The sequence below is a fragment of the Cuculus canorus genome, chromosome Z, assembly GCF_017976375.1.
Source record: "Cuculus canorus isolate bCucCan1 chromosome Z, bCucCan1.pri, whole genome shotgun sequence".
In the NCBI taxonomy this organism is placed as follows: domain Eukaryota; kingdom Metazoa; phylum Chordata; class Aves; order Cuculiformes; family Cuculidae; genus Cuculus; species Cuculus canorus.
In genome coordinates this window covers 25,175,312-25,419,994 of record NC_071441.1, presented here as the reverse complement: position 1 = coordinate 25,419,994, position 244,683 = coordinate 25,175,312, and the positions used below count along the sequence as shown (strand labels likewise).

The following is a 244,683-nucleotide window of genomic DNA, read 5'->3' as shown; positions in this document are numbered from 1 at the left end:
TCACCGGCATGTTCCTGTGTGTTACCTCGTGGGAGATGGGAGTTGTTGAGGTGGTAATTCTTGTTTTAAAAGCGTATCAGAAGTAGCAGTCTGCGCTACAAGTATCTGTCGAACATCCGTGGTGCCCTCTTCTGCCCATGGTCACCTGCCCCACTGGAGGGGCCAGGGCATTTCATAGAATCATCAGGTTGGAAAAGACCTCTTGGATCATCTAGTCCAACCATTCCTGTCTGCCACTTAACTATGTTCCTGAGCATTTCCTTCGTGTTTGCGAGAGGATTTATGGTGGAGTGGAGCTTTTCAGAAACAGGGCATGAGGCGCAGGCTGGGAAGGATGCTCGAGGAGAACAAGTCTTACGAGGAGTGTCTGAGGGAACTGGGGTTGTTTAGCCTTGCAAAGAGGAGGCTGAGAAGAAATCTTATTGCTGTCTACAACTACCTGAAAGGAGGTTGTAGAGAAGAGGGAGCTGGCCTCTTCTCCCAAGTGACAGGGAACAGGAAAAGGGGGAATGGCCTCAAGTTGCACTAGGGGAGGTTCAGACTGGGCATCAGGAAGAAATTTTCCACAGAAAGGGTCATCAGGCACAGGCACAGGCTGCCCATGGAGGTGGTGGAGTCACCACCCTGGGAGGTGTTTGAAAGACGGGTAGATGAGGTTGCTCAGGGACATGATTTAGTGGTTGATAGGAATGGTTGAACTCGATGACCCGAGAGGTCTTTTCCAACCTAGTGATTTTACGATTCCTTCTCCTTAATGTCTGCCGCGGAACCCGTGCGGGCAGAGGTGCGACGGGCGGTCCCGGAGCGCTAGGAGCCGGGAGGGGATGGAGAGAACAGCAGCCCCCTCCGCCGGCTCACGCTCTCTGAGAACACCGCATTCCCCGTTTCTCTTTTGTTCGCGGCTCTTCTAGCCCAGGTTCCCTTCGCCGTGCGCTCCCCCCGCAATTATCACCCCCCCCAACCTGTTACGGGCGGGCGGGGCGGGGCGGGGCGGGGCCGGGCGGAGGGGCTCGCACCGCCCCGCACCATTGGCTGCGCCCCCGCCCGCTGCTCTGTCCGCGCCTCGGTGCCAGCCGGGCGGGCGGGGTGCGCAGGCGCGGCGGGCGCGCATCCAGCGCCGCCGGGGCCGGGGGGAGCGCTGGGGCCGCCCGCGGGCTCGGCGCGGGGCGAGGGAGGACGAGGAGGAGGCGGCAGTCAGCGGGAGCGGTGAAGAGGAGAAGGAGGAGGAAGAGGAGGAGGAGGAGGGATGCCCACTCCTCTGCTTGCTCTCCGCCGCCTCCGCGTCTTCATGAATTAACGCTGCGCGGTGGGGGCGGGGGACAGGACCGAGTGTCCCGGCGGCACCGGCGACCCAGGCATGGCCAGCTCGGTGAGTACCGCCGCCCGCCGGGAAGGGCTTGGCGCGATGTGGGGATTTCTCCTCGTCTGCGGGTTTCCCCTGCTTCCCGGAGCGCGCACGCATCCCCCGGGGGTGTTCCTGCCGCCGCACCGGGGGCACCGAGCGCCGGGATGGGACGCGGTGCGACCCTGACAGCGGCTCCTGGCTGCGGGAACGCACCTCCCGGCGGCTCCGGGGCTGCTTTACGCCCTCGCCTGCGCGGCCGGTGTTTTTTTTTTTTATTTTTTATTTTTTTATTTATTTTTTTTTTATTTTTTTTTTTTATGTTTGTGGTGCCTTTCTGTTTTGTCCCTCTTGCCGGGTTCCTCGGTGCCGTTCTGCTGGGGCGTTCACCGGGCGCTTTCCGCCTCTCCCTTCGCAGTGCGCCGTCCAGGTGAAGCTGGAGCTGGGACACCGAGCCCAGGTCAGGAGGAAACCCACCGTGGAGGGCTTCACCCACGACTGGATGGTGTTCGTCAGGGGGCCGGAGCACAGCAACATTCAGCACTTTGTGGAGAAAGTCGTCTTTCACCTGCACGAGAGCTTCCCCAGGCCGAAAAGAGGTGGGTAGGGCAGTGGGAGTCGAACGCCGGCGGGTCGGTGCCGGGCTCCGTGGAGAACAAAAGCGGCCGTCGGTGCGGTGGTGTTTGCCGGGGGCCTTTCTCCCGCCTGCCGTGTGCTGCCCGGAGCCGGGGGTCTCCGTTCTGCCCCCCGCAGCTGCGCTGTTAGCAGCCCGCGCCCGGAGACCCCTTGGCGGCCGTGGGTCGTGGTCCAGGCTCCTGCCGGGCTCTCCTCGCCGGTCGCACAGGGCTGGCTTCTCTCTCGGGGTAGGTCTGCGCCGGAGGTCTCTGCCCACGTGTTGCTTTCTTCTGTCTGGTGTTGCTTTCTCCCGATGTACTGTATGACTGGCCGGAACGGGGATGTCTGGATACGTGTTCACGCTCTGATTTTGGTACTTTCGTTTGGACTCGCATCTGCGCTTTGCTTTCTGATTAGTTCTCTGGTTCATCATCATCAGGGCTTTACCCTTACCTAAGTACACGAAAACATCTCGAAAGGTGTGTATGCGTGGTCCGTAGCCGCATAAGTTGGGCTGGGAGAGGTGTGAGAAGACTTTTGTTTTCAGATCTAAATCCTAAGACCTTACTGTCCCGATTATTGTAGTCAGATTAATAGAGGTAACAGTCCAAATGAAAGAAATGAGCAGGTTTATTTATTTATGCGGGCACAATGGATAGTAGTTATCTTTCATTTCATCAGTAATCTTTATTGGCATCTGGAACCCCTGCAGTTCCTTAGGACAATGTCATCATAAATCCTGTGTGCTTAGAGGTAGTTGTGGAAAAATTGAATGTTCAGGGAACAAAAGCCAGGAAATTTTTCAGTGTTGAGATAAAAAAAGATTGTTTTTTTTTGTGGTAATGTAAAAATGTGTGTTTTGGTTTAGTGTTTATTAGTTTGAAGATTCCAAGATGTGGCTTTTTTTGCTTAAATTATTGTATTTCTGCTACAATATTTTCCTTCCTTTAAGGAACAGCATGTAAGAGTTACACTATTTCAGCTGGAGATTATCTTCTAAACTTTAAGCTAGTAACTCCCTTTTATTACCACATGCCAGTAAATTTTTAAATCTTTTGTACACCAGTGCAGTACTGCACAGTTATTTGTGGATTGTATGTAGCAGTGCAGTACTTCTGATGAATTAGATTGCCCAGATTGCACTGTGGAGTCTTCCTCCTGTTTTCGTTTATTTTTTGTATGAAAAAATATGACTTTAAGTCAGTCTAAAAAAGTTTGTCAGAGAAACTACTTAGAACAGGTCTGAGCGGTCTAAGGTCAGATAGCATTATCAGTATTCATTAAATCAGATGATATGTCGAAATCGGTGGTAGAAAGTACATTTAATTCCTTGAAGCTCTGCCTGCATAGGGAGTGTTTATGGTGCTCTATGCTTTTATTATCCTTTATTTATTTATTTGCTTGGTGTCTGCCTCAGGGAACATGATGCTGCAGCCCAGACTTGGAGTTTGGTTGCTAGGTGTGATGTGGAGCTTGCTAATAAGAATATATTTTAGGGCTTTCACAAGCATTAAGATACGTGGTTTGCTGATGGGAATGCTTTGTGTCTCCAGCTGCTGGGTTTAGTTGTGCAGTCATTTTAGCCATTGTTTTAAAGTGTTTATTTTGGGATTTCATTTGTATGCATCGTTTTCATGATGTGGCAACTGCTGGGAAAGATGCCAGCTTGTGTAGCCCAGGAGGGGACTGTGATCGCACATGACTTGGATCGTAGGTGAACACTGCAACCGTTCCCATCCAGCAGAGCTCAGGCTCAGATGGCAAGTGCTCCTTTGACTTCTGGGTTTTGCTTAGCCTCCTAAAACTACAGAAAAGCATGAAAAATACATGTTGAAGAAATTTCAGGCCCCTGAAATCCCATTGGGAAAGATGAGCACTGTGCTACCAAGTGGGATTTGTGTATGAATTACCTAGCAGGCTTTCTGCTGTTCAGAAGTGTTTAAAAGAGTGGTGGTGATGAGTGCCTTGTAAATGGGAACATTTTGTGTATCTTTCTGATTTAGAAATACCTTTGATATTTTTGACGAAAATATTCTAGGTTTTCTTGACTCTGTAAATCAGCACTGTTACTTTGATGTGACTTCAGATAGCCTTCAGAGTAGTTTCTTAAGTGCTATATATTTAATAGAAATTATATGCTTTCTTGTAGTGTTAGTCAAACTGTCTTCCATCGCTACCTCTGAAGTTATGTACTTTGTTTTTTTATTTTAAGATAAGTTACTGCCTGGAGATACTTTGAAAGTTCTGAAACTAATCTTGAGCCATGGGTTTAGCAAGCTGAGGAAGTTGTACAGTATTAATCATAAACAAATACTAGTATACTTACCAGCCATAATTACATTTAGCTCTCTGGTAAGTGATTTTTTTTTTTTTTAATTGCTAGATTCTGCTGTGAATGGCTACTGTAATGTGTATGCTTGCTAGGAAAAAGTTTTAATTCATTAAGTCTATCTGCAGAGCTCACAGATCAATTTGAAAATAGTAAATGAACAGACAGACTATCATAGATGGTGTTAGCTCATAATTTGTTTCTGATGGTAGAAGAGGCATAGTCATTCCAAGCATCTAGAGGTCAAGGGAGATGAATTATTTTCAGTGCATTTGCTTTGCATGTTTTTGAGAATAGCTGGATAAATCACCACTTTGCTTGTTACCACTCTGGCTTTGTTTCTCTTCTGGCTAAACTAAAGATCTTGGAAATACTAGAGGTCTGTGGTGAGTGTGCAAAGATGTATCCAAGTGTTTGTTTCACTCATTCTTGTGGCAGAGAGAGTCCTGTACCCAAAAGTTGCATTGGTTTTAAGGTGGAAACAGAGCTAGGAGCACTGTTTGGTCATTGGAGTGCAGAGCTGGTTGGTTTGTGTATGTAGTAAGATGGGAAGGTAATGATGGCTAACAGGGAACAGAGTGTAGATAAGCTTGAGTGACTTGCTTCATCTTTCACTGTCTCACCTTAAAAACTTGAGCTTGGCAGCAGTTTTATTGTTTTGTATTTGCCTTGTGGTGACTGAGTGCTTCAGTTTATCCTTGAATGGTAGAGGCATTTGCAGTGGCTGATTCCCATACTTACTTCCATTTAATGACCTGCTCCTGCCATCTGAATTCCTTGAGTGGTTTTGGGGACACACACACAACTGTAGGACTATTTGTCAGTTAAAGAAAGTAGGCTCATGGCCAAATTTAGTTTTGGGTAGTTTTCAGAACAAAAGCACTCTAAAATAATCATGCAATCACAAGTACCACTGTTGTCAAATCTTGTGTATTTTGTGATGCTGATGTAAATTGCTTAAGAGAAGACATGGAGAATTTCTAAGGTTATAGCTTTATTTCAAAGCATGTGTTGCCTACTTTTCATTATTCATGTGTAGAAAATAGTGCTGCATGTAGAAGTGCAATATTTTGAAGCATGTCTGTGAAACAAGATTTGCCGTCAGATTATGGTTAGTTTCGGTCTGCTGTGAGACTGCCTCTGAAAGCAGAGCTGTTGCTCCTGTCTGATAATGCATCATGTTATTTCTTTGGATGCTAAGCAGTGCAGAAATATATTTTTCCTTTTATTTAGCAAATATTGGTACCCAGCAGGAGTAGTCCAACTTGCTATTTATCTTGCCCTTCCTTGGCCAACTGAAATACTGTATGTATCTCTTGTGTTTCAGAGACTCGTTATTATGCATTGTGTGCAGACACCCTCAGCTTGAATACTGTGTTCAGTCTTGGGCCCCTCACTATAAGAGAGACGTTGAGGTCCTGGAGTGCGTCCACAGAAGAGCAACGAAGCTGGTGAAGGGGCTGGAGAACAAGTCTTATGAGGAACGGCTGAGAGAGCTGGGGTTGTTTAGCCTGGAGGAGGCTGAGGGGAGACCTTATTGCTCTCTTCAACTACCTAAAAGGAGGTTGCAGAGAGGAGAGTACTGGCCTCTTCTCCCAAGTGATAGGTGATAGGACAGGAGGGAGTGGCCTTAAGCGTGTCAGGGGAAGTTTAGATTGGACATTAGGAGAAATTCCTTCACCAAAAGGGTTATCAGGCACTGACAGAGGCTGCCCAGGGAGGTAGTTGAGTCATCATTCCTGGAGGTATTTAAAAAGTGGGTAGATGAAGTGCTTTGGGATTTAGTAGTGGACAGTTACGGTTGGAGTTGATGATCTAAAAAGTCTTTTCCAGCCTAATGATTCTATGTCTGTGTCAGGCCACGTTGGTTCCAATGTAGTTTTTGAGTGGTCAAATTTCCATTAATTGGTGGTGCGTTTTGACAAACCAGATTTTTCTCATAAAGAATGACTGGGCTAATATTTCTGTGCTAATGACTTAATCAATATGAAAATGGCAGTTTGGGCTCTGGAATGTTGTAATTATAAAAATTCTAGTTCTCCTAGAACTCTACCTAGAGTTCTCCTCTAAGGAGAACAATGGTTGCTGCATCTTGTAGTTCAGTTAGTTTTACAGTCATCAGGCAAAGCGATGGAATTGGAGCTGCTTGTTATTCACTCTAGGGTGGGCCACACTGTAACATTCTGCTAGATAAGTCTGCATTTCCAATGCTGGTTGTTTTTGTTAAGGTTTTCCTAGTGCAGAATGAGACTTTAGTGAACCGTAATATTTTGAAATAGGTTTAGCTACTGTAAAAGGTGTTGATAACTACTTCCTAGTAAACACATTCTTTCTCTTCTCCTGGGAAAGCTTTTCCAGTTTTGTTCCCGCAATTCACTTAGGTGTTTTTTTCTGAATAGTTTCCCTTAGAAAAGTAACAAAATCTCCTCTTCAGAATACATTGTGTTGTAGGAGTCTGGTAAGAGGGAAGGAGTGCAAAAAGGTGCAGTCCTGTTATCACTGGCATTTTTTAATTGTTTATTTGTTTTTCTAAGATAACTTTGTCCCAGAGGCCATGGTATTTTGGGCAACAGCAAGGCAAGTAGTGTGAGGTGTCTTTTTTGGTGGAAGAGGCTGCTCTGCACGCCCACACATACCTATGGGCTGACTTCAGTTCTGGTGCTTCATGGTGCATTGTGACACACACTATGTGAGTGGCACCCAGTTTTGGTTCTTTCACCCTCAGTGCAGAGAAAATTGTTCAGTTTGCTTGTAAGCTCTTCTCAGGAGAACATATTTGCAAGTAAGCCCTAATACAGTATGTGATTTTATTTAGAAAGGGGAAACTTCTTAATTAAAAATGTCATGGCTTTTTTTTGTCCTATACACTAGCTTGAAAGGAAAAAATAGCAATCAAATTTTGCTTTTGTGCATTTAGATTCATTGTACAAAAACTGAACTAGGCTGAATGCATCAGTTGCTCAACTTGTGATTGTCAAATTGATGCAGTTACAAGATGTATTTATGCTCCTCCATGGAAATATTTAGATCTGCTATTTTGAAGGAATCTTTACATTTAGACAAAATTTTCATGGTGACAGTTTAGTCCTCTTCTGAAAGCACTTTGTGTAGTATATTTAGAAACAATATCTAGTGATCTATATTTTGGCTGTAGAAATGCTTAATGAAGCTTCCTAAAAGTATTTATTGGTAATATGCTGGCCAAGAAAATCAATGAAGTGTCTTAGAATGAACTTTGATTAAGAAAAATGATGCAATTGTCCCCTGTGGTCTATTTTTTTTTAATGTAATTTGCTTTTCAACTATTTTGCTATGTTAGGAGGCACATTAGTGGAACGGAGAGTAGATACTCAATCTTTCCATCTGTTCCTAGTCTTATTAATGTGTTGATGACAATGCAAATGATGCTGCTTTTAGGAGCCTGCATGTTGTCTTGTGAAATTTTGGAGATGATAGCTAAATAGTATTCTCTTAACTCTTCTTGCTTCCCCCCCCCGTCTTTTATGAGATGTCTCGCTACCTCCTTACTCTGTTTAAAGTCAACGACAGACTTAACTCTATTAATTTTAGGAAACTGGGTAGTGTTCAGTGTGAGGATGGGGACTCTCAAGCAGAATATTACCATATGATGCAGTTTTTCCCTTTGTACCAGCTAGTGCGGGCAGATGGTCAAAATCAATAAACAGGCAGTTTCCTGCTGGATATTTTAGTAGGGTATTTAGCCACATTTGTAGCAACTTACGTTAATTGTAGGTCTGTTTTGTGTTCTGGCATTTTTTTCCCTCTTAAATTTTGCCTAAGACTAACCCTGTGAAGTACAATAAACATGGGGGGAATTTCTTTTTCCACCAGTCTTACAGATACAAGTTTGATACTGAATCTTTTAGGGCAGGTGTTGCTATTTTAGTTCCGAAACTGTTGTGTTCTTGGGCATGGATTTCCTCATCAGTGGATTTCAGCGGTAGGCAAATTTAAGTTCTAATGCCTAGTGAAGATTTCATTTGTTTAACAGGAAACTCTTGAGACTTAATGTTCTTGGTAATAGGAGGCTGAATAGCTTTGAGAGTACATAGGTGTTTTCAAGTGCACTTTCTAATTCAGCCCAAGGCAAATCACAAGGGCATTTCACAGCTTTCTTTTTGAGAGAGAGTGAGAAGTGTTTGAAAATAAGAAGGCTATCGAGTTTCCTTTTTACATGAGTGCTATCACTAAACAATTGGTGGCTTTGGTAAGATACTCTATGGGAAAACCGGTTTCTAATAAATAACTTTCTCTCCATGATTTCTCTCTAAAAATGATCACGTTCCTTGTGAATGCTTACACTTATTTAGAAATACACAGCGTAACAAAAACTTGATTCTGAGATTGGGAAGTATACATGTTTTGGGAGTATACAAATCTGATGATCAGTTTCCATCAGAAGTGATTCACTCTCTGTGAAGACTTGCATTGTATTTAGCTGAAATGAATTTAAATGCAGACGTAAGTGTGACAGTAGGTGCTCAAGGTGTGTAGATACTGTACAGAAATGACAATGCATGAATATCAAGGCTGCTGCATCCTCCAGTGTCACAAGCTTACAGTTTGATTTAAAGTTTATTGCACATTTTTTTTGTGTGTGTCAACACAAACTGTGGGGTTTGCCTTGAGTGCATGATTTTCAGTTCTTCTGCATGGGATGTCTAGTATTGGTTAGATTTCCTCCCCTGTCAATGTGTATCTGCAAAGGCAAATGGCTGATTTCTGTCAGAACTGCCAGGTGGTTCTGGTTCTCATTTTGTAACTCTATTTAAAGATGAACCTAGGTTATTTATTTCACAGGAAGTTAATTTTGAATGCCATTTAATTGCCAATGGAGTATTTTTCATTTTAAGAATATACGGTTACCTCTTTCTCAAGTTACAATATTAATTCTCTGTGATTGTAAATCATGCAGATTTTAGATGGTAGGAAATTAGAGTTACAGGGATATCATACCCAAGATATTTGGATAGCTATAGAATAATACTCCCTTTAAGGACAGAAAATCAGACTGCATGTAAAATCAGCTGTATCAGTTCTTTAGTAAGACGAGGGGGGAAGATACCTCAAAATGTTTAAATCGATAGACATTTAAATTTGTTAGCATTTATTTGATAATATGAAACCAGCTGGGTTTGATTGCTGTTTATAGTTGTTACTCTGTTCTGTGCAGCCTTTATGCTTAGAAAAAAAGATATTTAAGAAATATGTAAACAACATTCACTGTTACAGGTTAGACAATCTGAACTGTAGGTATAATTAAGATTTTTCAATGCTGTGTTAGTAAGCCATATAATCTTAGGAATTTGTTTTGGTGTTTTGGTGTGGTGGTTTTTTTTTTTTTTTTTGGTCTGTGTGTCCAGGGTATGAAGGCTGTTTTTGTAACTGTGCTGTGCAGTGTAGTTAGGTGTGTTTGGTCTAGGTTGTTTGGTTGTTTTCTAATTCAGGTTTGGGTGCGTAAAGTGTTGGAGAGGGTAATTCTGCCCTTTATTCTGTTAAAATCTGTGGAAAAGACTGACAACCTTATAGGTGCAGCCTGAAAAGCCTGTTGATAATGCTTGCAATAGGTGTGGAAAGCACAGATTAATTTATAAAGATTTGATCCAGAATTAAGCATGTAGGCTGCTGCAGTTTGACTACATTAATTTTTCTGAGGTTGTTATGATAGACAGGAGTACTTCTAAACCAGCAGAATTTAGTTAACGTGCAACTATTCTGTTTCTTCCCTTCCCAGCAGTGATTGATAGGCATATATGAAAACTAAGGAATGGCCACATTCTAGCACTTCAATATATTTGCCTGAAAATCATGGTTTCTCATCTTGTTACAAAACATTTCAAATTCTAATTGGAAATGTTTGCTTTCTGTGTGATTGCTGACTTTTTGCTACTCTTTCTAGTATATAAAAGAGAGGAAGAACAGACTGGTTTTGGAAATATTTGTATGCTTACTTTAATCTCTGTATGGGAATTAATTTTAAGCTTAAATGTATTATCTTGACTACTGTTAAAGGATAGTGAAAATTTTAGCTGTGTAGAAAATAACTTCAACTGTACACTGTTGGGCAAAACGTATTGTTCAGTACATGTTAAAAAAATAAAGTAGTTAACTTTTCTAGACTGCCATTTATTTAAACAATGTTAGTGGACAGGACTGTTACTACTAGGCAGTCAGTCATGAGAGAGTTTCAGTATCCTTGTGATGGGCATCTTGGGAGGACTACAGAGAGGAAGCGAGATCATGTAGAGAGAAAAACAAAAGGACTAAAGCCCAACTAGAACTTAAATTGGCCCATTCTGTGAAAGATAATAAAAAATACTTCTATAAATATATCAACAACAAAAGAAGGACCATCCTTTACTGGAAGCAGGAGGAACAGTAGTGACAAAGGATGAAGATAAGGCTGAGGTACTTATTGCCTTCTTTGCCTCAGTCATTAATAGTAGGTAAGGTATTCCCTGGGTACTCTACCGCAGTAGCAAGTACACAGCGAGGAAGAGCAGAATAAAGCTCCCATGATCCAAGAGGAAGTGGTTAGAGACCTGCTAGGTCAATTAGACATTCATAAGTCTATGGGGCCAGATGGCATCCACCCAAGGGTATTAAGGGAGCTGGTGGAGGTGCTTGCCAAAACCTCTTTCCATAGTCTACCAGCAGTCCTGGCTGACTGGGGAAGTTCTACTTGACTGGAGGCTGGCAAATGTTACGCTGATTTAAAGGAAGGGCTGGAGGGAGAATCCAGGAAACTACAGGCCTGTCATTCCGGCCTTGGTGCCAGGGAAGATCATGGAGCAGGTCATCTTGAGTGCTATCTCACAGCACGTGCAAGACAACTGGATGATCAGCCCCAGTCAGCAAGGGTTTATGAAACGTAGATCCAGCCAAACTAACCTGATCATCTTCTGTGACAAGGTAACCTGTTTGATGGATAACAGAAAGGCTATGGATGTAGTGTACCTGGACTTCATTAAAGTCTTCACTGAAAGAGTTATCAGGCGCTGGCAGAGGCTGCCCAGGGAGGTAGTTGAGTCACCATCCCCAGTAGTTGAAGTGCTTAGAGATATGGTTTAGTAGTGGACAGGTACGGTTGGAGTTGATGATCTGAAAGGTCTTTTCCAACCTAATGATTCTGTGATTCTATGAATTTACTGTTTGTGCTTGTTGTATGGAAAACCTCCTGACTCGGAGATGCTGATTGTTTTCCTCGTTCTAGGTATAAGTAACGTGAATGTAACATGTGTCTTGAAACGGGGGTTGACAGACAAGGTGTTCTGGATTTCTAGTCTTGTAAGGGAAGTCAAGGACTTTCTTTGTATATTTAAAAGGGAAACACTATTTTACCTTTCATGTGCTATCTTTAAAGGGCAAATGGTCCAGGAAAGAATAACATTGAGATTCAATTGAGACAAAACTACCTAATATTGTGGGTAAACAGCATTGGACTTGGAGTATTTTATTGAAGCATTTGATAGAACCATTTAGAGAATGGATGTTGAAGCCATTGCAGCACTAAAATCATGCTTTACTGAAAAGCAGGAGAGGTGAATTGAACTTGAAATATTGTACTCTCTGAACATAGAGATGTGTACGTGTGGAATCATATTTAATTAGTTTTCTTTAAATAGGATACTGTCTCATGATTTTTTGTTTCCTTGTTTGGTTTGGGATTTTTTTCTTTGCTTTTCCTTGTCCAACCTTGGTGCTTACTGTATTTCTGGATTTGCTTGGTGACTCAAAATGACTTAATATTACCATTAGGAAAGACAAAACTGTATGAAAGAATAAAGTATATTGAAATGTGCACAGTCATATTAGTGGGATGGAAATCAGTCTCAAATCTGTTTCTATGAAAAGGTTAATGAAAATAAATTTTTAGAACTATTCCAAAGTATGTATCACTAGTTGTGGAAAGCTGAAGAACTTTCATTTTTTCTAAAAACCAGCATGCCCTTGCAATATGTTTTGAGCCAGTGTTGTACTGTTTTGCACTGTGAGAAGGTAAATGTCTACTTAGGGAAATAAGTAGGCAGTAATAAGCACAAGTTTGTTCTTTTTAGCTAGATCCAGTGTCAAGTATTTTCCAGCCAATACCCAATTGCTGTCTTTCACTAGAGGCCCACTGAGAAACTGGAGGTACTCAGGGTCCAAGATTTGTGCCTGGCCTGCACTTGCTTGCCACAGTCTGTGCTGTGCCAGAGCTTGGAGATTTTACGTCATTGACCACTATCTAAGCATGCACACTGCATTCTAGAATCCAGCTCCCATCTGTGACAGGCAGTGCATGAGGGAGCATCCAGCAATCTGCTCTCTCATGGATGAGCTTGCAAGGAGACAGGTAGATATGTACTGCCGGTGGATAATCACACATGAGATCTATATTGGCGTTTTTTAGCAAACACGGAGGAAAGGGTTTTGCTGTGTTTTAAGAGTGAATGTCAGAAGTATGTATGCAAGTTGTTCCCTAAACTTAGTAGCTGTCCAGAAGATGAAAGTACTAGTGTACTTAATTGGCCTTGCACAAGACAAAAAAATCCCCAGCAGGTAAACTTCAGTCATCTCAAAAATAATGAGAGCTATATTGAGGAATAGAGACAGGTCTGCTCTCATCTGTGATGTAGTTCTGGTACTCTTAAGACTTTTATGATGCTGAAGTTTTTTTCCTGTCTGTCAATAATTTGTCTCAGGTGTCTTTTTAAGTAAGTGTGTGATTTCTGTGAGTCTGTGAATATTGTTAATATACTTATTTGTATTTAGCATATATTCTGGTACAGAAAGTTCAGCTTCTTAAATTTGGTGAGGCTTTTCTTGCCCTTTCAGTTGATCCAGGCTTTAGCCCAGTTCTGCAGAATATTGCTGTGATGTCTTCTCAGCAGGAAGTGTTTTACCCATAACATATAATTTATTCAGTAATTCATAACACTTTGGCTAATAGAAGCAGCAATGTAGTAGTACAATTGCCTGTCCTTTTTGTCTGAAGAATAAGGATACTTTAGGAAGTTTGACATTTCAGACTATAAATAATTTTTTTTGAGATTGGTCTTAGTGTGAGAACCAGCGTACTCCCTTGCTTAATAAAAAATCAACTAGAACACGTAAGTGTGTTCTCTGTCTTGTTGTCTTAGCCTCTTCTTTCTGCTCTGTGTAAGTATAGGGAAATACTAGCCTTTCAGCCAGTTTCTGTATTTACCCAGCATCCTTTCTTTTAAGAATATTAGCTTTTACTATTCCTTAGTGCTCTCTTCTTTATAATACTTCCCTAGATACGTTGTTTTTTTTCAATAAAGGAGTCTGCTTAGAGCTGACTTACAAATGCTGTAAGGTATTTGTGTGTAAATGACTGTGAAGCAACTGCCTTTGGCAGTCTTGTGCAAATACACCAAGACCAACCCTTGAACTGAAATCAAACAAGGTAGCCCAGCAACACTAAAACACTTCAGTGTGCTTCTGCAGACATTGCGGTGCTGTCCTAGCACTGCTCTTCCAGTGGGTGGCTGGATGCACTATGAGTTGCCCTCTCCATCTTTAACGCAGTAGAGGCGGTAATGAAAAAGGCTCCTGTACAGCAGTGCCCTTATGTTGAGCATGCTTCACTGCTGAGGTGAATTGGAGAACTCCAGTGAAGTGGCAGCAGCCTATGATCTTCAAACTGGACCCGAGTAGGCAGGTTGTTCTGTATGAATCCAGTTACAGCACTTCTGTAGCTAAAACCTAGTAGAAGCAATGATTTCAATGGGTGGCTAAGCTTCAGAAACTCTCCTCAAGCAGAACCACGTTTGTGCTTGTACACACTTTTTACAAGTATTGACTGCTTTAGACATGAGACAGCTTTTTTGTGTGGGTTTTGTAGCTGTCTTAAGGTTTTAAGTTGAGATGATACATTACACCTACTATTTTTATATGCCTGTGCTTTAAGAAACTGAAGGTATCTGTTGGATGTTGCACTTAATTGAAGGCTGTTCTTATACTCGTGAATACTGTGTTTGGTTTTGGGCCTCTCGCTATAAGAAAGACATGGAGATGCTGGAGGGCGTCCAGAGAAGGACAACAAAGCTGGTGGAGGGGCTGGAGAACAAGTCTTATGAGAAGCAGCTGTGGGAATTGGGGTTGTTTAGTCTGGAGGAAAGACAGCTGATGGGAGACCTTATTACTCCTTACAGTTACCTCAAAGGAGGTTGTACTGAGTTGAATGTAGGTTTTTTCTCCCAAGTGACTAGAGATAGGATGGGAAGAAATGGCCTCAAATTGCGCCAGGAAAGGTTTAGATGAGGTGTTTAGGAAAATTTCTTGACTGAACAAGTGGTGAAGCATTGGGACAGGCTGCTCAGGGAGGTGATTCAGTCACCATCCCTGGAGGTGTTAAAAAACTCTGTACATCTGGTACTTAGGGACATGGTTTAGTGGGCATGTTGTTGTTGGGCTGATGGTTGGACTTGTTGGTTTTGGAAGTATTTTTCAACCTTAATGGTTCTATGATTCTATTACTTCACAGAAAGGGTTGTCAAGCACTGGAAGAGGCTGCCCAGGACTGAGTGAACATCCCTGGAGGTATTTAAAAGAGGTGTATATATAGCAATTAAGGACATCATTTAGTGGTGGGCTTGGCAGTGCTAGGTTTATGGTTGGATTCAATGACCTTAAAAGTCTTTTCCCACCTAAACTATTCTGTGATTCTGTGAAATGTTGAATCATCCCATACTGGAAAGTTTATTTTTCACCTACAAAATTATTTCCAAATGAACTAAATCTCTTTATTTTACATGAGAAAAAAGGTTAATATTTGACAAATGTAAATTGTCAAATAAGCTGTGAATGATTTTTGTTTTCATTATCCTTTTTATTGCCTGGAACTGTATCAAGGTGTTGGTTATATTAGTCTACTCATCTTAGTCTGCAGAGATGTTTCCTCACAGCTGTCTTGATGCCCGAGTTGCAGTTTTGCAGGAGTTTAAATACTGATAAAGTACTTATATATTGACATTTTAAGTATACAGTCAGAAATTTCTATCAGTGTTTCTGTGGGAATATTTAGTTTTGGTTTTTTTGTGTCTATGAATAGTTTAAATCTGGGAAGTTGTCAATCTGTTTGTCTAGACAATGGGAAATTTTACATTTTGGGTTTAGTTTCTTCCTTCATGGTCTGTCCTGAAGTCTAGATAATAGAAATTTCTTAAATAAAATCTAAACCTCTCTGTTCTCTTGATGTGATTTAGTGATGCATTGATTTGTAACTATTAAGGGAAGCTGTATAGCTAGCATGTAGTCTGTATGCGTGTTTATATGCATTGTAGTTTTAGAGGCCTAACAACCTTTCTTTTTTTTTACTTTAACAGTAAGTCATTTTGGAATCTAATGCAGTGATTAGATCAGTGTGTTTGCCTTGAGGCGTCAGTCACTTACTGTAAATTCAGAAAATTTATGGAACATTCTTTATTTGGAAGTAAAACTATTCAATAAAAGAAAACTGGCATCTGTATCTTTGAAAAACACTGAAGTGAATTAAGGGTAGTTAAGACTGCTGTGCAATCAGGCACTGAAGATAAGGCTTTTTCCTTCTCTTATTTCTGCCCTCCCTAGAGGGTTGTTTTCTTTCATATATTTCATGCAGCCTGTTGTACTGTACATTAATCTCATATAACTGGTCTGTAAACCATTTCTAGAATAGTTTTCACAAAGGCAGCATGGGGGCCCAACATTTTAACTGCAAATTAGGGATATAGTAAGTATAAAATGTCTTGAGGCCATAGCCAGGTATGGAATTAAAAGGGGTTTTGAAACTTTTCCTTGCCAAAGTTATGAATAGTGAATTCATTAAAAAAAAAGTGAATTCTTTAAAAAAAAGTGAATTCATAAAAAAAAGTGAATTCGTTAAAAAAAATACCTAAAAGAATGGGAGGAGGTGGTTATTGGGGAAAGGCATGGATTAAAGATTACTCGTCACTTTTGACTTTGAGTCTTTTACTTGACAGAGATCATCAGGTTGATGCCTATTTCTAAAATGAAGGATTTAAAACTAAATTATGGATTTTGTTTTTTTAAGGATGACGCTACTTTTAATGCAGCACTTACAGAGTGCATTAATTCTTTCTGTGAGGGGGAAAATGTGGTATGGGGGATAACACTCATTTATGCAAACTGGAACTCTAGAATAGAGACTCCATAATTTTAATTTAATATTGGCTCTGTGTATGTATATTTGTTTTTGTCTGCTCACAGTAGGAATTGCCAGCAAAAATTTTTTTAGCCTTTACACCAAAAAACAGCATTCACTTAAAATAAGAAAAGAGTTTAAAAATGTTTTGGATTTTTTTGTGTGTCTTTCAATCAATGCAAATTATATTACTCTGCTAATGTTTTCCTTGGCCAACATAAACGTTTCTCTCATGCAAAGAAATAGTCTTCAGTCTTCAACTTGTTCAGTTTTGTCTCTCTTAAACTCTAGGTCTTAAAAGGCAAGAACATTCCTGGTGTTATTTGAAAGGGTCAGATTGTGTCCCCTTGTGTTTCTTGGAGATGTTTAATGGGTATTGGAAAGTGTGTTGGTACAGCAAGAACTATCTCCACCTGCTTACAAGAGAGGTGGACCTTTTCATAATATAAATAGTAGCACAAAGATAAAGTAAGTATAGCTATATAAATCCTCAGATACCTGTGCTAGTTGACTTTCAATGTATTTGTCATGTGCTACTGGCAATATCAGTGCCTTAAAGGGGAAGATAATACCTTTGCGTCCTCTGCATTCAAGAAGTTAGGTAGTTTCACTGTTTTCCTTTACTGTTTGATTATTTCCCACTGTTTTCTTTGCCATCACACAAGAAGGGAATAACAGCTGACTGCTTAAGCAGGAAAATGTGCTTCCCAGCTTGTAGTAAGTAGTGGGGAATCAGAGACAGGTGTTATATGCTCTCAGTCCTGCTTTCTGAAGTTGTCTGCCTGCTTTCTGTAAGGCTGTATTGATTTAAACTTGCTGTATCCTATTTGTTTTAAGTCACTTTCCTTTCAAATATAATTATCGTAGTGCTAAGATTTTGGTGTTTTCATGTTTGAACATGTGGGAATTGAAATGCTTTATTTTCCTTCTGTGTCTGCTGGAAACTTGATTTTTAACATTGCCCTAAGATGGCTTTGAAGCCCTACAGGCAAGCTGGAATATCAAAGGGCTCCAGGAATTCAGCCATAATGGTTTTATGGCTTGCCAGAAATCAGACCTATTCGTATAGGTAGCATAGAAAATAGCTGTGATTTGACAGTTTGGTGCCATTTATATGCACCATAAAAATAATAAAAAAGTTAAAGGGGTATTTTGGAAGCAGGAACTAAGCTGTAAATGCAAATTGCTTCTCCATTTTCTCAAAGGAAGAGAAAGGAAATGGGGCTTAGGAAGCTTTTTATTGAAGCAAATTTAACAAGGATCCTGTCTGCTTTAAGGGTGCTTAATACTGTACCTGCACTGTGGAATTGCATGTTTTTGTTCCTCTAGTACAAGATCACATCGTACAAAATGTGCAGATTAAATTAGACTTAATTTTTAGTAAGTCGTAACGAAAAATCATGCAAACTTATGCAGCAGCATGAGTAAGTAACCTAAATGACCTCACTTCTGGAAAATTGGAAGTAGTTCATTTTTCTATTTTGAATGTAAGCATGATGCCCTTGCTGTCTTCTGGAGGTCTTATTCTGAATTACTTTTCTGGGTGCCATTTATAACTGAATAGTTAAGTGTGCAGATCTGAAATTCTAGTAGAGTACTTTCTCAGTTGCTTGGAGAAGCCCTTGTAGAAAGGTGTTGGCAATCTTATTTGAAAACCAGCAGTGAGGAAACACTGGTACGAACCCCACAAGGGAGGGGTTTGGTTCTTCTGCTGCTTTCCAGTGCGTTGATAAGCATCTGATGACAGTAACATAGAATCATAGAATCATGGAATCACCAGGTTGGAAAGGACCCACTGGATCATCGAGTCCAACCACTCCTAACACTACCTTAAATCATGCCCCTAAGCACTTCATCAACCCGTTCCTTAAACACCTCCAGGGAAGGTGACTCGACCACCTCCCTGGGCAGCCTGTTCCAATGCCCAGTGACTCTTTCTGTGAAGGATTTTTTTCTGATATCCAGCCTGAACCTGCCCTGGCGGAGCTTCAAGCCATTCCCCCTTGTCCTATCCTCTGTCACTTGGGAGAAGAGGCCAGCTCCCTCCTCTCCACAACCTCCTTTCAGGTAGTTGTAGAGAGTAATAAGGTCCCCCCTCAGCCTCCTCTTCTCCAGGCTAAACACCACCAGCTCTCTCAGCCACTCCTCTTAAGACTTGTTCTCCAGCCCCCTCACCAGCTTCGTTGCTCTTCTCTGGACACGCTCCAGAGCCTCAACGTCCTTCTTGTGGTGAGGGGCCCAGAACTGAACACAGTACTCAAGGAGCGGTCTCACCCGTGCCGAGTACAGAGTGTATGTACAGGCATGTATTTGGCTTTTCTCTTGACTGTACAAAGTAGTCTGAACATGTGAATATGTTTGTGGGGTTATCCTAGTGCCTTGTGCAGGGAGCAGTATAGGGAAGAAGTTTTCTCTGAGATACCATTTAGTGGCTGGTAGTAATAGAAAGTCTTGGAAGACCATCTTGTGTTAGATAAAAGCAGGTTTTAAAGATCTATGACTTGGCATCTGCACAAATAGGTAGGAGAACCTGTCACTGTCTTTACGCGTCTGAAGTGCTATGGAATTGCAGGTCACTTGGGAAACTAAGAAAACCAATTACTAACTAATGAAAATTCAAGTACTTTACGGCTACAAGTGCATCAAGGCATTAGAGTTGCTCAGAGTGAAGACTGTAGAAGTGGTTAGCATTTATCTGGCAGTACTCTATAAATAAAGCAAAGCAAGTTCAAGGCGGTGAAAAGAAGCACCCCATCTTAAAAAGGGAAATTTGAGGCCCAGGAGAATGAGCTACCCCGGTACACCATGTTGAGCATAGCAGGGACCAGCAATTCCACTCCAGCACTCTTCATTTTGTTGTATCTGTTTGACCCTGGTGACATAGAAGCTATTTTTGTAGATTAGGCACACCTGATTTCTTTGTCCCTGGTCTCTTCTGGTTCTTAAACTGCTCTGGGTGCTTTAATTTGATGTTTGCTAGCATGTGTTATTCTGCACTTGCATGCGCAGTGTAGTTCTTGGGGAGGAATGTGAAGTGCATCTGTTCTTATTGTGAGCTCTTAGTGTGTCTGAGAAGTTTTGAATGGTAATGGATCCTTGCAAGAAGTCTTGTTTATATGACTCCTTTTAACATGCTGGTGCTATGTCATTGTTTCTTGTGTAAAGTTTATAGCAAAAAGGGAACACGATCCCTTTTAAAAATATATAGAACAAGATCTTCAGCTGCAGAGACTGGATTTGCAGCTTGTGCATTTATCTACCAAGCTAAACTTCTGTATGGCTAGTCTTACTCAGCCTTAGTTAAGGCTGAAGGTACTTTTCTGGAGTCGCTTTGCACCACACTTTAATAGTTGTTCTCTTCTTCCTCCTTATCAGGGACAGCTGTCCCAGTTATTAACTGTTTTTATTCTTGGAGCTCTGGTGAATACAATAAGATTAATGCAGATGACAAACCACTTAATAGAGTGCAGTGAAGTGGTATGCCTTAATAGATCTGAGTACAACAAATTGCAAAAATGTGTGGCCCACCTATCCTCCCATCTGTATGCTGATGAAGTTTTCCGTGTGATATTGGTGTGAGCTGGGCCAGCACCCTGATTCAACAGAAATCAACTTCCAGCGCTCTCCTGTTGCTTCTGACTCTGAATTCTGAGAAGTTCGTTCTTTGTTGGATCCCTGGGCCAAAATGATTCTCTCTACAGCTACAGTGTCACCCAGTACAATAAGGAGAGGTGGAAATACATAGCTAACAGTGGTAGGAAAAGTAAGACTTTCTCTTTCAGTGGTGGCTTGCAGTCACAACAGATGAGATACCGTCACTGTTTGTTCAGTGGATAAGGAAGGCCAGTAAAGGGAACTGTCTGTCTTGTATTTCTAGGATTGTACAGTTCTGAAGAGCTGTGAATTCCTTCTCTTTTTTTGAATGCTTGCAAGGTTACCAGTATGCAATGCATGTAGTAGTAGTCCAGGGAAGTTCAATGCCCAGATACGTGAGGGATTTGAAGAGAAACTGCCTACTGTGGTCATGCCAAAGCTAGGCTTACTCCTTCATTTATCTGTGATATCCATCCAACTCTGTTTCTGCTTTTTGTGTTCCAAGTACATCCTTGAATTTTCGCTTTTGTTTTTGTTGGTTTGTTTCTGTATGGAAGCATTTAAACTGGCTAATAGATTTCTTGACCAGTAATCCTGAATCCCCAAATAAATTTATGAGACTGCTTCTTGGGTTTGGTATTTGCAGGGGAACAGTGGAAATGACCAGAAAATGCCTCCTACAGTATTTGACCAAAATGAGGCAGTGTTTTCATATTCTGTCTGCAGAGAAAAAACTCTCTGATGTCGGAGATGAAGATTACTACAGCAATACTTGAAGATATGCTGCTTACTTTGAAGTGTGTTTTTAAGAGCCTTCACTTGGCACAGTGATGACAGTGTTCATCAACTGAATGGCTTACTACTTACGGAGTAGTAGTCTGTCAGTGATGTGGGAGCTGAGCTCTGCCTGCCCAGCTCTGAGAATTCTCTCTACTACAGGCTCGTAACTCAGCAGGCTTTTACCGCATTTTGAAGGTGGACAGGTAACGGTGCGACAATGCTGTTGTTTTGGAATGTCTGTGATAGTCTGAATTGGATGCTAACTGTTATTTTTTTCTTTAAATGTTGATATCTAAGGTAAACAGAAGAGGCCAGCACTGACTCGGGCTGCTTCTCACGGTTTTGACAGTTGTATACCAGTACTACTTCTTTAACATTTCATACAGATGAACTGATTTATGCTGAAGCTTAACTAACCTTTCATTTTCCTATGGAAATTCATAACTTGGAAACAGTGCATGCTTTTTTCCTAATAGTCAGTATTTTTATTTATAACTTACTGCTTCTTAACTCACACAATTGGCCTGCGTTTGGTGGAAATCTAAAGTTGAGAGGTTCTTAGTTGCTGTAAAGCCTTCACAAAGAAAAAAACAGGTTGCTTGCTTGCTTCTACTACAGAAGGGTGTCTTCCAGATCCAAAAAAGTAAAACGCATTTTTCATCCTGAATCTGCAGGCCATGAAGACATAGTGCTTCCAGTGCTTCTCTTGGCACCTGTTACACCATGTCAGACATACCTAATGAACCTTCTACAGCGTTCGAGCCAAAGAGCACCATTGTTAGGAATCATGGGATATTTTTGAGGTTCTTGTTGGAATGGTAGGGCTTCAGTGGGCTAGCATACTGCAAACACCACTGGTTCACATAAACCTGAAGACTCGTGCCAGTTTATTGACAAAAACTAAGTACTCTTGCCAAATAGCATAGCAGCAACTGCTGTCTACATTTGTTTCTGTTTCTACTGTGTCTTGCTTCTCCCATGTTTCTTCCTGCCTCAGATTACATGAATTAATGCTCATACAAAATAGAATTTTTTTGAGAAAAGATATGGCTTTCTCTTAGTTTCTGTGATCTTTTCGATTATGAGTATTATTGCCTGTAGCAAGAAAAGAGAAATCTTGACTTCTGTTGCTGAGGGTAAGCATGAGTACTGAAACTGTTTTCTTTTTAGTAAGGGCAGCTGTTACCTTCAAGAAGTGAAGGTAACTGCTGCTGTAACTGCTGCTGTCTTCACCTTTTGCTTGCTCCTAGGCTACCAGTGTTCAAAAGACAGTGTGACATCAGGACAGTTGAGCAGTTGAGATTTCAGTTGACATCAGGATAGGGTTAATGGTGCCAATACGGAATGCAGAGATGTTTCATTTAAGCAAAGCAAAGGAGGAGAATATTTGTTTAAATTGCATGTCTAAAAGTTTCTTTCAAAGTAGTCAATTTGCTTATCTTGCATTCATAGTGATATCAGTGGTGCCAGATGAAAAAATTCCTGTTTAAAATGGTTTTATTTGGCGAACAGTTTAACTTAATGTTTTTGTGTGAATGCAATTCCTCTCAGGTTACAGGAGATTAATTTGGAGTTTTAAACTTCCATCATACAAACCCTTAGAAGCTATCTGTATGTAAGGCATTTTACCAAAAAGCTTAAAACCACGTCTGACTGTCACAGGTGGAATTGTTGTTATTCCTTTTCAACATAGCTTTAATTAGAAACAAATGAATGAGACTGTTCAGAAATTAAATTTAAGTGGATTATCAGAACAACTGAACTCCCTTACCAAGCTGTTGAATGGGTTGACTTCAGAAAGCATGGCCTTGGAATAGACAAGAGTGCAAACAAGCAAAGGTAGAGAGGGTCTTGGTTGTCCAAAATATGGATAGTCTGCAGTGGCTAGCTTGTGTTGATCTTCCAGTTTTGAAATTTTAAATGCTTTCTGCAGAATTTGCCATCTTTTAGAATTAGCCCGAGTAGGGTAAGAGAAGTCATGGGTGTTTTTATGAAAGCATGTATGGTAAATGCTTGGGCCTTTATTGTCTGGAGTGAAGGTATACTGTGGGCATTTGTTAAGAACCAAATATCAGGGGAAGTGTGTCTGGGAAGAAGTGATGAGCAGACTCGTATGTAGAGCAAGGAGACTGGAAGCTTTAGGGCTAGCACTTTTCCTTGTTCAGTGTTAAGCAAAACAGTCTTATTCAATTAATTAAGGACTTGTAGGTATACTTTGATATACAGGTCTGAAACTGCAGCTCTGTATTAAGTGTCCTATGAGAAGCAGAGACTACCATAGCTGTCTACAGGTGTTGCCATGGTTGTGAACTCAGTTCTCCTGTAATATTCTAGTTTGGGGAGAGAAACTTCTGCACAACTTCACAAATTAGAAACCTTGAAGGGGAAGAGATTGGAAAAGGTAAGTAATAAAAAATTAAAATGCAGATTTCTTTGATGAGATTCAAGTGGTTGTTACCCCATACCTTTATCTGCTGTAAAAATACTTGGCGTAACAATGAAATAACCTTTCCCAAGGACTAGGGAAGGAAACCCATACCACAGCAAAATTAAGTGGTATGCATTCAATCTTGTTAAGCAGATTTGAGATAACCATCATGAGAAAATGCTTTTGCAAAAATTTCTTTGAATGTTTGTCATTTTGTGTGTTGTAATTCAAGCAGATTGCTCTTCACCTCCTTTGCTCTAGATAGGTCTTGTAATTTTAGGTTTTAGTTTTTTTTTTGTCTAATGCTTCATAATTACGTTATTTTGATTTTTATTTGCTTAGGAAAAGGTCAAAATGGTCAACATCTGTGCTATCACTGACAACATTCATATATAAAACTGGCAGGAAAGTTCTTCAGTGACTAATCCTGCTTTCTGATAATTAAGCTCCTGTAAGACAGGAGTCTTGAGTTGCCTTTGCTGAGGTTACGAGCTGTTGGGGACAGCAGTTTGATTTCAATGCGAATTGTACTTTAGCACCTGGATGTCATTTTGAGAAATTAGCAACCCCTCTTCCCCTGTGCCCTTCCCCCGGCACCAAGCAATCTTAAAAGCCTAATACTGTAGGCTTGTGTATTTTCCTGTTTTCAGAAATTTGTGAAAAATGTATTATATTTTAAAAGATTATAAGCTTATTGAAAACTTGTGTGTCTTCATTTGCAGTTAGTTTGCTTTGAAACATGAGGTTTCTTTTAATTTAAAATCAACAAAAATCCCAGAACCTTAGGTCCTGAAATTACAAATTCTTGAACATAGCAGTAAAACCCTCCAAGGCACATGCATTAAGCTGCATACTTGCTTAAGTGTTTGCAGGCCTGCCTTCTCTCTTTTCCGCATGCATTGCCCTAGCAAAGAGAGTCTGTCAGTAATGGCACTTAACTTTTTTCTCACAATACATTATTTGGGAATTTATTATTTCATTTCTGTAAAACATTTAAAAAACCATCGATTCTTGTGATTTAAAACAGTTGGTTTCTAATATAATATTTAGAAATAGATCCGCTTTTTCTTTCTTTTTTTTGGGGTAGCCCTTTTCCACTACCAAAAATCCCCTTTAAACCTCTTTCTGAGTTCAGGTTTTTTTTGGTGGTGGTGGGAGGGAGTGGTGATGGGAGTATTCTTTCTTCCCTCTCCAACCCCCCACCCCCCAGGAGACTGATGTTAACAAGAGGAAAGTAATGTATTATTGCCAAATCTTTATAGAGAGAAAACACTGCATCACATTTAATTTTATACTTAAAAGGCAAGTTTGGACAGTCTGAATTCCTGGAAGTTGTTTAGGGATGATTATGATATAAATGTGTTTTTAATTGCTGAAATATTTAGAGATTACATTGCTGTTTTAGTTCATGGCATGGTTCATTTATTCATGAAGGTTTTTCCCAAAACAGATAGCCATTTAGTTACTGTGAAATGCGTATGATGTTGTGTTAAGCTTTGCCATTGTAATGCTGTACTGCAGATAAAAAGTCCATGTGTATTATGTCATGGGTATGCTTTTATTAATCTAGCAAATAATTGGACATCATGGGAGGTAACTATGCCAGGAAAGTTGAAGCTTTAGTTTGTAGTCTTGATGGCTAAAGGTGTTGACATTAGCTAAGAATATTTAAAACATAGTTGATGACCTACCAATGTATGTATTGTAACATAACATCAGCACTCAATGTATTTTAAATTCAATTACAGAAAATTTGATAACGGTAAGAAAATGTAGCACGTGGTTAACACAGAGAAATACTTGGGAATACCTTCTTATTTTAAAAGTAAGATCAGCATTGAGTTTTGAGTTTCTGATTTTTGATATCTTGGCTAACAAATGGGTTCAAGGAAGATGGAACCAAGCTTTCCTCAGTAGTGCCCATTGACGGGATAAGAGGCAAAGGACACATGTTGAAATACAGCAAATTCTGTGTTAACAGACAAAACCTTTTTTCTTTCTGTACTGTGCAGATGGTTAAACACTGGACTAGGTTGCTCAGCGAAGTTGTGAATTCTCCACCCTTTAAGATACTCAAAGCTGAATTGCCCAAGTCCTTGAAAAACTTGCTCTGTTTGGGCTTGGGGATAGTGGAGTGAAGGGGTACCAGAGCTAATGAGAATTCAGGATGAAGGAGGGAACACAGAGGTGCCCTCCAACCTCGACTGCTGTGTGATTCTGTGAAGTAGAAGATGATGTAGGTGGAGGCATTCACGTAAAAATGATGCATGCAGTCCAAAGCTGTTGTCCTGATTTGCACCCTATTGGAAACGGTACGGCAAAACTGATGGCTGCAGTTTGCTGAGAATGCCACAAGCTTGCTCAATTTCAGGCAGTGGTGAAAGGAGATGTTATCAGAAAAGGTGACCAATGGGTTATAGCATGGCAGTTATTGTTTGTAGTAAATGATTAAATGCTCAACTTTAGCCTGTTGAAATATAATTTTAATTTTCGGTTATGCTTGATGTCAAATTCATACTAAGTATGTGTGAAGCCTCACTGTATGCTTCCTTGTTCTTAACAGTTTTTGCCTGACATCCATTTTTGACTACTGGAAGAGAAGGAATAAAGTTCTATGACTGTTTGGTTTCATCAACTGTTGGATGTTTGTATGACATGTTCCACTGTCTAAACAGATCGCAAAGGGAATCTCTTTTTTCCTTCTTTGTGATTTTGCAGATTTGCAAGAGCTGTTTTGACTTATGAGCCACACAGTGCTTGTAATTACAAGCCACAGCACTTACGGGTTGCAGCTCTGGATCTTAAGTATTGGCATTTCCCATTTCAACTTACAAGAGAGACTCTACCACTTGTCACAGGAAAATAAGGAGTCTGTAAAAGGAACAGAAGATAAATCTGTTGCTGGAGAAGCAAAGGCTTTTTGGAAGGTATTATAAAGAAGAAAGATAGGAAGAAATTTAAATGAAAACATAGGGAAAGTGGCAAGTGATGAGATTTCACAACTGAGCTAAAAATTAAGAGGTACTGCTGTCCCAGGAAATGCTTGGAAATAGATGAAAATGTGACAGCATCTTAATGATATTAAAGACAAATTTCCATTTTTCTCTTTTTTTTTTTTTCCCCATCCTTGTAAGTCAGTTGATTCCAGCCTTGGATTATTTCTATCTCGTACTTCATGTACATTACTTTTCTAGAGAGTCAGAGTATTTCCTGTCCGAAAAGGAGTTTTCCAACCATTTTAAAAAATCCAAATCCTTCTCGTTTTCTTTTCTTAATTCGGATTGTTTTTTTTCTATCTGTCTGCCATATTTAAATGATTAGCTGTATATGAAAAGCTGTACTTGAGACTTGCAGCTATATAAAAGACAGATCCCTGAAGAAGGCAAATTATGCAGAATATTCAGTCCCTTTACATTAAAGAAAATCAAAGAATTGGAGGGAATAACATGGACTTATGTAGTAATACAGATTTGTTCTTCTAAGGTACAATTAATTCCAAATATTTGGCAGTGAAGATACATCTGCCCCCAGTGTTCTGTGTTCCTGTGTTAAGCAACACCAAAATACCTGCAGTAAATTGAGTGGTCTGCTTGAGAGTCTTTTGTCTCTTGTTGATTCTTGCTTTGCTCAGTCAGTTTCTCGTTTGAATGAGCTTTTGGTTGAATTTAGAATCATAGAATCATGGAATACTATGGGTTGGAAGGGACCTTAAAGATCATCTGGTTCCAACCCCTCTGCAGTGGTCAGAGACACGTCCCACTAGATCAGGCTGCTGCAAGCCCTATCCAGCCTGGCCTTGAATGCTTCCAAAGAGAGGGCATCCATGACGTCCCTGGGCAACCTGTTCCAGTGCCTCACCAGCCTCATCGTGAAGAATTTCTTCTTAATGTCTAATCTGAATTTCCGCATTCCTATTAGAAAGCATTCCCCCTTGTCCTGTCACTAAATGTCCTTGTAAAAAGTCCCTCCCCAGCTTTTCTGTAGGCCCCCTTCAGGTACTGAAAGGTTGCTATAAGGTCTCCCTGGAGCCTTCTCTTCTCCAGGCTGAACAACCCCAACTCTCTCAGCCTGTCCTTGTATGGGAGGATTGTGGGGGCTCATGTTGAGCTTCTCATGGACCAGAATGCCCAAGTCTTTCTCTGCAGGGCTGCTCTCAATCACATCATCCCCCAGCCTGTATTGTCTTGACCAAGGTGTAGGAGCTTGCACTTGGCCTTGTTGAACCTCAGGAAGTTCACACAGGCTCACTTCTCCAGCTTGTCCAGGTCCCTCTGGATAACATCCCATCCTTCTAGTGTGGCAACTGCACCACTCAGCTTGGTGTCATCTGCAGCTTGCTGAGGGTGCACTCGCTCTTGCTGTCTGTATCATTGATGAAGATAATAAACAGCACTGGTCCCAGTACAGACCCCTGAGGGTCACTACTTGTCACGGATCTCCATCTAGACATCAAGATGTTGACCACTACTCTCTGCATACAACAATCCAACTAATTTATTATCCACTGAACAGTCCAGCCATCAAATCCATCTCTCCAATTTAGGAGAAGGGCGTTGTGGAGGGCTGTGTCAAAGGCTTTACCGAAGTCCAGATAGATCACATCTGCTCATTTTCCCATGTCTGCTGCTGTGGTTTTCCCATCATAGAAAGCCACTAGGTTGGTCATACAGGACTTGCCCCTGGTGCAACCACGCTGGCTGCCATTAATCACCTCCCTGTCCTCCATGTGCTTTAGCATAGCTTTTAGGAAGATGTGTTTTATGATCTTTCCAGGCACAGAGGTGAGACTTACAGGTCAGTAGTTTCCAGGGTTGTCTTTTCTACGAATGTTGCCCTTCTTCCAGTCACCAGGGACTTGTCCTGGTTGACATGACTTTTCAAACATCATGGAGAGTGGCTTGGCAACCACATCTGCCAATTCCTTCAGGACTCTGGGATACATCTCATCAGGTTCCATAGAGTTATATATGTTCAGGTTCCTCAGGTGGTCACAAGCCTGATCTTTCCTGGGAGTGCTTTACCCCCCTTGGTCCTCATCTTGTTGTCCAGTGACCCAGGAGGAGTGAGGAGAGTGGTTGTCTGTGAAGACTGAGGTAAAATAGTTGAGTACCTCAGCCTCTCCTTGTCTGTTGATACAAGGTCACCATTTTCATCCATCAGTTGGGGTACACTTTCTTTAACTTTCCTTTTTTCCTTGACGTACCTGTAGAAGCCCTTCTTGTTATTTTCACTTCCCTTACCAAGTTCAGCTCCAGCTACACCTTGGCCTTCCTGACCCCATCTCTACACAACCAGGCAGTGGCCCTAGACTCTTCCCGGGTTCCCTGTCCCTGCTTGCACTGCCTGTGCAGTTCCCTCTTGCTCTTCAGTTTGACAGGTCTCGACCCAGCCACCCTGGCCTCTTCCCTTCCCTGCCTGATTTCCTATATCTGATGACTGAGCTCTCTTGCGCTTCATGGAAAGCATCCTTAAATATTTGCCAGGTCTGTTCTGCCCCCTTGTCCCTGAAGACTGTATCCCAGGGGGTCCTACTGACCAACTCCTTGAAGAGCTGGAAGTTTGCTTTCCTGAAATATAGGTTCCTGATTATATTCCTCACCTGTCCCATATCCCTCAGGACCTTGAACTCCACCAATGCATGATCACTGCAGCCCAGGCTGTCTCTGACCTTAATGTCACTGATGAACTTACTTGCATTGGTGACCATCAGGTCCAGTATTGCATCCCCTCGGGTAGGGGTGTCTGTTAACTGGGGTAAGAAATTATCTTCAGTGCTCTTTAGGAGTCTCCTGGACTGCCTACAGCCTGCTGTGCTACTTTTCCATCAGATGTCAGGGTGGTTGAAGTCCCCCAGTAGGATGGGAGCTTGTGAGCATGAAGAGTCCTGTAGCTGGAGGAAGAAAACATCATCTGTAGGCTCCACTTAATCAGATGGCCTGTAGTGTACACCAACCACAGGGTTCCTGTTGGTTCCTCAGTCTTTTATTCTGACCCACAAGCTATTGACCTGTTCATGGCTATTCTTCAGAGACAGCCCTTCACACTCTATCCATTTCTTGACATAGAGGGCAATGTCTCCACTCCTCCTTTCTGGTCTGTCCTTTCTTAACAGCTTGTAACCATCGACAGCCACACTTGAGTCCTGGGATTTGACCCACCAAATTTCAGTAATGGCAATCAGGTCATAGCTTTCTAGCAGCACGCTGGCATTGAGCTCCACCTGTTTGTTGCACAAGCTGTGTGGGTTTGTGTAGAGGCACTTCAGCTGGGCTGTTGGATCTATAACCTACTTAGTAAAAACAAATAGTGTAGAACTCGTATGAACATAGTATTGGAAAATTTGATTTAACATACAGGGAAAATATTGAATCATTCTACACACACAAGGATGTTGCGCATTTATTCTCATTTTTCCAGTAAAAAGCCATGTGTGTGGCAACCTCTATAGAGGAGCATATTCTGTGAAAACTTTGGGCCTGCTTTGCATTACTTATTGTTTTTCCTAGACAATTGGGAGCTACAGCACTTTGGTTCCAAGTCTTCCAGTGTTTTTTTAATTGTAATGTTGTGTAGTGAAATACAGTACTGATATTGCCTTTTTTAAGTTCAATAGAATTTTTAGGTTTAGTGTTAGATTGTTGAAACTTGATTTTTTAAAATGAAATGTATACAAAGATTTTTCACCTGTCCATTGATTAGCCTGACTTGTTTGGGTGTTCATTGAAGTTCCCCTTTTTTCTTCCTTTTCATGATAATTCAGAGCCATGTCCATGTAATAATAAAAAGAGAGATCTGGTTCCCTCCAGCTTTTTGGTAACTGGCAAGACATTCACCCTTAAAATGTACAGGCACGTGATGAAACTTGGCTTGTTTCAGGCAGACATGCTTAGTAAGGGGCTGATATTTTTGCTATGTTTTCTTTTTAGTTGCTTCTAAAATATGAGGTGTCCCCATTCCTTGGCTTCCCATGTTAACATTATTGCAGGCTACTTCAGTTTAAAATGCACTCAAGAGTAAGAGAAGGTGCAAAGAAACTGTCTTTCCTACTGTTTTTCTTCATCCTACAGTAATCCAGCTAGGGAGATTAAATTATGAAACTGAACAGGGGCAGCTGAATCCTGCTCCCACTGAGGTCAAAAGTCACTTCTGCAGTCACTCGTGGAGACAGTTTGCCTTGTAAGATACATAATCTTCATAGTGGAGAGAACTTCTCAGCAGAACCACAGTATGACTACAGTAGTTGTAAAACTTCAGAATAATTTGTGCAAAAATGCTTAGTGGTAGAGCTGGTGTTGAAAAGGCATGAAGATACCTCTTACAATTACATCCTTTGAATTAGTAGCGTGAATATGTAAGAAATCCTAGAGGCTAAAGATATCAGCCACTACTCAGGGAATTACTGCAAGAAAAGTGGGAGTGTGTACAGTGTATACATTTATGTGTTCAGACTTGTTAAGAAAAACAATGGTTCTTTTCAAATCTCTGTGTTATAGTGCAGCCTATGTTTTAGGGAAAATATTGAAACTTTTCCTGCAAGTCAGGGAGCTGTCATGGATGTAGCTTGTCTTCAGGCAGTGCTGCTAGCCAAGACAGGCAAATAGAAGAAAGTGTGAGCAAATTGAATCTGAAAGTTGTAACTCAATTTGGTACTTAAAGTATGAGGAGCAAGTAAACTTTGGGTTTTCTGCTTACTAAGCAGTGTTGTCTTTCCTCTTTACGACTGTTTTTGCGCACTGCCGATGTAGGCCAATTATGCGTAGTAGTGTCTATCTCATTTCTTCAGATGTCTCTTAGTGCTCATGGTGAGAAAAGGTATATGAAAACAGTGGAGCTTCTTAATCTGGGCAGAAGTTATATCCAAGACTGATTAAACTCGTGTGTATATATTTATATATGCTTCAGCATTGTATATGTTAAAAGAAGAAAACAGCAACAGTCCATTTCATGCTTAGTAACAAGTAGTACATTTACTAGCATAAGCATAGCTCAAGAGTTGAAAAAGATCTGATAGTCTTTTCTTGTTTAGTCTATATCCTGGGGTTTTTTGTTGTTGTTGTAAAGCAAATCTAGTCTTTTTATATTTGGTAGGGAGAATGTGTATTTGTCAGGGCATTCAAAGGAATTATGGGTTTTATGAATCATCAGCGTACTAGCAGCAATATTTTCGTGTTTCTCTCCTAGACTGGTAAAGCAGTATGGAATTTTACTGAAACAGAAGCAGAGATTCAGCATAAGTTGCTGTGTAATCAGCAGGTTATTTATGTCAACACTTGAAAAGACCAGGTTCTTTTCAGCAGCTTCTATTTTCACTGTAATGTGTGGAGGACACTTGAATGAATATGAAATCCTTAAAACTGTAATAGAGGCAAGACATGTAAGTACTTGGAGGTAGTTGAAATAAATTTACTGCACAGACTTAGGAAGGGATCACATGTAAAGAAATAGAGGAAAGAAATCCCAAGGAAACACAATCATTAGTAAATGGGATTTGAAGAGTGTGTTAATCACAGTGGATTTGTATTCTGAAATCCCAGCTGTACTTAGACTTTCTGCTGTATGCAGTAACATAGTAAGCTGGTAGAAGCTGGACAGCTGTTTAGAAATGAGACCAAGATGTCCCCACTCATCCATGAAAAATGTCAACTTGCTGTCAGCAGTTTTCAGTACTGACTTGCTGGTTGCTATTCTACCTTATTTGCAGGACTGCCAGTCTTGCAATGTGGCTGTTGTGATGTAAATGCTGAAAAACAAGCTGCATTCCAGAGAGTCTTAACAGTGAGAGCTGAGTCTCCTGAGCAGGACAAAGTACCTGGGTGCTAGGTATGCATTTAGTGGATGAAAAGCTGGATGTGAGCTGACAATCACAGAATCATAGAATCGTAGAATACTTAGGGTTGGAAGATCACGTAGTTTCAACCCGCCCTGCCATGAGCAGGGACATCCTACTAGATCAGGCTGCCCAAGGCCCCATCCAACCTGGTCTTGAACACCTCTAGGGATGAGGCATCCACAACTTCCCTTGGCAACCTGTTCATGTATTTCACCACTCTTATGGTAAAGAAATTCTTCCTGATGTCTAGTCTAAATCTGTCTCTTTCCAGTTTATACCTGTTCCCCCTCATCCTATCACCACAAGCCTTTATGAATAGTCCCTTTCCAGCTTTCTTGTAGGCCCCCTTCAGGTACTGGATGTGTATTGACAGCCCAGGAGACCAACTGTATGCAGGGCTGCATCAAAAGAGGTGTGGCCAGCAGGTCGGGGGAGGTAATGATGCCCCTCTACTCAGCTCTGATAAGACCTTATCTGGATCACTGCATCCTCCTTTGGAGTCCAGCTTTACTCCTTTGGAGTAAAAAAAAAAAAAAAAAAAGATATGGACGTATTACAGCAGGTCCAGAGGAAGACCACAAGAAATGATCAGAAGGATGGATCACCTCTCCTGTGAAGAAAGGCTGAGAGATGGGATTGCTCAGCCTGGAGAAGACAAGGCTATGTGGAGAACTTTTTTGCAGCCTTTCAGTACATGAAGGGAACCTAAAAGAATGATAGGGACAAACTTTTTAGCAATCTGTTTCAATAGGACAAAGGGTAATGGTTTAAAACTAAAAAAGGATAAATTCAGACTAGATGTAAGGAAGGAATATTTTATGCTGAGAGTGGGACAGGTTGGGTAGAGAGGTGCTAAATATCCCATCCTTGTAAATGTTGCAGGTCAGATTGGATGGGGCTTGGAGCAACCTGATCTGGTTGAAGATGTCCCTGCTCACTACAGAGAGATTGAATGAGATGACCTTTAGAGGTCTTTAAAGGTCTCTTCCAACTCAAACTATTCTGTGATTCTGTGATCTAACTGCTTAGCTAAGAACTTAAGTTCGTAAAATTTTTCTTTGGTGATCTGAAACACTTCATCTGGAGTTTTGGATGAAAAAGAATTGAAGCATAGTCTTAGAAGAGAAAAGGACAGGATTTTGTGTCGTTCTCTCCCTATAGAATGGGCAAGTCAGGTAGGCTACTCTTAAAGATAACCTTTACATAAGTAGTCTAAAAATCAATCCCTCTACTTGTGTCCTGCTGCCTGCCCGCCCCCCCCCCCAAAAAAAAAAACCCCACCAAACCCAACCAAAAAGCCAACCCAAACAAAGACAGCTTCCCCCCTCAAAGAAACCCCGAGAACAACTTAGAGGAAGGGCTTGAGTTGGAACCTTCTGCTGGTCTGTGTTACTGCCTTCAACAAAGGGTAACCTCTTTCATTCAGTGTGAAAGGGTAAGGAAGGGCTGTCACTTGCCTATCTCTGTAATTGTATCTATTGAAGCATTGCCCACCAACACTAGAGAGTTTATCACTTTCAGTTCTGAATGGACTTTAGCTAATTGTTTTCTGAGTGGACTATATGGCTGTTCATGCAAATTGCAAAAAAATGTCTGCAGCTTTCTCACTGATTTTGTCCAGCAGCTTTGCTTGTCATATAGTAATCACACCTTGTAGCACTGAAAATTTATTTTAGGCTTGACCTGCCTGCAAAGGCACACTTGCACATATCTGTAGCCTGTAGCACTAAAGCTAATATGCAGATAAGATAAGCTCTGCCATGCATAACCATCATATGTCCTCATAAATATACAAGTTTGTCAGCTGTCAGACAAAAAAATACGGGACACTTTAAAAAAGCACTCATTTCCACGAAATCATTCTCGAGACTATTTGTATTTTCTTCTTCACAGTAACTAACAGCAGTCTTAATTTCTGTTTGTTGTATTCCCGTTTCACCATTCATGTGTTTGGAGTCAATTGCATGTGGGCTGCTTGTGTTTGAGTTTCCTCTGCCTTACCTTTCTTATTCTTGTAGCAAGGGAGACACATATTTTGTACTATGTGGTTAATAAAACACCATAATGCTGCTCCTTTGATTTATGTGGGAGTGCCCGAGCGGTGTCCCTTTCTCTAAACTGACACATGGAGGAACGCCCGAAACACATTGGCGGATTGTGCTGAGAGTCTAGTGGCAGAACCAGGAAGAGATTAAAACTCCACTGGGCACTGAGTATGGGGTTCCCCCCAGCAGATCAGAGAGATGGAAGCTTTCTAGCCCATTCCTGTCATCACTCCTTATCATATCCTGATAGAAATATCGCTCCTACTGTTAGCGTCTCCTTTCTGTCTTTTGGTCATTCTTTTTCTGAAAGAAGGTTATTTAGCTTCTTTTTCTTAACAGTCTAATAGACATTTATGGTGCACCGTACCTTTCTGTGCACACTAGCGGGCTCTGTGGGCTGCTGTCAGCTGAGGCCAGCACTGTGATGTGCCTGTACAGCTAGATTGGCATGTTCTACCTCACGTACCAAGGGCTAAAAGCATGCACATGGTCCTTATTTGTGCCTCACCTGATTTATATGGTACCTCAGTAATGTTTCTAGCCCCTCAGATGACATTGATTTCTCCTCTCTGTCCTCTTCGTTCCTCCCACCCTTAACAGTGCTTTTCATGCTTGAATCTCAACACAATTTACTGTTTTCTCAGCACATTGAAGACTACAGTGTCTCACTGTTAGGTCAGGTCTGGTGATTGTGACCAGTTAAAAAAATTGATGATCTTTTGTTTAGTACGCCTGAGCAATATGTGAATTTACAGTGCAGTCTCAGTTTGGTCTGTAATACCTTTTTTTTTACTTCCAAAGAGACAGCATATACTGAGGTCACTTGTCCAACTGATATTATTAAAGGGATGCTGATAGACTGCTTCATACATCCAAACAAATCTGTAAATAGCTTCAGGGATTGGTTGCATTTTATGATCACCTTGTTGGTGATCAGTGATCATGTTGGTGGTGACAAGTTTGGATTGCTTTTCACACAGTGCAAGGAGTATTAGACAGGGATATTTTTCAAGTTGTTCTTTGAACAGTGAGTCATTATTAGCCTTGACTGTACGAGATCTGGTGCTTTTGTTTGCATAGGTTGGATAATTCTATGCTGCTGCACGAAGTCACTCCTCTAATATTGCTTTCTTTCTCGTTTTTATAGAAGCATGGCAAGTTGCTAATGACTAACGGCTACTGTATCTCTTCAGAATGCTTTCTTTTATGATAACCTAGCTGATGTTGTTCTATAATACGTATTAATTGTGCAGAATGTGTTTGTGACCTGACTATCAGAGCAGCCTGATCTGGTTGAAGATGTCCCTACTCCCTGCACAGGGGTTTGGGCTAGATGACTTTCATGAACCCTTCCAACCTAGACCATTCTATGATTCTGTTAAGCGCTTAAAGGTTATTTGTAGACTTCCTAATCAAAGGAATCTCTTTATTTCTGTGGGTACTGAGGATGTATTAAAGATACAAGACTGAAGTAAGAGTTGCTGAACAGCAGGCAATTTGGTTTACATTTTGGACCCTGAAATGCAAGTTCTTAAGACACATTCTCCCCTGCTATATATTCCCTGTAAAGTAGTGATGATTTGGCTGGTGTTGGATTGGGAGGAGGGATGGGGTTGGGAGACTTGTAATAGCTAACTCAAAGGTTGAACAACTTGCCGTATGAAAACTGGTCCATGGAAAGAGGGAGTAAAGATGTAAGTTTCTGTAGTGATTCGGCTGCTGTATGTTGTGGCTGTCCTCCTTTGAGTCCATGTAGCAACAGAAACACAAGTTGTCAGAGCATAACTAGCTGTCCATCTCTTGCACAGGTCTGATTAGAGGCATGTTCTCATGCTTTATGCCATTCAAAATACAATCCTAGCACCTTTTCCTGTTTAGTTTTTCTAAGTAGCTGTGAACAACCTTTTTCAAGTAGCAGTTTTGGAAAGTAGCAGTTACACTGCAATCACAAAGGCCTAAAAGGCTGTAATAAAGGCCAGGAAGGGATTTAAAATAAGAATTTGATGTGGTGAAAAGCCTTATTGTTGCTTTAAAAAGACTGCAAATCCTCCAAAAATGTAATGAGACTGATTTACAGAGAGGAGAAGAGAGAAGTATGTGTTTGTAGTGACCTTGGGACTGAGCACTTGCTTTAGGGATTTGACAGGAATGGTTTGCAGACCAGAGAAATAAAAAGCATGTGTAGTAAGTATGCAGTTACATTTGATGGCAGGAATGAAAACAGAACTTCAGTTCTTATTTTAAGTTTCACTGTACTGTGTTTGCTACAAAAGTTGTGATTGTAATTTGTTTGCCAGAGTTTTTGTCTTCAGTGTTAAATGTGCTTTTGAGGATCTGAAAATACCTATGGATGTCAGAGTACCAGTCAAATATATACCATGTTCTGTCCCTCCATTGGTATCCTTACAGAGGCTTTTTTTGTTTGTTTTAAGACAAAATGATTTATATGATTGTGCTAGTAATCTTTTTGTAAGAAACTGTATACCCTATAAAGCAAATACGAGAGACAGGAGAATAAGACTAGTTACATAGTAAGTAGTAAGAAGGGATATTTTTTCATTGGATTTGTTCACCAGTTTATGTAGGCTAGAATAATATTAAACCCTGGAAGGAACTGGCACTACAGAAATATGTGCTTAAGGGTTTCAGCCGCCAATGCATAGCAAGTGTGCTCATGTTCTTTCTCTGTTGCTTGGTCATGACTGAATGAGTGGTTTCATTTTGATATTCTTTCTGCCTTCTATACATGTGTATATCTCAATTGTGCTGTGATATAGTTTTAGGAAAGGTGCTAACAGACCAAAGTCTCCTGTTTCACTCCTTTCCTCTTTTCCATTTGGAGTTTTTGGCAGTCACAGTCGGAGATGGAGCTTTTCTACAGGCTTAGGTCTCGGTCTTGGTTCTGAAGCTGTTTTCATTTTCAGTTCACTGGTGTTTGAATGTTTGGATTATGTCTCCAGTTTCTCAGTCAGAGAGAGATGATGTTTAAGGGTGCATATGTTCACCTCATTGCTAGAAGCAGCCATGGATGGTAGTAGAAAGTGCTTAGTCATGAAAACAGTGAGCAACTGCCTGTGTTTTTTTATGAGCAGTGAGGAGAAAAGAAACAGGCTACTAAAGATGGAACTTAAGTCTAGCCTCAATAACTGCCCGGTATGTTCCAATATTCAAGTTTTGCAGTGTTTTGTGACATAATCGCATTGGTGACTTGGAGAAAACTGTTGGAAAACTTACTTTTGTTCAGATCCTAAGATCAGGTGGAAATGCTTAATCACTTTGTGCTCATGCTATAGATTAAGCAAAGTTTTTATTAGAATATGAAAACGATTTCTGTTAGCCTTCTATCAAAGCTGGATTATAGAACTCCTGGTGTTCCTGGTTTTACCTTTTGTTCTTAAACTGGGGGTTGCTGATAACTTACGCCAGAAAATCTCTATTATTAGAACATATTTTTTTTAGGGTCTGATAGTAAGGTAGATAGTTACAATTGTGAATACATAAAAACAGCCATTTCTAAAAAAGAGTTCTGCCTCATTCTTTAGTTAACTTTTGATTCCCACTTAATAAAGTAATACAGAATATCTCACGGAATGCTGTGAACTAGAATATATTGTAAAGTCACTAAAAAAATAAATATTGAAATCTTGTCAATAAGGAGAATTTGGAAATGAAGCATTGTACCAGAAAGATGTAGAAACAATAGAGAGAGCTTGCAATTAATTCAGGTTGTGGAAGAAAGAAAGAGACTAATTAAATACCTCTCACCAATTACTGTAATGCTCTGAATGCACATGCTCATAATAGTATCCTGCTATGACTATCTGGCAGATATCTAACTTTGTCTGTGAGGGTGTCTGGTTCTCCTAGAGCCTGACCCACTGATTGCAGTGGGTGTGCAGGCATTAGAGGAGGGAGAGAGAGAAAGCACGTATGTATGCTCTTGTACACAGCATAAATGTTTACCAGCAGATATGTGTTAAACTTTCATAGTGTTGTCATTTAATCCTGTTTTACAGTAGCTGTGAGAAATGACTAATGCAGTGCTGAGATTGCACAATTATGTTTACCAGCTTCTTGTGGTTGTAACCGAGAGTGGAGAGAAGCATTAACTCAACTGTGTACATCTTTTCTGATATGAAATAAATTATATAACAAACAGTAAAATATTAACTGGAAAAGAAAATTACAAAATGTCACACAGGTATAAGGCCAACAGATAATCATCTTTTCCTTTTGCTTCTGCACACACTGTGAGTTGTGTAAATGAGCGAATTGAAAGTGCTATTAACACAGAGGTTTCTGTTTCAGATCTTTTTTTGTGTTAGAGAATCACTGAAACTTGTTTGAACTGAGCTGTTTTTAGAGCTTGCTGAGGATAACCTCCTGTGTTGTTGTACAATCTAATTGTTTGTAGATCACTGAAAGATGAGGTTTTCTTATTTATTTGGATACCTTGTGGATTAGAAGCTGTAATTCTAGTCAAGATAGTTTGTACTAAATGTATGGTAAAAGAAAGGTGATCACTGGTGTTTTGTAGAAATGTACGATGTGAGCTAAATTCTGCATGACAGTGAATAAGCAAAAAATTCTGGGCTAATGAATGCTATGAGACTGGTGGTTTTAAAATTTGACCAGTAGTTACTGGTCACAGTAGTTCTAATAAGACATAAATGGGCTTGGAGTAAAATTATAGCTGAATTGGCTTAAATTTTAAGTTATCAGAGACTAGGCATCAAAATTTCATGGAAGCTTTTGGTTTTATTATGAGGTCATGGGATTGGGACCTGTATCTTCCAGTGTTTTTGCAGATTGCCGTGGACTGCACAGAGACATTATGGGGTCTCCAGAGACTGTCACTGCATAAACAATATGACTTCCTATCAGTCTGACATAACTTCTTACCCTCCTAACTTCTCACCCTCATTGTGTCCTTTGCAAACTGACTTTCGATTTAGTAGCTGATTACCGTCAGCATCAGCGTGAGTGCCTGGTTGTTTGGTACTGTTTTGGTGGCACCATTCTGCCTTTGAAAGCACTTATCTCAAAACTGTGTTACAGGAACCAGTGGGCAAGGTCTGTGGGTAATGGTTCACTGAATCAACTGATATTCTTAAGGAAAAATGGCCAAGATCTTTGGCAGATGTAATAAGTGGCCATACCTGATGCTGACAATTAATATCCCAGTGTGTGTATCCAATCATATGCAGAGAATACCAGCTGTGCTTTTAATATATCTGCAGTGGTTAAGTTGATAGGTGGTGAGGGAAGGGGGTATAAATATGGTTGTGAGTGTTTTTATGTAGGAGACAAGAATTAACATTGTATGGCAAGTATGACCTTTAGACGATGGAAGAAAAATTGGAAAACCATAGCTGAATGCTTTTGGGTACGCAAAGCCAAATCTTTATTGTTGAGCTATAGTGAATTTTTCTCTTCTTGATTTTTATATCTAAAAATAGCACAATCATGAAATAATACCAAATTTGTATCCACTTGCTACTCTGGCACAAGTATGGTATTAATGTGCCAGGCAGATAGAATCTACGTTCCACAGCTGGGAAGATACAGACACCTTCCTTCTCTGTGCAGATGGTAACACATGCCGGTATGATTGTAAAAAATGAGAACATATTACAAAAAAAATTTGAACGTCTATTTTACTTTGAAGCTTGAGAGAGAGACTGAAAGTTTTGTGATAGCAATGAAAGTGAGGGAAGGAAGGGTCAGGAATGCTTCAACAGAATCATGTTTTTACAAGTGACCCAGGAGTGTATTCACAGCAATAATATTTATGGTACATAAAGACTAGCCAATTTCCAGCAATAAACTAAAGAATCAGAATTACGCAGGCAATGCTGTAGGATGGAAAGCGAGGAGGAAACTACTTCCTTTTTTTTTTTTTTATCAACCTTTTACTGCAGGCTGGGACTGAGTGGAAGAAAACATCATATGCTTTACCTTACTGTGTTTTGCTGCAGCTTATTCAGTCCCTCCAGCAATGCTGATTGAAAAGTGTATAATTTCTGAAGGTGTGTTATGATCACCTAAACTATGAATGCAGCAGTAATCCTAGCTGTTAGAGAAGACAAAGTGTCCTTTCCAAAAGGAGATGCTTTGCAGTTTATGTGACTTTGCTTTTAGGATCACTGCTCAGTTGTGCTATTTTCAGCACTTGGTAATACAGGCTATAAAAAGCAGTTACAGTGACCCAGTTGCTGTCTTTCATGTTGGGTGCAATATGTGGGTATTGATGGCAAAATGTAAAGCTCCTTAGCTGTCTGATATGCCCTTGTGACAGATGATTGCATTGTTAATATGTGTTAACCCGCTCAAAGTATAAAACACTGAAAACGATACTTCTGCAAATTGCAAAGTACAACTCTTTTGAATAGAAAGAAAAGACTTCCTTTCTCTTTAGAAAATAAGCCAGACTAATGGAAAATTATTGGCTTATACTTCAGTTTTCACTTAATCATATTAACTTTCTGCTTGCAGATCCTTGTTACAGACAGATTCCCAATACAGTTTTCCTTCCACATGTCTTTACCCTGTGTTAGTAAGTACCAATGTGAAGTTGAGTCAGCATGACTTTATCCTGTGCAGGTATAATTCACCCCAGCAGAAAGAACTATACAAAAACCTGTGTCTCCCTTGAAAATCTTGAGCTCTTATCAGTGGCAGCCAAGCTGTAATGTACCTTCTTGTATTTTATTGGAGTTGAAATAATTGCAGCAAACTTCTGTTTCTGAAGTTCAGTTATTTAGTGAAGTGTTCCCCAGGAAACTGTACTGACAAGCCTGTTGTCATTGCCTAGGGTTCTAGCTTCTCGTTTAAGACTCACACCAAAAGCTTGGAAGTTGCCTTACTTGTAAGAAAACATCCTTTACTGTGTAAGAATATTCAAGCAAATAGCTTGTTAAGAAAATCGTTTACTAGTGTATTACTTGCAAATACATTTTGCTTAGAAACCAAAGGTTATTATTTGAATCATTGCTCAAATCAACCAGGTAGGGAAACTGTTAGTAATCTCCAGTGCTGTCACATTTTGGAGAAAGCCACTTAATCCTGTGTAATATGGTATAAAAAAATATAATATATCTGAGTATGACCTCATTCCATTGCTGCTAATTGCAGGTCTTATGCTGTGATTTAAGCGCATGTTGGATTTGCAGTGCCTGAACTCTTAAACTTAATGGCTCATTGTCTATAATTTGTTGTTTTAGTAATGAGACAAATTGCTGTTCAGAAAACTCATACTCTAAAGCTTTTGTGGCTTTTTTAAGTGCTCTGCTGTAACTTTTTTGATTTTAAAAACCAACTCTTATCTTACTAGGAGAGTAAGTTTGGTATCTTTCAGTTGAGAAATTGTCTCTTACAAATCTGTCCAAAATTATTATGGTTTGTCATTGATGTTTAGTAACGCTAAGACTGACAAAATGCACACATGTGGTTGTATGGTACATCTCCAGGTGTTAGAATTTTAAGCTCCTTTTGGAAGGAATGGTAGCAAATGTCAGGTAATTTCTGCTCTGGAAGGCATAGAATCATAAAATCATAGAATCACCAGGTTGGAAAGGACCCACTGGATCATCGAGTCCAACCATTCCTAACACTCCCTTAAACCATGCCCCTAAGCACTTCATCAACCCGTTCCTTAAACACCTTCAGGGAAGGTGACTCGACCACCTCCCTGAGCAGCCTGTTCCAGTGCCCAGTGACTCTTTCTGTGAAGGATTTTTTTTCTGATATCCAGCCTGAACCTCCCCTGGCGGAGCTTCAGGCCATTCCCCCTTGTCCTGTCCTCTGTCACTTGGGAGAAGAGGCCAGCTCCCTCCTCTCCACAACCTCCTTTCAGGTAGTTGTAGAGAGCAATAAGGTCTCCCCTCAGCCTCCTCTTCTCCAGGCTAAACAACCCCAGCTCTCTCAGCTGCTCCTCATAAGACTTGTTCTCCAGCCCCCTCACCAGCTTCGTTGCTCTTCTCTGGACATGCTCCAGAGCATGTCACGTACAAAGCAGCTGAGGGCCAGATGTGTGTGAAAGGCTGTTTTTGTTGATTTGCTTTGTGTCTTTTAGGAATGTCCAATATGAGGCCACATTCAGGTTTGACTTTGTAAATTCTAGCAAAATGGAAGCTTTTTGTGCATAGAGCTACGTCTTAATGGTAGTCAGCAGCCCTTGCTTCTGTTATCGACTTTGCCCCTGCTTTGGTGAATGACTTAGAGCAAGGTGTTTCACTCCCCTCAAATCCTTTTTATCGTGGTGCCAATAGTACTAGCTTCCTTGAGGTAAACTAAGTTATCACTACATTTGTCTTCAGAAATGGTTTTAAATTGGCTCTTATTTCCTGTTCAACTAAATACAAATTTGATGAGATTCCACACTGTCATCCTTGTGGTGAAACACTGCTCCTATGTGCCTTTTTTAAAATGTGTGTTGCTGTATAATTTTTAAATTGGAGAACCTTTTATTTGCAAGTCACTTTGTGGTTTTATAGTATTATCAAGTAGGTGGAAGGACTGTGGGTACTAACATGTGCCCAGCATGCAATAAACAAAGCAGGATTTTACAAACTAGGCAATGGACTACTTATAATTAAATTAAAACTTGATAATTCAAGTAAAAGAAAAGACAGTACAAGATGCTAATGACTTCACTTGAGTTGGAAAGAAGCTTGCTTTCTATTGTTAGTGATGTTATCGATTAGAGGATGAACAAATAAATTTTAAAAAAGTCCAGAATGACTGTGATCTGGGACAATACACTGGATAAGGTACATAACTTCTTTAATGTAATATGTCTTAATATCACTTGTTCTTGCACTTATTCTTATAAAGTAGTAGTGCAAGACATTACCCAGTGACTGCAATTTTCACCTGGAGTATATTTGAGTAACAAAAATAATCAGTGTCTACATGCCTTTGTACACAGCCATTTTTCTCACTGTGGCCTAACTTCAAGGTCTAAGGGGTTAAATGTATTCTTAATACTTAATTTACTGTAACAGCTGACTTAACCAAGGAAGAATGTGTAGGTGCCAAGGAAACTCTCACAACTTGAAAAAGCTACTAGCCTCTGGGAATTTCATCCTGGTACACATGGTACATATTAGGGGCTCTTGTGGGAAAATTGTATTTTATAGAATGCGAAGGGAAAAAAAGCGTAATTCACAAGATGATCAGAATACAAATGCTTTGTTAAAGGAATTTCTACTGTAAGCAAAGAGGAGACAAGCAGGGGATCAAATTCAGTGGGAACAGATGAATCAAAATTTAGATTATACTATAAACAATGCATAAGTGCATCTTAACCAGCATGGCTGACTAGAAGAAACATGTAAGCCTTACTGCTTCCCTTAAGAACTGAGGCTTTTTTTCTCATTTTTACATATTCCCATGAAAGCCATCCAGTTTCAGCTGCAACTTGACAAAAGTGAGGGGCCCCTCGGGTTATTAAGTTTTTCTATATTTTATGAAAACGAGTACTTTGTGGAAGGGAGGACAGACCCAAATTAGTGCTACTGGTGAAGGACAGGCAACGCTGAGGTCAATACTGGCTTTTTACAGTAGCTCTTTTCCTGACCTGTAAGCCTGGATAGAACATCAGCACTTGCCAACTCCTACTCAGAAATGTGGGAGTCTGAATAGTTATCTTTCCAGATGAGAAGCTGGAAGACATCCCTGGAGAGGAGGCTTGGGAACAGGTTAAGATACCCAAAGCACATAGGCAACAAACCCTTACAAAATCTGGAGAATGTAACTGTTACTTTGAGAACTGCATGTTGTGATTAGTCAAAGAAGAGAATTTCCTTTTCCTTCATGCAAGCTTTAGTGGTCATGATTCTTTTTTTCTGTTGCCGTCCTGTTGTGTAGCCACAGTCTGACAATGTGATGGAAGAGACAGTATTACACATATGTTATCTTGTGCAAAACTTTTGAGGCCAAGATACTTAAACTTTCTGTGACTTCCAAAAAAAACCATGCTGTTTTCTTGTAGTGTTAGTTTTTTTCATCATGGGCCTCAGCTGATCTAGGAAAGGATGAATAGATGATGCTCTCTTTGTAGTGCTATTCCAAATTCCCTCAGAGGCAGAAGAGTATATTTTGAATCATGTTCTTCTGAATTCCTGCTCTTAGGGTGGTGTGAAGGAATAGGGAACAAAAGTGTGAGCACAGTTTATCTGCCTGTCTTTGCTTCCTGATGAAGCCAGTGAAGTGTTGCTGGGAGTAAGAGGATAAATGATTCCCTTTTATATAGAATGTCAGCTTGAACACGTGTCACATACTCAAAATATGTCAATATTAGTAACATCCAGCAGGAAGTGAACAAAGTAAGAGCTTCTCTAATGTAAAGAATGATCACAGTCAAAGAAGGAGGGGTGAGCATTGGAAGGTAGAAACAAGTGTGGTAATGCCATGTCTACATGTTGCTTACATATGAAAAACTGTCTAGACATATTACAGCCAATGTGTTTGTTCCTTCCCCTCCCCCCCGCGTATTAATATATTTTAGTAACAGATTCCCAGTTATAACTCTTAATATGAATTGTTTCCCAATGGTTGATGGGTACCAAACTATTACTGGCTTCACTATTTTTCTTTTATAGTCTTCTTATTTAAAAGTGTGGTGAAAAACATCATGCTTTGTGCCTCCTGGGAGCAGACAACATAAAATGAATGACCTGTCCTGGTTCAAAGCATTAAAGTAAAAAATAAAGGGTTTGTTTAGAAATCTGTGATAAGCAATTCCTATCTCCTTCTATAATTGAATGAGATTGTTTCCAGGGGAGGAAGCGGAACATTAGTGAAGCTTTTGCATTGTATTCCCCAAAACCAGTGTGTTTAGTCACTACCTCTGTTCTAGGAGACAAAACCAGAATAGAGTTTATTCTGTGCCCTCTGAGCTACCAGCCAAAAAGCGAGGGACGAGACCCATTCAAAACAGTATATGCATAAAACAATTATTTCAACGATTTGGGGGACCATGAAAGAAGATAGGAGAGACAAAACAGAGGTTGTTTAGTCTGAGACTGAGTATCTTAATTTAGGTTAGTGTCCTGAGTGAATTGGATGGGTTGATTTGGAGTCCAGACATCACATTTCCTACACAGTTGTGTATGCTTTCAAAGGGTAAAGTGTATTGATGGCTGTCACGTGCTCACTGTGGCTTGGTGAAAGTTAAATGAACGCCTAGATGGGTCATAGGTGTACTTTTTTGGGGTGTTCCTGCAATAAACAGCAGTGGTGGAGGTGGATGAAGTATGGATTCTTGTATGTACTTCTGTACTTCTCTGGGAGGAGAGTTGGTTGGAGAATGAGAAGAATAGAAAACATTCAGTATAGGTCAATATACAAGTGTATGGTTGTTTTTCCTGTAGCTCCATGGGAACTATCCATTTAATTAACTATGTCGAAGCCATACCCCAAAGTCGCTGCTGAATGCTTAGGTCACTGGCAGATGAAGCTTGGGGGCTTCCTGGAAACTTTGTACCAGAAAAGCGGTTGTTAAGGATAAAGTGGTGAAAATTGACTATCTCAACAATTATGCTATTTATATTAGCATGACAAAGGAGATCTGTCACTTTAACTTGGCAAGTGTGTGTTTCCTGCAAGTAAGGAATAGGCTTAAACATAAACTCACTGGCTGTTTTTTGTAGCTGTGCAGGCAAAATGAAGATGTTAAATACAGAAATACATTTGGCTTAGAGTGTTCAGTGGAAATATCAAAGGCTTTTGTATTGAATAGCATCTTGTTTAAAACACTCTCCTTAACAGTGTTGCAGATGTAAGCAGGTTGCTTATGATTTAGCTAATGTTGCTGTATAGAGAGGCATTACTAACAGAAGAAATACATTAAAGGGATGTGAAGTTTAAGGGGAGAAAAAATATTCATATTAAAAAAATAAGGTTTACCTTGGATTAATATGAGGTAATACCTATACTCATGGTGGCAAGTTTTAATGGTAGGGAGATGCCTAGAAAATAGATTGAGGAAGGAGCAAGGCATGCCGAGAAGAAGTTTGTAGTGAGCAGCAATTAAATTGGTTTATGTTGGATATATGTAGAAACAGAAGCGGCTTCTGCAGTTTGAGACAAAGCACTGCAGTATACTGTGCGAAGTCACTCCAGACTTATTTCAAGGGCACATGGACAGTTCTTCCTCCTTCAGGGCTTTGCTGCATGAGACTATGGGAGGAATCCCATATTAAGATGAAGGAACTGCCTCGTGGAGAGGGACCACAGCTCACTACACAGTTTGGGCTGAGACCATTCTTAAAATGAAACAGTTTGTTTTGTGGATTCTGGTGCTTTTAGGAATTATCTGGTGAGACCTGGTTTCATTACTTTTAGAGATTTCCAGACCATACTCAGAGTTCTCTGTTCTTGCTTTGATTTGTAGTCAAAGATTGTTGCTCAAGACGGTTAAGGTTATTAGGCTCTTCCAAAACAAAATGTACAGCTTTTAATGCTGGAAACCAACATATACCATAAATTGAGGCGAAGTAGCACGAATCTGTTTATGATGGCCCCATACAAGTGACTATGAAGAAATTTAACTCTTATGTCAGCCAAAAGCAGTGCAGAAGTGCTGTATGTCTGTTGCACAGAGGCTGTAAGATTGTCTTGTGAAAGAAAAAGCTGCTGATGCTGTTTTATGTTCAGATCTGTAAGCCCATTCCGGGATGTTTCAGGTCTAAATTGCAGCGTGTTTGGTGCCACAGACAAATAGTTTTGTGAGCCTGCTGCTGTGAAGCGTGTTACAAAAATGGGACTAAAATTAGGAGGATATTGGGGCTGGTAACATGCTGTGTTCTGAAACTGGCAAAATCCAGTGGCATTAAATTATCTTTGTATTCTTGAACTTTTAGGTATGTTTCCTCTAGCTACTCTATGTATTTGTGGGGGTTTACTGTGGCTCTGAAAATAATTACAGGTTTGAAATACTCAGTTGGTCCGTATTAATGCACAGGCATGGTAGATAGAGCTTAAATATATTAGGTGCTTTAAAGGATTGATGATTGCATGGCAGCATTTACTAGCACGCAGGGCTCAGTGTTGTTGTCTTAAGGTAACTGTTGCATTCTGAAGTCGCAACAATTGGTACTTTGTTATTGGGAAGTGTTGTGAGAATCTTCCGGTGAGAGACATTTCAGAGTGAAAATGGAGAGAAGTTATTTTTATTTGTTGCTGTAGGGCTTCAGCCAGGGTATTGTGAAAGAGCATGTCGGAGGTTGTCTTAAATGGCTAGTGTTTGCATTTATGTTGAAGCTGTGTCTGTGGCATTTATGAGAACATGATCAGGTACTATGTTTATGTTATTTGAATAAAACTTTTCACAGATTTATTTTAACTCCTCTCAGTGGTGTTGAAATTCTTGTTTTTTAACACTCCTTTGAAGTTTCTTAGCTTTTCCTCATTTTCCATTCTATTTTTTAAGGTAGGAGAAAATATAAAGTCATGAATATTACAGCAATTCAGTTACCCTGAGTAATTATATTACACTGCAGAAGAGCAGATGTATGACTGAAATAGCCAGTCGTCTAGTTTACCAGATTCGTATTGAGATTGCCTTGACTAAGTAGATTATAGTACTAAATGACAGATACTTAAAATGGAATTACAGTTTAAATGGTGACATTTCAAAATTCTTATTACATGTTTTTCTCTACATTGATTTTGCCTTGTTAAGTGTAGGAATTTGTGTTAAGTCACCTGATTGTCTTCTTTATGCTCAGTTGGAGTTTAATCTACTGATCTTTTATCAAGATGTTTTACTCTCAAAAGGCTACCTGTCTTGCATTCAGTCATTAATAAATGTTGTTATAGCAGTTCTGTATTGAAAAAAACTCATTAAAAATCATAAAAGCAAAAAAGAAGCATGTTTATTAAATAACTAAAATTAAGGTTGCTGTTTACAGTATTCATTTAGTTTCATGGAAGGTTTTCTCCTGCAGTACATTGTCTTATCTATGTGCTGCTTCTCCAACCCACCCTGATATTTTTCTTGTTTCTGAAGTCTTCAAATCAGAGTTGGTTGTGCCATCATGACTCTATGTTTAAGTATGTTTGAGTTTTAGACTTGTTTTTAGACTGTATTTGCCATGTATCTTCTGTATTACTAGGCAATTATCTTCCTCTGTGTACCTCAATTTTCTCCTTGTAAAGTGGACCCCCTTACTATCCTTCACTCTCGTCCTTTGTGTCTTAAAAATTTAAGATTACTTTATTTGTGGGAAAGCTTAAGAGTGTCTGGTGCTTGTGATTATTCTTGAAACAAAAATGAACTGGGTAGAGGACTCTGTTGAGAGTGTTATTTTCACTCTGTCATTACTTTTGCCCTTAACTATATCAAAATCTTTCCTACAAGTGAATGCTGTTAATTTCTACCTTCCCAAAAGTCTTCCCATGGTCAAAAGGGTGTTTGATCTTTTGTCCTGTCCTGTGACCAGTGTTGGGGAGAATAAAAATGTTCTGTTTCTACTCTTATGTGAACCATAAGACAGCTAATTGGTATTTGTTGTGCTGTCTTTTGCGTACATAAGTAAATATTAATAAAGTAACTTAAGGACACTTTGGAAGGTATTAGCATGTTCTAAAAACAGAGTTTTTACTATGTATGTTTTCAATATCTGTCCTTTCATTGGTTCTCTTAGTTCTCATTTTAATAACATTAACTAGGTTTTGCTTGGAGAACTCTTTAAAGCGAAGAATTATTAAATAGTAGAGCTCTGACTGTATGTATCTTATCTCAAAACTTGTAGAAAGCGCACTTATCCATTCTTATAGGTGACAACCATTTGACTGATTTGTTGTGTTTCCTTCCGCATTTCCTGTAATCTCAATCTGTCTAAATGACATTGCATATCGATGTGGTATCCTGGCAAACAGTCACAGAAGCTTTTTCTGTTTCTGAAGCACGTGGCTTAAGCTCTGGTGCAGACAGAAGTTGGTTTCTGAAGACAGAGTTGGAGGCTGAATGCTGAAATGAAAGCCTTCTCTTCGCCCTGCTCTGCCTCATGCTTCTTTAAACATTTCAGCTGCAGAGCTTGTACTGGCACGTGTTACTGGCCTTGCTTCAGCGTTTTGTACTTCTGAACACTGAGACTCTTCACAGCTTCAATTTTATTGTTGTTAATGTTTTCTTTGTAGTATATTGGATTATGTGTGTGGGGAGGGTTCTTCAATGCTCACTCAGCATGAGGCCATGGATGGGTATGTTTCTGACACTGTGACCTTGTTACTGAAGAAAGAGGGATGGTTTGTTGTGTTAATTTCTCTCAGACAGAGGAATTAGAAGTAGTATGGAATTAGAAGTAATATGGCTGGAGACAGGAAAGTGATGGGGAGCGCATGAGTGCCTGTAAGTGGCATGGAGCAAGGAGAGGGTCTTGAGTGTGGGCCCAGGCCACGTGGAAACTGTGTACTTTACTGCTGCAGGAGAGGATGAGGGGTGTCAGGTCTTCAGCCCTTGGTATGAGCTCTGCCTTAGATGAGAAGTACTAGGGTGCACGTGGGTTTACAGTAGAGTACTCCTTGAAGGGGATGGGTGGAGCAGAGTAGATTCTGCACAGAGGAACTCCCAGAACTTGCACCCCCAAATGCACAGCTTGCAGCTTATGATGCTGCTTGATCGACTTTTGGACCAGGTGAAAATTGTCATTGTTCATCGTCCTCTTTTTTTCCCCTGAATAAGGACATGTGCTCTTTAGCCACAACTTGTAGCTTCCTTACCGGTAAATTCATGCAAAGAGGCAGAGGTCTTAACTTCACTACACTTACGAGTTGCCATCTTTGGCATCTAGGTGCTCACTGATGACTGCCATCTCTTATAAGTTTCCAGAAATGCTCAAAGGCATTAACCTATGGTTAATAGGTGTTAACCTACCTGTAGTGGACCTGTAGTGAATGACAGCTGAACACCGTGTTAGAAGATAAACCAAAAAAAGGGGAGAAAGGAGGTGTTTTAGGAGGCAGTTTTCCTGATACGTTGTCTAGTTTGGGTGTTCTAGCTTGAGTTGAAAGGCTATTTTAAAGAAATACAAAGACAAGCAGATGCTGTAAAAATGAGTCAGTCAGACTTGTGTCTCCTATTTGGCCCTGTTTCATGCTTATGTGTTTGAAATTAAATTAATAGGAACGTCTTAAATTAAAAAATTAACATCACCTATTTGATATAGCATGAAATTTTTAAAACAATTGATAGAAAGACTTGTTCTTTAGAAAGCATACAGAAAAATGAGTGGGGAAGCTTGCTTACGGTTTTGCTCTTACTTGACTGCGTTTCTTTAGGTGCTTCCCTTTCTCTTTTTGTTTCACAATTTAACAGTGGATTGCATGCACACTGTGCTTAGGAGTGTTCTGTCTCCAAACTGATGAAGATCAGGCTGGGAACACAATCTCAGATGCATCTGTTCAGAAAATTTCCTAGGGCAATTGCTAGTTTAATACAAACAAATCAACAAAACACCCCCAACGAACCAAACCAACCGATAAATAAAAAATAAGAAAGCTACGGAATGCCTAGTATTAAACATGCCAGGTTTTAAAGCTCTTTGTGTGCAGCTATTGTCTATGAAATCTGCTATGGGAATTAATGTTCTGAAAAATTATATCTAAACAAGGAAGTCTGCTTTGATAGAGAGCAGTTGTATGACTCCTTTGAAAGTACCTGATTACTAGTCTGAAATGCTGAATTCTGTAGCTCTCTGATTTTTATTTTAAAGACTAATTTGCAAATGCAATTTTGTCCACCATTTCCCCTGACATTTTATTAATAGCAGATGTAGAAGATTGTGAAGAGAATGGCTTTCATGCCTAAGAAAACAGTTTGCCTACTTAGACAAAACCCTAGCCACAAGCTGACAAATGTGTGTTTGGACAGTGTGGTCACTTTATTTTTGTTATTGTTTTACAGATATCCAGCAGATTAGTAATGCAAAAGCAGTCTCATGGTGGAGCATTTTTTAAAATGAGGACTTTAAAAAACTATAATTTTCACTTCGTGCTGGAATTGGCCTAGAACAAAACCGATTATTCAGGCTACTTTGAAGATTTTCTTCTTTTAAGGCTGCAACTATATTTCTTCCGCCTCCTTTTCCTAGTCTATGTACAAAGGAGAGTTTGTCAGATGCGTAGTATGTAGGGCTGCAGAGTCTGAGGAGGCGTTTATCTGTGACTGTCTTTCAGGGTCTCCTATCTTATATGTCTTCTAGACAGAAAAATAAAGATGTAGGTGTGCTATAGTGGTCAGAAACAGCATTAGAATTTTAATTATTTCTCTTTGAAGAAAATCTTAGTTTTCTACGCCCCTTCTTTATAATTCACTCATCATTAGCCTTACATGGCTAACTGTTCTCATCCCTCCAAAGATCAAACTGTTGAGTAGTACAAGTGTTCTGATTGTTCCCTGGATGCAAACACAGCTCATAAGCTGTGTTTGTGCCTGGAGTATACGTTTATGTCATAGTCATTATAAATGTGCTTGCACACAGACTTCAAATCTCTTCAGGGCATTTTTCGTTGTAGAGCTTTGTGTTGTTCTGTTACCCAAATAATGTAAGTGAAGGCCAGAAAAAGTAGAGACTTTCATGTAAACATACTGTGTAAATAATTGTTCCAACCTTAGCAGTTCCCTTCTATAGTTTTTTAGCTCATATCATATTAATGTGTAGATGTTTTGCTTCAATTAGGATAAGACGCTTCATTGTGTTTTCCTGTTCGTTAATGAATGGTATTAATAAAATGTGTTTGAAGAAGTATTTTTCTTTTCCTTCTCTTAGTCTCACTCTCTGAAATGTGCACTAGCATTCATGATCTTATATGTGGCTCCTCTGAACAACATCGGGAAGACCATAGAAGCAAAATCAATTATGTTTTCCACTATATTTAATATGAAGAAATAAACACTGCAATTAATATTGAAATAGTTTTGTAAGAAGCAGTTTCCTGCTGACCTGAACTAAAATACACTAGTCTGTCTGCAAGCTTCAAAGGGCAATAAAGATCAGTAATGGGTATTGCTATTGCAACAGATAATGAGGATGTGCTAAATCCCTTGAATTACTGACCTGTTCTTAAATATTAGTTAATATTATTTCAAATGCAAAGTCTGTAATAATTGTGTACAGTAACTGAATTACGCTACTTCGTGGAGATGTGTCCTGATTTCCTGTCTCAGTTTCTTAGTTTTAAATACTTCATTTCATTTTTAATGAAGAAAAGTTCTCTGTTACTTGTTTTTTGCTGGAGACTGCTTGTTGCAGTCCAGGAACTGTTCTAGACTTCCAGAAATCCACTCGCTTTTGTTAATGTAATTCGTCGTGGTGGGGTTTTTTAATTGTAATGTAAAAAGTGAGCTAGATTTATGATGACTAGTCACAAGGATGAGTGGTGAGCACAGTAGCAGGCTTTGTTCTTTGATACTGAATTTTCACAGTTCTACCAGATGGCAATACAGATATGGATTCTCACCTCTTGCCTCATAACACAGCGGAAAGATTCATATTGGCTTTGGAGAGCATTAGGTGGCAGCCAGTTTTTTTTTGGTTGTAAGCGCTCCCAGATGGAGAGACCTACCTTCTCAGGGCTGATCCAAACACAGATTTCATGTGACACTGTTCCTTAAGAGAAATGTTCTGATATTTTTCTGAGTTAGTGTACATGCTCCATAGAATGAAAAGCCTTATAAATAAAGGAAATTTTATTTACTTGATTGTTAATGAAGTTAAGCAGCCAGAAAGAACTGAGAGGTCTGATGAAAAAATTCTTAGCCTTGGCTGGCATTTAAACAGAAAGTTTAACACAAGCATGGCATTGCTGGAATACAGAGTAATTTTGATAGCTCTGAAAATATTTGTTCGCAGTTCAATCTTCGGATAGCACAATGAAGTTAAAATAGAGAACCAGATAGATACTTATTTGACTTTCTCAAGTGTCTGTCTGGGAGTTAAGAAAAAATAGTCTCTATGTGAAGTATTTTTATTGACTAAGGAGAAGTATATAGTTGATAACCAAGACAGAAATTACGTCAAATCTTGCAATTGTGAGACCTGTTTTCCTCAGTAAAAGACAAAATCTCAAGGGCTGCATTTTCTGTACAAACACTTAAACGCATTGATTCACAATTACTGTGATTTTTTATTACTTCTGAAATAGTAGTGGCATCTACAGGACAAATTGAAGTTTATAGCCAGAATTTTTAATGCTGTATCTATTGTCTTTTCCAGCAAAAATGATTATCTGTTATTATCCAGGCAGCCTTAGTAGCAGTTTACTTTTAAGGATCTTCCCTGTTAAAGGGTTTTTCTTTTGCTTTAGGGGCATGCTTTTAAAAGGAAGCCCTCTAGACAAGTTACTTCATGTAAATCATTTACACTAGTACTTTGATACCTAAGAAATATATATATATTTATAAGTATTTTTTGAGAACTAGTACCTGTTCGAGAAAAAGAAAAAATTTGAATTCAAAGATGAAATGTAGGGTAGGAATAATTTTAGTTTAAAAATACTTCCCCTCCCCCCCCCCAATCCTGTTTGGAGGAAAGTTGAGGGAGCAGACAAAAAGAGTGGAGGCATGAGCTATGAATAGTCTAGATATCTCCAGTAACTTATGTGTATCTCATAGATGATTGTTATTTGTGTTTGCAGTGCAGAATATAATTAAATATCTTTCTGTATCCTTTGAGAGGAGGGGCTTCTGTACCATCTGTGACATATACTCAAGTTAGAAATCTTGCACATGCTTGGTGATCTTTTCATGGCTGTGTTGTCAAGACATAGTTGTGTAGTCAAGAGAAGTTGTCAAGACATGGTTGTGTAGTCAAGAGAAGTTCTTCTAATGGAAGTCCTGGAAGAGGCGGTAAAACATGGTTTAATATGGCATTTCAAAGGTCTGGATGATTTTATGCTAGCCAATGTAGCTCTAAATTCTGGCACATGAAGCGGGCTTTTTAAATAGTTTTCCCTCTCTTCTCCCATTTCAGCAAAGCTGGAACATACTAGAAAAATAAGTTATGTGAATTTCAATAGTATAACCTTACAAAAGAGGGAACTTCCAAGTTAATGTAGCCCTTTCTTGTCCTTTGTAGTACAGATTGCTTTCTCCTTTACTGCTATGAGTGACGATGCATTCATTCCCATCTGCAGCCTGCATACAAAAATGGGCTTGCAGAGTGTTTATGAAACAGTGAGAATAGCTTAGGTCCCCCTTCTAATCTGAAATAGTAAACTAGTGTTCTCTTTTACTGCTTTCTGTGTTTTCGCTTCGGGGATGCATCTGTTTCATGAAATACTTGTGAGCCTATGTTGTTAAGCAAATGGGACGTCCTTATTCCTAGTGTAGAATGTTCTGTTTAACTCACAATTTAATATTTTTTGCTAGCTTTGTTTGAACCTGCCTAGCAATTTGTTGGTATCAGTGCACCAGAAGGTAAGACATAACAGATCTGTTCTCTTCCAGCTTCTTGTATAGAGTGCAGGTACTGGAGTTCATCAGCTGGGAAGATGAGCTACCAAGTAGCAGAGCTTGAGAGCTTTTACAGACATCGCAATTAGATATTTAAAGCTGATTTTTTATTTCAGGAGATATTTGTGCCACAATCTACTTTCCTCTGAATGTAAATGCCACCCCTTTGTTGTGAGACTACTTTTAATGAAGATAACGATTATAAAGTGCATAATCATTGCTTGATTTGAGTCTGTTCTGTAGGTGTCAGTTAATGTCTGATGCAACAGATGAGAATGCATGTGTGAACACAGCTAAAGAAAAAGCAGTGCTTCAGTTGTGGAATAAAGAAGCAAAACATTTGAGCTAAATGATATAAGCCGTTTATGTGAGCTGCAGAGAAGGTGAACTGCCCTGACAAGTAGCGGACGGATCATCTACAACTCACAAATTCTTGTCCTGGGTTGCTGTGATCTTGGGTAACTCATTATGCTAGCATTATCAAAAGAATTTAGTTGTGCATTGAATGAGAATTGAGCACTTGCATCTCTTTCTTGTATGTAGAATAATTATAATAGCAATTTTACCAAAAGGGCTACTAAGATCTTATGGAGAAGAAATCCTTGTTGACAAAATGGTGTATTAGTAATGATAATATTCTTACTAAGCTTTCATTTAAAGATGCATATTGGTATCTTGCAGTTGGTCTCTGGAAGGCTGTTTTATTTTAGGAACGCTTCAATAGTTTTTGTCAGCTGCACGTTAATGCATTTGTATGTCTGGGAAGGCTGGTCAAAAAGAATGGATCAGCATAGCCAACATGCTCCTAACTATTGCTGTTTCTTGTGAATTGCTTGTAATACAGCTAGGATTGCAGCTAACTGACTAAATAATTCTGTATGAAGGGAGGTTAAATGATGGTATGCTGTAGGTGGGCACCTGAGGTTCATACAGCACTGGAAGTCAGTACCTGTGCAGTTTCATATATGTATATATGTGTATGCTTCCCCAACACTGCAAAAAAAATGGCATTCCACTTATAAGAACTACTTCTTTTCCTAGGACCTAAGCCTTCTTGCTCTAGCTTCTACACCTTCCCTATTCCTTCCATCATTTAAGAGGTTGTCTGTTCTTTTATGTTCACAAAAGTTCAAGCTCCTATGCAGTATTTGAATAGATTTTTCTATAGTTAAAGCCCTGTTTCATCTGAGTTCCCTCCTGTGGTCTCAAACATACCAGTTTTACTACTTACTACAGCAATGTTCGTCACAAAATACAAAGAAACATGATGAACAGAAGGGATGGACTTTGGCTGTGTAGTTGTGTTGCGTAAACTGTTTTTACTTCAAAATTTCACCTAAAATTGCTTTAGGGGGCAATTTGTTTTTAGCAAATGCATTTGCAAATGCAAATACCTAAGACTAAAGCTTTATGGAAGATTTATGAAGAAGAGAAATGATCTTGCATTCTGACAAAGACACAGCTTAATTTGCGGCCAGTGGGCCTTAAGAATTTCTCTCCTCCTGGGCCTACAGTTCTTATGAGAAAAGACAATGGTGTATCTGGTTTGTAACTCTGCAGACTGCTGGCCCCTTCTCCTTGCATCTCAGTAAAGATGTCCTCTAGAACTGCCTTCTCAGTGCAAGCACTGATCTTCAGATAAATCTATAGGAATCTGTAATGTCTTAATTGTTGTAGAGACTGTCTTGAAGTTGGACCACCTAGTAAAAAGATACAGGAAGAGGGAGGAAATGCATTGTGGTCATACAAAATTAGTCGGTCTTATTGGTAGTGTTTTACAACAAGCTGTTATCTGATGCTTGAAATCCATTTGTATGTGACACTTCAAAGGAGAGGAGCAGTCATTAGGGAAGTGCCTCTGGGTGAGGCATAAATCGTTTGTCTGTAGAAAGGTAGTGTTTTCTGCTTATCTACCTGGTTTTAGTGTACCTCCTTTTTTAAAATGAGTTCTGAGAAGCCTGTTAGGGTTTCCAGGTGCTTCATTCTTCAAAATCACTTCTTCCTAGTTTCTCTTGTTGATTTTGTTCTGTTGGTTTATATTTGCAATTTGCTTTTGTTTCTTTCCCTTCTTCACGATAGTGTCTTTCTTTGTTTGTTTTTAACTCTCCTCTTATTTTTTTCTGTCTTATCTGTGGTTTGTCTAACTCTTGCCACTTTTCTCCGCTCAACAAACCTTGTTAGGATGGTTGCCTTTTGGCTTGGCTAAACTGCAAGTCATTGTAATCCTGTTTACTGCTTGTGATAGTTCAACAAAACAAAAAGAGCTTATGCCTGTGAGTGCTGGTTCAAGGTGCACAGAGGTGCTGTTTCCGTCAGTGTATATATAGCAGTACCTTCAACAATAAGGTGAGGAAAATGTAATAGCTTTCATTTGGGTTGCAGTCTACATACATGCAATAGCAGTCACTTGGATTTTTTTTGGGAAAGTTTCATTCCCTTGATTGTAGAATTTTCCTTCTTTTAAAACCCTGTCTTTCAATTATGAAGGTACCCAAAGTAGTTTCCTTGTGATTAAGCATCACTCAAGTTTCAACAAAGCCTGCAAGTGTAACAGACTTTGGTTTTGGAACTGTAATGTGAAACTGACAGGTTGCTACTCAGCTGGCTAACAGCTGTGTAAATTTGTAAGAAGAGAGATTTGAGGAAGAGGATGAAAAATACTTATGCTGACAGTGTTTTTTGCACAAACTAAGGACTCGGGAAGGAGTTGTCATATCTAGTAAAAACAAACAAAAAAAAAAGGTGATTTGTGACTTGCAGTGTAATGGAGCCTAAAATCTCCATAACGGTTAATGTATTTTTACAGTTTCTAAAGTGTCTATGTTTCTCCGGGTAGTACCTGCTCTGTAGTCTATCCCTGTTTTTATATCACAGAATCACAGAATCACAGAATCACAAGGTTGGAAAGGACCCATTGGATCATCGAGTCCAACCATTCCTAACACTCCCTAAACCATGTCCCTAAGCACTTCATCCACCCGTTCCTTAAACACCTCCAGGGAAGGCGACTCGACCACCTCCCTGGGCAGCCTGTTCCAGTACCCAATGACTCTTACTGTGAAGAATTTTTTTCTGATATCCAACCTGAACCTCCCCTGACGGAGCTTCAGGCCATTCCCTCTAGTCCTGTCCCCTGTCACTCGGGAGAAGAGCCCAGCTCCCTCCTCTCCACAACCTCCTTTCAGGTAGTTGTAGAGAGTAATAAGGTCTCCCCTCAGCCTCCTCTTCTCCAGGCTAAACAACCCCAGCTCTCTCAGCCGCTCCTCATAAGACTTGTTCTCCAGCCCCCTCACCAGCTTTGTTGCTCTTCTCTGGACACGCTCCAGAGCCTCAACATCCTTCTTGTGGTGAGGGGCCCAGAACTGAACACAGTACTCGAGGTGCGGTCTCACCAGTGCTGAGTACAGAGGGAGAATAACCTCCCTGGACCTGCTGGTGACCCCATTTCTGATACAAGCCAAGATGCCATTGGCCTTCTTGGCCCCCTGGGCACACTGCTGGCTCATGTTCAGTCGGCTGTCAACCAGCACCCCCAGGTCCTTCTCTTCCGTGCAGCTCTCCAGCCATACTTCCCCCAGTCTGTAGCGCTGCATAGGGTTGTTGTGCCCCAAGTGCAGGACCTGGCATTTGGCCTTGTTAAACCTCATCCCATTGGTCTCGGCCCAGCAGTCCAGCCTGTTCAGATCCCTTTGCAGAGCCTCCCTACCCTCCAGCAGGTCGACACTTCCTCCCAGCTTAGTGTCATCTGCAAACTTGATAAGGGTGCACTCGATGCCTTCATCCAGGTCATTGATAAAGACATTGAACAGAGCTGGACCCAGTACTGAGCCCTGAGGAACTCCACTTGTGACTGGCCTCCAGCTGGAGTTAACTCCATTGACCACCACTCTCTGGGCCCAGCCATCCAACCAGTTTTCAACCCAGGAGAGTGTGCGCCTGTCCAGGCCAGAGGCTGATATAAAGTGGATTTCAGTCTTCTGAACACTGCATGACCATACAAATGATACTGGCCTTTCTTCTTGGTTATAAACTGGAGGGGGCAGATTTAGACTAGACATTAGGAAGAGTTTCTTCACCATGAGAGTAGTGAGGCACTGGCACAGGTTGCCCAGGGAAATTGTGGGTGCCTCATCCCTGGGGGTGTTTCAAGGCCAGGTTGGATGGAGCCCTGGGCAGCCTGATCTGCCTATGGATGTCCCTGCCCATGACAGAAGGGTTGGAACTAAATGATTTTTAAGATCTCTTCCAACCCTAGTTATTCTATGATTCTGTGATTCTCAAGTTATCTTCTAAAGGCAGATGAGGATCAGGAAGGGTCTTCTATCTTTGACTGAGAAAGTTGTCAGTATGTATTACTGTAATCTGTCTCAGTGATTAATTAGGACTTTTTCTTACATTTACATATCTCAAATGCTGGTAAGTCCTCTTAAGGGAAGACGTGTCAATGTAAGGTGAAATACTTCTGTGACATTCTGACACAAAATGCTCATTCAGTGCACAAAATGCAGCTTCAACTGAATAACATTATGTAGTTTGAAACCACCACTCAGATTTGACCTATCACTTTTCTTCAAAATTTTTCAAATCCTACTTTATAAACTATAGGTTCTCGTTTTTTCCTGCCAAGAAAATCTAAATTCTGTATCTGCAACAGGACAGCGTTGCAGAAGAGTCTGTAAAAGAGATTTTTCTTGCTCCATTTTTTTCATCCTTATCCATTTCCATTGACCGCGTAAAGTGAACTGTGTAGTGATAGCCAGCTGCAGTAGGTGAGCAAGGACTTGTAATCTTCCTTATCTTTTAAGTCCCTGTGAGGGTTTGCTGCTAGTAGAGCAGGAGAAGAATGACAAGGTAGTAGGAGAAAATTCTGCCGTGTTAATTTACTTGAAGATTAACCAAGCTTGCAGGTTCTCAGAAAGCTGACATACTAATCATAATATTGAGAATGTAGCAGCAGTTATGTCCCTGGATGTGTCAGGCCTTGTTGTATTTTCAGGATGATTGAGGATAGTAAGTGACGATCCATGATGCTTTCCTAAAAAGAGTAGTTTTGGTGTTCGGATCCTGCACAATTGATTGCAAGACACACTTTTTGTGAACTATAATTTAAGTTGCATCTGATACTGTGCAGTGAGCAGCTACCAGGCAGTTCTGAAATATATCTTAGTAAATGATGATCCATTTGGGAGCCTGAATTTCGTTTTTTGGCCAGCAAGATTAATAGGCACCTGTACTTGGCCTTGGTGAGGCTGTACTTTGAATATCGTTTGCTCCTTGCTACAGTAAAGGCATTGAGGTCCTGCAGTGTGTCCGGAGAAGGACAAGGAAGCTGGTGAAGGAACTGAAGCACAAGTCTTATGAGGAGTCACTGAGGGAACTGGAGTTGTTTAGCCTGGAGAAAAGGAGTCTGAAGGGAGACTTTATCACTGTCTACAACTATCTGAAAGGAGGTTGTAGACACATGGGTGTTGATCTCGTCTTCCAAGTGGCAGGTGATAGGATGAGAGAAAATGGCTTCAAGTTGCACCAGGGGAGGTTCAGATGAGATATCAGGAAAAAATTCTTCACCGAAAGGGTTATTAGACACCAGCAGAAGCTGCCCAGAGGGGTGGTTGAGTCACCACCCCTGGAGGTATTTAAAAGACGGGTAAATGAAATGCTCAGGGATATGGTTTAGTAGTGGACAAGTATGGTTGGACTTGATGATCTCAAAGGTCGTTTCTAACCTTGTGATTCTATAAAGATAAATAGAGCTTGAGAAAATATTTCTGAAGAAGTTAACTCTTTGTGTATGAAACGTGTCATGCCACCAGCCTACAATAGAGAAACTGTCATTGTCCTATAATGTCATTGAGATGGCAGCCCATATGACGTGAGTTGATGCAGCATTTGGAAGCATCTGGGTTGATGCTGTAGGAGGCACATGGTTTCCCAAGCTCAGCCTACCTTTGTGCTTTTGTGTATGTGGATACTAATTCTGTCATGAGGATGTCACACGAACAAGAGAAGGACAAGGTGGCATTTGGTTTAAGTTCTATAACAACCTGCTTTTTGTCTCTGGCTGGAGTTCCCAGGCTAGTGGCACTTTCTTCAGGGAGCTTATGTTCAGTACTATGGAGATTTCGTATAACTAAAAGCTCTTGCAGTAAACTGAAAACTTGCAGGAAAAGATTGTATATTCACGTTATTACTACTCACTATCACATTAAAGAAATCGGAATCCTATACAATAGACCTGGATACTGTTTTAACATAATACAATAGTTAACCTCACTGAGGTTCTCTGTTATGTGCTAGAATGTTGTGTTGCATCCCTCTTTCTCTCAATAATACAGATTTAGATTTTATTAGCATCAGTTCTAATTAAATTTATTTATTTTAAATTACATTTATTAGAATTAGGATTTTATTAGTATTAGTTTATGAATACATGAATGGGAGTAGTTTTGCTCTCTACATATTTTAACTTTCTCAGTGTGCAGTCCTATGTATTTCCCATTCCTAGAACAAGCCGTGGCTACATTACCTGCTTAGCCATTGAGGGTACTCAGTGAGTCCAACTGGTGTGAAGGTCTTGGTGAGTCTGAGGAATCAAAAAATTAAAAAACAAATAGATATCCCTTGACTGTAGGTTATATTCAGGCAGGAACAATTTACTTGCAAATTCCATGTTGGGTTGTGCGTAAATGTGTGTTACTGTGAGTGTACAGTGTTGTAATGGTGCTGCCATAGAACAGTTTTCACAGATTATTTAAATTGTTTTATGTGCATTTCAGACATTCTTTTCTGTGTATTAAATACAGATTTTTCTCTGTTTCAGTGTGCAAAGATCCACCCTACAAAGTCGAAGAATCTGGGTATGCTGGTTTCATTTTACCAATTGAAGTTTACTTCAAAAACAAGGTATGGAATCAGATACTTCTAATTTTTAAAAAAAATCATATGGAAATCAGTTTTTTTAATAAAGATTTACAGTTTAATTTACAAACTCAGTGAAAAATATTAGGTTTAAAGCTATCTTTGTCAGTGTGGTTCCTCAGTTCCTCTGTTATAGAAGTGCATAATTGTTTTTAATAGATGAACTTCATGAAATTAGGATTACCCAGTAAAATAAAGAAGTTGAGTGTAGTTACTGATATTTACCAGCCCTACTCAGTTGTGTACAGCCTTTAAATAATGCTTATGGAAGTTCAAGAGCTACTTAAACCAGTCTTTATTGCGTTGATTTTATAATGAACTCATTCTATTTCAGTATTGTAAGTATTTTGAATTTTTTCATTTTTCATCTTTCAAAACTGTCCTTTTTTTTTTTTAATACTACATCCTCAGTCTGAAAAACATTGTTTTACATGGCATGTGAACATTACTTCTACTCAACTGGACATTGCTGGGGGCACAGTTTAAAAACAAACCCGGTGCTGTTTTACAAAGCTGTGCTATCTCAGATTCCGAGTCTAAGTAAAAGCTACACTTACTGTGGGTCTCTCAGAAAACCTAGAGATTCATTGTGGTTGCATAACAGGATCTGTATTACTAGTAACTAATTCAGATAAAAAGAATTGGATTTGAGTGGAATTGAAGAGCAAAAAAATTGCAAGAGTTAATGTACAGTACCTTATTAAATGCAATGAATTAGGTTTCTTTTTTGTGTTATATGCCTCAGTGGAGCTATTATTATAGTTTGCATGTGCTTCTAAGATACTGGTGTGTTTATTTTATATTACCAAGATGTTTATTAGCATAATTATTTTAATCAAGTCAGTGTTGCATCACTACTGTGTTGAATGCTTGGTGATAAACTCAAACTGAAAGAAAATAGAAATGCATAGTAAAAGACTTCTGCTGAATCCCTGATCAAATTTATGTTAGAGTACAACTTGAAGGCATGCACAGCTAACAGAGCTATTCCAGTTTTCATTTGTCTTTCACAGCAAGCTCTGTCAAGGTGTGAGATGAGGATAATTCTGCTCTGGTACTTTAAGTTGTAGGTTTCAAAAAGGTAGTTATGAAATGTTCCCTGTATCAATCTGTGAAGAACAGGGCATAGTCTGCCCTGTTTGCTGTTGGAAAAGGAAACAGAACTGCCTGAGTGAGTTGACTGACTTTTTTTTTTTTTGGTATGCTTTTTAGCTCCATCTCCATTAGGAATGCGGTTTTGATTCATTCAGGAAATCTAGTGAAAAGCAGCCCGTTCATTTTATTCCTCTGTTAAGAACTCATCCCAAAACTAGGCAGGTGAAATCAGGGGACAGTAAGTCAATTGCATCTCTACAGAAATCTACAGTCAATCATCTCTACAGAAAGCTTCCCACTCGACATATCTTTTTTTTGTTTTCCACTCAGACTTTTGGCTGCCTTTGACTGTGGAGACCTGCAAGTCTCAGGAGTTCTCCAGCAGGAGTTGTGGCTTAGACTGAGATCAAGAGGGCAGGACTGATTACAACTCACCTCACTCTCAAGCATCATGTGGAATTAGGAAGTTTGCAAACATCCCTCACTCCTATTTTGGTTTCATGGAATACAAGCAGCAATTGGACAATGTGACAGCTAGCTCGTCACACAGCTGCAGCAGCATGCCCTTCCCTGGGGTTGGTACAATACAAATGAAAAGGGGCACAGATATTGAGCTGGCATTCCTGAGGCAAATTACTGCTTTCTCCTGGCTCAGCTACTCTTCCTCCCCTAAGGCACTTCACAGGTATTCCAGTACAGAAAAAGAGGAGATAGACAGAAGGAGGAAGAGGAGACAGACCATCATCACTTATTCAAGGTAGACAATTTTTCGATTTCTGGTTCAGAAAGTAGCCTAATAAAAAGTGAAGGCACAGGCAGAGGAAACCACCTGGACCATGGAGAATTAAAGGGAGCCTGTTCCCAAGACTAAGGAAAAATTGGTAGAAACACCTAACAGACATTTCACCCTGATGGAAAAATACTCCAAGTTTTAAAGAATTAGTGAAATCACAAACAAACCCACCTCCCAAATTCAGCATTAGTGGGCTGTAGTTGTTAGGTGTTGAGACAAAATCCTTGAGCTCCATTTAGGATGCGGCTTATAAACTGCAGTATATTCTGCATTCACTGTCACACTATTTTGAAATAATGACAGTGGTACTGTGACTCCTTTTGTGTTGTAAAATTCTGCTTTGAAATCACTGGTTATATTCATCTAACTTTCTACAGAATTCTTTTAAGAGCTCTGTTTATAAATTCTTGTCATTTTACTTTTCTGGCAAAACTGCTGGTACCTACTGTTTGCCTGCAGCAACATCACGGTTTTCTAAGTAGTCTGGGGAGTAAACCACTTCCATTTTTTCTGCAAGCAATCATGACTTAATTTTTCTGACAATAAGAAATATCATCATCCGTGATTGCCTTTGAAAACAGTCCATCAAGAAAATGGTTTATCCAAGGGAGCCAGTCTGTTCTCTCTTCAGAAGCAGACCACAGGAGACCTTTTGTTCCCTTCTATTTTCTGTGCTGCAAGTCTAGAGGTGGGATGATGAGGACATCCCTTGGCTGTGTTTGAAACTTCTGATTAAACTTTTAGACTAACGGAGATTTCTATGCTTTCTGTTGTTCACATCCTTGAAATCCTGAATCAAACCCAAATGTTTTTAATGTGAATTTTTTAATCATCTGTCACTGAACAGAGCACCCATTTTGATTAAATGCAGCTTTGGACACGTGCTAAAATTTCCACAGAATTTCAAGATGGCAGGGGTGGGAAAGGACCTCTGGAGATAATCTAGTCCAACCATCCTACTAAAGCAGGTTAAGCTAGATTAGGGTGCACAAGAACACATCAAGATGGGTTTTGAATATCTCCAGAGAAGGAGACTCCACTGCCTCTCTGGGCAGCTGCTTGCAGTGCTGTGTCAACCTTAAAATAAGGAAGTTTTTCCTTATGTTCGGATGGAACTCCTGTGTTCCAATTTGTGCCTGTTGCCCTTTGTTCTGTTACTGGGGACCATTGAAAAGAGTCTAGCCCCATCCTCTTGAAACCCACTGTTTAGATATTTCTGTTTTGCTGTATCTCTTCCTCTTCATCCCCCATGGTTCTCTTTTTACTAAAACTTTTCATGAATTTGACCTTTTACTTGTGTTCTGCTTTAAGACTGATGTTGGTTTGGTGACTTCTGTTGCACATTGGGGCTACTTAATATTCTCTTAAAAAGAGCACTTACCTTACATACAGCTTCTAGAAGGAACTGTGTAAATAAGTACCACAAAACGTACTTAGTATCTTTCCTCTGGTATTACAAACTGAAGTCTATCAATGCTACTAGTGTCCTTTTTCATTTGAGGCTTTCTTAGGGCAGTAGATCACTGATATTTAATTCCAAGATAAATTTGCCTTTCCTGTTCTTTCTCTCTCCATATTGGTACAGGGAACATTGAGTTTTATTTTTTTCACTACTATGGCAGAGAACTCTAATTGCTTTGAAGTTGTGGTGGAACACTGGAAATCTAGGTGACCACATTTGTTAAAGTCAATGAAGTTACATTAATAAATGAGCAGACCCAAAACTCTGGAGATCTACAGCAGCTTCATTCTTACTCCTTTCTACAACTACTGAAGAAAGCAAGTGTTTGGCACTGGTGGAGGAATTTGAATTGAAAAATTACTGCAGTGTCTTCAGTACTATCAAGAGCTCAGAAGCATGATTATGTTGGTGACTAGTTTACCTTGTGTCAGCTGATGACATGCACATGTCTATAGCCTCTGCCAAACATGACATAACATTTTCACTTAAGCCTTGTCAGGACAGCTTGAAGTTCATGAAGTTCGTGCATTTTACTATGTGTTACCATGGGCTGATAGGAGCTTCTCTGATTTACTCTAGCTTAGCTGAGACTTGGTAAATTCAATCATGTATCTGAGAACACACAAATAATGGTTAAAAATTGTATATTTCATTTTAATTTACAGTCTTTATGTTAAAAATTGTATATTTCATTTTAATTGACAGTCTTTATGTAGCACTTGTTTTCAACTTAGTTGGCTTTGGTGCTAGTTGTTTCTGTCTGGTTATTTTCAACCTTCAGGAAGAACCTAAGAAAGTTCGATTTGACTATGACTTATTCCTGCACCTTGAAGGCCACCCACCTGTAAATCACCTCCGCTGTGAAAAGCTTACATTCAACAACCCGACAGAGGAGTTCAGAAGAAAGCTGCTAAAGGCAGGAGGGGTGAGTCCTGCACCCATGTCAAAAGCCATCACAGTAAAGATGTTGCTGCTTATTGCTAGTGCATGGTTAGTATAATAAAGATTCACCTGACAGTGAAATGAAGTGTATTTGTGATTAACTTCGTATAAGAGATCAGTGGTTGTTGTCTTTAAGTGGAATGGGTGAGGAAATAAGCATGTGCTTACATTAAATACACAGTTAGATGTCTTCACAACCAAGTGATTTGTATTTACTTCTGCGAAAGCAGAACTTTGACCTTATACGTGAAGCGTTGCTTGTTTGACTTTACAGAGGTAAAATGCAGGAGGGCTACCATGGTGTGAGGGAGTAATAAGAAAATAAAATGTCTCTCAAGGGATTGTTCTATATTAATCATAAATTCAGTAGTTATAAGTAGAATGTTAGAAAGTTAAGTAGGTTTATTTATACCTACAGTTTATACAATATATGTTACATAGTGTGGACCAGAAAATTTGCTGAGAGTTCTTAACATATTGGTGGAATTAGTTGGTATGAAAAAGCCTAAAGGAAGCTTGCCCACTTGGAGGGAGGAGAAGGCCGAGCCTTTAGGTTTATGCTTGGTCTTATTAGTGGAAACCATTCTGCTATGTTTTATACAATGGTAGAATTGTTTATGTTGGCAGGGACCTCTAGAAGCTCAGTCATGGAGTTAGATCGGGCTTCTCAGGACCTCAGCTCTACCTGCTGGAGTGCGAAATTTCCCCTGGCCAAAGGGAGCCCAGCCTCCTCGGGTACTGGCTGCACGCTGTGCTGTCTTTGTGGGGACATGTGTCAGCTTGTGCTGCTGCCTCTTACCCTCCTACCACATAACGCTGAAAGAGCCTGGCTGTATCTCTTTCCTCCATACCCGTCCACTGGTGTTTGGGATGCTATTGAGTGCCTCAAAAGCCATTTCTCCTCTAAACTGAACCAGCCCTGATCCTGCAACCTCTCTTCACAGGGAATGGGCTCCAGCCCCACAGTCTCAGTGGCCTCCTGCCACCTCCCACTATTTTATTGGTGGTGTTCCTGTGTTGCAAACTCAAACTGAGTGCAGTATCCAGATGCAATCTGACAAGCACCAAACAAAGGTACAGTTCCTGCCCTCCCATGGTTCTCAGGACTGTGACCTGCTTATGAGTCTCTAGGCACTTCTAGCCCTCATTGCTGCCCAGGCACATGGGCCTTCACTTAAGCTTGCTGCTCTCCTGTGGCCAGTGCCAACCACACGCCCATGCTCCCTGCCCCTAGCTTTTTCCCAGCCCCTTACCTCATGGCTACAGGGCTCTCCCTCACTGAAACAGGGCCTCGCATTTCTCCTGGTTGTATTTCTTGAGGCTGGGTCTCTCCTGCTGGCTGCCCTGCTCTTGTGTGTCACCCGCTTCTCTTCCCCAGGTGGTTGTCATCTGCAAACTGCTTAAATAACAGTGTGTTCTGTCTCCTCCTCTAGGTTACTGATAGAGATGTTAAGCAATGTATTGTGGGTTAACTATTGTAAATGCCAATGCTTATCTTTATATTTTTGAACAGTTGTAACAAAAATGTGTTGCTTTGTTTGACATAATTAGACAATAGTAGGTCTAGTAGAGGGAGCTAGTGTGAGAATACTCAGTCTGCTGAAGAGGATGTTAGAAAACAAATGAAAAATAAGTGACAGGTAAAGTCTGAAAGACTACCTTATCCTTCTGGAGAAGAGAACTGTTGGAACTATAGTTGTCTTGAAATAAAAGCATGAGCTGTGTTTTATGTTTGCATTTATTAGGTGCAAGAGAGTATCCATGTCTAGACAACGTATTGGCTCTTTAGTGTATTTGCAAATAAAACATCAAGAAAGTGTTCTGGAAAACTTCATGAGCCACTGCTTTAATATTAATCATATCAGGTCAGTTGTCAATGGACAAGCCTTACCTATAAGTGTAATAAATCTAAATGGTCCCAGAAGGGACTTCAGGAGTTGTTTGTGTGGAGCGGTTAAAAAGCTAAAAATAGTAAGCATTGTTTTTGTTTCTTATTTTTCTATGCCTTCTAATTTTAGGGGTTTGAGTTATCAAAACCAAAAATGTTGCCTAACTGTAAGCAATGACATGTGGGGTATTTTGATCAAATTGTTTCTCTGAGTGTATCAGCGTAGTCATTCCTAAAATGCTTTGTGTCATTGCCTTTTCTGTCTGGAGGCTACAAACTACATGCTTCATTTTTTCTTTTTTATTCTCCCATATTTCCTCAATTTCCTTCCAAGAAATGGTTTTCTTATTTTAAGGTATCAGTGTTTCATGCTTCCACCTATATGCTTTCTGGTTTGGGAGTGAGTCTGATCGATGTGGCAGAGATGATGTAATAGCATTCTGTTTGTCTTGTTACTAGTAGTATCTGTGAAGGGCTTACAACTCCCAGCATGGAAAGGCCTGTTACATATTTATGAAATGCCGTACAGAGGCTTTTACTTGACTGTAGTAGGAGTCCTGGAAAGCTGGCTCTCACTTCCAAGTGTAAGTACAATAGACAACTGAATGAATTCATGGAACATTAACTCACTTCCATGCCTTAGGCTGAGAAAAGCATTTACAGGATAATAAAGTACAAGATGGGTTTTTAAACTTATCAGTGAAAACATTTAATACTCCTAGCTTATGGCTGTCTTCAAGAAAAAGTAAAAATAACACCTCACTGAATTTCCTTGACAGGAAAAACAAGTCAGGCAAAATGAAATTTATGTCCTTCAAAATGAATGGTATATCATATTAATGTAAAACGCGATGGTAACTTTAAGTCGCGTTAGTCAGGAATATTTGCTACAGCCAATGTTCTTTTGTCTTTTGGGCTAAGAGCCTATTTTTTTGTTGGTTTTAAAATTAAGTGCTAGCAGTCTGCCAGTGCATTCTCGTGATTACTCTTCCCCTTATACATCCCATCTTCCATGTGCCCAGAGGGCTGACTGGTTATCCTGAAGTTCACTGCGAGGGAGTAAGAGTACCATTCGGATATCCCAAGTGTTAAACAAGTGAAAACACAGCTTTAGTACAGCTTTGCAGTGCTGCCAGCTTTAGTTAGCAAACGGGGCATTTAGGGTGGTGCCAGGCACGTTAGATTAACTCTGGATTTTGTTTAGCTCAAGGCCATCTCTACCATTTACCTTGTTTCCCTTAAGTGTGAAAAGAAATGTCTACAGAGGAAATAAAATATTTTTAAGACTATGCTGGGCAAATTTAATCATATAATTCAGTGTAATTGTTTATGTTCCATCTCTTTGCAGGTGTATTGTAAATGACATTTCTCTTAGAAATGTTTGTTGTGGAAATGATGCCACTGAAAACTTTTTGCACCATTTGCTCAGTGTAGTACTTAATGATGTGAAACTAACTTTTATAGAGATAAGACTCCTGCATTAGCAGTGTGTACCATAAATGAACTTGTTGCTGCAGTCCACAAATCCCTGTACACAAATAAGGACTTTTAGTTAATACATTACTTACTAAGCAAATTATCAAGGTAGTGACAGAAGTATATATGTGTAGTTTCCTACTGAGCTTGTCTTCTAGACACAGCACAAAATTATGCATAAGTACAGCAAGACTGATGTTTTCATTAAGTAGACACCAGTAAGCATTGATACTTACATGGTCATTTCTTCCTGCATGTATCAGTTACCTTTTCCAGTTATTTTCAGCCTACAAACATGAAGGAGACTGAGAGAAGAGGTGGCATTGTGTTTCCTGCATATGAATATGGGAGGAAGGATGACACCAACTGGGAAATTATAATAATTAATAAGTAATCTTCAAATTTGAAAGGGATTTTGAATTTCGAATCCCACTAAAACCATTTATAAAAAGGGTTTGTCTCATTTGGTGTTGTTGGTAGTGCTGGTTCTGTTTTTTTGTCTGACATGTTTTTCAATTTCAAGAAAAAATTGAAAATTACATCTTATCTGCCTTTTGAGCCAGTAGAAATAAATTAATTTTGAAGATGCTACATGAATTTACCAAACGGTTAAATTGAATTTTGCCTCTGGAAGCACAGACTTGCTGAGCCATCACTTGTTTGGAAATGATGTTATGAATAACTTTATTTTCATTCTTGCAGCAAAAAGTAGTGAAAATATTTTCAGTTCTTGTTAAGACAGGAATTCAATACAGCCTTGTTTCCCACAGCTGCAGGTGGTACTATGTAATATTCCTACCTTTTTGAAGGAGTCTCAAAATTTGTTTTATCCAGGACTACATGGACAACATTTAATAGTTGAGGTTTTTTTCATAAGAGCAAAAGCCTTATAGATGCCCTTTAGAGAGCAGTTACCAGTATGGAAACAAATCTTAAAAATCATAACATTATTGCAAAGGCTATTATGGATACAGTTTGAGGTTTCAGAATTGGAGGATGTGGAGAATAAATTACTTTTAGAATAGTAATGATTCTTTTTAGCAACAGAGGTGTCCTTTTTGTCTGCTTTCTGTAAAATTAATTTGGAAATATAAGCAGCTTTGATTCTGTAGCAAGGCAAAACTTTGCTTCAAGAAAGTGATCTATTAGTGAGTTAAGACAGAGGAAGATCATTCTGAGAGGGGTGCAGTTTTTAGGGGAAAAAAAAAATCGAGGTAAAAATTAAGGTTTTTCCAGAATGCATTGCTTTCTGGTTTTTGATTTTTTATTTATGTTTTTGCTGTTTAACAGTTGAGAAATATCTTTTCAGTCACTTGAGATGTCTGCATAATGTCTATTCTAAAACCTACTCTCCTAATACATGTAACGAACATGAAATTATAGGGTGTCTTTTTCCTCTATCCTCCTCCTTTCCTTGCAGTTCCTCTGTGTCAGCTGAAATAGTTGGCTTTTCCCCAGAGCCAGCCTTAGATATAATGTCCTAGAGAAGGGATTATCTTTAATTTTGAGCTTTTCATAATTACATAATTGAATTTTCTTTTACAACATATTACTTTCAAACAAATAACTCAGGAGAATTCTAAAAGGTTTTTTATTTTCTTGTGAGTTTTTTGCTTTATATAGGTATAGTTGTTCAGGAGACCTGCATTTTTGTTGTTAGTGGACTTGTTCTTCACTGTGAAACAACATCGAGTGCAGCACCCCAGAACCACACCAAGTATTCTGTCTGCTACTGGTGCATGATAAGTATAATTCATCTGTGGGGCTGCAGAAACATTGTAGTAATGATTCAATTTTTACAGTCAGATATCTCATAGACTAAAGTACCATTTGAATTCTTCTGCAGCATATTGGGGAAAAGGTCACCAACCTGTTCTGAGGCTGCTGTATGAAGCTGTTTGTAGATTACCGGCTCGGGTTGGATCTGTTTTGAGGCAAGATTGTTCTAGTTTTGTTGGTGTCCTCCTTTCATTCAGAAAAATGAAAAAGTAATAGACAGCGGCTTTTTGGTAGTGCGTTCCCCTGCAAAATCTCCAGTGTGCCTTAATAAGGGGGATTGTGTTCATCTGGAGCAGCTGTGACCATTGATGCAGTTTCTAACTGTGTTAATTATCTATATAAGGTGCAGATCTATGGCTCCTATGCATCAGGGTTGGCATGATGTGTGTTTGTTGAAATTGGCAATAAGTGAAGATGAGCTTCCATCGAACATGTTGAGGCTGTTCCTCAAGCTTTTTGTACAGGGAATTTGAAAATCTAAGTTTTGTGTTTTGAAAGTGTGTGCTTCTTGTTGGGCAGCTGGGTGCTGCAAGCTGCCAAATGTGTTAGTAGATAAGTATTGTCTTGTACAAGTAATTTTTTTCATAATCAGATTTCTGAATCAGTTGTTAGTAGGTTTATGTACAGGTATTATAATTTCATACTTTTTCACAGATTACTGGAAAAGAGATAGTAGAAAAAGGTTCCTAAGTATACGAAGATAATTGATGGTATACATTTGTTCACTGATCCTTCTTTTGTTCAGCGGTGCATGGGACTGTATAAATCATAGAATAATAGAACGGTTTGGGTTGGAAGAGACCATAAAGATCATCCAGTTTCAACAATTTTGTCCAATCAAGCAATTATTCTATTAATCAGTGCTGCTACTGGTCTTTCTTCTCTTCATCTTGACTAGCATCCTCTGCCATGTCAACATCATCTCTCCATTTTCACTAGGTTGCAGGATGGCTTTTTTGGGAGTTCACCTCATCTGCTGACTGAGTTTCTGTATGAACAGAACAGTTCATCTGACTTTTTTCCTGTAATACCTTGAAACCCAACAGTCACATTTGTATGTTAGAGCCTCTCTTGGATGGCACAGGGAGTCTTTGAAAGATAGTTATCTGTGTGTCATCTGAGTGTTCACTCGATCCCACTTAATTGTTAATCAAGACATTAAACTGTTTTGGACTGAGTGTTGATCCTGGAGAGACATGGTAGTCACTGGCCTCTAGCTGGACTTCACAGAGCTGAATAAAACCATTTGAGTCCAAATGTCATCTGTTTATACAGTCCATATCTTATAGATCTGGCCATAAACTATCCAGGATTTTTCCTGCTAAACCTATGCTGACTGTACTCAGCTGTATTCTTGTCCCTCTAGTGGCTGCAAGTATCTTTCCGGAAGAGTTTTCTCCATCTTGTTCCCAGGGACTGAAGTGAAACTGATGGGACACTGGCTCCCTGTTATCTTCCTTCTTGAAGATTAGTCTGATGTCTACCTTTCTTTAGCGACAGTACCATCTCCTGATCACCACTACCTTTTGAAGGTGCTAGAGAGCTGTCTTGCAGTGGTACTTACCCCAGCTTGAATCCAGTCTTGTCTTATGAGCATAAGCTAAGTTCCTTGTTATGAGGTCTCTTGCTCAACTGAACAGCAGGCCCACACTTTCTTTAGCCTTCCTTTTATGGACTGTTTTTAGAAGAATTTCTTGTTGTCAGTCACATCATGTAAAATAAGCTGCTTCCTCAGGGTGCAAAGAATTTCTGTTCATGAGGATTATGAAGTTCACACCAAGAGGTTGAAGTTTTAAAAGGCAATTTAAAAAACATATTTTAACAAAACCACTCAATATGGATAAATAGAATCATAGAATGTCTCAAGTTTTAAGAGCCCCATAGGGACCATCAAGTACAACTCCCTGCTCCTCACAGGACTACTTGGAACTAAGCCATATGACACTTCATGAACTCTGTTAGACTTGGTGCTGTGACAACTTCCCTGGGGAACCGGTTCCAGTGACCAGCCACTCTATCCGTGAAGCACCTTTTCTGAATGTCAAATCTGAACTTCCCCTGATGCAGTTTCATTCCATTGCCTTGTGTTGTATTGCTGGCCACCACAGAGGAGATCATCAACTCTTCCTCTGCGGCACTTCTTGAGGAAGTTGTAGATATTGATGAGGGGACACCTCAACCTTCTCTAGCTGAACAAGCCAAGTGACATCAGCCAGTGTGATAGTGGTAATGTAGAAGCACGGAATTGCTCTGAAAGCTTATTGAAGTACATCTGCCAGGCTTTGTGTTCGTGTTGCACTAATGAGAAGGCAAAGGCTGAGTACCCAGAAGTTGTTGTAATTCTGTCAGCTGAGCTCTTTCAGTAAACTGAAAGTGGATGTGTAGCAGTCTCTTTCCTAAATTTAGCCAAAAGAGAAATGCATACCAATTCCAAAAAGTGTCTATAGCCTCTTTTTACATGATTTTGAAAGAAAACAACCATTTTTGAAGAGTTCCTGAAGACTTACTTAATATTAACTTTATTCTTTGAGAGGGAAGAGAAGGCAAGCGATTTTTTTTTTTTCCCCTGATATAGAGGACTTTAACGAGGGCCGTATCCTTTTTCTGACAGAGATCAGTTTGGAAGGCATAGGTGTGGTCTTTATCCAAGAGGCCAAAAGTTAAGTTTACATTAGATTTTCAAGCCTTTTTGTCATCTTTACAAGTGGTAAAGTCTGTAGTCTGAACTGAAAGATTATTTGGTTTTAGTGCAGTTGGTGTTTTCTGTGAAGCTTGTGGGTTTAAAACATTGCACTGAGTTAAATTAAAAGAACATGCTTTACTTTACCATCCATTTGACTTAGTCTATGAGAGGAAATAATGATAGGGAGTGCATTTTCTCTGCCTGTTGCACTTGTCACTACATATTTTCCTTGTTCTTGTTTCTGATTATTCTTTGTTGGCTTGTGCCTTCTCTTGCATTCAACTGGGCTGAATTCAACCAAGCTAAGGTTAAAAAGTATTCATCAGGCTAAGGGAAATCACTAATTGTGATTCACAATGGCTAATTAATATCAGCATTACTGTGAATACAAGAATGATGCCATTGCTTTTGTCTAGCTGATTTTTGGAGTTCTGGCTCTTGAGAGGCTCTGGTTTAGGTATCTGAGAAATGGAAATGAGCAGATGAGGAGAAAACTTGCCACGTGTCCTGTGCAGAATCTTACTTAACAAAATGTTTGAATACGTAAATAACTTTAAAAGATTTTTTTAATACCTTTGGTCAAGGAAGGAGAAAAACTTTATTGCTTTCTTCCTTCACCTTTGGATTCCAGCAGCAATGTTGAAAGGTAATGCTCAACTTACAGGCCGATAAAAGTAATCTTTATTACCTAGACACGTCCCTTAATATTCTTCAGGCTACCACATGATCTTTCAAACAAAGTTGTCTGCAACAAGATAAAGCAGAAGCTTGGAGTTAGAAGTTCAAGTTAGAATTGTACTGCTTTCACAGTAAAACCTTAAGCCGTTTACAGTATTTCTTTGTGGTGGGTTAACCTTGGATAAAGGCTGAACTCCTACCCAGACACTTGGTTGCTTACTTTGCTTCCTCAACAGGACAGGGGGACAAGATAGGATGAGAAGGCTCATGGCTCAAGGTGAAGAAAGGGAGATTGCTTACCAGTTAGTCTCATGGGCAAAACAGACTTCATTTGGGGAAAATGAATTGAATTTGTTGTGAATTAAAATAGATTTGGGTAATGAAAAATGAACAAACTCAACACCAAACAAAAAAACAACCAACCAAACCACTCCCCTGCCCCCCAGAATCTCCCCCCACAATCCTCCAACCCCTAGAACAAACGAAAAACTGACACCATTTTCCCATGCTCAACTTCGTTCCATTCAGCACTTGTCTAGCTCTTCCGCCTCCCCAAATGACACAGGTGAATGAGGAATGAGGTTGGCAGTCAATCCATAACAGCTCTTCTGGTGCTCCACTCTCCTTATACTTTAGCCCTGCTCCAGCATGGGGCATCTCTGTGGGCAAATGTCCTTGAAAAATGGCTCCAGCACAGGCTCTCCTGTGCTGCAGGGAAATACCTTTTCCAGCACCTGGAACACGTCTTCCTCTCCTTTGACCTTGGTGTTCACACTGCAGTTTCTCACTGATATTTGTTTTTTTCTCCTCACCTTCTCTGCTTGTGCAGTGTTTTGCCCTTTCTCCAACGTGTTTTCAATGAGGCACCACCATCTACCCTGTGGGCTCAGACAAGTCCTGCGGTGAATCCGTGGATGCTGGCTGCATCCAGCTGTCCATCATGGGGGAGTCCCTGGCCTCTCTTCACAGGGGCCACTCCTGCCACCCAAGCCTTGCCACTTATACGTATTACAGTCTTCCTTCAGTTGAAAGCGCAGACTGCTGCATATACATATTTATGGAATGTCAGCAGGTTGCCACACCTTTTACTGCTGGTGGGTTGAACTTGGAAGTATTGTAAACATTGCTCAGGACAAGAGAAAGAGTGCTGAAGACTTGGATGCTATGGCATGTAAGCAGACATAATAGAACAAGTTATGCCATTTAAGGTCCTTGTGTTGTATTGCATGGAAATTGAAAGATGTGATTTGCTCATTAAGTAGAGGATGGCAGTGTAATTTCATTAACCCATCTCCTCTTGAGAAGGAACGTGCTCACTGTTTGTTGGAGAAGTTTTATTCTCCTACCAATGTGATTTGCTAGTTCTTAGACAGGTGACACTGTCTCTGTTGGTAATGTTTTACTGACATGCTTTGCCTCCTATAACAGATCATGGTAATGTCAGATGGCACATCGTTCTCTTCAGGACAGAGCCTTCATCTCCCCAACCTTCCCTGTAGCTCCCTGTCTTTTTCTGAAGTGAAGAAGAAATCATCTCATGGGCCAAAGGTGAGACATATTTTGGTAGAAGATACTTGAGACAGTGTTGCTTTTGGTGGGAATTAAGAGAAAAAGTATTTCTAGGTATTTTTGTAGTCTCATGACATAGTGCAGTGATTGTAGGTCATGACATTTCTTTGCTGTGAACTTTGTTATCCACCTGAAAATAATGAGGAACAAGAATGGTTGTGAGAACTGGTGCCAATGAAGGTTCTGCTTTTCTGGTTTCTGTACATACATAAATGTTTTCCTCCTTTCCCAGAAGGACTTGTAGTGGTCTCTTACAGTATTAGGGGATTCTGTTAATAGAAGCATGTTCTACAGAAACATAAATCATGTAAGAAAATACTAAAATAATAGCTTCATTTACTGCGTATTTACTGAAATAATAGCTTCATTTACTGCGTATTTTCTAATACTTTTTACAATAATTGCGTAGAGTGAAACTTAAAATTTTGTTGTTTAGGATTTTTATTTTAAATTTCAGGGGTTAATTCATTATGATGTGTTTCAAAGACAGCAATGTGTCATCAGTCTCTAAGACATCAAATTTTATCCCCAACCTAGAACACAGTAAAAATTTATAGTCCAATGAACTTTATTAGTAACACAAATAGACCCATCTGAAACAGCAGTTAACTTCTTCAGTTTGACAAAATGAATTAATGTGAGAATAAAGAGCATCTAATTGTTCATTCAAATAAGAAATGCAATGCAGTGACTTGCTTTGTAAATTAATTAGCATACATGCCTTTTCTCCGTTCTGTTAAATTGCTTGGGTTTTGATGTTTTTTCTTAGCATCTTGTAGATCTGAAGTATGTTTCTTAGTCTTGCAGCGCAGATACTGCAAGGGCAATACCCTTTTTCAATTTTCATTTTATCAATATCTTTCATGTTCTATAGCTGTGCCAAATCTTGTATCTTCTAAGAATTGTCAGTGAATGAACTATAGATATGCCTTAGTGTGTCCATTGTTGAGAATGTGTCCCAACACGAGGGATACATACAGAGGAAAAGAATTTTATTGATATGTTCCTGCCTGGTTTGCATTGGATGCCTCCCAATCTCTAATACAGATCTTCTTGCAACATTTAAAGGATATATGGATGTGTTATTACTTTTTTATCATGACCTTGCACTTGGCCTTGTTGAGCTTCATGAGATTCACACAGGCCCATGTCTCCAGCCTGTCAAGGTCACTCTTGATGGCATTCTTTCCCTCCAGTGTGTTGAACATGCCACATAGCTTGGTGTCATTGGCAAACTTGCTAGGGGTGCAACCAGTCCCGTTGTCTAGGAAACACCACCAGTCCCCCGAGTGGAATGATGCTCATCACTGGTCTCCACTTGGACATTGATCCATTGACCACAACTCTGAGTGTGACTATCCATCTAATTCTTTATCCACCAAGTGGTCCACCTGTCAAATCCACGTATCTCTGATTTAGAGACAAGAATGTCATATGGGACTGTGTCAAATGCTCTACAGAACTCCAGGCAGATGATGTCAGTTACTTTTCCCTTATCCACCAATGCTGTAGCCCCGTTGTAGAAGGCTACCAGGTTTGTCAGGCACAATTTACAGGTAGTGAAGCCTTAAAGGAGCTGAAATTAGTTAACCCCTAGTAATATGATTCTAAAACAAAAGCTTTAGTTTTGCAAATACAGAAGACGGGCAGAAACGCATGGAAGCTTACTTTATGCATTTTTTCAGAGCGTAACTGCATAGTTGCAGGCTAGCTACAGATATACCTATGTTGCTTTTGAATCAGTTATATTACTGTGCCTGTTTGTATTATGTAAAAACTACATGCATAGAATACATATTGATTAGTTTCTTTGGGATGATTGTCTTGGAATGTGCTGTCGTGTCAGCTGCATTGAAATGAAGTTTACTTCATAAACAAAAAAGCAAATGTTCTTATTCCCATATATGACCAGAAAAAATAGAGTTTTATGCTCCCTCTGTTGGCTTTTTCTGTCAGACCACTAAGCCTTGTAATTCTCCATCTGCTTCCAGTTCTCCTAGTGTAATTGGTGATAATAGTTCGGTGGGTTGATAAACTCAAGTGTTGAAAGGTTTGTAAATGTGAGATACAGTAATGATCTGTAGGAGAAGCTAGTAGCAGGTATATTCATCTCCAGCATGCAGCTAGCAAGTGGAAGAATACCACAGTATCTATGAAGGCTTTCCAAATGTTGTGGCTTGCTTTTTACCGAATCGGTTAGGTTTTTTGTTCAACTATAAATACATTTGTTTGCAAAAGAAATCTGATTTCCTTGAGCTAGTAATTAATTTTAGATATCTTCCTCCTCTTTCCCTTTTAAGAGCAGGATATATTTGAGACTAATTCCAATCCATTGGCCTAAGATTTCAGTAGGCTTAACATCTGAAATGCTTTTTTATTACCATTGAAAATAATGCATGTTTTTATCATCACTGGTAATAAATGTGTGGACTAAACCCAGAGTACAGTAGGCTGACACTGGCCATGCCAGTTGTGCTCAGTTTATTGTCTTTGGAAAATTTAATGAACAACTCCTCCATCACCCCGACTGCTTCATTTGCTAATTGGGCTCCTAATGTGTGTCAGCAGTTGGAGAATTTTGAAATGATTTCCAGAGGATAATGCTTTTTCAGACTCATGTTTAACCTTTTCATTTTGGGGTTTGAGACCTTGTAATATATACAAAGTTCAGCACCCTTTTTTGCCTGAAAGCAGAGATGTTTTAAGTGGTTTTATCTGTAAATATGTTACCTATTGAGCAGCTGTCACAGTCCATTTTGATCTCTCAAATTTCCAGGAAAATTTACTCTGTGATTTAAACTTAATTGTGTAATTTTATTAAGAAATACAGCAAACAAACACAGTAAGCAGGACTCAGTCTGGGCGACTATTCTATCATGTGATTTCACTTATTTGCCACTCAAGCCATAAGATTTCATAATTTGTAACCTGTAACTATTAATCCATACAGTTAGAAGAAAAAAAAGATACGTGTTACCTAACTGAGGGTGAGAGTGCTCTTACTTCTTCCTCCATCACAGTGCAAGTGTCCCTCATACCACACTGGGAAGCACGAAAGCTTAAGCAGTCCAGCTCCTGATGGATCAACTTCAAAACCATTTTTTTTGAGTAAGCTGGTGTTTCACGCCTTCCAGCTTGAAGGTTTGGTTTATATCATTTTGATAAATTAGCAGGTTGCGATGAACCTGACAGAGGGGGTGGTGGCTGCAGGAAACTGATTTGCAGGTGATCATGGGTTGTTTCCCTCTTTCTGGCCACCTGTCCTGCCTACTTGATGCTGTCACTGCTCCCAGTGCACATGAAGCCTTAGCATGACGTGTGTTAGTCAAAATCTGAGGAGGAGCTGAGTGTAACAGTTGCAGTAGCACAGTTTTAATCTGTTAGTAAAATGTTAGGTTTTTGTCACGCTTACTAAAATATTTATTTTTAAAGATCTGTTAGCACTGCTTTGTGGAAGGGGTCATACATCTTGAAGTACTCTGTGTACATGGTGTTACTTGACTTAAAAAAAGAAAACCTCTGCAGGTATTTTAACAGGTATATAATCCTTTGTATTATTCTTCTGATGTTTGTTATGCAATGTATCGAAGTCTAACATTCACTTGGGTTTCTTCAGTATTTGATGAATACACAAACGTGAGTGATGGTGTCTAAATATATTACATGTCCAAAACTCACAATCTCCATTTGACATATGAATTTGAGAAAACACTGTTTTATTTGTTCCTTTTAGGAGAAATGCATCATTCACTCTTATTCACTATTCACTGTTGGTTTTTTTTTTGGTTTTGGGGTGTTTTTTTTTTTACTTAGAGGAGGAATTCAGATGTAAAAGGGATGGGAACTTTTAATGAAAAAGCATCTCTCAGAGCATGGGCAGTGTGTGTGTATATGTGTCTCTTTCTCTTTATATAATGCTTATATCATAAATGTGTCACATACTTGTATTAGGATTTCTCTTAAAACATCAGCTCCCATGTTGTAGAAAGAGAGAAGAAGCCTTTTTTTAAAACTGAAAAGACAAGAAAGATGTCAATTTCCTATTGGTTTTAATACTGCTATGCCCCAGGACCTATTTCACAGCTCTCATCTGTGGGAAAACTGCTAAAATGAGTCTGTCCTTTTGGAACAATTTAAAATACATACTGAGGAGACCGATAAGAAAGACAAAGGCTCCATCCTGTTTATTTATGGTGTATATTTTATTCTTCCCTAGGGCAGTGCTTAAAGCTCTGGCGTGATAGATCAAGGTGTGAAGATAAAAATATTAATAGTTAGTTTACATGTCAAACTTGGGGACTGGTCTTGCATCAAACAAAATAAATTTAAAAATAACCCACCAGGGAAGATATTTTGGCTAAAGTAAAACATCTGAAGGGATGATTAGTGCTTTTTGATTTTTGTTTTCTAATTAGTGGCCTGGTAAATAAGGAAGTACCTTACGTTCAGACATTCGAATGCCATTATAATATTTGTTCATTGTTGATGCTTCTGCCTGTTGTTAATGTATATATACTATTCCAAATCTGACTCGAAATACATTTGCATTACTGATGCAAGAAATGTGAGCAAAGTGCACAATTGAATAATTTGTGCAGCAGTGTGTGAAAACTTAGTATTTTGCTAATTTATTAAGATAATGAGAAGGGAAAAAGAGTTCAAAGTAATTATTTTAATTAATTGTTCCCACTTATTGCTACAGAGGTGAAGGGAGATACTGCTCCTTTTGCACGTATGATATGTTTAGGTCATGTAGCATTAAATACTGGCTTACACATCAAGGTTGGACAAGTTGTAAGTGGATGTCAGTCAGCAGGGAGCACACAAGTTGATGTATTCTTAGTCCTAATTTCTCCTCTTGTAGACACAATTTTTATTAAACAGGATAATTCTGCTTTGTTTTATTGAGTGGGTTTTTTTCAGAATAGTTCTACTGACTGTATTTTAAAAATTAGCCTCAGTGCAGGTTGAGGCTGGCCATGTCCTGGTTTGGTCCTTCATTTTCAAATGCACTGCTGCTATCCAATCTATGTTGTTAACAGTGGTTAAGTAAGGGGGAAAAATAGCAAAATTTGTTCCCCTCTGCAGTTCTGTAAATCTGTGGCAGTGTTAGGCAGATGTAATCACATCTACAGATATACTGGAGAGTTTTTGCGCTTTAACCCCAGTGGGCAGCTGAGCTCCATGGACCCTGTTGCTCATTCCTCCCTGGGGAGTTGGGGGAGAGAATCAGAAGGGTATAAACGAGAAAACTCATGGCTTGAGATAAAGGTAGTTTAATAGGAAAAGCAAAAGTTGCTCATGCAAGCGAATAAATACAAGGAATTCACTCTACTTCCCATCAGCATGCAAATGTGCAACTGTCTCCAGGAAAGCAAATCTCCATCATGTGTAACAGTTACTTGGGAAGACAAATGCTGATGTGACATCTCTGGTCAGTTGGGGTCAGCTGTCCCAGCTGTGATCCCTTACAACTTCTTGCGCACCCCCAGCCTCCCTGCTGGATGGATGCTGCAAGAAGCAGACCAACACTGGTTTTTTCATAAATCCAGACCATGAGTTTGATCATTTCAGAGTTGGAGGGTGTTATACTGGCACAGTGTGTAGCACGGGGGGAAAAGCCTGCTTCGTTGGTTTCCTAAGTTTGTAGGCCAGCGGTCTTACAGTTTTTCATCAGGAATAAAACTTCACATACACTTATTTTCTAGGTTGCTATGGGTTCTTTATTGTTATTTCAGCATGATGTTGTCAATGAAGTGTTATTTAGTATAAATGTGTATATTTAGAGTTAGGATTTTTACAAATTTCACAATGTGTCAGGTTTCATGCTTGATTTTTTTCCCCCAGGGTTTTAGTATTTTCAGTTTTTAGTATTTTCACTATTTAGACCTCTATTCTAGGTAAAGGGGAAAAAACCCAACAGGTATATGCAGCATTTATTGATGTGTTTCTAAAAGTTTCTCAGATGATAGGCAATATATAGTTATAAATGCTTATAATGAAATTGGAAAAAAGTTAGCAACTTAAAGTTGTTGACCATAGATTCCTGTAAATGGAAATGTCACTTTGCAGATTTGAAGTAGTGTAAAAATGAAGCTTGTTTCTGGAGAGAGTGGTGCAGGTGTTTGGTTTTTCTAACAGTGCAGTTAGGCTAGTGGCTGTTTCTGAGATGCTGAGCACCCACTGCTAGCAGTTTCCGTGAAGGTGGGCAATGCTGGAGCTGTCCTCATCTTTTGAGAATTCACGGGTGTTAATTCTCAGGAGAAAGAATCCCATATGACCCATTCCAGATGGTTCAGGTCTCTTATTGCTGGTTCTAGCTGCAGATCACCACTTTCCTTGCTGCTTCAACCTTTCAGATCCAGCTGAGTAAGGAACGATACTGCTGTACTCTTTCTGCTTTTGCCTATCTTACGGAAACTCAGAGTCATCACCCTCTCAGAAACCCTTCTCACTTATAACAGTTAAATTTTAAAAAATGCAGTGAAATATTCAGCAGACAGCAGCAATAAATTCAAAGAAGAAAGCTTTCTCAGTACAGGAGATTTTCCATGAAAATACATTGACTACTGAGATGTTGTCTGTCAAATCAAGCTTTTCATAGCCAGACTGGACCCAGAATTGTTATTGTGTATGAAGAAGTTCTGGCAAAAACTAGAGAGAAGATTCCATTAAAGAAGTCAAATTCTGCCTGAAATGTCATCAGGAGCACATCTGTTTATCTAATGCTTAAGTAGTCCTGGTGACAGTATAGGATTCAGCTGATCTTTCCTTATGATGTTGTTTGTTTTCTGCTTTTTTTTTTCCTGATAGCTAATGGTCATGGCTAACATTTTCTAGCCTGTCTTTATATTCATCTTATGATGTTTCTTAAATGTACCTAATTTCTCATGCAGATATTGTTTATGTGCCATGGCTTTGTAACAGATAAGTTGACCAAAATGATGGGGTGTGCATCTGTTCTTGTATAGGTATTTCCAGTTTCTGGTTTTCCACCTGCAGTTCCAAGTGAATCTTTTAGTAAGGAAAATTTTGCATCTCCTTTTTGCAGGACCCAACTAGGATTCTGAACATAAATAGCAGCAGTAGTAGCAACAGTTTTTCAAAGATCCACAAGTTAACAAAGGAGCATAAGGAAAAAACTTCTAAAGACTCAAAAGAACATAAAAGTGCCTTCAAAGAACCTTCCAGGGAACACAACAAATCTTCCAAAGAATCCTCTAAGAAACCCAAAGAAAACAAACCACTAAAAGATGAAAAAATAGTTCCTAAAATGGCCTTCAAGGAACCCAAACCTATGTCCAAGGAGCCAAAATCTGAAAACACACCCATCCTTACCATAACAGCTGGGCAGCAAGAAAAGAAGAACCCCATGAAAAGGCCCTCTGTCCTGGACTCTGATGAACCTTCTGCAAAAAAAAGAAAAAAAAGTGGCTCGGATTCATTATTTAAAAGTTTTTCTAGTGCCCCACCACTGATTCTTACTTGTTCAGCTGACAAAAAGCAGACAAAGGATAGATCTCAGCTCAAGGTGGGGAGAGTCAAAATTGAAAGCAATGCACTGGAAAGGAAGACACCCACTCTGCCACCATTTGATGATATTGTAGATCCCAATGATTCTGACGCGGAGGAAAACATGTCCTCTAAATCTGAAGTAAGTGGGTTTTGATTTTACTTCATATACATTGAGTATTCCTAGTCCCTGGGATTGTGTCCCGTATTTCTATTTTCCCTTTCCTTTTTCCAGTCTAATGGCTAACTGTTTCTAGTCTAATGGCTAAACTGAAGGCTATTGACTGCTGGGTCTTTAAACTTATGCATGTTCTAATTGAATTGTATTCAAGTCTACTCAATTTGTAAATGTTTCAACATTATGATGAGTAAGGATGTGGGAAATGGCTATAAATAATATCGCTCTTTTGATCATCTTCTTTTCAGTGTAATACTTCTTGTGAGAAAATAGTAAGTTGAATTAAATGCTTGTGTTTCACACTCTTAGGTGTTTGTCTTCTGGTGTTAGAGTATTCAGTAAATTCAGGAGAGGGTTGCGGTAAATCAGTGTGTTATCCATTATATTTCTGCTAAAAAGGGCAGTTTTTTGAATGTTGCCACTTTTGAGAAAGAGGAGCTCCCAGAACCCTTGTTCTGATGATGAGAATCCATTCAAAGTAACTGGCTTACCTAAGAAGAAAGACTTTTTTATGGAAGTTTACTTTCCTCATAATACTTGTCTGCAAGACCTGCCTGAAAATATTTGTCTACCATGCCTCTTCCACTGTTTTAATTATCATTTGCTCTTGATTATTAGGATTTTAATCACTCTTGTAGCAGACCTTGGTTTTCAGAATAAGAGTCATGTGTAGAGAAGGAAAAGGGTGGGAAGAGAAAGCTGCTTTGATGCCTTCAGTTGTGCTTATGTCAAGGGGCGATGTGCATTTTAGAGAGGAAGTCTTCCCAGCCATGCCTTTTCAATTCTGATTTTTCTGTTTGCTCTTGTGTGCCTCTGTTACTGCCATCAGTCTCATAGCCCTGCTTGCCTGCTCTGAAACAGACAATAAATACCCTGCTGTGGGAGGTGTCAACTTTAGGTTTTTGCTTCATAGAAACCTGCCATGAGAGAGAAAGTAATTTACTTCTGAAGTGACTGTTTAATGACTGGTCCTGTTAGGGCATGAAAAGGCTGTAAAATTTAGAACATACGGAATAGACAGGCTCTGCTTTACAGCATGGCACTAGTGACACTGTGGTTTGTGTAGTGTTCTTGTCCTGAATTAGAGATTATGAATTTGTCTCTAAACCTGGAAATGTTCACACTTGTCACCTTTGGTGTGAATTAGCTTCCTTTGAATACATGAAAAACTAGATCTTCTATTTTAATTTTTGTCAGTACCCTTAAGACGTGATACCTACCCTCAGTATAGCTGTCTAATTAGCATAGATTTTGTTTTCAGGTTTCCTGTCCATTTAAGTATGTGCCATATAGTGGTACATGCAACTTTTACTGGCAGCAGTGGTTCTCTGTTTATCTTTAAAGACAAAAGAATTGAGAGGAGCGACTGCAGTGCAACTGGAATTTTACAAGTGCAAGCACTACAGAGGTGTGATGCATAACAGCTGCCAGATAACATATGTAAAGGGTATGGATGGTGCTTAAAACAGATCCTTTTTAATTTTTGAAATGTGTTTCCTTCTTTATTGTCTCACAGCCTCTTCCCCATTACCAATGACATAATGGATACACTCTTGTTTTTCATAGAATGGCACAAATGTACTTGCACTGCTTTTTGTCATCCATCTGCAGTTGACCTGTAGGACCTAAGGAGTTCCTTAGGTCTGCACTGAAGCAAAAAAGCAGATTCAGGATTTTCTAATTCTGTGAGCCAGTGTTACTGAGAGGCTAAACTACTGAAGTCTGCTCAAAGAGAAGCAGATCTTTCTGATCTAGGCTCTGGTGTATTTTAATGCTGACATCCTGGATCACGAAACAGATAGGTCTTTGGTGGGAGGACCAGGGTGGTCCACATCTGCGTGGATGAAAAGGATGTCTGCCACTTTAGCACTGGGTTCACTAATGAATCAGGCCGAGTATGGCTCCAGTCAGTGATTAGAGAGACTTAGAAATTCATTAATGTACTTGATTTTAAAGAGGGTATTTAAAAAACCTGGAATAATTCCCTATGACTCCTGTGAATTCACACTTTTGTTAGTGCTGTGCGATAAAGATCTGGGCAGCCTGGTTAATAAATATCTACAGAATCTTACTAAGAGTTGTTCCTCTTACATTTTGTTGGTTTTAACCAGGGAGCCTAGCAAACGGCAACTAAGCGTGGCAATTGAGGTAACCCTGTATGTTGGAAAAAATAGTTTTAACTTCTTGCATGTGTTGGAAGGTTTCTGAGCATTTCAGGAGAAGGAGTAGATATTACAGCTAGATCCATAAAGGTTAAGTCCTACAAATGCAGTCATACTGAAAAAAAAAATGGTGAAAAGTTGCAATTTACGTAGACAGTAATGGTAATGAAAATATGATAGTGCCTTTGCTGTAAAGGAACAGTTATTTCAGGTGTCAATGCTTCACAATACTAACCAACAATGTGTCATGAAGCTGGGGAGACACTTAGTCAGTGTCATGTTCTGCCATAATAATATGCTACATTTAGTCAAATCTTATTTCTTGCTCTGGTACAGTTACAGTAGTGAGTATCATAACACTGATGAACAGGGATTGTTGTTTAGAAGTATATTCAGTAGTAAAGTATCCAGGATTTATTCCTAAAGTGACTTTACAAAAGCATAACCACAAAACCTAACTCAGCAAATTTGGGCTAGATACCACATATCAGATTAGAAACCAATACGTTACGGAAAATTGTTAGGATACTGCAAAAATACTAACTTTAAGTCAAGTGCATTTTTTCTAATTTATTTAGGACACAGTGCAAACCTAAACTGTGTGAATTCTTTTATAATAATGGAATTATGAATAATTTTGCTAAGAATTTTGTAAGGGCAATATTTTCTTCACTCCGTGGAGGATGAGATGTTCTCATTCTCAAGTACATATGTCTCAAAATGGTGACTTTGCTTTCTTGGTATTAGCTCATATGTGTAACTATGCATATCAAACACTATAAATTTGTAATAAAAGGTGTAATGTATCAAAGCTGTCTACTCCATAGCTAAGGTTGTATCACTTCACTTTGAATAAATTAGTCATGCTTTTATATTTTACAGAAAGTTCAATTTGTCAGTAGGTGCACAAAACCAAGCCACTTTTGTATGTATTTCTTTAAAAAAAGAGAAAAACAACAACAACAACAAAAAGTTGGGGGGAGGGTAGAAATAGGGTGGCTCTAAATGAAGCTGCAGCAGCAGAAAGTCACAAAGCATATCAGGTAGGTAATATGTATATCTTTTAGGTTTTAACAAATGTTCTCAGTGTACCTCCAGTTGCAGTGATCTGAATGAAAACTCTTAAAAATCTGTTATGTGTGAAAGTGGTTTGTTGATGGATTTTTTTAGAGAATGCGTATGGCTCTGTTGTTTGAATTGTGGCTCATGGTGTGATTATTTTTGTTAGTGATGTGTATTCTTTTTTCCCTTCCTGCCTGTGTGTGTCCCTGAAATTGTAGCATTGACATGTGTAATAGTAGCAGGCCTTTGGCATGTTGAAGTCTATAGAAATAAAAACTAAGCAGAAATGCATACTAGCAATTTGTGACAGCTCAGGGGTGAGGAGTTTCAGTTATCAAAGGCAGAGTACTTTAGTAGGTCTTTTGCCTTTGGAAAACCTGCCAACTCCTTCTGAGGAAGTCCGTTACAGAACAATATTGATCCAACAGGCTAAGAGTTTGTACATAATTAGCTGCTTGCATATCTTAAAAACAGTCTTAAAGTTGCAACATAAGAACATTTTTAAAGTAATCCATAAAATGCCACTTTGGATCTGGCACCTGATGTGTTAAGTTAACTGGTATGAAAGTGGAAGAATATTTTGAAAACCCCTGTGGTTTTATAAACCCTCCTGGCCCTCGTTAGCTGAAAAATCCTGCTTTCTGCCAGGGCTGGGAGCCAAAGTGAAGTGGAGTTCCATGTGGAATTTTGATGTGGTTACGTGGGGAAAAAAAAGGAAGCTAGGTTTTAATTTTTTTTCATGAAACTGCAACTTTGTTGAGATCATTAATAATGCAGAAAAGGACTGATACTGATATGGATAATCTTTATTGCAGTCTAGGCACTGTGGTTTTCAACCTGTTGTGTTCTTAGAGCCTTTACTTTTTGGTTGTTATTTTAATGCGTTGTTTCCACATTTGGTTACTTCTGGTCCAAATGATACTCTTAAAAACCCTATCAGCCACTCTTGTGCGATTGTTTGCCCATGGTACTCCTGTGTTGAGAAGGTAATTCAGTAGTTGGAAATGGGGGGTCGTTTAGGAGGTCATGTAAATACTGTATAGTCCAAGGTATTTTCTTCCAAATAGATGCTCAGAAAGAAATAGTGGCCAAAGAGTATGAGACTTCCATAGAGAAATGGTAGTAGGCACAAGTGTGCTCTGTGGCCATCAGCATCTACTGTAGTATGGCACCATTCAGCTGCTATACTTAGCCTATTTTTATTAGCTGTTACTATGAAGTGAAAAATGCTTTGGCTTGCTCACAAAAGCTTGGGTGCACATTAAGCAGCTCTGTGTGTGGTGAAATGGACCGTTACTCGGTAAGGAAGCAGCAAGATTTGACAGGCTTGATTCCTCCATGGCAGCAAGTTTGGATGTTAAACTGAGATACTTTTGTTACTCCAGTGTGTTGAGTAATCACTGGCTTACAAAAATGTTAAAAGAAATAAAAATGTGGAGAGAAACTGTGTACATCTGGTTAAATGTACATGTTGCAAATATAATCTTTTGAGAGTCAAATCATTTTGTGTTCTTGAGTCAAAGTATTGAGTTGGATTTTTTTCAGCTTTAGGCATTGTCATATTTTGATCAAAGAAATTGCATTATCTATTATTAGACTACTAATTCAGGCCTCTTTTTTACTTTATTCACAAGCATTGGCTACATCCATTTCAGTGGAGACTACCCATGTGGATTAACTCAGTCATTTCAGCTTTATTTTCTGTATTGCAGTCCTGGAAAATTCTCTTCACTGCTAGCCTGCAGAAAGTTAAGACTTTAACTGGTTATGTGCAGGGCCAGTATTTTTGTTATATTCTTTCTTCTGTGGCAAAAGACGACTTTGTGCCTGGTCCAGTAAAGTAATAACAGTTTCACAAAGCTGAGTGATTGCAGTCAAAATGCTAAATATAGGATATTTTTTATTTTTATCATGATCAGGTGAGATTGTCCTGATACAGCTTTCATTAATTTGAAGTTGCTTTACTTACTATATTAATTTAGTTTTGATCCAGAGAAATGGCTCAATATAATTAAAATAAAATCCAGCACCTGTTAGTTATCAGCTGAGATACTTCAGCTGTGTGTACAATAGTTAGATCTGTCTAAGGCCTCTATGCCCTTTTATTTTCTATGTAGAACCATCAAGTTTGCAGTTGTTTTCTTTGTTAAAATTGTGTGTTTTACTCTCGTGCTGATGAAGGTTAGCTGCCGAAGTCCCATGGAATTAATTAGATGTTTTTCATAACACTTCCCATTCAGAAACTGGTGATCTAGCAGTGGCTGATGTGAATTCTCTGGGACACACCATAAGCGCACAGTTTAGTTTTTACATTTTAAAGACCGAGTAATCCCTGAAGTTTAAATTTTATCAAGGCAGGATGAGGGCTGCCTGAACTCACTGCTGCTGTGACTGTATCATGCATGTATCATGCCTGTGCAGAATTAGTGTCAGTTCTTTGCCTTCTGATGTGGGACTGTCATTCAGCTCATACTGTGGAGCCCTGGGGTTGTGCTGGATGTTGGCACATGGTACCATGCTGAGGGGAGAGGATGCTGGAGGGACATTTTCACAATGGACAAGGGACATATGTGATGAATGTCATGTTCCTGCCCAAAACTGGAGAGCAGTGTTGCCTGTGTGTCACTGTTGTACTAGTATTGACCTGTTCATGTAACCCTGGTACACAGAAAATAAGTAAAAGCATATGTCATCCAGCAGTGCTCCTTCTTGCCCTCTGTGTGGTGACTTGTTCCCTCACAACAACACTGTCCTCTTCTTCACTGCAAAATCAATCTACTACTGGCAGCAGTAACTGCCAAGTGGGTTTTCTTCACGCTTTTTCCTACAAAAAAAGCAACTTCAAGTAAAAAATTCAGCTTTGTTGGTAACAATTCCTATAAAACTTGATATTTATTTAAAAACCTTTTAGCAGGCTTTCATCTTCCGGTGAAAACAGAAATACTTATCTGCCCAACTGAAAAGTGTAGTTTGTGTTTTCTTTTGCCTCGAGTATGTTAGTTGGGCTTCTACTCTGAGCAGGACTGTCTCACGCCATTCTTTCCCATTCGGGGCAGAACACAAGTCATTGTGTAGTGGTCAGACCTTTTTATTATAAGACTGTGTGGCTATGAAGGGACCAAGAAATGTGTTAATTAATGCTGACTTTATCGCATTGAAAGTAATAGTCCTTGCACACATGTAGCTAGACTGTGTGATTCTAGGACACATATGTAGGATTTTTTAAATTGCCTTGAGACACGCTACCTATTTTCGTTGTGAGTGTCTGAACCTTTGTGAAGAAATTGCTTGCTATTTACTAACTGTGCTACAAGCCACCTGGCAAAAGTGAAGGTGATGGATCTACATTGCAGGAATTAATATTTCAAGCAACAGCATTTGAAGATAAGGATAAATTGAGCTATTTGCACTTATGTGAATCTGTTTAAATATCCACAAAATTTGTATCACCAACTCTAGAGTGATATAAGAAGGGAATGTTTAAAGGTGACTGATAATATGTACTGTATCAGCAGAAGAGCTGTGTTTTGTAGCTGAGGTTAACAGACGGCTCTACTGGTGCCCGAGCACCCTGAGGAAAGATTATTCATGTATCTGGGGGTAATGGATACCAGGGGCAGCAGTAACTGGATCAGTGGGCTCCACACTGATTACCTTGATGAGAAAACCGTTGCGAAGTTTATGCCCTGTAATATCACTGTTGATGAGCAGTTGTAATTAGGGCAGAAGTAAATCAAATAACTTTGGTACTTTGTGTGAGGTCATTTTACATTATTACCTAAAGAGTGGGAAGAGATTGCATGTAAGTCCAACCTATGATTCAGATTATCAACCACAACTGTTACTATATAAAGCATGACAAGAAAAGAGTAGATGTAGGCTGTGATAATTTTAGTTTCTTTCACTGTATGAATAGTCCTTTGCCATTGCCCATACTGCTTTAATGCTGTTTAGTCAATACACTGTAACTTTGCAGATAAAAAGGACATGGTTTCAAGACAGTGCTTATTGCATTGAATCTTCCACAGGGAGAGTAAAATGTCATGAGTGAGCAGGAATATAAAGCAAAGGGCCATGATCTGAATATTCTGGACAACAACTGTTCAGTTGCAAAGTATCTCAGCTTCGAGGCAGGAAAAGGCAAGTTCAAGGCGAAAAAACAAAAGTCACTTTTGGTCTTCTCTGTGACGTAAATTTCCTTTGACAGAGGACCACTAAGAGCAGATGAAATTTTACTTGCTAAATGTTACAAATTTAGCCAAGGAGAACAATTTGTAGATGTGATGGTTCAACTTGATTTATTTGTGCCATATGCAGCCTTCTTGATCCTTTGAACACTAAAAAAATCAAGACTCTTCAAAGTTACAGTATGCAAGATTCTAATTTAGCCAATATTTGAAATAATATTAAGCCAATATTTTTAATATCTTCAGTTATCCATATTAATTACATTGCAAATACATCACACTACATTAGAATGGTATGAGTGAAATGTAGTTCAAATATAAACAAGTATTAGATATTTAGGTTTTTTAAGAGATTTTCTTTGTCTTTATCATATGTTAGTAACTTATTACATCTTGTGAACCAGTTGTAAAACTCTTTCTACTAATATAAAGCTAAGGCCACACTGTCAAAAACCTAGTTTAAGTTTCTAAATCAAAGATAAGGAGCTTTAAATCAGTATTTTTATTTTTTTTTATTAATCAGTGAAAGTATGCGTAGGCAAATTTACAGCACACAGATGTGTCGGCTGTAAATGGTAAAATATCAACAAAATCTCTTATTGTTTTTTTTTCCAAGAATTGACATTGCATAGTTCTGTGTGTACAGAACATGCCTGTTTTGTGAAAACTACTAGACAAGTCCTTGGTAGTAATGGCATAGAGCAAAGTGCATAGGAATCATAATGACAGATGGCTCAGAAATATCTGTAGAGAATGTGTACAGAGCATATTGTTGCCAACCATCACATCTGAAAATCATTGTGTTCAGTCTATACCATTCTAAGAGTGGCTAAAAATTATGAAACTTTAAAAAATAGTTTGTGAGGCTTTATTTTGTTTTAGGGACTTGAGATTTTTTTTAGGATATAACATAACTTCTTATATTTTTTCCTGTACAGCTTTTCACTGATACTGGAGTGTACAGAAATGAACGCTGACATTTTCACATAATCATTTAAATCCCAGGAGTTAAGTTTTAGAAAAGAGTAAATATAATGAGGCTTGCTCTAAAACTGACAATGCCAACGAAGGTGGCATGAGAGAGCTGCACTAGGTATCTCCAGCCTATAGTGAAATTATTCTCTTTCTGGTATGTAGATTGAGCAGCCAGCTGTCTGCCATAGCAAAGACAGAGCATAGGGATTGTGCAGCAGCACTTCAGAGGAAAAGCTGTAATTTTTCATATGTTTAGCTCTATAATTACTTGATATGTGGGACGAGAATATTTCTGCATAGTAACGGTTTAGGGTAGGGTCATGCTGGGAGCACACTAAGCGATTAAGCCACAAAGGAAGAGAGAGGAACTACGGTGAATTTACAAAGTCTGTGAATACCTGCTGAGAAAACCAGATCTGTAATGGTGTGGAAATGTACTGTAGTGCAGAATAACATCCATAAAAGAAATTTTACATGTAGTTAGATATTCTCCAGCTGTTTCTTTGTTAACACAAGTGCATGAATTTCAGAGCTTTGTTTATTTTTGGGTTTTTTTTTTTTTTTTTTTTTTTTTTAAGTTTCACAAACAGCAAACTGAGACTGCATCAACATCTGCCCTTCTCTCTGCTGATATGTAAAATAGACCTCAGAAGAGAAAACAGGGCAGGAGAGGAGAATTGTGAAGGGTTGTCTTCTGATACAGCAGCGGTCAGGGCTGGCCAGAAAAGCCACTACCCATCTTCTACCACTGCTGTTAGTCCTGTTTGCACTGTGCCTCTTTCTATTTGTTAGGGACAATTTTCATACTTACATGACCATATACTTTTAAGTTTTATTTTAACTTTAGTTCCCTCGTTCTCTTGTAGGCGTGAAATCTATGGGAATTTTAAGATTCCACTGCTCTTTGTGAAAAACCATTATCTTCTCTCCTGTATTTCTTTGCCCACTTTACTCTGCATCACCAGTAAGATTTCTTTGGCAAAAATATTCCTGCAAGCCTTCACTAGTTCTTCATCTTTCAACTGTATTGTGCAGTGTACTGTAAAAGAATTTTTTATCCTGATTTTTAGCTCAGTCTCCTGTGCATGAGTCTTCTCTAGGTCTTTTACTCTAGCTTGAGTTTTTCAGAGTTTTTGTTAGTAGTGTCTCAAATTTATTTTTTATTAATGAAGCTAAGACAAAATATGTACAAAATATGTACATAAGTATAAAAGGAAAAGAATTTTCCTTCAAAAGTAGATATATGTTTCAGTAGGATAGTCTCTAAAGAAAAGCAGTTGTTCAGCTGAAACAATTCCGATGTTTGGCTTATGGCCTTTTCTGAATTATTAAATGAAGGATGTGTTTCACATTCACAGAATCACAGACTGGTTGTGGTTGGGAGTTGTCTCTGATGATCATCTGGTCTAACTTCTCTGCTCAACCATGGCCACTTAGATCTGGTTGCATAGGACCATGTCTGGACATTTTTTTTAGTATCTCTGAGGAAGGAGATGCCACAATCTCCCTGGGCAACCTGTGCCCATGCTTGGTTACTCACACAGTACAAAAGTATCTCCTGATGTTCAGAGGGAACCTCGTATGTTTCCATTTGTGCGCTTTGATGCTTCTTCTGTCACTGGGCACTAGTCAGAAGAGCCTGGCTTGGTCCTCTTTGCTCCCTTCTGTCAAGTATTTATATACATTAATAAGATCCACAAGGACCCACACGCCTGTTTCTGCCAAGCTGCTTTCCAGCTGGTTGAACTCCAGAATATATTGGTGCATGGGGCTGTTCTTCCCCAGGACTTCATACTTCTCTTTGTTGAACTTCATGAAGTTTTCATTGGCCCTTTTTGCCTGCCTTTCAAGGTCCTTCTGGGTGGCAGAATGACCCTCTGGCATATCAGCCACTCCTTCAGTTTCAGTTTCGTGTAATCAGCAAACTTGCTGAGGGTACACTCTGTCCTATCATCACCATAATTAATGATGATGTAAAATATAACTGGACCCAGTATTGACCACTGGGGTACACTGCTAGCTACTGACCTCCACATAGACTTTGCACCACTGATGACCCCCTCTGGGCCCAGCCATTCAGCCAGTTTTCAGTCCACATCACTGTATGCTTATCTAGCCCACACTTCAACAGCTCGTCTACTATCATCTTGGAAGAGACAGTGTCAAAGACTTTAATGAAGTCCAGGTAGGCAATATCCACTGCTCTCCCCTTATCTAGCAAGTCCATCATTTAATCACAGAAGTTTATTAGGTTGATCAATAGTGAGTTCCTCTTAGTGAAGCCATGCTCACTGTTCCTGATGAATCCTCATCTACAAGTGCCTGGAAGTAGATTCCAAGATTAGCTGCTCCATTACCTTCCTAGGCACTGAGGCAAGGCTGGCCAGCCTATAGTGCTCCAGGTCCTCCTTCTTGCCCTTTATGAAGACAGCAGTGACATTTGCTTTCCTCCAGTATTTGGGCACTTCTCCCGGTCACCTTTATCAATCAAAGATTATCAAGAGCAGGCTTGCAATGATATCTGCCAGCTCTCTCACCACTCGTGAGTGCATCCCATCAGGGTGCATGGACTTGCTTAGGCAGCAGGTACAGATTCAACTTGAATAACAAGTGATCGCGTCTTTACTAGCGATATGGAATTTTTGTTTGAATATAGATAATTAAGTCAGCTAATTGTATCAACAGGTCATGTTCTCTGCCTCCTCTCAAAACTCAATAATCTGGCATTTCCTGTTTAAATTTTGCATATTCTTAATTTTAAATTACTTGTCTAAATATTTTTTCCTTAAATGTCATAGTTATGAATAAATAACTAACATTTATCTAAGAAAATAATTGATTCCGCTTCCCACTTCATACTCCTGTTGTTCCATCTTCTCTGTGAACTTGTAATCTGCAAGCTAACTTGTGTGAATTGTTAAAAAGGAATGGCTGTACCCTGTCTTGGACATTAGGTGCTAGTGCAGCAGCTAGACAGGAGATGTGGTGATACAGAATTTGGGCAGGGTGCAGGCTGCTCAGTTCAGGCTTATGGTATCATCAGCACCTGAATGGAGTTTCCGCTTGGTGATGGCAGACATGGACACTTGGTGGATGAAGTGGGCTTGTTTGGTCATTTGAGCCACAGATGGGTTGGACAGGGGACTGAAGAGGCAGTAGGAGTTGTTACTGCAGCAGTCCTGTTAGAGAAAGTGGCTTGTCCTAGGGGAGCGTGTTCCTCCTCCCCAGGGAAGCTAACTTCAGGCAAAGTAGAAGTAAAACTCAGCTGTAAGCAGTTCTAAGTGGATACACTTTTCAGTATTTATGGCACAGAGAAACATAAATCTCTGGACTATTGTGCGTAAAAATAGGAAATTTGCAGACTGGCTGATATGAAATCGGATATTACCACAACATTTAAGCTTTATTTCAGGAAACTTTATGGAGGCTTCCTTCAAAAATGGTTCAGTGGAAGGCAAGGAAGGCCATTGTCATGCACATACAGATGTTTTCCATTTTTTAATGTAAATAAGGAGCATAAAATTATGTGAACGTTATATGAATCCAGCCATGAAAGAATACAGAAACAGCAGCATTATATTCTGTGTCATAAACAGGTGAGTTTGCCTGAAAATTGTTTGCAGCTCAGAAGTTGTTGTTACTACTTGTAAAAACAGACAAGAGTTTGGAAATGACAGAAGACAAGTAAGATTTAGAGCTAGTGGAAAAGGTATGTTTTCAAGGAAAACTTGGGCCAAAGAAAAGTCTCTTTTTCTGGCTGAACAGTTTCAAAGCACAGAATCCCTCAAACAGACCTAATAAAGAAGCCAGTGTCTCCTGTGCATCATTAAAATGAAGCAGTGTCTAAGAATGCAATAAATCATATCAGGTCATTGCACTAATGAACAGTTTGGGCCCAAAGTCTCATTAGTTTGTCTGCAGAAAGAGAAAACTAGTGAAACAGGAAAAGAACATTAAAAAGAAGCTCTTTGCTGGTACTGTCTTAAGCTTTTATTGTTGAAGGACACGCTTGTTAGCTAATTTCAGACCCATTAAAAAAGTAATCTGTATGGTGATTAGTAAACAGTGATAAGAGCAGAAAGCCCAAGTGAATAAAGTCATAAATACCTAAGTCCTTGGGATAACAGCCTGTAAAACTGTCAAAAAGCATTGCTTAAGTGACAAAAGATAGCCTTGGGTAACCACAAGCATCAGTGCTGTCAGCACTAATCCATATTCATATACGAAAGGCATATTTTTAGTTCCCTCTAAAGAGGGAAGTCTTTTCTTTTAATAATGTTCATTATGTTAAAAGCAGCTGTTTCCTCTGGATGTGCTCTCACCCCAGACTTCTCTAAGTTGAAACAGCTAGGTTTGTAATTTCCTTTACTTAACAGTGTTAATATTTATGCTAATCTATATTTCTTGGAATAAATTTCCAGACAGGGCCATTTAAAGAAATAATGTTAATTGTTTCAAGAGGCATTAAGAACCCTTTTAAAAAGAGAGTGGATGATCATTTGTGTTTCACTGGGACATTCTATGGCTCGACTTCTCTAAGTGATCTTGCTAAAGCAGAGCAGAGTTTTACCAGGAAGGTATTACAACAGTTTTATATGTATTCATATTCATTCCTTCTTGTGATCCCATCTCAATTCATTAATGTGAGAGAAAATGTTGACACAGAGGAATTTCACCTGTGTTTGCCTGTGTTATAATGCAAACAAGAACTTGCATTTTCCGTTTTTTTCATTTCCAGTAAACTGGTTCAAAAAGATGGTAGTGAAGTTTTAATAATGACAAATGTCTCTGTACCTGTGTGATGTTTTTTTCCTAGAATTTTAGCACTTCCTATTTTAAACTGAATATGATAGTCTTTTAGTGTTTTTGCTTTTTCAAAGGAATGGATTTCACATAAGTTAAACTTCATCTTGAAATGAGTAAAGGAAAAATACAGTTAATGCAGAAACCAGCATGTAATTTCTGCTGTAAAAAGCAGAAAGCGACAGATAAACCAGATGTTTAAGAGTAACTTGAAGCTAGAATACTGAAATTAGTTTCCAGAATGGTGATGTCTTTAAAGATTGCATTGACTTTTATTCTTCATTGGTGCAGTCTGTTCATGTTATCATGATTGTTTTACAGCTAGAAATCTTGTATTATTCTGCAGAAGTTCAGGCAGTTAAAAAAAAAAGAAAAGTTTTTTTTCCAGAATTAGTTGATTTTTGGAACAGTATTAAGTGACGCTGCAGTGTCCTTCAAAAAGGTCTGATGTGGGTGATCGTGTAAGAATCTCTCTTGTTACTTGGAAATGGGTCGTGCTGTTGGTTGGGTTGGGTTTTCTTGTGCACAACGATCAGGTCCAGAGTTTGTATTTTGTCTGTGTATCTGAGAGAACTGGAGGTGGTGTTGATTTGAGGAGAGCAGATGTTAATGATGTTTTTCTCAAGCATTCCATTGCCCAAATAGGCATTTCTTATTGTGAGAGAGGTGGTGAAAGGCTGTAAATCTGCCTGCTCGTTATAAAAGCCAACAATAGATTGGTTTATGGAGAAAAAACAACTGTTAGCCTTAGGTAGCCTGAGTTTTACAGTGACCGGATATTGCTGCCTTTATTTTTTGAGAACAATTTAGTTCAGTCTTAATCACAAGGGATATTGTGTAGGCAAGGAAAGTCGGAAAACTTTTGTTAGCCTAGATGACATGTCCCAATAGAACAGTTGTATAAAATTTAAAGCGTAAGCAGGTTTTCTTTTCAATAGTAAGTTTTTTTCCAGATCATTGTTTCTTAACTTGATTTTTGCCATTCCTTCTGTATGGATGCTTCTTTGTTGTTTTATGTTCCCTGTTAGCGTCCCCTGTGTCCACATACCAGATTTGTTCTTTGTCTTATGTAAACAGATGAATGTGCAAGTACATACTGGCACCCACACAGTTCAAGCCACTGAATCTAAGAAACAGCAAAAGTACATGGAGACATGCAACATGGCATCAGTAAGCAAGACTTATCAGTACAACCCTCTTAAGCCATAACCACTATGGAATATAACATAAGGAACATAACATAAGGAATTTTTAGATGAACTAGTAGGCCTTTCTCCGTGATTTTATAGAATTTTAGAGAGAAATTTATAAACTAAACAATAGTGAGAACAATGTATAAATCTATTTGTTAAACAAAATAAACTGTTTTAAATAATTCTGTTTTGAAAATCTAGTTCTCTTCTGTGATATGTAGGTGCCAGATAATTTCCTTGTGTAACAAGGCAATCTTTCTGGTTCAATGACTATCAGAATCTGTAGGATTTTAGTACCTATGGGAAGTGTTGGGATGAAGAGATATCCAATAACAGTAGAGAAGTTTATTTTGAATTCTCATCTTAAGACTTGTTTTCTAAGGAAGAAGAAAGAAAACTGTTTTCTGGCATTCAGTGTGATCCGCTGAGGTTTTCCTCTGTTTTTAGATTCTACTGCATCATTACTAATTTGGAAAATGTTGCAACTACAATATGAAAAGGACACAGGAGCTTTAGGCTTATTATAAACTCATTTAGGCTCTCATGTTGAGTAGGCTTCAAACAAAGCATTTAGAACTTCTTGTTAGGATATTTGCTTTAGTAAAGAACTAGACATGATGTAGTAGTGTGTAAGTATGTTAAGTGTGTAGCAATTTCTACGTTTGCCACACTGACACCTAAAATAAAGGTTTTATTTTATTTTATTTTATTATTCTGCTCCATAGTTCTTTTTTTCTTGTCAGCATACCTTAGGTAGCAACTAACAGTAAGAGTTTTAGGCAAAAATGTTTGTTACAATGTTGTTTATTTTCTTTTTTTTTTCCCTTTAAGTCTGAACAGCCCAGTCCTGCCAGTTCCAGCTCCAGTTCCAGTTCCAGTTTTACACCATCTCAAAACAGCAGACAACAAGGTACCAACAAAGGAAAAGAAACAAAAAAGGAATGTGTGAAATGAAGAGGCTAATAAAAACAGCACTGGTGGCATCTCACTACCACTTACCTGCTGTCTTTCACATCCGGAACTGGCCCAGTTTTTCTTTAGAGACTTTTCCTCTGGTCATTTTCAGATATACCTGTAAGGGCAAAATAAAAGGGGAGAAAAAGTGTATCCAAGAAAAGGGTGGGAAGGGTATGTGTTTTAAAGTGCTAAATACATGCCAGTCACTTAACCAATGGTGAACTTGAAAGAGCTTCTGTTTCTCGGGTTGTGCATTTGCACGCTTAGGTAATATGGCACCTGACTCCATCTGAAGCCTTGCTCAGAAAGGTGTGTCTTCCAATGGGAATCCCAAGGATCCATGTGTGTGGACGTTTTCAGTGGGCTGTGATCTACTATTGGGAAGTTTTGAGACCATACAGTATTTACTTTAGCTATGTGTTAGGGGAAGATGATGGTCAAACTTGAAGTTGACTTTAAATTTGCGTTTTGTTTTTCTGGATAATATTTATGGTTTACTTGGAACTCAGTAAAGAAATGTGTTTTTCTTCCCAGAGAACTTGCCAAGGCAGGTTTTCTGTAAATAAGGAGATTAATTCTACATGACCTATTAAACTACTTAGTTCCTTCTTGGGCTTTTTCTTTGGGTTTATAAGATTGTACAAGTGACACATTCTAAGTCAGCTTTTGTTTTGTTCTTTGGATGAGGACCTTTAAAAAAGCAGCTTTTTACTAATTACAGTTCCACTTGTTTTATCCATTTATATTACTCAATGGTAGACTTGATTTAAGGTTATGAAAATATGTTAGTGCCTCCGGGAGACAGTTTTCTTTTAAATACAACTGCACGTGATGTATATCTATCCTACTGCCTTTCCGTAGGTGACCAGTACTGATTTTCTGATGTGTTCTGGCAGCACTACTCCAGGTGAAAGAAAGCAAGAGCTGAAGTGAACTGTAGCTCGTGACTAGCTTCAGGCATTGAGTTTTTACCTAAAGCTAAACTGAGAACCTCTTTTTGCTTAAACCCCATTTTTGCTCTCATGAAAGCCTCATTAGTGGTCTCAACTGTCCATTACAAGCCAAAAGACTTGTACACTAATGCCTGCATCTGTTTTCTTGCTTGAGAGTAGGGAGGCTCTACAAATGGATCTGAACAGGCTGGATCAGTGGGCTGAGACCAAGAGGATGCCCATGGAACACAATAATCCCATGCATCACGACAGGCTTAGGAGAAGGCTAGAAAGCGACCTGGCAGAGGAGGACCTGAGGAGGGGGTGCTGGTTGACAGCCAACTGAGTATGAGCCCACAGTGTGCCCAGGTTGCCAAGAAAGCCAATAACATCTTGGCTTGTATCAGAAATGATGTGGTGAGCAGGACCAGGGAGGTGATTCTGTTGCTGTACTCTGCACTGGTAAGGCCATACCTTGAATGCTTTGTTCGATTTTGGGCCCCTCGCTACAAGAAGGGCATTGAGGTCCAGGAGCGTGTCCAGAGAAGAGCAACGAAGCTGATGAACGGGCTGGAGAACACGTTTTATGAGGGGTAGCTGAGGGAACTGGGCTTGTTTAGCCTAGAGGAAAGGAAGTTGAGGGGAGACCTTATCACTGTGTACAGCTACCTGAAAGGAGGTTGTAGCAAGGTGGGTGTTGGTCTCTTCTCACAAGTGATAGGTGATAGGACAAGAGGAAATGGCTTCAAGTTGAGCCAGGGGAGGTTCAGATGAGATATCAGGGAAAACTTCTTCACTGAAAGGGTTATTATGTATTGGAACAGGCTGCCCATGGAGGTGATTGGGTCACCATCCCTGGAGGAATTCAGAAGATAGGTAAGTGAAGTGCTCAGGGATATGGTTTAGTAGTGGACAGGTATAGTTGGACTCGATGTCAAAGGTCTTTTCCAACCAAGCTATTCTGTGATCTTATGTTGGGGATAATGTTGACATACCATTTTCTTCTGAGCAGCCTGCGTCCGTCCGTCCGTCCATCCATCCATCCATCCATCTCTTGTTGATCATATATAAGTCGTATCACAGACTGTCCTTCAGGGTTTTGTACCATCTTGGGAATAGGTGGGAGATTTTTTTTCCATCATGTGGACAACACTGAAGTGCAAGTGACATATACATCTCTTTTTTTTTTTTTGCCACAGTAAATAGCAATTACTGCTTCTTTCAGGGTATTCTTGTTAATTAAATTAATTCATTGCCCAGGCTGTGCATTTGTATGACAGTGGGATGAAGCACCAGGCATACTGTGGCATGTTCACACTGTATGTTGCGCTCTGGTCAGAAACCATGCTTTTTTGCTAACTATAAGTTACTTGCTAGGGCCATTGTTCTTTTTTTATTGTGTTAAAGTCCGGTGCTCATCAAGTGTTAGGAAAGCACAGTTTGAAGTTTTTTCACCTCTTTTTGCATAAGTAGTGGGCCAGGTTAAGGTTCTTCAAGTTCTTCCCCTTGGGCCTTACTCTGATATTTCTGTTTACTTACTAAGAACACTTACTCTTGGGCAGCTCCTAGTTTTCAGTTTCACCTTAGCTATTTTGACTGTTTAGGAGATAAAAGCTTCTCAAACCCTTAAAAAGGTTGTAACGGGATTTTAAATTAAGTGTTAGCAAGGAGCAGGAGATTATCAGTGACATCGCTATCAGTGCTTGAAACAAAAGACCTGAAAATTAGACTTAGGAAAGTCTATGGAAAAAGTTACCTTGCTGGGTGTAAAATGCCTGTTCAGAGTCTTGGACACGGTCTTACATTAAGTGAAAACTTGTCTGAATGACAGGTGACGGTGATGGATATCTCAGGAGTCCAAGTTCCTTTTTCTCCAAGAAAGAGGAATAAACTGGCAACTTGAGGCAAGACTGTCTAGTTGGTCCAGAACAGAGCAAGGGAGTATCAGAGGCTAAAATGACCCTCTGCTAAAGATATTTCTGCAAGAAATATGAGTAAGCTTACGCTTGGGAGACCAGGCTGTGTAGGGATCATGAGGAATGGTGCTGGTTTTCTTTCTGCTTCTATTTAAAAATAAAGTCAAAGATTGACTTTTGGGTGGCTTGCAAGCATAGGTAACAGTTTGCATGTTGTGGAGGTTCATGCTGGTGTTTTATGCAAGATTAGCTATTCATATGCCATACTAAATTTCATTACAAAATTAGGCTTTGAGTATTTTACTTCTCCTCCCACTGAACTTCTTTTCTCCTCTTTCATTAAGAGTAGGATGAAGTTTCCTTTTCATCTGTCCTTTACCGAGTATTTTCTATCATATTCTTTCTCTTGTACATTGTAGTGAGGAGATGAATGTGTTCTCAGAAACTGCTTTGGCCTGTGGAGTGGAGTGTGCCTCATTTGCCCTCAATGCAGACAAAGATGACCATCTTCATTAAGACTTTGATGGTGGTTGTTAGTGTCTTTGCCCAGTAAGGTGTAAGGAAACTAGCCTTTCTAGTCTAAGCCTAGACTGTGGAAATACTTGTGTTCTACCCTTTTATCTCTCTTGAAACATGGAATCCTTTGTGTATTTATCATATAATTCTTTTTTCTAATCCTATTACCTCAATTCATTTAGCTCCCTCTGCCATGTCTCTTATTCACGTACCTCAACTGTCAAGGGCCATTAAGAATATTTTCTAAAATATCAAAATGGCCAAATTCTTCCCCTGTCCTTGTTGCCTGTACAGCTGTCTGATCCACGAGGAATTTGCCCATCAGCACCATCTGGGCTTCTTCACAGCCAGTCTTAAGGTGTAAAAACAGAGGAGGGAAACCATTGATCTGAACATACCCAAACTGCACCAATTTACAGAAGTTCTAATGCAGCCTTAGTGGTGAATAATTCTCAGCATCAGCTTTGAAGTCATGCATGCAAAATGAGTCAAAATGCCTGTGACCTGAGCCTTTTGCTAGGTCTGGAATAATCCATAAAAGCATTCCTTCAATGAAAGGAATGTGTATCTTCTTTTCTAGCAGTGACTAGGAGCATCTGTCCTTAACTCTGTTTCTCCGTTAGTAAATAGGGAGTTGCAAGCCTTGTCTCCCTTTGAAAAACACTCTGAAGCTTGCTGCATTCAAATTAGTACTTCGTGTTTCCTATGCTGAAGGAATTATATAACCCTACTAGTAATAGCTGTCCCTGCAACCATTACTGTTGCTGCTTTGTCTCTTACCTTGGCTGTACTTCAGTTAAGTGCCCTGTAACATCAGTCTTGCTTTGTTCCCTTTTCTCATCTGCTTTTGCTGATTCTGATTTCAAGCAGCTGTAGTTTTACATTTCTGAGATATGTTAAACACATTCCTCATTATGTAACTTCTTTTACAGCAAAGTAAATTGAGTGAAATCAAACCGAAACCCTAAACTTAATGCAGTTTTGTGAGCAAGTCAAGCTTTGTACATTTTGTTAACTCAGAAAAAGTGATAGCATGGTGTTGCATGGGGATGATGCACTATTTATGTATGAACATTGGCAATGTGTTTATTTGACCTGAAACTGATCCTGAAATAAAGGGAACATCTCTAAATATATATATATAAAACAAGAAGACAAAGACTGTCTGGTCCAGTAGCAGTTAGTCAGAATGATTGTTAGACTTTACTTTTCAATACATGGATTAAACAAACCAATATGTTATTGCTGATCAGTATGTCCTTGTAGATCTTTACTTCCATATAATACCTTTGAGCAAGAAAAAAAGTGCTAGAACCCAGCAGTGCAAAAGAATCTTGCTTCTAATAACACATTTTACTTACTTCAGCTATGGTCCAGGGGGCCAGTCATGCAAACGCTTGAACATTTGAGTCACTTCACTGCCACGAGTAAATCTCTTGAAACTGAGTTGCTCACATGAATAAATGATTCATGGTTAAGTCCCTGCAGTATGAGCTCCTACTGCATTACTTGATTTGTTCAGTGTTTGAGAGTCTCCCCTCCCAACACTGTGTGGGGAGTATAGTTTTCTATTGCCTAGAAATCTCGGTGCATTGCCTGGAACATGGCAAAGTGAACTTCGTTTGTGAATTTTTTAAAGTAGCATGGCAAGCTGTAGGCAATCCAGTAGACGTCTGGAGTGCATTGAAGATAATTTCTCAACTCGGCTGGTAGACACCCCTACCCAAGGGTGTAATCTATCTGGACTTCTGTAAATCCTTTCAGACAGTCCCCCACAACATCCTTCTCTCTAAATTGGAGAGATATGGGTTTGACGGGTGGACTGTTTGGTGGATGAGGAATTGGTTGGATGGTCGCATTCAGAGAGTAATAGTCAATGGCTCAAAGTCCAGATGGAGATTGTGACAAGTGGTGTCCCTCAGGTCTGTACTGGAATTGGTGCGGTTTAATATCTTCAGTGATATTGACAGTGAGATCAAGTGCATCTGCAGCAAGTTTGCAGATGACACCAACCTGAGTGGTACAGTTGCCACACCGGAAGGACGGGATGTCATACAGAGGGACCTGGACAAGCTGGAGAAGTGGGCCTGTGCGAACCTCATGATGTTCAGCAAGGCCAAGTACATGGTCCTACACCTGAGTCTGGCCAAACCGTGGTTCTAATAAAGGATAGGGAGTGATGTGGTTGAGAGCAGCCCTGCAGAGAAGGACTTGGGGGTGCTGATTGATGAGAAGCTCAACATGAGCTGGCAACGTGTGCTCACAGCCCAGAAGGCCAACCGTATCCTGGGCTGCATCAAAAGAAGCGTGGCCAGCAGGTAAGGGGAGGTGATTCTGCCCCTCTGTTCCTCTCTTGTAAGACCTCATCTGGAGTATTGTGTCCAGTTCTGGAATCCACAACATAAGCAGTGTATGGAACTGTTGGAATGGGCCCAGAGGAGGGCTACAAAGATGATCACAGGGCTGGAGCACCTTCCATACAAGGAGAGGCTGTGAGAGTTGGGCCTGTTCAGCCTGGAGAAGAGAAGGCTCTGAGGAGATCTTACAGCAACCTTCCAGTGCCCGAAGGGGCCTACAAGAAAACTGTGGTGGGACTGTTTACAAAGGGTTGTAGTGATAGGACTAGGGGCAACGCGTATAGATTGGAAAGGGGCAGATTCAGACTAGACATAAGGAGGAAATTCTTTACAATGAGGGTGGTGAGGCACTGGCACAGGTTGCCCAGGGAAGTTGTGGGCAAGGTGTTCAAGGCCGGGTTCGATGGGGCCTTGAGCAGCCTGATCTAGTGGGAGGTGTCCCTGCCCATCGCAGTGGGGTTGGAGCTAACCAACCCAATCCATTCTATGATTTTGTTGTCTCTGTTCTTTCAGGTCCATTGAGATCAATAATGAAAGATCTGCATTCAGATGATAATGAAGATGAATCTGATGAAGCAGATGAGAATGACAATGATTCCGAGTTGGAACGGCCTGTAAATACAAGAGGAGGAAGCAGGAGTCACAGGTGAGTGTCTTGTGATTGTGAGTAGTCTGGTGTCCCAGACCTTATGCTTATTAGTGATGGGATGAGGTCTTAGGTTATCAAAGAGCGTTGAGTAGCAAACGGGCAGAGAATTCAGGCTGTTTTTAAAGCAAATGCATGCAAAAGGACATCAGAATTAGACGTTCCTAATGCAACTGTTTATGTACTTATCCGTATGGCTATGATGATCTTCATTCATTTGACATTCCTTGATTTCATGTCGTTGTGACTTCAGGAGAATAGTTGTAATTACTCTCTGGCATAAATGAGATAAAATTAAGTTCTTAATTGCCCTGTGAGCTATTCAATACGTGGTGTCTCACTTTTGAGATCTCTCTGCTTACCATTTTTAGATTAGGTTGTTAAATCAGAATCAGTGAAATTTGAATTCCAAGTAACTTCTGCATTGCATATGGTAGTAATGTGTAAAATGGTAGACAGAATGTAAAGCAAGCACTTGGCATAAATTACTTTTTAAAAAAATGGTTCCGCATCCTAGCTGCAACCTTAAGAGAGTGTTCCAAAAATTTTCTATTCTTTGAGCACCTTGAAGGTCCCTCTGAATGTTGATGAAGGATATGGTAATCCTGGAACAGCCTCTCTCAAAGCTTTTCATTGTGGATTCTTTACCTGATCAACAGAGTTTTGCTCTGAGTGTACAGGACTTGGGTGTTAGTGTCAGCTACTGCTTAAATGGGAAGGTAATAGGAAAATATTAATGAATGTCAGTTGCTTCCCTGGTGCATTTTAGCGGCTGGGATCAAGAACAAATAAATACAACTAGGAGTTTGGGAATTTGTTCATGTTGGTCATTGAATAAATTATCATCTCAAGCTCCACTTGTTTCTGAGTGTGAAGATTTTATTTCATTTTTTTAACAAAATCTTAAGCCGAATGTTTTTCTACCTTCTTTTTATCCCAAATACCTTATTTTCTTTTCCTTTCAACAAGTAAATATTCCCTGTTGTTTCTAAGTAAATGGAGGATGAGACTGACTAGTAACTGAGCTTTTTCATGTTACCTCTCTTGAAATACAAAGTTTTTAAGTATTAGCCAGGAGAAAGAGTGTTATTTATGATGAGTTACAAGGAACTTTTCAGTGAAGCACTTCTCAAAGTGGGAAGTGTAGCTGTTTGGAAAGCTTTTAGAAGAGTTAAAAAACGTCTGCACAAAACGTTTTCCTCATTCCCCATGGCTATGAACCAAAATACAGACTCACCCCAGGAATGTTGGGAAGAGTGGCTTAATGTTTTAAGTATTTTAACATTTCTGTAATGTTAGCTGCTGTTAACTGGACGTGTCATCTCAGTCAAGTGTAGACAGCCTCATTCTCCTTGCTGTGTGCAGAGTTTTTTCCAGAGTGTCAGATGCCTCTCTTCCTTGTGACCTTGACTAATGCTGGCTTGCTTAGCAAGGGGTCGTTCTTAGTGTCCTTCTCCAAAGTGCAAGCTTGGTTCACCCCTGTTGACAGTCGTTTGTCTGGAGGTGTAATACCTTGGCTCTGTTTTTCCATAGGGTTAGTCTGAGTGATGGCAGTGACAGTGACAGTAGTTCAGCTTCCTCACCACTACATCATGAATCAGCACCACCTTTACTGAAAACCAACAACAACCAGGTAAAGTCAGGATTCATAAATGCAGTCCTAGGGAGCCGGTATGACATTCTGTGTCTGCAACTGTGTAATACTGGCTATCGAGGTCTACCAGAAGAGAAATTTCAAAAGCTAAGCCCTGGATAACTGGACAAGCAAGTGCTCAGGAAGCAAAGCTAGAGCATGAATCTAAAATACAGTGGCTTTTTCAGTTTCACGTTTTATATGAGCTCTCTAAGAATTAATGCATAACATGAAGTGGAGAGGGTGTTGCAATTCATACCTTTTAGCCTTCTGTAATTTCCCAATGGAGGACATTTTAAGGACACTGGCGGGTACCTCAGCATCATTTTATGTCTGCAAAATCAGACTTCTTATACCACCAGAATACAAAAAGATACAAAAAAAGTGTTGAGGAAGCTTTAAATGACAAATTAATTATTTTTAAGGATTAATAATATCACCTTGTTCTGGTAACCCAGCTTTTTCTACTGTAAGCTACTTTGTTTCCTGAAACATATAAGTGTATGGATTAAAAAATGAAAAGCTCAGTTTTGAGTTTTGATTACATTTCCCCCAGATATTATATTCTTTGTGTTATTAACTGGAAGGAATTCTTCATATGTAGTTGTATCCAGTCATGCATTTAATTTTTACAGGATTTTATTTCTTTTCCAGATTTTAGAAGTGAAAAGTCCAATAAAGCAGAACAAGTCTGATAAACCAATAAAGAATGGGGATTGTGATAAGGTAAATGAGAATGAGGTAACAGTAAATAAGTCCAGAATGTGATACTAATGTATTTACTAAACACCAACCTTTGTTACAGAATGAAAATCTTAGTACATCTTTGCTTTGCTTCCTTTAGATGCAGATACTTCTCTTTCTTTCTGTAAAGATTTTTTCTTCTGTCTTGCTTTGAAAGTGTTTTTTCCTTTTTTTCAGTCTGTGTGGTGATTTGGCAAATGTCACCAGTCAGGAATCTGCCGTTGATTACTCATTTTGTCTCCTCTCAACCAGGAGTTTGTAGTGTGCTTCACAGATGAAGTGATAATTTTTGAGGAGGAGTGTTCACGGCTGTATTTGTAGCCAATAGATAATCAATTAGAAAATATATTTTCCAGATTCCTTTGGGGGCTTTGTGCTAGTGAGTGCCAGTGTGATCTAGCAAGTTAACTAGAATTATGTGAAGCAACGGTTACCGTGTAATACTGGGAAAGACAATTTTGTTTAAAATCGTGTCAGCTGACTATGGGTCAGACCTCTAAGTCTTTCTATAAGTAAACATAGTGCAACTTCCCAGTCTGCACAAGTTCTTCTGAAGGCTCATATTTTAAAGGTATTAGTGTTAACTTTGTGATAATGTGAGGCAGGAGACCAGATTTTTAGTATATGTTGATAGATTTTCAATGGCTGTATCCATATGGTTTTTGGTTTCTTAAGATGGGTGCTGTATATCTTTGTGCTTAAAACACAAAAAGGTTTCTGATGGCTGAGGCTGAAAAAGAAAGTTGATAACTGGGTGGAGAAGAGGGGCACGTTTGACATCCTAGGAAGGAGGACAGTGGAATTCACTATTGGATTAATCTTGCTTGATCTTTCTCCCCTTGTGTCTCTCTGTTGATACAGGAAATTAGTTGTGTAGCTTTAGAGAAAAAGAGGTATTTGATTGTCATAGAATCGTAGAATAGTTAGGGTTGGAAGGGACCTTAAAGTTCATCTAGTTCCAACTCCCCTACCATAGGCAGGGACATCCCACTAAGTCAGGCTGCCCAACACTCCATCCAGCCTGGTCTTGAACACCACCAGGGATAGGGCATTCACAGCCTCCCTGGGCATCCTGTTCCAGTGCCTCATCACTCTCATGGTGAAGGACTTTTTCCTAATGTCTAGTCTAAATCTGCCCCTCTCCAGTTTATACCCATTCCCCCTCATCCTATCACCACAAGCCTTTACAAATAGTACCTCCCCAGCTTTCCTGTGGGCCCCCTTCAGGTACTGGAAGGTTGCTATAAGGTCTCCTCGGAGCTTTCTCTTCTCCAGACTGAACAAGCTCAACTCTCTCAGCCTGTCCTCGTATGGATGGTGCTCCATCCCTTTGATCATCTTTGCAGCCTCCTCTGGACCCCTTCCAATAGCCCCATGTTCTTCTTATGTTGAGGATTCCAGAACTGGACACAGGACTCCACATGAGGTCTCACAGGAGAGGAATAAAGGGGCAGAATCACTTCCCTTGACCTGCTGGCCACGCTTCTTTTGATGCAGCCCAGGATATGGTTGGCCTTCTGGGCTGCGAGTGCACATTGCCAGCTCATGTTGAGCTTCTCATTGACCAGCACCCCTAAGTCCTTCTCTGCAGAGCTGCTCTCAATCATATCATCTCCCATTGTGTACTGAAAATGGGAATTGCACCAATCCAGGTGTAGGACCATGCACTTGGCCTTGTTGAACTTCATGAGGTTCTCAGAGGCCCACTTCTCCAGCTTGTCCAGGTCCCTCTGGATGACATCCTGTCCTTCCGATCTGGCAGCTGTACCATTCGGGTTGGTGTCATCTGCAAACTTGCTGCGGGTGCACTTGATCTCGCTGTCAATATCATTGATCAAGATATTAAACCGCACCGGTCCCAGTACGGACCCCTGAGGGACAACACTTGTCACGGATCTCCATCTGGACTTTGAGCCATTGACCACTACTCTTCAAGTATGACCATCCAACCAGTTTCTTATCCACTGTACTGTTCACCCATCAAATCCATATCTCTCCAATTTAGAGAGAAGGATGCTGCAGGGGACTGGGGTCAAAGGCTTTTCAGAAGTCTAGATAGACCACATCCATCGATTTACCCATGTCTACTGCTGCAGTTACCCCATCATAGAAAGCCACTAAATTGGTCATGCAGGATTTGTCTCTGGTGAAGCTGCGCTGGCTGCTTTTTATCACCTCCATGTCTTCCATATGCTTTAGCATGGCTTCTAGGAGGATCTGTTCCTTGATCTTTCCAGGCACAGAGGTGAGGCTGAGAGGCTGGTAGTTCTCAGGATTGGCTTTTCTACCCTTTTTAAAAATGGGCACAACGTTACCCTTCTTCCAGTCACAGGGACTTCTCCTGACTGCTGTGACTTTTCAAATATCATGGAGAGTGGCTTGGCAGCCACTTCTGCCAATTCCCTCAGGACTCTTGGATGCATCTCATCATCTCCCATAGACTTATATATGTTCAGGTTCCTCAGGCATTAGCAAACCTGATCCTCCTCTACAGTGGAAGGGGGTTTACCACCCCCCCCCCCCCCAGTCACCATCTTGCTGTCCCATGACCCAGGAGTGGTGAGGAGAGCAGTTGTCAGTGAAGGATGAGGCAAAAAAGATAAGTACCTCAGCGTTTTCCTTTCCCAGTTGATGGGAGATCACCTTTTCCAGCCATCAGTGGAGGTACGTCTTTAACTTTCCTTTTCTGATTGACGTACCTGTAGAAGCCCTTGTTTTAGTCTTCACTTACCTCGCCAAATTCAGCTCCAGCTGCACCTTGGCCTTCCTGACCCCGTCCCTACAGAACTGGGCAGCGTCCCTAGACTCTTCCCAGATACCCTGTCCCCTGCTTGCACTGCTTGTGCAGTTCTCTCTTCTTCTCTAGTTTAGCCAGCAGATCTCAACTGAAGCCACACCAGTCTCTTCCCTTTCCTGCCTGAAAAAGCTGTTATATTTGGGCTCTAAGTGGAAAGACCACTTGTGAGCCATTGGGTTTGGGCCCTAAGTGGAAGGGTGAGAGATGTTTTTTAAAGATGCTGTTTTGGCATCTCCAGTCCGAGACCTTTTTTTGCTGCAGTTGAGATATAGAGATTACTCTCTACAGTGAAGAACTACCTGATGAGATTTTCAGTGGCATGAAGTATCTAAGAAAACCCACAAAAACTTACACTTGGGTTGTATTAAGCTAGAGAAAGCCAGATTGCTAAATAAGAAAATTTAGCTTAAAGAATATTTAAAATAAAATTTCAATTTGTATTGTTTTTTAAGACATCTGAAGTTTTTAAATACATAGCTATGACTTAATTAACAAGTTGTTTATTGGGGGGCGGGGAATTTGTTTCTAGGCATACCTCGATGAACTAGTAGAACTCCACAGAAGATTGATGACATTGAGAGAGAGACATGTACTGCAGCAGGTGAGGGGCATTTTCATGCAATATCGCAGTGTGCTCATTGAAACTATGAAGTCACATCTGGTTTTTTTTTCCCCTTCATCTGAAACTCTATAATAAGTTTTAATAACCTTCAAGCCTGCACTGAAAGCCCGTTTTCACTTTCAGTGCAGCTTAGGGAATTTTTAAGCATACATTAAATTGTGTTGTCATTCTAAATGACAAATGAAAAAAAATGCCTGTCTAAGCTAAGTTTTTCACTAATTGATTGTTATGTTTCTCAATATACTGTATGAATAATTATGAAAACAGCATGGGAGAATGGATACAGCTGTGAACCATGACTTGATGAAAATTTTGTTGCTTATTTCTGAAAATTAACAGGGTTTTATCAGGAAAAAATAAATATGTTTTCTGTGGCAAGGAGAAAACAGAATTCAAAGCAAAACTCACTTTAGGCATAATGACAATATATTCATTGAGTATTCTTAGGTTATGGAAGGAGTAAAATAAGGAAATGTGCAAACCAATAAGGCTCCAAATTTATTGAAAAGTTATATAATAGTAAGAACAAGAATAGTGTTTTTTGGTTTGGGCAGCATTGTCAGGTACTATTGGATTACAACTTGTGGTGATTAAACAACAAACGTTGTTAACAGAGCAGATATAATAGTAGAACAGATGGTTTTATTCTGTTTAGCACAATTATGTGCCAATTGTGAGGTAAAGACACAAGTTCTTACCACTTCTAAATGGTCACAATCACTCATCAAACTTCTCAACAAACACTTGGTTAAGTATGTTAAAAATACTTTGTAAGCCCTAGCATTAATCTGTTTATTAGTTCAGGCTTCATATTTTGATAGGAAAATAATTGACAGGTCAGTGAAAAGGAAGACCTTGGTTAAGGATATTCTTAGTTAGAGAGGAATTCTGATAACTTTGTTAGATTTCCTAAGTTACAATACACAACGATGCATATTGATTATGCTTCGTATTTAATGTATTGTTGTTTCTTAGGTTCCCTTTTGTCTACAAAGGGAACCAAAGCACACTTTCAGAATGGTGGAAGAGGCAAATTTTTATCTCCATTGGGAAATTACAGAAGGCTAAAAGGTATGAATTGCAAAACCCTCTCCACTTCATGTTATGCATTAATTCTTAGAGAGCTCATGTAAAACGTGAACCTGAAAAAGCCACTGTATTTTAGATTCACGCTCTAGCTTTGCTTCCTGAGCACTTGCTTGTCCAGTTATCCAGGGCTTAGCTTTTGAAATTTCTCTTCTGGTAGACCTCGATAGCCAGTATTACACAGTTAACAACTGTAAGTACAGTACTGAACCACTGTCCTAGCCTCGCACTAGGCTTGCACTTGTTTTTCTCTTTCAGCATTTCACATGAAGCCATCTGTGCCCTGTGATTAGCAGCTGTCAGTACAGACCCACTGAAAGCTGGATTTATGGCTGGACTGTGCAAAGCTGGGACAGTTGTACCATTCTGTACTGATAGGTGGTAACTAAATAATACTTGCTACAGAAGTCTACCAGAATAGAGTGGAAGAGGCAAGTTACTTACCAGGTGTGTGTCAGCAGCAAATGCTCTGTGTTGTTACAAAAAAAAAAACATGGTTTAGTTTTAAAGGTTTTAATCCCCTAATAGTCTGCAATTCATTTAGTTCATATGATTTATCCCTGAACAGAAATATGTTTGCAATGCTGAATTAGTGCTTCTCTGCATTACAAATAACTGTCATCCCATCTTAACTGTCCTTTCTGCTTTGCAGCTGTGTAATTAATTTCAAATACTTCCCATGAGCACAGAAATTAAAGACTACAGAGCTCAGAAAGTTTTTAGGAATGAGTGTGAAACTGGTAAACCAAGAATTACAAGTTTATAGAGACTATAGGAAGTATCAAGGTCAGGAGACCAGGGGGTAAAACTGGGGAAAAATATATGTTTGAGAACGTGGCCTTTTCCCAAGGAAGGCATTTCTATTTGAGACATTTTGTTAAATGAAGCTGAAATAAATTAACAAAAAAGAGGGATAAGGCAGGAAAGATGTGATTCTGAGTTGCAGGTGCCTTGGTAGGTTGCTAAGTTATCCTGATGTTAAATGCAAGTTATAACTTTGTATCTTAAATGATACTTGCATACTTATGAGAAGGCAGCAAAAAAGAACAATTGACCAAGAAATCAGTCCTGTGAGAATCGCGTGAGCATTCTTTATGTGATTATTAGACCATGGATAGACAGCAATTGGACTGAAATGATGTTTTTAAAAGAAATTTCTCTCCCAAGTTTTTCACCTTAAAGACAGCGTTTGGGATTTGCAGTGATGTCTGTTTGTTGTGTTTGTTTTGGTTTTTTTATAAACTGTCATTTCTAGTGAAATGGTGATAAATGAATCTGCAATTGTACGTTATTGCTGCATGTCCCATGTATTCAAATTTGGCTGGGTAAAGCTGAGTTCTTAACTCTGCATTTTCAGTACATATGATGTTACCAGGACCCCATGAAAGGCAGCAAGATTTCTAGTAGGACTTTGCATCTTACTTTGAGGCATCAGAAGTCATATCTTCAGCTGGTGAAAAATGTCCATAATGCCAGCGGACTAGACAGAACAGGCATAAGGAGGAACCGAGAGTAGGAGCACTGGTGAAAACTGCATTGCTTGTGTCCATAAGTTGGTGAACTTCAGATGGCAACTATCTTCTGAGAGTTTCTGCAAGGAGCAGCTTGCAGGTCTGGAAACCATCAAATGGCCTAAACCCCTCCATAAGTTGAAAAATGACCATGTCGTTAGTTGCACTTTAGCTTCCTTAAACATAAGCACTCATTTGGCTGTTTAAAGGCAGATAAATAGTTGGACTATGATGGAAATTGATGAAACTGAGCTGGAGAGGCATCATGTAAATGGACATGTACTTTACAGCAGATAAACAAAGCTTACTATCGCAGGAATAAATGAGATGTTTTTGGTTTTTGCAGGATGAGCTCTTGGAATAAAACATTTTAGTGCTGTGTTTTTAATATTATAGCTGTCGGGCTTTCTGGCAACTAATCTCAACCTTTTATTTTTCAAGTATTTCTGAATAGCATAAGGTTGTGTATGCTAATACTGTGTGTCATGAATTCCTGTTTGACACACAAGCTAATGATTTTCATGGAGCTATCTGGGTTTATCTTTATACACTTTCATACATCCATTACAGCTTTTGTGGTTCTGACTTACCAGGTGCCCTCACATAATGGCTATATTTCTTGAGGGGTGAATGTGAACGTTTAAAATATGTCCCTTGGCCTAGAGCTAAATAGCCCAAAGAAGAATTTGATCAATAAAGTGCTTATAATGATTTTTTTTAAAAAAAAAATACAATGCTGTTTAGAAACACCTATGTTAACAGTTTCCTGTAATGTTTGTTCCTAGAATCATAATTGCTGTTGGGTTTGTGAGGGGTGATGCTCTTCCACCATAGTGCAAGGAAGTATTAGACAGAATTTCAGCATAGCTACATCTTCCTAGCTTCAGCTTTTGTAAACTTTTTGTACAGCCACTTATTTATCACACAGTGGATATTTGGATACCAAACCTGAGTTTAGATTACTGACTTTACAAAAGGACACTGGATTGACTCCTTAGGTTCTTTCTTAGATGAGACTCAACAGAGTGCCAAAGACGAGCATGAGAAATCTCCTTTTCAGTACACGATGGGGGATGACATGCTTGAGAGCAGCCCTGCAGAGAAGGCCTTGCGGGTGCTGGTCAATGAGAAGCTCAACATGAGCCGGCGATGTACGCTTGCAGCCCAGAAGGCCAACGGTATTGTGGGCTGCATCAAAAGAAGCGTGGCCAGCAGGTCAAGGGAAGTGATTCTGCCCCTCTATTCCTCTCTTGTAAGACCTCATGTGGAGTCCTGTGTCCAGTTCTGGAATCCTCAACATAAGAAAGATGTGGAGCTGTTGGAATAGGTCCAGAGGAGGCATCGAGGCTGAGATAGTTGGGCCTGTTCAGCCTGGAGAAAAGAAGGCTCCGAGGAGATCTTATAGCAACTTTCTAGTACCTGAAGGGGGCCCACAGGAAAGCTGGGGAGGGACTATTTGTAAAGGCTTGTGGTGATAGGATGAGGGGGAATGGGTGTAAACTGGAGAGGGGCAGATTTAGACTGGACATTAGGAAGAATTTCTTCACCATGAGAGTGGTGAGACATTGGAACAGGTTTCCCAGGGAAGCTGTGGATGCCCCATCCCTGGTGGTGTTCAAGGCCAGGCTGGATGGGGCCTTGGGCAGCCTTATCTAGTGGGATGTCCCTGCCCATGGCAGGGGGGTTGGAACTGGATGATCTTTAAGGTCCCTTCCAACCCTATCTGTTCTATGATACTACGAAATCCTACATGTCTAGGTTTCCTACTGGTAACAATCAGTTTTGTTGCGTTTGATTTTACTTTTCTCGCGTGTTAACTGCAGAACAGTAGGAGATGAGAGAGTGGAATTACAGTCAGAGTAATAAAGCTCAAACAAGCAAGGACTATCTAGCAGCAGCATTTCAGTGCGGGTATATGTGGAAGTCATAGAACTAAATGGCTTTCTAATTGAAGGATGCAAACGGGACATTGAGGCCTAGCCTGTGGGCTGCAGAACGAATGGTTGGAAAGCCTGAGCAGAATAGCAGTATTTTGTCAGTGCATGACACTGCCTGAAGGTCTGCTTCAGAGTGGAGTGCCTTTCTGTGTGCTCTCTTGAGATGTCTGTGTCTTGGAATTAAATGGCACAGAAGAGATTCATAGCCACAGCGTGTTTTTACTGTGTTAGTGCTATATGACAAATAATGCTTTGGCTTTCTAAGGTGCTGAATTTTATTTTTAGGAAGGTGGACATCCCAAACTTACCATATCTGGAGTTATAGTTGTTATAGTAATTCAGTGTTGTGTATAGCCACTCTTAAAAAATGTAAACTGTCATTCAGACACTGAAAATGTCAAAACTGCAGAAAAATACAAGTGAGATATGTGCTGTTGGTTTTGGAGAAATATGGAATGGTTCAGGCTGAAAAAAGACCTCTGGAGTTCAGCTGGTCTGACCCTTCCCCTGTTCAAGCAAGGTCATGTAGACGCTGTTGCCAGGACCAAGTCAGGTGGCTTTTGAATGCCTGCACAAGTGTGTGGTCATCCTCACTGAACAAGAGTGTCTCTTGATATTTAGTCAACCTCCTGTGTTTCAGTTTGTGCTATTGCCTCTGGTCCTGTCACTGAGCACCACTGAAAAGACCTTGGTTCTGTCTTCTTTAAACCCTCCCATCAGGTGTAAGTACACACTGCTAAGATACACCCTGAGTCTTCTCCAGGCTGAAGAGTCCCTGCTTTCTCAGCCTTTCCTCATAGGAGATATGTTTTAGTCCTTGTTCTACTCAAAACTCCTAGCAGCTCTTCTGTTTCCTGTTCGAATGAAAGCTGTGATTATAGACTAGTCACTAGAAGAAGTGATCTTATGCCACTAGTAGGAACCTTTCATACTCAGTTTTGTTTAAAAAAAATCGTTTAAGTCTATGATACAAGAAATCACTTTTCTGTAGTGTAGTTTGTGAACAGTTGATGTGAGAGCTCTTGAATACATTTTTTTGTTTGATATGAACTAGATTCTATAAGGATTTAGTTCTTTCCCTTGCTTGCACAAAGACTTACGCCAATTATTTTCAAAGGTAATGTGCTTAGCAGCTATGCGCTGCTACGTAAATATTCCAGAGATCCACCTGTGCTGTTTTGTTTTTTTTTCTTTTCATTTGGGCTTGGGGTGGGTGTTGCTCTATTCTCAATGGTAGTGTTTGCTGGAACAGCAATGAGTAGGCTGGTGTTACAGTTGATGATGTTCTAAAAAAACCTGAGGTACTATAGTTCGGACCATAGTTCACTTCAGAAGGCAAGTGACCAGTAATGATAATGCTATAATCTGCAAGAATTGGTGCAATTAGACTTGTTTTATGCCTTTCATATGATACTTTGTGGCATGTTAATACATTCAGTGGGCATGTAAAACTGCTGAAATTTTCAACTGCATCTTTTATTTCTTTTCAGATAGTAAATCTTATAGAAGAAACTGGACACTTTCATATCACAAATACAACCTTTGACTTTGATCTTTGTTCACTGGACAAAACAACAGTCCGTAAACTACAGAGTTATCTGGAAAATTCTGGAACCTCTTGAGGATTCAGCTTCTGGCTGTGTCAAAAACTGTTCATTAAATGAAACATTGAAAACGATGGGGGATAAAACAAAACAACCTTGTTCAGCTTTATTTTTCCTTAAACCCAGTCATTATCTCTTGAAAAGGGAGAGGAGAAGTGACAAGACTCAGAGAACCACTCTTCTCAAAAACAAAATGCTCTGGAAAAGTTTGCCTGGATAGTCTTGAAAAACAAACATGCAAAACCAAACAAAAATACTTGGTCTTAATGAATGTGTATGGTATCGTGTATCTCTCTATGTGGTGTTCCAATCCACAAGATGAATGCATGTTCAACACACTGCCTTATTACATAACTGATCTATTTATTATTGCGTACATGTATTCTAAAGTCAATGAGTCATTGAGTGGCACTACCAGATGTTGCAAGTAGTGGGATTCTATGCGTGTTCTTTTGATGCATAACTATGGCAAGCCTAGTAGCTTTATTCATGTTAAAATGCCACTTCTTGCTATCTTTCTCTAGTCACTTAAAACACTACCATCTTGTTTCCACTTCTGCAGTTCCAAGAAACAAGATACAAAGTTGGGGGCCAAACAGTGGTCATATATTTTATTTCCTGCCTGCTACAGGGGGTTGGACCACAGCAGGTTGGACCACAGGTCCTTGAATCTATCCATTTATTGGTCTTGACCATGGTAGAAAATGCACCGAATAGGGTCATTTGACTTGCTGTCTAGCCTTAGTGAGTAAACCAGTAGGACTTCTAACAAAAAATGTTACATATGCTGTCCCAAATCCAGCATCTTTTGCAGTCTACATTCTTGTGTCTGTTCTAGTGTTATACAATTAAATATATATATGAGTGAAGGTGTTCTGCAGGATCGTCATAAAAGAAGAAATACTGGTCCTGTCTTCTAAGGAAATGTAGAAAATTCATAATTTGGAACTATTTATTACTATGAGTTTCAGCACTCCTTTGCTACCAGTGTGTGACTCACTTCTATCATAGAACTATTTGCATAATGTTTGGTTTGTTCATATAGCATGTGGTCCGCTTAGTTTGTTTTGGGGGTTTTGTTTCTGATTTTATTGGGTTTTTTTAATAACTACTTAATTAAAACCCTTTGAAAACAAATGCTGTTCTACAGTTACATGTTGGAGTAAATACCATTATGATGTATCATTTGTATGTGTGAATACACATGTACACCAGTTGTGTGTATGTGTATACACACACATATGTTTTTATCCTTTCCAGGTTTTGGTATAAGTTCAGTAACCTGCTTGTATTTCTAGAAGGATTTGTTTTCTATAAAATTCAGTATTCTTTCATAACATACATTATTCCTTAAAAGCAGGATCCTTGTTTATGCATGATCAAATGAGAGGATATGTACTCAGTTTCACGTCAAAGCTTCATGCTCTCATATTGCTGATGATTTCTTGATAAAATCATCATCCTTCTGTTCAAAATCAAATTCCCCAATTAATATAAAAGAGAATTTTAGAAGTACTTCTGGATTCAAAGATTTATTAAGGTCTCCCAGCCTTAAAAAAGGTATCTTGTTTCTGAACAGGCCAGTATGTTATGTGTATGCTTATCTGCCACTTGTAGTCTGTATGTGTAGAGCTGAACACTACTGTCAATATGACTTACTGTTTCATGCGCCAAGTTTGTGCAGCACTGTAAAACTAAATTCCTATTGGGGTTATTTCTTATTCAGATTGTAAATCTTAATGCTGTTTCTTTAAGTCCAAAGAATATGTTACGCTTTACTCTTCTTGAGAGGGTGGGATACAGATTGGGTTAGTGGGCTTTTTTCTTATTTAAAATGTTGTTTGACCACACTCTGTAGGGATTCCTTCTCAGGCTTCCCAAGAATAAGTGTACCTTTTCAGTAATGTTATGACTCTTACGACGATTGGCATGAAGCATACTTGAAGCGCTGTTGTTCTTTTAAGTCTATGTCTTAATGTGCAATTGGAGAGAGGGGAGAAGAGTAGGAGTGTAATTTTAAAGTTACTTTTGTCATAAGGGAGGTGAAGGCGGGGAGGGTGAAGGGGTGCATGTGAAGGGGATACACTTCGATTTTTATTGATTATTTTGTATGAAAATGTTTGGAAATCTAAAAGCAATCTTAAAAACTTTTGATCTGCTAGTGTGTCTTCAACTTCCTATCTTTTACTTACACCAGATACATATTGAATTTTGTCCATTTTAACTTTTCTAAATTTTGTGGTAAAACCCCATTGAGTTTCAGGAGGGGATGAATCCCATGATACTTCTAGTATGACTATTGCACTGTTTTTTCAGAAATGGTGAAATTAATCGTGTTATCCTTAAAATACCAGATAAGCGTTATTATATGATGAGAACGGGGTGGAAGAAAAGAGCAAATAGGACAATAGGCATAAAAGGGATGTGACAGCAAGTACAGTATCAAATTAGTGCTGAATTTCATACAAATCATGGGTCATCCTTAAACTCTTGAATTTTTTAATTCAATGGGAGAAGGGAGAAAATAGACTGCAGTTGCTTGCGCTTGTTGACTTTTTCAAAAAATTCTGATAGAATGAGTTATTGTTGATTTAAATAAAAAAATAGCCATTTTCATTTAATTTTGTATGCAGAAACAAAATAAATCCTTGTTTTCTTTATTTCAGACATTCATATTTCTCTTAAAGAAAATGTAATGATACCCTTCCAAGTCTTTAACATGTGTGAGCAATGATCTTTGGGATGGGTTAAGGTGTGTTGGCAATAAATATTTTTGGCCTTTACATGACGCTGTTCCATGTGAGAATTTGGATTAATTAATTGTGGTGACCAGACTGAAGTTAGCAGTATGGTGCAGTATGTGAAAAAATAATTTTCAGAATAAGTGACTCATTGTCACTAGAGCTGTTGTTGTATCCAATAGTAAGGACAGTTTTCATCTCACTGCTAACTTTTCACCTCAGGAAGTGGATGTCCAGTTGGGTAAACAAATTCTAATAACTTTTTAGAAATTTGAACCCACTGAGTGGCCTTATAGAAATTTCATTACCATCTAGATTTGAAGGCCATATTAGTCCATACCAAAGAGAGAAAGAGCCAGATTGGAGAAAGGAGCATCCACGGAGCTGAGGAGTGTCTTCCAAGGTAAAATAAAACACATGCTCAGATTTCATGCTTTGAATCATAAGAAATGGTTAATCATTCCTCTTTCTCTTCGTTGGTTGGGTGTTTTTAGGTTAAGTCTGTCCTTTGATTTCAGAAGCAGGTTTCACAGAGTAAACTGCGTTTGGAGACCCCAGTATATTTCTGTTTAAGTTTCCTTTGGTCTGGAGGAAGGAAATTACAATTTCTTGGCTTTTACCTGACCTGTTGTCCTTCTTTCCCGTTCTAAGTGAAATACAGTATGTTAGCAATCTGATTTGGCTACTTGGTAAGTATCATCTGGTTTTCTTAGGAGCTATACTAATGTTTTGGGGGGTCTTTGAAACGAGCATTTAATTTCAAGACCCATTACTTATTTACTTTATAAAATTAATAGGAAAGCTGTAGAATGGTCTGAAGAGAAAACTACACTGTTCAGTTGTTGTATGCATTATTTTACTCCAGATACTGCTGTGATGGTAGGATGCTTGTTTTCCTTCATACTGTGCTCTTCTGCTTCATATCCCATCTTCTATAATATCACTTGCAGTTTAGTGGCAAAGAGGGTATCTTTTAGAAAACTTTTGCTTCAGTCTATAGAAGAAATTGGTTTTCCACTTGCTCCTTGGTCCATTGATTTGCCCAGCTTGCCGTAGCGCAATGTACTGAAATTGAGACTTATGGTGAAAATTTTGTCACACTTGCAGCCATAATAGTAACTAGCAGGAACTGCAAAAAAATAAGCAGTGCGAAGTATGTTCTGAAGTTTAACAAGTGCAAAGCCTGTATTTTTATAAGCCTGAATAGTTTTCTTAATCTTTAAGCAGTATACAGTAGGATATAATGTACACCAGGAAGCTATTCTGAATACTGTACCAAAAAGCTTAATTGTTGTATTTAAAAAACAGATAATGGGGACTAAAACTCATATATCTTTGGAGAACGTGTGTGTGCTTGGGAGTTAATCGGTGCATTATCACAGCGTTTAAACCAATGACATTTGAAATGCTGGCTCTGTGTCTGAGTAAGCAGATAAGTTAATATCAAAGCACAATCATATAAAGGCCTTGCATTTATTTGAGCAGTAAGTAATGTCACTGGCTAGAGAGGAAAAGAAGTATTAACACAGTGAGAACAATTCTGGGGAGGGGGTGGAGGGGAGGGCAGAAAAAAAAACTAAAAAGGTCCCTCAGTGGCTGGATGTGGTTCCTTATATTAACATAGACTTTGCTGGTCGGCAGTTCTGTGTGCTCTAAGTTATCATGACAGCTTGTAAAGTGGCAGCTTCTTTGGTTTACTGCTGTAATAATTATGTTGTTGCTGACTTGATGAGAGAGATGTATTGCAGCATCAGACAAAAATTTAAGCTGTTTTATGATTTGACATGCAAATGTCTGATTGCATTTGTTTGAATATTGCATCTTATTTATATTCTTTTACCTCAGCCAGAATGATGCTACTGGGAAGTGATAATCCAGCATTTTTCATTCTTCATTTACTTCTTATTTTTCCAGTCTGGAAATTTGAGCAAAGTCAAATGTGGGTCTGTGAATACAGAAGAATATGCATTTTCATCACCATTCAGTATAATTCTGACTGGAAGTAACCCTTTCCTGAAAATTACATCAAATGTGTCTTGCATTTTCCTGTGTTCTTTCAGAGAACTGATGCTATAATGCTGGAACTTCCATTAGTATTTTCCATCACAGTGAGGAATAAAGAGTTACCTTTTACCATTGCTCACAGGGAGAGAGAACTCAAGGCCTGGGTCCTGTTTAGGAAATAGTAAAATATTTTTGGTCTTATAATCGTGTCTTTTTCCAACAGTTATATTCCCCTTTCAGATCCTAAAGCATCTAATGGCCAGTAGAAAGACTACATACAAACCATTAAGGAATCAAAGGTATTGAAAAGATAATACAACTTGTATTAAAACCGTTGCTTCACAAATAATAAGGTCATACTACTGATACTGCTTTCAGTGCAAGGCAGACATCCCTAGCACGTGTGGTTTGTGTATCTGCGTCTGAGTGGGTGGTCTAGAAAACAGTGCAAAACGCTGCAGGAGGGCTTAGTTTTTGATCAGTGCAGAGGAGACATTGAATATAGACTCAGCCAGCACCACCCGGGCTATCCAAAATAAAGCAGGAATTTTTCAGCTTCCAGGAGCAGCTAAGTTTTGACTTCACCTATTCATTTAAATCTTTTAATTCTTTTTTGCAACTATATTGGCCCCATACTCAGAAGTTTCATATTTGCTAGGGACCTGGTTAGGTTTGGGGTTGTGTTATTTTGATGTGATTACCACTTTCTTTGGGCAGAGCATGAGAAGATAGAAGTGGAACTTAGTAGTGAATTATTTTCTATTATGTTTTTTTTACTTCTGTCCAGCAATTATAAACCTCTGAAATGTTTTCCCTCAAAAATTCTCTTATGTGTGGAAAGAAGCTATTACTTCTTCCATTAGCGACACTTCTGTTAACACAGTTTATAATAAGGGGATGAATTAAGATGAAGCTTCCGTGAAAGTGTGAACATCTAAGATAAGGATGGGGCTTGATGGTGTCCTTGATGGTCTGTTGGACCACAGCTTGCAGAGGGCAGCCTAGCACTGCTATTTTTATTATTATTACAGAAATGTGTGAATGAGACTATAGTTAGTGAAGTAAATGATTAAGGTGCACAATTAGGTTTTTTTTTTACTGTCTCTTGCCTAAGCTTCCTTAGACATCTGCGTACCACCTAGATAAATAATTACGAGTGTCTGCTGAGATTTTTCTGCACTGAACAGCCCTTTCTCTTTGCATTATCACAGATATCAGAAGTGGGTGGCTAGAATAGGCACCTGCTACTGTCTTGCGACTATGGACAGAGTTCTGCAGTGCCTTACTTTAAATTGAATTGTGTTCAGGATTAGCCATGGTGTTGGTTGCTCAGGTAAAATTTCTTTATCCTTTACTAGTTTTCAGTTGCAGATATTTTTTTTCCTTTGGAGAGAAAGTTGTTGTCTCTCCATCTATGTAATGCCTTCATTTTTTCCGTATTTATACTCTTAAAATAGTTGACAATAAAACATCAGGACTCGAGCTCTTCCCTCGACAACGTTATGCAGTAGACATCTGCTGAAAGTTCTGTTGACTAATCAGCACTGGATCTACAGTTTCTTCTTCAAACAGAGTTGAAGGAAGGAAAGCAAGATTGATTGTTTCACAAAATTTTTGAGGTTGGAGTGACCTTGAGAGGTCATCTGGTCCAGCCCCTTGATTGCTCTGTGAAGGTCCTGTTGGTATTGGGCCTTTGTCCTGTGCTGAGTGTCCAAGTAAACTAAATGTTGCTTTGAACATTCAGGCACACTCTTATAAACCTTATATTTATAAACATTTATAAACTCTTCTGCTTTAATTTCCTCATACATTCTTCACCCTTCTATAAGAAGCCCCGCTCTTTCCTACTTCTTTCTATATTTTCTTTATCTCCTTTTCTTTCTCCCTCCCTTCTGGAAGGCCATCTATATCTTGACAGTTAGCTGTTCTGTTGTGGCAACCCTGCCATGTCGGTTAAGAACAGTCTTTCTTGCTTTCTATGTAAGGAGTTTTTCTCCAAGGGCCAAAGCTAGTACAGGTCTCCCTCTATTAACACTAAATGGAAATAATTTTAAGGGAGCCTTTTCGATGCTTTAGATATACTGTCTTATAGCCAAAATGCATTTGGTTGGCTGTGGATTTTACACAGACGATAATGTTTCTCCTTTTAGAATTATTAACACACATACTATGTCAACATAGTCAAACACCCAGTGATTGCCCCGACCCAGGTGCAGGACCTTGGGATTGGCCTTGTTGAACCTCACAAGGTTCACCTGAGCACACTCCGCAAGCCTGTCAAAGTCCTTCTGCATGGCACTCCTTCCCTCAAGTGACTTTATTGCACCACTCGGCTTGATGTCATCTACATACTTAACGAGGGTGCACTCAATCCCACTGTCTATGTCACTGATGTAGATGCTAAGTAGTATTGGTCCTGGTACAGAACCTTGAGATACACCATTTGTTACTGGTTTCCGCTTGGACTATGAGCCACAGAGTATGATTCTTTAGATGGTGCCATCCAGCCAATTATTTATCCATCTAGCAGTCCATCCATCAAACTCATCTTTCCAATGTAATGGCAAGAATATTGTGGGGGACTGTATAAAAGTCCTTAGTGGAAGTCTAGGTAAATGGCACATAGTTCTTCCTTTCTCCACTGATGCAGTCACTCCATTGTAGAAGGCCATTAGCTTAGTTAGGCACAATTTGCCCTTGGTGAAGCCATGTTGGCTGTCTCTGATCACCTCCTAATCTTCCATGTGTGCTCAAATATCTTCCAGGAGGATCTCTTCCATGATCTTATCAGGCACAGAGAGGAGGCTGGTTGGTCATTGGTTCCTTTTTTAAAATAGGTATGATGTTTCCTTTTTGCAGTCTGAGGGGACTTTTCCTGACTGGTAAAGGTAAAGAGTGGCTCTGGTTTGGCAGCTACATTAGCCAATTCCCTGAGGAACCTGAGATACATCTCTTTGGGTCACATGGATCTATGTACATTCAGGTTCCTCAGTTGTTCTTGAACCTGATCTTCACTTATGATGGGAGACACTTCATTCCTCCAGTCCCTGCCATGAGATTCAGAGGCTTCAGAGGTGTAGGAAGAGAGATTACTATTGAAAACTGAGGCAAAAAAAAATGTTGAATACCTCAGCCTCCTCAGATGTCACTGGTTCTGTGTTATCTGTGAACGATGGTGGGGTACATTTTTATTCATCTTACTTTTCTGGCCAAAATACCCACAGAAACCGTTATTATTCTTTACATCCCTCACCAAATTCAGGTCCAGCTGTGCCTTAGCTTTCCTGATCCCATCTGTACATATTCAGACAGAATGCACATATTGTTCCCTGGATAAATGTCCCAGGTTCCACTGCACGTGCATTTTCTTCTTACACTTTAGTTTGACCAGGAGGTCCTTACTCAACCATGCTGGTCTTCTGCCTTTATTTCCTGATTTCTTAACACATGAGAATCAAGAGCTTTTGCAGTCTAAGGAGAATGTCCTGAAACAGCTGCCAGTTCTGTTTAACTCTTTTGTCCCCAAGTTCAGTTTCCCAGGTGGTCCCATTCATTAATTTATTATACAACTGGCAGTTTCCTCTCTTGCAATTCAGAATCCTGAGGTCTGCTCTTCACCCGGCCCTTGTTTGCCTCGTACCTCAAGACTGTGAATTCCACTAGCGCATGATCACTGGAGTCCAGGCTGCCACCGGTCTTGACTCTTTTAATAAGTTCATCAGTTTAGGTAAGCAACAGGTCTAGTAACTCTGGTTGAACTGTCTATCACCTGGATTAAGAAATTATCCTCAGTGCACTCCAAGAGTCTCCTGGACTGGTTATATCTTGCTGTGCCACTTTTCCAGCACATGGAAGCGTGATACTTCTTGAACAAAGAATGCTTTGTCTCCCTTTGCTCAGGTGGCCTGTAGTAAATACCAACCAAAAGGTTATCCTTTTTGGCTTGGTCCCTAAATTTTACCCATAAGCTCTCAACCTGTTCATTGCTGGTTTTTGAAGACAGCTCTCTGCAGTGAACTCATTTTTTTAACATAAAGAGCAACAACCCACCCCTTCTTTCTTGCCTTGTCCATTCTGAAGAGTTTATAGCCATCAAATGCAGTATTCATCATGTGATTCACCCCAACATAGGAATAATGATTAGATATTAGCTTTCTAGGGGGACGGTGGCTTCTAACTCCTCCAGTCTGTTACATATGCTGCATGCTTGGTATAGAGGCACTTCAGTGGGGCAACTGACTGTGTCACCTTTTTAGAGGAACACACTCTAATTCCTTTGAGGCATTTCACAGCTGTTGCGCTGTTGGTTCCTAATACATTAGCAGCCCCTAGCTCTTCTTTGTTGCTCAAAACTCCATCCTCTTCCCCCGCTATGTCATTCTCTCACTGAATAAATTTGATACAGTACTTGTGCCATTTCAGTATTGGATCTCTGCTTGAAACTTGTGAAAATCTTGCTCATACTGTTTAGTTAGCCACCCTCAGCGGGTGTAAGAGTTCTCTTCAGCTTAGACACCCAACTTAATGGAGAGTTATCCTGGTCTTAAACTACAGTATTTTTCTGGTAGAGATTTCGTATAGTCGATCCACTTTCAGTGTTAACAGCAGCAGAAAAATTTATTTGTCTCTGGAGAAGATAACTAAAAGATTTTCTTCACTCCCTTTCTTCACCTAGTCTCCTCTTTGTTCTGTACTTTGGAAAAGACATAGTGTACATGAACATAACTTCACCTTGGCATGAGATAGATAATTATAATTTGGGTCATCAAGCTTATGATGAACTTTGATATCTCCAAATATTTTTATTTATTCTACCTGGAACAAATGTCCTTGAAAGGGGACCTCTTTGCTGGTTGGGGCAAAGAAAAGACCAACGCACCAAAACAGAGACAGAAGTACTTACGATCCTGCAGGAAAGTTTGGAAGAGCTTGTTTTGCTGTGGTTTGTCAGCAATCCTTTTCATCTTTCTTGGCTTCAGTTTCCATTGGGATATTTCACCCTGTAACCTCTGGAATCATAGGTCAGAAAATGGCTCATTTGATTAATTTATGGCTGAATTTATCTGCTCCTACTAGCCCTAAGGTTTCTAAAATGAATTCACTGAAGTGTCCTGCAAGCTACCAAATGCCTCTCTTACATTATTAGTGGCTAGACTGAAGATGTCCCTTTGCTCTCACTTGGTGAAAAATGCACTTATAGTAGTCATCACCTAGAACACTCAAGAGACCAGTTTTAAGGAAGTTTCTAATAAATATAGCTTCTTTTTATTTATTTTTTGCCCTGGGAATTATTTGTCCTTATATCTTAGATCTTTTTCAAACTTATGTCTGACCAGATCCTCCCACTTTTATGTGGGTGGGGTTAGTGACTTTTTTTTGCAGAACTTCATTCTACTGCAGATGTAGCAGAACTATTGGGATTCACTGGCTGGTTGCTTTCTTTTTCAGCTGGCAGAGAATCTAGCCATTTCTGGTGTATGCCTGAATTCCACGTTGTATTTTCTGGCAGAAATAACATACCAGCTACTTATTTCCTACTAGCTAACCATCATGTTGTCGTGTAGCCACCTATCTTCAATAATATAGCTATTCTATATTAATAAATGTGCAGTTTTTAAGTTTTTATTGGTAAAGTGTATGGCTGCCTTGTATCTTTGGCTGCTGTCCTACACTATGTCAGAAAGTAGCTGTGAAGTAAGCAAACTGCTATTGTGGGTAATCTGTTCTCATGTATATGTATGCCTGTGCCCTCTGAATGGGCCACATATCTCATTATCATGAAGCAAACAACTGGTTAGTTTCACCATGTTTTTCCTGTGTGACCTTCAACAAGACATTATGCCACTTTGCTCCTTCATTTCTTTTGCTGTAGTAAGAGACTAGCACAATCTTTGCCTTCCCCTTTCTTCCAGCGATTACAAACCTTATTTTTATTGAAGGCATCACTTCATAGATTAATGGTATCTAGCAGAATGCAGGTCACAGAATGCCTGAGGTTAGAAGGGACCTCTGGAAGTCATCTGGTTCAACCTCTGTACACAAACAGGGTCCTAGGACCATGTCCAGACAGCTTTTGTATATCTCTGAGATGGAAACTGCAACCTCCCTGGGCAACCTGTTCCAGTGCTCAGTCACCCTCATAGGAAAAAGTGTTTCCTGATGTTCAGAGGGAACCTCCTGTGTTTCCATTTCTGTCCACTGCCTCTTGTCACTGGGCACCATTGAAATGATCTCAACTGTCATTTTTACACCCTCCCTTCAGGTACATGTACAGATGAGATTGCCCTTGAGTCTTCTGTTCTGTAGGCTGAACAATCCCAGGTCAGCAGCACGCTTCACTGGATTCATGTGCCTCCATCATTATTACACAGTGATTGATTTTAAAATATCTTTTGGAAAAGTTGATGATGTTACGTAATCTCCCAGGCTGGTGAAAACAGATACATGTGGTTTGCAGTCTGCCTTACAAGTCTTACATGGATGTCAAGGGAGTGTTTGTTTGCAGCATAGGGTGTTAATTGTGGAATTATGGTGGTAGCCTTCAGGATTCCTACCCAACTTCTAGTGTATGTAGAATGGGAGAAAGTTAAGTTGAAAACCTATAACGCTGCTGAATCACCATGGCTAACTGGACGGTGAGGCTCTCCAACACCACGTTGAACTTCCAATGGTTACTTCTTAAAGGGGAGTAAATACAATAGCTGTCTGTCCTTCACAATGATTACTGTGAAAGCTTGAGCAAGTAATGATTTTGACTTTTGTGTTATAGTAACTTCAGAGAAAGAATGAATCTGTGATTTATGAAAGGGAAATTCAGAAAATAAGAGGAACTGACTGGTTCTTCTAGAATCTAAGAACCTATTTTCATTGATAGGATTGAAGTAGTGATGAAAGACTTGTTAACTTTCCTGGAAAGTTCCTCAATGCTTTTTGTTTCACCAAGACCTGAAAATTTTAATTTCTTTCTAATCCAAGATTGTAATCCAACTAAGTGGAGAAAAAGAGGGATAGCATGTAAGTTAGAGAAACAAAATAATGGAATATTTTAAATAGGAAGCGACCTGGGGAGGTCTCTAGTTCAAGCACCTGTCCAGTCCCAATCAGAGTGTGAAAACCCTTGAGGATGGAGACAACCAAAACTCCCTGGACCTTGGCTTCACTGCTGGGATGTCCTCACAGAGGAATGGCTTCTACTTATCTCCAACCCGATCCACTCATGTTTTACTATGTGCTGCTGCTTCTGGTTTTCCCCATATATACTCCTGCAAAGAGCCTGTCTGTGTCCTACATCCCCTTCTATCACTGCCTGGGATGCTTTTGGGTGCCTCCAAGACAATCCTTTCCCCTAGCTGAGCCAGCCCTGGTCCCACAGTCTCCTCAGAGAGGAAGAGTTTGAGCCCCACCATCTTGGTGGTCTCCTCTCAACTCCCACCAATCTGTCAATGTTTTTCCTGTGTTCAAGGCAGTAACCCTCATGTGGTCTAAGCGCAGAGAAAAGGAGATGGTTCCTCACCTCATTCTTAGGGCTACACACTGCTCATGTCACTGAGGGTGCTGCTGTCCCTCATTGTTGCCTTGGTACAGGGTTGGACCCTGCTTAGCTAGTTGCCTGGCTTTTTCCCCAAAGCTGCTCCTTGGACCCAGCCTGCATAGCTGCAGGACTGGGCCTTCCCATGGCAGAGCTCAGCACCTGACCTTGTTGAATTTCACGTGGTCACTGTCATCCCCTTCCTCCCACCTATATAGGTCATGCAGTCCTGCCCTCAAATATCTGACTACAGGTGCTCCAGCTTGGTGTTATATGCAAAGCTGAGGGAGGTGCACTCCATCTCCTCCTTCAGGTCACCGATAAAGGTACAAAACAGGACTGATCCCAACAGAAACTCTTGAGGAATGCTACCCACAGCTGGCTTCCAGGAAGAGTAAAAACCATTAACCATCAGCCATTAAAACTGGCCACCCAAACAGACTTCTAGTCATGGAGCTCTTTCCACACCCAGACTATAGTGTCTGAATCTGAATTTGAAAATACCATGGGAGGACAGGTTGAAACTTTTGCTAAAGTTGAGGTAAATGACATCCACCGCTCTCTGTTTTACTCTCGGTAAGTACATGCTCTCTGTTACCTGCCACCACCTTCACGTGTCTCAAAGAGACTTTGGAGAACATTCTCTACACAAATTTTTCAGGGGCTGAAAAGATGTGAATTGGCTTTTAGGTCAGCAGATCACCCTACTTGCTTTTTCCTAAGGATGGATACCACATTTGCCTTTCTCTAGTCAGTACAAGATACTCCCTCAAGCTCATGCCCCATCCAAGATGTTAGGGAGTAGCTGTGCTAAGGTGTAAGCTGGCTTGTTCAGCACCTTTGAAAGCATCCTTTCAGGTTCCGTGGACATATGGGAGTCAGGATTTCTCAAGAAATGTTAGACACAGTTCTCATCCACTCCCAGTACCTCTTTTCTTCTTTGAACCCTGTCCCTAGGCATAGAGGCCTGGGACACCCTTTCGGGAAAGGCCAAGGCAAAGACAACACTGAGCCTTATCCTACAGCCTTATCTGTCTCCGTGCTTGCTAAGCAGAATCTGGATAATTAGAATGGTGCAGATATCAGACTATAAAGCTTGGTCATACGTAGTATGATCTGTGGCTCCTGTGCAGTTTACAGTAGGAAAAACATGCATCATACACTCTGTGGGATTTCTTTTCTTTAATAGGAATGACGGATAAAAAGTTACAAGGATTTTCTGTCTCTTCCTATTCACAGAGAAGCATAAAGGGTCTGAAATAGTGCTGACAATGCATCCTTTATCTGAAGATAAATAAGCAGAGAAATTCTTTGTAGAGTTTTTGAGTTGTTTTTTTTTTTCCTCACTCTTTCTCAAAGCAGATGCTAGAATACTTCAATGGAAGCCAGAACAAATATAAACCATTTAGAGAGAACTCAGTAGTCACTGTATTTCAAAACTGACCGGTATAACTCATCTTGCCCTCGAGCACTGGGAGCTCAATTGAAATGTGTTCTGAATTAAGGAGTTATAAATGTCTCATTTCCTCTGAACTGGGAGGAGAAGACAAAAGAAATGGGATCATTGGAAAATTGGTGAAACATTTAACACATGCTGTTCAAATATGAGGCTGATTAGAGCAGAATAAGATAGACACTAGTTTTCACCAATTGGTGCAGTGTGAAGCATACAGGTACATACACGAAGAAGGGGAAGATGCTTCAGTTGTAGGTGGGAAGAGCTGTAACACCAAAGCTGAAAACTGAATAATATTGCCCTCTTGAAATTACTGGCTTTGTCTCCTGAAGTTGGGTAAATGGAGTCCCCTAACTAAGGAGCTGTGACAAGAACAGGGAACTCTGTCTTCCCAGTGGTTTTGCCTGCAAGCAAATAGGCTGAGAGAAAAGGTACTGTGTATTTGCTGATAGGAAGAAGGGAATGAGTTTTGGTGCTGCCAGTTGTTTCAAGGGGAATACCAGAAGAAATCATCAGAGGTGGAGACCAGGCTATGAAAGAGACGTGTAGGAATGCAGGGTGTTGACAGATGTGCAACCGAAATGAAGGAGAATGAGGCATTAACATTAGTGTAAGAATATACTTTCATTAGAAGAAAAAGCATTAAACTGCTGGTGTGGATTGAAGGTGTGTTGATTGGCTAGTGGGAAGGAGGAAGAGGAATATGTGAAGTAAGAAAATGGAGTTTTGTGGGGCTGATCTTCAGAGAGTGATTTTAAGTTGAAGAATATCAGGCATAGTTTTGTGAGCTTTTTCAAAATCCCAGCGCAGGGGCTTTAAATGTGAAATTACCACAACTTTTTCTGGTGTTCAAAAGCTGAAACACAGATGTGGCCTGTACCCTAGGAAATTGAGTCAATATAGAAAATTGACAGTATTTCTTCACTTGGTGAATGATGGCTTCATGGAACAGATTTCTGAGAAAAGCAAGTTAAGCAGTCACTTAATGAGATCAAGATATCTTGATTTGTTCCAGGAGAGTTGAAGATGCCAAAGAAGCAGGGTGAAAAAGTTCGTAAGTGAGCTTTTGATATATTTCAGAAGGTTTAATAACTTTTAGTGTCTCTAATTTTAGTATGCTCTTACCTCTGATTAACCTTTCACCCCTGTTGCATAGGAGAACAATGGTGCCTTTGTTAAACTCTCAGCAGAGCTACTGTTTCATTGTGTCCTACTTAATGTTTATTGGTAATCCTCTAGTTTATCTGTGATGGTTTGTTTTTGTTGTTGGTTTTTTTTGTTATAAAAACAACACAAAAAAGTAGCACTCAGATTATTCGGCCTTGTGTTTTAACCTTAAATGCTGAAATGTGAGAAAAGTAGTTTTTTTTAACCAGTCTAACACATCCTGTATTGAATATTAACTTTAAAAACAGAGAAGTCAGGGCTTACACTCTGTTTTCTAAAAGAAAAGAAGAGAGGATTTTACACATTGAAAGTGCCCAGGAATAACAATCATTTGAAGATTTTTGCCAAAGCAACATGGTAAAATCTTCCACAGTACATAAGCAATGTCAACATCACTTTTATAAAGGGTCACAACATCACTGAGGCTTTTTATCTGTTTTGTTTGTCACATGCATATTTTATGTATTTTTTGTTGTTAGTACATATCTTCCTGTATCTCCCAAGCCACGTACCATTGTAGGGGGCCTATAGAGTAACACCCACCTTCCTCCTCTTTAATGTAAGTTGCTTGAGTTTAGAACAATATTGGACCATGAGTTCTGACCTCAAGCAACAAAGATGCAGGAGTAGTTATCTATACATTTGATATATAATCTTTACAACAATCCCCAGAGAGATCTGATAAACTCTAAAAGCGAGAAGTAAAGAAGTCAACTAGAGTGTGTCAGTGTTTATATATCACAGTGAGAACATACAAAGAACTTATGCAATTTGCTATACTTTCTGTACAGCCTGCATAATGGATTTGCAAGAATAGTCTGAAATCTAATGCACCTGAAAATATCTACTTTATTTTTTCTTCTACTTTTGACTAAAGGCTTGGAGTATTTGGGGTTTTTTTAACTGACTTTTCTTATCATACAAAGCCAGACCACTACCCTTTGTTAGTGAACACTTGAGGCTTTGGGATTGTATTTTCTTACTGTTGCTGAAAGCATTAACTGTTGATGGCATAGAAATAAGGCTTTTATTGTAAATTTAATGGTTATTAATACTTAAATTAATGCTTAATGATGTGGTCTCTTTACAGCATCTGAAACTTCCAGGAAAATTTGTTTTGTCTCTAAATTTAAGCAACGAAACACATGAGTTTTTATGGATCTGCAGAGAACCACAGTAGTTGAAATAGGCTTTGCAGACAAGATGTTTATTATATACCCTACAGCCTTAACTGAAGCAGTCATTAAATCACTTATTGTAAATCACAGATTTACTCACTGTAAATCACTTTTATAATACTTTAGAGATCAACGTATTGCTTACACAGCACTGTGAGTAGGCAGAGCGCTCTATGGGTGGCTGAACATCCTGGAGAAGTTTACCATATAAATAAGAATTTCTTCACTATGAGAGTGATGAGACACTGGCATAGGTCACCCAGGGAAGCTGTGGATGCCCCATCCCCGGAGATGTCCAAAGCCAGGTTGGATGGGGCCTTGGGCAGCCTGATCTAATGGGATGTGTCCCTGCCCACTGCAGGGGGAGTGGAACTAGATGATCTTTAAGGTTCCTTCCAACCCAAACTATTCTGTGTCTCTATGATTCTGTATGATACAATTTATCTAGTAAAAAACAACTAAAAATTGAGAAACCCAGGAGCAATTGCATTGAATTTGTTGTAGGTAATGCAATAGTTTCAAAAGCATTACCATACCAGTGAAATTTAGCAATTCCAACCTGTGTGCTGCGCTTTTGAAAACAAATAGATCAAATGATTGTAACAGAATAGAATACTATCCTCTTTCAATGACACTCCATTAACTCATTGTATGTTGGCTAGACAGCCCAGGTCTGATTGCAGACAGTGACATACCATCGTAGACCTTCGCCTAGAAGTGTGAATGCAAAGTGCATTTATTGAAAAGGTCCTCAGGGTAAATGTTTCCACATTTCAAATTGAAAGCTGAGGATAGTCAGGGATCTTATCATGAAAAAATTCAGTTCAACTTTCTTGATATCTTCTTTTGAGAGCCATCTGGGAAGAATTTTCTCACATGTGACCAAAATAATCACCTTACTTTTGTACATGGCCCACAGCCTGTTCTCACGTCTTGTAGCAAGAATTCATCAAAGTAGGAGATTTGCCTGGGTTTTGAAGTGTGCAGCATCCATGATCGGTGATCTCACCACCCAGTTACTACAAACTGGATGTTGCAAACCTATTCTATAGGAGAAAAAAAAAAGCTGTCGTGGGAAGATTTGGGGATTTTATTCCCCCTTCCTTTAAGGTGCTGTATGGGACCAAAGTCAAGGGTCATTTATGTAGTCAACAATTTAATTTTTATAAAGGTTTTGAAACCTTAGGACAGCAACTGCTCAATCCCTGCTAACTGCTCGCCATCAAATTACCAGTCCTGCTGAGCTGATGGTATGTTCCCAGCTAACTGCAAGTTTGATGAAGAGACGCCAGTTTACGCACAACAGCAGTAGATGGGAAGGATTGTTGGAACATAACGCTGCTTCCACAAAGTGCTTCTCTCTGTCATCAAACTTGTTTTTTCAATACCATTTTCGGAATGGTAAAGTCAGAATATCCCTCTACCTCACAGAGGACTTCTGAAGCTGGTGTTATTATTAATCTGCCGTCAGTTAGTTCTTTCTGTCATTGCTTCTCAGTTAGATAGAGTGAATTCGGAGGTACTCAAAAAGCTACGTAACTTCTCAAAACTGCCACCAACTCTGCAATAGCTGTTTGGCTGTTTCATCCCCTTCAGCCACTTACTGCAACTGCAGAAGTCTTTCGAGCATTTGCAGCTCCATAGTGTGACTGGTGCATAAGATGCAGGTAGTCTGAATTCTTGATTAGAAACACAGGAATGTAGAAGGTATTGTAAAATGTTGGGTGCCTTTAAAGTTTATATGTTGCTAACCCTAAAAGAAAAATCCTTCTGAAATTCTCTAGGATATTGCAAAGTCAGGACTGAAGGAAAAAAGACTGAAAAAGCAGAGAACTTTTGGAAGTTGGAACCTGGAACCCGTGTGTAAGCTTAAGCATTTTTTTTTTCAGCACTGCTGAATATGAATAATAATCATCTGCTAATTGAGGGATTATTTTGCGTGCCTCTTCTCTACCCTATCCAGAAAAAGTTACAGTATGTTTTCTGAGTTATTTTGTGACTGAAAATGGGAAGCAATAAATATTTTTCAAAGTCTGTATTCCTGGGCCTGAAAGATATTTTGTGGGCTCATATTGTGACAGGATGTGTACACCCAATTCTGCTTCTGTGAAAACCAATCGCAGCATGATACATAGACACAATCCTTAAAGAAAACAAAGCTTTACAAACACAGCTTTAGCATTACTAAATGTTGAGGGTTTTTTTTTCCATCTGTGTACTATCCAAAAACACACAGTTCCTCTGGTGCCAATTAATCAAATTGGTTTGCTTATTTGGGCAATGTTTCCAAGTGCCACTAAACTCTCTAGGGCCTTGGCACACAATTAAAGTAGGTGGGTTCAGCAGTTAAAGAAAGAAAAGAAGAAAAAGGAACAATTAAATCATACTTAAATGTCATTGTGAGAGCTCATGAGTAAATGTGTATACTGTTTATACAGATGCATGTGGAAACATGAATCTGTTACTGATTTGGAATATTAAGTAGTTTCAAGACTTTTGTCTTCAATTACAATTTCTTTGAAACATTAATCAGATACTGCCTTTTTAAAAAGTTAGGAAAGTTCTTTCTTCTACTATGTTTCCCCTTCCCCAGTCTTCATTCCTTTCTCTTCCCTTTTCCTTTGATTCTTGTCTTTATTGTTATGTCTTAGATGAAAGCTGTCCAAGAGCAGACTAATAGCAAGGTGGAACAGGATGCGTGGCTTTCTAGGTCAGCTTGGCATTTGCAATGCTCCTTCAGCAGCAGTGGGTTGTGGACATAAAATGAACAGCAAGACTTCTATTTTCAGCTTGCTGCTTTTAAAAATCGATGGTTACAAACATACTTCCCTACAGGAGATCGAAAATACTGTGTTGCAGTATTCCAGATTGTGAGTTTATGCAAAGCGGATGCCACTACCCTATTTTGACACTGCTAATGCTACTTCAAGTGCAGACCTGGAGGCTATTCAAGCTTCAAAGAGTCTTTGTCCTTGGATACCCATGATCTCCAGCCTGCTCTCTGCTCTCTATAGAGGTACTTTGTCCATGCCAGAGAACCCCCAGCCACACGTGACTGACCTCTGGCAGCAGGTGCCCTTCCAGTCCTGTAACCTGGTGTCCTCAGATCTGCAGCTCCAAACAACAATCAGCTTGCTTTGCTGTGAATTACATTGTAACCTCATGCTTCTCTCATCCTCTGTCTCCCCTCTCCCTACCTCACACGCTGTCTTTCCCCTATGCCCTTACATAGAGTTAACACCAGGCTAAATCAAAACCTGTGTAAAAAAATGAAAGAAGATATAGACACCAGGTTTTAAATCAGATGACATGTAATGGTCTGTTAAGAGAAGAAAGGTCTCTCCTAGTCTGCCACTGACTTTGGTGGGGATGTAGAAATTTACTAGTGGCTAACAATTATGACCCTGCTCTTTCTAAGAGCAATAAAATGTAATTGCAGTAGGAAGCAAGGAGGGTGGTCTATTGAGTGAAATTTGATTTTAAAGCCAAACAATGCATAAATATGCACAGCATAAAAGAAAGCTACCTAAGCTGATTACAATTTTATTGCCTTCTAGCTTTGTTTTCCTGGGCAATGTTGCTGTGGATTTTTTACCAACACCATGAGATACAGAGAATCAGGATGTTTGAAGTTAAGGGCACAAAGCATGTTAATCTACTTACAGGCAGTCTGACCAGTGAGAGTAATTCTATGCCAGAAAGTATCTTCTGTTCCTGCATTATTCTCTTCAGAGCAAGTGAGAGTTCACAGTCTTAGGTTTCCTAAAATGGAATTAGGTACCTAGAAGCCTGCAGCTTGTTTAGGTTTCTCTTCAAACTAATGGAACAATGTCATTACATTCAATCAAACCTTTTCTTGCAGCCTTTGCAATCTTGGGAACAACTTTGTGGGGTTTTTTTAATCTCCATGTAGGTGTATTTATGCTGATTAGATTCAGTCCTGCACTGAGGCTTTCTGATTTAAATATTAAAATAAGCAAAACAACCACTCAAATGCTGCTCTTCATGGCAGTCTTGAAAGCCAGGTAGTGCTACGGGGTTTTTTTGTGTATATATATATGTGTGTAAATATCTATTATATGTTGCTTGGATACACACTAACTTTTACCACAGCCTCTTAAAAATAATGTGAGGTGAAAGGGTGACCTATTTCTTACTTAGATGGAACTAGGAGGTTTAACATATGAGACCACAGGGAGTATATAATTATTATACTACTGCTCATTTTAACAACATTTGGTACTGAAATACCTGTCAGGCTAAGGTTTTTATGGTCCAGTGCCTTGCTTCTCACAGGAGCCACTGAAAATCCTTGAGAAGAAGGTAAAAGGAAACTGTGCAGCTGACAAATAAGAATTAACTAGTTTTTGTGGGAAGTCTGTTGACTTATGAACCCCAGACTTCAGGATGTAGTCTTTCTTTTTGCTGTTTAGCCAAGTGGTTGTTCTTCTCAGCTATCAACAATACAGAGGAATGGCTTGTTTACTAATCTAGGGAGTGGGGAATAAGACTAAAAGAAGAAAAAGAACAGAAAGTGAGTCTGTATTAATTTTCTGGTTGTAGTTACTGAGCAAAATGGAGTGTGTAAAATGAACAGGGAAAACTTTCCACCTACTTGGTTTCTGCTTTCCTTTATTGAAAGAACTCTGTGAAGAGTAAGGAAATACACAAAGCACACTAATGAAAAGTGGTTATCATGGGCCACTGTTGTGTCCAGGAGCCAGTGGGACCCCGTCTCAGCTGAAGAACTGGCTGATCAGTTTGCATGGGTCAGGCCCTCACTCCTGTAAAACCAAATGTCAAAGTTCTCAAGTTCTTGGCAATGTTCCTCATCAGATACACTGCATTAGCTTGTTAGTTGTGTTCAGCATTAAGCTTCACATGTGTTATTTTTCATGTTTTCAAAGGCAAAGGAATCTCTTTTGCTGTGGATCATAATGCATATGATCATAATGCTGTGGATCATAATAATTGAGTAAAATAGACATCTACACAATGAATAATATTGCTCAGATTTTAAATCTCCTTTTACTTATTGCCAGCAACCTCACATTTAATGTAAATGGTGGAGAAAATCACAGGTATCTGTACCTTTCCTGAAGAAATATAGAGTTAATTTGCCTTTCAAAACTTAATTTTTAATTTTTTTTTCTATTTCACCTGTCTAGTTCAGGAGGACAGAAGGAATTCAGGATCTGGAAAATAAAATGTTAACCAAAGTCTGGTTTCTAAAGATTATTTTTCAACCATCAAGAAGTTGTTGACACAATGTATGCGACTTTTGTGTCTTCAGTTTTGTATCTCATGTTATCAGAGGCAATTCTTGTTCCAGAGTTAAAAGCAATTGTTTCTAGTGTTAAGATCTAAAGAGGTGCTTCACAAGCAGCTTAGGAATCAAAAGAGTTAGCTATGAATATGGAGGTTGCAGGCATGAGGGGAGAAAATGTTTCAAGGGGAACTTAACTTTCTTTTGGCAGTGGGAGTTTACACTACTAAATGAATATTGGGAGCATTTGTAGGTCTGGCCACTTGTAACCAGCCAAGCAGAAGAGCATTGGTCAATCATCCAAACAAAAGCTTATATGGAGGCTGCAGCAACTGGTGCAATAATGAATTTGTCCTGCACAAAGTGTCTTGTATCTGTTGTAAGTCATGAGTTGCAATTGAAGTCTTTCCTAGGGCATTTGCTTCATTCATCTGGGAGTTTTCCACACTCAATCAGCCCTCACAGCCTCCCCATGGCCACAAGCAGAGGTGTCATCATTCGGCAGCTCTCTATATTTCTAAGCAAGGTCCCAGAAACACCTCCATTTCACATGATTCCTTTTTCCCAGCAAAGTCTCAGGTCTTAGTCATGCAGGATGTGAGGGAGAGTATTTACACATATGGCATGATCATTTGAGGCCTTTTTTCCTTGAGGTTGGTGAAAAGGCATAACACAGGCTTGTGTCAGACCCTGATAATGCATGGGTTTCTTAGCGAGTTTTTTGTTTGCTGTTTCATCTAATAACACTTATGAACTGACTAGTATGTGTGGACGTGCTGGTGAAACTTGCTCAAGTTTTACGTAACACTTCCAAAAAAGAGATTGTTTACATAGTTCATTTTACTAGCACTTCTACAGTTTTGGTAGTGCCCCCAAGAATGCTGTAAAGAGTATGAAAAAAAGAAAGGAAAGTGGCATTGTGACATTTTTGCCATAAGCAGAAGGCTACTGTAATCTGGTGTGGCATGTTTAAGTCCTGTCAGAAAGACTGTGGTACTCGATAAGGCTACAGGGAAGCGATGCATCTTTGCACTATGGGTGCAAAGACCCAGTAGGAAAATGGTTAAGTGATACGTCTTTTCTATGGTTTGTCATACTATGTCATGACAGCATTGCATGTAGAAATAAAAGCTAACCATGTTTGAGGGTGTTTTTGCATTGGTACATATATAATACAAGGCTAAAAATTTCATGTATGTAACTGTTTTATAGCCATGTAATGAAATTTAGCTGAGACCATCATGTGTTTTGCGAAATCATTGCACACTGAAGATCATGTAATACAGTTAGGCAATTACTTGTTGATCATCACGCTCAGCCCACAATACAAATTCAAAAACCTGTGAAAACCCCACCTAGAAACACCACAGAAAATGCTCAGCAAATGAGCACAAATTATATGATTAATAAAACACCTGTGGATAGTTCTGGTCTCGAAACCTTTGGTCATAAGCTCAGAGAAGCTAATTACAGCATTTTAATTTCTGAATAGAGTTTTGTTACCTGAGTTTTAAACAGATGCAAGCTACTGTGTAAGCTGTACTATTGCGTTAGAGCTAGATCTTCCAGTATTATTAATGAACTTAATGTTTAAGTTTGTTTGCTGTCGTAAATCTTCAGCATATTGGAAAATCAAGCTTTACATAGCCAATGTGCCTGTAAAAACAGCAGACCAAAGATCATATAGGCAGACAGCAGTGACAACTAGGAAAGCCAGGAACTTATGCCCTGTGTAGCAGCTCCACTACATCAGAGTGAGAAGAGTGTCTCTCAGTACTTGGCTCATGAACTCGCTGACTTCTGACAAATCTGTTCTTCCATAAACTTTTTCTATCTGCAAATAAAGAAACCCCTAAATGTTTATTGAAATGTGAAAACAGTTTGAATGATTTATAATTTTGTGCTAGGATGCAGACTACAAAATGTCAAGGTTAGAAGGCAGTAGCCTGCTACTGTGAATGACTTAAAGATAGTGTCAAAAGAGTTTACCTTGTCACTTAAGACATTTTTGGGGTTGTCATTCATTGAGTTACTACACTATGGTAAGCCTAACATACAGATTCAACAGGCCTAAATCAAAGAGTAATCAAAATGTAGATCAAAACTTGGAAGTGAGAGACAGTATTCTTCCAACTTGCTTTTTTTTTCCTCTTAGCATAAAAAAACGTTTGATTGCTTATCTAAAGGAATAAATAGAAATGAACACTGTTTCTATTGTGTTCTCATCCATAGTATTTTGCAGATATTGTTCCACAAGCTCTGGTTTAAAAAATAAATCTTAAGCCACACTTCTTCCATCTTTGATCTACAATGCAAAGATGATAATGATACCCTAGCCTTGAAACACCAAGATACATGTACAATTTTCTTTATTAATTGGATATTAATTGGAAGTATTTAGACAGAGTCTTTTTGTCTTTAGTGTAGATTTTTACTTTTTATATGTTCTCTGTATGGTAAGCTGCTTTCTAGATGATTGTGGCTGTACTACAGATAGACGCATTTCACAAGTTTAAAGTGATTCTTATTTCTTCAACATGGCAACACCATGTGATGTCTAGAAATGACTCAGTACTTTATTCAGTACCCTTTGCTTTTCGGTTGAAGTCTTAGATGCTACCCGAATGGTTTGTCAGTCCATTTGTAGAACCAGAAGGATTTACTAAATCACCAAGTCTGATCTCTTGGTGAGCAGAGGATGAAAATTTTATGGAATTAATCCTGAACTGTATACAACAGAGAACGCAATACCGCACCTGCTGGCAAAGCATAGAGTTCTCTTTCAACTTCTTGATTTGTCTTGATTGGTTTTAGAAGGTGAAAATGAAAAGCAAGTATATGTAATGTGCTCTGCAAGATACAGATAGAGCAAGGTGAAATTACATGATCTTATGACTGCTTTCCTATTTTATATAAATACAGCCTATTTTAAAAATCAGCATAAGCTTGTTGATAAAACAAGTGCAAGAAATAAATAAGGGGATTTTCAAAAAGGCCTTTGATAATTCTTAAATCCTTGATAATTTGGCTCTTGGAGTTTCTTTCTGAAGTCTCTTAAAGGTGATTTGTGAAATTACGCCACTGTCATTTGCTTCTTAGGTGCAGAATCTATTGGCTGAAAATATTTCTATAAATGAGTGAACTGCAAGTTATTTTCTTTAATGTGAGTGTTTTCTTTGGCACAGCTACAAGATATATAACATGCATCATGCTGCAAAAAATCCTGTCCACACGTGTTTAATAGGTTTGGTGGTATATTGTGCTGCTGCTATAGAGAGAATTGATCAGAAAGGATTCAACCATATGTGGAAATGTTCAGGCACAATGAGCCACCACATCTTTAGTTATCTCTGAACATGTTTTTCTACCAAAATCATCTCCAAACTTGTGCTTTTCCGGATGGCAATTCAGAACAGATTTCTCTAGACATACTGGGAAAATCCATGCTTCAGTCCAGACTCCACTCTGTGACATTTTTGACTCTTAGTAGTGATTGACACCCTCTCTTCCAGGCTGGAGGGCATGCTAAACTTCCCTTGGTCACCTACTGCTGCTCACCCAGTCCACAAGCTTCCTCCTGTGCCTTGGGAAAGGGAGGAAGTTGGTAAAGCATTTTGAAACTGCAAGACCAAACCAAACAAATTACCTACCAACTAGCAACAGTTAAGAGTCAGAGCAAGAGACAGGTAGGATTAGCCTGACTTGGTCATGCATTGCATCAAACCTTGTGAGGCTGCTTCGTACCACTCCGTCTCTCAGCTACACACAGAATTCTGTTTCTCATACTCCATATGCTGGTTCTGATTTTCCTGCAGCCTTCGCCCTCCACAGGATCAGTTCTGTGATTTCAACTGAACTTTAGTGAAGAAAATATTAGACTAAAAAATACCTACTGTGTTGGCCTACTGCATTCAAATTGAGGTTCATAAGTAGCAGCATTTTTTTAATATCTTTTAATTATAATTTCTGCTACAAGTAGCTGAGATTTTTAAATGAAAAATTGTAATTTAGGGGCAGCATGTTAAAGTAGAGACACTATAGTTCAGAGTTTATTATCCTCATTAAAAAAAAGAAAGTATGATCTAGATTTTTAAATGAAAAATTGTAATTTAGGGGCAGCGTGTTAAAGTAGAGACACCATAGTTGAGAGTTTATTATCCTCATTAAAAAAAAAGGAAGCATGATCTTTGTTTTCCAGTAACCTTATGAAAACCTACTGATGATTATTTCTACTTCTTAAAATAAGATTAAAAAGTCAGAAGTCAAACTTGAACCTCGTGATCTGTGGAACACTCCTCAGGACTCATGTTGAAAACCCCGACTATTCATTTTTGTTTCATGAGTTTTTTCCTGTAACACAAGTCTCACTTAAATTGTAGTCATATGATTAAAGATGACACCATTTTTCCGTCATGTTCTTTCTGTGACTCCTGTGATAATAGGTGGTGCAGAAATTCAGCAATTTATAAAAAGGTATTGTATTACTTTTAGCTACCCAACACTCAGACTTATACTTAGTAACACTCATGACCTATTGCACAATAAGCATGATGAACTGAATAAATGTTTTTAAAGAGCTGACAGCCACCCATTGAAAACAGTCTGGGAACGCTATTTGCTTTACTGAAGTGATCTGATGAAAATCTAATAATTTCTGACTTTGGCAACAGTTTTCCTCTCCATACTGTGCCCTGTTGTATTTCAAGTGTAGGAAACATGCAAGTCAGTCAGCTCTTTGGGTCCATGAAAGTGAGAAGGGCTGTAAACTCAGCTCAGCTGTACAAGCAAACCTGCTGTCTGGCATCAATTCCACTTGGTGTAACTAGGAAATCAGAAACAACTGCAGCCTTCATGGTAGAGTATTCACACAGAAGGGGCAGTCAAATACCCAGATTCTTTATTTAGACTCAAAACATTTTAATGGTGTTAACTAGCAGTGTTTCGCTTTTGAAAACAGGATCCCTGATAACATGCTCATCTTCACACTGTCATCTAGTTATTGTAAAGAATCTTTTACTTCGTACCTATTACTTTAGCTGAAGAATTTGCTTCTGCTTTGTTCCCAGTGCCTTTGCAGTCCTAGCCTCCTGGGCCGTGGGGAGGTGCCTTGACCTTGATATTGTGTTCTGCCTCCCTAATCTACAGAAAAGCCTTGGTAAACCTCAGTAGGAAAGGTTATGACAGCCTTGAGAACCTAGGCCTTCACTTTGTTCATGGAATGGTAAGCTGCACTTGCTTGTCCTATCCTGTGGAGTAGTGCTGAAGCACATAAAAATTTATTTTAAAAAATTTTTTTACAAATGCAAGTGCCTTTTGGGCTAAACTCTTCCTGTGATCACAATAAACTGAAGTGTACAATATGTCCTAAGTCCTGTCTTGGAAACAGCTGACAATAAGCTTTACCTAAGTAACTGAAACAGACGTGTGCCTCAGCAGCAGATGGGTATGCTTGTGATGTTACATAGCCGAAATCTCATTTAATGTACTTATCTTAAAAGCAGGTCTATCAAAGCGTTGATGCTAGTTTTAGTTGCTTCAATGTTGTGTTTCAGAGTTTAGTATTATACTGGGTCACTGTCAAAAGTTACAAGAAAAAGGTGATCTCTGCTTTTTCGTTTGTTGTGGAGTTACCCTGAGATGCAAATGCAACAGGGCTGGAAAACTTATGTTGGTTGTTGTAACCCAAGTTTCTGCTGTATCAGAGGATGAAAGAGAGTGCATTATATTGCCTCTTTCTTCACTGCAGAGGGCAGGGACAAATAGACATATGTTCATTGAAAATATGGCAATAGCGATGTGGAATGTTTTGGGTTTTGTTGCTGTGCCAAAGCCAATACAAACTATGTAATAACAATAAATAAAAACCTCATGTAGAAACAGGGTACTGTTTCCTCTTCTCAGGGTTAATTTAGAGCTTCTCTCTCAGGCATGACTGAAATTCTTTCATTACATATAGCTCAGTGCAGCATCAGTATCTTTAAATTTTGACTGACAAAGCAAGAGAAAACAAAGAAATAAAGTAGACTTTCTCAACTCAATTCAATTCTTCCGTCTCTCTTCCATGAGATCCCACTGACATAGGCTGGCTTAAGAAATGAAACAGCTGCAAATCTTTTTACTCCAAAATCTTGATTTCTAGGTATTTTCCCAACTGGAAAAGGAAGATGACTTTTTAATCCATGTGAGAGAGCTCTCTTCAGTTTCTTTCTGACAGGAGCAGGCACGCTGAGAGAAATTTGTCTTGGCAAGACATTAAACTAGCTACTGCTTTTTAAAATCATATCGAACAATATACTAGAAGAGATTACAGACTTATGTTAGTGCTGGTGGACCTGACGGAGAACCAATCCTCTGAACATAGTCTGTAGTCTTCAAAAGCAGAACTTGCAAGATCTTTCTAGTAGGTAGAGCACATTGAAACTTTTCATGATCAAAGGGCAGAATCATCCAATTTTCCTGTCATGTCCATGGTCACTTAACCACTGGCTAACCACCGGTGGACATCTCTGCCACTGCCTTGAGAGGCTAGTCACGACATATGCAGAATCACAGAATAGTTGAGGTTGGAAGGGATCTCTTAAGATGATCTAGACCAATTCATGCTGCTCAGAGCAGGTTTAACCACAGCTGACTGTTTTGGTCATTGTCTAGTATGAATCTAAAAGAAAATAAATAGTATGACAACCTCACATGTGTAGGCCCTGTGACTGACCCTCAGTGTGCAGTTAGCTTTGAGTCTAGAGAGGCTGGGGGAAGCACCCACAAATGCTCTGACTTGAGGTGTAGTGGGCTTGGAGTTGGTTCAGACACTGTAGACTACCTGCTCTCTATTAGGAAAGCAGGATATGTTTGCCGCTGTTTCCTGTTGCTGTAAGTGAGAACATAAAAGTGATAATTCCCACCTGTGGAAAGCCACACCAGACAGTTTCCTTCCCAGACGTGATGTGAGGATAGTCAATTCAATACAACAAATTGCACTGAATGTCTGTGCAATCTGAATGTTGCCTTACCTAGTTTTTCTGATCGTAAGAGACAGAAGCGAGCTGATAACAACTCACGTTTCCTCTCCAGTCTTTCCCTTTCTCCCATCATAGAATCATAGAATCACAGAATCACTAGGTTGGAAAGGACCTACTGGATCATCGAGTCCAGCCATTCCTAAGAATCCCTAAACCATGTCCCTCAGCACCTCATTCACCCGTTCCTTAAACACCTTCAGGGAAGGTGACTCGACCACCTCCCCAGGCAGCCTGTTCCAGTGCCCGATGACTCTTTCTGTGAAGAATTTTTTTCTGATATCCAGCCTGAACCTCCCCTGGTGGAGCTTCAGGCCATTCCCCCTTGTCCTGTCCTCTGTCACAGGGAGAAGAGGCCAGCTCCCTCCTCTCCACAACCTCCTTTCAGGTAGTTGTAGAGAGCAATGAGGTCTCCCCTCTTCTCCAGGCTAAACAACCCCAGCTCTCTCAGCCGCTCCTCATAAGACTTGTTCTCCAGCCCCCTCACCAGCTTTGTTGCTCTTCTCTGGACACGCTCCAGAGCCTCAACATCCTTCTTGTGGTGAGGGGCCCAGAACTGAACACAGTACTCAAGGTGCAGTCTCACCAGTGCCGAGTACAGAGGGAGAATAATCTCCCTGGGGCTGCTGGTCATGCCATTTTTGATACCAGCCAAGACTGAGTGAGCATTGCCTATAAAGCCTGCTACAAAGCCATGAAGAACTAGCAGTGGCATGGAGGCTGTGTTGGCATGGAGAAACGTATCATTGCTGCAGCTATTTGATACTGTAAATAAGTTAGAGCAGAGACCAGTAGGCCAGGACATGGCAACAGAACCTTCTCCCCTAGGGTACCTAAGGTGAGGAATCAATCCCCAGCACACAAGCTCTGCAACACTTTGCAATCAGCTGCAATGCTACAAACGAGCTTCAAGCTCTCAACTGTTGCTGTGGTTTGCTTCTGCTGCTCATGGAGGACCAGCTTAAGTAACAGCAGGAGGTGCAAACCAAAAATGGATTTTACCAGAGGCTTTCTCAAATTCAATAGAGGCAGAAGTGCCAGGAGCTGGGGAGGTGCTCACCAATTAGTTGGCTGGAATGGCTGGGTTTCAGCAGAGTCACAATCAGAGACTAAAGGTAACCGCTGTTGCAGGGCTCTGTGCCTTACCCTACACAGCATCTGGTGCAAAGTGTCCTTCACAGGCATGTTCAGACATACTCATATATATACATTCAATTCATGGTAACAAATTCTGAGCTGGCAGAATCACATCAACTTTTATAAAATTAACAATATATCAATCATAACCTGTAATTAAACCATGTGCTTTTCAGCCAAATTAGTCCCACAAAATTTTCTTTAGTAAGTTAAAACTCACAGTAAGTTCTGCTCCAGAGCAGTCTTTTGTGTACACTTAGATCATACTGTTCTGGTGTGTATAATCACATTCCTACAAAAGAAATTCTATTAAACTGCAAAGTAATCTTTTCTTCATTGTTAGCTTCTAAGATGTGATTTTTTAATTATTATTATTTTAAAGTAATTGATCATAAGGAAAGGAACAAGTCTGTACTTTATTAATCCACCAGAAGTAGTCAGTGTGCTCAGGAGAGAAAGACATGATGTTTTTAATGCCTATGTCTTTTCTTGGTGTACATTTTTAGAAGAATTTATTTCTTCCCTATTAATTTACATTGAGTTATTTCTTATCTGTAAAAGCCTGCAGAGAACTGAATGCCTGGTTTGAGTGGTGTTGAGAAGGAAGACAAAGCTTTACTGGTTCTAGGACAAAAAGAAGTATGTGAGACAGGCATACCTAATGACTGAGGCATACATAACAGGAAACTCCTGAGAGTGTCCCAGGGCATTTGGGCAATTTGCAGCTCATTTCCATATGAATTTTTATAATTGTTGTATCTACCTACTACATGGGTACAGATAGTTGCTACAAGCAAATGCTGGGAATGGCTCATTGTTGTGCCTACTTCTTATCCCCCTGTGGGCAGTACAGTTCAAACAAAGGTTTTATGTATGCTCTCACTCAGATACTCTGCTCATGAAAGTTTGCTCCACCACTAGAATTGGAGCTCATATAAACATCTTTGCTTGCATCAGGATCCGTGTGACTCTTGTACTGAAAAATAGCTCACCAGAGAAGGGAAGGGATGGTAATGACCTTTTGCAATGCTGGTAGGATTACTAGTGGTTGAAATGGTGCCTCCCCACAGGGATATAGTGAACAATACTAAACAGGGACCTATGGGTACATCCAAGCTTCCTTTGCAGCTCTGAGAGTAGCTACAGCTCAGTAGGAGCTCATGTAGGTCATCCCCACAATTATATTGTTAAGAAGGCAACAAATGTTTATCTATTATATTGTTTGACAATTAGAAATAAATAGCAGATCTGTTGTATTGTAACAAAGGTGATGGATGTTTGCAACATTCAGCTGTGTGTCTCATCAATATTTTTGCCAAATCACATTCTTTCATTCTTAAGGAGCATAGAGTGGGTATATGTCCATGTACACTTGATATTCCTGACATATATTTCCCAGGGTCTTGAACCTGTAAGAAGTCTCTGAGTTTTGATCCCAGATGAGCAGCTCATCTCACCCTGACTGTGAAAGGAAAGTGGCTGTGTTCTGTACTGCCTTTAAGTCTTCATTAGTGTCTCAACTGGGAAAGGAAATATATGTCTGTTGTCAAGCTGTTTAATTTATAGCCATTGTATCTAATGGCTTTATACTCTTCTTAAAATAAAAATAAAAGTGGGGGGCAGAAGACTGTAACTGATGGCATGTGGAAATAAGACAGAAAAGAAACTAGGAGGAAGATGGAAACAGCCTCGTTCTGGGCTCTTCCTGGTCTGAAACCCAACTGTAGGTAGATTGTGAAACATCTGCATGGCAGGTACGCATGGCCTTAGGAAAATCTTATAGTGATTCAGATATGTAGATATTCATGCTGATGCTGTTTAGTTTTCCTTGTTATTAATCAAGCTGTACAGTGTGAAATCCTTATTACAAGTTGTAGTGCTGTTCAACTGCCTTGGAAGCTGATCTGTACATTAGAGACGGGCATGCCTGGACCGAGGGCAGTTTGTGCTATAACACAGGTGTTTCCTCTTACATCATTTGTATGAGTATTGTTGCCCACCTTTCCTAACCACAGTTTTACAATGTCTCCATGGCTATTACAATAGCTATAGGTTTGGTTAAAAAAATATTCTTGTTACAGTGTTTTCAGTTGTGTCAGTGCTGGAACAGGAAAATCCAGGATAGTCAACACCATAAGCACAGGTGAATCTCTGCTACCTCAGTGAGTCCCATTCTGTGGATGGGAGAAACTCATGACTAATAGAAGGCTCTTTTTTTTCTGTGAATTCGCTGTTTCTGCCCAGGCAACTCGCTGTAACTATGAAATGCAACTGTTCTCTAAATGTGCATGTGGGAAATGTCTAGTCTTATGATGTCTGTGAGAAGAATCCAAGGTTTCAAAAAAGAAATTTAGGTCTGCATACTGTGTTTTGCAACATGTTTCAGAACTGGCCAAAGCCTGCCCGTTAGGCCTCTCTAAACTGATGAAACTTCTCTTTTTTTTATTTTTAGTTTTGCTTTTTAATATTCTCTAGGAAGTAAGTCATCACTTACCCGACTTTTCTACTGAGAATTATACATTTATCCATGTTGTTAGGTTTCTTCAACTGTCCCTACAAAATAATTCATACATTCATTTCTCTCTTCCCTGCAGTATCCAATTTGAAACCCACTGTGCAATGCAGGAAACAAGACAGAACTCATAGATTTTGGTGAAAACTTCAGCTAAGTGCCATTTTACTTTTGAAATTTATGTCTCTCAGAGAAAGTCGGACTTGCCTCATCACATGACAAGGATTATTAGAATAACTCCTGAAAGATTACTGTGGGCTGGAGGAGAGGCACACCAAACCTGTGTGTTACTGTGTTGTGCTTTCTTTGTCATGCTGCCACCGTCAAGGTGCATATTGACAATAGCTAAGGGCAGGGCACTGGTTGCTGATTTGGGTCCGAGGAATGCTGGTGCTCAGCACTAGTTTTGCTATGGACTCAGTGTGATCAGTTTTGGGCAAGTAGTTGAATCTTGCTTGGTGTGGTGTTCTCTCTCCTTGTGAGGGATTGGTGAATGGCTAGAGGAGACAGTGAAGGATGAATTGTTTATAGTTTGTCAGCTTTTACTACGCATATAATAACGTAGCCCAGTAAAGGGAAGTGAACTGTTAAATATGACTCTTCATTGACAAATAATTGCTGATGGCAACAGTAAAGAAATTTCATTCATAATAGGAAGAGCATAATTACCCTAAGATAGCCCAAGATATCTGTTTCCACTATCAGATTTTTTATGTCAGCAGAATATACAGAAAAATTGTTACTTATTTATTTGGAAATACTTTCTGTAAAGACGTGTAAGATCTTGACAGCATTGTATATAGAATGTTTTCCAGTGCAGAGCTCTGTTCTTTTGCTGTCTAATAAAAAACATAGGATAATGCAAATATAGTTGGTAACTGCTGTTCATACATAACAACCATACAATTTTTTTTTGAAGTAGCACTGTTAAAAAACAGTAGATAATGAAATAAATTCTGATAAACTAGATACTATGTGATTTTTTAACCTGCTGACATATAATTCACTGCACAAGGCATTAGAAATATTAAAAACCTAAATGAGAGAGCTGTTTGACTAAAATCTGCTTGTGTGTGATCTTGCATACCTGCGCAGTCACTTACTTGCATGGAGCATTTCGTATAATTATCTGGGGGACTGAATCACAAACAGTTTGGAAAGCTCTGTCTGTGGACAATAGGTATATTCAGATACATGTTTTAACATGATAGTTTCTAGTTGGGTTATTATGCAGAGGAACTGCCTCCCTAGAGCTGCCTGTTAAGGCGGCATCCCTCTGAGGGTTTTGAGTCTTAAAGGAAAAAAGCTAAAGAAGAAATCTGCAGCCTAGCCTCACTGGATTAACTTAAGCCATCTTGCGTCACTGGCATGGCTGATGAAACGGAGTCTTTCAAAGCCTGGGACACCAGCGGGACATCCTGTTTCAGTTTAGAAATCACCCCCCTGGCCTGCACCTCCCCAGTAATAAAACAAAGGAGACCAAGGAATAATCTCGGGCTGAAGAGGCTGCTCAGGCACTGATTGTCACCCTGGCACCCAGCCAAGCCCAGCATGCCGCAGAAATGGGCCCAAGAGGGGAGCGGCTGGAAAGCAGTCAAAGAGCACCGAAAAGGGAAGTCATTAAACTACCAACAACAACAAAACTCTCATTTGTTCAGTTTTCCTTTCTTCTTGTTCCCCTCTCCTCCCCTTTTTCTTTTCTTTTTTTCTTTTACTTTTTTTAAAGGATGAATTCAATACAAAACTTTCCTCCAGACTGTAATGAAAGTCCAAATCCACTTATTTCTATCACCCCAGTGCTGCTGCTGTTGCTCTTTTGTTTCAGTCACATTTTTAATGAACTTATGCATAACTTGACTTCCTTATTTCAAAAATAATAATAAATGATGACTAGACTGTGAGTTTCTTCCAGAATCAAAGAAAAGGTTTTGTAAGCAGCATGAGTCTTGTAAGTGAAACTCTTTGTATCTTTGTGATGATACTCTTACAGTTGCAGAATGGTTTATTTATTCTCTCTTGGAATATAATGGGGAAAAGGGAGAATGAGGGTTTTTTTACTGTTCAAGGGCTGGATTCCTGCTGGTGGAACTGATGTCGATACACAGAAGAGAGTGAAGATAGGTTGATTTATTCTAGATATTAATCTGGTCTGTAATTAATTTTTTTAATCAGAAGAATGTAAATACTTTGGGGAAAGTGATTTTGAGCTGTAAATAAGTAGAGTGTGAGTACGCTGATAAGTTGGAAAGGATGTTATTATAATTAAGATTTCACCATGTAAGATTAAGAAATGGTTTGAAGACATTAAAATCTACCCTCAAGGGAGCTCTGACTTTTCAGACAATAAAGAAAAAAATGACAAACCCCTCCCCCAGACTATTGAGTGGTGTGACTCAAAGAAACCAGCCAAACAAAGCACTCAGTCTGCTTAGCAATAGAAGTGAGTTGGCTATGTATTGTAACAATAACCAGACCCCATGACAGTAATGGCTCGATAGTGGAGGCCTAATAAGGGAAACTAATAAAGCAAGTAATGAATATTTTGGCAGATTATGGAGAGAGATGTTAGATAATGTTTACTTTTCCTAAATAGGGCTTTTAATTAGCACCAGGATGCTTCCTCTGCAGCCATTTGGAGAGCAGCTCTGCAATGGCTCCTTTGATACAACACAGCACTTCGGGTGGCTGTTCAGTTGTCAGCACTTGACATTGCGGAGGAAAGATGCAACCTTGAGATATTTCCTAACATATGGCTCAAAATGAGAAGCTTTTAGGGGAGGGGAAGAAACTGGGGGTGTAACTGATCAAAAATATTGTAGTAGATCTAAGAATACCCTCCAAGAGCTGTGCCTCACTGGCACAACCACATTGTTTATAACAATCTGGTAAGTCTTCAGAACAGATGAGGAACACCCATGCAGAGCAGCTAAACCTTGGCTTTTGTGAGAGTGGCTATATTTTGTATGCAGTGCCTGAAGGGTGAGGAGAGAGGAGGGAGAGAGTGGTGTGGCTTTTTACATGAAGGGAAAACTACAGCTACCAACTGCAGGTGTGTACTTAAAGCACTTTCTATGACCATAGGTTTTTGTGATTTGTTCTTCACTGTAGATGAGATTTTATACATAAACTGGATCTTTGCATCCTAAATCCACACTTGTCTCTGTTAAGAATCTTTGTTTTTAATGCATTTGCTTACTGGGTCCAAAAAACTTCAGCTTAAGCTACGGGGCAATGGTATGTTGAGCAATCTGAAAGACAAAATTATATTTGATTGCTGTTGCCCTTTTATTGAATAATTATCTATGCACATACAGAGACATTTCTCAAATCTTCAGATCAGCTCTTCACGCTTCTTGTTACTTTCTTCCTGCTCACAGCCCTTTTTTACAACAATTTACTAATAACTATTCTTCTAATTAAATAGCTCAAAACACATCTTATGCAAATTAACTGAATGTGTATGACACACATGAAAATGTGTTTGGGCGAATGTACCATGGACACCCAACTTGACACTCACACCCTATTCTCCCCTCTTTATTCACATTTATTCACCTGCTGGTGTGCTATAGACTTGTGGGTACTGGGCAGTGAGTGGGGTCACTCTGTGACTGACAGTGGTTGAGACTTTACAGAGCTACCCTTGATATCTCCACTGCAAATTTTCAAACTGTTCTCCTACTGCTTTTAGCCATTTTGAGTATTTTTAATTGTTTCTGGATGTTGTAACATGCTTACTCATCAAAATAAGGGTGAATTAAGGCCATTGCCATTTAAAAAGAATATGTGTGAAATCATGTGGACATCAGTTTGAGTGAGGAAGCAGAGATGTAATATTTCTTGCAGACAGGTGTACTTACAGAACATAACTTTCCAAAATGTGGACTCCTACAAAACCTATTGACTTGAACTGTAGCTGAAGAGCAGTGCTGCTGAAAGTTTGGTCCAAACTGGCTTTTAAGGAGGTATCAAAATCCCTCAGAGGAGGTATGAGCTCAAGGCTTGCAACTGGACACCCAAAGACAACTCCAGCTTAAGTTTTGTAGTTGAATGCAGCATTCCTTAACATGTATATCTCCAAAAGGTTTTGCAGGCCTAAATTTCAGGTCCTTGTAAATCAATTTCTGGTTATAAAACTGGTGCATTTACAGGAATCATGCAGTAACACATACCACCAGGAATGATATATGCTCACACACTACTGACATTTAGCCTATCTCTCATAGTGAAATCCTCTTGTGACTTCATCAGTTTTGTTTTTCACGATCCTTTTGGCAGAAAGCTGAGCCAAACTCTGTTTAGCTCTTGCACAAAGAAAGCAGTTCCTTTCAGAAAAAGCTGGCTTTGGTGGGCAAGGGTTAACCAGTGGCCAGAGGTGGTGGTTACAACACTCAGAGTCTATAAGTGATGGTGTTGCAGCACATATCTTTGTGCTTACATATTATTTGATATTTACAGAGCCTGTCACCTCAAAATAAAGATCAGTTCCATTGTGTTGCCTCAGCAGATCTGCCTCTCCAAGGACTGTTAGTGGAGCTGACTGTTCTTTTTTACCTCTAGGTACAGAGACAAAAACTGTTTCTAAGAGCAACTTTCTAAGCTTCAGTGCTGTGGATATGAAAAGATGGAGTGTCTCCAATATAGGTAATACAGCATGTGTGCTTAAAACTGTACAGGAATGGATGATGTCTAATTACAGCAACTCTTGCATGAGTTGCTTAAGGTAACTGGATGTTGCCCCCTGTACAAAAGCTCCAGAGTTGCTGTCAACATCTGTTCACACCAAACACTGATGGCCACACTTGCTTACTTCAGCTTCTGCTGTTTTCAGGATTTCTGAACAAGGCTAGGTGCAGAGGCCACCATAGATTAGTGTAGCTTCAGCTGAGCAAGTATACGGGGCAGCAGAGAGTCAAGCAGATGAAAGGGGGCAATGCACAGTCTAGTCTGGAGTCAGTGTGACAACTTCAGTCTCCTTGTAGAGCAACAAGTGAGAATGGACAGGAGAAGGAGTAACAAGGAGTGCTTTCCTCCCTGTTGTCTTTAGACTAAGCTAATGGATTTCTAATGCCTGCATTTTCTTCTAAAAAAAACATTACTCCCTATATGTGGTCTCCTTTTCCTCACAACAATGAACAAGGACATACCTGTCTTGTAGGCAACTCACATGTACAAATGAAAATTTCTAAATCCAGTGTCTTTGATGCTGAAACAGATCAAGCACTGGTAAGGGAACTGCAATTAATTTTCTTCGAAAATGTCAGCCAGATTCATAATGAAACTTTTCTGGAAGAAATGAAGGCGAGAAGGGCAAAGGGATAAGGACGTGTTTTCAGTATGCAGATATGTGTATGACGTGCTAAACACAGACAGGACCTTATAGACTCAGTCTCTCTTCTTAGAGATATTCAACAGATCCTATTCAAAAATCTGTCTTGTATTAGAAGTCTTCAACAGGAAAATTTTTAAAAACCAAGACATGTCCACAAAATACTCCTACTTCAGAGGCCTAGTATTTTTCCGTACGAATAATATTAATATGAAAGCAGTGTTAATAAACCTAGCACTTGCACGGTGCTTTACATCCTTTTAGCAGCTTACAATGACTTACTGAAAAGACACTGAAAGTACATTGATGATTTAACTGCCAGTTATGTAGACACAATAGATAGTGCCTTGGACATACAAAACCACAATCACTGTATAGTACATTTCTGTGAGGGCTGGAGCACCGGGTATTCACAGATGATATTTTGCGTTGAAACTCAAAACTGACTGATGGTGTTCAGCTCTAGCTCTTCCTTTGCACATAGGATCAGATTTGATTTTTTGACTTGAAAACTTTTAGTTTGAAAACCTGAAAATAAAAAGTTGCCTTAGCGGTATTGCTTGCTTGTTTTCTCTCTTAGGATTAAAAGGACTTTTAAGTAAACAGTGGACTGGTAAAGGAGCTCAGTCAGCTCCTTGTCAGTACAAACCTTGCTTGGTTTGTACTGTCTTGCTGTACTGCTCTGAAGCACTCTTTGTTAGGTCTTAATTACCAGAAGGACCCCAAAACATACATATTCTAACATCAGCAGCCCAAATGGTCTTGTCAGGCAGTTTTGAAAGACTAAACAGGAGGTTAAACATTAGCTGGAACAATATGAAATAAATGAACAGAACAGGGCAGAAGCAGGGGAAGAAGGAAGAAAAGCTGCTTAGCCTTTCCATCTAGTAAGAAACAGAACACTGGTGAGTGCATGTTTGCTCTTCCTGTTGCTGCTACTGCTTTTTTCCTTTGTTTGCTGTTTCCTCGCTCCATAACATTGCTCAGACTGCTGTACTGTGAGTTAGAGGTATTTTCCTTTTGTCTCCTTCTGCCTTCCCTCTTTAGACAGTCCTGAAAGAACCAGTGAGAGTGTGGACTCCCAGACAACAGAAGGAGGGGCAGGAGAAGGAAAACAGGTTGCCTTGGTTGTGGCATTTATGTTGGCTTTTCGGAAGATGGAGGTAAAATGAGGCAACATGAACAAGGAAAATGCTTGTGAGAGCCTCCTGTTGTGCCTACAAAAAATTTTCCTTCTACTGTACCTACTTAAAGATTTATGATTTTTTTTTAAAGATACTTACCATATCTCAATTTAAAAAAAAAAAAAAAAAGTTAGTGGAGAAAGCTCAGGTTTCTGCAGCCAAAGATCTGAAGTGCAAGTTGCCCAGAACACTGTGTCATAGTTTACACATGCAAGTAAAATATTGACTGAATGAGTGACTATGAGGGGCAACATGTCTACTTGCACTATTTAAAAGCAAGGCTTGTGCACCTCAGCAGCCCTAACCTTCCTTGCGCACCTCAGCAGCCCTAACTCTCCTTCATATGAGATTGATTGCTATCATTTTGCACACATATTGAAAAGGGCCAATAATAAGCAAAGGTTCTTGTGAGTTAAATATGCTCGGTTTTTTTTTCTTTTTTTTCTCTTTATGTCCTGTGTGGGGATAAAACCTGTTTCCTCTGCTTTTTTTGTCTATTTGCTGGAAGTTCCCACTTTAGTGCTAAATTTTTATTGCTTCTGTTTGTTCTTCAAAGAAAAGCAACTTCTGGCATCATTATTTGTTGCAGATGCTTTTAGCTGTCAACCTTTTCTATTCAAAAGGGTTGCTTTATTCTTCGAAGTTGACAAAGCAATGTAGCATTGGGAAACCCAGTTCCAAAAGAAGTTGTTGGAAACAGTACTTTTCTGGTTTTGTGCAGTGCTTTTGTTCTGCAGCTGCCATTAGAGAAGAGTGGGCACAGACAAATGAAAACGTTCTGTTCAAAGCCTCCTGCCAAGCCAATGGCCGATCATGAACAGTACCACAAGAGATTTCTGAGTACCAGCCCAGCCCTGTCCCCACCAGTTAATGCTGCTTCAACGTATTTTACAAGTGATCTCTTATCTAAGGACCTCTAAAATCAAGGCACGACTGGATTTAACTCTAAAACTCATTCTGTTGCATGGAACAGTGTCCTTCACTGGGAGATGTCTGAGGACACCAGAATAGCACACTGGTATATAACTTAGAGAAGTATTATGTGCTAGACTAAGGTGTCTAAGTGCCTATTTCCCTGTTGTCCAGTAAATAATGTCTCCACCTATGTGCCTAGGTGTTTACAGAAGTCTTGCAAGGACATGCTTCTGCTTAAAAATCTGGTTTCCACTAAGTGATTCTGACTGCCTTACACAGAAAGCTGTTAACTTGTCCTCTAACTAGTCATCCCTGAAGAATATAATCAGAAAGTTATTGTTGGCTGAATTGTACTTAACTGCTCTCACAGTGATGTACAGTGCTTTTATTAGATATAGATACAGTTCACCTATACAATATAATTACTTTGACTTGTAATTATTTTGCTGTTGCCATGAATTATTGTTTATTACTTATCAAGAGGACAAATACAAGTATTCACTACGAAAAGCAATGACTAACCTGGTGGGAAGACCCAGGGCTGACATACCCACAGTCATCTGTAAAGACACTTCTTTATTTACAATGTGCCCCAAAGGATGCTGGGTGTCCTCACAGTAACAGGCTTTGTGTTATCAGATGGACCACTAAAAATATGTAAAAATACTTACATTTCTAAAAGGAAGAATGGGCTGTTAAATTTATGATATCTTTAACAGAAAGTCAGAGCAATTTACTGAGGATCTTTACACAGGCAACGTGTGACAGACAGCACATTGCCCATCAGGCTGGATCATCAGGTTACAGTGCATCTTAGGGTAGGCATAAAGCTGACCTACTGGTAACGCTGCAGCCAGCTGGAAGGAGGAATTCCCAAGAAAAAGTGGTTACTGAAGTGAAAGAAACACTGCTTCCTCTTGGCCTCTGTAGAAAGTGAGCTTTTGCAAGCATTTGGCCTGACAACAGGCCCAGATTCACAGGCATCAAGAAGCATGGCATAGTGGGCTGCAGTAATGAACCCAAACTTCAGAAGCGGTGAGGCTGAGTGACCAAAACCCACTGTGAGGTGGGCTTGGAACTCTATTGGTGAATGATTTATTTTGTAGTCCCCTCACAGCTTCAGATAAATAGTGCTCAAATGTTTTGGAATCTAGCAAATGTATTATGTATGTCCTTCTCGTGCCAGCTGAAATCTGGAGCAATTTAACTTCCCAGCACCTCTTTCTTCTGTTCTCCTTTCTCTGAGTGTTGGCTAGTGAGGTGAAAATCAGGAGGTGCAATCTATTTCTTTTTTGTGGTTTCTTGCCATACTTTGCGTAAAGACGCAGGTGCTCCAGTTCAACATAGCATCATGTACATATCAGGCAACTCTAGCCCAAATGCCTCCTCTGCACATCTGCTAGATTTTCCTTTTTTTATGGTTAAATTTACCCATGGTCTCTTTTGGCCTCATTCAGTAGAAGAAAGGCGCTTTCTTCTCAGCAGTTTCTTACCCTGGAAAATATTTGGCATTGTTCGGGATACTTTACAGCTCACCTCCATAACAAGCTCATTTGCTTCCAGAAGGGAAGAGGCATATGGGAACGTTTGTCTAGTTCTAGTGTACACTGGCTTTGGAATAATAGATCCCTTCCAAATGTCTTGAACAATTTGTCCGACAATCCATCAGCTATTGCTCTGACTTACCTCTAGCATTAGCCTTGTTTTGGAGGAATAAAAGCTGAAGGAGACTAAATAAATGTCCTTTACTGTCTTTCACTACTTCATTGTCATCAGATGTAGGATAGTAACAATGGTCTTTCAAAGAGCAAAGATAGGTCAGGTATGTATTTGGCAGATCTTTATAAACTAGCTGAATTTATCCCTTGACAGAATTTCCCCTGGCTTTGACCTTTTGTATCTGGTTTTCTGCCCAGATGTCTGCAAGTAGCAAAGCTCTCCTATCATTATCAGCATCCTCAGGAGCTACCCAGACACTAGTACCCTCATTACAGGATACCTTCATGTCTCCCAGTGCAGGAACACAATTGTTTGTATGCTTGAATGTGAAGCACAACACTATCAAATGCAGTCATTTGCAATGAGAAGCTGAAGACCGGCTTTACTTTACTAGCATCTGAGCAGCTGAAAAGAATTCTACTAACAAAACCATGCCCACCACATGACCAGGGAGTTGCACATAGCATTGAAAATGCAGCTGTAGTTTAATAGTAGAGAGGAGTGATTCTAAATATTTCCTCACTCCAAATAGTGACTCCCCCTCAGCTCTACCAGTGTGATGAAGCACCTGCCAGGAATATGAAATTGAGAAATCTTTTGGTTAAAGATTCATTTTAAGCAATTCCTTTCTTGATCTAGCTCATAATACTGGGACTGGAGTTATCTGCAAATCCATTACTGAGAGGATGCTGCTAGGGCAGAATGAAGAGCAAGGGAGAGTTGCAATCATGATAAGCAATGCATCACTTTCACAAGACTCATGCTTCTGTAGTGGGCCTGTGGTATATCACAAGCTGCACTGCTCAGCATGAGTTTGCAAACAGCAGGAGAAAATGTGCAAGTCACTTGAAAAATGCTATATCTTTCTTGAAGAACCAGGTCAAAAAACTGCAAACTAGTTAAAGAATATCCCTTCAGTCTTCCATGACCCCACCTTGGCTGGGCACCTGCTGCTTCAGGACCACCCTTCCAGGCCTGCTGCATGAGGCAAGTGACTAGACCTACCACAAACAGCCTGAATTCAGCTGTGTAATACTTTACATGAGTATGCTGTGTGATATCAAGAGCGGTTCAGACTGGCACGTATGTTTTATAGCGTTGTGAAGACCAACTTCTTCACTTGTGTTGTCTTAAATGTTGTCTGACTGCAGGGGCATGTGCACCTGAGGGGCTTTTCAGTGGCTGCTGGCTAACAATGAGTTTATTTGCATACACAGCAAGACCACCCCTCACACGCTAATGGGGCACAGACTTCTTTGGGGACTATCGCAGTTTAATCCCAGCTGGCAAGTAGTACAGCTCAGCCACTTGCTCACTTCCCCGTAGTGGGATGGGAGAAAGAATTGGAAGGGTAAAAGTAAGAAGAATCATGGGTTGACGTATGGACAATTTAGTAGGTAAAACAAAAGCTGTGCACAGAAGAAAAGCAAAACAAGTAATTAATTCACCACTCCTCACTGGCAGGTAGATGTTAAGCCATTCCTAGGGAAGCAGAGGTCCGTTACATGTAAAGATTACAAAGTTGGACAAACATGATAACTCTAAATGTCTTCCCCCCCCCCTTCCTTCTTCCCCCAGATTTTTATGCTGAGCATGATGTCATGTGTTCCGCGATATCCCTCTGGGCAGCTGGGGTCTTCTGTCCTGGCTGTGCCACCTCCCAGCTCCTTGTGTATGCACTGACTCCTTGCTTTTGGGGTGCTGTGAGGAGCAGAAAAGGCCATGACTTTGTTTAAGTGCTGCTCAGGGATAGCTAAAACAACCCTGTGTTATCATCACTATTTTCAGCACAAATCCAAAGCATAGCCCCATACTAGCTACTATGAAGAAAATTAGCTTGTTTTAGCCCAAACCAGAGAAGTTCGGTCAGATAGTTTGCTGAGAAACCTGTGAAAATTATAATTGAATAAATATTGTCTTTCTTTAATAATAAATAGGACATTCCCTCCAGTAACAGTATTATAATTCACTGTATGAAGCACCATATTTCCAGCAAACCATTACACCTGTAATGCTTTTTAAGAGATCTGGATTCATGGTTTAATTAAATCACTCTGTGGAAGAGTGAAGGGAGAATGGGGTGGTCTTTGGGCAGCTGGACTACTACAAATACTCCACACTATAATTTGAGGAAAAGATAAACATAACCATAACCATTGCAAACACTATCTTCATCTGCCTTTTCACAACACAGTTTGAAGGAAGTCTCTATGCCACTGTTGCTTTTCTTTAAGTCACAGCTCAGTCAAAGTTATGCCTGAAGCTAGACTTTAAACTGTGGAGGCTGAGGCAAAGCTGAAAGACAACCACCACCATCTCTAGCTTGAGTTTGTGAACAAAGGCATGACTATACCCTCCACCCACACGAAGGTGAGCCCACCAACCACAACACCTCATCCTGGAGCCCAGAATCTTAGCTCCATGAAAGTCTCCACAGACATGGAGAGACACCTGCCATTAACTCCTGCCTCCCTCACAAGGCTGTATGACCTTGTCCCACCAGCAAACAAGCCCAAGCTGCCTGCCCACAAGTGCCAACAGTGCTGAAGGCCAGACTGGCAGGCAGCTATCACTGCTCACTCTGTGGCCATCCCATGCACAGTGGTTGAGCACAGTAGTGGGTGTGCTCCTCCTTCATGGATTTTCTGGGGAGAGGTATCCACAAAGAGGTTGTTTTCTTGGACAGGACTGCTGACACAGTAATGCTCTGTTTTTGGCTGGGATAAGTGGCTATTTAAGGCTTGGGTGCTATGAAGCTGCTCCTTCTCAGCTACGTTGTCCAAACCTGAGCAACAGGGAGCAAAGGGATGACTTTGAGGAATTAGTGATGTGCATGGAAAACTCAATAAAGATGGACATGAGCTGGGGCTGCATATACCATGCAGGCACAATGAGCAGTGCAGACTAAGGAGTGCCTGCTGGTAATCGGACTGCTTCCGTGCAAGTCTCTGAGTGTTGAATTGGAGCTGGCTGGTGAAGGTGACAGCTATGGCAAAGGTGTCTACATGGTCATTCTGCAGAATAGAAACCCCATCATCATTTAAACTCCTGGGGAGATTTCCTACCTACTTATGGGGAAATGCAGCAACTAGATCTGAAATTGCCTAACATCTCTGTTGCTAGGGATGAACTGCTAAATCCAACAGAAGGGGTGTTGTATTCTCAAAAAGAGTGTTGGTAAAGTTTCTTATTGCTCAGAGAAGCTGTAAGGAGACCATGCACTGGGCCAGCTGAGGGCAAAAGCTTTCATGGTAGTGTTATGCGAGAAATGATGAGCTCTGCAAAGTGCTGCTTTTCCTCATCAGCATCAGTTCAATATCATGATGATTCAGCTTAGCTAGGGCTCTCTATATTTGGGAATGATACAATGCCAGAAACAGTGCTGCTGCTAAACAAAATAAGCCTAATAAAACACAGGCATTGAATAAACAGATCAGACTTCATGTCCATCTGTTCCAGACTCCTCTCTCTCTCACATTGATGAGACCATTCAAAGACAGAGAATAACAGCAAACAGATGTGGACTCAGCTCCCTTTTCTGCCACTGAATTTTGGCCCATAATATCTATTAGCCTGAACCCTAAATTACGAGTTTTAATACCCCTTCCAAAATATTTCACTGCTTATAGCTGGCAGTCGTTAGCATGTCTTTAGAGAAGTCCTCTCTTCTGTTTAAGATTAAATTAAATTCTTCTAGGTGATTTACAAACAAAATTTGCAGTGAACATCCTAGAAGCAATTTCTTTTATTTTTTATTGTAACTTTCTGGCAAAATCCCATAGGTAACCATGACATAGGAGCAGTAGTTTCTACTGTCCCACCAAAGGGGCTTTGAATCTAAATTATGGACCATAGATAATACAAAAATATAACAGTAAAGCAGAGGAAACATGAGTCTTGCTAGTTCTATAATGCTGACAGGCTTCTAGCTCATATTTTGTTTCTACTTTCAAGTCATATCTTACTTCTTTTTCGTTTTGCTTTTCTGAGTCCCACAGTATTTTGGGGTTTGGGGAGGCTTTCTGGTTTCTTGCTGGTGGATAGCATAATGTAAAAACTACTGAATATTTTGAGAAGTAGAGAACATTTAAGGAAAGTGTGAGTTTCAGTTGTTCTTTGTCCTTGTGGCTTTCTCCCTTCTTTCACTCTGCCTGCCACCTGCCACCCCTTCCCTTCCCTTCCCTTCCCTTCCCTTCCCTTCCCTTCCCTTCCCTTCCCTTCCCTTCCCTTCCCTTCCCTTCCCTTCCCTTCCCTTCCCTTCCCTTCCCTTCCCTTCCCTTCCCTTCCCTTCCCTTCCCTTCCCTTCCCTTCCCTTCCCTTCCCTTCCCTTCCCTTCCCTTCCCTTCCCTTCCCTTCCCTTCCCTTCCCTTCCCTTCCCTTCCCTTCCCTTCCCTTCCCTTCCCTTCCCTTCCCTTCCCTTCCCTTCCCTTCCCTTCCCTTCCCTTCCCTTCCCTTCCCTTCCCTTCCCTTCCCTTCCCTTCCCTTCCCTTCCCTTCCCTTCCCTTCCCTTCCCTTCCCTTCCCTTCCCTTCCCTTCCCTTCCCTTCCCTTCCCTTCCCTTCCCTTCCCTTCCCTTCCCTTCCCTTTTCCTTCTTTCTTCTTGTGTGCTTTTCTGTATTCTGGCAGTAAACTCTCATGCAGAATTCTGGGTGGCAGGTTCTGACCAGGGTTGCATACAAATTAGCTTGTGGAAAATGGCATCAAGTTAGATAAAGAACAAAAGCAAACTGACTTCAAAGGGAATGAACCGAGTGGAATCTACAGTTACTATACAGCAGGGGTTTAACAGAGCCCATGTTAACAAAAAAAGAAACCACCTACAAAACAAGCAGTAATCAGATCCTCTCTTCTTTCTCTCTCTCTCTTTCTTTTTCTTTCTTTCTTTCTTTCTTTCTTTCTTTCTTTCTTTCTTTCTTTCTTTCTTTCTTTCTGTGATACACGTGAATTGCTTTTAGAATAAGTCACAATCAAAAAGTAGCTCTTTGATATGTGTTTGGGTTGTAATCACTGCTAACAGCACTTTGTTCTTCCTCATATTGCACAGCAATTCACTGTGACTTCCTAACTCACCATGTCTGGACCAGCTTATAGACACAGAGAGAAAGTCTCAGCTGGCAAATCTGAATTGGTTGCTTATAAATGAAGTCTGGCTAGCTTCCCAAAGATTAGACGCCTGGACATGCTTCATCTTGCTGTTTCCCCCCCTCCCCTGGTCAGTCACTGATGTGTGTATATCCAGCAAAGACACAGTGAACTCACACACTGTCTAGCATGTTCTTATGCTTGTTGTCCATGTTTCTTTTTTGTTTTGTTCAATTTGTGAGGGTGAAAAGGAGTTTCAAACCAGAAAGTTGGTTAACAAAACTTTTTAAAGAGTCTATTTTCCCCCCTCTTTTTCTCATCAGCTCAATATATTACAATAAGAAAAATCTTATTAAAACCACTTCTGCTCTTCTTTATGAGATGTTGTGTCTTAAAATGCCATTGCACTTTAAATAGGTCTGTCGACTTCTGAGTTTTTTTTAATGTTTATGGGATTCTTCCCTTTTGAAGGTACAATTATGACTGGGGCTCAGAGGCAGTCATTACTGCATTACTGCATGGGTCTTGCTGTCTGTCATTAACTAGAAGCCATGCGCAGCAAGTCTTAAACATATGGCAGACAACAGGAAAGCACCTACTCTTGCATACTGAAAAGTTCTGGGAGGGAAGTAAGAGGTCGTGGAGGAAAAATAATGGGATAGAAACACATATACTTACGTATACTTATATCCTAAATATGGAGAGAAGAGAGTTTACAGTGTGTGCCTTAGCTCTGAAAAAGGCAACCATCCAGCAACTTTGAATTCCAGTGCCTGAGCTCTATCATAGTCACTTCATCTTATTTTACTTTCAGGCACTCTCTTATGTACAGGATATGAAGCTAAATTGCTAATGTGTTAGTCACAGCTTTAATAAGGTCACTTTAGGGGAAGTATTTTTCTTTCTTCCTAACTGTTTGCCTCCCCAACAAAACCATTAAAATAGTTGATTGTTCCTGATTTGTCAGGTGCAAAAGAAAGGAGTTGCATTGCTCCAGGAGATGAAAGTCACTCAGCTGTTTGATGTGGGTCTCTGGGAGGGGTACCTCACTGTCTGCATGAGGGGCGAATACAGAACACTGTTCCCAAGACAGGTTTCCATACAGCAAATGGCAGTTTTTTAGCCTCCCGCTTGTAGCGTGGTGGTGTAAGAGAGCATGTGTTCTGCAAAAATCCCCTCCTACAAGTATGTAACCACAGGAACATCAAATAATTCCCTCTTTGTCCATAGACAGACTTTTTCAGCAATCCCAGATGAGTCTGCTAGACCTGGCTTTGGGATACTTTAGTTAAAGAGTACAGAGTAAGCAGCGAGAAAAGATTAAAGGAAGAATACAATCTGTGTGAAACAGTGGCCCTGACTCTAAAGAAGCAGATGATCTAAGGCAAGGAAGAGCTTCCCTTTAAACAAGAGACTCCGCATGCAATGCAAATGATCCCATATGCAGCTGCCACTGGCAGGCAGCCACCCGCTTACAGAAGAATAAAGTCAAAGCAACAATTCCCCTGAACGCTGAAGCTCAGTAACTTCAAACAAGAGAAAAAGAAAAAGTGACATGATTTTTCCCAGTGAACCCTTTCTGTCTGTAAACTCTATTGATGACCTCATGAGCTACAGCTGTCATCTTGAAGCTTAACTTCTTTCTGCCCAATGGACAACATCTAGTACTCTCTGTGTATTTGTACCTAGGATGGGAAACATGTGGAGCACACTGCTTAAAAAGTAGGTAATGAGGCCCTTAAAACTGAAGCTTTGCTATTGCTCACATCAGCAAGTACATGCAAACTTATTACCTTAGTGGAACTGCATACAGAGGAGAACATCAACATAGATAATTCAGGAACTATTAGCTCACTAGGCAAATACTGCTGACAACGATCTGTGACCATCTCAGCTTTAAGAACTTGTATGATCCCTACGTATAGCCACAGTGATAAATAGTCTCTCAAATAGCAAGGCAAGCTTACCACCTCTAGCAAATTCATCTGTCCTTTAAAGAAGGTTGAGGGATCTTGGTAGTGCATCTAGATATTTTAATGCCACTGCTATCTTGTGTACCTTAGAAGTGTGACACCTTCTTTCCTTCAGAGGCAAATTTTCAAATCCAACAATGTACTCCAATTTGTTGTATCTCTTACTCACCAAGCGTGAGGATGCAAATGCTTGGAACAACGTGAGACCATAGTACCTCTTGTGCTGGGAACATGGTAGATTTCAAGGGGTCTTCTGTATACCATATACCAATCAATACTGAATCATTTGAATGTGCCATATTAGTGTTTATGACTCCCCAGTGAAACTTTTCCTTGTATAAAGACATCATCAGTTTTCCACTTAGTTCTGTGTAGCTGCCTGACTATGAGAGTTGGCAGTTGCTGTTACTTTGATTGCTGTTTGCTGTGTAGCACCTTAAAGTGTGCATGCAGGCTTAAGTCTTGATGCTAAGTACTTGGCAAATGCATGGGAAGAGTGGTGCCTCCCCAGAAAAATTAGAGCTCAAGGCTCTAATTTATTAAAAGATGTTTTGTTTTGCACTCACACACATATACGTCTGCAGTGGGGAGGAGGACACTTAAGTGAAGTTAAAAACACAGTTTATAACCAACTGCAATCTTCAGTGTTTTGCTAAACCAAAGTTTACTGGGATATAAGGAAAAAGAACAATAGAGGAAAAGTGAGAAATCATGTTGTGAATTTAAAAGATGCTTATGTGTTGTTTGTTGCTAACATGCATCTAGAAAACACAATTCAGGACAGCTACCTGAATATACATTATAGTATATGAAAATAGACATAGTGGCAGAATTGGAGGAGCAGAGAGTTATGGAGATGTGGACAGTTCTGGAGAAATCACCTGCTGTGGGAACAGCTGGCAAGCTCGCAGTTGAGACTGCTGCAAGACAAAGAGTAGAAATTGACTCTTGAAAATACAGAAGTAGATAAAAAAGGCACACAGAGAGATGTGGAAGAAGCTTAGGAATGAAAAACACTCCTTTTTTTTTTTTTTGTCTCCTTCTGTTTTGGGAAATGTGCTGCCCTCTTCCAGAGAAGTTCAGCCTTTGGGAGGTTATTTGCAAATAAGCTTTTAAACATTATCACATGTTTGTGTATTTAGTTCTGAATGCTACTCTGTTTCTCCGCTCTTGTCTTTCGAAGGTCTCGATTTCAAGCATTTCACATCAATGAAGAATTAGCAGTAAAAATAAGTGAGATAAACAACAGTGCAAAGTGAAGGGACTACAACTGATAACTTTGTGGTTCTTTAGTATCAAAAATGGGTCAATTTAAGTGAAGAAAGGGGACTTTGCTTTGTGAAGATGGGATTTATTTGAAAAGGTGAAAGCAGAATTGCTGGAAATAATCACAAGTTTTTCTCATTGAAGTTCTTCTCTATCGTTTGTCTTGTATTGTGGACAATCTGTCAATATGACTAAAAAAAGCAGAAACAGTGATAAATACAACCACCACCTAACAGTTATCCCTACTTACAAAGAATGAAACTGAAATGTGAGCACGGATCATCCAGAGCTTCTGGTTTGCCTTTTTTGCTGACAGCATCAGGACATCAATAGATTTCAGTGGGTATAGTTCAAAGGCTTTCTATTGTCTGTGAGTCTATTTCACTGCTCTCCACAAATAGATCCAGTGCATTGAGTTTGGGGACTGAAGGGAATTCATGAATGCAGCTGAAGGCAGAATTTGTCCCAAAGAATGAAAATATAAGTCTAGAATCAATTTCTCTTAATCTTGCCCATTTTTAGATATTACAACAATAAGAAGAAAATGAGGTGCCTCATGTAAGGAAAAAATCAGTGTCAAGAGCACCATTATCTGTCTTTGAACTATTTACGCATCATGTATCTGGTCTAAATTTTTTGCAGTGTTCATCTAGATGACAAATAGCTGTGGTATAATGTTACGGTTAAATTCAGCAGAACATAACTGACCCCAGAAGTGTCTACATTATAGGAATTTCTATAGAAAATTTTCCTATTTTGTCCTAGATTTCTAAGATTTTCTGGACATACTAGAAGCAGGAATAAGTTCACAAATTCTCCTCAGGCTAATATGCAACATGTTAAATATACCTTCTGTGCCATAGCCAAAACACTGCACTGGCCATTTATTTCAGCAATGTGAGAACTACTTGGAAGTTCTTCAGTACATGTAAATCCTGCCTGGCTAAATTAAATCTAGACACGGTGCCTGTATATGTTTGCACTGTCAGAAATTCACACAGAAACACACATAATTGGTATTACAGATTTTTTTACGTACAATTGCAAGTTCTGTGCTTTTACTGTGATGTATATGGTACACCTTGAGAAAGTGGGCAGTAATATAGTGAAATTTAGACTGATGACACTACACATTTGCTATTCAGCTTTCCTGTAAACTCTCACAGCTTTGTGAAAGAGGAGATTTTAGTTTTTCCACTACACCTAGGACTAAGAGCTCTGCTTAAGTCTTTTTCAGGTGAAAATTACTAGCTTCTACTAGAATTGTGTGCTTATCATAGAGATTGGTGTCTAAAACATACAAAACACACATACATGCTAATATGCTTATCAAGAATGATGGGAATTGCTTTTGACCAAGTCTTCACTCTTGCCTACAGTGCCTCAGCTGAAATGTCATTCTGCCCCTGCTATCCCTTTCCAATCACAGCATTGTCACAAAGAAGCTGCTTTCTAGAAATCTGGCATATTTCTCACTATGGTCTTAGGTTTAGTATTGAAACCATATACCATAGGAGCTCTAGTTTTTAGGAGAAAGAGTCAGTGTCAAGTACGTATCCTGCTGGAAGACCACTTGTATGATCATTTCTCTGGAGCAGTAAAACTGTATTTCAACCTGTCTCTCTCTAGCTGAGTGACTTGGTGACAACAGTTGTAGAACTTGCAGAGCACACAAGTTTAATCTGAGTACAAATTTCAGTGCTGTAACCAAGTTATAAAAACAACGGTGAAGTAAACTCTTTATGAGTACCATGTGTTGAGTAAAGCTCTTTCTGCTTCTCTGTGTGTGACTTCTTCGTGGTATCGTTAGGATGATAAAAGTCATTGGCCAGTGTCATGCACAAAAGGAGAAAGGAATGAATTTCCCGTAAGTCTTTCTAGACTCAATGCCCACTATACACACTGTGGCAATCACTCTGTGATTGAAGAGAGGCTGCTTTAAGAGTTCTTTCTAGTCTTGCTTCTTCTGTGTGTTAGAATGTTCACGTATGTGAGTGAGACTGACTCTGAGAAAGGTGAGTTCTGATTTTGACCTCCCCTAGTGTAAAGTGATCACACTGAAAACATTCGAGTTAAAGCAATGTAAGACAATGTGCTCACAGTGATGATTTGTGACACGTAAGTTAATTTCATTCCCTGCATGAGATCTAGTGCTGGATATACTGTGTTTTAGTGCAGCTGTGAGCCACCAGAAGATCTCATGGGAAGCTGTGTGGCTGTAAAATGAATTAACCTGTATCATGGCTGCACGGTGGGGCCTGTGATTAAGCTGTAATTTCTCCCAGATAGCTTCATAGTTCTCCTTTTGCAACCATCACTAATTCTAAACCGTAACTCTTCTGACCTTAACTCTCTCCAGACCCAGACAGACTTCACTGGGTACAACTGCCCATTTTGATAGCATTTTAAAGAACCCAATACTTTCTCCCTTTTCCTGGTCAATCAATTCTCCTTGGGGTGCAAGTTTAGGGGCAAAATGACTTTTAGGAGCACAGGACTTGCATCAAAAACTGAGGAGGAGTTTTAGGAGTATGTCACTTGTATCAAAAGCTGAATTCTGCAGCAGCTTTACTTGGGAAGATGAAAGAGGTTTTAGCTTGGGTGCTAGGGAAACTGTGTAGTATTCAAACTCTTTAGAGCTCCGGTTGAGCTCATTGTTAGCTAACCAAAGAAAGTATCGTGCTATGCTAAATATAAAGCCTTTAAAAGCTTTCCTTTTGATGAGATCTTTCAAAATGGATAGCTCAAACAATCCGTAAGATTCATAATGTCAAATGAATTTCATGGTAGATATAGATCTAACATTGCTTTTTAAGACTTCCCCATAAAACAACACTATCAAAAAATTCTGAAGTTCTTATGGGAGAGCACTGACTTCTGTATTTTTATCTTTTTTTTCCCATTTAGAGCACCATTTTTCAACCATTTTGGCCCCAGGATCCCACTCCTCTCCTTCCCTCCCATCCCCAAGCCTGGGGTGCTATGACTGTTTAGTCATCTTGTAAAGGTCCAGAAGCCTGAAAGTGTTGATTTACTTTGTTACAATAGATGACATCTTCATTGTGAGTATGGGAGTTTTGGCCTTCAAATAATAACCAGGGTATGAGAGTGCAAAGGTTGAATTGGAAAGCATAAGAAAACGCAAATGAAAATATGTTTTAAAAAGGAATTAATCTTGAAGTTCAGATTAAGTGGCCTATGCATTGCCAAAACTTCTGGTTTAAGAACTTTATAGAATCATAGAATCATTAGGTTGGAAAAGACCTCAGAGATCACCAACTCCAACCATACCTGTCCACTACTAAATTATGTCCCCATGCACCTCACCTACCTTTTAAACACCTCCAGGGATGGTGACACAGCCACCTCCCTGGGTGGTCTGTTTCAGTGCTTGATAACCCTTTCTGTGAAGACATTTCTCCTAATGTCCAGTCTAAACTTCCCCTGATGCAGCTTAAGGCCATTCCTTTTTTTCTTATCACTTGTCTCTCAGGAGAAGAGAGTCATTAGCACTCCCCTCAGCCTCCTCTTCTCCAGGCTAAACAACCCCAGTTCCCTCAGCCACTCCTCACAAGACTTGTTCTCCAGCCCCTTCACCAGCTTTGTCGCTCTTCTCTGAACACGCTCAAGGACCTCAATGTCTTTCTTGTAGTGAGAGGCCCAAAAGTGAACACACTATTGGAGGTGCGGCCTCACCAGTGCTGAGTACAGGGGGAGGATCACTTCCCTGGTCCTGCTGGCCACAGTCTTTTGAATACAAGCCAAGATGCTATTGGCCTTCTTGGCCACCTGGGTACACTGCTGGTTCTTGTTCAGCTGCTGTCAACCAACACCCCCAGGTCCTTCTCCTCCAGGCAGCTTTTCAGCCACTCTTCCCGAAGTCTGTAGTGCTGCACAGGGTTGTTGTGCCCCAAGTGCAGGACTAGGCACTTGTCCTTGTTAAACCTCATCCCATTGGCCTCAGCCCATAGATCCAGTCTGTTCAGATACCTTTGTAGAGCCTCCCTATCTTCCAGCAGATCTACACTTCTTTACAGCTTAGAGTCCTCCACAAACTTGCTAAGGGTGCACTTGATCCCCTCATCCAGGACGTTGATAAAGACATTGAACAGAACTGGACCCAGAATTGATCCCTGGGGAACCCCACTTATGACTGGCCTCCAGCTGGAGTTAACTCCATTTACCACCACTCTTTGGGCCCAGCCATTGAGACATTTTTTAACCAGCAGAGGTTGTGCCTGTCCCAGCCAGTGGAAGTCAATTTCTCAAGTAGAATACTATGAGATACTATGTCAAAGGCTTTACCAAAGCCCAAGTACACTGGACAAGATACTCAGGTTTTCCTATCTCATCATACCTTTCAAGTATTCTTGAATCTTTCAAGGTTGGTCAATGAGGACCATTATTGTAATCCATACATTTACTTTCCTCTCTGAGTCCTTCATCTCGTTTGTTTAGGTAACTGAAGATCAGAAATTTCAGATAAAGGCAAGAGAAATGAGCCTGACATGCCAAATGGAGGTACTTATTTTCTAAAACCGTCCCCACTGTGTAATTACTGATAACTTGAAAAACGCAGCTGAGCAGAGATTTTATTCTTTCTAACGATTATGTTTTTCAATTTTTGTCCCACAAATTTGTATGAAAATGTATGTTACAGTATCACCTCAGTGCTAGGCTACTCAAAATCCTGAATACATCCAAATGACTGCATGTTCCAATTATGACTGAATTTCTTCACTAAAAATCGTAGTGCCAAGAACCTCTATTTACTGCCTTTAATGTAAGAATAGATCTATGAGACCTTTTCTGCTTCTCACTCTGTGCAGTAGAAATTTTTCTGAGTATTCAAGGTTTGGTTCATGTCCTGCAATATATAGATTGAAAGGGTAAAATATGTAAAGAAATAAGAAATCTGCAGTGCCAACAGTGACGGTACGCTAAGCCTACCTTAGGCAGAATGCTTGCTGATTTGACAAATAGCTTGTGATGAGATTGCTCTGCTCTGAGCACATCTTTGCTTTGTGCGAGCACAGTTACATCACTGCTATCACCAGGAAATATTCTTTTTTGCTTCATGAGGAGATCAAGCCCTCATTAGCGTCTGATTATCTATGTTGACTGACATCTTGGAGATCACTGCTCACACTCGAACAGGTTGAAATTTATGCTGTCTCTTTCTGTTGGTAAAATAGGCACTCTTAGTGCAAGCATTAGTGCTCTAACTCTTCAGGTCTGAAGACAGCAGAATGTTTTCTGGAGTGGTGGGTTACCAATATTTTCACAGCCTGACTCACTGCAAATTATTCTTAAATTCAGACACCTACTATAAACAAGCCACTTTTTTTCACTGCAATTATACAGACTCCAGAATCAGTGACTGGTTGTTTGTCACGTAATTCCCAAAGCAGAACCGTTGCCTTGGTAAAGTAGGCATAGGCATTTTTCTATGGCATGTGTCTTAAGATCTACATGAGCCTGAAACACTTTCTGACTTTACATTCAAGTATCACTTAGCAAGTCAGCTGCTGTCCATGCATAGTGAAAGAGGTGATTGATTACTGGTATTAAGAGGTCTGCTGTCAATGCCGTGAGTCTTCATACTTTCACAGGACTGTGGGATGTTTAACAAACCCTCAGAAAGAAATCCTGCCATGGCAAGACACACAGATAAGTTTCCTCTGGCAAGTCTGTGAGATTAAATACAACTTGCGACTGTTTATGTCTTTAAACTCCTTCCAGGTGCTCAAAGTTGAACAGTCGCAAGTGATGCTGGGAGCCTTATGATGAGCTTATCGGGAAGCAAACATGGTTGACTGTGATCTCTCCCCATCTCCTAGAAAATCATGCTTTTCAAAATAAGGTGAAGCCTTGTCTGGCTGTACTATACCACCAAACCCCGAGGACACAGGAGTGGATGAAAAAAAAAGGAGAGAAGAAAATTTGTGTTGTACAAATATTAATTAGCTAAGCTAAGCAAAGAAGTTTCTCCCTAGTAAACATCATTCATGTCTCACGTCTGTGTTCACTGGTTACTGAACTGTCCTCAATAATTTGCTAAATATTTTTCTTGGGAATTTGTAATAAGGGAAGTCTTTTCAATTATATAAACATATACATGGATTATTTTAAAGTATTTTACATATTTTCAAGTTTTCAGGGAAGTGGAAAATTTCAGCTGGTTATCAAGCAGTTTTGACTAGCTTAGCATCCAAACAGAACATTCAGATAGCAGGCACAAGAGAAGAAAATCATTCTTGTGTTGTTGTGGCAATAAGAAACATAAGTCTGCAGATGTCTCAGTGCAGTAGAGAGAATGGTAAGGAAAACTTAACGAGTTTTGGTACTCAGGGATTGTAGGAAGTGCCTGAGAGATCAGAGAAGTGTGCAGACACCCAGTCCGTGAAAATACTTGATTATGACAGGGGCTGAAAAAATTGTTATTTTTATAAAATTACTGAAATTATACAGGGGTACCTATATTTGATTACAACAGTATTCTGAAGTTTTACTCTGTAGTTCTATTCCAGATACTGTGTGGAGATAAAGGCATCAGGATTTTTTCTCTCTACCAAAACTAATCAGGAAAAAAACTACTTGTCTTTTCATGAGACAAGATTTTGCAGAGGTGAAGCTTTCCAGGTTGTCAGCAAACTCAAATTTATCCTGCGAATGAAATTCCTGTAAAGAGAACAGTGCCATCTTATGACTTAGCTCTTGCACACTGGTTCTACCACATGTAAATACAGCAGGGAGCATGTGCTGTGGATCTCTTTGTGGGGATTTAACAGGTCAATGGTAACTGGGCAGGACCTCAAATTCAAAGTAATTTTTTTGCAGTAAGCTTTGAGTTGTTCTAGAACCTATTTTCAGAAGACACTTGGGCTTAATTATCTGGCCCCTTTATCTGTGTAAGTAGAATGAGCATGATTATACAGTCTCAGCTTTATAAAGCAGTATAAATAACTCTACTGCTTTTCTTCCAATTGCTCATCAGTCTCAAAAGGAAGAAATAACTTCCCCAAAGAACAATTTAAAAGGCAGGATGCTTTTTAGATGCTAGTGCTTAGACTTGTATAAGCACTTAAATTTAACTTCTTCTACCACCTGTCGGAGGTCTTTATGTGGAGGTGGCAAGTCTAGTTCACAATGAGCTTCCTCAAACATTTCTACTGGCATAACTCAAGTGTGGTAACTGAAGAACCAGGCTAGAAGACAAGGAGGCATGACAGGGTGAGGGAGAAATATTTAGTTAAATTTACCATGAAAAGAAATGAACCTGAAGCAGAGGATTTAGAGTGTCCTAATCCTATGCTTCATGCTTTTGTTTGAATAGTTTTTCTGTTGAGCTCTTTCCCTTCTTTGTACATACATGAAAACCAAACACTACTATATAAAAGAAAAAAAACAAACCAGCAAAACCCAACAGTAAAAATGTTGTCTCTTCAGTCAGTTTTCTTAAAAGTGGTTACGCTATAAACTTAAATATCTTATGTAGGAACTCTGAATACCTAAACAAACTTTGTGATTTAAACTGTGCCATGTGTACTGCCTTTCATGGTTTAGAGACTGATGTCACAGTATAGCTGGTGTCAGCAATGTTGGGACAAAGTCTTTTAGCTTACTAATAGCATACTAATCATCTCTTATTTTCCAGAGATTTTATCTTTCATATTTCCTCTTGCAATGCAGCTTTTTCAGTTTACATCTTTCCTACTGTGTTATTTGAGGACAAATCAGCCCTTAGTTAAGTGTAGCTAGTCTCACTCGGTGATGGCTCTGACAAAAACCAGAAACCTTAAAGAATATTTGGATAACGAAACTAATAAGAGACTAATAAGGAGTGAATAAGATGGCATGTGCTGTGTTTTTGTTTTTTCTATTTGAGATCCAAAACGTTTTTCTATCCCTTTAGGTAACATCTTGTTTTCCAGATTTTGTATTTTCCAGATTTTGTATGCAGTTGACGGATTTGCTGAAGTTTCTAACAATCCCCAAGACTTACACACCACAGCAAGGGATGGGATATATTTATAAGATGTAATAGGCTAGATAGAATGCCAGTGGACATTGTTGTTTTAATCCACAGTCATTTAAACCTGGTAAGTTGTAGGGTTGTTATTTTTAATTAATACCAGATTAATATCAGAACATAGCTGCAAAATACAGAAGTCTGGATTTTTTCTGTTTCCTTCTTTTTAATTTAATGCAGTTGGCTGAAAAATGAAAAGCCTGAAAAGTGAAAAGATGAGTGTGTTGGAGGGGTAAAAGTGAGAAAAGTCATGGGTTGAGATAAAGACAGCTTGACAGATAAAAGCAAAAGCTGCATGCACAAGTAGAGGAAACAAGGAATTAATTCACTTCCCATTGGCAGGCAGGTGTTTGGCCCTCTCCAAGAAAGCAAAAAAGCAACAGACCACATGAAATATTACTGATGCAAAAACGAAAGTAAATTTATTTCTTGACTGCACCATTAGTTTCATTAGGGATGTAAGACACATCAGGTGAGTATTTCTAAACAGTCTTTCTCATCACATGAAACTATAACAAATACACAAAATTATTACATCTAGGGAATAAATTACATTGAGTTTTTCTGAAACACTCACTAAAGCCCAAATAATTTATTTTTGAGGCAAACATACTGAATGTTACCAGAGGCAGCTAGCCTTAACTCTTCTTTAGTGTGCTAGCTGTCATTATTACAAATTGGTATTTGTAGCTGAAGTGTGATTTATTTTTTACAAGTTTGTGCATATATACATGTGTTTGCTAGGGAGGTCCATAGTAATATTCCATTGCTGAAATGGAAAATGTTAATTGTCTGATTTTAATGACTCTGTCCAGCCTGTGCTGCATCAGCAGAACACTTGCCTGTTAGGGCTTTCAGTCTAAACACCATAGCAAATCTACCATATCCTTTCAGGGAAACAAGCACAACTGGGTGCCGATCAGAAGTGTCCATACACTAACACCTACAGCCTGAGGGATACACAGGTGGGATTAAGAGATCTGTCTGCATCTGCAAGTTTACAGTTTCACTGGGATCATGGAGATGTGGTGGAATAGTCCACATGACAGGAGTACTGCCATGTACGACTACAGGCTTTTTAGAGGGACAAGCAAGGAAAGCGAGTAGTTTATGCAACTCCTTTCTGTGAGAGAGTGGTGGGAATGGATGGAGCTCTGCCATGGGATATGCTGTGAGCCAGCTGAGAGCTTATGGGTCAGGATTAGTTAGCACACAACATGTGAGCTACGTTGTAGTGGCTGCTGCACACCACGTAAGCTGGAAGTGTTAATAGTTGAGGCTTTTTCAGATATGTGCAAGAAACCACACATTCGCAGGTCCTTCACAGAGCACTTCAGCCACCCTGGTTACTGCTGGAGGGACAACCCCACAGGGTATAAGCAATCCAGGAGGGGTCTCTGGAGTGCACTGATCATAACTTTCTGATAAGAGATCAAGGAATTATGAAGGAATTATGAATTCTACCTCAACCACACGCTGGTTATTAATACCAGTCTGCCTGGTGTACAGCTTTTGCTAGGGACATCAGTGTCCAGGTATTGGGTTCTACCTGAGAACACAATTCTCAGTGTGGTCCCTCTAAGTGCCACAGCTACAACATGCACAAAATAATTTTAGTCTTTCCTTTGCAGATGTTCATGTTTTCTTTCTGTCCCACATCCTTTTACCCTGAGTAGATGGCAGTTTGTCTCATCACTTAAGGGGTGATCTATGACATGGATTTCTGGATAGCTAGAGTTTTTAACTGCCTGTGATGAGTTCCGTGCTGAGGTGCTGACAAGTGTCATCTCAGGTCTGTCAGGAGTGGAGTAAGATCTTGCTTCTATTCTTCCAAAAGTAGGAGAAAGAGAGGTAGTTGAACAATAAGCCATTGCAATTTCTTTTCTTCAGGCTTCATTAAGCCTCCCCTGCAGTAGCACAGATTCACAGATTCAAAAGCTGTGCAGCTTTTCAATTCAAGTCCATTCCCTGTAACCATGTACGTATTTTCCTGTACCTGTGCATTTAAATTCCACCTCTTTTTAATTTCTATGTGGTAGCTGCCACAGATGTTACCAGAAATCAGTTCCTGCTAAACTTAGTAGTAGCTCACAAGACTCTCCAATTGGAATGTCTGAATTGAAAGGATATTTCTGTCTTAAATTACTTGTGTAAACAAAGATACAATAGATTATTATAATTTCATTTATAAAGATATACTGTGTGTTACATGAAAGTGATACAGTATATGTAGAGAAACTGTTTATTTTTCTCTATTAAAAATTCTAGATTTCCAGCTGAGCAGTCTGCAGTCAATCTCTACTTCTTAACTGAATTTAAAGGCTGAGTATGTATCTTGTATCATAAGCTGAATAACATGTCATGTTTGCAAAATAAGGATTCTCCCCTGTGTCTCATTAATTTGAGGATACTGAATTAAAATGCTCAGTAAAGACATAGCCTGGCTTTGCTAGTATGCTTCATATAATTCCCACCAGATCCTGTGACTTGAAGTGGAAACTATACTCTCTAAGGTCTCCAATCAGCCAAAACATGCTGCTGTTTGTGTCAACATCCTGCTGGATTATCTACACTGTCCTTGGAGAAAGAATTCTGCCAACTGTATTTAAAAAAGAAAAACAAAAATATCCCATCAGAATTTGAAATTAGAAAGATTTTTAAGTAGGCCAGGTAAACACTGTGAGAGGAAAGATGCAGATGAGCAAGGTTTCAGGCTATGCTTAACAAGTTCATGGTGTAGGAGGCTGTGCTTTGTCCATCCTTGCTTGAGCAAACAGATTGCCATATTTGTCTTGTTTTGACACTTCGTTATTTAGGATTTCTGTCCCACGTAGGGTAAGACACAAAAATACTACTGAAAGCTTTATTTCTCTGGGGAACTCCATACATTCATTCTATGAAGCCGTTTGGGAAAAGAAGCTTTGTCAACACGTCTGTTGTGTTCAGTGTTTGGTGAAAGGTGTCTTTAGAAGACAAACAAAAATGCCCCTCATTCCCTCTGTCTTGGCTGTCTCCTGTGGTGAAGTGGGTTGGTGCAGATAACTTTACTGAAGCATCATCCAGGCTTGGAAAAGACCCATGGAGGGTCTGCATTTTTCTAGCATGTTTTATGGGAAGATGGATTCAGGTTGTTTGTGCCATATGTCAGCACCACATGCAAAACTTTGAGAAGCTGTTGGCTAGCTACCTGGAGAGGTTTGCCCAGGGATCTCAGCTACTCAGAGGGAGCTTATCATCTGCATTATGTCTCTTCAGCACAGGCAAAAGTAGTAATAGTGAAAATAGAGCATATTAATGAAGATTTCTTTCCTCAGCACTTCCAAAGTGCCTGCTTGGCACTTGGTAGATAATGGTGTGGGACTGTCTGTGATTTCAAAGCCTGGGTCCAGACATAATTTTAAACTAACTTGTCTTTTGATACCGTGATTAATTTTGGCCAAAGTACACTAGACTGGAGACAACAATAAAATTAATTGATTTAATATTTCTTAAATTAAGCTTGTGGAAGAGCTTTTCCTGAGAGGTAAAACATGTGGCAGTGGCCAGGGGAGCCACACTTCCAGACTGCTGAACATCAGAGGGGCTGAACTGCAAGGCCGGTCCCTTCTTGTCTCCCTCAGCTGCAGTTCTGCCTGAAAACCTGCAAGACATCCTCTGAAATGAGCAGCACAGCCCACAGGAGAGTGTATATGCATGTATGAGATTCCATCACGGACTCCAGCATTCAGCGGGCAAAAGACCAAAACAGGAGCTAGCAAAACTACCTCTTCTGGGCCTGAACTTTTATTGCTCTCTCTGGGGGGCACTTGTATATAACTTCCAGTCAAATGCAATCAGATGAAAGAGCAGTCCTTTCCATAAAACTCAAACTAATAACTTTCCCCTAAAACAAAGTCTGAAATAAACGAAGCTGCGTTCAACAGTCTAACAACGAGAGCTGAGGCCCTGAACTGGGAGTCCTGAGCCTGGAGCAGGAAGGCTGTTGCTGGACAAAGTACTTGGATACTGCCTGTGCAGTTGGTGGACGAAAACCTGGATATGAGATAACAATGTGCACTCACATGCAAGAAGACCAACTGTATGCAGGGCTGCATCAAAAGAAGTGTGACCAGCAGGTGGAGGGAAATTATTCTGCCCCTCTACTCTGCCCTGGTGAAACACAACCTGGATCCTCGCATCAGGCTCTGGAGTTCTCAGCACAGGTAAGACAGGGGCCTATTGGAATGAGTCTGGAGGAGGGCCACAAAAATGATCACAGGAGTGGAAAACATCTCCTGCAGGAAAAGACTGAGAGATTTGGGGTTGTTCAGCCTGCAGAAGAGAAGTCTCCAGGGAGATCTTATTGTAGCCTTTCAGTACTTAAACGGAGCCTACAAGAAAGGTGGGGACAAACTTTAGCAGGGTCTTTTGTAACAGGACAAAGGGTAATGGTTTTAAACTAAATAAGGGTACATTTAGACTACATATAAGGAAGAAATATTTTACAGTGAGGGTGGTATACCATTTGAACATGCTGTCTAGAGGGGTAGTAGGTGATCCATCCCTGGAAACATGCCAAGTCAGGGTGGATGGGGCTCCAAGCAACCCAATCTAATTGAAGATGTCCCTGCTTATTGCAGGAGGGGTGGGGAATAAATGAGCTTTAAAGGTCTTTTCCAACACAAATTGTTCCATGATTCTATGGTTCTACCCATTTGTGCTCATGTGGACGGACGACCAAGTAGGAAGCAGTCACTCCCCAGCAGCGCAGTGGACCCTGGCAGGCCCATGGTAGTACATGGCGTAGCACCACCTGCCCTCTGCACGTCCCAGCCTCCTCAGATGGGACAGAGCACAAAGAACTAGTGTTCTTTTGTGGGCTCCTAGCCTGTGCCCTAGAAGGTCTAGGTGTCAGGGAGCAGCGCACAGACGTAAGGAGTAACATTTTTCTTTATAAGGCCTCTAGGAGCCCATTTGTCATTTACATGCCTGGATCAAAAGTTTTCTGTCTCTGGGGTGGCGAAGAGTCTCATTGGTTTCAGAAACAGAAAATTTTCCATTCACTGAAATGCTACACTTGTATTATTGCTTGGTTTTGCTTCATTTATTTGCTTTGGAACATTTTTCAGCTGAGACAGTTAATGAATATGAAAGAGATTGTATCTGTGTTGATTCAACTGGTCTCTTTTATTAAGTGCTCAAGTCAGCTTTAGTAGCTGAAAATGCAGCTGTTTCTCTTCAAATACAGATGGTATCATAGCTGATAAGTCAAATTAAGCCTGAACAAGCAACCCTAGACTACATGTCAGCTAGTTCAAGAATCAATTTTAGAGATTCATAATACCACAGTGGGTACTGTTCTTATTATCTCAATATGCAATGATTTACACATTTACCAACTACTTACCATTAATAACATAGACAGAGAAAATCCCAGTCAGTGAAGTACAAAGTATGCTACTGATCAGAGCTCCCAGTAGTACTATGGGGCCTCCACGTAGAAAGGAAAGAAATTCTGTATAAACTGGTTTTGCATGTCTATAACACTGTGTACTGGCATTCATCCAGTGTGGTTGCTTTGACATTTTTTCTTTCATTTCAAAGTGTTTTTGAATATAATAGATTTCTAGTATGGAGTCGTTAGTATGATGGAGGACAAGCACAGATGAACAGAATTTGCTTGTGTTTAACGTGGACAAATTCTCAATGACTTCCGTTCTACTGCTTAAATCAGGAACATTACAAAGCGAGCTTACCTGCTTTTCTACTCCTGGCAAACTATTTTGTTGCTTACGAACATAAGAAAACTGTGAAAGATAAGGTGAAATTTAAGAAGATTTAAGCTTTATTCATGGTAAGTAGATGACTATTCAAAGCGAGGCATTTCTACAGGTGGTATAGTCAAGCTGCAAAATTGCATGTTGCCTCAAGAAAGTCAAGGACGCTTCACAAATCTAAACTTGTCATCCCCTTTTTCCCCCCCTTGCCACTTCTTGTATGTTTTGCTGTGTGCCACCTCTGGCCCTCACCACTGAAGTGTATGACATCACACACCTGCCAGCCCGCACTTCTTCAGAGAAGTCAGTTTTTCTCTTCTCTGTCTCAAACTCGACCTTGAAAGGTGGCATTAGGCAGAGGTAGTGATTGCTCTCAAACTACGTTGCTGTTTTCATGGTCATGAGAGAAATTACTTAACTTGGGCAGACCACAGAACACCTGAGAAAACGTTACGGGTGTTGTGGTTTCTGTGCTGAGAGCAGTCAGACGCTGGAAGCACAGAGTACACCCACAGCCTTGGTATGAGTTGGAGGCTTGCAGCTCTGCTGAGGAGGCAGAGATGGTGACTGTGGTCAGGGCTTGGTGTCAGGAGGCCTGCCTTCACCTTTGAGCTCTGCCTCAGATCATAGCCTCCCTCTTCCCCCTCATAAAACAATAAACACTCTCTGTACATCAACCTGTATTTACTTGCTTTGTGGGTCCTTTCAGGACTGATTTTGCATGAGCAGCACCTAAGTCAGTCCATCCAAGGCCAGCAACTAACTTGAGAAGTGACAGCCCAGAGGATGCAGAGCAAAGCCTGAATATGACAGAAATTTTACATGAGTTCATTCACTGCTCTGGCTGCTGCTGTAGCAGAAGCAGCTGCTCCTTTGTACTACTGTGAAAAAGACTTGCTTACTGGAAGAGCTGCCCAAGGAGGACCAGCACACCAGCACAAACTCTCCATCACAGGGGAAACCATTTTGGAGCTCAATTCTTTGCATGACAAAGAGTTTGGAGAAAGGAAGTAACAGCTATTCTCTTTGTTCTCTCCTTATCTCTCACAAATGAGCCTCAACATTTTTTGAAACTATTTTAAGAATTATTACCCTTGAATGAGTGGGAGGAGAAAGGGCTTCAGTTTTTATTTGTCATGTTAATTGCATATTTTTATCTAGTACTTGGGATACTGGATTTTTGTAACTTTTGAATTAGGTTTTCAGTACAAATGCACCCTTTAGTTTTCATAGTTTTCCAAATACTTTCTACAACTAGAAAAATTTGCCTCTACAACTCAAATGTGTTGCCTATTATGCCATTATGCAGTTATTTACTGTAATCCTGTGAGACACAATCCATCAAAGATTTTAAGGATTCTAAACTCAATTACACAGGGACAAAAAAGAAGAAGTCCTTCCCCTTCCACTGTCTCAACAGCTTACAATACATAGGTATAATGGAGAATGCTTGCAGAGGGAATCTGTGTAACACAGTGGAGCAGGGCTGGAAGGGAGCTGGTGCAGCAACATAATGCAGGCATGATTGCCTGGGTCCTAAAAGCATGAAAACAGAATTAACTTGGGGTTTTGTCTGGGCTCATTAGGCCTACTACCGATTGGCTCAGGTGTCTTTATTTCTGGGTCTGGACCATGTCTCTTCAACACCAGGTATCGTACGTGGAAAGTTATTGCAGAAGGCTGACACAGGCACAACTACTTTTGTCTGAGAAAGGTGCCACCCTGAAAAAAAATCTGGTTATTATACAAGAGGAAGACAAGATAGGCTGAGCTGTTAAACCTAGTTTTTTGAGACTTTTTAACATACAGTTCCCTCAGCAGGTTGTAAAACTATCTGAGAAAACAGTTGTAAGGTCTTTCACCAGTGCTGTTCAGTACTTTTGAATCTATTGATTTGTATTAGTATTACATTTTCTCTTCTTAATCCAGCACTATCTCTACCAAAAGCTGTTGTGACACTTGCTTCACGGATCCCTTTCTGACCTTAGTACCATCCCTTGTGCAAAGAGGTTTTCATCAGCTAGTGAAGTTTTCTGAAGATGAAAGGGGTTGACGGATGCGGGGTGTAAGCCTAGACATTAGCTATAGCAAATTTCTTTCTCTCCAGAAGTCTGTTCTTGCTGTCGTTTTTCCCCTGGAAAATTTATGGTAGTGTTAACCACAGACCTAGTGGCCTGAGAGTACTTAATGGGAGAGGTGGGAGCTGAATAGTAGTAATGCAATTCCTGGGAATGATCAGTGTCTTGTCCTTTCATAAGGAGTCCAGAGAAATAAAATACTTCATTAATATGCAGAGACAGGCCAATTTTATGAGGGAGGTGATCAGTAAAGACTGAATGCTAGTATAAATAGCCCTAACTAGGGTCCTTCCTGAAAGAAAATTGACCCTGTCCTAGACACTGTCATGAAAGGCTGGGTTTTTCAGTCCCCTTCTTCCTCATACAAGTTTTAGCTGTGGATGTCACTTCAGAGAATAGTCCTCTTGCTATAATGTATTTCTAAACGTAACAGTCTTTCAACCGGCAAACAACTGTAGAAACTAACGGCATGCTGTTCACAAAACAAACAACTGCATTAATTTACAGAGAGGAATAAGGGGTAAATGAGACTCCCAGGGGCATGCAAATAACTTATATGATGCAAGAGAGTCTGCTGAGGGATTTCAACTGAGCATGGCACAGACATGGCAATTGTGCCTAGCTTGTCCCTTTGCATTTTATTTTTTCACTTACTTCTTCGTCATTTGTAATGAGGAAAACAAAGTGAAAGAAGCTGATGACTTGATCTAGAGACAAAAGTATATTTGTCACACTAAACTGTAACTAATTGCCTGTTAGATGCAATTCATGTCTGATCATTGCTATGAAACTGTAGGCTTTTTTACAGCATGTTCCTGATATTATGGCTTTTGCTAACCTAATAACAGAATCATTTCAGTTGGAAAAGGCCTTTCAGATTGTTGAGTCCATCTGTGAGCTTAACACTGCCAAGTCCACCACTAAACCATGTCCCAAAGTGCCACATCTACACATCTTTTAATTACCTCCAGGGATGGTGACTCAATCACCTCCCTAGGCAGCCTGTTCCAACACCCGACAACCCTTTCTGCAAAAAGAAATTCCTGATATCTAGCCTAAACCTCCTCTGGCACAACTTGAGGCCATTTCATTTCATCCTAACAATTGTTACTTACAGAAAGAGACAAACACCCACCTCACTACAGCCTCCTTTCCAGTAATTGCAGAGATTGATAAGGTCTCCCCTCAGCCTCCTTTCCTCTAGGCTAAACAACTCCAGTTCCCTCAGCTATTTCTCATAAGACTTGTTCTCCAGGCCCTTCACCAGCTTCATTGCCCTTCTTTGGATGTGCTCCAGCACCTCAATATCTTTCTTGTAGTGAGAGGCCCAAAACTGAACACAGTATTCAAAGTGTGGCTTCACCAGCACTGAGCACAGAAGAATGATCACTTCCCTACTTGTGCTGCCTACAGTATTCCTGATACAAGCCAGGATATTGTGGGCCTTCTTGGCCACCTGGGCACCCCAATGGCTCATGTTCAGCCAGCTGTTAAACAGAACACCCAGCTCCTTTTCTGTCATGCAGCCTTCTAGCTACTCTTCCCCAAGCCTGAAGGATTTTGAGGGGTTTTTGTAGCCCAAGTGCAGGACCTGACACTTAGCCTTGTTAGACAGTTGTTGTTGACCTATCAATCCAGCCTGTCCAGATTTCTCTGTACAGCCTTCCTTCCCTCGAGCAGATCAACACTACCACCCAGCTTAGTGTCATCCACAAACTTACAAACTTACTGCACACAATCCCCTAGTCCACACCATCAATAAAGATATTAAAGAGAATTGGCCCCAACACAGAGCCCTGGGAAACATCACTTGTGACTGGCCACCAAATAGATTTCACTTCTTTCACCAAAACTCTCAGGCCCTGGCCATGCAGGCAGTTTTTGCCCAGCAAAGAGAACACCTGTCCAAGCCATGAGCAACCAATTTTTCCAGGAGAGTGCTGTGGGAAATGGTGTCAAAGGCTTTACTGATATCTAGGCAGAAAACATCGACAGCCTTTCCCTCCCTAAGTGAGTCACCTTGCCTTAAGAGATAAGGTTTGTCAGGCAGGACCTGCCTTTCCTAAAGCCATGCTGTCTGGGCCTGATCACCTGGGAATGTGAAGATCTGTAATATCTAATCCTAAATGGTTCCAAACCATTATACAAAGCCATTCCTCAACAATCTGCCAAATCTACTGAAATTTCTGTTTTTGCTTAATCGAAGTCCACAACATTTCCCTTCTCATCAACTCTTAACAACCATTTAGAAAATAACCGATCAATACTTTGATGTGTTTATTTTATTATATACATGTGATTGCAGAACAACTTTTCTAAGTGGCCCATCAACAGAAACAGTCCTCTGGTGTTCCTTTGTCCTAGAGCAGGCTTGGACTCTTCACTGCCATTGAACATTAACAGTCTTATTTGTATATTTTATTTAAACTGTCAAGTCCTAGAGAAATAAATGAGTTGAGCCACCCCTTTACAAGCTGCTATTCATCAATGCCTGCAAGGCTTTTATAGATCCTATATTACAAGTTCTAGTACCTGCGTTCTTTGTTCTAGCTCAATGTTGAAAACCTGATTAACTTACAATGAAAGATATTTAAGTAGTGAGGGAAGCAGTTGCTGTTAAAAAATATTAAGTAACACATTATTAATTACAATAGCCTATTTATCCTCTCACATTGACAGACCTGAACTTCCCATCTTGTGTTCCTTCCTCTGTAAGTCTACACCCTCTTACACTTCACATGCCTTTCGGATTGCCGGGAGAAGAGCAATGAAGAGGAAGGCCTCCTGGTATGTGAGATGAATGGGATGAGGTGAATTTTTATTAATTTTTTATAGCAGGAAAGCTGGAACAAAACCAGGATTTTTCCAGGAACCCAATATTTAAAACAAATCCTCTTAGAGATGTGTTAACATTGCCTCGCTCTGTCTTAAAAGCTTTGGGGTTTGTATATCTACCAAACTTTTTCCTTTTTCATACTGCTGTAACTTATGGAAGGTGGATATTTGGAAGAAATTAAACTCCTTTATTTTTTTCTTAGTAAACAGAAAGCTACAGAAAGCCTATTTTTTTCTTTTCTATAGAATTATCTGAGTGTTCTCTAACAATCACACAAAGACAAATCAGAACTTAGGTATGTAATCTTGAAAATCCTTTCCAACTCTTACATCACACAATTAAATTTGTAAACATTATTTTCTATCAGTCACACTCAAACTCCGAATCAAACTTATGAGCACTGAAGAAGGAAGAAAATCCAGAGTGAAAGAAAGTGAGTGTGGTGAGAAATAAGATGGGAAAGCTATAGCAGGAATATTAAATTAGAGGCCTGAGAAAAGAAGAAAAAGAATGAAAAGCAATCTGCTCTTAATTTGTGTCAATTGGTGAGTAATAACCATGAAAGCTATTTTGGAGATGAATATTCCCTCTATAACTCAAGTAACCGGAATCAAGCCAGCATGCTCTTCCTTATCCTAAATTCTAAAAACTTGTACCTTGTGGGTGGGCAAACCAAGAAAGATTGTTTTTCTCCATTTGCATTTTTTCTCTTCTATTAAAACCAAATTTAATTAGAAGGACAGTTAAAAAAAATTAAATTGGCCTTGTAGCTGTCGTGAAGCCCACTCACAAATAGGGGAAAAATGTGGTTAGTGGGACACAAAACAATTCTAAACATTGGGTCTGATTCTGCTGGTGTATCACGCATAGGTGAAATCAGTGTTCTAACTATAATCACAAGGTAGTCATACTATTGTGACTGGCCTTTCCTGAATAAAGCCAATCTGTTTCATAAATAAAGACAAATCTAAGCATTAGCCTAGAGCATTCAAAATCTATTCTCACCCACTGAATGAAAGTGCAATAATTGTTCCCTTTAAATGGGAGTGGGAAATGTATGTTACTCTTTCAATTTAATGAACCTTTCCAAATGAAGTATCCAACAAATCCTTAGTATGAAAACGCTAATTCAAATTATCAGGTAAATATTTAAGTTGGAGTATGGAATGGAAGGTATTCCTTAGTGAAAACAATTTGAAGAGAGTTGGTTATCATTTTTATGTGAGTTTTCATGCAGAAAAACACAGCTTTGCTTGATCTTTGACACAGTTTCTCACAGCATTCTGCTTCAGAAACTGTCAGCCTCTAGCCTGAATGGGCACACACTCTCCTGGGTTGAAAACTGGCTGGATGACCGGGCCCAGAGAGTGGTGGTAAATGGAGTTAACTCCCGCTGGAGGCCAGTTACAAGTGGGGTTCCTCAGGTCTCGGTACTGGGTCCAGCCCTGTTCAATGTCTTTATCAATGACCTGGATGAAGGCATTGAGTGCACCCTCAGCAAGTTTGCAGATGACACTAAGCTGTGTGGAAGTGTTGATCTGCTGGAGGGTAGGGAGGCTCTGCAAAGGGATCTGAACAGGCTGGACTGCTGGGCTGAGACCAATGGCATGAGGTTTAACAAGGCTGAATGCCGGGTCCTGCACTTGGGGCACAACAACCCTGTGCAGTGCTACAGACTAGGAGAAGTCTAGCTAGAAAGCTGCCTGGAGGAGAAGGACCTGGGGGTGTTGGTTGACAGCCAACTGAACATGAGCCAGCAGTGTGCCCAGGTGGCCAAGAAGGCCAATGGCATCTTGGCTTGTATCAGAAACGGTGTGACCAGCAGGTCCAGGGAGATTATTCTCCCTCTGTACTTGGCACTGGTGAGACCACACCTTGAATACTGTGTTCAGTTCTGGGCCCCTCACCACAAGAAGGATGTTGAGGCTCTGGAGCGTGTCCAGAGAAGAGCAATGAAGCTGGTGAAAGGGCTGGAGAACAAGTGTTATGCGGATCAGCTGAGAGAGCTGCGGTTATTTAGCCTGGAGGAGATGAGGCTGAGGGGAGATCTTATTGCTCTCTACAACTACCTGAAAGGAGGTTGTGGAGAGGAGGGAGCTGGCCTCTTCTCCCAAGTGACAGGGGACAGAACAAGGGGGAATGGCCTGAAGCTCCACCAGGGGAGGTTCAGGCTGGACATCAGGAAAAAATTTTTCACAGAAAGGGTCATTAGACACTGGAACAGGCTGCCCAGGGAGGTGTTTGGGTCGCCTTCCCTGGAGGTGTTTAAGGAGCGTGGATGAGGTGCTGAGGGGCATGGTTTAGGGAGTGTTAGGAATGGTTGGACCCTACGACCCAGTGAGTCCCTTCCAACCTAGTGATTCTATGATTCTATGACTCTAAGATTCTATGATCTTATTTCACTGGAAAGAAAGAGTACAAGCAGGATCTTACATATATACCTACCACAATACTAAATATAAATAACATTAAATTTGAAATAATATTAAAATGATAAATATAACTGGTTTACATGTCACCACTTTTGGCTGTCAAAACATAAACAAGATTAAAGTCATATGAACACTTTATGCCACCCTTACATCCAGATAGTTTTAATAATGTTTTTTAAATTTCACAAACATCACTTAACTAGCTGACAATCACTCTTACAAGTGATCAATTTCTTCCTTTGCCCTAGTAGTATAGAAAGTCCTTTTCACATACCGGCAAGAAATGATAAATTTTATTAATTTCAAGTTGCTGAATGAGCATTTGTCACTATATATTAATGACTGGCAACATGAGACTTCAAAGCAGTGGTGATATTAGCAAAATGTCATACTAAGTGCATGTCACCCACAGCAAACTGTGCTTTGCTTATTTGTAACAGCATCAGGCAGGGTTGCCTAGCTATCATAAAAGCCCAAGTGCTTGAGATCCCTTCACGGGATCCATGTATGAAGCATAGTGATGCCTTTGACCCTTACAGAGCAAACCCACAGGACTGAAGAAATAATCTCCGAGCCAAAGACAGTCAACATGAAACCCTGGATCTGGTTCCTTAGCCATGGTAGGTGAATTGTCGTCCACTACAGGCTAGGAGATACTGGGGCTCTTTTGGTTCTGTCAAACGTGGGAAAAACATCTTAGTGCTCATTCCTGTGTCTTTGTGCCTCTTCTAGACCATCTCTTGGAAATACTTCAGATTCTCTATTGACATAACACTTAGCAAAAATAGCAGAGTCTGACTATCAAGAAGGAGGTATTTCAAAGGAGTAGGTGCTTGTGTTAAGTGTGTTTACAGTTTCTTCTGAGAGTGCAATTGCCTCTCTTTTACTACACACAATTTGGGTGGGTGGGAAAAAATCCCACTTCACTACTTCCGAGAAAAGTGTGATGCAGGTTTTGTGGGGACCAGGGTAAGCCTAACACTTGTAAACTGCATCTCAGTAACTACGAATAATGAAACTTCTCTGCATAAAGCTTTATGTCAGGACTAATTTCATCTGATGCATGAAGAATAGCATAAATGTAATATTACTGTTGTATTACAATGCACAGAGAAACCATAATATTTACTTGAGGGGAAAATGTAAGCTGCCTTTATCAGGAAAACATACTTAGAATTTTACAAGAGAGCAGATGCTCTCCTCCTGCCAAATGTACATTTCTATCTTGTATACACATGGTGACTGTTTGGCTGAGAGGCTAAGTTGGGGTTTATCAAACCTTGGTTGACATCAAAGAAGCTGAATCCATTACTTGTCATCAGGCGTATGTGTCAGAGCTGTTAGGTCATCTCTTGCCTACCTCCAGTCTCTTCAAAGAGCAGTACTGGTGGTCTGGATCAGAACTGCTGGTCACTGCACCGAAGGAGGTCGACAAGCTCCAGGCTTGCATTAATGTCACTGACTGCTGTGTGTTTGAAGGTTCAGAATAATTTTAATGGAATAAATGCTGGGGACTTTCACTGAAGGCAGTGCTTTTGTAGCAACAGCTTAGTCAAGAGAGCTTCCTTAAACTTGCAAACGATTGTGTTAATGAATGTAGATTGAGAAATATGTGGTCTTTTCTCCTGGGTAAAGGGCAAGGGAGAGTAACTTCTGTAGCACAGTTGATAACTTAGCGTTATGAACTTGATTATCAGAATTAGTGAAATCTGCTATGTTTATTTGTTGATCTCCACCAATGCATTTAGTTCATTAGAAAGTCATTGTTTCCCTTTCTACTACCTATTATCCAGTGCAAGCCCTTGTGAAGGTAAACAGCATATGGTGGCACCAAGTCAGGCTTCTTCCACTGTACAAACACATGTGCTTATGTCAGAGATACTAATATGCCCCTTACCCTTCTCTGACAACCACAGATGCAGTACTTCCTTTGAGGTTTTGATAAAATGGCTTGCAAAGTCAGAGCTATTTCAATCATAAATTTCAGAGGAAAACTCACATCACTCTACAGTTCTGAGTGAAGTCCTTTCCTTTGGCTTTGCTTTTAGCTCGGACTTCCTCTAGGCTGTGAGTGAGATGAGGAAAAATCCGTAACTTAAAATGACAATTGCTTCATAGCTGAAATTAACAATAATGCTACTAGTGACATGATTTTTCTACAGCAGTGGTAGACTACCTATTTTGCAAAGTGCTTTTAGGGTTGACAGTGGTTATCTGGAATCACCATGAGAGAAATTTGGCAAGGAAATATAGCCTACATCTCTCTATTCAATAGCTTCAACTCAGACATTTCTTTCTAATCTAGGAAATTCTGTGATATACTATTTCACAGGGGTAAGCATGAAGCCATGTAAGCAAGCAACAGGTGCTGCTGGGTCAGGGAAGGCAAGCAAGACTAAAAAATGAAGTCTCCAACTGTCCCTGGTTCGCCAGGGCTGCAGAGCCTCTGATGCCTTTGAAACCTTGAGTTGAGACTGAGGGAATCCAAACTCTGAAATCCCTGTCTAATGCTCAGTGCATCCCTGGGTTTTCAGATTCCTGAACCAGTAAAGACTAGTAAAGAACAGCAGTCTTTCTGTTCTGTTCTTTCAATTCAAAATCTAACGTGATCACATGGCCCCTCTACTGTTTTGTGCCACTTTCTCATGAAAGAAGTTCACACCAACCTGGCTCAAATGTGGTTACTCATCTTTCTGTATGTCTCGTTCTCATCTCCAATAGAGATTAAATCCCATTGGTTTGCCTAGTTTTAAAATCTTGACTGTCTGCTGATCTTGAACAAAGAATCTTGAATTATTCATTGCCAAGACTTGGCAAAATATTTTTTTCTTTTGCTTTGACTTTTGCAGTTCTTCTAGAGTCTTTTAGTTCTTCTGCTTTTAATAAGATTTGTGTGATCAAAATTATGTTCTGCCTTCTGGCCTGGATTTCTTTTCTAGATCTGGTCTTCCACAGAGCTGACAGGAGATAAAACACATAAATAAAGTGTCTTTCATGGAAATTAAAGAAAATAGAATCAGGTTTTCCTGCATACAAAAAGCAATCTTCTGCTTGTTTGTTCCCTCCTGAGTGGTCTTGGAAAGGCTACTTCGTTTTCATTGAATCTAAAATAAGTTCAGAGGGACATGAATCAATCTCTTGGTATTTTCCACCTGAAAATAGAGCTTTCTTTACCACTGTATTTTGAAAAAGCTTTTGAAAGTTTTTACTTCTGTGCCATTTAAGAAAAATAGCTTTTGAGATTTGGTGGCTTACACAGAACAAAATTATCGTCCTCTGAACCATTCTTAATATGGATTTTTACCTCACTCAGTCTGTCCTGGTAATCTGGAGTGGGAGCTTTCCTCCCTGGAACAGTTCCTCTGTTTTACTGTAGTCCAGATTCTAATAGCATGACCATTTCCACACCTTTGTCAGTAATCCTATTTTCTTCAGCTTTCTCCTTATTTTTGGAGTCAGATTGTTTAACATGTTTAAAAATGTTAAAATACACACTTCTGCTGTGCCTGTGGTGCATGTCAGTCTGAGGATACTGTTATAATAAAGCTCATACAATTTTAACAGTGTTTGAACAGAATTTGGTTTTAAACTTGATTCTTTTTCTTTGAATCTGTAACTATATTTTTTATACTAGCTTTAAAATTACTTTTATTTGTGTTCCAGTCTGTAATATTAGTTGCCAATACTTCTTCCCCTCTCTGTGTATGTTTACAAAACGCACAGTCATTATGTTAGGTCATCTTTAATGCCTCCCTTTAAACTCCAGGAAAAAATGAGATAAAAATTAAAAACACATTTCTGAAAAAAAAATATCAAAACAGCAGGACTATTTTGAGAGGCGTATTTCTAGAGATGCAACATCTGTAAAAATGTAAAGGAAAAAGAATCAATAGAAAACACATATGGTTTATGTTTGGAATTTGAAGAAAAGAATGTGTTGTGAGATAGACAGCGCCTTTTCCTTCTGATTTTTTATTAGAGTGCTGTAAGAGATAAAGCACTTAGAGTTTTAGGTTAAGAAACTTTGGAAGGTAGACAGACATTCTCTACATAGTCTTTACTTGAAGTGGTACAGGTGGATGTCTACATCAGGATGCAGAATTAGTTCAAGTGAAATAACTCCTTTTTCTTACAGCCTGTTTATGTAGCTGAAAAGGACTTTGAAATACAGGAGAAGCTAGAAGCTGAAAAACCTTATTTAAGTAGTAGGTTTTTTTTTCTCAGAAGTTTCTTGGGAAAAAACAGAAGTAGAATTTTTTCACCTTAACCATCTGTATTGGAATGTATTTTCAGAACTCTATGTTTCATTTTATTTTTCCAAAGGCAGCTACTGAAATAACATCACTGAAATTTATTCTTGTCTCTGTTCTGAACATAAAAAAATAAAAGGGGACACATACAGAGATTTGTCTTGGGAAGACATTTCATAGAACGATAGAATCTTAGAATCATTAGATTGGAAAAGATCTTTGAGATCATCGAATCCAACCATACCTGTCCACTACTAAATCATGTCACGAAGCACCTCATCTACCCACTTTTTAAATACCTCCAGGGATGGTGACTCAATTATTTGAATTACGGCATTCTCCACTTGTGAAATTCTTGCACAGCGTAGTCTAGACATGTAAAATTCCAGTTCTCTGTAATGTAGGCTTAGAAGAGCAGCTTTGCTGTTGGAGTGGAGCTTTAGGAAGTGTCAGGCTTTTCTGCTGAGGCCTTTTACTAATAACATATTAAAATAATGTAATTAAATATTTTTTTGTAGTAACAGCAAGATGATTCTTATTTGTCAGTGAGGCAGCCTGCCACCACTGCATTCACTATTCCATACGAAAGGAGGGACCTTAAAAGTAGTAACACAAAGATGGGCTACTGTTTAGAACAAACTCAGATCTGTTACCAGGGGTATTGGAAGAGAGAGGTTTGTTCCCCACGTACCTCACCCGGTCTATGTGTGGCCTATGCACTGGAAGAAACTTTGTTCAACAAATTCCTGACACATAGTGCACTTGGAGAATTGAGCCTGGAAACTCCCCAAAGCTCTCGATCTAGAGGCCAGCTGGCAGCTGAAAAAATTCAGTGGAAATGAATAATAAATAAATACAAACAGAATAAAAATAAATATAGACAAATAAGATAGCAAGGCCATGCTCTCCCTCAGTCTTCTTGTGTAGGCTGTTCATGATACTGTGTAGTGAGCAATGCATTTCAAGCAGGGTGAGCAGGCTGTAAGTGCCCCAAGGAACTTGCATTCAAAGGAGGGATATGAAGACAGAGGCAGGGAAGACAAATGCTAGCAATAACAGGAAGGAACAACACATTTAGGAGTTTCAGCTGACTTACAGGCCATGTGAGCAGATGATTTTAGTGGCAAATCTTGGAGATGAGAGGGAAAGACCTGCTTTGTCTCATGAAGGACATATCAGACCTAGAGTTGGGTTGAGATAGACAGAAAAGTGATTGTGTGAGAAAATAATGGAGAAGCAGGCAGTGCTGAACACCATGCTCAATGCTAGGTGTCACTACCAGCCCACCTCAGCTGCATGCATCTTTGAGGCTTATGCAGCCTCCTCCTCTGCTTTTGCTCTTGCCCTCTATGGAGGATGTAGGGGTGAAAAGAAGGGCTGATGGCCAGGTTGCTACTTCCAGGCAGAAATTGTGCCTTCCCCATTCCATCAAAAGATTTTGATCTCAAGAGGTTCAGAGAAAACTCCTGTCGAAAATCTAGAAGACATGGCACAGGTCCTCCTTAACCAAAGGGAGCCACGTAGATGATGCTCTTGCTTAAAGATCTCAGATTTCTGAGCACAAGCACAAGCCTTGTAAGCACTCAGTGTGCACCCTCAGTGTGTCTGCTGGCAGTGTCTGCAGGACGCCAACAGCCACTGAAATGCAGTCTTGTGTCCTCTCCACCAGCTGTTGAATGGAACAAAACCACACTGTAAAAATACTCTGTGGTGTAATGGGGAATTGCTATGCCAAACCTGATGTCCATCACCATGAGTCTTGTCAATGCCACTTATACAAACAGATAGAGGAGCCAATCCACCATGGGAGTTGCTTTTATGTTACCCTAACAGTTTAATAAAGCTGAAGTTTTATTTTGCATCATACCACCACATCAGCCAGAGGGGTAATTGAATGTGTTTGCCTCATTATCAAGAAAATCAGACTGGAGAGTCACTGTAGCAGGGTTAACAGGTAACTGAGAAACAAAGGAAATTAATTCTGCATCACAGCAAGTATTTGAATAGCACCACTCTCCTTAAGGAATACAACCACTCATTACCATGTGTGAACAAAACCCTTCCAAATCAAAGCAGAGATACTGATATGTAAGCTACTCGATATTCAGCTCTCATTAGAGTCCAAATTAGTGAGAACCCATTTATTTGATGCCCTAGTGCACAGCAAGACACTTCTAAATGAATAATTGCTAAAGGAACAATCAGAAGCATCATTTTTGCAGATTACTGTTCTTTCTTCACAAGTCTCTGAAAGTAGGGTGTTAATAATAATTTGAACGCGTACTATAAGGCCATAAACATATTTCCAAATTACACTTAAAATGGTTCCTAGCCATTGGTAAACTTCAATGAATTACAGTTTTGTTGTTAATGTATCTATAAGCCTACATTTGAGAGGGAATAATATTAAGAGCAACCTAGAGCAAAGTATTCTGGTAAGAAACAATGAGTTTTCACCCTGTTCTTTCCCCTTTCATTTCCCAGAAGTGTCATGACTTATACTTTACGTCTTCTGACTGTAATTCTTGTCTGTAAGAAAATGATAGTAACCATTCAGTGGCAGCCTCTGGCTTTCTCCCTTTATAGAATCTTTTCTTATATGAGTCATTAGCTGCAGTTCTGAATGGTGGTAACTTGTTTTCCGGACCTGCCTAGGCTACTAGGCATGAGAGCGCCACGTGAAGGAATTTGCAGGTACAGATTTACAGTGCCATTGGCTGAAAGCTATGAAATCCAGTCAAAACTACATTTTAGGATATTTTTCCTCTGTACTCAAATCACTTATACCTAAGTGCCACTCACCTTAGCAGTACTTATTTTCATTTAAACTCTTCATACTAATGGGAGTCCCATTCTTTACGCTGTCAGAATAGATAAAAATGTGGAAGAGACCACGGAGATAAAAAGAAGAGTTTTGACTGTTGATCATTGATCCCAGCCTCCTTCTGCCACCTCATCAATCCTTCTCCCTTTCTTTCTTAGTTTCTTCCTTGTCTCTATGTACTAGGAATGCTTAAGGATCAACATTTGTATTCCAATTAGGACCTGCAAAAGGGATCTCCGGAGTAAAGACTTTAAATCACTTGAATAGCTAAGAAATTCTTTGGCATGCCTGCTGTTAGTTCTAAGGCAAAGCCATCCAGCTCTGAGTAGCTGTCCATTAAAGGGCTTAATATTGTAGATGGAAGAATATTCACAGAGAAATTATCTCCAACACCCATCCCCTTTCTTGGGTTATGCTTCCTGATGAAGAGTGAAGTGCAAGGCAATGGAAAGACATGCTGTGAAACCTGAATTACGTTGTCAGTGGCGCTTTCAGTGCTGACAGAAAGAAGCCTAAAGCCTTTTCCTGAAATGTGTTCCTGGCTCCAGCACTCAGCTGCAGGTCCAAAGAAACCTTGCTGAGAAAATGCTTGATGTAAATGGAAATGAACACTGGCAGAGAGGTGAGCAAACTCAGTGGATTCAGTCTGGTTAATCTGACTCTCTCCTGTTAACAGTTACTGAGTGTGACTGTCTTTCCTGTCCAGAGCTTTCTCCATAAAGGAATTTCCTGACTGATGGTCGTTTCAAGCAGTTGTGTCCTTTACATTTCCTATGTACATGCAACGCTAGCTGAAGAAATTGCAAAGCATTCTCAGCCCATATAACACATAGTTGTTCACTGCGTGGATTTGCCATGTAGTCCATTTGATACTAAAAAACAGCTATTCATAGCTCACTCGTAATAAACTAGTTAGTTTCTGTAAAGCTGATTAGAATGTGACAGGAACAGCATGTTTTAAAAAATGACAGTGCTTGAAAAAAACTGCTTTATGGATTCATTCTTCCTGTGAGAGATGGATGGAAAATAAGTATTAGTGTTGGGGCAGAGCTCAGCTCAAGCTGTGTTTGCAAGGTCCACGCTAAACATGTAGAAACAGACTGCTGCTATGTTTAACTGCAGTCAGCCCTTATAGGCTTAGTTTTGCTTGTTTTTCTATAAGCAGCATGGACTGTTACAGCACAAGAGACATCAGTACGAAGTAACAGTATGAATAGCCATAGCCGACTTGCATTACCTTTGCTAAAGTTTACACTGGTCTTCCCAGACCTCTTAATCAGATTAAGGCGAATTTGTGTGTTTCTTTTCTTGCAATTGTATGTTTAATTTCAAAGTAGCCTTAATGACACATCTCTAGGGACTTGGAGAGCCAGCCTGGAGAATACAGGGTTTTTATTTCAGCTCTGTTATGGGTTTTTGTTGCGACTAGGGGCTTATTACTCAAACTGTCTGTCTTAACTTCTGTGATAGAGGAATACTAAAACTACTTTCCTGATGCATTGAAGTGCTGTAAGACAAATGCTTGTAAGATGCTCAGGAAAGAGTTTGAAGGTGCATAGAAATAAAATCCATAAAATAAATCAGGTGCCAGTACAATAGTACAGAAATGAGGATCTCCAACAAAATTCCTTTTGAAAGGAAGTACAAAGGCAACAAATACATGTTGATGTAGTCAGTCCAAGCACTACTGGGGGGAGTTGATAGCTGAATAAAAGTGACACTGGTTATGACTCTGCATTCAAAATAATTTTCCTAAGTGGGAGTATCATGTATCTGATTTACCAAGATAGACACCCTGAGAAATAGTTTGTATTCTTCCTCAGCTATGTAACTCAGTCCATTGAAAGACGCTACTTTTTGTCTGTAAACTATGCCTCACTATGACAGACTACTTTATTTTAGCAAAAATTCAGAAGGTACCTCAGTGATATTTGTGGTGTTCAAGTGCTCAGAAGAATCAAGGGAGTTTCGTAAGAAAGAGTATTACACAGAAATTTTTGTATAAGACAAACATTGCAAATGGCGGGTATATGTTTAATTAGGATGAATAACATGCATAGTTAGCAGACAAAAGAATAGGCAACTTTAGGGCCACAGTCTGAAAGAAAGTTTGAGACCTACAAGCTGGAGAAGGACTTTTTTCATTGATACTCAAGTTAGCCTGACAAAAATCTCACCTACAAACCTGTTTTGCAAGTCTTTTTAGATCATTAAGGCTTCAGCACAGATGTTAGTGAGGTTTATTCTCATTACTGATTAAACCATAGTGATTGAGTTAGTCGGTGTTAATTACCTTGCCTGTATTTGTTTTGTGTGGTGTAGTGAGCAAGTGTCATAGGTGCAACAGGTAACCACAAACTGCAAGTAGGAGACTTGTCGATAATGTTGTATCACTCTGCATCTAACAGCATTTTAGAGGTTTCTTTAAGAAAATACTGAACTGGAATATTCTGCCTGTCCTGACTGGGATTGCTGGGTGTACTTTTTAAAGCATAAGTCACTTGAAACGTAACTCAGCAGACTGTCGGCTGAGCAGTAATTCTTCAGTGGGTAAAGTAACTGGGGCAGAGTCTAAATGGCTGCACACTCTTTTGAACACAAGCCTGTCATTCCAGGGTGGAAACTGCCTCCCACTGCAAAGACTAGCTCAAGCAAAAGAGAGTAACTTACATATACAGCCCGCCAACCAAGTTGATTTTGATTAAATACTTAACACTATATTGCGGAACATGTTGCAAACCTGGCAAGTCAAGGATTGCAAACACCAAGCACGAGAGGTTATAAACCAATAACGATACATAATAACCTCAAGTGCTGTTATCATCTGACACCAGAAGAAGATTGGTTTATGCAAGTAATAACAAAATGTACATTTTTTTTCCATTGAAAACATAGGGTAAAACATACAGTCTCCACATCAAAGATCAGATCATATAATAATTAAATTATATGCCTCTGTGTGTTTCTGTGATGTTTTATGGCACTTGTGTCTTTTCTTGTCTGCCTGTCTCGTCAGGACTTTGTCTAAGTTAGCAGTCCCAGTAAGCTATTAATTTTGTATTGCAGTTTTTAAGCAGCTGACACCAGTGCCTCTGGAAGAAAGCTAGACAGGTGTATGAGTTGGACACTGTGCCAGTCTGCCTATGGATAAAGATAAATAAAAAAGAATATTGTTTGACGGGATGATGTGTGCTTTTTCATTTTGTAAAATAAAACTCTCCTAAGGGTGCTGAAAATCTTCCAGGTTTAGACCCTTCTGAAGAGCTTATTTCCACTAGCAGCTGTGGGGTAGAGAAAGCACACTTTAAAGGCATGTTTCTGGAACATTAACAAGAAGAATGTTAGGTTTTAGTACAGCATAAACACACAACAGTGTATGTGAAGTACAGCATGTACATACTGAAATGTTGCTGTCATTTGCACTCCAAAATAAGTAATTATATTTGAGTGATGTTTTTGTCTGTCAAGCTTGTTTTATCTGGACACTACCACCAAGCTGAATATTTTTATGTTGCAATTCAAACACCTATGAAATCATGTAATAGAATTAGAACCTGCAGTTAATAAATAGAAAGGTTTGTATTAGTAGGGCTCCATACAGAAAATTTCTCTTCCCTCACCAAATCTTGTAGATCCTTTATCACTCTTCTATTCATCTGGAGGTTTCTTGCAATCATATCAGTCTATTTCAGTATTGTTATGTGGGATGCTGACCTAAAGTTAATTCAATTAGATTCTTTTAAAAAATACCCAAAACTTATTTTGTGAGGTTGCCCAAAAAAAATAATAAAAAAAATCTAGTATTTCTGGCATGTAAATATGATTTCTTTATTCATGGTGTACTCAGATGAAGCAAGACAAGGCATCTCAAAATTGCATCAGTGTAACCTTATACTCCTCAAGAGAAAGAATAAAATTTGCATTCTGTTTTCATATGCCATATTTGGATTCCAAAGACTTTTTGCTGTATTTCTTCAAGAAACTTGCTCATCAAAGAAGAACACCAAATGCCTACTCTCTATAGATGCAGATATAGAAGTGATCTATGTTTCTTCAATTTCAGAAGTGATTTAGAAAGGAAAACTCTGACCTAATCTGCCATAAAGTTGCTCCATAGAACAATTTTAACTTTGGAAGCCTTCAGTTTAGCAGTATTCACAAAGGTAAACCAGAATGAAATGTCAACATTTCAGTGGCCTGAAAGTCTGTCTCTTCGGGAATATCATCAGCAATTTTCCCATTCAGATAACAATCTTCTCCATCCCAGTGTTCTTTCTATGCATTTCCCACATATCTTAATATACCGTTATAGTTAAATTACATACTGACACTACACATTTGTCACTCTTTATCCTGTTTTTCTTTAGGTAAAATGTTCCTTAGTTAATTTTTTACACGTCATTCGTAAAGTTCCAATAGGACACTGCAAATTCTTAATGCAATTGTTGTCAATGCCTTTTAAGCTGTTGAAGTTATAGGGCATATTTTTAGAATCTTGTCTCACAAATGCTTATTTGCTTGGACAGATATAAAAAGGGGATGTGCATGAAAAATCTTGGAATGCCAGATTCATCAGCTAGTAAGGAAAAACAGTATATGTCCCTATAAATCTTGCCTCCCTTATGAAGCATCATGTGAGCACGCCTATTGACTTCAGACATACACCATTAGTAAACGCAGCCTACCCACACAATGGCATGGGCCTGGGTCTTTGATAGGGGGATGGCATTTGTAAATAATTTCTGCAAATTCAAGTCTGAAGTACATAGAAAAATGTTTGTGTCCCTTCAGCTACTATGCCTCTAAGAGTTACATTTCTCCTCTGTTGCATCCTGTATTCCTCGCATATAGGTTGATATCCTGCATTCTAACACCTTATACTAATCTGAAACATACTTCCAGAGGCCAGTGTGGTTTAATATCTTTATCAATGATCTAGATGAGGGGATTGGGTGCACCCTGAGTGAGCGTGCAGATGACACCAAATTGGGACAAAATGTCCATCTATTTGTGGGCAGGAAGGTTCTGCAAAGGATCTGGACAGGGTGGATCGATGGGCTGAGGCTGATTGTACGAAATTCAAAAAGGCGAAGTGCTGTGGTTTGCACTTCAGTCACAACAACACCATTCAACACTACAGATTTGGGGAAGTGTGGCTGGGAAGCTGACTGGTGGAAAAGGACCTGGGGATGCTGGTCAACAGCCAGCTGAACATGAAGCACTGGAAAAAGCTGCCCAAGGAAGTGGTGGAGTCATCATTCCTGGAGGTGTTAAAAAAATGTAGATGTGGCACTTCAGGGCATGTCCTGCAGGCACATTGGAATAGTGTTGATGGATAGGCTTGATGATCCTAGAGGTCCTTTCCAACATTTATGATCCTATGATTCCCTGAAACTTATTTCTTTGTTTTTTCTTTTATTTTTTTCCTTAGGACAACACAGTATTTCCAGCTGTGATTCATGTTTTATTGCTCAATCTGTGTAGCTTTATTTCTTTCCCATGTCTCTTCCCCTCTCACCTTCACCTACAATTCAAAACCACTGGGAACAGCAGCCTGAGAGACACCGCAGCTTCTATTACCTGATTACTTGCTAGCACCATCACTGAGAGTCTCCAAAAGCAAAAGACTCATTGTCAAGACTAACTGGGCCAAGGCATTGTTTTTGCTTCTTCTCAGGTCTGCTGAGTAACGTGTTAATTTGCAGAAGGATTTCTGCCCTAAGTATGTTTATCAAGCAACTTACAGCGGATGAACAAGATGAGCTATCACACATGTATTATATTTCTGTGATGTGAGGGAGAAGGGGACAGGATGTCACAGTGAACAGGCCCATCCCTGCTCCCTACTTCCACTGCCTCCACCTCTGCCTCTCTCAGGTATTGAGGAAGTACTCCAGTGTGTCATAAACGTCACCCAAGTCAGGTGAGAGCAGAATGCTGCACACAGGCAGAATTTTGCATAAATTTATGGTTTCAGTGGATGAACACATCCCAAATCTGCTTAGAGCTTTAAATGCTCTCATTTTTGATCATGGCTCTCCTGGCATCTTTGAGGTGCAGTGCAGTACAACCTCACAGTGATGAGAGCTCATTATGGCTTTTACTTAGAGGCTGAGCTACATAGACATGATTGGCTTCCTGTGGCTTTTAAAGCAGTGAAAAAAGATGTTCCCAGAATTTCTTTGGAAAGACATACCTGGTGTCCTCTATGGTTTTGCAATTTGGGGATATTTATGTATTACTCTCTTTGCAGGAAGAACTGCCATAGAGAAGTCCTGAATCAGGACCAACTGACAGATAAACTGGCCTCAAAATATGCTGTAGATGAGAAAGGTGCTGAGATACACCCTGATGGAAAAGTAAATCACTGAGACATATTACTTGGGGATTTGGTTGCATTTGCGTTGTTTTTCTAGTCTCCAGTGTGCACTGCACATGTTAGAAATAGAACAGAAAGAAAGCTAATGTGTCAAAATGACAGCAGTAGTAGAACTTGTCAAATATGTGAAGCTCTTGGTGTTTGTTTTAAAAGAGTGCAAACTATTACCTGTGAATGTTTTCCATAATAATTTCCTTGGGGGGTTCACAGTCCATTTTAGGAATTTGTGTTGAAAGGGTGTATTCTATATTACGGATAAGAAGTATCCCAGTGAAGCTTATGTGAATGCACATTTACATACACGCAAGCTCATATCATTACACATTCACAAACAATTCTGGCCATATCCATACCACACATGTTGGGACACTCCGCAGATGCTTTAAAGACCTGACAGGATTGTATTTGTTGGAATAGCATAAAAATATCCTACTCTAGTACACGGGATACCAGTTGCCAAAGCACTCTTGCTGATATATTACTGTGCTAGGCATGGGTCTTCTCTTCAAGCTCATACCAGCTTCAGATGCTGCTCGTTCAGGACCACAGCAACATATTTCCTGTGCCTAAGAACACCTTGTGATTAAGAATGAAGACTTCTCTTTGTGGGATCAGTGGTATGCACTGATTCTTCCAGTTGTAGTATTTCCACCTATTTAAAGCAAGCCCAGTGACACGAATTGGTGTATAATATTGACATGTATGGCTAAAACCACTTGAACCTTAAGTTAAACTATCCTGTAGCAAACTAGGCTATCTATCTCACATATTCCTAAAACATCTTTTTTTTTTTTTTTTTTTTTTTTTTTTTTTTCTGCAGCTTGGAGGAGAATGGGATGAGGTTTGCAGGTACATAAACAGAAATCAGGCATTCACTGGCAATCTTCAAAACTGTCTCCAAATGTGCACTGCATGCTTGCTACGTGACTATGTTATAACGGTAGAAGAATGAGGAAGGGATGAACTTTTATTCATTCTATGGAACAGTATAGGTCCTTTTTTTAAAATCCACCTTTTCATAATAATAGTAAGTGAGGGGCAAAGAACAACACACAGAGCAACAGCTTGGTTTTTTAACATGTCTGGATCCAATGTCTGAAATACACAGAAATGTGCTTAAAGATCTTGGAAGAAGACTATGATGTATAATTAATTAAGAATGCCGTTTTTCAACTCAGTTGCTGTTTTATTCTCAGTCAATGTACAGTAGATGGAAAATGCCCACATCTGTGCACACCAGATGTGTCCAAGTATAGTTTTGAGGTTTCGCTGTACAACCTCATAACTTAACTTCAGAAACTGTTTAAAAAATGAGTACAAATTTCAGGTTTAACTTCAGTTACTTCAGCATTAATGCGTGTATTTTACAGGTATGTAAGAAAGCAGAGCTGGTGCTTTCTAACTCTTCGTCTCTCCTTCAACGTATGAGGCGGGAATACTCCTAGTACAAATGAACATTTTAAGGCACAACCTGTATTCAGATCTTGCTCCAGGATATCGACCAGATATACAAGCAAGTGCCCTATAAAATTAGCACTAATGTCCTTAATCACTTTAAAACCAAGCAGAAGAAAGACAGCAAAAGCAGAAACAACTGATGCTCTGGTGTCCAGACCCAGATAAGATGAATGCAGGAAGAGCTTGTTTTCTTGGTTTTTAGTTGCGCAGTCTTTTTTTTTCATTTTCTATTATGGGAAGTAAAGAACTCTTTGTAGAGATGCATGTAAACATATTTTAAGTAGCCTAATCCACCACTTTATTTGAAAAAAAAAAACCCACAGTCCATTAGAGGATTCAAAAATCTGAGGAGATTAAAATTTTAGATTTTTTTTTCTGGAAAAATAATAATTTAAACACACAGTTTAAGTTTATTCTCGTGTCTTCACCCATGTATTTGCACATTGCTTGTCTTGGAAGAAACTGAGCCTGTGCCTATCTGCAAAATGGCTGTGAGGCAATCAACCTTATCTTATGTTTGGCTTAGCTGCAGTCCTGTGCAGGAAGGACAGTTCCCACCTCTTGGAACTGCACTGGCAAACCTGGGGGGAAATAGATGCATCTTCTTCCTCCTCCAGTCTCACCTAATCAGCAAACCATTTATCTTCTGGTTTTATTTTAAGCGTTCTGCATTCTTCTGAAGAGCAATCCAGTAATTCTGCCTGTTGGGGTTTTTTTACCTTTTTTTTCTTTGTTTTTGAGCTAATGCTTGGGCTGAAAATTTGCAATAACATTTGCTGAGAAAATGCAAAGGGAACTCTTCAAAGCTAAACAGCTGTTTTACTCTCAGTCTTTCATTAAACAGACACTTTTGTCAGCATTCAGTGACTGGATATCACTTTTATAGGTGCTAAAATCGGAAGAGAAAAAAATCTGGTTTGCTTTATCTTCCTTCATATATGATTATTCTAGATGTCAGTGTTTTTATTTCTTTATTCAAGACATATTTTTTCCTCCTGAAACTGAAATTGGGGTTTATTTTCTACTCATCCTGGAGTAAAGAAGGAATAATTGCTTAAGTTTTGGTTTCCTTCATTCAATACACAAAAAGCAGGCTTTTGCTTTTTGCTTCAGAGACACAAGTTCACTGCCATAAAAAAAGGTGTACATCTCTTTCTGCTCTTGCTGTTAAAGAGGTAAGAAAATAAAGTCAAACTTATTGACATTAACAAATGAAAAAACAATCCTTCTCCATAAATTTCTGTCCAGAGTCAAACAGTTAATGTAATCCAAAGACTACGTTATTCACAGAATTTCAATAGAGCCACATTGTTCTCAGATAAAGTTTTTCTGTTTCTATATGACCTCCTTTATGTAAAGCCAGGTCTTCTATTGTGTTCTGCCAGTCAAGCGGTACAAAATGTCTGGAAAACAGCCAGTCATCGTCTGGGGAGCTTTTATCCTCATCCTAGCACCTGTACTTGGCTCCAGTGCAGAAGCAAGTTGTGGTAGCTTAGCCAGAGACAGCAATCTCCTGTTTCCAGACAGAGGCAATTACAAGTCATATGCTGCCTTGCGATGTGTCGGGTAATGGGAAATGGCAGACAGGTGGCACAAGGTTTACAATTTCCCAGCTGAAGCACTGAGTAAAATGCAGTAAAACTGTGTTTAATGAATTATGTGCTTTGCAGGTAGAGAGATAGCTCTTAACATGTGATGGAACCTTTCAAGGAATGAGTAAATGAGTAAATATTTGTATTTTTCTGAACTTGTTTATATCTTCTTTTAATTGTTATTCTGAGTTAGTTCGGTGAAAACCCAGATATGTGAATCTTTTCCTTGCAGAGGATGTTCTTAAAGAAAACCTTTTCATCTCTAGAAGACCCATATCGGGATTCCTTGTGGATTTGCTTTTCTAGCTTTCCTGGTGTCTCCAGGAACCTGCAGAGGTAATCAGAAAAGTAGCACCTGCAACCCCAGTTTTTTTTCGTGCAGGGTGCTTGGGTTCGGTAATATCAGAATTTCTGCCAATTTCTCACATAGTCCACTAAGTGATCGACTGAGGGCCTGGGAGCATAAAAAACTGCTCTTAGAAGAAGACTGACAGCTTGATTTCAAGAACCACACTACGAACAAATAGTTACAATGGAAGTTGCTAGAAGATTTTCATACAGATTCTTGTCTATTTCTACATATCTTTGTTAGTGGCAGTTCTATCTTTTCCTGAGAGTGAAACACAATATGCTAGCAGCTTTGTTCAGACTTGAGACAGTAGACTGTCTTTGTGCCTCTAGAACAGCTGTTTCAAAGCGTTTTAAACCACTGGGCTGCTGCCAGACCTCAGTGTTTTTCTGGATCCCAATCTACATTTTTCAAATTTTTAATTGAAAACCATCTAATATACTTCTGCAAACAGCTCACCACAAATTTAGGCCAGTGTTCCAGTGGAAATATTGAACAGGAAAGAACGATATTCTGTGGATCTCTGCATTGAAATGCTTTTGGTAAATGAAATAAATACTATGGAAACTGATGATTCTTTGCATCACCGTCCTATTTTATCCTTTGTAGGAGAGACAAACTGGATCATAGCATTTTCGGTGTAACTGTGACAATGGCAGCAGATTAGCTTAATAAAATTAGTATGAATATTGCCGATTTATATGTATGCAATAATATCACTGTTGCACACACTGCGTTCCATGAGTTGCTCTAAAGTCTGGCCTCAGGATATCCAGAACAATGATGAAATTTGAATGCAATCTTTTTAATGACATTGTCAATGAAAAGCTAGTGACTAGCACCTGGGTGACCAGCACATTGCAGGAAGGCAGATTCTTTAGAGACTTGTCGCACTACTTCACACTTCTTAAGAATATAGAAGAGTTCAGACTTGATTGATGTTCTCCTCCTGCAGGTAGTTAAAAACAAGAGCTAAATATGAGTTTTTCTTTGCAGATGCAGGGAAGAGTGAAATATGAGAAGGTATGGCATTTCAGCTCTCACTGTTAACAGGATCTGTACTCCCAAGTCATTAGAAGTGAATCCTACTGGCACATGCCCTGAGCAGCTGAAAGAAAAGTGTTGGAGCGGTCTGAGATGTATTTTAGATCAGAATGTTTAAAAACTGGCAGTAAAAGCAAGTAATGCTAATTGCACAGTGAGTTTTGCCAAGGTTGCAGGAAAACTCCCAGTGCCTGTTTCAGCAAATACCATCAAGACAAATAATCAACAACTGGATTGCATAAATAGTTTAACATTGTGTTATGTTAATAATGCCATTTACTGGAACTAAAGTGGCCTGTCTGTTTGCCTGTCTCTTTGTAGAACGTCTATGCTGATTGTGGGAAACAGGAGGCAAATTTACACCATAAAGAAGCACAGAATTTTCCACTGTTATATTCATGTGTAAACCCTGCCATTCTTACTTTCTGCCTCTGTGCTTTCTGTTCCACTTCCACTGTTTTCAGCGACCCAGAGAAATGTATACAGCCTTTGTCCTCCCCACAGCTCCATATGAAGTGCAAATATGACATGTAGCTGCTTTCCTGATAAAAAGAGTAGTGTGAAAGCAGTTTAGGAAGGTAAATAAAAAAGAACTGAAACAATCTCCATCCCTGATGGCTCTTTCAGAAGGTGTAAATTCAGTTTTGCCATCGTTGGCAGGGATTACAGCCCTGTGCAGAGCAAAGTTCCTGAATTTTTTGCCCAGTGGAGTATGGGCAAGTCACTTGGTTTACTTTAGCCTGGGTTTCTCTGTAAAACTAACGCATGCAACGGGTGGGCAACACAGTTAGTTCTTTTGCCACTATGACAGTAAGTCATAGAGTAGCTTCAAATAATGAATCATTCCTCCAGTGTTTACTTTAATCACTATGATAAATCACTCCAAATAGAGAAACAATAAAAAGATTTAACAAAATATGAAAATCTAGTAGATGTGTAATATCGAATAACCTGTGGTAATCTTGTCACTTGAGTTGTATTACCTTCAAGTCTTTTATTTGTCATACTAGTTCTCTGTTGACCTCTTTGCTATGTCTCATTTGAATCTCATTGCTGTCTCTCTTGTTTATCCATGTACCATCATCTGTGGCGATTCATGAAGAATAGTTTTGTCCAGCATTGTTTGTAGTTATATTATTTCCAGTGTTTAATGTTTTACCTTGCTTACAGATTAAGTCAAATGTTTTGCATTGGTGTTTCTGGTTTTGGAGATCTGTACTATATGTAACACCTCCAGTGATTTTAAATAAAGCGAAATAGAATAGCCTCATTCTGTCCTTTCTTATGTGACAGTCACAATGGCTGAAAAGTAACCAGATAATTATCTTTTGAAATAACCAAAGTTATCCTTAGTGATTGTTATTGCCACCAGCTGATCTCACTTCCATTGTACATCTTCTGTTCCTGTAGAGGCAACCTCTAGAGAGGTAATAGAATTTCAAGAAAGGTAAAGGGGGTAGGGGGCTTGGGAAGGGTTGATAAAACCAGAAAAAAATATGCTTAATGCCTTTAACTGTTCTATTCAATAATGCTATGACTTATTTCTCCTGTAGCAGCAACAACAAAATAAAAAAGTTTGTTTCCTGAGCCTCTAATCTTTGCCTTTCACTGGTGTGCCTTCCTTCTGAGAGTCTGAGAATAGGGTAGACTGTGGCATTTGGACTTGCATCAAATATAATTGCCAGTCAATTGTATTTGCTGTTTGATGGGTATTTCTCCTGCTAAAGAGTGTAAGAGGAGTGATTTCTCTCCAGTGAGAAGCTACTTTCATCCGATATTTGTTGTGGTCACTGTTATAACATCTCCCATAGCACTTTTCTCTCTGTGTTTTCTGTAAATAGGCTTCTTACTTGCAACCTAGGATAGGTCAGAAAAGCATTGAACTCAATCCTGGTTTTGATGCAATCAAGAAGGAACATAGTTAGAACATCTATCGACATTGCCAGTGCTGTGGTTGTTCTGGAGCTATTTACAACTAACTTCACTCAGAGGAAGACCTTGCAAAGAGTCTCCAGTATATACTTTGCTGGTGTTTCTTAGGATTTCTGTTAAGTTGTTATCGGCAGAAATTAAGGTGACTGGGAAGCTAGTTTTTCAAGAAGAAAATTAATTCATACTAATATGTGTTTTTAAAAATAAATTGACAAATTAAGCGTTTCGGTCCTAAAATGAATAGTTTGTGTTGACCTCTTAGGAGGCTATTAGACAAGATCTGGGAGCTGTGTCCAAGCAATACAAAGCAAGGCTCAGCAATGGACTTCACAAGGCAGCTCCGTCATTTTTTGACCACAGGATTCCTCATTCACGAAGAGCTATATCAATCCAGGGCCAGACAACTGATGGTGATACTCTGCTCTTTTGCTCCAGGAATCTCCCAGCACTGCAGAGGTCATTCTATGGCAGATTGTGCTTCCTTTGCCATTCCTGTGATCATTGACTTGCTTTAAGAGGCACACTGCAGGGCAGTCGAAGATGATACAAAAATGGCTGTTGGTGAGGAGATGCACTAAGGCATGAGAAGCAAGGGGAGGTACAAAGACTAGATGGTACAAAAAGCCAGTTTAGGGGGTTTGGGAAGAGTAAGTCAAAACATTACCCTAGGTTATCTTTTTTTACCTTCTAGTCTCCTGATCTTCCCCCTTCTTCTGATTCCATATATATCTATGAGCATTGGTTCTAGATACCTGTTGGCTCTAGCCCACATTTTTTTCTACTTGCTTGTCTCGCTTATGCTACTTAGAAACCAGTTAAGACAATTTCAATGACTATATAATCATACCAACATTCGCTTCATAACAAAGGTGATCAAAAAAGTCTCTGGGCTGCAGTTATAATCCAGTGCTGGCCTTCCACAGCCCATCTTTCCACAGCCCTTTGTGCAAACTTGTGCTTAACCAGTCTGCCATTAAGTGCATTGCCCTAAAAGCAGGGTGGGGCAGACAGGATTGTAAGTATGTATAATTTCAGGACTGTTCTGTCCCCAAATCCACACTGGTGGAAGTGGGCACTAGCTCTGATTCCCATGCAGTGACACCTCCAGTGCTACAACTGGCCCACACAGAACTGGCCCACAGGTTCAGGGATGAAGATCTCCGCGGCATGTATTTGCATAGGATTTCTCAGCATATGTCCTCCCTCTTAACATATCAAGACCACATCCATCCCCACTTCACCCAGCACAAACACTGGCTTTAATGGCATGTAAGCAACTACTTAACTGTAGCAGATTCTTTTTCTTTATTAATTCATTAGGCTATTGTTGGTAATAGTTCACACCTAGAGTTTTCCACCTGTGTGGAAAATATGTATGACAAAATACAACACCACAAAAGACAGTGATCATCATCTAACAAAGAACACTGAGGCAGAGGTGATGTGACACTGCTTAGTGCCACTAAAGGCAATCATATCTCTTGTGTCATAAGTAGACTGAACACATAGCTTTCTGGTATTGCTTTATTCAGTTCAGACAGAGACAGCCACTCCAGTATATGCTTTGGTATTACATATATTGAACACTGTAGGTTTGATCACAAGCCAGCTGGAAGTCGATTGAAAAACCTCCCACTGATTTCCAGGGCTTTCGAAAAATTCATAGCGGGGAAAGGGTGCAAATGAACCTACTATACATGCACTTCTAGCCTGCTTCAACAGAAAGGGCAGGATTGTATTGGATAGTGGGTTTTTTATGTGACAGCATCAACACTGCAGCAATGTTCATTTTTCTATGTTAATATGTATCATCATTCCATTTAAATTTTCCAATAAGTTTTTAATTAAAATCAAATGTGTTTTCATTGTAGCCAACGCAGTGACTGCATCTGTCTAAGTATGAGAGAGCTTCTGGCCGTTACTAGACTGTTACAATATTCCTGTTACACCAGTATGTGTACATTAAGCTGCTTCTATTGCTTTTTGTGTTCTTGTGGAGGAGGCAAGTATCTATGCAATGTCTATGCTGATTTTTTATCCTCAAAAACAAGGAGGGCTTTTTTTTCCACCCTCACTGATAAGCTTTTGTTACTTGCTGCAGCAAGATATCACTAAGAAGTGGCACTTCAGTAGGATCCTAGAAAGATTAAAATTTTCAGTGGTTAAGAAAGCATCTAGTTTCAGAAGATAGGAAACGCATGTATGTATGTGTTGAGAGAGAGAGAGAGAGAAATCCCCCTGTTTTCATTGATAAATTTTAGGAGAAACTGTTACCCATGAACAGGTCAAGCTACGAAACGATCTCTCTCTGCCTCCAGGATAGCCACTGCCATCTACAATCAAAAATAGTATATAGGAGAGTGAACGTATGGTGTACTCTGTGTTACACGTAACATGAGAAATAGGAAAAACTGTGGTCCTAATAAAACATGTCCACAGAGAGAAGTATTCTATTATTGAGCACTATAACTATGCTAAGCGTGTGCTAAATTAAACAGACCTACCTTGCAGCTGACCCAGATAAGCTCCTTGCATAAAATCACAAAGCAGATATGACTACTGAGCCCAATATATCACAGCCCAACCAGCCCAAGTCTCTAGAGAGAAGGTACAATTACAGTAGATTTCTTCGCATGCAGTATGAGGGGAAGTGACATGCAGTTTCACAGACTGGCATAAATAAAATGGAAATTGGAGCAGAGACTGAAGATGGAAAGGAATGTAAGATGGCAAAGAGGTGAGGATGGTGCAGGTGTTACCATGACAAAAGTAGCTTATAATGAATGTATGCATGGAGGCAGAGGACTAAAGAATGTGTGATAATTCAAGCAATGATGAACTTGAGAGCTAGGTTGTTCCTAACTGTAAACACTGAGTCTCAGGACAAAGTTATGAAGATGATTCTTTTCCAGCACCACTTTTTTTACCTTCACATCCCTTCTAAATGTATTATCAGGCCATCATGATACCTGAGTGAGAGATAAAAGGTTGTACCCATACAGACTTTTTACTCACTTTGATTGCTTTTGAAATAACAGCTGTTGGCAGCTCAGATTTTCTCCCTTCTCTTTCTTCCTTTTAAAACATAGCCCTCAAGTAGAAGTATAGTTCTGAAAAAAATGTGGAGATAGATAGCCTTGTTCTGTATAAATGGTCTGGTGTGGCTCAGTTTTATTCACTTCTATTTATCATTCCAAAGTTCAGAGGCTCCAGCTGGCAGTGGCTTACCTCTGACTCCTGTGAGCTTTACTTGGCCTGTGGAGCTGTACGTGACTAATGTCTTCAGGATCTTTAAAGAAGAAACCCCTTTGCCTCACATGCCACAAACAAGACAAGATGAGCATACCAAAAGCATGCTTAGAGGTTTTTATTTCCTATTGTCAAGTAAGGGACATAAAGATATCCTGGCAACAGTTTCGGAACATCAGGCCACTACCATGGAGATGGTTGCCAGTTTAGCTTTATAGATAAAGGGGTCTGTTAGAGACAGCTATGTGCTGATGGATCCTCTGCTCATCAAGGTGGGAAAAAGCTTTGCTCTTATTTTATAAAGTCTCAAGAAAGCATCTCATAAGTGATCTCTACTAGCCAAAGTAAAGTCTATGTTGTAATTCCTCCTCAACTTTTCTTAGTTTGGAAGCTTTATGGAGCAGACATAGTATCATATTGTAGTATCATAGTATAGTTAGGGTTGGAAGGGACCTTAAAGATCATCTAGTTCCAACCCCACTGCCATAGGCAGGGATATGCCACTAAAGCAGATTGTCCAAGGCCGCATCCAACCTGGCCTTGAACACCTCCAGGGATGGGACATCCACAGCCTCCCTGAGCAACCCGTGCCAGTGTCTCACCACTGTCATGGTGAAGAAATTCTTCCTAATGTCTAGTCTAAATCTGCCCCTCTCCAGTTAATAACCAACCCCCACCCATACTATCACCACAAGCCTTTATGAATAGCCCCTCCCCAGCTTTCCTGTGGGCCCCCTTCAGGTACTGGAAGGTCGCTGTAAGACCTCCTCCGAGCCTTCTCTTCTCCAGGCTGAACAGGCCTAACTTTCTCAGCCTCTCCTCGTATGGAAGGTGCTCCAGCCCTCTGATCATCTTTGTAGCCCTCCTCTGGACCCGTTCCAACAGCTCCATATCCTTCTTATGTTGAGGACTCCAGATGAGGTCTCACAAGAGAGGAATAGAGGGACAGAATCACCTCCCTCGCCCTGCTGGCCACGCTTCTTTTGATGCAGCCCAGGATACGGTTGGCCTCCTGGGCTGTGAGCGCACGTTGCTGGCTCATGTCAAGCTTCTCATTGACCAGCACCCCCAAGTCCTTCTCTGCAGGGCTGCTCTCAAGCATGTGATCCCCCATCCTGTAATGAAAACGGGGATTGCCTCAACCCAGGTGCAGGACCTCACAACTGGCCTTGTTGAACCTCATGAAGTTCATACAGGTCCGCTTCTCCATCCTGTCCAGGTCCCTCTGGATGACATCCTGTCCTTCCAGTGTGGCAACTACATCACTCAGTTTGGTGTCATCCGCAAATTTGGAGAGGGTGCACTCAACCTCGCTGTCAATGTCATTGATAAAGATATTAAACAGCACTGGTCCCAGTACGGACCCCTGAGGGACACCACTTGTCACGGATCTCCATCTGGACTTTGAGCCATTGACCACTACTCTCTGAATACGACCACCCTAACAGTTTCTTATCCACTGAACAGTCCACTCATCAAATCCATACCTCTCCAATTTAGAGAGAAGGATGTTGTGGGGGACCATGTCAAAGGCTTTACAGAATTCTAGATAGGTCACATCCGTTGGTTTACCCATGTCCACTGCTGTGGTTACCCCGTCATAGAAAGCCATCAAGTTGGTCAGGGTCATCAAGGACTCGCCCCTGGTGAAGCCATGCTGGCTGCCATTAATCACCTCCCTGTCTTCCGTGTGCTTTAGCATAGCTTCTAGGAGGATCTGTTCCATGATCTTTCCAGGCACAGAGGTGAGGCTGACAGGTTGGTAGTTCTCAGGGTCGTCTTTTCTACCCTTTTTAAAAATGGGCACAACGTTACCCTTCTTCCAGTCACCAGGGACTTCTGATTGCCATGACTTTTCAAATATCATGGAAAGTGGCTTGGCAACCACATCCGCCAATTCCCTCACGACCCTGGGATGCATCTCATCAGGTCCCATGGACTTATATATGTTCATGTTCCTCAGGCATTAGCGAACTGATTCTCCTCTACTGTGGAAGAGTGTCTATCCCCCTGGACACCATCTTGCTGTCCCATGACCCAGGAGGGGCAAGGACAGTCATTATCAGTGAAGACTGAGGCAAAAAACTTGTTGAGTACCTCGGCCTTTCCCTCATCTATTGATACATATTCCCCATTTCCAGTCATGAGTGGGGGTACGTTCTCTTTGATCTTCCTCTTTTGATTGACTTACCTGTAAAGCCCTTCTTGTTAGTCTTTACTTCCCTCGCCAAGTTCAGCTATAACTGTGCCTTGGTCTTCCTGACTCCATCCCTACACAACCAGCAGCATCTCTATACATGTCCCAGGTTCCCTGTCCCTGCTTGCACTGCCTATGCAGTTCTTTGTTCTTTTTCAGCTTAACCAGCAGGTCTCAACTCAGCCATGCCGGTCTCCTTCCTTTCCTGCCTGATTTTCTACATACGGGGACTGAACACTCTTGCACCCTGTGGAAAGCTTCCTTAAATATTTTCCAGCTCTGTTCCCCTTCCTTGTCTCAGAGGACTACGTCCCAGGGGGTCCTACTGAGCAATTCCTTGAAGAGCTGGAAGTCTGCTTTCCTGAAATTTAGTGTCCTGACTATACTCCCCACCTGTCTCACACCCCTCTGGACCTTGTACTCCACCAGTGCATGATCACTGCAGCCCAGGCTGCCACTAATCCTAACATCACTGATGAGTTTGGTTGCAATGGTGGCCATAAGGTCGAGTATTGCTTCTCCTCAAGTGCGGGTCTTTATCAGCTGGACTAAGAAATTATCTTCGATGCACTCCAGATGTCTCCTGGATTGCCTACAGCTTGCTGTGCTACTTCTCCCGCATATATCTGGGTGGTTGAAGTCCCTGAGCAGGATGACATCTTGCAAGTGTGAACATGGACCAGTCAGTATTACTGCTGGCTTAACATTGTACCTATGATGCAATAATGGCTAAGAACCTTCCTGTTAGAAAGAATTGCTCAAACATACTAATCTATTTAGAACACATCCTTCTCCTATGAAACCTATAATTGATTTAGTCTTTTGTGGTTTGCTGCCAGTAAAATGAAATACACAGTCACTGGGTTACTCCCTATACATCACATCACTACTATACAGCTTCCAGAGCTGACATAATTCTCTGGGCAGCCCTAAAAAGACATACCAACTGCCTAAGAACATAATTACTACCAAATTCTCTTGCCTGTATTTTTAGTGTATAAAAAAAATCATCCTGCAGTCGACAGATCAAAGATTGATCACACCATTTCACATAAAATCACAAACAGATATGGGCTGATTTTCAGGTTACAGATATCCCCCATGTCAGAGTGTTTCCTAAAAGATCTGGGACAGTAGTAGGCAGTGATTTGTTCCTAAAGGTGGCTGAACATCTACAGACAGTGACCATTGCTTGATTTGGGACAAAGGATAGGGTACTTTGGTTCTTACTCTTTTTTAAATTGTTATTTATTTCTCTTCAGCAGTTGTGAAGGACTACCTCTAACCATATTAGACTCTTTGTTGCAGTTAATTGAATCCCTCCACTGCTGGTAGAAGGTTATGTGGCTAGATATATTTTACAAATGTAGATTTCAAGATAATGGAGTGCCATCACTGTTAAGCACAAATGGTAGACAATTACTATTGAAGAGCAAATATTTTCATCTTGCCACCAACAAAGAACAAGAACATGAAATATAAATTCACAATCAGAAAGTAACTGGAATAGATTTGGGGGTCTTGGGAAAACTAAGTGTGGAAATAAATGTAACTTAACTTTTAAATAAAGCACAAACGTTTTAAATCCTGTGTTTCAAATATAGGATATATAATCTGATTTATAACAAACAGTCTTGCATGATATATCTTGTTATGTGGTTTTCAAACCACCAGTAAAGATGGTGGCTGATTAGGTAGTCTAAAAATAATGTAATATGTGCCAGCTTTGGGCTACCAGCTAAGCAAATCAGCAAAATATTGCCTCCACAAGGCCCCACCTAGGCTGGATATCATGTACTGTGAACATTAACCCAAAAGCCGGATGGAGATAGAACGTAAAAATGCCGTGTATTATCTTGCACCCATTTAGGCTGATGGGATTTTTGCCCTAAGCTCAAGGAAAGCAGAAACTGTGACTCGGTACAAACTTAACATCCATCTCTTCAGTGCCCTTGAGAGTTAAGACAAGCGTTGGGGGAAATTAGAAAACGTAGTTTCATTTTACATTCATATCAGCTTCCCCTATTGATTATCTGCTGCCTTGGAAAGCAGACGTATGTTTCGTAGCTGAATGGAAACATAGGCCTTTGCTAAACATTGTTCTGATGGGAAAGTTGTGATAGGTTTAAACTTAGACCAGGAATCCAATTGGCTGATAGGAAAACTATTCCTGGTCCCAGCAGCTCTACTGACATTACCACATGGCTTTTGTCAGGTGCAAGGCTGACAGTAGCTGTGACCTGGAGATGGCGAACATAGATGATATTTCAGTTAACTGTATGCTTCCATTCAGGCATAGAAGGCTGGTCAAGTGACTAGGGCATTGGTGAAGGCTCTACACTTGCTTTCTCCTTGGTCAAAACCTTACATGCAGAAATTGTCACCAGAGCTCAGCTCTGGATTTCGGTGGGACTCACAGCCTTACCTGCTCAGATATGAAGTCTAGTCTCTCCAGGTCCCTTGCATAACACAAGTTGGTGTGGTGTTTGGCTGTGACTGCTTAAGCACTTAACTTCAAGAGAAGTTTCTGGACATTAAGATGAGACACCAATAGTTGAATTCAGAGAACTTTGGCAAAAGCGCTTAAGTCCTAATAGCAGAGAATACGGTCTTTTACCTTCAAGTATACCAGTGATAATTTTACTTCAGTGCAAGCACAACGGCAAATGCCTTGATTTGCTCAGCCAACAGCCTGTTTAACTGTCTTTAAAGGTCTCAGTAAAATGTGAATACATTTGGCCAAAGAGCCACACAACAGGAGAGGCTATTTCATTTCCTTTCCACCTATACTTTACCATAGCACCTTTTTGGCAGCAAAAAAACACGAGTCCTGCAAAACATTGCTCACTGTTCATGGTAGTTACTACCATTACATTCTTCTTTAAACCTCCCTCTATCCCATCCAGCTATCAGTCTTGAGTAAAATGCGGCCCATACGCAGCTCCGTGCCCGGTACACTCTGCAGTTCGGAGTGCAGGGAAGCTAGGATTTTAAATTTTACCTGAAACGATGATCAGAGCTTTCTGAAAATAAGGATTAGAAAGACAGTCAGTTTTGAAAACTTGACACAGCTCAGGTGGTGAAGAATCACTCTAGGCAATCATCTTGGGCTCATCTTTAGAGAAAACTTCAGTCTCTTCAAGCATCATTAAAGCCCTCTTTAGTCCATCCCTTACATCTTGTTCACTAAATAAGCAATTAAAAGCCCATTACTGATTTCTTCAAGGGACTGAACAAGAACTGAAGCAGAATGAAAGCAGTCATTGGACTGGAGAGAACACATCAAGCGCTCAACATGGCCAAGAGTTATGGGGTGAAAGAGAAGTGCTCCAGCTCTACGATGAAACCTGCAGAGGAGGGGTATTGCAGGTTTTCTGTGCTGCTAACTGACTGTCCTCTGCAATTGCTGCTGCAACATTTTCAAGTTTGTGCAAGCTGGCCTCTCCATCAGAAAACAGAAGCACTTTACCAGCAGTTGCTTCTGTTCCTGTTACACCCAGGCAAAAGTGTCTTCTCTGATCTTGCTTATGCAGTATTTAGAAGGCAGTTATCTTAAGTGTTAATCTATGCATCCTAAAGTTCTGCAAATTTGTTTAGAACTTTTCAGGCGAGATTGCTAAATATTGCTAACATGCTAAATATAAATATCAAACAGGAATGTTTGATATCTGAGGAAGAAGAAGCTTAAGTAGGGTTGACTGATATGTATGTACAGTTGACATGTACACATGATGTGTGACTAACATCTGCTGTGTGTAGAAGGTGGTGGAGCCATTGTGGTCCTGTTCAAACATGGTGACACACGTGAAAAAAAAAACAAACAACAGATGTGCTTGGATTTCAAAGGAGTTTGCCAGACCCCAAAAAACTGCCAAATGCCTTTGTTAAGGACCATACTAAATCACATTGCATAGTAACATTTTGTGGTATTAGAACAATAGATAATCTCACCGACTGCAGGAAATTCCTTAAGGGTTTTCTTCATATAGAGCAACACTATTTTTCGGTCACCCTGCATGCATTAACAACACTCAGAAACAGAAAAGAGCCTAGACTGATATAGCATATCTAAAAATACAACTACTCTAATCACAATAACTAGTTCTGTAAATGCTGAAACTAATGAACCCCACTTTTCAAAGGACTTTTTTGCTATCCCCTGCACCATGCTTGCCACAAGAAGTTTGGTTCCTTTGCAGGCTTCCTTTGACATCATAGGTCCTGTTTCTCCAACTACTGCCAGGTCCTTCACCTATTTGCTCTGTGTTGAATGCTGAGTTTTTCCACTAACAGACTAGGCCAGTGCAACAGAACTTCTGCCTTTCCCCGCCTCAGTGGAGGAATTTCATTAGATTCTTTCCGATTTTAATAGCTACTGATCTTCAAGGTATTTGTAAACACTTGATATTCTTGAGCCTTGCAACCCTCATTATATCGGCCAGTGGACTTGTAAGAAGGAGAAAGCTATATCTTATTTTCTAAGGAAATCTGATTGAAAAAGTATATTCACAGCAACAAAATGTTGAATTGTATATCAAGCCTTTGGAAGATTTCTTGTTACAATACCCTAATTTCTCATCAAATACTTCTGGTGTATTCTGTTTTTCCTAAACACTCAATATGATGTTACTAGTTTTTAATTTGGAACAACATGCTATAAAAAAGCATCATTCCTGAAACAGAGGAACACGTCATCCTTTTGGGGATTTTTTTCAACATTTTTGTATATGGTTTTCCCTCCTCCCCCTGCAGTAGAGAAAACAAATACTGATAGCCAGGTAGTGAGAAGAAATCATTGTTTGCCACTAGCTATACAGTGAGAATCTCCTGTTTTTAACTAAAAGCAAAGCCTAAAACATTTTGGTATAATAGTAGAAAAAACAATTCTTTCTCTACTTGTGTAGTACCACTTCATAATCCTGTAATTGCAGCCCTCGGGTGCAGTTAACTAGTGATTATCTTCCAAAAGATATCAAAGAATTTCATATGATATGCAGTATTTACCTTTTGTTCAGTGGTGGGAAGAAGTCACTAGAAGTTATGGAAAATTAACTACAATTTCAGAACTAACAACAATTCAGTTTTGATATTGCTGAAAAAAAATCTGTTTTGAGCTTGATTCTCATTCCCTTCCACTTTTCTCCACTTTAAGAGTGTATATTAAACAGAGGTACCTATTTGTTTATGTGGTGCTAAATATATCAAGTCAGAATGAGCAAGAGAACGATGTAGGTGGACTTCCTACTGGTATACATCTGGTTTTAAAAGAAACATCCTTAAGACAGTTACACACATTCAAGCAAGTGAGTACTTCACAGTATACAGTATCTGCATTTCCTCTGTGGCAAGTTTATACTAAAACATTTCTCTTATTTCTGTATTTTCCTCAAGGGCATAAAGGGGTAGTGAATTTTGCTGTTAAGATTTAATCACTTTTCTCTTCCTCAGACCTTGTCTTGAGCATGTCAGCTTTCTTTCTACATCTCTTCTCATATCACTTCCTATTCACATGTGATCCTCCCTCCCTTGTCTAGTTCTCAGTCAAGCATAACATGGCCAGCTGGTTTTATCTGTGCTGCAAACAATGGCATTGGGCTCTGCTAAATACTATTCTGGCAATGCCAGCCATGGTTCTCTGTGTCCCTAGCTGGCTTTAAGTTGTGGCCCACCTTTCTTCCCATATTTACGTATTTTGTTTGCTGAGGATTAAAATCTGTAAATGAGTGTAAATGGGGGCGTTGGGAGGAAGAGGTCATCCTAGGTCCAAGGGAAATCAATACTGTCTCTTTGAAAACATCCATGTCTGCTTCCCAGACTGACCATCTGGGACAGCGTGTGGCACTAAATCAACTACAAAGACAAGAAGCGAAAAGGAAAAGTAATTAAATTAGAAAAAAGAAAACTTTCCCTTTTTCTGGGATGAGTGAAGCTCATCAAAGACAGAAAGTGTTGTGAATAGGTTTCAGGATAGTGGAAAAGGAGAATACTAACAGAACTCCACTCTCATCCATAAACAAATATTCTTTAATGGTGAGTGCACCACTTATTTTCTTTCTACTTACTGCTTTATTTTAAAGAACTTTCCAACAGCCATGAGGTTAAGAAGAAATATTCCTACAAACACGGGAAGTAGTGGAAATACACTGGGTTCAATATCTCTTCCTGAACTCCTGGCAAACTCTAACACTTAAGATGTGTTGGGTAACCATTTAAGAACATTGGGATTTTCTGGTCTGATGTTTATCAACAGCTCTGAGTGTCACAGTAGACTCACAAGATGGGTTGGTTGGGAACTCAAGTTTCAATCCATATGGAATTCTGGATTCTGCATTTGGAAACCAGTTGGATGATGTATTTGCTTCTTCAAGTGGCAATAAGATTCTTCCATTTAAAGCACTAATCCAAGAGGTTAGTCAACAACAGCTTCTGAAATCAAACACTTTATGTCTGCATGAACTAAATGGTTTACTCCCATGAATTTCAAAGGAACGTTGCTAAGGATCTTTCCAATCCACTGAAGATGCAATGTAATACACCTGCAGTCATTAGGAAAGGTTCAGAGAGTATGGGGGAAAAAGCTAATGTTGCAACTGAATGTTAAATGGATTTTAGAGTCTAGCATAAAATGATGAAAAACTCAGGTGGGCTGCTGTCTGTAATTAATTTCCATTTCGTGCAATTGCTGAGGGCAATAAAATTATTTTCTGGAAAGTGGGTATTGTCTGGCAGGCTTGAATCTTTGTATGAGAGTGTATTCTTGGTGTCAAAAACAAGCTTGCTCCAATGTATACACAAGATCATGTCATTTTACATAACATCAAAGCAGAAGAACTACGGCAAATAAATGTAGTATATTACATAGATTTTAAAAAATATCTATTGAGAGATTTCAAAATTACTTGCAATTGGTTTCTTATTTGTCATTCTTCTCACAGCTTTTCACAGCAAAACCAGTTACTTTCAAATTTCGCAGATCACACTGACATAAAGTTAGCTATCATTAAGCTAATTTCCTGCTTCTTTCTCCTTTCATTTACGTAAATTCATCAAGATAAATGTACATTACTTAGGCTTTTAGAAACCAGAGCTCCAATGGAAAGGCTTTTCCCAGATGTTTGTTAATCTGATTAGTAGTACTATTGTAATCCCCAGGCAACATGCAAGAAATGACAGGTTTATAGCATTTTTTTTCCTTGAGCTAGTTATTCTCTAAAAATAAATATTCTGCTCTCCCTCAAATTATGTACAGGCCAGATCCATCCCTTCCAAGCTCTGTTAGAGCCCTCTTCTCTGAACCTTTTCCAGTGTTGAGTTCCTCACAGCAGAACCAGATTGCATACAAAATTCTAGAGAAGATTTTATTGATGCTTACTGCTTTAAACAACTTAGGCTGTAATACAACAAACATACCATGAAGAGCAAAATATTTTGTTATAGAAATAAGAGGTTACTGGCATGCAATATAGCAATGCAGTTTGGAAGCTGAGAATTCAGAGCCTCTAAAGGCAGGAGGAGAGACTGGTCTTTTTTCTTTTTTAATACTTCAAGGGTAGACTTACCTTGATTGAAACAGATTTGGGCTCAGGGGCTGGAAACTTTCAATTTCCATGTAGATATTTTTCTTTCCTTAGAACCACAGTGGTCACCCAAGATATAGTGAGTTTGTAAAGTATGCTCTAAAGTAGTAACGCTTGCATTCCCATTCCCCATGTTTTCCCTCCCATTCCCTTCCACTGAGTTTTGTAACAACAGAGGAGATGTCTGCCTTATGGCAGGGAGACATAACTGTGGCAAGAGTAAAACCAGAATTACTTAGGTCTGAGTTTCACCCACCTAGTATTGACAGAAAGTCTCTCCCTGGCTATACAATCTATGCTTAACACTAAGATTTGTCCCTCTCTCCTACTCTCTTCCAACTTTCACAGTACCCTTCTGTATTTTTGCAGTGTACTTTCTCTATTTCATACTAACTTTGCATATTTTCATTTTTTTCATACTAACTTTTTACTGCAATTCATCCCAAGCAGAGGAAACTCAGAAACCTTTCAACCTAAGTTCAAATGCCTGTTTTCTAAGAAGTTTTCAAAATCAGACAAAGCAAACTTATATGTCCTCAGGCACAACTACCAGCCAGACTAATCTGTCCAATTTTCATAAACTGTTGGCATCAACAATGTGCCTGCAAGGTTTGAAAGAAAAGTGTTCTCCACACAAATTATTACTGAGCCACCAAAACTCAACTTACAGGTTTTTCATAGTAGGCGGAGAGTACAGTCATGTTTCAGAGCATGGAGTGGAAAAGAAATGGCCTGGGGGAAAAAAAAGGCATCTCCAAGGAAAGGAACAGATCTGTTTAGAAAGCTCAGACAGAGAGGAGACAACTTGCTTCTTCCCCAGCCCCATCAGTGTGTATCCCACCAAAACTTCCCAGGTGTGGAGGGCAGGCCAAATCATGTTAGGCAAGTCGTACGGCTGGCAAGCTGCCTCAGAGACAAATGCTTTACTTGCGCACCTGGATATCAGGAAGGTGCTGACCTGTCGCAAAAATTATTAAGAGTTCGTGCATTAAGGGGTTGATTATAAAACTTTTGAAGCTCCTATTCCACTCTCATCATACTTTCCTGTGACATTACTCTCACATCAATCTGCTGACCAATGCTGCTCACTAGATATTGTTAGAAAGGTGACCTTGTTAAAAAAACAAAGAACCTTAGCGCTTTTGCTCCTATAGATAATGGTCATAATTTCTGATTATCTGGGAAAATTCAGAGTTGAATATCTCACTGAGTCAAAAAATTTCCCTACAGATAAATGATAGATATATCTGTCCTTGCTAGATTTAAAGATTTATTTCAGGTTGTGCTAATTTTGATTTCCCAGATGACATTTCATCATTTTTAGCATGTTGCCCCCACTGACTTCTTCCAATTGAGGACAGGAAGCTCTATCAATGCTCCTTGAAAATGCTGAAAATAATTTGAGTTTTTATATCCTTTTTTAAAGAGATTTGAATGTCAGCTGTCTGCTGATGGCAGCCTTCCTCAGAAATTTAATTTTCAACAAAATGCTGAAGAGGAAATTGTGCAACATACTTCAAAACATTTTTGCCAGTGTTTTCCTTTTGGTAACTTTATCAAGGAGACTAAAAAATATGTAAGACTACAGTACAAGGATAGGTGTTCTCCTTATGAGCATGGGACTTTCTTGAGTAGAACATCAATATAAATGCCTTGCTGAATCAAGGTAGAGAAGCTCAATGCTCATTTATTTCAGAGTATTTCATAGGACTTACCTGTTTATCTTGCCTTTAGAATATCTGTGTGAACACTGGACTGCCCTGTTATGAAACTGCAGGCGGAGGAACTTGTTCCAGGCGGAGTACCCTGGAACAGAAAACTCCACTTAACAAAAGCAATTGGATTTGTAGGAAAAACAAAATGAGCTCGCCAAGGGTATCTCTGATCCTCAATGTTAATATCAAAACTCACTGCTACTTATTGGCCTTGAAAGCACTCAGATGTCTAAAACATACAGGTTCATGACTTTTGCTTTTCATAAGGTGGTCAAGCATCCCGGTTAATGACAGGTAGTCCCGGGTTATTGAAACAGAGCTGTAACCAAAGTGACAAGACTTTAAAGTGATTGTAAATATGATGGATATTTCTAGATCTGCCTTAGGTAATGTTCATCCCTTGGGAAAGGACAGTAATAGGGATGCTGTCCAGCACAAGAAAGTGACACATAGCTGACTGTACCTTACAGGGTTAAGCTTTCCTCAAGCACCAGGACAGTCATCCCAGCCTCCAAAACTCTTATCTCTCTCCTGCTCCTTTCCTCTACATTCACCTCCCATTCCCATGGCAGGAATGCCCCAGTCTTTCTTTCCAGGACCAACAAATTTAAGTATTTCCTATTCTGCTGAGAAGGCTGGAGTGGCCTGATCTTTTAAGTGGCCTGATTTCCTACTATCAAAAAGTGACACTAAAGGTTATTGTCAAAAAGGAGATGATATCTTTTGGTTATTTGACCAACCCTATAGATGGTTCCTTCCTAGTAGGCCTTTATGAGTCAAGCTGAACACAGCTCACACTGTACCTCCCTCAGCAACACTAGCTTGACTTTGAGTAGGAAAATCTTGTATTTCACAAATACAGCCCAGCTAACACAGACAGCTCTGTCAGGTCTGTAGTGTTGTTTTTTTAATCTATAAATTTAAATAAAGACTCCCAGTATGAGAAATATTGAAGTCTTTCTATTCCAATTTCAAACAATAGTGACTGGCAAGGTGCCATATCTCTCACAATATCACTGTCTGTAAGGCATTTCAATTCTGTTGAGTGTGTGAGGATTTGGACCTTTACTTGCTCTCCCCACCATCCCACAGTTTTCTTCAGCTTCTGATATGATTGTCCATCCTATCCATGGCTGCTTCAGTTTGCTTTTATTACAGAGAAGGGAGAAATTCTAACACCTTTTTTTTACAGTGAGGGAATTGGACACCTCATAGAAAGGATTGTGCTAATACTGAGGCACCAAAATCATCTGTAATGACAGGATTTTAGGAAGAAACTAATATTATATTATGCCTAACCTAATATTATGTAAACTGTGCTCATTGAAATAGTTTCCATGTTTAATAACAGCAGTTATCTTTGTCAAGTCTCACACATTTACAGCTCTGGTTTGGGGCATTTATACAATAAAAATTAAAAAGCCCACAACAAATAGTGATATGTTATTTTGACATATTGTGTTTTAGAAGGAAATCACAAGCCAAGGAGATTGGCAATAGAACTACGCATCTTTTTATTTCTAGGTTTGAATCTGCTCCAGAAAAATTGCTGTGTTTTGATGCCTATACAATTCCCTACCTGAAAGCTGTTTGATCTCAGTCCCATTCTCAATGGAAAAATATGTTTGTCTCAAAAACCCACTGCAAGTCTCACTAATTGGCACCTTTGTTACTTGTTTCAGGAGACTGAGCAGACCCTGAATGGACTAAGATGTTCTCCCCAGACTGTCACTGAAGTGAATTAATATCATGGTAGAATAGTCATAGTTTCTGTTTGTATTTGGTGAACAGGTAAATTGAAACTCTGGGCCTATAAATTCAGTATCTTTTATAAACACACTGAAAGTAAATTCAAATGGGAAGAAAATGTGATTTTCATTTATGCTATTTCAGAGGCCTTGTAAATTTATTTTAAATATATTCATCTCTGTAGCTTTCTTAAATATGATTTGTAACATATTCCCATACTATATCATTTGGCTTGATTGTCTAAGGCAACTTGTATATGTCAGGCAATTACTAAAGAAAGGTTTGGGACAGCTCAGTGGTTAAGCCTCTGGACTGGGACTCAAGAAACCTCGAGGTGACAGGAGCATGACAAACTTCTTTTGAGATGCTGGACAAGGCAGTCATGGCAGGATTAACACTGCCTATTTTATGTGCTCGAAAGGGAAATATCTGGTCTGAGTGAACATTCTTGGCCTGATTCTCAGCGGAGAGAGAGTAAGAAGCAGTTTCAGAAGGGAATTACTTTTACTATACAAATGCTTCCTGTCATTAGGATGAATTGCCACCAGAAAATATTGGTGCCGCTTTCACTGAAGTAGGACAACTTTAATCTTTGAACAGCTGATGAGAGGTGACCTTTAGTTTGGTCTGTGTCAGCTCCCACATGACAATAAGAGCACATTGGTCATGTATGTGTGAACTAAGAAGCATGCCAAATACATAAACAAGTGCCATATATCTATGGCAGGCTAAGAATGATCATCTGAGTGCAAAAAGGGTGGACAAAGTCATGTATAAATGCACAATATAAAATACTGCCCAACTCATTGCACGTAATTGGTCCTATTGTTATTGAGATCCCAGATCCCATAGTGGTGCATGCAAGTGCTTCCTCAGAATTGGATCCTAAACCACAGACTTTATGGTCCATACCACCGCTCTTCTGCAGAGAGAGAGATCAGCCTCTGTACTGCCTAGTATCCCTTCATACACTAAAGTCACAAAGGAAAACCTTCCATGGAATAAATAAAACCCACTAAAATTAAATTAAGAAAGTAAGGAAATTTATGAGCTCATATTCCTCTGTCACCACCCACATTTGCACTGTGGGTGTTTTGTGCATCTGCAGGTATGAAGGTGTCCAGCAGCTGTCTGACATCCCCATTGTATGTGCTGAATGCAACAGAAGTGATACGAGATAATCTTGCTGCATTTCTTTTTCCTGAACCTCTAGAAAGCAGAGCCAGTGTCACTAGTTTGCAAAGGAAACCTTAGTGGCAGCACGTCTCATTTAAGCAGATGAGGTACCGTCCTCTACTGGTAGAAGGAGGTTATGCTTGGCTTTTTACACAGAACAATGCGATGAAGAGCCTGGAAGCAGTGAGAACCTTGTCTTCCCATTTCTGATTCAACATATTCATAAACCCGTGCTGAGGTCACTGAAAAGAGTGGCTTTACATGGCTAATATTTGGAAGAAGATGCAAACCATAATAGATTGGGGGACGAAAGAGAAATCCAGATGAAAGGATACAGAAGAATGTAATGGTTTTCACAGTTTTAATGAACTTCACTGAGAACATCTAAATCCATTTGGGGTCTGTTTAATCTCCAGAAACTAGCAACAAACCAATTAGTGAGAATAGTGAGTTTTTTAAAAGACAAACATTTGTCCACTGGACTGGACTCAGATCAATGACATAAGAACAGTTATCGCTATACAGCATGGCATCACTAGTTTGTTTTGTATGTGTGCCTGCACTATTTAAAATCAGAGTGGTACATGAGTTTTGGAAATATCTAACACCTACTGTTTTGATACAGAAGGGTATCTATTAGGCTTTCCTTTGTTACCATAGCACACCGAGGCAAACCGTTGTGGGAATCAGCTGGGCAAGTGCCCTGCTAGGGTATCCCACTGCACAGTTGGGCAAGGTACTGCTTTTTATTGTTTTGTGTGTAAAATCGTGAATTGGTTTCTCAGACTCTCCTATTTTGTTTATACTAGCTGAACAGTCAAGTCACCCTGTCTGGAGTCTCTCATCTGTTAAAAAACCAGCAAGCAACAAGTAATTGTTTGGGCTTATTTTGGCAGAAAAGATCCCGACTGTGTTAGACTTCATGCTTTTATCAACAAAGTAGCTGTCACGTGTTAAGTGCATGGTTATATGCTGTGCATCACAGAGTAATATTTGGAATTGTAGCTTCATTGGCATTTTTTAGCAAAGCAAACAAAATACTTTGTCAAAATCATAAAGCTATGGCGCTATTTAATGTCATTTCTAATAACCTTGCTTGCAGTATTCAGAGCTAGCACTATTCTATGAGAAAAATTTCAGCCCTTGACTTCAGGAGGTAACTTCTCAAAGACAGATGATGGAGCATTCAGAAGTGATGCAATATTCAGTGCCTGAACAAGCACTGTACGTGTCAGTTCAGGACTACATAGGGCAAAGCGATTTTTATGGTTTCCCTTACACTTGCAGCCACAAATCCTGATATTCACATTGTTCAGGCTGAAAAAATCCCCATCACTGATGCTATCTTATAACATATGTAGCTTCATTAGTTGTGGAAAAATGTCCATGCTTTTTAGAAGTCTTTGGCTTTAGTCGCAGACACAGACAGGCTTTGACGCTGCTGTCTGCCTTTCACCTTGCCTCTAGGTTTCCACTGGAAATTGTACTTAGTTGTTTCTATCTCTACATCTGAAACTCTGATTTGAAATTAATTTTGTACCGAGTTAAGTTGAAAGATAAACAAACAAAGAAAAAAGCAATATGGGACACCTCAAATGTGTATACTGCAGTAGATCAATAAACTGCATTCTCCCTGGTTACACACCTTACTGTCACTTTTCCCAGAAAGTGGGTGAACTGTTCATTTCTTGACGATTTTTCCAGGGCGTAAAAGCTATTTCCTAAAAGGATGTCCCATATATGAAGCCTCAATTTTTATATAATTGTACTGTGTTCTGGAAAACGGCATTTTTCAGTTTGTTATGCAACAACATTGGAAAGATGCATGTTGAAACAAAAAGCCTGTTTTCCATTTAATTATTATACATCCAGATTATTTGTAGTAGGTTCAGAAATAACTTGGAGCTGAGGAGGTGTGAAAAAAAATTTTTTTTACACTTAGGCTGGATAGATCACCAGGAGTTGTTCATAGGATTAGTTTAGAGCCATTCTAGAATTCAGGTTAATTTTAGAATTTATATTTATTTTAGATTAGCTAACTTTAAGAGTCGCCTACACTCATAGCATAAGCTGCCACTCCCTTTACAGAGGCATCATCTTTCAAATGATAAATTTCATAAACAGGTGATAAGTTCCTGGAGGAACTTAACATTCATAAAGCTTGGACATTACAAATTATCCAGTCACGCTGTGCTAGTAAATCTGTTCTAAAATTGCTTAAAGCCACTTTGGCACTGTATGAGGGTCCAGCAATGGAGAGAACAAATTTCATTCCACAGAGCTCAGATCCATCTTGGATATCTGCTTTTTAGTATGTCACCTCACACTCACTTCATAGACGAGAGAAACAGATACAATTAAGACATTATTTATCACCTATCAGAAAAGTTAATGCAAAATAATAAATAATTAAATAATGTATTGTGTGCAAGAGTGCTTCTTTCCATCTGTCTTTCTGTCTGCCTTTTCAAATCAGGGAGCCTACGCTGTTTCAAGTGGTGCCATGCATGTTTGGCTGGGTTAATCCCACCTAGGGAAACTAGGTTATTATTGTAAACAAGTTAAAGGGAACAGAAGAAATGTCTAAGTGTCTTGAAGACAGAGAACTAAGAGTCCTGCCAGAAGACAATCCCTTTAATCGAAATGCATGCAGATATTTTAGCTCTTCAATGAGCAATATGAATGGATCATTTTCTCACAACTCACCCTGACAGAAATGATGATGTGCCTCACTCACTGCATTTTCATTTTTGAAGAAATAGTTTACTTTCTTCTTTCCTTTTCCAAAGGGAAAGACGTTTTATTCAGAGAAATCAGAAAGAAAATTGTCCTGACCTTGCTTTGCAATTTACTGTCCCTCCTGCTTGTTTCTGGCAAAAGCATACCCTGCTGAACAAAATGTTTCTCTGGTGATGTTCTAATTCTTTAAGTCAGAGCAAAGTAGCTGGAGTAAAAGGCATTCAGCACTACATCTCCCTTTCTCAAAAATGTGGTTCTTTTTCCCATCTTAAATATTTATCTCAAATTTACATCTTGTAAATAACATTGCAAAAGCTCAGAGGAAACTGAATCAAGATATGCTGTGTCATTCTGTGTGTATTTTCTCTAGGTTAAATGTATTTGTGTGTAGGACATTTATTATTCTAAGTAGTTTATTCACAAGACGTTACAAATGTAAAGATTCAAATGTCTATTGCTTACACTACTGTCCCCTCTGACTTTGATTCTCTACTCCTTGTTTTTCCTCTCGGTTGCAACCCTCCACTGACATCCCAAATATGTAATCATCTGCCAACAGAAAGAAATGGTCTGGGTTATTTACTCTAGCTAGGTGTATATATAGTATGTACACCAATAATTACTGCGATGGGCAGGGAAAAGAGGCCTTCTCTTGGTTTGATAAGATAACAAATACTCTCAGTTTTGACACAGCTTTGTTCCATCAGTGCTCCAAAACTAGACTCAAATTTGTGCTGGGAGCCAGTGGTATCCAAATAATCGGGTTCTGTTAACTGTGCACAGCTCTGGAGCCAGCGGAAAAAAACCCAACCAAACAAAACATTGACCACTTCCAAACAGTTCTCATTTTTTCCAACAAAATATCTGTGAGAACCGCCTTAATCTACAGCAGGTGAGTACCACTTCCCTTTTGGTTGGAAGCTCCCTAGCTCTGTCTTCCAGCAAGATACTGGAAATTATGGATTTTTTAAAGGGTGTCCCAAGTTTTACACCTGTCATTTTGTGATTTGTCCTTTCTCATTCATCATTCCGTCACTGCTGCTGCATCTCTGTAGCCCATGCCTTGACTTGTCAGAGAGCAATCTGAAACATTTTGAAACATTATGTGGCTGATGCGGAATCATCAAGCATTAGTCCTTCTATGTTGAGAAATAAACAGAAGAAACAAAGGGGAAAAAAAGACAAATTAATACATTTAGCAAATAAAAAATGGTTTGGATGCTCCCTTGTAGGAACATCTTCCTGTTATTGCTGAAGATGATGTGAACCTTACGAAAACACAGAAAATGCAGATCAACTCAGTTCTTTTTCTCATCATACTAAGGCTGGATCCTAGGAGAGATCCTGAGCAGGTCCGAAGATTTGTTGGATGTTTCTTTGACTGTTGTGAATTATAGAGGGGGTTTTGCATAAATTGCAGAACTGGCTTATGAGCTGGTACTGACTTAAATGTTTTTTAAGGAAATCACAGCTATCACAGAAAAATCAAAATTATCAAAATATAGGGCAATGTCTGGTGGGATTAAATTGTTTGAGAATCTGAAAACCTGAGATCAATTTCCTAGTTTGCGTATTGTATCAGTTAGCTTTTGCAACATCTTGTAATTCTCTCTTGGACTTAATTTCACTGTGAAAAATGGCAATAAAAGTATTACAGTGGCTAGTACTTCAGGATATATGGTTGAAAACCAGATTGGGCATAATCCAAAGTACAGCCAAGTGAAAAAGAGGCTTTTCATCTCCTTATATGCAAAACATTTTTCTTTTCATTGCAGTGCTTCAATGTATAATATATATACGTATATAAACTGATTTTAAATGGCCAGTATTATTCCATGTATAGGAAAAAACAGGGGTACTTTATTCCTTATATATCCATCTGAGTTAGTCAAGTTGTTTCATGGCCTGCCATATAGCAACTATGTTGCTACAGTAAAGAGTCCCAAAATGTTTTCTGGCAGAAATATTTTTTTACGAAACACAGGGAATAATCTAAGCTGGATTCGCAGCTCATAAAACAGTGCTTCTATTCCCAAGCAGAGTGAGAATATTTGTGTTTCTTTGGGCTTGTGCCAACTTCAGTTTGGAAACAGAAAGCAAGAAATGTCTGGAAAGCAGAGATGGTGGGAGTTTTCAGCACTGTGTCAGTGACAAACTGCCTCTTCTGAAGGTGTTACATCAAAATAGGTGGTGACAAAAGGGGAATGGGGGCAGAGAAGAGGCTGAAAGAAAGCTTTAGCTTTTGCCTTGATGGATCAGTTGTGTTCTAAGCATTAATTTCAAGTGTCCTTTTATGTGTCCTTGCAGTAAAATAAAACCTGGGTGGGCAAAATTGTTCTCCCATTGAGGAGACTGTATAGCCTGTTAAGTTTTTTATGGGACTTAATATTCTGTTCCTCTTTACAGAGTGGCGTTTTATCTTTCCTCCTGCACAGACAGAACACATCCAGTCTCCAGATCTTACTCCCTCACCTTTGAAAATTTATAGGGCAGGCTTGCCTGAATGCCATTGACCTCTGTAGCCTATGTTATTGACCAGAACACAGAATCTTCTGCCCACATAATATATGCCTCTTTATATCCCTGAAAGAGAAGGAAATGACTCTTAGAATGACCAAGACCACAATAAAACCTAGAGATAGTTTCCTAGTTTCCCTTGCATTGCTGGGTTTTGCAAGAAGATAACATAAAGGATCAACATGCTTATAAAGGAGTGCCTTGAACTCCCCAATTAGACAGTCATTACCTTCCTGATTATCTGGTTAAATAATAACACTGTTAGCAGTGTAGCTTATGACAACACTGAAGAGTGCTCTTGAAGAATAAGCCATACCATAAAATCATTGTAGGCAGTAGGGGCGTGCAGAACACCAGAAGAATATCCTTTGCAAGGTAAGATCTGCTGTGGAGATTTTCCAAAATAAATTTGAAATGTATGGAGTCCACATGTACTACCACCTTTTTAGAACCACCAGCTAAAATGTTACATGATGGTTTCCATCTTCCCTTTCCCAAGGATTCATGTATATCCTTCACAGCTATCATCACCTGGTGTTTTCAAGAAGGAGCAGCTCTCAGTCATTTTCAGCTTTCATTTGGGAAATCAGTACCACTAAGAACAAAAGACAACATAGATAACCGCATTGAAATACATTCTGGGTATTCTAAGCAATTGGCTCAAAAGGACGGAGATAAACTAGCCATGAATAGACTATTTGTAAGTTATTGCATGAAAAGATGTCTTATAAACACTTATTTGCTTTCATAACAGGGATCATGAGTGCCTGGATGCCAAACCAAAATTTGAAACAGTCAGAAAGATAATTAAAAAGTCAATAAAAGTGAAAAAATAATATTGTAACACTGAAATAATGCAAAGGTTTATACTATTACATGAAACTATACTGGATGAAGGCAAGAACAATTCAGAGTGGAGCAGCTGAATTATTATTTTCATGGCAATAGTTTTCAAGCAATGTGAAATGTGCATATTTTATAACTTATTAACAAATATTATAGACTTGTGGGAAGAGAAATGTATGCATGTATTTCTGTACCTGCAGGTATGTATGTAAGTGTCTGTTTCCATTTTCACTTAAACCTCAAATCTCTCTTAAATCTCTGGGTTTAGAACATCCAAAAACTAGTGGGAGAGAGGCAGATTCTCTCTTTGAGTATCTTCAGGGATGTCTGTGTTTAAGTAAAGGTAGAGAAAGCTTATTTTTCTCTCTTCTTTTACGTATAAAACATAAGCACGTACAGAATGAAAATGGATATATGATAAAGTAGTGAAATCACCATTTAAAATCCCCTACTTTTATTTTAAAAACATGAATTTTCAACCACTGCCAAAATCCAGTTGACAGCAAACCGGAAAATTTAGAAGAAAATGTAGTAGAATTTTGTTCATTTTGAAAATTTCAACATTGAAACATTATTAGTAACCATATCAGCAATAAAGAAAACCTGATCATTATGTTGCAGTTGCAAGAACAGTGAGATGCAGGAAGTGACAGTGGTTGGCATAACAGGTCCAATGTGTTGTATCTCCTTCTTTTGTTACTTCCATGTAAGAAATGAAGCCTAAGTTTTGGGTTCTTGGCCGTAATTGTAACTGGATTGTGTGGCTGCCTGCAACTTTTTCCTGCCTCTTCTTCCCTGGAGAAGCCATTGCTCATCAGTTTTCAACAGCCCTCTCCCCAGTCACTCTGACCGCTCCCCACTGCTGGATTCCACATGTCCTGTGAAAGCCCGTTTTATGTGTGTTTGTGTTAGCCTCGACACTTTCCCTGCAGACATCTGAAGAGAGTTATCTGAAGGTGCTCTGGCAGGGTCTGGTGGCCTTAGGACACTTGGATGGCTCACAACAGGAAGATATTCACAAGTGCTCATAAGGTAACAGGAGATTTTTTTCCCTTCCTTTGGAAGAGATAAGGGCAGAACCACACACTGACTATCGTGTGATTCAAGTCAAGCCTTAAGTGAATAACAAGCGTGGTCCCTAACTCGATTACAGCTGCTCTAATCAGCAAAGCCGTTAACCTTTGCACTTTAGTCTAGCCTGGTCTGCATACCTCTGGGCAGTGCAGACCTGTTTTATGAGGCTTTCCAAAAGCAGCATGTTGTAATCAGCATGCCTGCATCCCTCAGGCTGCGTGGGAGGAGATAGCACAGCTGTGTTAACAGCAACTCCAGGTCTCAGCACCCAGCTATTCTGGTGACAGGAGTGTTTGAAGTAGATATCTCTGACTTGCACAGTTCTCATGCAGCAAATGTAGCAATGAAGCATCTTAGCTGGCATTAACATCTCAGCTTCTTATCGTGCCTTCTGCTTTCGCCCAGAATACCCTGCTCTGGCCTTGACTGTCTTGCAGAGTTAGTAAGAGCAATGTGGACTCCTGTATCACTTCTTACGTCTCCACTGTGATACACAGTGCTTCCTGGTAGAAATAACTGAGAAGCAGGAATAACAGATGTAACACACCTTTTATCTTCAATATGCTGCTTTTGTGCTATCAAGATCAAGGTCGATAAACATCTTGCACTGGCAGAGGAACTGCAGAGAAACCTGCATAGTCCCAGAACAGCCAGTGGTCCTGAGCAGCCACGGTTCACCTGCCTTTCAATAATCAGTACATGCGTGTGCTATATGTCATCTTCTGTACCAGAAATCTGTAAGGTTGAGTTCTTGGTTCAGAGTGAAATTAATTTTTTAATCCCCAGCTAACAACTCTGGAAGTTCAGCCAGACTCCTGGCGATTTCATTTGTGTCTTAGACAAGTAGAATCTTGCTTCAGAAGCCCTTTAATGAGTAGGACAAAGATATATATTATACAAGAAGTCCTAGAAGAAGACAGAACAGAGAAGGTAGGAGAGTTTTGAACTATTCATAATGAACTTCCTTTAATGTCTTATTGTGGTTTATCTTGACAGGTGCTGAGTGAAAAGCTCCAAACTAAATTACTTTTTAAAGGAGATGAGATGTAGTTTTGTTTGATTGTAGACTCTCAGACAACACAAATGCTCCTTCCTCTTCCTTCCTTCTCCCCCTTCAAATGAACTGAGTCTTCTCTAAACATCAGATAAGATAAAGTGCAGGAAAGGGAGGTATCATGTTTCTTGTCTGATGCAGTTTTTATTTATCGTCTAGTGTTTCTCTCTTTTCCTAGCATTTTTAGGTGCTCATTTTCTTCTGCACTGCTTCAAATCCCGTAGTTAGGAGAGTTATGTCTGCTCCTTCAAACCTTGAATGCCTTACTTCAAATGCGTCACTTTAAAAAATCTCTGAGCACAAACATTTTCTTTTTGAGTGGTAGCTCTTGTTGGAATGTTTTGCATAATCCTGAAGGGAATAGTTCAATAGGATTTAAGAGAGGAAGCTAGTATTTTCTAGTATCAAATGTTTCTTAAGGGGGAGGAAAGAAGAAGGGTCTGGTTATTTGCATATTGTTATGACAGCTCTCCTTGAACTCCCAAATTTTGCACATATGACTGGAGGAATGAGGTCCTTCCTGTGCAGCTGTCAGGTGTGGCACATTGCTTCCAAAAGGCTCAGTTATGCAGTACAACACTTACACATTGACAATATTAAGCAGGTTCCAGAAGCCAAAAGTAAGATGAACTAGGTGCCTCTCTTGAGTTACAGCCCAAGGGAATCACTTCTTTCCCTACATGGTAGAGGTTTGCTTTTTTCAGGACAGAGTATTGCTGGTTTAGTTGATGTTTATTGTTCTAAATAAAGAGAAACAAAAGAGTAAATGTAACTGAAACTGCCCTAGTAGTTTCAGTTTTCAAAGTGTGGTATTGCTAAGTGCCTTGGTACCTGCCAGAAAGACAAAAAGACATGACTGTAAACAGCCAACGCTTACAGGGGAAGGGTTTCAATCTGTGCACATAAAAACCTATCTCAGAATCACGGTGTTCCATTTAAAGTCAAAAATATGCCATGACAAGAAAAAAAGCTTTCAAGTCAGCTGTATAACAAATAGGTAACTCCTGCACGTTTCAGTGTCTGTGATCATCTTCTGTCGAATGCTGGGGGCGTCTGTGAATAAAGTAGCTTTATGGGTATGCTGACCTGCTAAATCTGAAGTGGTGCCAAAAATGCAGCCTCGAGACACAAAGGCAGCATTCTAGAAAACCGTTTTCTTGTCTGTTTTATCTTCCTCATTTCACCACAGATGTAACTGAAAAAAGCCCACCTGTATTCTATGTTTCTCTTATGCTTACTTGTCAACTGGAGGCTTTAAGCCACTTTCACACCTTCCACATGTTAACTTTCCTTAGGTTGTGGTCTACTATCTGCAGTATAGAACTGCCTCTTGCATGCCTCTGGTTTTGTTCTTTGCCCAGCACAGCCCTCCATGAAGGAATGGATTCCATTTATTCTATTGAGTTCATTCAGCCAGCCACAATCCTACTGACATTTCTGGTCTAGTCCCTCAGCTGAGAAAACAGTACAGAGGGCTAGGAAAAAAGTAAAGCAAAATGTAACAAGGGTGATCCTAGGTATGATGGTTTCCACACACAGAAAATTATTTCAGGTTCTTCTCTCCATAAAGGGAAGGAAATATGGAACACAATAACATCATCTGTGGCTGGAGAAGGATCTTGTTTAATGTCTCTTCAAATAATGCAGCAGAGGAAGCATCAAATAAAAACAGGAAGTAAGGGCTTCAAAGCGAACAGGATACAATCAATGGAACTCCTTGACTCAGGCTGCAAAGGACCTTAAAAGTTTACTTATGGTAGGAAAAAGAAGCTACAGTACAGACGACTACAAAATGACAATGCATCCCATCAAGTTCAGAGTTCAGTAAGCCCCAAATCTGTGGAGCATGAGTGAGCAATCTGGAAATGTAGCAATAAATACTTGCTTTGTTACAGTCTTCCTGAAGCATCTGATGTTGGTTACACTCGGAAATAGAATCACTAAACCAGAGAGAGCTTTGATCTGATGTGATATGACAATTCTCATTTTCCTTATGGTCCCCATATGCTTCTAGAACATCTGGCCAGTTGGATATCTGTTAGCTTCATATTAAGAAGCAGGAGGAATCCAGCTAATACACTGGTTTTATTACCTTGGCTACCAGGCTTTAAGTACAGACCAGTGCAACACTTTTGGTGGAGCTTATTGTAAGCCTCTATGCCTCTTGCTTTCAGAGCAGAGGTGTTTCAGTGAAGGGGTACTGTTTTGCATAGACTTAGTATTTTGGGAGCCGTGAGCAGAATGCACCAAGCTCATCACTGATTTTCACGATTTACTAAGTCAAATCACAGAATCACAGAATCACAAGGTTGGAAAGGACCCATTGGATCATCGAGTCCAACCATTCCTAACACTCCCTAAACCATGTCCCTAAGCACTTCATCCACCCGTTCCTTAAACACCTCCAGGGAAGGCGACTCGACCACCTCCCTGGGCAGCCTGTTCCAGTGCCTAATGACTCTTACTGTGAAGAATTTTTTTCTGATATCCAACCTGAACCTCCCCTGACGGAGCTTCAGGCCATTCCCTCTTGTCCTGTCCCCTGTCACTTGGGAGAAGAGGCCAGCTCCCTCCTCTCCACAACCTCCTTTCAGGTAGTTGTAGAGAGTAATAAGGTCTCCCCTCAGCCTCCTCTTCTCCAGGCTAAACAACCCCAGCTCTCTCAGCCGCTCCTCATAAGACTTGTTCTCCAGCCCCCTCACCAGCCCCGTTGCTCTTCTCTGGACACGCTCCAGAGCCTCAACATCCTTCTTGTGGTGAGGGGTCCAGAACTGAACACAGTATTCAAGGTGCGGTCTCACCAGTGCTGAGTACAGAGGGAGAATAACCTCCCTGGACCTGCTGGTGACCCCATTTCTGATAAAAGCCAAGATGCCGTTGGCCTTCTTGGCCACCAGGGCACACTGCTGGCTCATGTTCAGTCGGCTGTCAACCAGCACCCCAGGTCCTTCTCTTCCGTGCAGCTCTCCAGCCATTCTTCCCCCAGTCTGTAGCGCTGCATAGGGTTGTTGTGCCCCAAGTGCAGGACCCGGCATTTGGCCTTGTTAAACCTCATCCCATTGGTCTCGGCCCAGCAGTCCAGCCTGTTCAGATCCCTTTGCAGAGCCTCCCTACCCTCCAGCAGATTGACATTTCCTCCCAGCTTAGCGTCATCTGCAAACTTGCTGAGGGTGCACTCAATGCCTTCATCCAGGTCATTGATAAAGACATTGAACAGAGCTGGACCCAGTACTGAGCCCTGAGGAACTCCACTTGTGACTGGCCTCCAGCTGGAGTTAACTCCATTGACCACCACTCTCTGGGCCCGGCCATCCAACCAGTTTTCAACCCAGGAGAGTGTGCGCCTGTCCAGGCCAGAGGCTGACAGTTTCTGAAGTAGAATGCTGTGAGAAACTGTGTCAAAGGCTTTACTGAAGTCCAAGAAGACTACATCCACAGCCTTTCCCCCATCCAGTAGTCGAGTGATTTTGTCATAGAAGGTGATCAGGTTAGTTTGGCAAGATCTGCCTTTTGTAAACCCATGTTGACTGGGCCTGATCACCCGGTTCTCTTGCATGAGCAATCACCTAGCTGTTGTGAGTGCCTTAGCCACCAGAGAAGGATTGTAACCACCAAGAAAATACAGTCCTCTGTTTGCATTCAGAACACGTGGCTTCAAGGTGGGACTGTTGAAGTAGCTTCCGAGTTTTACAGTTTAGCCCAAGAAGAGGCTAGAGGATGAACAACTGGTAAAAACAACTCAATGCTGAAAAACTGAAAATTTCAAAAATCTGTGGCCAGGCCAATTCATCTTGTTAAGTTCCAAAGGCTGGTTATGTTTTCTGTGAATAAGCGCATTTAGAAAAAAAATAAAACAACAAACAAAACTTCCATCATCCGCCACTGGACGCGAAAAAGGAAAATATGGGAAATCCATTTTTTAATATGAGCCCGATTGTTCTCTGAGAGGCAGTGTGTGTGCCCAGACCGCACCTGCGGCGCTGCGGAGGGCTGAGCGGAGGAGGGGCGCTTTCCCCTCGCTCCCCACCGGGGGGCGCCGAAGCGCTGCGGATCCACCGCCTCCTCCCGCCTGCAGGTGTCTCCGAGCAGAAAGCAGGAAAAAAACTACTGCTTTTTTGGATCCTAAAGGGTCGGTGCATCTTACCAGCCTGCGGAGACATCCTTAATCTGCTTATCTCCCCAGTGACTTCCAGAGGAGGCTACAAGGGTGCTCAGAGGGCTGGAGCACCTCCCATAGGACAGGCTGAGAAGGTTGGGGTTGTTCAGCCTGGAGAAGAGTAGGCTCCGAGGAGACCTTGGAGCGACCTCCTGGTACCTGAAGGGGCTACAAGAAAGCTGGAGAGGGACTTTATACAAAGGGTTGTAGTGCTAGGACTAGGGGAAATGGGTATGAACTGGAGAGGGGCAGATTTAGACTAGATATAAGGAGGAATTTCTTCATGATTAGAGTGGTGAGGCACTGGCACAGGTTGCCGAGGGAAGTTGTGGCTGCCCCATCCCTGGAGGTGTTCAAGGCCAGGTTGGATGGGGCCTTGGGCAGCCTGATCTAGTGGGAGATGTCCCTGGCCATGGCAGGGGCTTGGAATTAGGTGATCTTTAAGGTCCTTTCCCACCCAAACCATTCTACGATTCTATGACTGGAGGACTTGGATGTCTACAATAGCTATCTGTCCCATGACCAGACAAACCCCTGTGGTGGACACTTTCTGGACACATCCACGCTTGCTGCAGCCTTATTCAATGAAGTGAAACTAGAAAAAATGCAGTGCAGAAGAGATTTCCAGCTTGGCATGGCCTTCATCCCCATGGCCTTCTGCAAAACAGCCATGTTTCCTCTGTGTGGAAAGAAATAGTCATCAAAAGTGACAGACACGTTTGGGCAGTTTGTACAGAGGCAGAAATGGTGCAGTGTTTGAAATGCTGTCTGGTAGAGGGGTATACTGTCTCTCATCTCTACAGTTATACGATTAGATGAAGTTTAGTGTGGGATAAGTAATAACAAATTATTCAGATGTACAGTTTTAGTCTAAATTTTTATAGCTTTCAGGCCTAAAAATGGAGTTACAAACAAAAGCATCCCTGAAGTTTGAGAAAACTGGAGCTGTAGCTGCAGAATCGTCTAGATCTAGCTCAGAACATGCAAAGATAATTTAACCTGTAGTTCTCTTGACACAATGGGAATTTCTTAGCAATATTAACCAAAATCTTAAGCTTTACAGACATTTAAAACATAATTTTACTTTCTCCTTCCTCACCTGTTCCCCAAATTTTCATCATCCTGAGTTCTTCAGATCTCCCTGGAAATGTAAGCTTTCGGACTATGCCAAAAACCGGTTGTTCAGTAGGAACTGGAGTACAAATAGCATGCTTGTAATAAACGCACACTTCCTGGCACACTAACAGCAATACTGCCTCTCTCTCCAAAAGTTATCATTTGTCTAAAGAAGTAATTTTAGAATTATGCCACATGTAAATGTATAGATTCAGCAAGAAAGCATGGTGAAGGTGTGGTCAACATTTATGTTACACTATATTTTCTTATGAGATACAAAGTACTTTTACTAAAGTTTCTGGGCAATTTTGCACCCAAAATTTTACCATTTCAGCTGTAGATTTCCACAAGGCCCCTGTATAATCTCTCTCTCAAGATGCCAGGTAGATGAATGCTGATGGCAATTTTTGGTAGCAGCCTGATTTATTTCCTGGCTTGTAGGTGATAATTTATTTGACAAAGAAGCACTTTTAAATGACAATATTTATGAGTTCAGTTTAGCCCAGCAGCCAGATTTATTCTGCTCTTTCTCAAGGTACCTTAGTACTCTAAATTAACTGAAGTGCATGTTTTCTAATACCGATTTGGTGCAAGACTGGCCATCACCTTGAGTGAGAGTACAAGGACAAATCTGAACCTGGAAATAGCTATGTATCAGAAGACTGAAGAAGAACATAAGAAGGAACAATATCTAAGTGTCAGGACACACTGCAGGTCCCTGTGATTTGGACTAGGTGTTAAAGATTAAGCTCATAAAGAGGAAGCTGGTTACAGACCAAGAACACTCTCTTCCTCCTATGCTCAGATTGTTATTTCTGTCCCTGGGATAAAATGGCTTGTGCCTGTGTGGTAAATGACACTTCCAGATCAATAGCACAGACTGAATCATTGCTGTCTGAAAGCAGTAGGGCCTGTGCTGATGGAGAAGATGGGCCATGTCCTTGTTAACACCTCAGGAAGTGCAATCCCATCTGTCACTGTTTAGCTCCAGCTTCACAGGAAAGAAACTGCCTTCTGGAATTTGTCCTTTTAAAACAAGACTGAGGAAATACTGAAGACAACTTTGTCTAGCATTTTTAATTTTATCCTCTCATTGGGTAAGGAAAAACTTTCCTTCTGCTAGGCTGTTGAAGGATTAGGGCATATCCTGAAAAAGGGTATTTTCAGGGCTTCACCCTGAAAAACAGAGGAGTGGGGACACTATGAGAGAGCTCCCATCTTTGTAAGTGATAGGAAAGGCAGGTGTCTACTTCTCTTCTGTTAAAAGAAGCAGTGAAACAGGAGGCATAAACTAAAACCTCACTTAGCAGTTTTTTTACCTGTCTTATGAATAAAAGTATGCAGCTCAAAGCCATGGGATGGTTTTCAAGGGCCTTAAAGGGAGACTGCATAAGGTCATGGAAGACAAACCCAGTGTGGCCTTTAAATGAAAAGGATAAAAAAAGCACCGCTGGTTAAGTCCTTGAGCATGAAAACACTGCATTCTGCGAGAGCATGCTGGGAAAATGTGGCTGTGAGCTGACTCTTCCTCAGAGGAAGAGTCTGGGCTCAGTGAACCTCTGATCTTTCATGATGCAGTGGCTGTTTTCTTCATGTGTCATGAAGATTCACTTTAGACAAATTCATCTTTGGAGACTTCTCAATTGCCTCTCTGGCAAATTCATGTGATTAATCTTACTGTATTCTGTGGATAATTTTCTTGCATTTATTGCCACTGGTGAAATGCACGAGTACTTTGTAAGGTTTCTGAAACTTGAAAGAGTAGAACAAGACTGAGATTAAAAAGACTCATGCTTCAGCAGGCAAACCTAAGGTGCTGAATAAGATATAGGAGATGGAGTCTCTGTAGCATTCATAATAATTTAAAAGCTTAGATGCACTGTGTGCCACCTGCAATCATGTCTTTGCAGTATTACTTATTAACAATGATCATAAAAAAGTAATTGGCAAAATTTAAAGCTTCATGTTACCTACTAGTGGAAGAGAACTGAGCCTTCTGAGTTCAGCTGCATTAGCACTGCAATATGCTCTTCCTGCCAGTACTTTACTGGCAAACTTGGAAGAGGGACAGGCTGTAAACATCAATCTTCTGCCTGCACATATTTACCCACTTGCATTTCTACAAGTAGTTTGTGAGTCAGTTGGGGAGAAAATATTTAAAAGTATCTGCATTTTTCTGCATTCCTTTAACCTTAGGATTTTGGAAGCTCTTTGTGTATTTTGGATTGCTACCTTGAAACCATGCACAGTGGTCATATTGCCAAGGTCATCCTCCTCCACTGCATCAGTTCTACATGTTTCCTGCATAGCACAAGGCTGCCTGCCTTATAAAAATGTTGTATATGTGTGTGCTGTTACCTGTAGAGGCTTCAAGAGACTTCAGCTAGTCTGACATTATTCTAACACAAGTTTGTTCTGCACTGGACATATAGGTCCTACAGGAGCCAGAACCTCAGTGTAATCTGTCATGGGCTCCAATGCTTCACAATTTTGCTTTCTAGTAGCTGGCTTATCTGACTTATCTACTGATTAAGTGTCCTTCTGCAACTGAAAGACATTTTGTAATTGTTGTGGTGCTCAGGGGTGAGTGACTGAAATGCCAGCCCAAGCCTTGTCAAGGAAGTAGGATGCTCTCCCACACACAGAAAACACATTAGGTTAGACCCAGAGGCTTCTTCATTGCATTTTGCATCCTGCATCTTGTACCTTGTTTGTGCTGCCAGGGATGTTTTCCTCTGTCATTTCCACTGAGTCAAGCCACAGCAGGTTGGAGGAAAAGACTGGTGCCAATGAGGCAAACACCAATGTAAGTTATTTATTGGTTCCCCAGATGAGATGTAGACTGTAAATATCACTGCTGGAGAATTGATAAATTGGAAGCAGCTTCCTGTGACAATGCCTGTGCTATCTTCAGTCTGTATAGATGTGCTACATAAATGAAGCAAACCATATAGCAGTTTCTGTTCCCTCCGAATAAAAATGAGCACAATTTTAGACTGATTCACCTTCATGCAGAGTCAAACAAGGACGTATGGACACAGCCATCATCAATTGATTAATTAGCTAACTTCTTAACAAAGATCTGAGTAAAAAGATGATGGTTTGTGATGAGGCTGAGCACTTTCATCAGAAATGGTCCACACAAATAACTGCCTGGCATGAAGGAATAACTGCTTGGCTCTGAAGTTCCAGGCTGCTGTGCTAATCACCTCTTAGGACTAACTTATGCACTGAAGAGTCCCAGCTTCCTCCATTACATCAGCTGTGAGAATGCAACAAGCCACTTGAGTGAGAAAGAAAGCAGTTAAATATATAGTTGTGTCATGAAATAATTGCTTTTCCAATTCTTTTCTGCATATTCCCAGAGGGTCTTCTGAGAAAGTAGATCAACCCCATTTTTAGCTCAGTCTTAAATTATTGAACATACTGTATACCAGGCCATTAACCAACTGAAAAAATGGTAAAGAAAAAGACTCGAGCATATAAAAGAACAGGATATTTTTTATGAAAAATAAGTACTTTCTGAGTGTATATGTAAGACAGGTATCTAGTTGTTTTAAAAATAAAAGCTTTCTCATCTTATGAAGGTCCAGTTCTGATTATGGGAAGAATTATGGGGATGGCAAACACCATGAAAGTTAAATTCCTTTTTATAAGCTCTCTCTCTTCATCCTAAGAGGCTCTTCTAGAATGTAATGTTAATTCATGCAGTGTGTGGAAATACTAACAACTCTAATGCCTCTCACAATGGAGGTACGCCTGCACTGCAGATCCAAGGTTAGACTGGTGTTCAAAGAAATATGTTTCACTCTGAAAGCAGTATAGCTGCAGCAGAACGAGATGCATTCAGTAGTCCCCAAAAGCTGAAACATGTGATATCATAACTCTACTGCTAGTGGTCCACCAAACATTTATGAAATATACATCTATATAAAATGCAAAAACATCTCTGCATACCCTATCACTAGTGGTATTAAAGAGCTAGTGATCTTAAGTCACACTGAGATAAGAGAAAGGAAAACAGACCAATGTTTGTGCCCAGGATTGTGCTAGCCATTCCATAGCACGGCATGGCACATCTGGCACAGATGTACCCATGGTGCCGCAGCATCTACAGCCTGACATTTGCCCTGCCCTCCCTTCTGCCCACTCTGTCTCCCGCATGATTACCTGAAGGACTCCAGGAGCAAAAAGGAGAATGGCAGAAAGCAGGAGGGCACAGGGCGAGGTACCTCCACTAAACAGTAAACTAGGTAAAGATTGAAACGCCAAGAATTAGGCTGCTTTAAAAGAGATCCAAACACACACAGTGGACATATTTTGAACTGGTTAACATTCAGAGAACAGTAGTAAAAAGAGCAATGAAACAGTGGAGCAGGACCTTAAAAAGCACAGCTACTTCATATCACTGCTCACTGTGCTGATCTGAAACCAGGCGAAAGTTGCTGGCAGCTTAAAATCCAGCCTGACCACCAAGGCAATTAAACCACAATAACTTCCACAGCACTTGCAAAAATGCCATGTCACGTCATTGCTGAGCTATGCATATAAGAGGATGAATGAATTATACAGAGCTTTTTTGAATGCATCTGTGCAATCAGTGAGAAGGAGTTATATAAGACTCCTCTTTCTGACCAAGGGGAAAGAGTTTGTCTTTCTTCAGCACAGTTCAGCCAGGGACAGGTTCCATGCAGGAGCTTACCAACAAGATCCCTTATAAAAGACACAGAAAATAAGGTGACAGCTTTCTCTGAAATTCTCAAAAATTTCTCAGAAGGGCCAAACCCTAGTTCTTGAGTCAAGCTTGAGTAAACTAGCTTTTAGGGAAAGGATCCTAACAGGCAAATGAAAGCCTTTGAAAGCATTACAACCGTAGGTGTCCTGCAGGCTGTGTAGTCATTGCTGTCTTTTGGAAAGAAGAGAGTCTAAAAAATAGACCTAAGTAATTATAGATTTCCACTCCAATAGTTATAGTCCCATTTCCACCCAGGCAGGTATCTTATGACCCTATCTGGCACGCAGGAGTATTGAGCCACAGCTCCTATGTAAAACCCTCTTTAGGAGAACCATTTTCTGCTGTCAACAGATAATCCTGCATTCACAAATGAAACAAAATCTGTCTGATACTTGCAGACACAGGAGGGCAAGCACACAAAAACACCTCCAATGCAATAAGCATTTCAATGACTACTCCACAGTGCACATTTCACAGAGCAGTTGCTGATACCTTGTGGTTAGTAGTTGGGGCAGGCATTTTTTCCAGTTTCTTTAAGCAGATACGAACAGATTGATAGAGAACTAGGAGTCTTCTCCTGACACTTCTGCTTAATATTTGGAGGAAAGGAGGAAGACATTCCCACAGATGCCAGTGGGTACAGGCTTATCTCTGAATAAAGAAGAGAAGCTAAAAAAATTCACTTACTGAAATAATATTTTCTGAAAACACTAAAGAAAGCTAAAGAAATTCAGTTACTGTGGTAGCTTGAATTAGAAAATCATTCTGTGTTTTCAGAAGATAATCTGCAGTGGAAAAGCACTTTCTTCATATATATGGATGTGTGTCCGTACACTTATTTTTTTTATAGTTGTGGAACAGGAGAAAACATGACCCAAACACGTTCCAGGTACTATTAAAAGTTTCCTACACAAAACCTCCATGACTGCCACTGCTGTTCTCTGAATCTAAATCATTGTTCTAAGACCTATCTATGTCTGAGTGCCTAGTTAAACCTGCTATAAACCTTCTACCATTTTCTGGATAAAGCTTCCAGAAGACCAGATTCCAGTGTTTATTTCCAGTGCTATTTAAAAATAAGACATTCACTAGAGATGTCTCTGATGCCCATGTCTTGTTGCAGATAGATTGCAGCCACAGATC

General features: G+C 39.9%; 1 protein-coding gene and 1 long non-coding RNA gene across 7 annotated transcripts; both read left to right on the top strand.

Annotated features, from left to right (window-relative positions):
- The first annotated feature begins 1,141 nt into the window (after positions 1-1,141).
- On the top strand, positions 1,142-120,012 carry MLLT3 (MLLT3 super elongation complex subunit). Of its 3 annotated transcripts, XM_054055029.1 has the most exons (13): positions 1,142-1,369; positions 1,761-1,941; positions 61,414-61,496; positions 65,643-65,851; positions 66,748-66,877; positions 75,736-75,855; positions 82,928-83,530; positions 98,780-98,858; positions 105,140-105,272; positions 106,806-106,905; positions 107,560-107,631; positions 110,976-111,047; positions 117,093-120,012. In XM_054055029.1, the coding sequence occupies exons 1-13, from the start codon at positions 1,358-1,360 to the stop codon at positions 117,222-117,224; spliced, it is 1,926 nt and encodes a 641-aa protein (XP_053911004.1). In that variant the 5' UTR covers positions 1,142-1,357; the 3' UTR covers positions 117,225-120,012. The 3 variants fall into 3 exon arrangements, with proteins under 3 accessions (XP_053911004.1, XP_053911005.1, XP_053911006.1); XM_054055030.1 differs by lacking the exon at positions 66,748-66,877 and having other exon boundaries at positions 65,643-65,786; positions 117,093-120,007; XM_054055031.1 differs by lacking the exons at positions 106,806-106,905; positions 107,560-107,631; positions 110,976-111,047 and having other exon boundaries at positions 117,093-117,225.
- Positions 120,013-155,379: 35,367 nt separating this feature from the next.
- Positions 155,380-207,084, top strand: LOC128850415 (uncharacterized). Of its 4 annotated transcripts, none has more exons than XR_008447833.1 (5): positions 155,380-155,445; positions 178,209-178,912; positions 180,424-180,543; positions 204,548-204,651; positions 205,661-207,084. It is a non-coding gene; the product is annotated as an uncharacterized LOC128850415 (long non-coding RNA). The 4 variants fall into 4 exon arrangements; XR_008447834.1 differs by lacking the exon at positions 155,380-155,445 and adding an exon at positions 174,618-174,780; XR_008447835.1 differs by lacking the exon at positions 180,424-180,543.
- The last annotated feature ends 37,599 nt before the right edge of the window (positions 207,085-244,683 follow it).

Excerpts from the sequence above, each read along its gene's own strand:
- MLLT3 (XM_054055029.1), top strand. Across the intron at positions 65,852-66,747 it reads CTGCTTATTGCTAGTGCATG|GGAATGGGCTCCAGCCCCAC; the intron begins GTTAGTATAATA and ends CTCTCTTCACAG. Across the intron at positions 98,859-105,139 it reads TCAAAACAGCAGACAACAAG|GTCCATTGAGATCAATAATG; the intron begins GTACCAACAAAG and ends CTGTTCTTTCAG.